This window comes from Triturus cristatus, chromosome 2_1 (assembly GCF_964204655.1).
Source record: "Triturus cristatus chromosome 2_1, aTriCri1.1, whole genome shotgun sequence".
In the NCBI taxonomy this organism is placed as follows: Eukaryota; Metazoa; Chordata; class Amphibia; order Caudata; family Salamandridae; genus Triturus; species Triturus cristatus.
In genome coordinates this window covers 867,804,263-868,092,620 of record NC_140581.1, presented here as the reverse complement: position 1 = coordinate 868,092,620, position 288,358 = coordinate 867,804,263, and the positions used below count along the sequence as shown (strand labels likewise).

General features: G+C 43.5%; 1 protein-coding gene across 1 annotated transcript; it reads right to left on the bottom strand.

Annotated features, from left to right (window-relative positions):
• Positions 1 to 68,246: 68,246 nt before the first annotated feature.
• On the bottom strand, positions 68,247 to 268,332 carry CFAP95 (cilia and flagella associated protein 95). The gene is made up of 6 exons (XM_085640791.1): positions 267,986 to 268,332; positions 197,977 to 198,088; positions 189,834 to 189,955; positions 178,879 to 178,947; positions 129,379 to 129,439; positions 68,247 to 68,743 (listed from the first exon to the last, which is right to left on the bottom strand). Exons 1-6 carry the CDS (start codon positions 268,096 to 268,098, stop codon positions 68,561 to 68,563), a joined length of 660 nt encoding a protein of 219 aa, XP_085496917.1. The 5' UTR covers positions 268,099 to 268,332; the 3' UTR covers positions 68,247 to 68,560.
• Between the last annotated feature and the right edge of the window lie 20,026 nt (positions 268,333 to 288,358).

Genomic DNA, 288,358 nt, shown 5'->3' with positions numbered 1-288,358 from the left:
GATTTTACACCTGCTTTCTGCTGGTGTTAAGCAGGACGACTACCTGCACTATGAAAGGGAACACAGCCAAGAGCCACACCAGAACACCCACAGGTGCCATAGAGTCATTGAGCATGATACAGGGATACCCATGAGGGCCACAAGACTCATCACAACAACTCCAGGACCGCCAACGCCCCCCAAACCAGCATCTGAGCAAGTGTGTCCCTGTGGTCATTGTGTTAGCATGATAGGCACGGGCCCTGCAACATCACAGTGTGCTGTCACCTCAGTGTTGGCATTGAGCCTGGACATGTAGCTATGCACGCATCCTCCTGCATGCACGTCCGGTGTACAGAGGTCAGCGCAGGAGTGTGCCTATCCAGCAAGGGGAGCGGGGTGTCTCGGACATGTCCGAGAACAGGAAGTGCGGTAAGTGTGTCTCTGTGTTCTGGTGTGGCCTGCCACAAGGGCCGCAGCAGTCGATGTTGTACAGTGACATGCACCACCTCCAAACGGCACTGTGATGGTGTAGTTGGAATGCAGCAGGACATGCACAAATAGGCATTACAATTGTGTGCCGTACGAGTGCACGAGCTCCCGCTTTATCGGCTTGTCGAATGGTAACCTCTTGTATTGACGCTATTTGAGTCAGAACTTGATTCTCTTTGTGCGAAATGTTTGATCTTCTTGACTGAGTTTGTTTAAATATCATATGCAATTCCTTCTGTACAATGGTTTCGAATGCATCCATAACTTTGTGACTTACAGGGGCTGTGAACATGCTCTTGTTTCTTAAACCAAGTAATGTGTTCTCTTGTGGTCATTGATTTGGTTCCACAATATTGTTCAAAAAATGTTTGAGCCTTAAAGACCGCATGAATTAGTATAGGCAGATTTCTGTTTCAAGAATGTTAGATCTGTATGTTGGTACAAAAGACGACCCTTTCTGTAAAGTATTTAGTTGGAAATCTGAAAACTGATAGTTCGAAATGTTAATTACTAGGGTCGCTGACTCCTTGTCCCCTCTGCCACCGGTTTGCTTGTTGAGGTGCCTCCTCCGGCTTCGTCTGGCAATTTTTTGCCTCTTCCTAAAAAAGGTTGGTTCACATTTGTATTTGTGGATGTTGTTGGACCTTCCTTATCGGACCTTTCATAGGTTTGTATGTGGGATGGTGGAATCCTTTGTTGAGAATCATCATGTTCAAACACTGTGTTTACGTTCGTTTTCTTCACCTTCACATTTTCTAACCGTGCATGTTTATAAACTGAGACCTTGTTCTCACCCTTTCATATTTTTTTTTAAAAACGCACATGTTGCACTTTTTTATCCACTCGATTCGTACACCTTTTAAACCTCGAGCGTACTGCTTTTCTACACACGAATTGGGAACCACATGATCACACACTTTCTCGGAAGGGTTGTCAGACCATTTGAGGCACGCTTAGAGTTTAATGACACTTGTTTATGGATATTATTACCATTGTGATTAAAATGGTGTGTCACTGAAAAGTAATTTTGAATGACTTTGTGATGTGCTCCAGAGACTATGGTTAATTGAACATCGCCACCTAAAACTATGTATTTGTGAAATTTAATGTGATGAGATATAACTATTTTTGCTCTAAACTGAACGTTTCCTCTATGTTACAGCTACAATTCCCCTGAAGAAGGGCTACCAGCCCGAAATGCATTGGGCAAAGTTGAATGTATTCATACTAAATGTTATGACGTAATAACAAAAGAAAAGTTATTGGATCAACTACAAATGAATAAGAATGAATAATTAAAATAAAATTTTCTGGAACAAAACATTTGAAAGACTGTCTATATGATATACATTGCCATTGAGTGCATGAGGATAATGCGCCTCTGGGTCAGAGGTCAGCATCCACCGATACTCTAATTTTTCATCCTCATACTCAGGAGGGTAATCCGACTGCACCACCTACCTGCTCAATCAATAGGAAATCTTTATCGCAAACAGAGGAGTGCATTTCACTGGACACTCTTTGATTATTTCCCACATCTGAGTAAACCAAGAAAACACCCATCAATATGAATTTTGAAGATATCACAAAGATCACGGAATAAAGACACAAAACATTTGCATTTACAATTGATGAGACACAAAGGATTTATTCTCTTATAGAGGAAACAGAAGGTATCAGCACAGGGACAGGATCTATCGAGTCTAACATCAAACAACTGTGGTAAATAATTTAATTACCGGGACTTAATTTGATACATAAACATAATAAAAATAGCTCAGTAAATAAGAGGCAGAATCCGTGGTATTAGAGGTTCGGAATGGGCTTTATTCCAATGGTCGATTCGAATCGGTTGCTCCAAGTTCCATCACCACGAAGGTTCAGGAAGTGAAGTACACATATTATTGATAATTAATCACTTTTATACAATAGGCATTACAGTGAAGCAAATACAAGAGGCGTAACAATTGATAGTGTGGATAATATATTCATGCGTAGCAAAAATAGGCGTAACTGGGTGTGATTAAAGAACGTCATCAGATGTGATGTCATAATAGGGTGGTTCTATGAAAGAATTTCGCAATGTCAGCAGAAATACTTGGCAGAAGTGCGTGCGCAGCCGCATGACGTGTGATTGACGTGCAACTAGGGGGTGAAGGGGACTTGACATTTAGCTCTACATGTGGCGACAGAAGTCTGGAGGGTCAAGTCAACCTAATCCCAAATCATATCTAACATCCTATGTTTAAAGAACTATGTTATCCAAAAGAGAGGTCTTCTTAGAGTAGAATCTTATTCTATACTGACTATACTGACTGTTAGTGCGTGTACAAGCGTCTAAGTGTCTACACTAGATGCGTGGGTAGAAATCTTCCATAATAATAGGGCTATGAATTACTTGCATAAAGACAGAGAAGCCGGGCCTTTGCTCGGTAACTGGAAGAATGTTTACTTAAACTACTAGACAGGAATGCATCGGGCAGGGGGCGGAGCAGATAATTTCGAAGGTGAAATACAGTTTTTGGCAGGCAGCAGGCTGATGTCAGGCTTCGTGAGCCGCGCAGAGAATGAGACAAAGTTCATGGTCACAGATGCAGGCTCAGACTGGAGCTTTCAGAGGCAGAAGGCAAGAAGAGTTTTGACGACAGAATCAGGGCCTACTTGCCTGAACTGTAAAATGGCATAAGTGAACCATATAAAGCCGGTGGCCTTTCATACTTAGGAATGGAATATCCGGCCTATTCATGGCGGATCTGAAAGAGGACATGTTGACGGTGGACGCACATGTGTTTGCGTCTTCATAACTGGAACTGGAGGGAACATACATGTACTTATGATTCATACATGAAACCGTTGGGGTCCAAGATAGGGGGCATAATTGATCAGAAAAATCCATATTTCCACATTCCCTCCTTGTCCCCTACTTGCCCGTTAAGAGATATCAATCTTCATCAATCCATTGATCTGTTCATATAGCATCATTTGTTCTTCTTTCTTCTTCCGGGATGAATGAAATCTGGGTGGTGGAATACACGATGTGGCACACAGACCACAAATCGCTGGTCCACATTGTAGGCATAGACAGCAACTGAATAGTATGAGAAGGCCAATACCTAGGAAAGATAGGACCTTCCATCCAAAGGTAGATAATACACTCCAAAACCAACCGGACCAAGTCCAGGTGCCTGGATTCTGGTGTATCTGGCTTACAATCTTATGAAGGCGAGTTATGGCTTTATATACAGATGGCGAATTTTCTGGTATGAAAATGCAACAACTTGATCCGATGACCCTACAAGCTCCGCCCCTATCGGCCAGGATGACGTCAAGGACAAGACGATTTTGAAGCACAACAATCCGCATAGCAGACTGCTCTTCTGTTAAATTGCCTAAGGCGGAAATAGTTTCGTTCACTACTGCTTCAAGGGTTCTGGTTAATCTACGTATCAGCTTACTATTGGTAACTGTACCTATATAGGGAAAGAGACCTTTATTGAAATCTGTGTATTTTTCCCATGCTGTTTCAGTATAATCGACTATTGGGAGATCTCTCCTTTCTCTATTGTGTACTAGATGAGTATTTCTGTGATAGTCAGGAGGAGCTAGGAAAACAGATGGCAAAAGGAATCCAATGTAGCAGGTACCATCCCAATCTAGAGGCAAACGTACATATGCCGTCTGACCACATATGAAATAGGAATGGCGGGAAGCTCTAAATGTAGACTTGCCTTGATCACTAAATTCTACTACAGTGGTGCATCTACTATGGCCCATATGTATGGAACCATTCTTTCTTACACATAATTCACCTTTTACTGGAAATATTGACATAGCGGGCAAAATTGGAGTAACTTCGGATTCGACATTTAGAATCATAAGATTAAGTGTAAAATTACCTAATCCATACACTTCGTTTTCTAGATCAGTTCCTGTTCTCTTGGGAAGTCCCTCCTTGTTAGGGTAGCAGACCTTAAGTAAAACTAAGTTCAAATTTCCCCATACCCAGTTGTCTTGATAAACTGCAGAATTTGAATCTAGGGAATTAATTAAACTAAACCATGCTCCACAGGAGCCGTTGTGTGTGAACGGGTATGGAAAGAGAGGTAGAATTCCTTTATAATTCTGATAGGGAGGGAGTCGGCCACATATCCAGCACTTTGTAGCATTGCTAACCTGATGGGAATGATGTAACATACTAATAAACGTGTTATTGCGCAGCGCAAATCTATAAGATAACTCAAGCGGAGGTAATTCACTAAAAGAATGTTCAGCAGTAACATTGTAAACATGTCTAGAAATAGGATAATATATGTGCAACAATATACTTGCAATAATTATTAAAAGACTTAAGAAAAACAAAATTAATAACGTCACTGTGCAATGACTACGCAGTGATTTACAGTACGCATGTCGTTTCAACATTTTTCGGGTTTTTTCTCTATTCAGGTCTAAGGGATACATGTCAGAGACAATTCAACCGCTTCACCTTGGAGAGGACTTAAACAATCAAATTGCTTGACTGATTAGACCTGAGTTTTAGTTTATAATGTTCAGAATTACTCGTTTCAACCAAAGGAAGTTTTGAGTCAATGGGTGGAGACACACGAGGTGTGGTATTCACATCCGATGGTAGTCCATGAAATTTCTTGATATGACTTGAATGTACCCAGCCTTTTCTGCCCTCGATCTTCACGGCTGTCCTTGTGGTGAGCAAGACAAGTTGCGGCGACTTCCACCTAGGATCCAGTTGAGTCTTTCGATCAAAGTTCCTCACTAGGACCAGGTCGCCTGGAATTACGTCATGGGGTTTCACCTCAGTGTTGTCGGGAAAGGCTGCAGCTACCTGTGAACGACAAGATTGTAGTGCAGACATCAAGGAAGCCAGGTAATCTGTCAGCATATTACAGTCAATATCGGTTATTTTGCGTGGTATGGGCGTCCCCCACATATTTGGTGGTCTGCCAAAGATCACCTCATACGGGGATAGCCCTGTTCGAGAGTGTGCTACCATTCTCATGTAAAAGAGTGCAACTGGTAACGCTACTACCCAGTCGACACCTTTCTCCCTGCATATTTTGGACAATCTGATTTTCAGGATCTGATTATGTCTTTCTACGAGACCTGCTGCCTCGGGGTGTCGGACACAGTGGAATTTCCACTGATAGCCTAACAAAAGTGAAACGTGTTTCATTAGTTCGGATGAGAACGGCTGGCCGTTATCTGAGTAGACAACACGTGGTAAACCGTACCGTGGGAAGAATTCTCGAACCAACTGTTTGGCAGTAGTCGGGGCAGTGTAATCTGAAACCGGGTATGCCTCTGTCCAACGGGAAAGAGCACAGACAACTACGAGAACATATTTGAATCCTCGACATCGTTCCATCTGGATATAATCCATCTGGAGGACTTCAAAAGGGTGATCAGGAGGCTGAAATCCACCCTGTTCTACGGGAACGCTTTTTCCTGGGTTGAACTGACAACAGATCATACAGGTACGAACTTTTTGTTTAGCTGCTGCTCGTAAATGTTTATTAAACCAAATGTGTTGAATGCTGTCTAGCATAGCTTTTTCTCCTAGATGCGCTGGACTATGTATAGTGTTAATGATAACTTGGACCATTGAATCAGGAAGGAACCACACAGATTTTTCCTTCGTCATCCAGCCTTGATCCGTTTGAATCCCTCCTAATTCAGTCCATTTCTTTATTTCGTCTGGTGTAGCATGTGTCTGTATATCAATTACATCAAGAGTAGGATCTTTAACCGTCATACAATGTGTTGACGTCGGGACTATTGTCTTTGTCATGTCAGATGTTTGAGTTTGAGCAGTCTGTTTAGCTGTTCTGTCAGCTAGATCATTGCCTTGAGAAATAATATCAGTAACTTTCGTATGAGCTTTACATTTCATAATTGATATTGCAGTGGGTAGATGTATTGCATCTAATAAGGCATGAATGAGGGGTCCGTGCTGAATGTGGGCACCGTGAGAAGTTAAATAACCTCTCTCTCGCCACAGCACGCCGAAGTCATGTACAACTCCGAATGCATAACGTGAATCAGTATATATGTTGACTTTTTTATTTGTGGCTTGAATACAGGCTTGTGTCAGAGCGATAAGCTCTGCGGCTTGAGCTGACAAGGTATTTATGCAATTTGTTTCAATAATTTCAGTGTCTGTTGTGACTGCGTAAGCGGCCACTAACTCTCCTGTATTTGTTCTCATACACGAACCATCTACATACAACGTCAGGTCTGGGTCTGACAATGGGACATCGGTTAAGTCTTGTCTGGGTTTCGTCGTGATTGTAATAACTTCAATACAGTTATGGGCTAGTGGGTCTGTTCCGATTACAGGCAAAAGTGTGGCAGGATTCAATGTGTTACAACGTCTGATTTCTATATGTGGCTGAAACAATGTTAATTCATACCCTGTAAGTCGCGCTATAGTCAAGTGTTGTGTTTGCGTTCTATTTACAAGAACCTCTACTGCATGTGGTACTTGAACTGTCAATGGATGTCCTAACACTATGGCATCGCTTTGTCTGATTGCTAAAGCTGTTGCTGCCACTGATTTTAGGCATGCAGGCAAAGCCTGAGCTACGGGATCTAATGTACTAGAAAAATAAGCACATGGTTTGTGTGATCCTGCTTGTTCCTGTGTGAGTACTGACAAGGCAGTACCTTCGCGTTCTGTAACAAAGAGTGTAAACTGCTTATTGTAACATGGTGTTGCTAAAACAGGTGCTTGGCATAAGGCTTTCTTTAGGCTTTCAAAAGCTTGTGTATGTTCCTGAGTCCAAGGGAGAACAGTCGATGTGGCTGCCTCCTGTGTTGTCAATTGAATGAGTGGTTTTGCTAGAAATGCATACTGAGGGATCCACTGCCTACAATATGAAGTGAGGCCTATGAAAGCCCGTACCTCCTTTTGTGTCTTGGGTATTGGCATGTTAGCTATTAACTGAATGCGGTCGGGTGTAAGCTGCCTTCCCTCCTTGGACAGCGAGTGTCCAAGATAAACAACTCGCTGGACACAGAATTGCAGCTTAGAAGGGGACACCTTGTGCCCTTTTTCGGCTAGAAATTGTAAAACTGTCAGTGATGCTCTCTCACATTCGGGTTCGCTTCTCGCGGTGATCAGCAGATCATCAACATATTGAAGCAGAGCGGTGTTAACTGGCAGGTGGATACTGTCGAGTTCTCTTTTCAGTGCTTGGCTATAGATGCTGGGGCTTTCTGTAAATCCTTGAGGTGCGCGTGTGAATTTAAAGCTACGTCCATTTAAACTAAATGCAAACAAGTATTGGCTTTCCGGATCTATTGGGACGCTGAAAAAGGCATTCTTGAGATCAATTACAGTAAAGAATGTTGCTTCGGAATCAATAGCTGTCAGTAATGACGAGATATCTGGGACCACAGGGAATTGTGGCACAATGCATTTGTTCAATTCGCGCAGATCAATAACCAATCGATATACTGGCGGGGCCTTCGGATCTGTTCGTTTAAGAATCGGAATTATCGGTGAATTACATACATTGGAGTCTGTTTCCACAACCACTCCTTGGGCAATGAGCTCGTCAATGATTTGCAGTAAAGCCACTACAGCATCTGGTGGTAACTTGTATTGTCACATTCGTGGTAATACCACTCCTGCCTTTAGTGTAACTCGATATGGTGTAATATTCATGCAACCAACATCAGTAGGGCCTTGTGCCCATAGATGTGTAGGTAAAGTCTGCAATCGGGAATCCATGTCTCTAGACACATAGTGACCTTTGAAATCACGTAAAAACAATCTTACTCCTTCCGGAGAACAACATATTATAGCTCCTAGAGCTTTCAGTGTTTTTATACCTAACAAGTTTTCTGGACATGATTTAGTAAGCAATAAATCTGTAGTTCGGGTCAAAGGTCCTATCGTAAGTGGGAGAGGCTGTGATACTTCATTAACAATAGGTTTTCCTGAAAAACCAAGGGAAATATTCTGTGAGCCTGAGAGGGGTGCCCCTGGAACTTCACTACGTTTTATGGTTGTTCGACTTGCCCCTGTATCGAGTAAAAATGTTCTGTCTTGGCCTAATAATTCACTATGTACATAAGGTCCTTCTTGGTCTACAGGAACCTCGATAAGGGGTAAGTCAACTTCCCTCTCTAGGCTGGTTCATGCGTATCGTTGATAATCAGGATAGTCATACTGTGCGGTCTGGTACAGCTGTCATGTCGTGGTTTGTGTGGCAGCAACAGGCAGCGCTGGTGCAGCTGGCACAAACTGTATAGACTGTGGTGGAGCTGGCATGGACTGTGCATGCTGCGGGGCTCCTTGTTCATTCTGATCCTGTCTAGGTGGCCGTGGTCTTTCTTGTGTTTTACCTGTGGCGATATTACGCTTCAGGACTGGGCAATCGTGTATATAATGACCTGGCTGTTTACAATAGTTGCATGTCCCTTTTACAGGTCCCGCTGAATCACCGGAATGTGTCATACCCTTTTTATGTCCTTCAGCTGGAACTGTCTGAGAGACTAGCATTTTCATTTTCGTGTCTTTCATGCGTCTTTGTTCATGTTCTTGTTCCTCTCTAATTCTATTGTGATGATACTGTAACATTTGTAACATTTGTGATGGTGTGTTACCTTGCCAGGTACTCTCGAATTTTAATACTCTATTCTTCACTTGAGGCAAGGAATTTTCAACTAATTTTGTCACAAACAGATGTGGGTATGATTCGCTACTTGCTTTTATGCCACTATTTATACCAAAACATTTTTCAAATCGGGCATAGAAATCACTAGTGTCTTCATCTTGCTTTTGTTTACAGGCTGAAATTGTACCCCAGTCTTCCTTTTTCGTAGTTAATAAACGTGGCAGTACCTGTACTAGTAAACCTGGTAGTGCTTTAGTTTTATCCCCAAGTCCTGCTCCTGCAGTTCGGGCCTTTTCTTCTGCTTCTAATGCTGACCATTCTATCTTTTGGTCTCCCGCCTCCCACTCTTTTTCCTTGAGTTTTTCATAAATGCCAGCAGGCATTAATACCTTTAATATTGTCATAATGTCGGGATAGGTATATTCTCCCATGAGTAACATGTCTTTAATTTCTCGGTGGAAACCCGCTGGGTCTTTGTCATGACTGGGTACCACTTTCTTCATTTGTAACAATTCTATTTTCGATATGGGCGTATATACAAATACACGTTTAAACTCATTGTCCTCGCCTTTTATTGGGTGTACTTCTCGTAAGGGATTCTGTCTGTCCATGTAATACGTGGTTCTTTCCTTGATGGGCATTGAGACATGTTCTGGACATACAAAGAGAAAGTACTGCTTTCTTGATTCTAGTATTTCTTTAATTAACTTAGTACCTGAACCTCTCCATCTATTCGTGAGTAGTTCAGTCAATATTTCAGGTAAGGGACCAGGATCTGAATGTTGACTCTGATATAGTATAAGGAGTTGTTGAATCATATAAATCCCAGCTAAACGCTGTTCATCTGGGGTAAGATTCAAAAATGTGTGTGCTACTGTATCATCACCATATTTTCCGGGACTGTCAACCCAATGAACTGCTGACCTGGCTAATTCTTGTTCATCCATAGAATCGAGGAAATGATAACCCCTTCGTTCTCGGAGTAATTTGTCAGCGGCTTGGAACGAATGTTCGTGAGACCTTATATTTATTATAGGTGTTTGGAAATTCCTGTTATTATCTGGACATATCGGACGTATCGGGTCAATAAAACATCTAGTACTATTACAGGATCTTCCTCTACCTACATAGGCTATGGTTTCTGACTGGCCTGTGGGCAGTCCTGATCCTTCCTCCTCGCTTTGTTCGAACTGGTCTACAGCTAATCTCTCTTCGTGTAGTCGTTCTATTTCTTTACGGATCTTTCGGCACATGGCTATTATACAATTTTGCTTATCATGTCTCCCTTCTGATATGTTCTGGCTCCATCTGGTGAGAGTTTGCATTGCTTCCGGGTCTACCCCCGGTCGGTCTTGATTTCTGATCACACAATTTATGAGGAAACGTAACAGTTCCCCCTGTATCTCCACTTTCTGGTATTCCATAGCTCTGTTAATACATTCTGAATTTCGCCCTGTTTGGACAAAATGGTATATATTATCTAGATGCACAGTCATTCCTGGTAACTTCCCTAGATACACCGCGGCTCGTCTGATACGTAATGATGCCATGATCATTTCGTCCTCTTTGCCGGGCACAGGGTCATATCTACAATCTATAAGAAGTTCCTTAAGCGTGCGGGCATTGATAAGTTTGGGGGTACGTGAATGTGCTGATTCTTGAAACGTAAGTTTATTTACTCTGGGTGGCGTAGAAAAAATGTTGGTAGCACCTCCCGTAGCCCCATCTGGGGTATCGGGCGTGAAAGGATTCGTTGAACGTGATACAGCAACTATAGGTGTGGACACAGCTATAGAAGTAGCTGTAGGAACAGATGTGGGAACAGATGTGCTTGCCGGAACTTGTGTCAGGATTTGTTGCTGTAGAGATACAGATACTGGATCTTGGCGTTGAACCTCCCTGGCAGGCGGTCTATGTGGGGCGGGATTAGCATACTCGGGAGCTGCGTCATCTAAATATGAGGAAAGAAAAACATCTTCTGCGGTTCTAGGATGCCCTTTAGGATGCATTTTTATTGGAAACAACGGGGGTGGCAAGTCTTTTTGTATTTCCGGAGTAGCCTTAGGTAATCCCTCGGCCAGGAGGGGATACATACCATTCATAAGGGCATTTCTTTGTCTGTCTATTTGTTCTGATTTCACTCGTGTACCTTCTTCAATTAATAGATTTTCTCGGACTTTATTTGAATTCTCTTTATTTTTCTCTTCCTGTCGGAGTGCTTTTTCTGTACGTCTATGAGATTCTTTACGCCATAACTCAACGGCGTCTTTCTGTGACTGTCTGACTTTCCTTTTCCATAACTCTTCCTCTACTTTCATGATGCACTCTGCATCCCAGGTCCCAGCTGCGGGCCACCTCTGACTTTCTGGTAATTCCTTGGTGTAGTCTACCCATAAATCAAGAAATAATATAGCGTCTAAGCCGTGTTTATGATACATGAAGTACCCTGGAGTGTCCCTAGGAGGTATAGGAACAGCTTCTTCGAGTACCCCTTTTCTAGTAGTGATCTGTCTTAATTTCGAAAAGAGCGGCATATTGAGAACTGATCTGATACTTGATCTTGAACAAACTTAATACAAATAAACACAATAATGAACAGTCATTCACACCACAATATGCAGAACGTATTTAAAACACTTAACATTTAACATTTAACTGAGCAACAATGATGATGACGATCTAAGGAAAACTTAATCACTAAACATAATACTCGGCATTGACTGAATTATTCTGAATTTATATACTTGATATACTAGATATACTGCTAAACAGTACAGATACACTGCTGAAACAGTGCATACCGGATTTGTGTACCCAAACCCGTCTTGACCGGCACAACCTATGTGCACGTCAGAACGCCTCCCCAGTAATGGTACTCACCGGGTAGCTCGGAACGGAAGGCCTCGGAACGGAACTGAACTGGACCGGACTGGACTGGACTCGAAAACTTCGGGCACTTCGGGACTGCGGGACTTGATGGGCCTCTGTATACCTCGGATCTTGCTCTCTCAGCTAGGCTCTGGTCGGGATACTTCGCACTTCTCACCGCCTCGTCTGGGTGTTGATCGCAGCCTCAGTCGCCCCCGCTTGACCGGAGGGAGATACAGGAAATCCTGCTGGTACGCGTTGTTGTCCGTCCAGCTGTGGCAGGAGACCGGGCCTGCAACGCACCGCCGGCGCGTGAGATGAGAAAGTGTCCCTGTTCGGGCGCCATTTATGTGGTAAATAATTTAATTACCGGGACTTAATTTGATACATAAACATAATAAAAATAGCTCAGTAAATAAGAGGCAGAATCCGTGGTATTAGAGGTTCGGAATGGGCTTTATTCCAATGGTCGATTCGAATCGGTTGCTCCAAGTTCCATCACCACGAAGGTTCAGGAAGTGAAGTACACATATTATTGATAATTAATCACTTTTATACAATAGGCATTACAGTGAAGCAAATACAAGAGGCGTAACAATTGATAGTGTGGATAATATATTCATGCGTAGCAAAAATAGGCGTAACTGGGTGTGATTAAAGAACGTCATCAGATGTGATGTCATAATAGGGTGGTTCTATGAAAGAATTTCGCAATGTCAGCAGAAATACTTGGCAGAAGTGCGTGCGCAGCCGCATGACGTGTGATTGACGTGCAACTAGGGGGTGAAGGGGACTTGACATTTAGCTCTACATGTGGCGACAGAAGTCTGGAGGGTCAAGTCAACCTAATCCCAAATCATATCTAACATCCTATGTTTAAAGAACTATGTTATCCAAAAGAGAGGTCTTCTTAGAGTAGAATCTTATTCTATACTGACTATACTGACTGTTAGTGCGTGTACAAGCGTCTAAGTGTCTACACTAGATGCGTGGGTAGAAATCTTCCATAATAATAGGGCTATGAATTACTTGCATAAAGACAGAGAAGCCGGGCCTTTGCTCGGTAACTGGAAGAATGTTTACTTAAACTACTAGACAGGAATGCATCGGGCAGGGGGCGGAGCAGATAATTTCGAAGGTGAAATACAGTTTTTGGCAGGCAGCAGGCTGATGTCAGGCTTCGTGAGCCGCGCAGAGAATGAGACAAAGTTCATGGTCACAGATGCAGGCTCAGACTGGAGCTTTCAGAGGCAGAAGGCAAGAAGAGTTTTGACGACAGAATCAGGGCCTACTTGCCTGAACTGTAAAATGGCATAAGTGAACCATATAAAGCCGGTGGCCTTTCATACTTAGGAATGGAATATCCGGCCTATTCATGGCGGATCTGAAAGAGGACATGTTGACGGTGGACGCACATGTGTTTGCGTCTTCATAACTGGAACTGGAGGGAACATACATGTACTTATGATTCATACATGAAACCGTTGGGGTCCAAGATAGGGGACATAATTGATCAGAAAAATCCATATTTCCACACAACTACTATACATATCTAAGAGGGCCATCAATCGAAGACTACACGCATCCACCCTTATCAAGTATCATAAGGCACAGAGAATTACAAGGGGAATCAGAATCTCTCTTAAGTCTACGTTATGCAAAAACAATGCCAGATTTACAGAGAAGTGGCAAGCAATTTTAAACAAATGTTCTTAGGACCTCATCTTACTCATCGTTGAAGAATTATCGAAACTCTTAGAAGATCTCAATACAACTAGAACTCAGTAACTGTATGGCAAAAAATCATTGGGATAAAACATTAACAGACCTCAATGGAAAATTAGATTCATATACAAAAGAGATAAACGAATGAAAGATAGGGAAATTCAAAAGAGATACGTACGACAATAAACTTGGAGAAGTTTATACCTGGGCGGAGGTATACGCCCAGAGAAGATCACAGAGAGGTAACACAGGAAGATTCACTGACACTGATGCCTCATCACCAGATGATTCTCAACAAAGGATTCCACCATCCCACAGACAAACCTATGAAAGGTCCGATAAGGAAGGCCCAAAAACATCCACAAATACAAGTATGAACCAACCTTTTTTTAGGAAGAGGCCAAAAATGACCCGACGAAGCCGGAGGAGGCACCTCAACAAACAAACCGGTGGCAAAGGGGACAAGGAGTCAGCGACCCTAGTAATTAACATTTCGAACTATCAGATTCCAGATTTCCAACTAAATACTTTACAGAAAGGGTCCTCTTTTGTACCAACATACAGATCTAACATTCTTGAAAAAGAAATCAGACTATACAAATTCATGCGGTCTTTAAGGCTCAAACATTTTTTCAACAATATTGTGGAACCAAATCAACGACCACAAGAGAACACATTACTTGGTTTAAGAAACAAGAGCACGTTCATGGTCCCTGTAAGTCACAAAGTTATGGATGCATTCGAAACCATTGTACAGAAGGAATTGCGTATGATATTTTAACAAACTCAGTCAAGAAGATCAAACATTTCGCAGAAAGAGAATCAAGTTCTGACACAAATAGCGTCAAAACCAGAGGTTACCATTCAACAAGCCGATAAAGGGAGAGCCATGGTCATCATAGACACTGAATTTTACATAAGGAATGTCAACGAACATGTGCAAGATACTAGCACGTATTTACCCATGTCTTTTGATCCAACAAAGGAATTTACTAAGATCTTAACAACAATCATCGACAATGCCATTCAGACTTGCACAATTACCAATGATGAGAAAAAATACCTTATCAAAAGTGACCACCTATACCGTATATATATATGATACCAAAAATACACAAGCACGCAACAATACCTCAATTCAGACCAATTGTTTCTACTACCAACTCCATACACAAACCAATTGGTAAATACCTTGACAGACACCTTCAACCACTGGTTCAAGGGATGAGTACTTACATTAAAGCTACAACGGAGTTTTTTTTAACATACTAGAATCAGCCAAATCACTAGTTACTTCCGACACCATTTTATGCACAATTGATGTCAAAGCATTGTATACCTCAATCCCACACGATTAAGGGATCCAGGCTGTTGAATCCTTTCTCATCTCCAGTGATAAAACTGAAGCTCAGAAAATCTTCATCATGGAATTGATTCACTTCACGCTTTACCACAGTTATTTTAAATGGTGCGATAACTATTATGTACAATGCTCCGGAACTTCGATGGGCAATTGTGCCGCCCCAACATATGCCAACCTGTTCATGTACCGATTTGAGCTAGACCACATTTTAAATCAAGTGGAATGGACATACCACCTTATCTTATATAAGAGGTACATAGACGACATTTTTATCTTATGGCAAGGAACAGAGAGAGAATTAACAGAGGCAATTAACTCACTGAATACTGTTGATGAACTGATTGAATTCACTTCTACCATGAGTAGACTACAAATTACCTTCCTGGATACTTGTGTTATCAACAATAACGGCCAATTGATTACCACTGTTTACACCAAACCCACCGATAGGAACAATTTATTACACTTCCAGAGCTTTCACCAACCGTCACTTAAAAGACACTTACCGTATTCACAACTACTCTGATTAAAAATAATATCTTCCAACGAAGAATTATATAGATCAGGCAAGGAGAAATGCATTAAGAAATTCAAAGACCGTGGATATCCAGAAGAGATTTTGAAATCAGCAATCGAGAAAGCCGAGACAAAACCACGAGAAGAATTACTCAAAAACAAGTAAACGTAAAGATGAAAATCGTTGTGTATTTGTTTCTAAATTTTCCACTAGAAGTTATCAAATTAAGAGGACCATTCTTAAATTTTGGCCAATGTTAGGCACTGAAAGTGATTTCAATGGACTATTTAGTACGCAACCAAGATTCGCATACACAAGATCAAAGAATATCAAACAAATATTGTATAAACAGCCAGAAGCAAAATACAAAGGCACAATCCCCTGTTCAAATTGCGGGAACTGTAATGCAATAATTCAAGGAAATCACATCAGACATCTTGTGAGAAGTTGGCCTGATGTAGGATGTCACTAGTTCTAGTGTACACCCTATATCAGTCCAAATACCCTTATGGTGATTGGTTGTAAAGTCAACCTTATAGACCAGCTATCCTAGTGGTAGCATGGACAAGAGCAGTCTTAGGCTAAACTCTGAATGGCATGTGAAGCCAGCTGTGATACCATATATAATCCCTTGAATACCAAATGAAAGGACACCACAACAGATATATATGTAAAATAAGGATGTATGACGTTACAACGCATGCTATTACAACGCATACCTTTACAACGCATTTTTTACACCGCAAGTACTACTACAACGCATTACTTTACAACGAATACTCTTACAACGCAAAACCTATTAAAATACTGAAAAGTGCTGTTACAACGAAATCTATTACAACGCATACCATTACAACGCAATTTTTTTTTTTTTATTAAATTAAAAGTACAATAAAATCTGGCACGGGATGCAGGGAAATTAGGGGTTTTAGGGTGGGGAAGTGTATTAAAATGTGGAGAACAACTGAGCGTAAATCTACTGAAATGCGTAACCAAATTAATACTCGAGTATTAAAATTAATACTCGAGTATTAGAATTAATACTCAAAATCCCCAAATAAATTCCGTTTTCACACATTTCAAAGATTAACAAAAAGAACGATAGTTAAAACAACAGTACTAACACAATTTGTATCATGAATACATCGGAAAGTAAGTAAACAGAGTAAAACACACATAAAGATAGGCGCCATTTTAACCATCTCACTTGTAAAACTTGTCCTACCACAGTTTCTATGTAAACAATACCAAAAGACATGTTCCAAAATGGATGCCAAAACGGAGCAAATGAATGAAAACAATATTTTTCAAAAAGCATTTTTAAATTATCATTTTCCACAGTAAAACAAAGCATTTAAAAAAACACAACGAACGCAGTTTTTAAAAAAATTAATAGTGACACAGAGCAAAACTTATAAATACAAGGAAGACACCATTTTGCACTCAGTTGATTATCAACTAGCAGAGAGCCCAGACGTGAAAAGCTGACCCTCTGTCACCTCCACTGCGACCTCCTCAGAGAGAGCACGGATTTCATTCGTAAAAGCATTACAATAGAGCAACTACTAGTAAGTCATTATAAAAATTTTAAACGTTGGTTTTGAGGAAAATATATTTTCTTAACCCAAAAAAATTTTAAATTAAATTCTTAATAATTACTTTTAAAATGTACTGTTTCTAATTTATTATCACTAAAAATACACACCAACTTAAAACAAGTATTTTATTTTCCAAAAACAGAAACTCGGAATATATTGAGATTCACCAACAGGTGTACCTAATTGAGCATCACCACCACGTAAACGACTGACATATAAAATTGTGAAGGTAAATGTAATTTATTTGTAATGGTTTTAATTGTAAAACATATTTTTAAAAATTACCTAAAGTGATGTATGGCAATGGTGTTTTGTTTTTAAACCTCAATCTCACTACATCATAAACGAAAAAATAGCATGATGCAGGAGTAACAATTACTAATAAGACTTCAGTTGGGTACTACATCTGAAAATGCGATTCATATTACTAGGGCAACTATTTCTATTCAAAGTCCTCGAATATTCTGCATTATAGTAATTTAGTGATAGTATCGGATTAACCTTTTTTTTTTGCGAAAAATGCATTAAATGTGTAATATGTTTTCTTTCACCAATTGTTACTCATACTCCTTTGTCATATATCAAATTGTTTTTAAAATTTATTTTTTAAACAACAACGTTGGCAAAGGAACATTAATTTATTCAAGTTTTTTTTTCCACAGAGTACATCTGTACCCAAAAAAAAGTTTATCCTGCTGCAAGCATTTGCTTAAAGGCACGAAAACAAGCAATAACAGAAAAAGGTATGTTACCTTTTGAGTATTATTTTTACTATACATTTTTAAACCTTCTTTTTGCAATTATTACTCCTCTAACGTACCAAATTAGTAAAATAATGGATAGTTTAGAGTAACAATATACTATTTCTTCTCCAGGAAGGTGCAACATTAGGGAGATTTTTTTATAGTGTAGGGGTACATATCTCTATTTCAACTACAGGAAGGTGCCTTGGTTAGTACAGTGTCATGTAGTATTAGTTATATTGTATGTCATTATTAATTTAAATATACTCAGATTTTAAATTTCAAACCAACGTTAATTTTTTTTTTATCGTCTTTTTTTTCAAAAGACAACAATTTGATTCCTTACAGAAAGATTCTTTCCACCACACACGTTAAATCTAGAATCAACAGACCAAATCATCCTCCGAAGCCTCATCCAGAAAAGCAAGTTCTACAAAACAAGGTATTGATTTTCATGATGGTTTCTTAACCTTCAATATATTAGACTAGCTATCTCATTGCTAATGTTGATAAAAAACCCAATTTAATTATGGTTACATTTGCAGAATTCAGAATTTTATTTCATGACTAAAGGATGGTGTAGCATTAGGGAAAGTGTTCTCTACTGCAACTTATAACAAATATACAAATTTTCAAAAATTATTGTAAAATTGCATTTCTCAACATCGTTCAGTTTTCTCATTCTTTTCTATTTTCACTTTTTCAGACATTTATTTTTCCATTCCAAATCCAATCACCTCATAACTGTCTACTGCTGCCTACACGCCATTCCCAATTTTGAAAAGTCAGCAAGAAAAGCAAATTCGAAATCAAAAGGTAATTTTATTCAACATTTTAAGGTGCACCAGTTCTAAATATGTACCATGCTGTAGGGGTAACAATTACTATTCTAACTCCAGGAAGGTGCATCAGTAGGGAAAGTGTTGGATGGTGTAGGGATAACAATTTACTATTGTAACTCCAGGAAGGTGCATCAGTAGGGAATGTGTTGGATGGTGTAGGGGTGCAATTTACTATTCTAACTCCAGGAAGGTGCAGCAGTAGGGAAAGTGTTGGAGGGTGTTGGGGTGCAATTTACTATTCTAACTCCAGGAAGGTGCAGCAGTAGGGTAAGTGTTGGAGGGTGTTGGGGTGCAATTTACTATTCTAACTCCAGGAAGGTGCAGCAGTAGGGAAAGTGTTGGATGGTGTAGGGGTGCAATTTACTATTCTAACTCCAGGAAGGTGCATCAGTAGGGAAAGTGTTGGATGGTGTTGGGGTGCAATTTACTATTGTAACTCCAGGAAGGTGCATCAGTAGGGAATGTGTTTGATGGTGTTGTGGTGCAATTTACTATTCTAACTCCAGGAAGGTGCATCAGTAGGGAAAGTGTTGGAGGGTGTTGGGGTGCAATTTACTATTCTAACTCCAGGAAGGTGCAGCAGTAGGGAAAGTGTTGGATGGTGTAGGGGTGCAATTTACTATTCTAACTCCAGGAAGGTGCATCAGTAGGGAAAGTGTTGGATGGTGTAGGGGTGCAATTTACTATTCTAACTCCAGGAAGGTGCATCAGAAGGGAAAGTGTTGGATTATGTAGGGGTGCAATTTACTATTCTAACTCCAGGAAGGTGCAGCAGTAGGGAAAGTGTTGGATGGTGTAGGGATAACAATTTACTATTGTAACTCCAGGAAGGTGCATCAGTAGAGAATGTGTTGGATGGTGTTGGGGTGCAATTTACTATTCTAACTCCAGGAAGGTGCAGCAGTAGGGAAAGTGTTGGATGGTGTAGGGGTGCAATTTACTATTCTAACTCCAGGAAGGTGCAGCAGTAGGGAAAGTGTTGGATGGTGTTGGGGTGCAATTTACTATTCTAACTCCAGGAAGGTGCATCAGAAGGGAATGTGTTGGATGGTGTAGGGGTGCAATTTACTATTCTAACTCCAGGAAGGTGCAGCAGTAGGGAAAGTGTTGGATGGTGTTGGGGTGCAATTTACTATTCTAACTCCAGGAAGGTGCAGCAGTAGGGAAAGTGTTGGATGGTGTAGGGGTGCAATTTACTATTCTAACTCCAGGAAGGTGCAGCAGTAGGGAAAGTGTTGGATGAATTTGGGGTGCAATTTAGTATTCTAACTCCAGGAAGGTGCAGCAGTAGGGAAAGTGTTGGATGGTGTAGGGGTGCAATTTACTATTCTAACTCCAGGAAGGTGCATCAGTAGGGAAAGTGTTGGATGGTGTAGGGGTGAAATTTACTATTCTAACTCCAGGAAGGTGCATCAGAAGGGAAAGTGTTGGATGATGTAGGGGTGCAATTTACTATTCTAACTCCAGGAAGGTGCAGCAGTAGGGAAAGTGTTGGATGGTGTTGGGGTGCAATTTACTATTCTAACTCCAGGAAGGTGCAGCAGTAGGGAAAGTGTTGGAGGGTGTTGGGGTGCAATTTACTATTCTAACTCCAGGAAGGTGCAGCAGTAGGGTAAGTGTTGGATGGTGTTGGGGTGCAATTTACTATTCTAACTCCAGGAAGGTGCATCAGTATGGAAAGTGTTGGATGGTGTAGGGGTGCAATTTACTATTCTAACTCCAGGAAGGTGCATCAGTAGGGAATGTGTTGGATGGTGTAGGGGTGCAATTTACTATTCTAACTCCAGGAAGGTGCATCAGTAGGGAAAGTGTTGGAGGGTGTAGGGGTGCAATTTACTATTCTAACTCCAGGAAGGTGCAGCAGTAGGGAATGTTTAGGATGGTGTAAATGTTATGTTTTAGGTAAATTATAAATTTATTCAGGCTAATTTTTGTATCTTTTCTCCTCTTTTCAGATAATGTCTAGCCTGGGAGCTGCCAACTTTATTAAATCCAGGAAGGGCAAAAATTTGTTAAACCATGGTGGATACATATATAGTAAGGAAAGAATAAGTTTAACTAGAAATCATTGGAGGTGTGTGCAATACTACACTACCCATTGCAGTGGCAGAGCGGTTACTGTTGATAATTTGGTTGTGAAAACCACAGAACATAACCACTCTGCCTCTGCAATGGATGTAGAAATTAGAGAAACAATAAACGAGATGAAAGCTATTGCAAGCACCTCCAATGATTCCACAGGATCAATTTTAAGAGAGGTTGCACAGCATGTCCCCAGTCATGTTGCTAGTAACATGCCTATAATACCTAATTTGAGAAGAATTATTCAGAGACAAAAGCAGGCAAGTAACATTCAATTATCTACACCACATACTTTCTCTGACATTAGAATTCCTCATGATCTTTCTATTTCTTTTTCTGATGAACCTTTCCTTCTGCATGGCAACGAAAACCCTCAGAAACGTATTTTAATTTTTAGTACCCCACGTAACCTTGCTAAGTTAGAAACTAGTGAAATTTGGATGATGGATGGGACGTTTAAAAGTACACCCCATCCTTTCACTCAAATTTACACTATACATGCTAAAATTAACAATAGTGTAATTCCCTTAGTTTATAGTTTGCTACCTGATAAGACTTCTGCAACATACACTGAACTTTTATCAGTGATTAAAAGTAAAACATCTTCAAGTCCTCGAAAAATAATTATTGATTTTGAATTGAGTATGATCAATGTGATCACTAAAACGTACACGGATACCCAAATTCAGGGATGTTTTTTCCATTTTTCGCAGGCATTTTGGCGTAAATTACAGAAAACATCCCTAGTTGCAGAATATTCTCGGGATAGCAAACTACAATTTGAACTAAAAAAATTAACTGCACTTTGTTTTGTTCCTCCCGATAGTGTGGACGAGTACTACACTGCAATTATAGAATCTGTTTATTATACGAGTAACGAAGAAAAATTGGCACCCATTCTAAATTATTTTGAGGACACATGGATTGGACACCTAAGCAGATCGGGTCGCAGGAGGAAGCCACGATTCCATGTGGAGTGGTGGAACTGCTACACGAGTTGTTTAGAGGGAGAAGCAAAAACAAACAATGCCATTGAGTGATGGCATAACTCCTTCAACCATACAATTGGTAAACCACATCCTAACTTCTACTCATTTTTGGAAACTTTGAAGAAGGAGCAAAGTTTCCAAGAAATGAGAATAGCCCAAACACTCGCAGGTAGTCTAAACCCACGAGTAACAGTCAAAACAAGGGAAATGTCTGAGAGACTATTGGCAATTCTACAACAATTTTCGTTGTGTGTGGCTATAGACTACCTGGAAAATCTTTCTAACATTCTTTCTTTTTAAAATAATGTAATTACTTACTTTCCTGCTTTGCTTTAAATTTTACTAATTTTCAAATTACAATTGGCATACCAAGGTATTTTCTAAAATTTTTTTCAAACAAACAAGTCGGGTTATTTATTTTTAAAACAAATCTTCATTTCAAGCAAAACCTACCAATGTCTACAAATTTACTGTCCCATAGTATTTGAACTATTGTTCGACATCGGAACTCCATTAATTAAATTACCGAAAAAATCCAATTTAATTACCTTCAAAACTAATCTCCAAAAATGAAATATATGTAAAATCTACAATTCAAACCATATTCCAAAATGCACTTTGCAGCTTAATCATCATTTTTATAACAATCGTTATTTTTCAAAATTTGAAAGTACGCAACTTTTTTGCAGTTCGAAATGAAGATTGACATTACTTTTGTTACTTCCTAAATAAACAAACCAACTTTCTGAACAGTAACTTATAATTTTTTAACAGTTACATACTTTTTTAAACAAAATAAATAAATTTTAGCGACCCGACATAGGCATACATTAATGACATTAATGTGGACATGTTTAAAAACAATTAAGTAATCAATTAGTTTTCCCGCAACCTCCCCTTATTCTTTCCTCACTATATATGTATCCCTTTTAAAGGTTTATTCTACAATTACAAATGAAAATATTTCCTACCTGGCTGCAGATCAGCTTCCTGCTGCTTCCTCCTCCGATGCTCTGCAAAATGGCGTTTTACGTCGACGCTCACGTCATTACGTCATCGCGTGCATCTAAATTTGAAGCGGACTACTTTATTTAACTAACCTGTAAATAAATGTTTATAAATGTTAATAAAATATTTATATTTTGTTTCAAAAATGTTACTTACATTGCAAAATTCATTAAAAATATGGTTTATTTTTTCATGATTTTACAATAAATAAAAAATGTGAATTCAAAAATTGTTTCCTGTCATTATTTTTAAAATAGTTATTTAACTTTCTATTTTATAACTAATTAAATGTAAATTCACTAAATATGTTCCTTACCTCGACTCTATTGTCTTTTCCTTTCAAAACTTTCTCTTTCTTCACTTTCTGATCCTTCTTTTCTTGTTCCGCGGGTTGTATATTCTGATGCTGCCAAAATAAATAAAGGACAAAGACACTCATAGACTTCAATGGAAAAGCGTGGGAATTATTTTTAAAAAGTAAGTAATTATTTATTTATTTTTTGTTTTAAACTATTACTGTTTTTAAAATGCATTTTTTATTACTCTTTTAATATTTCAAATATTATTATATTTTTATTTATTTTTAATAAATGTATCTAATTTTTATAATAAATAATCCAAAAGTACTCTTCCTTTTTTTAAAAACAATGTTCTCTATTTTTTGTACTTATAAATACATTAGTATTTACATATCTTATTTCTTAAATTTTTTAATAGATACTGTAGTATTAATATTTTTAAAAAGTACTCACAAACTTTAAATAAATTAAATTTAAAATATGCTGTTTCTTAATTTGAAAAAACCAATGAACTAAATTAATTTAAGAAATACACTTTAATATTTAAAAAATACTCAACTATTAAAATTTATTTACTCACTCTTATTTTTTTGAAAAAATATATTAAATACTCTTTCAATTTAGAATAATTCTCAATTATTTATTTATCTTTAAAAATACTCACTATTCACTGTAATATGTATCAAATTAAATATAAAAACAATCATTCCATTTTCAGAAATACTCAAGTATTAATTTAACTATCCAACAAAACATTCCTAGTAAAGAAAATACTCAAGTATTAAGTATCAAGAATTAATATTAAAATACTCAAGTATTAATTTAACTATCCAACAAAACATTCCTACTAGACAAAATACTCAAGTATTAATATTAAAATACTCAAGTATTAATTAAACTATCCAACAAAACATTTCTACTAGACAAAATACTAAAGTATTAATATTTTGATAAACAACTCACTTTATTTCAAATACAATTTTTTTTATAACAAATAATTATACGATATATATTTATTTTAATTAAAATAACAATATTAAAAAATGCGTTGTAATAGTATATGCGTTGTAAAAGTACTTACCATATAACATCTTGCGTTGTAAATGCATGCGTTGTAAATGCATGCGTTGTAAAGGCATTTTCAAATAATTCGTTGTAAAGGTATATGCGTTGTAAAAGTACTTACCATATAATAGCATGCGTTGTAAAAGCATGCGTTGTAAAAGTTTTTGCGTTGTAAAAAATGCGTTGTAATAGCATAGCGTTGTAAAAGTTGCGTTGTAAAGGTGGTTCCCCGTAAAATAAAGTGTATTTATTCTAAGCAAACCCTCAGCACTCTTTATGAGATTAGAGGTAAGTACAACACAGTCTTATTTATGCATACAGTAAGTCACACAGGTAAGTAATACAGTTAGGCCCTAGGGGCCACGCAAACCATATACTAAGTAAGTGGTATAAGGACCACTGTCACGGAAATAGGATAGGCCTAGGCCTAGGGAATCGCTGGGGCTACACTATACTACCAAAGGTTAGGAAGTGGGAGGCCCACGGGATTCGTATGCAGAGTGGAAACACTCACGCGTAATGCGTAAAAGTCACTAGCAATAGTACAGTTTAGAAATAGATAGATTTAGGACACTTCCGGAGTAGCTAGGAAGTTGAGACTTGAAACTTAGACACTAGGATAGTCACTATCCTGATGAGCACCGGAGTACCCAAGTTACCTAGCCCACAGCCTGCGGGTGCATAGGGGTGAAGTTGCGTCGGGTTTCGTCGTCGACTCCTATGGATGCCTGAAGAAAGATGCTGACAGGCAGTCAGTGAAGAGTGTCCGGTGGATCCCAAGGCTGGGATCAAGAAGAGAGGAGACCTGCAAGCAGAAGGGACAGAGTCAAGGTCACTAGCCAGTGACCACGTGGAACCAGGAAGGGACCAGGCGATGTTGTGAAGATTGCAGGTGAAGGTGAAGCTTGTCGCTGCAGCCAGGAGGACCAGGAAGCGTCGAAGACAACCAGGACCAGGAGGCGAGCTGTCCCACAAAGGCTCTTGCTGTCGGCGGCGTCGAAGTTGGACTAGGACTCACCAAGCCTTGGCAAGTGGAACCCACGCAGAATGAAGGACTTGCTTCTGGTGCAGACCAGGAAGGTCTGGGGTGCTTCTCTTTTTCAAAGAAGCAGGAGCCAGTCTGGAGGAGCCAAACCAGCAGTGAAGATTACGGGATGCGTCGTCACAAAGGCCACTAGCCAGCGGGCAAGCAACCGGACAGACGCGGCAAGCAGGAAAATGCTGAAGGGCCCCACGCAGGACTCGTTGAGTGTGGGGGGCTGATCTTCGGTGCAGATGGTGCTTGGGGGTGGGACTTCTCAATCCCCGGTGCACAACTTCGAGGGTGCCTCAGAAGCTGCGCTTGAAGATACTAGCCACTTTTCCCAGGTAGCCGGTCCCACGTCGCTCGTCGCCTCCACGGATCTCAGCTCTGCTGTGGATGTGGATCAGGGTTGGAGAAGTCTGGAAGTCAAGGCTCTGGTCAGGCTCTGCAGTCGGTTCCTCGTAGAACGTGGGCAAAGCAAAGGGTAGTCTCTTGATGGTGCCTGTTTGCACAGGGTAGCCACTCCTTGGCCACAAGGGAGATTCTTCAGTCTTCTTCTTTCGTCGAATGTCGAAGGTCCAGAGTTTCTGTTCAAAATTGCAGGTTCAGGATAATCTAAAGTCTTGAGGCCCAACTCCCACTCTTATACTAATCTGGGGGGCTGGGATACCTGCTAGGTCATGCCTTATGGGTGGGACCTGGGAGGGGGTGGTTACACCCACTTCCCTTTGTCCAGTTTCGTGCCAGAGCTGGGGCTGGAGTGCCCCAGCGCCGGTTTGAACTGGACTATGCAAGGAACGCCTTGTGTGCCCCAGGCATGTCTCATTCCTTTCAGCCCACCCTGCCCCAATACACTAAAGGCTGTCTGGGGAGGTGCTAGCACCTCCCCAAGCAGGAAACCTATTGTCCAGGCCTCCCTGGCTGGGATCACTCCCAGCTGCAGGAGGTCAGACTTGTGTCGTGGCAGCAGCATCCATTTTGTGATGCTGAGGCTTTGGTCAGAGGCTAACAGTGAAGTATGATTTTAACATGTCTTTCCCTCTAGAAGGGGGGAATAATATCCTCATGTCCAGAAATGGTATGGGGGTATTATTCCACAGTGTTAGACACCTTACACGACATGTTTCGATAAAGCCAAACCATAGTTACCATAACCGTCTAAGATTATAAGGCACTTTAAGAGTATATGGTAGGCTATATCATAGAACAGCTATAAGGACTTGGTTCCGAAAGCTGCAGACAGGCTCAGCTCATGCTAGAGCACCATCTCACATGTTACCAAGCACTCTGCCTCCAGGATTGTAAAGGCCTGCCATAGGAGTGACTGATAGGTACACATGTGTCTATATGTAAGTTTACGTATAGGAATACTACACCTAAGCAAGGGGTGATTACACGACCTTGCCCCAGCTGAGTGATCAGCCAGTTGTGTCAAAATGGAAGGCCAGGCCAGGGGTGGCATAATACATGCTGCAGCCCCTGGTAGGCCTAGGGTACACCTATGCCCTGGGTACCTAGGGTGCACTGTACAGGGGCCAATAAGGTGATCCTTACCAATTGGTTATGTACCTAGGGTACATGGAGTCTATTTTAAAGAGAGAGCAGACAGCCTGAGACCCTGAATGGCAGGATCTCAGGCCAACTAAGTCGAAAAACCAGCTAGACACTAGGCAAAAAGTTGGGGGTAACCATAGTCAGATATCCACCTTCCTACACATCTGACCAGAGGAACCCCAATTAAACTCAGAGTTACAGCCAACTGCAACAGTCAAAACGTTATTTATATGCTTAAATGCCCATGTGACCTAGTTTACGTGGGGAAAACAAAGCGAAAGATTCGTATCCGTCTTAATGAACACAAAAGCAATATTAGAACACGGAATCAGAAGTCCACAATTGCAAGTCATTTCAACACCGCGCAGCAAAACATCAGCCAATTGCGATTCTTGTTTCTCGAACAAGTTCCAATTATGCAAGGAAGCGATAACACACAATTTTTATTATGAAGGGAAGTACACTGGATCAATTTCATGGACTCTGTCAGCCCCATGGGGCTCAAAGAACGTTGTGACTTTAATTGTTTTCTTTGAAAAACTGAACACAACAGAAATATTTTGAATTACCCACAGCCTTTCTTAGAATGTATAGGTAGTTGCTGATAAATCATCATAGAGATTTTAAAACATTGATTTGACACCTCTCACACGTTGAGTATAGAATTACCATAGGGCTTTAAGAACACATGTGTTGACACAATGCCATCACAATGACTCAAACACACTTAGACCATAGATACGCACTGTTTATTAAAAACCATCATTATCATCTAGCGTGGATTCTATGTATATAGTACAACACATGTTTTAGCACACTACTCATCGCCATGACAACTCTTGAGTCTTTTTTCCGTTTTTGTATCCAGATTGGCACTTGGAGCGATTACGTATAATCACATATATTTTTCTTTCAGCCATGGTATAATTACTGAATCATAACAGTTTATATTGATGGCATATATGGTGCTTTTTGACACCATTTGCGTTCTTTAGACTTTTACCCTCATATCGACGAATACATTAGCGGCACACAGTCTTTTCACTACCTCTATTATTTGAACTCTTTTTAGCACGATTCACTTCCGGGACACGCATTCGCTTTACTCGCACAATCGTGTGCATGAAACTGACTTAAACGACCAGATTTTTTAATACGTGAGAACATTCATTTACGAAGAGGTAAGCGATCTAACGCTTTATTACCTTTACCGTACTTTGCCGGCAACATGGACGCTGTTTAATCATCCTTTCATTTTTTACCGGTAGCTCGAAAACCGACCGAGTCTCGTATTTGAAATTTACCCATCAATGTAAGTTACCATCATGTTCAAACACTGCGTTTACGTTCGTTTTCTTCACCTTCACATTTTCTAACCACGCATGTTTATAAACTGAGACTTTGTTCTCACCCTTTCAAATGTTTTTTTTAAAACGCACATGTTGCACTTTTTATCCACTCGATTCGTACTCCTTTTAAACCTCGAGCGCACTGGTTTTTCTACACACGAATTGGGCACCACATGATCACACACTTTCTAGGAAGGGTTGTCAGCCCTTTTGAGGCACGCTTAGAGTTTAATGACACTTGTTTATGGATATTCTTACCATTGTGATTAAGATGGTGTGTCACTGAAAAGTAATTTTGAATGACTTTGTTATGTGATACAGAGACTATGGTTAATTGAACATCGCCACCTAAAAGTATGTATTTGTGAAATGTAATGTGATGAGATATAACTATTTTGCTCTGAACTGAACGTTTCCTCTATATTACAGCTACATAGCCCCTGAAGAAGGGCCACCAGCCCAAAATTCAATGGGCAAAGTTGAATGTATTCATACTAAATGTTATGGCGTAATAACATAAGAAAAGTTAACGGATCAACTACAAATGAATAAGAATGAATAATTAAAATAACATTTTCTGGAACAAAACATTTGAAAGACTGTCTATATGATATACATTGCCATTGCCTCCACGTGGATAATGCGCCTCTGGGTCAGAGGTCAGCATCCACTGATACTATAATTATATACAACACATAAATACATGTAAAGAACAAATTAGAATAGTTCTTTGATTCTTTTAGGTTTCAAAACTTCTCTCTATTGGTTTCTTTTTAATTTTCCATATAAACAGTTTTTTAAATATTTAACAACACGTAGAAGTCAGAAGTGCAACGTATTCTATCAACACACTTTCTAGAACATTCTACAACACGTGCAGGTTAACAGTTCATCAATTTGTTTAAACTTAACAATATTTTTTTTGCAACATTTACTCGAACATTTAACGGCACGTGCAGGTTAAAAGTTCACTATTGTTTTAAGTTCGAACAGTGCCTTCCAAATATAAGTAGCAGGTGTGGTTGAGTTGTGCAAATTTTATCCTATGATATGTACTCCACGTTGAAACTTCTTTTTCTTAACCAATCACAAAGATGCTTTTCCACAAAACAAATGTGCACCCTACTTTTAAAAAAGAATGCTTTTCATCTCCCAATCACGTATCATTTTATATGGCAAAAAAAAGTAGTTCCCCATCTTTAAACATATCTCTTATTCTATGAAGGAACTGCATGAGCTACAGACATCTTTCCATACCTTCCAGCCATACCTTCAAAATGCTAGTGTGGATCGTAGGACATAACTATATTTTCTGGTGCAAGAGGTATGCAGAACACAGACGTATTGACTTAGACCAAGGGTTACAAAATGTAGACATTAAATGGGTTTCACAGAGAGGATTGAAGTGGCACCTATTGCTACCTTTGGTTAAAACCTCTTTGCATCTTCTACACCCTGACCTCATGATTGTGCATTGTGGTGTAAATGACCTAGGCACACTGACTGGGGTAGGTTTAGAAATGCTTATGAAGGACACCTTTGGACAATTGATGTTACTTTTGCCTCAAACTGTCTTTTTATATTCCAATATATGCCAAAGACAGAAGTGGAAATGGTCAAAACAATTTTATCCTCAGATTGAAAAATCTAGGAAGAATGTCAACAAAGCTGTTGCTGCATACCTCAGAGACCATAGAATGGGGTCGATCTACAACAACAACATACGTTTTGATATGCCTGATATCTACAGAAGTGATGGAGTACACTTCACAGATCAAGGAAACAGAGTTTTTCTGAATAACCTGAAGTTGTGTATCCGCACTTACATGTAGCTCCAACTAATAAACACAAGGGCTCTTTTTAGAGCCACCCTATAACTGACAACGTAGGCCCGCTATTTTAGGGCCAGGTAATGGCAACTCCCGGACCCTCGCCAAAATGTATTCTCCACACAGCTGTGACGCAGCGGCCAGACAATCCTACTTTGCAGCACAGACCTCTCGCTTTGATCACCGGCTCTAGCGACAGCTCAGGGTACCACCATGTGACTCTGCACAATAGCTCACTTAATTTCCACGCCGGCCCCAGCGCCTGCACACCCGTAGGAGTGAATAGTTTGCACTTTACAAATACCAGATTGATTTGAAACGGCAGAATTGAACTTCACACTCCCTCTGTAGCACCCCCAATCACCCTACAGACGTCACACTGTTTAAAACAAAAGTTCCTCCTACTACATATGCACACATGCTGACACTACTTGGACAGGTGTGCCGCAGCGGCCAGAAAACATGAGTTCAGAGCACAGGGCTCACGATTTAATCCCCTGCTCTGGCAGCACCTCAGCTCAGCACCATGTGACTCTGGGCAATAGCTCACTTAATAGCTCACATAATTTCCACGCCGGCCTCGAAGGCCTTCAGACCCATAGGGGTGAGTAGTTTGCGCTTTACAAATACCGTATTGATTTGTTACGTGCAAATTTACCTTCGCACTCCCTGTATAACACCCCCTAAGCACCATACACAAGTTACAATGTTCTAAACAAAAGTTCCTCCAAATAGGCATAACTACATGCTGACACTACTTGGACAGATGTGGCACAGCGGCCAGAGCACATGACTTCACAGCATAGGACACACAGTTTGGACTCACGCTTTCATCCCGAGTCCGGCAGAAGCTCAGCTTAGCACCATGAGACTCTAGACAATACCTCACATATTTTTCGTACCCCAGGACTTTCAGACCAGTTGGAGTCAGTAGTTCGTCCTAGCAGGTATAAACACATGCTGACACTACTTCCACAGGTGTGCTGCAGCGGCCAGGGAGCATGACTTCACACCAAAAGACACATAGTTGGGCTCACGCTTTCATCCCCGACTCCCGCAGCAGCTCACCTTAGCAGCATCAGACCCTAGGCAATACCTCACTTAATTTCCGTAGCCAAGCTTATTCAGATCGGTAGGTATGAGTAGTTCGCTTCGCACCCCCTCTATAGCACACTCTAAACACCCCACGGAGGTTACAGTGCTCCTACACTCCTCTTTCCTACTTTTTCCACCCTTTTTTCCACTTATTCGCTTCAAAAGAATCACAAAATGGCGGCCAACACTTCCTAGTTGCAACCGCTTGCAGCGCTCCCAACCAATAAGCAGCAAGCTTGTGCTCGTAACGTCTCAGCCAATCAGATGGCATAATTCCCAAATATTGATATCTGTAAATTTCGATACTTCTCAACAACTACTGAACGGATTTACACCAAATAAACAAAAGCGTGCTTTCTAGACCAAGACCCTTCTCCCTGCCAAATTTGGGGTAATTCCGTTGACCCGTTTGACCTGTAGCCTTGTCTAAGGTTTCCTATGGAAATTAACATGGAGAAAACATGTTTTGGGACCCCCCATTTTTCTCGGCACCCCCTTGACGAATCTCCCCCAAACTTTCAACATAGGAGCTGATATGAACAAAGAATTAGTTTGGAAAATGTCATGAAGATTCATCAAACGACACCAAAGTTATAAGCAAATCAAAAAATGCTCTTCCTATGGAAACTTGGCCCTAACTATAACTACCTACTGGCGACCTCCAGTAGGTAATATAGATATATATATAGATATAGATATATATAGATATAGTTATAGATATATACAAATTCAATATTTATTTTGTTTTTAGAGGATGTTACTGTTCAAAATATTTTTTTGTACCTACTAATGTAAGTACAGGAACACAATATTGAGGCAAATTTAATTTTTGGCACAATATTTTTGTCAAGGATGTTGTTTACCATGATAATGTGTCATTAAACCAGATGGCGATCAGTAATTATGAAGATCTTGTCATGTATTTTCCCTGAGAATTTTACAGATCATGATAGTGGCTTTGAGCTTCAACAATGTAAAGCAGCATTAACCATTTGTAAATGAATTACAAATGCATCTCATTATTTTTCAATACATACTACTACATAGTGTGATGTTTCTTTAGAAGCACCATAATATGTAAATATGGGTTAGGTGAGTTTAAGTGTCACATGATTACAGATATACCACCAGTTAACATATTTTCATAACATAAGAGCCTGACTTATATTTTGACTGATTGCATATCGTTCTGCCATAAGGATGGAGATTACTCTGTCCTCCTGGGAGAGGGACCTCCCACCAAATTTATAAATGACCACCAAGCAGGCGGTCATTTATAATGCGTTGACAGGAACCGCCATCACATCCATACCCAAAACCCTTGGGAAACCTTGGACGCACGCCCAAGTCATACACAGAAACAATACTTCACATGTTGGGCCACCTTAGTATTATGGAGCACATCCCTAGCTCTTTGCTGACTTTGGCATAAGGATAGTCATCCAGAAATCTATAGAATACAAAAGGCAAAACCTATTGCATTTGTAAATGCTTGTTTACATTTGCTATAGTGTCTTTGAGCTAACAATAAAAAGCCTGCATGCGTAACTGAAGCAGCAAGATACTGACTCAGATTGTTATGCCAGTAAACAAACAGTAATCAAATGAAGGAAGCTAACATATGAAAGTACTTAACACAACACAATGGAACGATCATGAAAGCATGCTCTGCCAAAAGCAACTTGAACCAAGATAAGTATTTTTGAAAGCAAAATATTGTTTAAAACCCCTACAAAGACAAAAGATTAGTTTAGAGATAAAGGAATACGGGGAGAGAGATTCACCTTGCAGGGCCGAGAGCAACATTAATCACTGCCACCCGAAGAGGAACTCCTTACAATAAAACAGCCATCCTAAAACTGTAGATTGTCCCCTGTGATACAGTAGTTGCTTTTGTTCCTTCTACATGCAGACACTTTACCATAAGCAGTTGATGTGCAACTGCAAGGACAATACACCAGATTCTCACAGACACAGGCAGAATGGATTTCACTCAGACAATGTTTTCTGCACTCAAGTGTCACCTAGGTGTGCAGAGAGCTGAATGTGGGTCCATAAATTCCAAATCCCGATTTCTGAAATCAGGACTGTGAATTTTCACTAATGAAAAATCCACTTATCAGCGTATTGAAGTCCACCTACATGGCATAATTTTCCACAGGTATAATTATATTTCATGTAGAAAAGAGGGGGGAAAGGGGCAGTATATGGAGGAGGTCAGTGTACATGCAAACTCATATGAACACCAACAAAGTCGTGCAATTTTGCTTATTCACAAAAGGATTCTGTAGCATTTCTCATGCAGAAGTGCCATGAGAATCTACTCAGCCAAAAGGCAGGATACAAGATACTTTCAGGGTTGTGAATGGCACAGAACCGCCCTATACTTATTGAATATTTCAGGGAAGGTTAAATGCCTAGGGTCTTACAAATATTTCATATTCAAAGTATAATCCTTTGCCATTCCTCGAATTCCAAAAAGTGTAAATCTAGAGCCAACATTCCTTCTACCTAAAAAACAAACAGTAATATACTCACTTAGCGCCTGCTTATTAGTTAGGCAGTCTTGAAGCAGGCTGCCCCGCCAGTGCCCCACTCCAAGACCGCCAAACCCATAGTCAGTCCGAGAATTATGAGTTGTAATCCTGGCGGGCGGACCTGCGATTTTTGTCTCATGGGGTGCCTTTCTAAGGCTTATAGGGTTATGTTCCCGAGTTAGGCCCATGTGGCGAAGCAGCTTGTTTCTTACATTGTCCTCACAAATAACATTTTCAGCTGTGACCTTTTGTACATATTTGCGTGCATGGCAATGTTGGATTAGTTTCCCAGAAACTAAACTTGTTTCCACATCTAGTTTCACACAACATTATCACAACGCCCTGAACATCATGTACAAGGTCTCATTTCACACTCCGTACAAATGTCAACACTATCTTCATCCATGAGGCGACGGGGCTATCTACATATCCATAACATTGCTAATCTATACGGACATCGCAAGGCTGCTTTCTTTATAAAAGATCAGCATCCCGATAGATTAGCAGAGGAGGCACTTTCGCTGACACTGAGGTCCTTGCATGCTGAGGAATCACGGCGATACTAAAGGGGATGATGGACAGAGCGTTTGAGCTAATCAAACATTCACCCCCAGTCAACTGATCTGGATTTAATCCATCATCATTCTTTAGCTCACTCCACCACCCCAGTTTAGACATGGCCATATGCAAATCAGTCTGACCCTGTGCCTCATGGGAACAGTCCAGCCCGAACTGCCAAGCCATGTCTTCCTGGACCGGAAACAAGCTTCCTGGGACCGGTTTCGGGTTCATAACCCTCATCAGCCAGGCTATCCTGAATCCAGTGGCAAAGTGAGAAAGGGACCCACGTCTGGGCATACCCTGCCAACTTAGGGCAAACAAAGCCATACCAAAGGGGATGATGGACAGAGCATTTGAGCAAATCAAACACTCACCCCCAGTCAACTGATCTGGGTTTAATCCATCATCATTCTTTAGCTCACTCCACCACCCCAGTTCAGACATGGCCATATGCAAATCAGTCTGACCCTGTGCCTCATGGGAACAGTCCAGCCCGAACTGCCAAGCCTTGTCTTCCCTGGAATGGAAACAAGCATCCTGGGACCGGTTTCGGGTTCATAACCCTCATCAGCCAGGCTATCCTGAATCCAGTGGCAAAGTGAGCAAGGGACCCACGTCTGGGCACACCCTGCCAACTTAGGGCAAACAAAGTGATACCAAAGGGGATGATGGACAGAGCGTTTGAGCAAATCAAACACTCATCCCCAGTCAACTGATCTGGGTTTAATCCATCATCATTCTTTAGCTCACTCCACCACCCCAGTTCAGACATGGCCATATGCAAATCAGTCTGACCCTGTGCCTCATGGGAACAGTCCAGCCCGAACTGCCAAGCCATGTCTTCCTGGACCGGAAACAAGCATCCTGGGACCAGTTTCGGGTTCATAATCCTCATCAGCCAGGCTATCCTGGATCCAGTGGCAAAGTGAGCAAGGGACCCACGTCTGGGCACACCCTGCCAACTTAGGGCGAACAAAGCGATACCAAAGGGGATGATGGACAGAGCGTTTGTGTAAATCAAACACTCACCCCCAGTCAATTGATATTTGTTTAATCCATCATCATTCTTTAGCTCACGCCATATGCAAATCAGTCTGACCCTGTGCCTCAGGGGAACGGTCCAGCCCAAACTGCCAAGCCTTGTCTTCCCTGGACCGGAAACAAGCATCCTGGGACCGGTTTTGGGTTCATAACCCTCATCAGCCAGGCTATCCTGAATCCAGTGGCAAAGTGAGCAAGGGACCCACGTCTGTGCATACCCTGCCAAATTAGGGCGAACAAAGCGATACCAAAGGGGATGATGGACAGAGCGTTTGAGCAAATCAAACACTCACCCCCAGTCAACTGATCTGGGTTGAATCCATTATCATTCTTTTGCTCACTCCACCACCCCAGTTCAGACATGGCCACGCAGCAGTCTGATATCTCGTGAGGAGTGTCCAGTTCGTGACCAAGTCAGGGTCCACCATTCTATCCCATCAGGTAATGGGGTTTGATCATCTCTTGGGGGAATTTTTGGCCCTACACCTACACACGCTCCAGGTACACTTAGAGTAGGGTTCACATCATAGGAGTACGCTTGATTACTACCTTTTTTATGCCTGCATATATACATTGTTTTAGCACCATGGTAGAGCTATATTTACTATTTACGTTTTTGGTGCTTGTAATCACGTTTATCTGCTTCTGTCTATTGATCATTGAGGCACACGTATTTTATGCAAGAATAATGTTGGTTCAATAAAACGCATTGAAAACGTCCCACTGTGTATTCTCTGTCTACTTCTCTGAGAATAAGTGAGCACGAGTCAATGAGCAGAAGGTTATGTACTGTTTCCATGATCCCTGAGGGGAGAGGGTTGTCATGTTCAGTGGTTGCCAGAAACCATTCACTTCCTGGTAGGTTTGGGGTCTTACGGTGGCACTGTGAGCTAGCTGGTCTATAGGCCGACATATCCTAAGGGGGTGTCTGGAATCAGTCTTGGCACCAAGCCGCTAGTTTATGTTGTATGAACTACACAACAATAGGAAAGCCTTAGAAGGGCACTGTTGTAGGAGATCAATGTTGTGTATTTCTCCTCTATGAGGGAACAGGGGGTGTATAAATACAGTGGGCACAGTATGTGCCCCCATGCATGCATCCCCCTGCACAGAGGCAACAGGGGGCCCTGCATGTGCCCCCTTGCATGCATCCCCCTGCACAGAGGCAACTGGGGGCCCTGTAGGGTCCCCTTAGTTTCCTCACTGCCACCCTTTTCATAGTTGGCTAACCGCCATAAAAAGGGTCACAGTGAGGAAACTGGTAATATGCTAGCATATTACAGCCTCAGACCGTTGCGCCACTGCCACGGGATCAGAGATCCCCTGTGGTTGTGGCGGTCCCACCACCGAAGTTGTAATAAGGCAGGTGGACCACCAGTCAGCCGGTCCAGAGACCGCCTCCACAGTTTCGCCGGTCCCATAGACCACCAAACTCATAATTAGTACCTAAGTCTTCAGCTCCAAGTCCCGCAGGTTTTTTTTGGTGGGGGGGGGGTGAAACTGCTCCTGGCATTACCAAAACCAGGAATATCATGGGAATCTATGCTACTGGTCCAATGTCCACATTCTGCTCTGCAATTCAAGGCCTTTTTTTCTGGGACAAATTTCTTCAGGTTTGACCCAGAGGAATTGTTCCCAGAAATAAAATGTTGTGTAGGACATGTGATACTGATTTTGGTGGAAACTACTGTTTCCAATGAAATCGGTATCAATGTGGGCCAAAGTGGCAAGATTAATTCCAGCCAGATAACTATGAACTAGAAATAGTAACTTATCTCTTAAGGGATTATATTTATTCTATCTCAGATGCCTAGAATCATTGACTAATATTACATAACTTTCTGAGCAATATATAAAATTATTACCTTTCCTCCTTTAAACAGGTCCTCTAAAATGAGTCCCATTAAAAAGGGTTCTCCCAAATGAAATATCGTGTTTTGAAGGCAGGTCTATTTTGTTTTTCTTATTTTCACTAACTCTCCATCACAATCAGGATAATAGGTACAACAATAGTAAAATACAGTGGTCATGATGGTATACCAGAGCTCTATGAGAGCAGAGTATGTCTAAACCTTGACATTGTCCCATGAGAGGATGCTCTTCACTAACATATTATGTCCTGGGATGCCACGTATATTGTCTTCATCTTCACTTGAAACACTAATGAAATTACTCTTTTAAAAAGGTTCAAGTGATACTACTGGTATCCTTACAATGAGATTTATCGTTATCCTTTGGGTGTAAAATGGGAAGAATAATCTATATGACTGCATATAATAAATACTTTGAATACAGTAGTAATTTGACCCATTACAAGTTTTTACATTTAGTTTTTCACAATTAAAACTGCACTGTGTTTTTGTACCTGTGGAGTAGGTCTCATGTATTTCACTTGAAAACTACAAGAAATGAATTAGGATAAGGGCAACTACAGATAATAATTACCCCAACTTCAAAAAAAGTTAAGATACACTCGCCTGGATAAGGTACCTGCATAGCTGTGCTCGCACTGCTGCTAACGCTGTGTGATTTTAAAATTTCCCGTTTTTGTATTTTTGTTTCATTTAATTTAATTGTCTTTGCCATTAACTGGGACCAGGTTGGGTGCTCCCCTCCCTCTTACCGCACTTAATTGTTTATAAAAACACCGCCGTTTTGGTGGGTCCGGATCACGGGGGTAGTCCTGGTTGGGCGCCATCTTTGGTTGGGCACTGCATCTCCCGGCGGGCGCCATTGTGAGCGTTCCTGCGCTCGGACAGCCTCGCGGGACGCCTATTTAAAGTCACTGTCCCCCGCGCAGCAGGGTCGCGCAGTGGGATGCCGTCGCTTAGCCGGAGTCGTGCCAGAGTCCTGCCCGTCTGCGCCCGTCCGCGCTTGGGACGCACGGGGCGCAGCGGGTTTCTCTTTGGCACTTTTCTTATCTGGTGTCGTGATGATCACCTATTCCAATGAGACTCTGCGGTCCATTGGACTGACTATTCCGAAGTGTGATCAGGCACATATCCATCCTCTAAGCGGCCCATATTGGTGTGCCTGCAAGAGATGGGCACTTGCCTCTCCCGTTCACATCCGCCAGAGGCCTTCCACTACCGCCTCTCGAAGCAATGGCTCGGCGCATGTACTTCGAATACTTAGCCTTAATGTCAGGTCCTTGGTGCAACACCATCAAGCCTTCTTGGACCTCATGCAGGATAAGACCCCAGATATATTTGCCATCACGGAAACCTGGTTGCAGGAGGACGACGCAGCCATTATTAACTTGGCTTTCCCCCCTGAGTATTCCATCTTCACTCTAAACCGTCCAACTAGAGGAGGGGGTATCGCCCTTGCTGTTAAATCTAGCTTCTCCTGTAGCTGGAATGCTTTAAATATTGCTGGATGCGAAAGCGCCTCTTTTAAGATCTTGATCAGCCCCCAGTTCTCGATCTCGGGGATGGTGGTATATCGACCCCCAGGCAGTGACGTTGCGTTCAGAGAAGTTTTCCCTGACGCCGTTAGCTCTCTGGCAATTGGCTGTGCCAATTTTTCTATCCTGGGAGATCTCAACCTCCATTTTGACAATCAGAGCGCGCCGGCTGTCATCAATATTTTAGCTGATCTCGAGGCCCTTCAACTGTCTCAAAAGGTAGCACAACCCACCCACGTAGGAGGGCATACGCTGGATCCCTTTTTTACTAATCTTACGGAAGCCACAGTCTCTTCCATATCACCCCTAGGGTGGACGGACCACTTTTTAGTGGCTATCCGGGCCCCTTTGCCTGAGATTCCCTCTATTCCCCCAGCTAGATTAGCCCCTAGAAGGCACTGGAACAAACTCAGATTAGAGGACCTACACCACGTCTTGGCTGTAGATCCGCTGGGACCCTTGGACAACGTTGAAACGGGTTATGACCAGTTCTGTCAGTGGATTACCAGGGCGCTTGATTCACTGATTCCCATCATGAAAAGCAAACTTAGCTCCAGAGAGTCGAGCCCCTGGTATGACAGCGCCCTTCGTGTTTTGAAGGGCAGCTGTAGGCGGGCCGAGAGAGAGTGGCGGAGGTCTTACGATACTGCCAAGAAAGCGTTGTATCTGGCTTCCGTTAAGGTTTATCACCGCGCCATCTGTAGAGCCCGCGCGGCGTTCTACTCGGTAGAATTCCGCAACAGTACTAACCCGTCTAAATCTATATTTAAGGCCCTTAAAGATCTTTTGGCAAAAAGAATCTCCTCCCCGGCAATGGCTTCTACCTCTCACTGTGAGGCTTTGGCATCTTTCTTTCTGGAGAAAGTGCAGGGCATCTACCGGGCTTTTCCCTGTACGGGGCCACCATCGGGGACCCTGGATATTATCCCGGGCCTCCCCACTATGGACTCTTTCCCCCTGCTTCTACCAGAGGGATTTGATAGGTTGACCCAGAAAATTAAATCTGGATCACCTTTGGATCCATTAAGACCTGCCCTCTTCAGGGACCAGTCTTTTGTGGGACGCCCCATGGTGTGCTCCCTCATTAACATCTCGCTGGCTACGGGCACTGTTCCAGCTAAATGGAAGCGGGCAGTGGTTTCTCCTATCCTGAAGAAACCCTTATTGGATCCTTTAAAACCAGAGAGCTACCGGCCCATTTCCTTGCTCCCTTGGCCGGCAAAAGTTGTGGAGGCCCACGTCAACCAGGCTCTTTCTGACCATCTTACCCGAGCCAACATTCTGGATGCTACCCAGAATGGGTTCCGTGCTGGGCATAGCACGGAGACAGCCCTTCTCGCCATGGCCGAACACCTGCGTATGGTGCTGGATGTGGGACAGACGGCGGCGCTAGTATTATTAGACCTGAGCGCCGCCTTCGATACTGTTTCACACCGCATCCTTCTGCAGCGCCTGGAGGAGATAGGCATTGGTGGGCTCGCCCTACAGTAGTTCCGTTCCTTTCTCGACGTCCAAATTCCATCCTCTGGGCCTGGGGGTGCCGCAGGGATCCTCGCTGAGTCCCACGTTATTCAACCTTTACGTGAGACCGCTGGCTGATGTCGTCAAGCAGTGGGGCATGACTATGGTCTCTTATGCTGACGACACTCAGCTAGCGGTTACTATCAGCGGGGATGTTGAGCAGGATGCCCCTAGGTTCCAGAGTGGACTGAGGGCGGTGGCGAGCTGGATGAATGCCAACTGTCTGCAGCTCAACGCTAAGAAGACTGAGGTCATGGTTGTCGGGAAGGGGAAGGAGCACTGGGGGGACAGATGGTGGCCTCCGGAGCTTGGGCCGTCTCCAATTCCGGTAACGGAGTTGAGAAATTTGGGAGTGTGGTTGGAGCCCACTCTTAGCTTCGTGGGGCACTCTAAGAAAACCGCGGCCTGCTGTTTTGGGGTCCTTCGGAGCTTAAGACCTGTCCTGAAGTTTTTTGACCCCCCTACCAGGCAGCTGGTGGTTCAGGCAACAGTAATATCTCGTCTGGATTATGCCAGCTCTCTCCTGGTAGGGGCAAACCAGGCAGAAATCATCCGCCTTCAACGTGTCCAAAACGCCGCAGCTAGATCCATAGTTGGCTTGCCCAGGTCCTGCTCTGTTTCTAGTACCCTTCGATCTTTGCATTGGCTACCGGTTAAAACAAGAATTCATTTTAAAGTTTTATGTCTGTCTTTTAAGATCTTGAAGGGATCAGCCCCCCGGATCCTCTCGAATCTCTTGTCCTCTTATGTTCCAACCCGCTCTTTGAGATCATTGGGCCAAGCGCTCGCTGTGGTCCCGAGGTTTAAGCTCAGCCGAGTTGGAGGCCGGTCCTTCCGGGTAAAAGCAGCAGTGCTTTGGAACTCTCTTCCGATTGAGATTCGCTTGATGGAAGACCTTCTTTTGTTCCGTAAAGCTATAAAAACCTTCCTGTTTTAATTTTCCCCCTCTTCTTGCTGCGCCCTTTTTTCTTTCTCTGTTTCTATGCTCAGTGTTAGCTATGTTTACCTTGTCATGCGCCAGGACGCCCCTTAGCTGGGGCAGCTGTGCGCACTACAAACGTTCCTAACATAACATAACATAACATAACTGTGACAGCTCAACCATAAGAATTGGCATAACAAGTCTCTTTTGATTATAGGGATAGATTATACACATTCAGAATTTATGGGGGGATTATGGTGAACAGAATCTTTAAAGTACCTGAAAAAGTTTCCTGGAATGTTTAGAGACTCTTGATTTTTTTACAAGAATGCTTTTCTGTGACTATAGCTATGTAGTATGTGGTGCATCATTTCTCAGAAGAAGCCTGTTCCCGGGGGAAGGAGAATTGGATTCAAACTAGGATGTACTGGGGGGCATGGTCTGGCCATGCAGGAAACTGGCCGCCTGAACCGTGAGCTCTGCCGCGGGTCGGGCTACAGACGGATGTGGTGCCCTCTTCAGCGTGACTCGGGCAGAAACATCGCGTCTTATAAGTCATTAAGGACCCTGGATAAGATTGGCCCGAAAATTCGGCACAATTAGACTATTTCTGGTGCAATATAGAGTGAGATATCCTGAGGAGAGTAGCGGATCTGCGGGTTTTGAAACACCTCACAAGCCCCGGCCCTCGCGTACAGTGAAGCCGCGCCTCTTACGCCTATTTACGTCCATCTGCGTCTATTTACGCTGAACAATACTTGAATGTGACGGAATTCAAACCCACAGCAGTGTCTCTTTTCTGCAACAGTGACTGGAATTCAGAGGCCAGAGGTGTTGACAGGAATTCAGAGGCCGGAGGTGGTGACTGGAATTCAGAGGCCTGAGGTGCTGGTGAGTGAACGTATATTCCTGCGTGGGGAGCCGCCTCACCTTCTCAGTCTGTGGAGATGCCTCTCAGGACCGTCTCATGTGCTTTATAGGGCCCTCTATGTTTACTAGCCCTCATTAATTTGCCAATTTGCCAGGCTGACCCTGAATGCAGTGTCCAGTGAGGTGAGAAGCGGCGTGTAATATTACTGATTTATATTTACAGCATGTGAATTCCAAGTTCCAAGATACAGGCGTCTTGTGAGGCCTTACAGTAAAATACTCCAAAGCGCGTATAAAGGCCTTAACTCTTTGCTCTCCCACATTATTTATTTAAATGTTACTGACGCCCTCAAACAACAATAGAATCCGGTGATCAATATCTCATGACAAATACTAGTTGGCCTTACAAATTGTGAAAGTAATCCAAATAAATGACGGATTAAGGTCAAGTGTAAGCAACGCATAACTAAAATCCTGTGCTGACCACGCTGATTTCACCTTCCAACATTCAGCACCTCAAAAAAGTAGAGTGAGCCCTTAAGGTCAGGCACTAAAGGGCTAGTTTAAGGAATAGATCAGTACTCAAGGCCGCCTATATTAATTCAGACTTCCGATTATCCAAACCGCCCATAGTGCCTCCCCATAAATAAGTGCTGAGCTCACTCTGTTTTGTTTTGTGCCCGTTACTTAACGCACTTACACCTTTAGCATCACCAAAACCTTGTTTGGCGTACCGTACCTACAGGCCTTACCACAAGAATACTAATTAGAAAGGAAGATTTAAAAGCACGTTTCTTTTTTCACCCCTTATTGGCCTGACAGGAGTGAATAAACACATCAGATACGGGACAGTAAAACTTATAAACAAGTTGGATTAAGAAACTAGCGGTGGGGAGAAGGAAAGAGAAATACAAAAGAGGCGGAGAAAAAATAAACACACACCATTATAACGATTTACCCCCCCACCCCCTCATATTGTATATTGTATATTGAAAAATTTAACAATAATATCATGGTGGCAGAAGATAATTATATCTGGAAGTCTGTTAACTCTACCCGGATTGTCTAGAACCAACCCTAGGAAAACAGAAGCAAACAATTGAGAACATGATAAGCTCAGGATAAGATCAGGAAAGTGCAGGGAATAATTCCTGTACTGCTACAGTGTATTGTCTTGTGGATAAATACGAATGTCTAATAACAAACTTGGGAACAAAACCTCCAAACAACCCCTTTTTGCAGAAGTGCTCAAACAATCGCATAAGATGCCCACAAAAGGAAACCCCCCTTCTACGAGCAGTTTGCCCCAAACCGCCTCAACTACCACTCCCTCCAAACAAGTTGAGACCATGGACCATATCTTGCGAGAAATATCATCTGTCAGCCCTAGACTGGAGGGCATGGATGCTAATATATCCTCTCTGGCAGCAGAGACCGAGTCAATTAGGGCAGACATCGTGGGGTTTCACACAAGGGCTGAAGGGCTACATCAACGACTAACGACAGTAGAGAACCATCTCGACTCAGTACGAACTAGAGATCAAGAACTTTTATTCCTCCGCAGCAAACTTATCGACTTGGAAGATCGCAGCAGAAGAGATAATGTTCGCTTCTTTGGATTTCCAGAGAACGTTGAAGGTCAAAATGGCAGACTGTTTTTGCGTAATACCCTTCCGAAATTACTTGGCATTGTCTTTGATCCACCACTAGAAATGCAACGAGCACACCACATCGGTCCTCTGCTCAAAGACCCTACAACACATCCAAGACCACTCATTGCCTGTTTTCTTTGGCATGAACAGGCAAGACAGTTACTGGCTGCAGGACGCACAGAAGGTTCATACTCATACAATGGGCATGACATTCGTAGTGCAGCTGATTTCTCCAAAGCCACTAATGAGCGGCGAAAAGCATTTCTCTCCATGAGGCCCCAATTATGACAACTAGACATCAAATATGGTTTATTTGAACCTGCCTGTTTCCACATTACTACGAATGGGGATTCAAAAGATTTTTACGACCCCCAAAGATTTGCAGTGCTTCCTAGATAATATGAAAACACAGGATATGAATACACAGAATACTTCTACGGATCAAGCCCAACTAGATCCCAGATTCTCCCAACAGGCGTCAGACAACAGGCGGCGACACACCAGCAGCTCTTGGCACTCTCAGGAAAACAAGACTTCAGCCCTTCAAACTGTATCTGTCTTCACCCAAGAACACCATATGGACAAATCTCGCTCCCCTTTAAAACCGGCCTCAAATGAGGACTGAGACCAAAGAAAGTCTAAGCTTTAGCTGAGGATTACAATTATTATTATTATTGTTAAGATTGTCACTATAATTATAACTTGGATTATAACTAACAGAGAGAGGAAGGAGAACAGATAGTATGATGAGAAGAAAGAAGTCTCCCTCACACAGGGCAGTTGAGTATCGCCCTCATTATATTATATTATATTTTATTATATTATGTTATGTTATATTATATTATGTTATATTATATCATATTATATTATTTTATTTTATATTATATTATGGTATTTCATTATAATATGTACTTTAACTTCTAATGTATTATTTTTCAATGCATTATTCTTGCTATATTTATTGCACTAGTCATTTTTAGAGTTGGCCTAGGTTTACACATGGTACTTACTATTCATAGATTTAGAACGTAAAACTTTTACTCTGTTTGCCAATATAACACAACTAATGCAATTGACACTGATACCACTAAATCAATTTTCTTTGTAACATATATATAACCTTATTTTACGTTCTCAGTTATGTTTGATGTGTTGCTATATGATCTCTTTTTCAACATGACACACCTTACTTAGCCAGTAGCCTATACTGTGCATACTTTACCATGTGAAACACAGTCACTTTTGTGTTTCCCCCACCTATCTTCTAATCCTCCTGACAGGGCCCATCCTCGCGGCGGCGCTCCAGTGAGCCCAGACCCGCGGTTAACAGTCTAGAGCCCCTAGTGCTACCGTGCAGTAGCCTATGTCTCCCATGCACACCTTTTCCCTTGTCACCAACTCCACTTATTTATTGTGCCCCTCTCTGCTAACAAGCTAATAAACAACATTATTTTTATTTATTTTTTACTCTAACTTTACCAGCTCTGATCTCTTAACCGGACTATAATAATTTTTATTGTGAGCCAGGGCCCCTCTCTTCGTTCTAATCCATTTAACTTTCTTCGCCCTCCTATCCTTTCCTTTCTTTCCCCTCCTTCACAACTCCAGAAAGAATCTGAAGCGTCACCCAACACGCCTTTACAGACTTCTAAATATACTTTTAAGACCCGTTTAACACAGAATTATTTCCCCTAACTTTACCAACATGACAAATACTCACCCTTTGTGTGCAATAACATGGAATGTCCATGGTCTCACACAATACATCAAAAGGAAAAAAATACTCTCTTACCTCCAATCAAAGCGGGTGGACGTGGCACTACTCCAGGAAACACAGCCAGATGCACTGGAATCTGAAAAATTACGAAGGGACTGGGTGGGAAAGGTAATCCACAGCAGTGTGCAAAATGACGACTCCACTGATACGGGTCCTATTCGCAAATGTGGTGTAACACTTCTCATCCGCAAATATCTTCCAGCTACGGTGACTAAAACATGGACAGATCCAGATGGACGTTTCGCATTCGCTAAGCTGCGAATAGGGGACACTCATGTCTGTGTTGGAGCTGTATATGCCCCGACGGGAACAAAAAAGTAATTCCTTCTACAACTAAACCACTTACTAACAGAAATAGGTGCCTCGCAGTACCTTGTAGGTGGAGATTGAAACTCTGTGAGAGATCCAATTTTAGATAAAACAGGCCCCTTTGACACAGGCAATGCCGCGGACAGAGCATTGAGGGGTGACATATTGGCAGATAAGGGACTGGTGGATCACTAGCGCCTTTGTCACCCAACTGACACAGAATATACTTTTTCCTCCTCCACCTATTGCACGTTTTCCCGCTTAGACTATTTTTTGGTATCCCAAAAAGCGATTCCACTAGTTCACGAATACCGCATTTTAGAGGCTGCATTATCTGATTATTCTCCGGTCCTCTTGTCATTGGAATTGGAACTCTCTAGACCAGGACACAAACCCTGGCGCATGAACATTCACCGCCATAAGACCCCTAAAGGTAAATCCCAACTACGTGCACACCTTCAGGATTATCTTTTCATCAATCAAGAATCTGTGAACTCTGGTCGTATTATATGGGCTGCGGCTAAAGCCACCATAAGGGGCAAACTTATGAGAGACGCAGCACAAGCCAATAGGCAGAACGCTGCTCAGCAAAAGGAGCTAGAACAGGATATTGAAACCTATACCCGCCTATATACAGCAAAGCCAACTTTACAACACCGTAAGTCATTAACAAGCTCACATGGCGCTGAATAGCTTTTTTACATCCAAGACAGAATTCGCCCTGCAAAGAATGAAAGGGCGATACTATGAGCAAGGAGAAAAGGCAGGGAGATTGTTGGCGGCACAGCTACGCCAAAAGGAAGCCGCTATGGCCATGCCGGCCATACGATTCTCTGAAGGTACAACACTCACCCGGCCCCCAAGATATTGTGAATGAATTTGCTTCATTTTTATAAGTCTTTATATACTCCAGGGACACAGACTGATATGAATAAGATGTATACTTTTCTAACAAGGGCAGATCTCCCCCGCCTTTCTGTGGGCACTACGCTGCTGAAATCTTGGCAAAGGAGAGCCTTGTTCATCTGTACCTCACAAACATTGTTCTCTAGGGCCATTTTTGAGTCTTGTGTGGCCTTAAGGATAGTGGCCAATTCAGGTTGGACATCACCTCCAGAGTCCGTCACTCCAGAAGGCCCTCATGAGCCCCCAGGCCCTGTATGCATAGTAATCAAGTGGTCCATCTTGGTCTGAGCTGGGGCAGGTGGCAGAGTTTTGTCCTTACCCATGTTAAACAGTAGGGAACCAAGTCTCTAAGGACTTGTATGAGTGAGGAGCTCTGCCCAGCCTGCTTACCAGTTGGTAGCACGAGCAGCCGGAGTGGGGCAGGCGTCAAAACATGCAGAATTCAATGACTAGAAGAGTCAAGAGGAAATGCAGAAATGTCCCTCCCAGTCCGCTTGCCACCCGGCAATACGAGCAGCCAGATTACTTCAGGAGTGAATGGATAACAGAACAGGCCAGTTGCCATGGTGCGCGAGCAAGGTGAAGAGAAGCCACCAGACAGAAGACACTGGACCCAGAGTATCACCGCCTCGGGGCCACTACAGAATCAGGCTAAACAGGGGAACCCCCCAATAATTGGGGAGGGACCACTGGGCCTCATCACTCAGGTGAAATGGCCGAGGCAATAGTCAAATGGCCCCCCAGAGACATGTCAAGGCCAAAGGAAGCACCCAAAGGGAGTAGGGAAGGTCGCAACAGTCAACAAAACACCTCAATCACCTCAAACCCTGGGTGTCTGCCGTTACAGTGCTTCACAGGAGAGAGAGAGGTGAAGGCCCCAGCGGGGAGTAGTCCCCCCCTTCAATGAGCAGACCACAATCTCTAATTGTAGGGCCACTCTCTAGCCCATTCACATCCTAGCAGTCTCGAAGGGGGAGGGAAAACAGAGGCGCACTTCACCGCCTCCCACAGTAGTGAGGGCTGAACCCCCAGGGCAGTCTCCAAAATCTCAAATCCCCAAATGCAGGCTAATAATAGCTCAAGACTTAGGGGGCCCCAGCCCAACAGCAGTCGATCACGCACAAAGGGAGGCAAGCAGAGGCACAGCAAGCACTCCCCCAGTCACAGGCAAAGCTCCTCCAAGGCCAGTCCCAGACACTCAAGGCATCCAATTGCACTGGGGAGTGAAACGGAGGTGCACCAAACATGTCTCCCAGCTGCAATCGGTGTTCCCCCAAATACTCAAGACCCCTGCGTGGCTCCAAAGGTGGTTTCAGCCAAATGAAAGCAAGGCCCAGTTGTGACCACTCGTGGCCCTGTGGGCCAGAATAGTTACTCAGCCGCCAGAGAGCTCAAGTCTAGCAAAATGGCCGTCAGTCATCCACAACGCAGCCATATTCAAGGAATGGGGCGCCCCTGCCTTCACAGCACCTCCCGAGCTCAAACCACTTTCGGGAGACCGCAACGGCTGATCCCAAGGGCTGGACACATGGCACATGGCTTCAGCCAAGCCCCAGTCGCAGCAAACTCGGCCCCACGGAAGCCAATAGATCATCTGGGATTTAAGGGGAGGATGGTGAATCCCCCAAAATGCCTCCTCCGGCAAGATAATGTCAGATTAAATAAGGGGGGTCGGGAACAGCCTCAAGCTGTGACTGCCAGCTTAGCCATCATGGCAACACTCCCTACATTTGTAAATGTACTCTTATACTTTGTAGTAAATTTAATGCTCTTTGCTGTTCGCCATTTATGAGTTTAACCTTACTTCAAAGTGGAGACCAAAATGTCCCCACCCCAAGAAACCAGGGAGTGAGGCCTAATTTACAAGTTTAAAATTACTACCAGTAAAATTTTACATGCAGGTGGAGACATCTCCCTTTGGTAAAGCATAGACAAAAGTGAAGAAGTTTATTAAATGTTAAAATATAGCAAAAACTATTCATATTAAGTATTAATTGAAATTAATGTATATACCGGTTTTAAATGTTGAACAAAATAAAACAATCTACAGAATTATTAACTTAATTTTGACATAAATATTTCATTCATTTAAAGATATTAAAATAGTTTTAAATTATTATTTTAAAGATTTCTTTAAATAAAATATGTATATTCGTTTATTATGCATCAAAAATTACTGAAAGGAATGAATAGCATACATTGCCTTAATGTTTAATATTTTTTTAATAGTTACATTTATTCTTACATTCTAAAAACCTATGTAACTATTTTCAATTAAAATAATATTTCTGTTTGTATACATATATTCTCTTAACATTAAATTCAAATCGTATATATTTTTTTAAAATTGAAATAAATTGATTTACTTTAACATTATTTCCTATGGGGTTCTATTTTGAGTCCCTACCTCCATTATTAGGTATGGTGTTGCATTACTAGTGGTTGGCAATGTGTGGCGCTGGACTTACTTCAGATCGGAGCTGGAGTACGTTTATGACTGTTTTGGAACCTTTTTGTCTATAGTACCTACAGAAGTGCTGTTTGTCAATAGCAATGGGTTTACTCTTTTGTGGGTGGGTGCATGTTCCTTCCTAAACTCCTCCCTTTTCTTCCCTTTACCCCGTCCTTAACCCTTCCTAAGTTCATCCCATTTAGTAGTATATATTCTGCTATTTTCTAGCCACTCTCCGGTCCCTCCTACATTTACTACAAAAACATATGTGTACATGCGCAGAGATAAAAGATAGGGGAGGCTGTTGTGTAGTTCCTTTATAGGATCTGTGCGTTAAGACAACATACACTATAGGATTGGTGTCAGACTGCTTTTAGACCCCCCTACCGGATATGTTAGCCTGTATACCAGCTAGCTCACAGTGCCACTAGAAACCCCTCTTATCAAGGAGAGAATAGTTCTTGGCAACTATCGAACATGACAGCCCTGATCCCTCAGGTTCGTGGAAATAGTGCACTACTTTTCGCTCAGTCACTCGTGCTCACTTCGTCTCGGAGAGATACACAGAAAAAACGGTGGGGACGTTTTCAATAAGAATTTATTGAGCCAGCGTCATTCTAGTGTAAAATCGGTGTGCTGAAACAACCTTAGACAGTAATAGATATAAATGATTATAAGAACTAACAGAGTAAAAGGATGATAGATTTCTACCATCGTGCTAAAACAATGAATACAGGCAAGTATATAAAATACATGGCAGTAAGATGCGTACTCCTACGATGCGACCCTAACTAGATGTACCTAAGTGTACCTAGCATGTATGTGGGTGTAAAGCCAAGAATCCCTCTAGGATAAAGTCAACCCCATTACCTGAAGTGAGAGATTGTGGGACCCTGTCTTGGTCTCGAGATGGACACCCTGCAAGGGATATCAGACCACTGCGAGCTGGAGTGTCTGCGTGCAGGAGCCTCAGCGTCTCTCTCGTCAGTGTGTCGGCATGGAAGTCCTTTTCTCCTCTGACCACCTCAGCAAGATATGGTGTATATATACTCAAAGTGGTACCCCCTGGGAATATACCTTGCTGTGTCATGTCGGACTAGGATGACGGAAGGAATGACTCTTATACGTAGTAATTATGCAGTAGATGGTAGGCCTGCTGTCCTGCTGTGATTCCAAAAATCCTCATGCATAATGGATGAGGCTTAGGCTTTTTGGAGAAAACCCCATGTCATCTTTGGACATTACCGTAACTACGTTAAAGGTCAGGGCTAAGAACTGTTATGTAGTGTAGTGGTAGGGGAGAATATAGGTGAAAGGGGTACCTATATGGAACACAACACCCATCCCTCATCCGATTGGACGGCATACTAAACATTCTACATACTGCTAAACGTGGTACGCAATTATTAATACGTCCATTAAAAATAGTACTTAAAAATGTAAAATTACTAAAAAAAATGCTAAAAAAGAAAAGATGTTGCATGTGATAGAAGTCTAGTGCTAAATATGTTCGTATATGTAGTCCGAACAATGAGCAATTGAAAGCCATGCAGTTTTTAAAAAAAGTGTCTTTGTTTATAATTCCAAATTTGGTTGTTTTTTGAAAAGGGCAAATTTTCCCAGCACACGATGAGCCAAATATTTATGTGTCCTGGCTGGGAGACGCAACATTATTGTTGCCTGCAATCGCAGATGGCGGTCCCTGCAACACCTCACAGATTAGTTCAATTGAGCACAGATGTTCCTCCGTATTCACCACAGCCGCTGCTGGGGATGTATGAGTGTCATCCAAGGCCTGAGTATTTGTTGTGGAGCCGGTATCCTTACCAACAGGAGCTGAAGCACCCTGTGGTGGCTCTAAGAAAGCAGACATCAACATTGGAATCCGCTGGGGACACTGCAGAACATGGGCTGTTATCAGGTCCAGTAAAGCATCAACTTACGGTGGCGCAATTGTTGGAAGTGTTAGACAGAGATCCAACACGCATTCTTGTCCGCAGAACAGGCATCCGAGGACAGACAGAATACAGTCACTCCGGATTCATCTAAATGACAAGAACCAAGACTCGCTCAGTTCTCGAAGACGAAGTGTGCCCAGTTGGATTACTATGCGATCACGGTATTGGCGCTCCAAGTGCGTTTTTTTCCATCTGGGCACACCTCGTCTTCGAAAACTGGGCGAGTCTTGGTTCTTGTTATTTAGACTAGTCTGGATCGACTGTATTCTGCCTGTCCTCTGATGCCTGTTCTGCGGGTAAGAATGCGTTAGGTGCCATGTCGTACAGTTCCTATAAACCTATATAGGATCTGCGCGTTTAGACAACATAGACTGTAGGATTGGTGTCAGACTGATTCTAGACACCCCTACCGGATATGTTAGCCTGTATACCAGCTAGCTCACAGTGCCACTAGAAACCCCTCTTACCAAGGAGAGAATAGTTCTTGGCAACCATCGAACATGGCAAACCTAATCCCTCAGGATCGTGGAAACAGTGTACTACTTTTTGCTCAGTCACTCGTGCTCACTTCGTCTCTGAGAGATACACAGAATAAACGGTGCGGACATTTTTCAAAAAGCATTTATTGAGCCAGCGTCATTCTAGCGTAAAATAGGTGTGCTGAAACAACCATTAGACAGTAACAGATATAAATGATTAAAAGTACTAACAGAGTAAAAGGATGGTATATTTCTACCATTGTGCTAAAACAATGAATACAGGCAAGTATATAAAATACATGACAGTATGATGCGTACTCCTACGATGCGACCCTGTCTTGGTCTCGAGATGGACACCCCGCAGGGGATGTCAGACCACTGCGAGCTGGAGTGTCTGTGTGCAGGAGCCTTAGCCTCTCTCGTCAGTGTGTCGGCATGGAAGTCCTTTTCTCCTCTGACTACCTCAGCAAGATATGGTGTATATATACCCAAAGTGGTACTCCCTGGGGATATACCTTGCTGTCTCATGTCGGACTAGGATGACGGACGGAATGACCCTTATACATAGTTATTATGCAGGAGATGGTAGGCCTGCTGTCCTGCTGTGATTCCAAGAATCCTCATGCATAATGGATGAGTCTAAAGCTTTTCAGAGAAAACCCAATGTCATCTTTGGACATTACCGTATCTAGGTAAAAGGTCAGTACTAAGAACCGTTATGTAGTGTAATGGCAGGGGAGAATATAGGTGAAAGGTTAAGTGACTACCTGAGCCTATATTGAGATACTTATATGGAACATAACAAGGCGAAAGTGGAAACGTCTCAATGCAGGTTTGAGAATAGCATTTTGTAGTACATGAGTAGTAATATTGTAGTTCCACAAAGCATACTACAAGTTAGAGCTATACATACAGGACAGTTCCTAAGACTTTTGTTTCTACATTGCCAGAGGTAACCAGTTGTTTTGTGTTGTCTTTGTGCATAGCTCCAGCTTGTTGGCACAAGTGTGTGTAAAAAAGCATCTGTAAGGTGTCTAAGTAATCCAATGTCTATGTAACTAGAGTTTATAAGCAGTGAAATCTTTTTGGTACAAGTTACAAGATTGTATTTTATTCTACTGGTATTTATTTGGTTCTCTCCCACTCTCTTGATGGCCAAAGCACACACATTTAATAGTTGGAATCACAAGTGATGAACCACCCCATCAGGCCAGGTTCTCCAAACTACATGATCAGAGAGCTGAGTGCTTCTGGTAGTTAGTGATCTGCACACCAAGTCTGCAACAGAAACAATGCCTCACCTAAATCTCATTGATTGTCCGGGTGGAGATGGGTGAGCAGACACAATTGCAACAAAGCCACGGTTGTGTGTTACGCAACACACTTAAAAATATTGCCTACATAGTAAATATATCTACACTAGAAACACTAATCAGAAAAAGCAAGTACACAAAACACAATTCATAAGTGTAAGATAGTATTCACACAGTTATCTTATGATAGGAATGATAATCTCATCGACCCACTAATAATCACATGAAGCAGAAGGTAATAACACTATTTAACAAATAATCCTGGGCTAAGCACTCAATATTATGTCTGCAAAGTTCAAATGCTACCAATCTGGCGTTCTCAATTGGCTGCAGGCCAAGAAGTGTAATCAATAACAAATCACAATACCGTAACAAAGGAAAATAACAATCTCTTGACAAAATGGTTACTTTGTAGTGATTCCTTGAGGTTATGTTTATGCTTCACAACCTAGAGGTTTGCAGACATCTAAACATCACAAGGACGACACAACAAAACAAGAACTCAAGTTAGAGCATCCCTGGTGACTGAAAAGGATTGGACAGTCTCTCAGAATTTGAGTGCTGATGTGATTTTTCAAGTTAATGAAATAAATACAAGCGGTGCAACTGCAATAGCACAAAGGGTTGGCAAGAGGCCACAAGAGTCTCTCAAAGAGCCTGTCATGGCCTCCAGTGACGATGTTTTAGAGGTTCCATGGAGGTTCATGAACATCCACAGTTATGAACGTAATTATGTCATCAGCCTACCTCTGGTCTCCAGTTGAGGGGTATAATTGACCTCAAGGTACTTGGCACACTTCTGAATTGCCTTAGCTTGCCAGTCATTCATCTTTCAGTTTTGAATGCTCAGCAAATCAGGATATGTTCTGCCTCAGAGAGACTTCTGTGATAGCTCTCTTCTCAGAATCCTTCAGCAGCAGCAAAAGAAGAAGAGGAAATTGTGGTTGTCTTTAAATAGCATTAATTCTCCATTTTGCAATCCCAAATCTAAACTAAATTAATGTGCCACTGACGGTTACAGTAAACCCTAATAAAACCTGTACCAGTGATGCTCACTGAGCCTTTTACTGTAACTCACTATTTCTAATGTTCATGAAGACAGTATGCCAGCGATGATGTCTGTGTTTTTCCCAAACATTACATCCATGAAAAACGGTAAGATAAAGAGGATGGGGCCGTTGTCAGCCCCACGTTTCTAAACATCTATTTACAAAGACCAGTAGGCTACTCTACAAGGTGGTAATATTCACCCCAAAAAACAATAACCAGATGCTACCAGCCAGTACTTTTACAGACTGGGGTTAATGGACTCCCCCTTAAGACAATAAGGAGAGGACATCAGTGGATGTTCTCTCAATTCAAAGGACCCGCCAAGGATGTATCTGAAAAGTGCCAGATTTGCAGTTTGATGAGCCCTGCAGATGTGAGGCCCCACAAATACTGTCAAAAGCCAAAATCATCAGGAGCATCTAGGGACAAGCGAAAAAGTCAGGGATGGCACACTTACTGCTTGTGAACACTCATCCCTGAACAGAGGATTGTTGCTAAAACTGAGTTTGATTTACTCACTGTCTGTATAACAGCAATATACTTAACCTCAAGCCAGAAGTACTCAATAAAAATGATGTCTGCATTGTAAAAGCTACAGGGTCTGTTATACCAATTTCCTGCTTATCCTGCATGCTGACATTGCAGTGTTGCAACAAGAATAAGTCACTCTCAGCAATGTCCATCAAAGTGTCTCTTTTGCAGGCAGTGTAATTACACTGTCTGTTTCCTGGTAGTGGTGTAGTGGGCAGGAGGGCAAGACCAGTGAGGTGTCACCGGGACATAAAACTAGATGCCCAGATAATAGGTATCCCTTTCACTGATCCTCATCACATTCTAAAAGAGAAGCTGTAATAGTTTCCCCAAGCTTTGTGCTCAGTGGTGTGAGATGTTTGACTGCCCCAGAGATTGCCTGTTTCACTTGACAATTGTTCTGTGGATAGGATAAAAGAGTCCTGTAACCAAGAATTTGCTCAATCGGACATGGTTTTCAGAGGATGAGGTTGTGTTGTTGAACTCTCCTATTGCTAAAAGCTTCTCTTGTAGTTTCATAACATACACTCATTCTACTGCCAAAAGTCTGAAGGATGCCTTGGAGGAGTTGGATCCCCAAGTGTGTTGGTTGTTAATCTACTACTGTACTTCTTTCAACCTGGATGTGGGTCACCATTTCCCTATTCACCCACCATCTGTTGTCAGTGCTTGGTATCCTGTCTCTTTATTCTGATCAGCGTCATTGCTATAACAAAGACTGTAAGAACTTTCCATTTTCCTAATGGTTATAGGGAGATATTCAATTTCCTTTGCTCTTGGGGACAGGTTATTCACCCTAGCATTAATGAGGTTAAGCCAGTAAGCATGATCCCAGATGCTACAGAAAATGCAGAATTGTTGCTTGTGAACTGTGTTTGTTCTCTTATGGAGAGGCTGTAACTCCTTATTTGCTATTGCAGTTCTTATCACATTTTGCATCAACTCCTGTCCTCAGACAAAAACAGGAACTCAGCCCTCATACTCATCAACATCTCAGCAGCTTAATACATGGCTGACCACAGACTCCTGGCATGGGCTTGAATACCTTAGTGGATGTAATCCTTTCTCTCCAAACTCAGCAAACAAATCCAATTAAGCCAATAGTATTGTCATGTCAAAAAGTGTCATGTGGGTTACCACAATCCTCATCTCTTTCATGCCTGCCCTTCAACATCAATGTGTCCTACAGTTTTTTTTTTTTGCTATAGCTTAACTGTAATTGCTGCTGCATTCATTCTCCACTTGCTACCCAATGCATTTAAGTTGTGCCTGTTATGTGTAAAGTATTGTTTTGATGTCTGGCCTGCGAGCCAAGGATTTCTGATAAGTTTGCTCACTGGCAATGATTTACATTCCTGCATCTATATGAAGATTGTTTGCTTACTTTCTCATGACTTCAGAATATTGCACCTGTGTAACTTCTAGAGCACTGTATGCTAAGACCTGAAATTTGAGTCTTGTCTTTGCTATAACAGCTTATACTCATTTGCGCTGCTGGGGGGATCCCTTGGTCACCCGTTTTTGTGATTCACAGACTTATTTTCTTTTGTTGATAAACTCTTTTCAGACTTCAAATTGGCATGTGAGCAGACTGTTTTTAACAGTTCATTGGTGCAGCTTTTAAAGCAGGACCAGGTAAACCTCCAAATGGCTGTTGATTGCACCAAAAGCTACTTTCAGGGAGGAAATAGGCCAGAGAATCAGGTCAACAATTTCACCTCTCTGGACAAAGTTTTCTTGTGAATAAAAGAGCTTCCTTTGAGTGAATGAAGTCAATACAGAAATATTATTACTGGTAGGTTATGAATCAACCCCACAGCCATTTGAGTGACCCGCCAACCTACGAATATCACTGTAGGAAATCTGCCTTTTCTGGGAGGTCACCCCAGATTTTTTGTCTTTTTCTGGATCTTATTTAGTTAGGCTTTAAAACTCTGTACACTTTACCTCTGCTAACTGTAGCGTCTTTCCCAGCCTGGGTACCCACAAATGACTACGCCACACACTGAGGTTATTATTGCACTTCCTTATTCTTCTGCATGTACCGGCGATCCCAACATTCTAAATCACCCTTCATCGCATTCCGCTCTAAAACCTTCGTCATAGCTCTATCGAGTCCATCAGGAGTCAAAAAGGTTCCGTCATTTCTATCTTGCAAGTAACACCACTAACCAGGAGTAAATTGCCTGTGCTTCCCCTTTAAATATGGTTACATTGACTTACTCCTGACTTGCTTGTAAGTAGTAATATGGTGTAGAAGGTACACCCAGGGCCTGGAAGTGAAATGCCACTGGTGGACTGTAGCACCTATAGTACCATCCGCCACAGTGGCAGTGCAGACATGGCTGCAGGCCTATCCTATGTAGCCTGACTGCTGCAGTGCAAAACCTGCATTGATACCTGTCAAAATAACCCCTTTTGACAGGTAAAGACTTCCCTTTTAAATATGAGTACATTACAGCTATGTAGCCTTGTAGCCCACGAGGCAGGGTGCACAGTACTCAAAAGTAGAACATGCAGAAAATGTATATTACCATCTCCATACAGTCACAGGCCCCAAAAAGCTATTTTCACTGAGGGGGGGGGCTAGTTGTCCTATGTAGAAAATCAGAGCACATGTTGAAATACTAATACTGCATCTTGGGAATGGTACCAGCTAGAAGAATAAATAAACTACTCTTTTTAATAGTTATTAAAAATCCAATAGAATGGTGAGGCTGGATTTGTTGTTAATATTGAGGAAAAGCAACTTTTGAAAAGCTTCTGGGGGCCAATTTGCATTAACTCTCCAGCAACTCCCAGCTTGTGCCAGGGAAGGGATGTGAAATGCCTCCCAGGAGCAAACACTAGACTGACCTGAATGGGCAGAGATGACTCCTCTGAGCTCAATAGAATATCCAAGGTGGGGGCAGTGGGCATTCTGTTGACAGCACATTGTCAAATCCCGCCTAACGCCCATATTGTTGCACAGAATGGATCAGCATGGCAGATAATACTTCTGCATTTTTAAGAAACGTTTACTAGCTAGTAACTTATTATACAGTAATACATATCTGCACCTGCCTAGAAAATAAGGCGCAAATCCAAGCCCTTGAGGTAATGCATAAACCATGGAAAAAGGAAACACAAATTCTGCTTCTATCACATTTGCAAGCAGGTGCTTTTATTGTATTCCCAGCTTTTACCCTCAGTTACTTCCTTGTTGATTTGAGAAGAGATATGCAGAGGTATGCAGCACAAACTTTCTCCAGATTTTCCCTTTCGCTGTGTTTTCCCGACAGAATGCTTTCATCCTTGAATTTACAGAATGAGCATCTGCAGTGTTCGAATGCTGATAGGCAAAATCTACCCAGCTGCAAAAATCACGTGGGCATTATTTTCAGTTGCTTGAGTATGTGCCCTTCTTAATCCCTGTTAAGTGGAATTCTTGCCCCTAGGTGAGGTTACGTTGGTAACCAATGCTTCCTGCTGCTTTTGACTTTTAGTCACTGCCAAGTGGCTTCTGAAAACGAGGCTCATAGCTGCCCGGACCTGCTAAATATGTATTTTTCCGAAAAAATAGTGTGGGTTCAGTTAATATTAAACATTAGAAGAATTTTCCGTAAAATTGTTTTTTTATTTCTAAGAAATAAACGTTTTACGTAGATTTGGCCTGCTATTGCTTTATTATATCCCAGTTTGTTTGGAGCATGGCAGCCAAAAAGAAAAGAGGCAGGGAAAAGAGGCCTGTGACTGTTTTCGGTGGTCGAATGTTGTTCAGATTTCCTGTTTATAAGCTCAAGAGAAAATGCTGCTGATGAGTTCTTTGACCTGAGATCCTCAGACTGAAATACACACACATCCGGGGTAGCATCTGTTCTATATACATTTATAATGCGCGAAGCAATTGTTTTTAAGTTTCACCTCTCATGTCTAGAGCATTATCGAGGTTAAAGTTGCTTTTTAAGTAGAAAAACATGTTCAAGATTTACCACCCAGGTCGAAAATAACGTTTAAAATCTCAAGACGCAGCAGGTGTTTTCTTCAACCTTAAACCTCTAAAAAATGTTGACCTTCTCCTGCACTCAGATGTAAATGCAGCCATACTAATAAAACAGCGACTAGCACAAAACATGATAAAACAACATGACTGGAACCCGAGAACATTGTTTTATAAATGTAGGCATGCATGACTTTCCACTGCAAGCAGCACAGCAGGTACTAGGTGCGTTTCGTCTGCTCCTCCTGTGCACATATTTGTAGTCAATTGTTTCTTTTCCCATCATCCTTTTCGACAACACTTCCATTTCTCTTCCGACGGTTGCCAACTCATAGTCAACCTCCAGTTGCATGCCATTAACAACGGTGTTCTATTTTCTGCTAAGTATCAACAGAATCCGTGGAACCTCTGTCAGCTGTTCTTTCTTCCTTAATAAAAATCCCTAAAACATGACATATTATTCCTTATTAGACAAAATCTTCTTATCCAAAATAGCAAATTCACTGGCTCATGGATCATCCGCAGATTCCATCTCTCGCTGCGCATGCCAGCTAGCAGAAAATGTCCCTGATTACTAATCGTCATTACTCCTAATCCTAGCGTATTCTCGTACCAGTCATTGTTTGTGAGGTAAGTTGTTGTAATTCACTTGGTCCTGTGGAGGAGTGTGGCTCAATGGTTAGAGCGGCAGACCCTGAAGCAGAGTTTTGGCCAGGGACCAGGGTTCGATTCCCGCCTCGGCGGGGCTCGGGCTCAATTTCCTCGGACCTGTCTATTCTCGCCTCGGTGCCTATTCTATCATGGGCCCCACGCTGCAACTCTGGGCAATAGCTTGCTTAGCCTCCACACCGGCCCCAACAGCGCTAAGGATGCCTGGCTTCACCCTGGGGGTGCCCAGGAGTGGACACTTCACAGGGAAAGCCAGGAGGGGTTCCACAGCGGTATGAGTATCAGCGCCAGGAAACCGCAAAAGGCGACACCGCAAGGTGGCCGTCTGGTGACAGTGCGCTCTATAAGTACCTTTACATTTACATCTACCCTACTCCACTTTCCCCCCCCACTCTCGTTCTTCCCTTGGAATGTTCTGACAGTAGGTGAGTTAACATTCCACAAATGCCTCCAGCTGACTGGAACCTGTTGGTGGTGTAAGACGCATTAAAGATTCCCCTTCACTTACCTGGTGTCACGTCTTTTCCAGACTGGCGATGACCAGCTGCGTGGGGGCAGCCATACCACCATCCCCAGCTGTAATCTACCTACGTTACAGCAGTACTCCACGACAGCGGTAATTTCTGGAAGATCATCAAGGTACTTCCTTCACTACTTACAAGGTACTGTCATTCAATTTTTAAGGGGAACCGTTCTCCCATACTTCACTATTGGAACTTTACAAGTCTTACCGTTTACTGTATTTACCTACAGATCGGAAAAACAAATCAGCAAATGCTGTAAGCAAAGCCCTGCCCATCTCTCCTGGATGCCATGAATAGCCTGGTTTGCCCAGCTTCCTCCTGTTATACCCAGCATAATGAACAACGGATAAGGAGGGGTGGATGGGGTGGATGGGTCGTAATGACTAGTACAAGGACTTTAGGAGGAAGACTAATAAAGATTACGGGTAAGCAATCAGGGACATTACCTCTATGTCCCGAGTTCTCGTCCCAGTCATTACTTATGAAGAATAATAAAGTTGTACTGGTCTTCAGTATAGAAAACAGAATTACACTTCACTACTGAAATACCAAAAGATCCAGTGATTTAATTATATTGGATTTATACTTTCAATAAATAAAGAACTATTTTATGAGCTCACAGAATTTAGAACCATTACTCCAAAGTTCACTCCGTCTGCATCAATACCATGCATTCTATAACGTTGAACAAAAGTGCTAGGGACCGCGTGGGTCACTGCCCTGCGGATTTCAGGTAAAGGAATACCATGACTACTGCCCAAGAAGCTGGCAACCCTTTTGTTGTTCTCCTTTAAATACCTTCAGGAAGGAGATGATCTGCTATACAGTAAGCTAAAGCAATTGTCATTCTGATCCATCTACTTAGCAACATTGGGGAAGCTTGTCCTGCTGCCCCAAACATAACAAATACATGAACCCTCTTCCTAAAGGAGGTAGCCTTCCGAAGGTAAAGAATGAGACATTCTGACATTCAGCAGAGGAAGCCTTTACTCTTCAGGAGAAGGTGATGGGAAAAAGATTGTAAGACTACCTCTTGATAACTGACATATGAATCTTAAGGAGAAAATGAACCACCCTATGCTTATGAATGAATAGAAATTGAGCCTCACATGGCAAAGTTCCTAAAACACCAATTCTCTTGGTAGAAGGAATGGCCACCTAAAAGGTAAACTTCATTGTCAGGATTTTTTTGTCAATGGAACCCAAGGGATTTGGCAACATTAACATTGGATACAGAGACCAATACGCTTCCTGATACATCCTAATTTGAATTTTCATTAATGGCACAGATATGCATGGAATAAAGCGATATCTAGGGCTTATCTATAGTCATTTTTAACTGTAACCCTGCACTTTTTCAAGAGCAATACTTTATGACAAGCTCCCAAACTTTTTAACTTGGTTCAACCCATTCGGGTGGTATTCACCTACATTGTTGAGAGGAGGCACCTATGATCAAGCATGCCATCAAATGATAGGTAAGTTGGCTCCTCTAATATTGAAAATACACTCCTGTAGGACATCATGTTAAGCCTTAAAAAGAGGACTGGCTGACTCTCGGGCCATCGCCCTTTTGTGGTGTGAGCTCAGGGGAGATGGGCAGGGCTTTGCTTACAGCATTTCCTTGTTTGTTTGTCCTATTTGGAGGTAAATACTTACCTCATAAGTAATGAATGGGACGAGGATGCAGGACTTAGAGGTAACAAACTTGATGATTCAAATGTGTCTGTTGCAAGTTTTAATGACGAATGTTTAAGAAAATATTAGCGTTTGCTTCAATTATGTCAGTTGTCTAAAATGTTCCCTATGGATCTCTTCCACCAGAAGTGTTTGATAAAATGCTTTTGTCTTGCTTGAGACCTTGAAATAACTCTATCTTTCAAATTGGATGACATTATTTGTCATCAGATGCAACAGATGCAAAAGACTAGGAGCAGGAATGCCCAATATCGGTCATGATATGGCGCATCCATCTCACTGCCTGCGCTGGCGCACTAACTGCTGCCTAGCGCCAATACAGACACACTTGCACCGTGATGAAAGGGTGCCTTTATTAAAGGCAGGATATTTTTTTATGCAGAAAGGGACAACTTCCTGCACAAAACAATGCTCTAAGGCGTTTTCCTCTTTCTATGTGTGCTGCACAATGCAGCACATGTAGAAAAAGGAAAATAAGAGAAAAATGAAGATATTTATCCTTGTTACGCCTTCCCTCGGAAGGCAAAGCATTGTGATGCATTCACAGGTCTACCAGTATTGGTAATTCTGGGAATGCTTCAGAATCCATGGGTGGATGCTTGAGAACACCCACGTTCCACCCATGGAACGTCTTCCTGGGGCAGAGTAACACATGGCGGTGACTTGCACTACCTTGTATTACTTCAGATTTACCAAGCCACACAGGGCCATGCAAGGTGGCCTTGCATGGGTTGGTAAATCTCATTACAGGTTTTGCATTGCCCTGCACCCTCTTGTGTGGTGCAACAGCGACGCAAAATCCTTGATAAACATGCCTCTTGGTTTCGACACTGCTTATGAGAGTAGGTAATTATACTGCTTCTTCGGACTGCTTCACCCTGTCTTGGATTTGATTCTTCTCCATTTGTTGATTTGCATCTTCATGTTTCCTGTCTACAGGCCCCTGTCCAAGGACTCCTCACTCATTACACTTTCTAGGTTTTCTTCTAGCTCAAAGGGTGATTTTTTCTTCAAGGATGGAGTTATCAGGTTGTTACACAAGAAGCTTTTTATCGCCTGATTTTAGCAATACCACGTGCTTTTTCAGCTGTGATATTAATTTATTGATTTTCTTTCCAAACTCACAGCCTGTTCAGACAGCATTATCTCCTGGGATTTTATGGGGTTCTGGAGTCCTTCATGACTTCTGGCTCTTATTGTTCGGGGTAGCATCTTTGGAAGATGCCTGGATGCTGCTCTCTTTCTCCTTGCAGTATGCAGTCAGGAATAGCAGGCATTGTAATGGCACTCCCTTTCCCACAGAAAATGACTTCTCTTTGTATGTCTCAGTCTGGTCTTGCACTACCAAAGGGTCCTAGATCTCCAGATTTTCCAGTACTCTCGAGCCTGTGTCAATATTATGGATACTCTCAGGCCCATGGGTATTAATAAAACTCTTTGTTGTTAGACTGGCTATCTTAACCTTTATGGTAGGTGACCAGAATACTTCCCTCCATCACCTAGAACTAGAATGACTGTTGGTTTCTGACTTGGTGATAATATTATTTTTCTATTAATGTTTTTTTTCCAAGTAATTTAAATAAAGTTAGGAACCAAAGCCATGCAGACGCAAAAGGCTTAAATCAGCTTGGTGACGACGGCAGCACTACCAGGGGTGCAACACAAAAAGATGGGCTACCCTCCCATCCATATATGAGAAGGGGTCCCTGAGTGTACCATATCTTATTGAACTTGGGCTGAATGTGGGCCCTTGATGGGTGGGGGGGCTGAAGAGCTGGGGGCCCTGCACATCAGGGGCTGCATGGGCCTCCGTTACGCCCCTGAGCACTACAAGAAGCATGCGGTCTAAAACAAAATAATTTTGTATTTATTTCGATTTAATTTCCCTCCAACTTGCTGTCCTGTTTCCACCATGTTTGAGCTGTTTGGCATCTGGCATACTTCAGGTGAAGTTTCTGACTCGGATCCCAGGCTACGTAATGATTTTCACGTCTCGATAGCTCAATTGCCCCTGGCAATTGGCAGCACTTCAATGTGTTATCATTGAACTCGCCCTCTTTGCCTCTAGCTTTTATTTGTGTATGGCACAGCTTGGGTGCTCACAGCTTGGGTGCTCACATCACTTCTCCTCCAGGTCCATTACACACCCTTCCCCTGAGGCTGTCAAATAGGAGCATTGGTTCATCCCAGAACCACAAGGCCTCTAGTGAATGCTCGACCTCGCTGATTAAGACATTGTATCATGCCTTTCTCGACATCAGTAGTGATTGGTGAGGGAATGCTTTGATGGCATTTATTGTAATACATACACTATTCATGGTCAACATGAAAGAGCCAACAACGATGGAATATGGTATTTAATGGTTTCACCTAATCTAATGCTATCTCTGGTTGTAAAGGCTCTTCTTAGTCAGCCGGCTCTTTTCAGAGATGGAATGACTACATTTTCTATACTTGTGCTCATGGTGCAAGGCATGCCTCTCCCCATCCTAATTGTCCAACACAACAAACATTAGTAAGTAATTCATTACAGAAGGGGTCATACCTTGACCCAAAAGTTTTTTTTTGGGACCTACATCACTTGGTCAATGGGCACCCCAGCTTCCATCTTCCCTTAGCATACTCTCCCTCCTTCGTTGAGTTGTAGGACACATTTACAGTGTCAGTGGTCAGTGACTAACATTGAAATGTGTCATAATCTGAGCTGGTAAAATATGTCACACAGAATTGCGCTTGGGTGTCAACAGCTGATCTGAATCCTAAACAATTAAAAGTGAAGCTTGAGATGTCTTGAGATGGCACTGGAAACTTGAAATTGGAAAAAATCTACATGTTGTTACCAAGCCACATACAGTGGTATCCTTTGGGGCAGTCCCTTTCCTCCGCCCCTAAATGTCGCCATGGACATATAAAGTAGGGAATATGGAGAGGTGTTTGCAGCAGGCCTGGCCCAACCTACTAATGCTCCACCCACCAAAACCATCCTGATATCCCTTTGCCCCTTGGTAAGACTCTGGAGTATTGTTCCAAAACACTATCCTTTTGATGTTCAATTCTGATGCTATCCCTTATTGATCAATTGTAAGTGTTAATGCTTGTCCTTGAGACATGCAGGTTGACGTGACGTCAGAGACGGTGTATATATGGGCAGGGTGTTTACAATTGAGCTCAATACAATCCAATTGTATAAACAATCTCCCCAAGGCTCCTTACCACTCATATATCCCATAGAGACTACGGTTTCGAATGTGTTATGTCAGGCCTAAGATCGCCCTGATATTCACTATATTAAGACATTAGGTAAGAATGACCAGAACAACAGCATGCCAGAGTCTGGGTTGTATCTTGTTTAAGCCAGGTGGGAAATACTGTTTTAGCTTCGGAGAGGGTATTATCCACAACTTATTTTGTTTATGGGGCATGTGGGTTGTTGGCACGTACCACTAAAGGTAGTACAAAGAGGCATGTATACGCGTGTGAACATGTGTGAAAGAAACCCGTGCCCATGAAGTCTATCAAAATGTCCTCGAATTCAAGTTGTCATTGGGACATTATGAACCTAGCTAGCCACTACAAGAGATGCAAACCTGATGTAGCCTGCCATAGACCCCAGATAGCCGACCCATGCTTCAGTTCTTAATTTGTGGAAATGATAGCAGGTGGTGGCCACCTGTACTCATTTTTTGAGGCAAGTACAGTTTTCACCATTAAACTTTGACCCAGAAAAACATAGCAAAAGGCAGAAAAGGGAGAAAGGAGCAACAGATAGGGACACTGAAAAAGGGAGAAAGCAGCGATGAAACTGAGCCTGCAAAAGTGAGAGGGAAAAAACAGAGAGTTTGGAGTGGTGGAACAACGATGCTCGAGATGGACTCTGGAAAAAAGCTTTCGGTTCCTGCACTTATTACTGTTTTGCGCATTAAGTGCTGTCCTTCTTGGATCGGACACCACTTCTAAATTCTTTCACTGAAGCTTCTCAGACGGGGATCCACCGTTTGCTCTTCTGTGGGTTGTGGTGATAAATGCGGCGGTGATGCACCAACTTTTTAAACCCCCGTCTCTATTGTAGAGTGGCATGGCTTGGCTCATTGACACAATGCTCCCCAGTGCTAAGAGGGAGGTGTTCTCTCCACTGTCAGTGGTAGCCCCACACAATAACCAATGTGGACGCCATATGACAGACACCACGATACAATGAATGTAACCAGAGTACTGACGGGTTGCAGCTCCTTCTCACACGCCACCTCTAACACCACAGACGACAACCTCAAGCCAGTCAATGCTCCTTGTGCAGTCATGTCTCCCAAGGGCAAAGTTAGACAGACATTGCTGTCTGGGGTAGATTTCAGCTGCCATGCTCTCTTGGTCAGGAGAAGGCCTCTGATCATGATGTCACGGCAGGTATGCTGGCGGCCTCCTATTTTCTCATAAACAGATGGAGAAGTCTACATCAGAAAGGGAGTCTCATCATCCATATCAATAAAACCACAATGTTGTTAGCTGTGTAATAGAGTTCTAAATTAAATGATAATTGGCCTGCATTAAGCTGGACTAACACAGCCTATACAACCATCTTTTCTTGATAACATTTAAATCTATTAACCAGACATTCTCGTCTTAGAGCAGACCCTTGAAGCACCCTTCCAGTCCTTGGCATGATTTGGGGATAACCGCTGTAGTTATATATACTTTGCTGCTAAGAGGACATTTCCAAAGATCGTCTGCTCTCGATCTCATGGCTCAACACTGGTCCAGAATATCCAATAATCTTTCAGCTACTGGACTGCACGAGTGGGTGCGCTGCCTCTCCGCAGAGGGAGTGACTCTTCAGTTAGTGTAGCACATCAGCTGGTTTCACTCTCTGTGATTCACAGTTTAAAATAAAAAAAGAACAGAAATACTCTTATATACATAGATTCACTGATTTCTCACACAGGAAGATTTGCCAGTTTCGGTACTTTGCTAGAGCCAACACACTAGATGGGCAGCTGCTGTTGAGTTGATCAATCTATCCTCACATGTACTGCTGAATATTCAAAGAGGTGTTGCAACCAGCAGAAAATATGTAGCTTTACAGTGTGACCGGTTAAACTGAGTGTGTCCTTTCAACTACTGGAGAAGATCTTTTTATACACACTGCATAATTTACTCCGTGACTGGTGTATACTCGTTTGGTTACATATACGCCTATGGGAGATTTGAGCAAAGTATGACCTCACTCCCATGCAATGTCTGCACACCATTTTCCTCAAGTCCTTCGACCACCTCCCATGCAGGTTCCCTCTGTAGCAGAGAATGTCTATGTATAAAGTATTAATATGTATGCATGCTATATGCTATATGCTACCTCCTACAACTTCCCCATACATTTGGCAACTTCATTCAAACCACACACAAACAAAGGTTCAACATAAATATAGAATATGAGAAAAGTATTGACTTCTGGTTGCCCCATTGACTTGAAGAACCATCTGCAAATATCCAGCAACCTAAGTTTGAGATTCACGTTGTCTCAGAACTGATGTCAATTATTGCTTGTGATGAGAAATGCATCTCTTTAGCAAATGTTAGGATATATAACAGCAAAATGCACTTGGAGAGTTTGGTGGTGAGGAGCATGCTACGCTTACTCATTAAGGATTCTAGTAGATAACAGTCAAAGAGGTTACAAGGCAGCCAATATTCACTAGTTTGTCACCTGCTTTTTTACATGTCAGCAAAATCAACATAGTATGCATGAAATGCGGTTAACATAGGAGAGGATTCATTATAGGGGTTAATCAAGGTAGATGGGACCATCAGGCATATTAAGCAATATTCATGATAAAAGCATATGTTGTATTTTATATTTAGTTTTTGTAAAACGTTTATATTTTTGTAATATTGAATGCAGATTTGACAATGATGGATGCTCCCAAGATGGAAGCCACATTCATAAGCATCTTGCATGTCTTCCCATACCAAGATGGTGACCACATTCATGCAAGAATTAAGATCACAAACAAGAAAAAAAATAAACTTAGTATATCAAGATGTTTACAGTGAATATCCCTGCTTCCCAATAGCTGGACTTCATATGCTTTTGTCTCACTCAGTTCCAAGACTGAATTGATCTACACTGATCGTTGAATGTTGTTCCTCATTGCAATTGCTGAAAGTTCATTTGTCCCACTGATTGCTCATGGATAACTGACACTACTGTTTGTGCACATTTGGACATTTCTTCAAAGGTGATATCATTTTTTTCAGAACTGATTCTATTGAACTGAACTATGTTTGGGTTGTAGAGTTCCAATCTTCTCTTCCTTCCAAGGTTTTGAACTACTTAATTGATCTTGTGTTGCAGGACACATTAAAACTGTATTTGAATATATTCAAGGTAGTTGAGTAATTATGTTCTCCATGAATATAACTTTAAATCATTTGAAAATCTAGAATTTATACTGAGATTAGTGGTATATGTTGCAAGAGAATATTCAGAATTCACAAGCACACATAGCTGCAGAGGTTTTCCCAATCATGGTTAATGTTGTTTGCTTTCTTTAGGACTCAAGTGAATGAGACAAATCCATACCTGGTCCAAGCGAGGGTGCTATGCAGTGACATGTGTCTTTCCTACTTCCCATTTCCCTGTGTGCTCAGGAGTAGTGTTTTTAATCCTTCTCAGAGAACCAGGTGGGCAAGACAGAGCAGAATCAAAATCCATACATCTCTGCAGTGGAACTGCGAGTATAACATTTCACACTGAGTGGCTCACTGAATACCACACCGATTTGCCCTATCTCCTTTAGCATGCTATTGAAGGAATGGAGACGTAAAATATTACACGGTTAGCTATAAGATATCATGCTGCGTGATACACCTGTAAATGGCTATACTGAGTGACGAACTTCAGGCATAATAAGCAACTGCCAGTTCCACTGGGACCTGCCTTTCCTACAGTTTTAGAGCTGCATTAATTGTTCAAGACACCTGACAAAGAAAGTACAGAACATTCTATACATTTACCAAACTTTGAAATGGTTCAACAACAGCATTTAATAGTTTAAACACTTTTTATTACACAACATGTACACATCTAAGTAGAAATTCGAAGAATTGTACTGATGCCACTGGCTTGGATCCTGATATGCAGAGAAATTAACAGGAACAGTTTCATGATTTTGTTCAGCGAACCAAAAAAGATGTGACCACAATCTCCTTTATTTGAACTGGGCACAGGAATGCAACCTATCAGGCCACTTTGTATACTTTAAATGGCTTTCCTTGTCCATGACAGTCAATGGTACTTCAGCACAATGCCATGCTGCTGGAGGATAGCATGGTTTGACATTCCCTTCCATTGTTACATGCATTGTCTGATGGGATCAGTGCGCTTACATATGCTTTCTTTTATTTCCCTGTTAGCGTACAAGCCGCTCTCGTCCTGCCAAGTGTTGACGCCGCACCGCTTGCAACCATCTGTGTCCACGAACTGTGAGTGGCACATCCTATACGCCTCGGGAGGGGCGCACACACCGCGGTCAAGCTGTGTGAAGTAAAATGAGAGACACTTTAAAAACGCTGTTATATTACGTCCTCATTCACACAATTCACGCAAGAATACTAACAATTACATAAGGCATGGAGAGACCTGTAAGAGCATGTGCAGGGCATATATTCACAAATGGGATTGTGCAACCACAAAACACTCATGTCCCGTGATTAGCGTAAAAGGCCATTTATTAGGACATGGTTGCAGTATATTAACCTTATTAAACAATACCATCAAATCTGTAACGTTATGCACGATCCTCCCATATATCACGCCGCCATTCACATCTCACACCATCTTTCATTCCCCCAAGTGTCGTACCTTGTTCCATCCTTCCCTGATCCAATCCTTACATTCTTGCCCTCTCCCCAGGCTCACTTTCTTTTATCTCCCAAACATCCTCCCCTGAACTCACTCGATAAGGTACTTCACACTTAGTTTCTACCTGAGCTCTGTTCTTCTTTCCCCTCGAGGGTGTGGAAGAACCTATATGTGACTCTCCAACCCCTCAGGACTCCAGCCTACATCCCCTGCAACCTGTTTTAAATTTGGCAAACAATGCTGTAACACCATTAACAGCTCTCTATCCCGGAACCACCTCAGACTGTAGGGTAGGCGGGCTGACAAATTTGCATTAATGCCCACTCCTCCCCTCCTGGTGATGCACAGGGTCTGGAAGAGGCAGTTCGCGCATCTCCGGAACCATATATATTTCCCCTAACACCTGACCCTACCCCCTCCATTTTCCTATTCCCACCCATGTCCTGTTTTGAGCACGAAATCCCCCGGGGAAAGACTAGCCTGCGACGTGCTTTTCCCCAGGGGCCATCATTGTGAGGAAGCTATCCTTTAATGACTGAGCTCAAACTTTCACTGCAGGCCCTTGTGAGTTGTACGCACCAATTAGGACATCATGCGTTACATAAAAGCTTTCCTTATTTTGAGTTTTCCCACTCGAATTATTTTCGGAAAATCTTTATTTTGTGCACAGGAATGAGGTCTTAGGCTATACAATGAAGAGAGCTCCGAATGGCGTCCTCTCTCGCTTCTTGCTCCGAAAGTTCTGTTTTGTCCCGCCCCCCCTGCCCACGTCCAGCAGTCACCTCCACTCGTGCTCGGCCACAACATACATCACCATGCATGAGGAAGGAGATGCGATGGCCAAGACATTACATCCTCCCACAATAAATATGTATGGGGGTTGGTAGATAGGTGGGTATACAGATAGATGGATGGATGGATGGATGGATGGATGGATGGATGGATGGATGGATGGATGGATGGATGGATGGATGGATGGATGGATGGATGGATGGATGGATAGATAGATAGATAGATCATATTTGTGTTGTGCTGAGGCATTCAGGGGTCTTGATTTGTATCTTTGGTCAGGAAGGGCAGCTTGAAGACAGAAAGGGTAAAACAGAAGTGATTGAACAAGTATCAGAAGGGAAAGAAAAGCCAAAAAGAAGGAGTTAAAAAAAGAGAGTCAAAGTATGAAGGAGAAAAGGATTGCAGTGAACAATTTATTGTCTGCTCACTGAAGATCGAAAAATGTTAATTTGCAATGTTTAGAGTGGAGATATTGTTCTCCTTGCAACTGTCGCGGGAAGGTGTCAACTGTGCTTGGAACGGTTGTGACGATATTAAAGTGTACCACTTTTTTGTGAGTTCCTATAGTGAGCACTGATTAATAAAAAAAAAGTCAGGTATGTACCAGGAACAGAAGCTTGCTAACCCCAGAAAGGACAAAGGGCCAAAAGATTATCTGGTGGAGAGTCAGGGCAGAGGCTTTATCAAGATCCAGGTGCATGCACTCTTGTGAGAAAATATGGCCACAGAATTTCAGTGAGGTTGTCTCTAGCTGGCATCTTACTTTGTTGAACATGAGACATGCTTCCTGAGGAGTTTGGCATACTTTGATCAGCTTATTGTCCGTTCCCCCTTGGATTTTCCAAACACTATTATGTCATCAATGTATTTCAAGTGTTGGGTATTTCCTGAATAACTCACAGAATTTCATCATGGAATATCTTAGCAACTGAAAAAGGCCAAAGCTGGGGTGCTTGTATGGAATCAAGGCACAGTGGGTTACAAAGGTTATTGTGTAGTATGACCCTTCCTCTAGTTCAAGGTGGCTATGGCCTCTGTTTAAGTCCCGAATGTAGAACGTGCGGGCTCCATTTATCTGGTCAATCATGTCTTGGATTCTTGATACTCTCTCACGTTGACTGGCCAGATATGTCTGATGCATGTCAACACAGATGCAAATTCCACATTCAACTTGTTGTTTAGGTACTGGGACAATGGGGGAGGTGCGTAGAAGTGGCCCTTTAACAAGTTTGATGAAATTGTGTTCGAGGAGGTTCTGGACTTCTTCTTCTACTTTTTTTTTGGTGCCGAATGGGAAGCCTCTGAAATCTTGAGCTCCGACAGTTTCATCCATGTGAAGACAGATCTGTCTGTCTTTTAATTTGCCTGTGCCTTGAAATAGGGTTGGAAAAAGGTACTCCCAATCACCTTCAGCATCAGTCGACACCTCATCTATAGCCATGTATAGTATCTGCAAAAGGCTTCGTTTGATGGCCCATCTGAATCTCAGGAGACATCCAGTGCTAGTAGCAGTTTTAACTACATAAACGTCCACAACAATGGAGTGAAAGTCATGTGTTAGCTGAGGGTGAAAGACATCAAGATATCTGAAAGGGTTATCCGAAGCCATATGTGGCAATTCATATCCTGGTCAGCAGAAGATCAGGTTTATGAGGTTGTTTGACAAAGTCAATGTTGGTCATAACGTTGATGGTGGCACCAGTGGACCAATATCCTATTGCCACACACCCTAATCACAAGATCAGATAGTCCATCATTATCTTCAGATTGCACACTACTCTCGATTGAGAAACTCTTTGCACTTGTATGATGTTCATTGTCCAGTGATGTTGATCCAGATGATGAGGAGGGTGATCTGTGTCACACAGGGACCTCGCTAATCCGGTGCTGTGAATCAGTTGCATTCTTCAGCTTTCTATAAGGATGAAGTCTTGGTCACTGGGGGTTTGTTAGCTGAAGACATTCAAAATGCCATGGATTCTACAGACACTTTGAAAGTGGCCCAATGTGCTGCACTAGTGGCACCTGCTTTGTGAAGCTGGGCACATGCCTGAATGCGGGAGGTGGAAGATGCAGTAACAGCAGGCAGAAAACATAGTGACAGCATGTGCAGGGTCCTTCATTAGCAAGGTGCATTCCTTCTAAACAGTTAGTAGATGTGTTATTACATTCTTGAGTTTGTGGTGACCCATGACCTTAACCTGACTTATGAACGCGCAGGATGTTCCACTCATAGCATGGATATCATCTAGTTTCCTTGGTTTTTGCAGCAGCTACTTTTGGAATGCACCAGATTCACAGCCAGCAATTACATGAGAGTGAAGGGCTCCTCCCCGTTCTGGCCCCAAATTAAGGTGTATGATGTGGCAGTATTTGGTACCCACTCATTGAAAAGGACCTGAATTAGGTTGAGGAGGATATGCTTATATAGTATTGATAGAAGACCAGACTGCAGTTGGTCTCCCTGATACATACAATGATATAAGTATGGCGTTTAGTATAATTTTATACACTTTATAGCAGAGTGACAAGACAATGGTCCTGAAGAATGCATTGAACCTTGTGTCATCTTGCAGGAACATGTTGACCTAGTCAGATAAGGGAATATCTATATACCTATCGTCACACTACTTTTTATCCACATCCATTGGGAAAGCTATTAAAGTCTAGTTTCCTTCTGAGATGTTTTTAAATCACTTTTGATTTGCACTCTGCCCCTCAGTCACTGTTTTCCATTGGAGTTAACAAAACACCTCGCGTTCCTCTCCATTGGGAGAGTTGTAGCCCACATAGTGCACCTTGCGGGCACTATGTGCAAGTGGGAACCCAATGATGAAGCATGTCACCCCAGTGGTGAGTGAGGGTTCTCGTCTTTAAAAGACATATGCCCAACTTAGAGTTATTGTACACGTTGTGCTTTTTTTGATTTATTAAGAATTTTCCATTAGGTACCTGTTGTGAATAAGAGTGAAGGGCTTCTTCACAGTTGTCACTGGCAAAATTACAGTGCTGACCATGCTCTTTTAGTCTCATAATAAATGTGTCCACTGTTTTGCCAGGTTTTTGCGAGGTTGAGTGGAACAGAGAGAAAGCTCCCAGAATCCACATTTTTCTTTGACAGGACGTATGTCATCCGCCTGTGCTTCAATCCATCACATAATACTCCCGCCACCTCTTCAAATTTGAATATCACGTCACGAGTATATGGAATAGCACAATGTAAATAAGAGGCAGATAAGGCACATCTCATTCTCAGTGCCAAATGCAACCGGCATAAATGTCAATGTCCTTAATCCAACCGCACCCTCTAGGCCCTAGACTGTTAATGCTACTGATACTGAAAGGTGGCAGGTCTCAATTGAAAGTGAGTCAAAGACTGGTAGATGCCCTGAGTAACCGGCTCAGGCATCAATTTTGGAGGTCTGTGGCTCACGTTTGATAGTGGATTTTTCATCTTCAAATGGCACTCTTCACATGATGCAGGCTGGCAGAGTTGAGGACACCTGGGAGCTAGGATGAGAATCACCAGAGTGATGTAACATATGTGGAAACCAGGTCTCTTCATCGCCAATGTTGACCTGTAACTATTAATTACGCCGAAGCAGAATCATCTGTGAACTAAATTGTTTCATTGAGAGCTAGTACCTTGTTAGTTCTTGCTTTCAAGAAATCATTTTTTTCTTGAATCTTGTCTTTATTTTGTGCATAGACAGTGTATGCATAAGAACAAGGCTTTGGGCTATCACGTTTAAAGCATGAACTATAAAAAGTGATAAAATCACACTGAAAGGATAACAACCCCCATCAGTGTAAACATATAAACAATGATAAACACCCGCACAACCACAAACTAAAAATGTCATTCAGAGAAAGGAAAGTGAGAGAGAATAAGTCTATTTAATTTCATTCTGAAAGTGCCAACACAATATAACTTTGTTACTTAAGGTAGCAAGAAGAAAGAATGGTCTAAGATTATTCTGCTTGAGTTTTGTCATTTAGGGGTGTTACTAAAAGACTGTGTCTTCTTTATTTTTTTCCCTCTAATTTTGTGTGCTTGGATTAAAGGTGCAGGGTTTAGAAGTAGGTTTGAGGTCTGATCTAATTTTTATACATTGTAAGAATCTGAGACTATTAAAACCATATTTGATCTTTTGGCAGTGTTTAATTATTTTATTGGTTGGTGAAATGTCTGGCTCATAAAACTCTTAGCCAATATGTACTTCGCATTTACCTACAGACACAGAAATGGCAAAACCCTTTGATATATCATCCCTCATTTCTAACGAGCCAGTATTGATAGCAGCCGAACGGCCAAACACCTCACGCTTCAAATATTCAATGCAAGTTGCAGTGGCAGGTACCTGTGAAAAAAATGCTGTTGCTATACACATAGGATACTGGTGAAAACATGGAACAATGGTTTCCACATATCAACAGAGTTCATAGCAGCAAGGTGTGCCATTGTTATGTGTGATACTTTTAGCTATTCCTGGCTTTTTACCCGACTGCACTTTACTGCTGGGGATTTTGAGCCCATAGTTACAAAGTTAACAGCAACATTTCAAGTTCCAGGACACAATGTGATGCCTTTTAAAAGGTCAGGCCTGACAAAGTGAGACATTTGCCATGGGGACAATAGGCAGCTATAATGTCCACACAAGACCAGCACCACCTAAATGTAGTCAGACAAAGAGTGCAGAAAGGTAATGGCAAGCATGTTTTAAGTATCAAGCTTCAGATGCTTTTGAATGCAGAACTACACATTTACCTGGCGCAATTCAAAGCTTTAAAGGTTTCACAAGGTACTATGCTGTTGGGAAGGATAACCACCTCTACATTGTCATAATATTGAGTAAGGAGCAGATGAATGGCTCCCAACTGTGCTCACAAATGTGTTTATCAACCCCTTCGCCGTGGGGGTAATTCCCCTATGGCGGGGGTGGAGCGAGGGGCAGCAACGTGGTGCTCGTGACGAGCCCAACTCGTCATGAGTCACAGTGGAGCTGTGCTCATGACGAGCTGGGCTCGTCACGACTCCGCCAACTGATTAATTCTCCCGCACAGGGGCGAATCAATCACGCGTGCATGGACCGCGGTCATTATGATGAGCCCAGCTCGTCATGAGCACAGCTCCACTGTGACTCATGACGAGCTGGGCTTGTCATGAGCATGGAAGGGGCTAAACCATTTGAATATAGTACTCTTACTTTTTAATCCATTAATAGCACTGCAAAGCAGAGCGAGTCCTGACAGAATGTGTGTGAGAGGTAATATGATGTGAGAGAGGGTAAGGAGGTGTGAGTGAGAATTCCATACACAGACTTCATATGCTTAAAACAGTCTTACATATGCCCATTAAACACACTGACAATGGGAAGACACTACATACCCTGCATTACTTCTTTTAAATTAAATATGTGTTTTATAACAATCAATAGAAAAAACGTTTTGTACCCAATGGAAAAATTCTTTTTTTATCTTTTTTGGGGCTTAGGCAGCTGAATAAACACTGATAAGCACTGACTTTAAAAAAGGTTTGGAGAACACTGAGCAAACACCATTGAAATCCACAGAAAATAAACACTGAAAACAGAAAAGCCTAGCTATACAATAATCCCAAATGAAGGGAGTATGGCATCCTCTTGTCCTTCTTGGTCTGAGTGCAGTCTTGCCCCATGCCAGCCTATCTACCTGCTTATTGCCTCCTCTCATGCTTAGATCAGTAACCATCACATCGCATGAAGAAGGACACACAATAGTCAGGCCCACAAGCACGACACACAACTGCCCCAAACCTACAATTGGGCCCTTTTATAATGGGTTAAAGAATTGTGCAGCAGGGCAGGAGTACTAATGCACAGTGGAGTGGCACGTCACTGGCAGTCAGGTTTGACCCCCAAGTATTGCATGCTGGCCGTGTTCTACCATCAACTGAAATCTGTCAGTGGTAAGCCCCTGAAATATCTTTAGAGCAGGGTGTGCAATGCATGTGTGTATGGCGCACATGGCCAGCAAAAAATCAAACACGGATGCTAGAGTGGATCAATTTCTCTATTGCACGATTTTGCTGCTGGCGTCATCGGTGATTAAGTTAACATGGATTGAGCAAGTTTACTTTGTATCATAACAAGGGTAATCGCAATAGGGCAAAAACACTGTCTGCTTTAGTTTTGGTTGGTAGGTTAACTTAATAAAACATGGACCAAATATATTGTTGTTTGTTCATTTTTGAAATGTAAAAGAAAAAATACAGTTGCATAATTTGATACTAGACAAGCATCCAAAACAGAACAAAAGAGAATTTGTTACGTTTTACTAGTATACAATGCCTGCGATGGGACCCATGCCGTTAACCGTGTTTTTTTAATGTTGTATAATGATGGCTCGTGTGCAGGAGATTGGGGAAGTTGCTTGGCTGCTACAGCAGTCCTGTGGAGAGTCCAAAGCAGGGCCTCCCTGGACACAGATCACAGCTGTGCTTCACTGCACTAATGAACACCAGAGCCAGGACATCTGCAGCCAGGCTGGCCCAGCACACCAGCCATTCTGGTTCAAATTACTTCTGAGGGTAGACACCATACAGCAGTGCTCGCATTAAATCACAATAGCAGACGACTTCAATGTGCCTCTTCTGGGCACAGAATAGCGTGCACACCTGTAGCATAGTTTCTTCAACTTTAACTTACATGATTTATGTTTTTTACACAATTCTCAGCCTCACGGAGTTTGGTCATTTTGTCGCTCTTTAAACAATACATTTTACTGTGCTACCATTTTATCAACAGTAGACAGATTAAAGGCTTTGTAGGCCCTTTCTGAATTAAAACCTGTAGGCTGAGAGCTCTGATGAGCATGCATTACCCCCACTGAACCACCTTACGAGGCTGTAACAACTTACAGAAAAACACATTTTCAGGTGGAAATGGGGGGGGTTGGAGCCTGTTCCATTAATTATCCGCACAGAGGGCCATAAGAGGAAGCCAGGGGTACCAGCTGCAGTCCCTATGCTCTCATTAGGCACCCCTCGTGTTTCCCTTCCTAGCCTATTCTCAGAGGCCATGAATACCAACAGTGCTGTAACAGGCAGCCATGTTTGCTTTCTGCGATTTTCACTGCTTTTCATAACCAAAGCCATTTTATTAGCAAATAGGTGGCAGGTAAGGGGTCCAAGGTGGGTCACGGGGGCCAACCAGGCAGTGCCGCGTGGTTCCAATGGGTAATTATGGCCCTCTAGCTGCACCGGTCATTCTGGTGAATAAATGCCTATGGTTTCTGTTACTTTTTTGCATCTTTCCAACCTCATTACCTTGTGAAGACCTCCGTATCTGTTTAATCTTAGATTTTTGTGTATTTCTAATGTATTCCTTGCAGTGGTGGAAAGGTTCGAATTTGCAAGTGTTTGTAAGTTCGTAAACCAGTTGTAAACTTATTTTAGTGGTCTGGGGACCAACCTAAACCCGGCAGATTTTAAAACGAACAAAGTCAGTAAACCTTTCACCTTTCTTAAATGAGCGCCACTAATGAACACCATACAGAGACATGTCACTGTGTGGAGAGCACCACATAAATGGCTATTCGTATACCAGATTTCAGTGCGTTGAGAAAGAAGAAATGTAATCAATCGGGCCAAGAATGCCTATAGGATGTTTTTGAGGAGAAAACAATCACAGGCGATCTTTAGGTGTAAAAAGGCAGCTTTAGTGGAAGCAAGCAGGGCATATTAACAACAACTTCATTTGCATCTCGCCGTACAAACTAAAATGCCCTAAACAGTGAACAAATCAATTAAAAGCTAGCCCATGCTGCCTCCCCTAAACAGTTCCCACCCCTTTAAATTCCCCTGTACTTTATCCATCCTTATGCCTCCTTGAGGCTACTCTTACGTTTTCCCTGGACCCTTCTGATTTTCCCATCTGGCAGGTTTGCTAGCCCATGGACCAAGGCTGCCATCTGTATGTTCACTCCTTGACTCTTAATCTTCCTTTGACTCTTCCCTGATATCCCAAATCCCATCCGTTGCGCCCTTCGAATAGTTTGCTCTCAAGCGATAAAACCAACCTTAATTAATTTTTTAGGTCGAGTCTTCGAGCTCTGCTGTAATCAATCTGTATGCATCAAGTCCATCCGCTTGTTTGCCATTGCTTTTCATTTGTCTATGTCAGTGTCCTTAAAAATCCCTGCTTGCTAGTACTGTCTCATTCTGATCTGATTCTTTATCTGATCTCTGGGAGACTATTTTTTTCTAGGTTTCCTGCTCTATTACTGTTTGTCTGTGTTCAGCTTCAGTGCCCTAGCTGCTTACCATTTAAATATAGCATTCTTCCTCCAACCCCTTTTAACGCAACACAGTTGTGTTACTGCTGCTTCCCCTGCAGTGCCTCCAGTTCCATTGCTTGTTTTAGTTGCTTTCAGACCAGCCGTGTTTTTGGAATTTTCCCTTGTGTTCCTTTTTAACTTCTGTGCACACTTGGGCTGCGTTTTTTGTTCAGAATTCAAGATTGAGTTTCGACATGAACTTTTCACAGTTGAACATAAATTGTGTTTATTTTAACCAAAAGGCAGTTTTTTGGATTAACAAGGTTTTTTTTACATTGCTTTCATCCAAGCCCATGTTTTGGGAATATTAGCTTTTGTTCCGTTTTAACTGGCACACCGTGCGCACGTTGGGCTGTGTTTTTTTATCCAAAATCCTAAACCCAGACTGCTTTCGGACTTAAAAACAAACACTTGGCATGAGCTTCTCACTGTATTGTTAGCGTTTGCGAGGATTTATCAACTCTTTCGAAATGAAGCATCCATTACATGGGATTTATTGTGCCCCAGCATGTTCCCTTTTCTTATTATGTCACCTTCTTGCTAAAACTTGAATTTTTTCGGTTTGATAGTTGTCTGGGATACTTTTGAAGCTTTTAGTTTAAAGAAAAAAAAAATTTGCTTGGCTAACCTTGCCCGGGTTAACAGTCAATGTTGTAAGGATCATGTTTACATGGGATTTCTATCATTTCTGTGCTGGTTTGTTTCGTACACAGTCTGCCTTGCCTTATTGGGCCATCAAAAGAACCATTCTGCCTACAATTTAATGCATTTCAAACACTTTACTGACCCCTACGAGACGTGGCACGTCTCACATTCCCAACCCTACTTGCATTCCCAACTCTAATGGCCATTCAGAAGCAGCGGGGTCTTATATGTCACTGCTTCATACGTGCTTGCTTGATCCACAGGTCTACCGACCAGTCAGAGGCACAGATTTTTTAATTTTTGAAATTTCATTACCATACTAGTGGCATCATCCCCAATCACACAAGCCTTTTAGAAGCAGCGGTGTATTATGTAGGAATGCTTTATAAAGCTCCTGTTTTGTAACTAGCCCTACATTCGTTTTTTTAAGCAGTTTTATATACAGTGCACTTGAACATAAATTATTGCAGCGCTTTCCAAAATCACCAGATACATTACACAAAGACACATTTATTTATGGTATGTACAGGGAGATTAAATGATTTGCCTAAAAACACAGCATGTTAATACCAGGCCAATACTCTATTGCTTGTTTGTTTCACGCACAGTCTGCCCTGCATTATCAGGTAGGGGTGGGCGGAATTTGCGGAATTAACCTTCGCAAATTATCGCGAGAATGTTTAAAATTATCGCAAACAAGCAGAAATATCGCAAAGATGCGGAAGTTTTTTTCCGGCATGTTCGCGAGATTTTCTGCATGGTTGCGGGTCGCCAACTTACCCATGTGGTTGCTTGCGGGCGCGGCCATCTTGTTTTGAGTTGTTCTCGCGGTGCATGATCGCGAGAAGAAAGACGTGATCGCGCGACGCATGACGTCACTGCGGGCGCGAACTGTCGCGAGACAGCGCAAATGGCTAAAAACAATACAACATCTCATGGAGAACGCGACCGGATCAAGAAAACTCGTCGGCGAACGCAGGGATTCAGGTAAGGCGATCGCGCGCGCGCGAGAATGTATAATTTTACAGCGCGAGCAAGAAACAAATTATCGCCAAGCTGCGGAAACCGGAATTTTTGACATTTTCGCGCTCTCCGCGGAACGCAAAAATGTCAAATTATCGCAATTTCCGCGAACGGAACGAAATTTTTGCCCAGGCCTATTATCAGGCCATCACAAAAACAATTCCGCTTACAATTGACTGTGTTTCACACGCTTTATTGGCCCTTGTGACACGCAGCATGTCTCACATTCCCAACCCTTTTGGCCATTCAGAAGCAGCGAGTTCTTATATGTGACTGCCAGAAGCAGTATTCTGCTCACAATTCCAGTTGCGGCCGGCATGGCTTGTGGGCGGGGGGACGGGGTAATTAAAAAACAAATTACTTACCTTTCCCCTGGCCGGGTCCCACGTCTTCACTACTCCTGCTCTCCTGTTTTCTAGTCTCTGGCAGGAACAGGAAGCAGGTAGTCAGGCTCCCTCCCCTAGGCCAATCACCACGCTGCAAGCAGCATTGTGATTGGTCGGGACGCCACCCAGCCAGTGGCTTATGGGGAGGCCATTTTCTCCATGGAGGCTGCATTGCAGCCTTCATGGAGAAGGGTAGAGTGCTCATGACTGGTTTGGGCTGCCCCAGGAGGCCAACCAAACAGTCTTTGCGCACTCTGGAGTGAGCACACCACTCCTCCCCTGGTTGCAGAGCAGCCCCGACAACCAAACATAACATGGTAATAACTTTATTACCATGTTATGTTTCTGCTTCTAGCACTGCAAAAAAGAAGTGAGGTGACGCTCCTCCGCCCTAGTGGAGGAGCCGCCCCTGTACAATTTATTGACTTCGACGCACTTTACTCTAGATATTCGATGTGTAACTAACCATCTGGGCTTTCGGAAATGTTTAGAAACTTTCTTGTTTCCATAAATCGATACTATTCACTAGCTCTTGGCCTCTAGCGCGGGGATGCCTTTGGTAACCATGCGCTCTATAAATATTTTACAATTACAATTACCAGCCCTTGCTAGACACTGCATTTTTCACTTCCCCAGCCCTACTAGCCGTTGAGAAGCAGTGGTTTCTTATATGTCACTGCTTTACAAGTGCTGCTTCATCCACAGGCCTACCGACCGGTCAAAGGCAGAGATTTTTTTTTTTCAATTTCTCTACCATACTAGTGGCTTCATCCCCAAACCTTCTAGCCTTTGTTTTTAAGCCTGGTTTAAAATTGCTGGCACTTTAAATGCAATACATTGTCACTTAAGGCTCTTCCTTTACGAATACATTGACGGAGCAAAAAAGGCGCACTCTACACGTTCTAAAACACGACCCTCTAAGAGTTGCAATTGGGGAACAGGGATGGAGGTTGCAGGCAAGCCTTGTATGGCAGCCAGCCTTTTGTCTATCTTAAGCACACTTTACTATAAGGCGTTCACACCTCTTTGTACATGTTTGGGGGTGCTACAGAATGGAGACAGTCCTGCTGCGATGAGACTCCATATTCAAATGCTGTGTCTGGTTAGCAAGATGCTTTGTTTTATGGACCAGTGGTTTAGATTTTATCAAGCAAAAGGATGAAAAGGACGAAAGCAACTAAGATAGTTATCACAATAGTAAATGCAATCTGCAGAGCGGATAGAGGAAGTGAGCCATTTGCAGCGCTCTCGAGATTTGTGACACTGCCAACTTTGGGGCTGTCAGAAACCTGATGTTGACATTTACTTGCACTAACTAAACTTTCTTCAAGCTGGCAGCCAGCAGTGTGTGTTTTTCGAATTCATTCCCTCAAATGTCTTTTCTAGAATTACATCTTGTTTGGTCATACTCGAACTACATTATGAACTACAACTTTATATATTTAATAAATAGCGTTATAGTTTGTTATCAATCTGAAAGTATAAGGGTGGCTGCATCGATGAAGATGCCAAACGTAGACCTCTCATCTGAAAGTGATGCTGACATCGCACTTCAGGTAGAGGTCATTTATTCAACTCCTCTTATGAGCACTTGATCCAAAAACAAGGGCATCACCGTACAAATGTGATCCTCTCATATCTTTGCAAATCTCACCATGGAAGAGAGCCCGCGATGCACCAACCCTGAAGATGTAAATGCAAATCTTCATACAAATGCAAAAACTTGCTTAATTTATATTACAAAAATGAATACATAGAAATGACTGGAGGGTCCAAAAGATTTTCTTAGAACACTTCTGGTGGTGTTGAATGCTGGGGTTGCTGATTATCAAGGAAGTTGGTCTTCATTCCACCTCATGCCACTTTCTTGCACCACCCTAGACTTCTTGTGTCTTTCTCCCACATTTAAAAGTTATTTTTCTCCCCTGATTTCTCCCTTGGTCACTGTTTTCCTATCTCCCTTTTCCTCTTTCTTTCTCTCTTTTCTGCCTTGCTCTGTCTTGCTCTTGGTCAAAAGCTGATGAGTAAAAATAAGTCCTGGCCCAAAGAATTGTGTTTCAGTGCTCAGCACCCGTAACCACCTGCACAAATTAACCAGTGTGCACTTGAATTATTCACCCACCCCGTCCTTAGACACCGAATATTTTTTTTAACGTTCTGCTTTTGACAGATAGTCAAGGCTTTTCTGAGCCTTGTGCTGTCAGGACTATATTGACATATACTGCAACCGCGCACAGGGTGCTGCAAAACATGTAATTCCAAATAGATTGTAAACTTCTACAAACCATGACCAAATGCCAATAACGAAAATGAAAATGTATGGCTAATGCAAATTGGCAGACCACGTAAATGCATTCATAGTGGGTTAGTTGCAGACTCTCGTGAGCTAAGATGGAGGAAACTGCATGGGGGTAAACGGAAGGGCATTGCACTTGCAGTGCATATAGATGGTAAAAAGATGCCAAGGAAAAAAATATTGCCCTTGAAAAAAAGGTATCTGATTTAGATGTCTGAGTAAATGGGATAAATGGGACCGTGAGGCAGGGTAAATGCAATGAAGGTTAGCAAGCAGTTGACGTGCTGTCTAAGTTGCCATTGCCAGATTGACTATTGTAGTATTTGGGGATCTGAGAGACAATCCCCTAACTCAGGAACTGACATCCAACCGCCATCTGTTGATTTTGTAGGGAATGCATTTTTCACAGGCCAAACTTTTGTGACCTATAAATTAGAAGGGATGCCAGTGAGCTGAACGCTGGTTTTGACATTTATGTAAAGACCTCAGTTGAATGAGTTTGTCAAAGCAAATCCATATGTTTGACAGAAGTCACCTGATCAATATTTTGGGTGTCTACAAGAAACTATGAATGCAACAAATCACACCCACAGGGGAGTGATGTAGCTGTCACACCCAGAATAAGTCCAGACTCAGAGTGCAAAGATGTCAAAGGGAGAAGAGGGTTTTGTTTTGATAACTTTGATGTTTCTCGTGGACTGTGATTTGTTCTACCTGCAACAGGAGAAGGGCATTTCTTTAACCCTGATCAACAAAAAATTGATTCTTAGTCTCCCAACTGCAGGGAAGGGTTGTCCTCCCGAGTTATATCCAGGTAAAACTCTGTTTCATGGAAATTCTTTGATTATTCTAGGATCGCGAATAAATGCTGCACTGCAAATGTTGTATACTGCGGAAAGCTTTGTTCAGGAACTGTATCTCTCTATACTCAAGGACTGAGGAAGAGGTGAAGAAACTCAGGTAGAATTTCATGGTGTGGCAGGTCAAACCACCTGAGCAAAAGCAAGCAAAGAAAAACCTGGCATATAACTTGACAATACTGGTTGACCAAATGATACACCAAACTGATGTTAAGACAATGTTTTTCTAATTAGGGGTCACTCTAGCATCATTTTCAACTCACAAAACTTGTGATAAAGTCCTAGTAAAATGGCGCTTCATTAAAAAAAACAGATAGACACAGCACTGGCACTTGGTGGACGTCAGTCGTTTTCTGGTTCTGCTAACTAATCTGGAGCTAGAAGCGGGTTTTACATTAGCTCCAGTGAATCCTCTGTACTGTCATTATTAATTTGTTACATATTTTATGGTTTTTGCATTTATAAGCCGGGGACTCAAAATGTCAAGAAAAAAATGTATGAATAATTTCATAATTTGTTGCACTGTGTTCAGTGGAATTTTGAGGACATCATTACGTTCTAAGGTTGACTCAGATACCTCTGTCTTTAAGTCCATTACAATTGGCTTACGTACAGTCCTTGCTTACGAGAAGCAAGGCTGGAAGTAAAAGAGGCGCAGTTAATGCCAGCCTTGCTTCCCATAAGCAACGTTTATAAGTACAAAGTGTGTATTTACGCACCACTTGCAGTTTTTCAAAACACATAAATAAAAAGCATTTTCATTTACAATGCCAATATCTAAAACTCTCGCAAATGCGAGACCTATTGCATTGCAAATGCTTGTTTTTAAAGAAACTCCTTTATAATAACATTACACAAATTCCTCCCAGCCTGCTCCCAAGAAATGCTGTGCCAGGGTAGAAGTTGGGCTCCAACATTGCCTCGTGAAGGAAAACTGTTCTCCTCAAGAGATGTACGATGATATGATTGATATTGCCATTTGGCTACTTCGTCATCCCGCCCATGCCTTCCCTTGTCCAATAATTCCCTGTCAGAGAGCTGCCACACGGTCATCTAATAATATTTTGCCAACATTTTTTGCCATATTCGCATACCCTCTCTCACTAACTTTGTTAATCATATCCTATGATGGGGTGTGAATACCACCTCATTGCAAACACCAAATTCCTTATAACAGCTCAGCCTGGAGCAACTACTCTACACGCAAAGTTGTGATGTCTTAATATTTGTTGAATCAGATGCAGTTTACATTTATTCTAAGGGTGGGCAGAGCTGGCGTAGTGCCGCTACGCCGAGCTCCATGGAGTTTGAAAAAAACTCAGTGGAGCTTCGCTCCATCCCCCCTCCCAAGGAGAGCGGCCAGGCAAGGGAGGCGGCAGCCATGCAGGTAAGTGCCTTACTTTTTAAATTTTAAATAATTTGGGAGGGAGGAGGGGCTGGCTAACTCCGCTCCACCACGGAGTCGGAGTTTTGCCTACCTCCGCGTTCGCAATGGAGCACGGAGTAGGCAAATCTCCGTAAACTCCGCTGGCGAAGCGGAGTTACCCGCCCCAGGTTAATTTATTCTTAGTTAATGCATATTCTGTACCCCACCAACCCATTTCAGCAGAGGAAGGGCAAAAGGGTGTCTGGTGGTTTTAGTATCGCTGATTACAACCCTGAAAGTGCAAAAATAATATTTTCGCATCAGAATTTTATCAATTTATCTTCTAAGTGTTATTCTGACATATTAATATTCAATTATTATAATAGCATCTTTGATAGCTCGCATGCAGATGGTAGAAGCCCTGGAAAGGGATTTGGACTCCTACATACAAGGAAGAACGTGAGATTTGTTTACAATATGGAGCAGGGACTTTAACATCACCAGATGCCCTCTTCCTGCTAAACAATTCTGTGGCCTAACTGATATAAAGGAGAGGGGTTAGATCATTTCAGACATTGTTCTTATTGTAACATCCTAAATGATTTGATGCTCAAATATAACTTTATAAAGGCAGAGATGTATTATTATATCTGTCATTGACTGCCACCTAGCTATATTGAGAGGGGAGCTGACAGCAAAATTGACCATATACTTGTTTCTAGCAAGTCATTGGTGACTCCTATTGATTTTAATGTAGAGGAGAGAGAATGCATTAACTAAGTATAGGTGATCACAATCCGATATTCCTCACAATGCACATGAAATCAAAACGAACAAAGGAGTTTCCGAAAAAGTTTAACATTGACCTAGAAGCATATAATACCATTAGAATCAAATGGTTTACAGTAAATCCATCCAAGTTTACCAAAGCTCTTTTTATAGATAATAGAGCCCACTTTCTGACCTGCCTGGATAAGGTCGTAAGTTATGATCACATCATAAGGGTCCATAAAGAGATCTCCAATTCTACAAATCAGTCCCTCACTAGAAAGGTTAAAGATAATGGATAGTAGAGTTGGTTTGACCAAAAGTACACACGTGCACAGAGTGATCTTTTTAACCTACTTCAGTCTACATCTAGGGACAGGAATGCTATTCAGGACAGTAGGAAAATATATAAAATATTATGACAAAAAGGAAAAAAGAGCAGCAAGCAGAAACCTGGGCACACTTGACCCAGGCAGCACAAACAAAAAGATTAGTCCCTTTTCTGGAGAATACTTAACATCCCTTTATTTAGGGATGATTATGCCCCAAAACTCGATGCCACCACCCAAGCGTATACCTAGGAAAAATATTTTTCTTCGATATTTAATTTACTTATCACACTTGAGGAAAATGGTGCAGTATGCTCTGCCTCTCCTGTTACCCAAATTGTTTTTAGTTGAGGAAGTTATAAGAGGGCTTGACAATAGCCCCAAGGGAAAGGCTCCGGGACTGGACGGTGTCCCTCCGGTCACTTATACATATTTGCCATCATTATGGACGCGCCTGTTAACAATTGTACTAAATGATGCTGCCACTGGCAATCTACCTTCCACCTGGGTAGAACCAATTATAGTACCCATATTCAAAAAGGGGCGGAAGAATGATCCGAACTATTACCGTTAAATATCACTGCTCGAGTCATCTGCCAAATTAGTAGGAAGAGGGATTCTAGAGAAGTTGGAGCAATGGAGGGAAGACAATGCAATCCTAACCCTGGTACAGTATGGTTTTAGGCGAGGGCTAGAAACGGTAGAGCAATGTCTACATTGTTATCTCCTAGCGGGGAAATATACAAGAGCAAAGGAGCGCTTTTGATTTAGTAAACCATTAGAAATTGTGGATTACTATGGATAAATGGGCACTCCCAAGGACATAATCTCCTTCCTAGCCCATGCGCATCCTCTGGATCGCTACTGGACCCCCTTCAGCATAGGTTGTGGAAAGAGTTTAATCTCGAAATATTTCCTCGGCTTCATCAAATCTGCTGTCAGTCACTGAGTAGCGGTATGGTCTCTGGATGTTTGAAGAAGGCGGTGGTGACTCCTTTACTGAAAAAAGCCACCCTCGACCCTCTCTGTTCAACCAATTATAGACCAATATCCTTGTTGCCATATCCAGTGAAGATCTTGGAACGATTAGTTAGCAAGGCTCTCTCACATTTTTTGGAAGAAAGCCTTCTATTAGATGAAGTCCAATTTGAGTTTGGGCCTGTTCACGGCACGGAGACAGCCCTGGTGACAGTCCTGGATGAGATGAGAATGCGTGCTTACACTGGCCAAGCGGTCATACTAGTATTACTTGACTTGTGAGGCGCATTTGATACGTTTAATTATAAGATCCTATTAGACAGACTTAAGGAATCTGGAATCAGAGATACAGCACTTAACTGGTTTCAGTCATATCTGACAGGCAGACAGCAGGCAGTGGCTATCCCACCGTTTGCATCCAGAAATATTTCCATAAAGCACGGAGTCCCTTTGAGATCAGCAATAAGTCCGATCTTATATAACATCTATCTTCATCCACTCAGCTCTATTATCAAATCCTTTGGAATTGAAGTAGTGAATTATGCTGATGATACACAGATTTACTTCTCATTAGAAGGTTCGAAAGCAGTATCTTTGGAAAGATTCCATGAATGTATGCAAAAAACATCAAAATGGCTTAGGGATAATTCACTACAATTTAATGGAGATAAAACAGAAATTGTACACTGCACAGGATAGGATAGGATATAGGTTTTTAAAGCGCTCGATTGCCGTAGCGTCTTGGCGCTGGTAAATGTGGAGGTGTTTCAGTCTTATGCAGGGGCTACATTGAAGCAAACAGCCAAGTTTTCAGGACCTTCCTGAAGGATTGATGATTTGGCAAAGATCTCAAGGAAAAGGGCAGCTTGTTCCAAAGCTTCACGGCACAGTTTGAGAAGGTTCTTCCACCCCATCTAACTCTCCTAGTCATGTTCACCTGAAGAATGCCCAAGGTACTAGATCTTAGGGCACGACCGGGAGTATAGGGGATCAGCATTTTTTACAAGATACCTTGCCCGCTTTCAGATGATGTCTGGCCTATTCCAACAGACAATCCACTGACTCCTTCGAATACAGTACGTAATTTGGGGGTATTATTCGATAGCAGTCTACAGTTAGACTCACAAGTGAACAGAACAATCGGCACCTGCATGTCTCCCGATTAGAGCCTTAAGGAAAATACTACTGCTGCTGCCATCTTCTGCTAGGGCACAGGTGGTGTGGAGTGTCCTCCTGAGCAGACTAGATTACTGTAATGCCTTGCTACTTGAGGCGCCAATGTCTTTGATCAAAAAGCTGCAGAGAATTCAAACAATTGCAGCCAAACTAGCATTAAAGAGACAGTGTAGATCCTCTGTGTCTCTATCTCTGAAGGATCTCCACTGGCAACCAATTTTGCAGAGAGTACAATTTAAATCACTCTGCATTGTTCATAAAGTATGCACCAAGTGGGACCTAGACCACTGCAGAGCAAATTCTCCTGGTACGTCCTAGCTAGAAACCTCCATTCATCATCAGCAAAACTAGTGTGCACAGCCAGATTTAAGAAAACCCGGATGGGAGGTAGATCTTTTAGCTCTGCAGCCTCGCGTCTGTGGAATAAAATACAGATTGACCTCAGACAAACCGAGAATCTGCTGAATTTTAGAAAGAAGCTGAAAACATGGCTCTTTCCTAGGGACTAATGATGCTCAGTTGTAGCTGTATTCCTTTCCACTCGCATGACTGTAAATATGCATAGCGTCTGTAGGGTAATCTCAGCACCAGGATACCCGTTGGGTGACAGAGCGCTATACAAATCCTACATATAATACAATACATAGAATGCGTATAACAAATTGATGGCCAGAGTACATTTTGGCCCGACTGGAGAACTAACTGATGCAATAAAAATTGAAATTGAAGTTAGGCAGCGATGCATACTTGCCCTCTTTCTTTTTTCTATCTTCATACATGGGGTGGATAAAAAACTTCATTCCCTTGAGACTAATGTACCAAAAGTTAGAAAGCGGCCCGTGCCCATACTTCTGTACGCCAATGACGCTGTTATATTTTCTCAGAGTCCCTTAGGCTTCAGAATCTTATAAATGCTTTAATGAAATTCATGGAAGTGTAAGATCTAAAGATAAATTTAAATAAAATATTTTCTGTGAGTTAATGTAAGAGGAGACTAAAGACACGTCCATTCTACATTTAAGGGATTTGCATAAGAAATATTCAGAATGTTTGCTATCTAGGTTTACAATTTCCCTCAAAGGACTTGTAGCAACAACATGGTGAGAACTACAGAGGGGATATTTAACTTTGCTGCCAAATTTGATGGCAAACCCATTAAAGAAATGTTGGCCCTTTATAGTGTAAAATCATTCTTAGCAGCTCTGTATGGTGCAGGTGTTTGGGCTCTAGGAAGCAGTTCAGAGCTTTAAAGACAAGAGAATACATTCCTGAGGCGACTTCTCGATATCCCACAGTCAAGAAATGAAATAGGAGTTTACTAAAAAGTTGGCTTCCCTTATATATCAGATACCGAATACTCTAAAACTTTGATCTTATGACACTCGATATGGACCAAACCTGAAATTGCGTTCACAAGGGCAATCTTTAGAAATTGCTTAACTTTGGACCACATGCTTAAAATGCCTTGGCTTGCAAATATCAGGTTTATGCTGAAGAGCATCTGTAATCTAAATGATGACGCTTGGAAGAACCCTGAGACCATCACCCTGTTTTCAAAAAGCGAACTCAAGGTCCACATTAATGCTAAGAGAACTCAGGACAGAATCCAGCGAGATGACAATAAAATCACCATTGTGAGTTACATGTCCATTTATAATCACATAGGATGCAACCAGATTGAACACTGGTTACCAACTCATATCATAGATTTATTCTTATTTGTTTTCGATTAGGTATAGACCACCACTTAGTTGCATTCCTAGGAACAGGGTGCTGGGTTATCATATGGCTGCATTTGCCCGTGTGATAACAGATCACCGAATCAACAATGCATTTGGTACTTTGTTGTAAATTTTATATTGTACATAGAACGTTTTTTTTAAAGCCATTACTTCTGAGGGAGAAGTTGTACGATTATCAGGAAGCTTTTAGGATTTTGTACGGACTAAAAGATCTGCTAGTGTATAAAACTGTTACTACATATATTTTACATATACTCCATATGTCTTATGAGAAAGAATATTTATGTCACTGGAGGTATCCTTATCAGTTTCTACATTTTGCAACTTATCTGTGATCACAGTTGTGAAATGAACTTAATCCTTGTAGCAACTTTTTAACTATGATTTCTTATTATGTTTACTTTTATGGTTATATTTTTTCAAACCAAATGAGCATTTACTGTCTAATAAAAATTCTAAAAAAATGCAAAAACAACAGTTGATGGACAGAATGCAGAACAATGTCATACATTCACCCCAGTACAGAGATCTGGGCCTAAATCCATCGTTTTTTTGCTCACCATGCTGTTCCAGTTTGAACCCAGCCATATGCAAATCAGTCTTGACCCTGTGCCTCATGGGAACAGTCCAGCCTGAACTGCCAAGCCAGGTCCTCCCTGGACTGGAAACAAGCATCCTAGGACTGGTTTCGTGGTTTCACCCCTCTTCAGCCAGGATAGCTTGATTTCAGTGGCATGGAGAGCACGGGACCCACGTCTGGGCATACCCTTCCCACTCGGGGTGACAAATGCAAAAACAACAGTTGATGTACAGAATGCAGAACAATGTCATACATTCACGCCAGTAGAGAGATCTGGGCCTAAATCCATAATTATTTTGCTCACCATGCCGTTCCAGTTTGAACCCAGCCATATGCAAATCAGTTTTGACCCTGTGCCTCATGGGAACAGTCCAGCCTGATCTGCCATGCCAGGTCCTCCCTGGACCGGAAACAAGCATCCTAGGACCGGTTTCGGGGTTTCACCCCTCTTCAGCCAGGATAGCTTGATTTCAGTGACATGGAGAGCACGGGACCCATGTCTGGGCATACCCTTCCCACTCGGGGTGACAAATGCAAAAACAACAGTTGGTGGACGTGCTCACTATGCCACTGGTGTCAAGCTGTCCTGGCTGAAGAGGGGTGAAACCCCGAAACCGGTCCTAGGATGCTTGATTCCGGTCCAGGGAAGACATGGCTTGGCAGTTCGGGCTGGACAGTTCCCATGAGGCACAGGGTCAAGACTGATTTGCATATGGCCATGTCTGAACTGGGGTGGCGTGGTGAGCAAAATAACGATGGATTAAACCCAGATCTGTGACTGGGGGTGAATGTTTTGCCAATGTGCAACATTCCGTCCATCATCTTGTGTGTTTTGCTGTTCGCCCTATGTGGGAAGGGTATGCCCAGACGTAGGTCCCGTGCTTACTACGCCACTGGAGTCAAGCTATCCTGGCTGAAGAGGGGTGAAACCCCGAAACCGGTCCTAGGATGCTTGATTCCGGTCCAGGGAAGACATGGCTTGGCAGTTCGGGCTGGACTGTTCCCATGAGGCACAGGGTCAAGACTGATTTGCATATGGCCATGTCTGAACTGGGGTGGCGTGGTGAGCAAAATAACGATGGATTAAACCCAGATCTGTGACTTGGGGTGAATGTTTTGCCAATGTGCAACATTCCGTCCATCATCTTGTGTGTTTTGCTGTTCGCCCTATGTGGGAGGGGTATGCCCAGACGTGGGTCCCGTGCTCACTACGCCACTGAAGTCAAGCTATCCTGGCTGAAGAGGGGTGAAACCCCAAAACCGGTCCTAGGATGCTTGATTCCAGTCCAGGGAAGACATGGCTTGGCAGTTTGGACTGGACTGTTCCCATGAGGCACAGGGTCAAGACTGATTTGCATATGGCCATGTCTGAACTGGGGTGGCGTGGTGAGTAAAATAACGATGGATTAAACCCAGATCTGTGACTGGGGGTGAATGTTTTGCCAATGTGCAACATTCCGTCCATCATCTTGTGTTTTTTTTCTAATAAATATTCTAGCAACCCACTGAATGTTTGTACCTTGTCAGTGGGTAAATGCTACCCCAAAGCTACTGTGTTCAGTTCTATGCCTAAGAACTGAAAACAATTAGTAGGGCCCTCTTTCTTTTTTGGGCTAATGGTATACCAATAATGAGTCCCTTTCTTCAATACTTCAATAGCCGTGAACAATCACCTTTGTGATTACCCTTCCCTTGCATGAGGAAATCATCAAGGTACTGCACATGCTCTGACCTTGCCACCTTCTTTACTGTCAGTTTCAAAATATGCTGAATATCTTGAAAGCTGCACAAGCTATTGCCCAACCCATGGGCATTGCCCTGTCAATATAGTACTACACATGAAACTGAACTTCCAACAAAGGCATGTCATGCAGATGTACTGATAGAAGTCTGACAGTAGACGTAATGTGTACATTTGCTATTCCTGCGCCACTTCCACAAATTCTAATCAACCCAAACTGCTTCATCTATGTTAGTGTGCCCTACTGAGCAATCTTTATCTTTTTAATCAATGTAACCATTAATCAATCTACCCTCTGGCCATGATAGATGATGAATCAGCCTATATTCCCTTCTGTCTTTTTTGGGACCAAACCAATCGGAGATAAAATCAAATTATCAATTGGATGTGTCTCAATTGGTCCTGCAATCCTTCCCCTTTCCATCTCTTTGTCGAGCTTCTCCCGTACTAACTTCTCTTTCCCCTTACAAGAGTTTAAATGCTCTGCCCATACTTTAGATCTTGGTATTCTGAAACCTTTCATGAAACCATGCTACAAATACCCTGTAGCTCAGTGGTCAGAGTATTATTGTAACAATCCTTTCAATATCTAAAGCTTAATTGACGTAATTGCCTTTTCCAGGTATACTTTTACAATTGCCCTCTCACTTTGCTCCTTGTCCAACATTGCCCTGTTTAAGAAGATGACTCCTATTGTATTTTTGGCATTTGTGTCTTAACTTGCAGGGCTACCTACAAAATGCCCATTTATTGTAATTTCCAACAGGTCCCCTATTCCCCCTTCTCCCTCTCTGGGTGGGAAGCTCTGGAAACTGTAGTATGGGGAGAGGAAGACCGCTGTGTGATGTAGGTAATGGCCTAGTAAGCGTCATCTGCTTTGAGCATAGTTCATTATCCAATTCACCTATTTGCCTTGTTTTCCTTATTCAGGTTTTATCTGGAATAAAAATTCTTTGTCATGCCATGTCAGGCCGCCAAAGCTGATACTGGCCGTCCTGATCATGTCTAAATATTTCCCCAAACTAACATTTATTTCCGGTTGTTTTTCACACCTCAATTTAACCTCCTCTTCCTTCATCGTCCTAATATGCACTGTTCCTTTTGTCTTCTCACATTATCCTTCAAGTGTCTCCTTCACTCTTGAGGACACTCTGGAGCCTCTGCCATCAAGAATGGAATCTCCAAAGATCAAGTCAGATGGTTGCTTAGAATACCCTGGACCACACTAGGGATGCCCGCTGGGTACTGCACCCGACTCTTCCGTTGACAAAGATATATTCTTGATTGGTGCGTCTACTCCTCGATGATGTGGCAGAGATGACGATTTCTTGAATGCTCAGACTCTGGTGACATGTCTCTTTAGCCAACCTTTCCATGTTTAGAGCTAAACTGGCACTTTCTAGGGACTGCTGCTGCTCTGCCACACTCAAGTTCCTCTAATGCCTTGCCTCTCCCAAACGGTTATCATCTCCTACATGTTACCTTATATTGGGCCCTTCATCCTCAGACTCTCGTTGAACTCCCCTCTGCCCTAGGGGGTGGTGTGTCTGTCTCACCTCTGTTTTTCACTAAGGCTTTTGGTGATATGATCCTTATGGAATGCCCCAGTTAGCCTTTCTTTAGCCCTCCTTGAGGCATGTTTAGCTTTAATAATTGTCTACACAGGAGTGGAAGACCCAGGTAGTGGAAGACCCAGGACTTTCCTCCCTTCGGGTCCAGAGGGAAGAGGTCAGTAACCCCGAAAAAAGAGCCCCAGCACTCCTCCCTCTCCTGGGAGGAGTGCGACATGCAGCCTTTGCGGCCATAGCCCCAGCTAAAGCCGTTCTTCGTGGCCTACTTGAACACACTAAGGTGCTTGAAAATGCATGAAATGGTCCTATGGGAGAAAGAATCTCTCTGCTGTTTCAATAACTAGTGGTTAGCAGACAGCCTGCAGTGTGGCCAGGGTGGCTAAATCGCCTATGTGGATGGAACGTTAGACGTGTCTCCCTCCAACACTGTCTCTTGAGGGAAAGCTGTTCTCCACAGGGGAGGTGATGACATCATCAAAGTTGCCATTCAGCAGCCTCATCATCGTGTCCACGCCTGCTCTACTTCATTAATTCCCGGTGATTTGTGATGCTTTGCATTCGGGGAGACATTTTTATAATGGGACCAAATTACACACCACACACATACATAAACACTTAGTAACACATGTAAACACAAATTAAAGTTAGACGAACACTGATTATAGTTGATATTTGTACTATCAGTTTGAGTTTATTTTTGTTGTTGATTAAGTTAAAGCACTACAATTAAATCAATAAAATAAAACAATAATTTGCGAGGGCCCTATAAATAGAGAAACTAAAAAAATATTAGCTGCCATTATGCCATCCCACTTCAATTACCAAAAGAAAAATATCTAAAAAAGATATTAGCTTTATTGCACAGTCCATAAATTTGACTGCCCCTGCCGTTAACCTAAGATGGATGCTGCTCAATGTATATCTCAGTTCCACCATGGCATAGTGACAGCCCTGTTCTTTAACGGGGTGCCTCGGCCATCTGAGCCATTCCATTAAGAGGCATGGACAAATATAAGTAACGTGCAGTAAAGATTCCGGGGATTTATTTTACACATAAATTAAGAAAGTCTTTGAAACTGGACCAAATAAATCCATCAAACGTGTGCCACATACCCCAATGTAATGGTGATCTAAAATAGTTAGCTGTACCATTGTTGGCATAGGAGTGAACAGTGTATTGTGCTCATTTCTCTCCTTAAAACTCTTAAGTCACTGGTTTGAAAATAAACTTTCACAAAGGGAGTGTCTAACTTCTGAAATGACAGCATAGAATTACCGCCGATTGGGAGGCGCAGCTGACCCTAGAGGGAGGGCGGTTAACCCCCATGCGGGTGGCAGACAAAGGGCATGGCAGCAGCAGGGCGCAAGAGCGCGTCAAGGGAAAGGCCAGCAAATGACCAGGGAGTTTGGGTCCAAATGGCCCAATCAGGAAGGAGGGGCATGGTCGCAAGCACGGCCTAAAAGGTGACTGGATTAATAAGTTCCCAGCTTTGTCGCCAGAAAAGATTGATCCCACCCACACCACAGAACGCGGGCATCGCAGCCGCAGAGTGACTAAGGGGCAGGGAGTTGTGAGGTTTAACAAGAAATATCTTCACATAAGGTCGTAAAATGGGCAAGGCCCTTGGGATGCCTTACGGCTGGGACTCTTGAGACAAATGCAATTGACAGAAGAATGTCCTTGGGATGGCTTATGGCAGGGACTCTTGAGGCAAGTTCCCGGCAAGGTCCTTGGGATGTCTTATGGCAGGGATACTTGAGGGCAGATAAAAGAGTTAGAAGTGGTCAGCACTGGGCGGACACAGCACTTGCAGCCCAGGCATAGCCATGAGCCCACGAATGCCAGTCATTTAGTTGCAAGTGGAAGCCTCGAAGCCGCAACCACCTGCACCAAGTAAGTGACAGACGTTTGGCTGTCACAACAGTTTGAAAGTGTTTTATGAAAACCTTGAAGAGACATAATGACTTGAAAGATGATGCATGTCAGGATTAGACACGTTATGGTTAATGTACAATATAGTATTGGATATACACTGTACAAGCAGTTATGAAAATGCCTTGTGTTGTAGTACAAACCAGAAGTTAAGCCAGAAATGAGCATGTTGATGACCAATGCCATCATGACAAGTGTGTACCAAGTTATGATGTTAATAAACTCTGACCATTTGAGCACCACAAAAGGTCTTGAGTGTACATAATTGATGGGTAAGAAGGAACGGCGGGCGATCCCATGAATGCTCGCACAGCTGGGGGGAGGGTTACAGATGTCTCCTACAAATCTCTAAGACCTAAACACAGTAGTGAGCTGTTGAGGTACTACATCACTGTTCATTAGGGCTATCAGCCTTCGGGAATTCAAACCATCACAGATGCCTTAAGGTATTCTCACTTGAACACTGTATGGCTGAAATAAATATGTGAATAAATTGGCCTCTGCCCTGGTGGTAATGATATATAGTCCTGCATCAATTTTTGACCCTAATTAAATTATGAGTCCACTTACAAATGTATGGAATTTGAAGTTTTAAACTTGGAATAACTAATAAAACATCTACAGAAGACTGACAGACGTGAGATTGTCATGTCTACAAGATAATAACTGATCAATAAATAATAATGATTGAATGAACTCTGATTTAGTATGAACCTAATATCTAATCACCCCAAATACTAGAGTGTTTGCCATTTTTCAAATTGCACAGAGAGGGTAAATGGTGTAGGTGCTTGTTTATTGTTCCAGGCAAGTAAACCCTGCTACCCTTCTTCCATTTTCAATATGCGCATCTGTCCTTTGGCGCTGTGCTTCTGTAAGCCCCAAGTGTAGATATGGTGCATGGTAGACGGATGGAGTACCAAAATATTGAGTTTCAAACACCTGCACGTGTATCGACAGACTGTACCCTCAAAGTAAGTAGATGTGGAGTTACATTAGCAAATCTAAACTTCCCCCTGAATGGCCAATATTTTGGCATGCATGTATGCAGGTCTATGTTTCCGTGGTCTATATTTTGATATGCATTTAGGAGATGCAGTAATTAAAACAACTCAAAGAGTAGAGGTCAATGAATGAATAGGTATAGTGTGCAGGCTGTTGATCTGAAGGTCTGAATGTGTGTGTCTCAGTAGCACCAGATGCAACTTAATTGTAGCCAGATTGGTTTTATTTTGTATTTGTCTTTGGAAATGAGCTACACATCCGACACGACACTTGTATACACAAGTTGACTGCTTTAGATAAACAGGACCTCACATGCAGTTGGCTTCAGCAGTGGACATTTGCAACTTACTGGAAGTTATCTTCACTGAGCGAAAAATAGACTCAAAACAAGACACTGCATTCCCTGGTGTTTCATTTTCATCAGTTAGTGGAAAACATGATATAACCCATGAAGAACTAACAAAATAATAAATAAACTATGTATGGAACATAAGAATTGGAAATATATAATGCAGAGAAATGTAATCAGCATCAAGCCTGGGCGTAGTGGGCGTAGTGGGGCTACGTGGAGCAGCGCGTAGTGTGGCAAAATCTACGCACACTCGTGCGCTGCCCTCCTCCTGCCCGCCCTAATTTTAAAATAATTAAAAGAAGGTAAAAGTAAATATAAACCGCCTTACCTTCAGCGCGGCGTCCCGGGGCTCCCTCTACTTGCTGACGGTAACTTCTTCACGCAAATGCGCATGCGCGGAAGCCCGCGCATGCGCATTTCTCTCGAGAAATGCGCATGCACGGGGGTCCGCGCATGCGCATTTGCATGAAGAAGTTACCGTCAGCAAGAAGAGGGAGCCCCGGGACGCCGCGCTGATGGTAAAATAGCTTATTTACCTTTAACCTTCTTTAAATTATTTTAAAATTAGGGCGGGTGGGAGGCGGGTGGTGGGCAGCTCTGCTTCGCTACGGTGTGTGCGTAGCGCTGTCTGCTTCGCCTACTTCGTAAACGGCGAAGCAGGCAGCGCTACGTGCACTCCGTGGGCGAAGCGGAGCACGACGCCCAGGGTTAATCAACATTGCAAGTGTATTTGCAAAGCAATGTAGTGTTGACAGGATGGTTCTATGGACACCAGTTCATTATCTTCTAAGCTGCAACTCTTATATAACAGGCCCTATCAAACCCACCAAACTTGGCTTCTGTGTAGTACAAGCACACAACATCACCGCAAACTTTGCATAAACAACAGTGGCGGTTGATGCTTAACAGGGGTGGCAGCAGGGGCAGGGGAGTTAGGGGGTTGAAAAATTAATCCACTTACCTTCAGGCAGGCTGCCGCCTTTCAGTCCTCAGCGCAGGAAGCAGGAGGCAGAAGGCTCCCAAGCTCCCTTAGCCAATCACTCAGACAGGGACTGGGAGCTTCTGCATGTTCTCCACCCAGGCTGTAAAATACAGCCCAGTGGGGAACATGCTAAGTGTGCAAGATTTTTTGGCCAGCCCAAGATGGCCGGCCAAATCGTCATGCACACTTAAGAGAACGACTACCAATCCTCCTATGACAGCCCAGCTGCTCCAGGATGGAAAAATAAAATAATAACTGGATCATCATTTTATTTTTCCTTTTCAAACTGCTCACAGAGCAGTGGAGCGATGCTCCTCTGCCTTAGCGGAGCAGCTGCCCCTGGTGCCTTCCATATCCTGATGGGCCATCACCAGGCTGATGAGCCTTCCTTAGCTAGAGTGGTGGAAGGAGTTGCCACTGACACATGAATAGGGCTGTGCTTGTTCTCACACAAAACTGTCTCAACCCCCCTGTAGTGTGTCCTGAGCCAGGTAAGGGAAAGGCAGGGTCTTGTGCACTACATAGACTTTCCTTTGAAGTTTGCGTACAAAGGCAGAAAGGGGTAAAAGTCTTGGACCCCTGACATCCCAAAATCAGAACGCCTCTGCACTGAGGACATTCTGCGAGGAAGAAGAGCTGGATTGCTGTCAGGAGATACTGCCACTTTGCTGGGTGCTTTGCTGTGCTGGCCTGCTGCTGCTGCTTCTGTCCTGGGAGTGAAAGGACTGGACTTTGCTTTCTACATCCTGCTTTCAAGGTTCTCCAAGGGCTTGTATGTGTTTCCCTCCTGTTAAGAAGCCTCAGAAACATCAAAGACTTTACCTGCATCTTGCCAACTCCACCTTGACCTCTCTGCTGGGAGTCCTAATTGCAAAGTGGTGTCAAATCCATTTCCGGGTGTTGCCAACGACAGCAACTTATCAACGCCGACTTCGTCATCGAGGCCACTACCTGCACCAGAGCTGAAGGCACTGCTCGTGAAGTGCACGACCCACTGCTCCGGCCTCTCCGATGGCATCGCTTTGCACCAACACCGCACCGCTGCTTGCGCCTGAGCCGAGGGCACCGCTCATAAAGAGCGCAATGCACCGCCCCGACTTTCACCACAGCCCTGATGCCAGCACCTCAACCACATCATCAGGGAGTCGATAAATGATGTGGGGGACCTCCTGAATTCATCAACACAGCACCGTTACAACGAATCGATGCCTTGCTGCCAATCACCTCCCCGGCTCAGCAGTAAGGAAATGACGCTGCATCAGGCATGCCTCACTTCCCCAATGCTCTGCAAAGTCTTTTGGTTTCATTGTTTTCAAGGTACCCCCTTGTTACCGGAGGTCTGTGTGATTCCATAGCCGGCCCGAGCTTCTCCCTGTCAGCACCGATCTGTTGGATTAGTATCTGACATGACGTTAAGATAGCCCCAGTTGGAGCTATTGTTTTCTAGGAGCTATATATTTCTACAGTAATCTTTTTGAAAGTGATATCTTGCTTTGTGAATGTTTGATTTTTGTAGTTTTAGTCTTGTTTTATTCAGATAAATATTGGGTATTTTTCCAAACTGGTTTGGTCTCCTTTTGTAGTGTTTTCACTGTGTGTGTACAAATGCTTTACACATTGTCTCTGAGATAAGCCTGACTGCTTATGCCAAGCTACCAAGGGTTTGAGCAGGGGTTATCTTAGCTATGTGACTCCCTTACCATGACTAGAGTGAGGGTCCCTACTTGGACAGGGTGCATACCACTGCCAGCTAGAGGTACCATTTCTAACAATTCTCTTCTTTTAAAAAGGCATGTCTTTAAGGGCCAATTTGAACATGTTTGGGCTCACTTTGTTCCTGATGGTCACACCTAACCACCGGGAGCATTCAGCAGGTCTCCTGGCATCGAAAGGGGCTAATTGTGCAAGGAGCTAGTTTTTTGGCTCCCTGTGCCAAGCCTGTCTGCTGGCTGGCGCCTTTCTCCTGAGGTGGGGGCATTTTGTACAGCCCCACTGCAGCAGCCAGCAATACGCTCTCCCTGTCACTCTCCTCAGAGCCTCCTGGCTTCTTCAAGAGCACCTGGGTGTCAGTGCTGTCTAGGGGCCAGTCCACAGAAGTCCAAGTATAGCCATTTAGGGACCCCCAGCTGGTCATTTTCAACTGTTCATCCAAGGGCATTGGAGGCCCAGTGCCACTGGTCCTGGAGTGACCCATCATAGTCCTGGAGGTCAGCTGAAGCCAAAGTCATTACCATATCCTTGGGGGCATCAGGTGGCTTCTCTTTCCAGCTGGGCATCCTTTTGCCTTTGTTGCGCCCAGGTCCAGGGCCTTCTCAACTTCCTCTTCCTTGTCCAGGGATTGTAAGTGGGGGTGGAACATTTTAGGAGCCAGGCACCCCGGAAAAATCTTAGGATGCTACATCATCCCCCCTCCTCTGTCCCATCCCTTCTGCACAGAATTCTGGGACAATCCAAAATAATGATTTCAAGTTGTTTCTGGTAAAAGTTCCTCTGATAACCTCAACTCTGCCACCAGATAACACATCTGCATTTGAATAGGCGATCCCCTCCTTTGTTGTCTCCAGAGGTCTGGGCTTCCTCCTTTGTTCCGGTAGGCTTAGGCTGTCCCAGCCAAGGTACAGTGTGACAAGCTAATTAACAGATGCAGATTTTATCCCCGCTCCTTTCGTTTCACAGGAACTGGGTGAAGCACTATTAATTGTTCTATTGTGTGGGGAGGACTTTGGTCCCTGTGCTGGGGAGGAGAATAATTAACTTGGCCCTGTAAGGGGGGCAAAGACCTGGAATCTGATTATGAGCTCATAATATCCAGGACTGCAAATGGCCTCCAACTCCTGATCGATAATTTTACAAACGTCATGACTGAAAAAGATCTAAAAATAAATCTGAGTACAACATTGGTCATGACATGTGTGAAAAGTAAAGTCAAGAGTAGGACCCACTATGTTGGGGCAGTATCCATCAAAAGGACATCTACATTCTCTTATCTGGGGTTACTTTTTAACAGCAAAGGATTATGGAGCACACATATCCACTTATGTAAATTAAATGTTTTGAGATCAAGTGAGACTATCTTTAGATTCTCCCAAAATAGGCAATAAGCCAGTACGTAAAATTTTAGAATTATATGGAAGCAAGTGCATCACAGGGGTATGTTATGGTGGAGCCTTATGGGGTATGGTAGATTTCTCCCCACTACAAACCCTTGAAAATAAGTTTTTTAGAAGGTTATTATCGGTCCCAAATTCAACAGCTACTTTTATAGTCCATAGGGAGACAGATGTACCATACCTCAGTGATTTGATTAGTATGGTTGCTCGTACACTGTGGTACCGAATTTGGACTAAAGATGAAACGCGTTTTTCTAAAGCCATCTTGGATTGCCTCGAACTTGACCACTGCAGGAAAATACCATGGCTGCATCATATTTATAGTCTTTTAACTGAGTGTAATGTGGCAACTAATTTTAAAGATCCTGAGAGCATCCAGTCCTAGAGCAAGGGGGAGTTGAAATGGAGACTTTTTAAATCCAGAGAATCATTGAGGATAGCTGAATTGAGTACAAAATCAAGTGTCATATCCTATTGTGAAGGTCCATTCTCACCCGGCACCCAGCCGTATCTTGTTTTTATAAGAAACGTACAACACAGATTTTATTTAACAAGATTAAGATTGCGTACGCTCCACTTTTAGATAGCTTTTTCCTAAGGTTGATAACTGGAGTCCTAATCTACCTAAGTGCCCGTGTGATGGTAAATCCTTCCAGACCACTCTGCATTATTTACTCTTTTGTAATTTTTATAGGGACATTAGAAAATCAATTTTACGACCCCTTTTTATTGCCAGTAGACTATATTCCTATAAATTAGCTTTTTACCAAATTTGCAACCTGGGAAATGTATCGACTTGTAATGCGGTTATCCTGTTTATTCAAATGGCTATCAAACGAAGAAAGGATCTTTCGCACTTGGAAATGTTGAATTATGAAATTGAATAGACTGTTTATTCTAACATTTTGTTTGCAGTCTATATTGACCCATTACACCCCTGGATATAATGTTTTTATGGTAATAAGCGCTGACTTGAGTTTTTTATTTTTCTCTTATGAATTATTGTATGCTTTTATTCTTACTGCTTCTTGTGATGAAACGTAAATATAACTGGTATGCTTCAGTTATACTTATGTGGTAAATGTGTTTTTAAGAAAATTAATGAGGAAGAAAATGTTTACATGAGAAATGTTCTTTGGGAATTTTCTATTGTGGAAAAATGTAAAATCTATGATGAAGTGACTTTTTTTTTTAATGCTTTTATGGATATATCTTCTATATACCGAATAAAGCTTGTTTTGATTTGATATGATTTGAGCTCAGTTAGAGAAAGATGAAAAATCCTGAAGTACATTAAGATATCTATGTGGGTAATTGGGGACTGCAAATTCAAACTTGGCGTATATTTTTTAACCCCGTTTGGTACTTTGCTGGACCTTGTAGGCCTAAGAAGTGCAACACTGTACTGTAGAGCTGATTTTGACAATAGTATGTACACAATGAAAATACCACAGACCTTAGTAAGCATTACCTACACTATGGATGCCAACTCACATTATAAGGTCTCCCCATGGACAGTGCAAATCCTTGAAGAGTATCCTTCTGCGACAGGCGACCTGTGCACAGATACTATTCTACAGTCAACAGTATTCTCACATGCGCAGTCGGCTCACATGTGCGCAAACGTGTTCATGTGTAACCAGCCCTGAGTCTCTTATTCTAGCTGTGCAAGAGTTGCCTTATTTTACAAGGCGGACACTGATAGTTAACACACTCAGCCCAATTACCTGTAATTTACCATGAGTGATGCACAGGTCGTGAGACTCCCTCACAGTAAACACACAAAAAACAGGTAATCAATTGCATAAAATCCTTGGTGGACTAAATGGGCAGAACCCATTTGCTACACTCTGGGTTGTAGAACTAAAAGTGACCAGAGTCCCTGGTATCCAGAATTTCCTTTACACCTAGGACCTCTTCATTAGCTTGAATCAGTTTACTAACAATGAATTCCTTCATGCGGGTGCACTTATTCTCTGGGCATTGGGGTGGAGATGGTGTGACCAGTGGCAGCTGGCACGGATCTGTGGGGGCGAGATAGGATGGAGGGTGGGTGGTATTAAGGGTGTAAGGAAAAAAGAATTTACCTCCTGGCTGCATCCCTCCTCATTGTCTCTCGTCGTGGTCCCTTTGGCCGGAACAGGAAGCACCCATGCTCCCCTAAGCCAATCACAATGCTGCAATGCACCACTGCAATATTGCAATTCAGTGTTGTGATTGGTCTAAGCGCTGTGGTTCGGCACTCAGCCAGGGAATGGGAGCCTGGGCATGTTCTCCACTCAGGCTATAAAGGAGCCTGTGTGGAGAACGTGGAAAGTCCACATTACTGTTTGGCCAGCCCAAGACGCCGGCCAAACATTTATGCACACTTTACAGAGTGCCCACTACTCCTCCCCCTGCTCTGAGACCAGAGCAGCGCCGCCCCACCCCACCAAGCTGCTGCAGCAGGAACAAATAAAACGCTAATAACAATGAGTTATTATCATTTTATTTTTCCTTTATTTCCACTGCTGGAAGCAGTGGGGCGACGCTCACCGCCACTGAACTGGGTTAGACTACTTGAAATCTAGGGCACTCAACACTCCATCCTGGAGAAATGGCATCTTGACCACAAAAAGAAAAGCATGTTGAGGTTCTGCTGTCCCAGGCCTCTAGCACCCAGGTGCATGTTTGGATTCTTCAATCAGGTACATATCAAAAAGATCTGCAACAACAGATGGAAGCATCCAACCCATAAACAACAAGTAATTCAGAAAAAGATACAGTATAAAAGGCAAGCGTCTGCCTCTTCTTCCCACAACTTTGGTCCTTTGAATCACTAGTATAACCTGATTAGATAGTCCTACCAGACTGGTAACACTGTGTTTGTAGGTACAAAGGTGCAAGGACAAGGAGAAAGGTGACAACTACACTTTTTAAAGATATGTTTAATCATGTTTTGTTGAAAATATATATTCTTCATTTATGCAATTACACTCCTTATTGTGTACAATGATATGATTATTTAAAATCTCAACAACAATACAAGTTGTGAGACATTGGATATGTATCACTACTTTTTATCTCCTCAAACAAGGAGCTACATCTATCAGGGCATCTCTTGGAGCTTAACATGCAATTGTGTTTGGGGTCCATTCTCAAGAACTGGTTGTTCTTTGTGGTCTGCAAAAGAGCAACTGTTGCACATGTGCATGTTGTAAAATGTCCCTCTCTGAAGCATCACCCCAAGCATTTTGCCTTACTCCTCCTCTTTCTCTGACCTTCTTTCTGTTGGCTTTAGGGCTCTGGGAACTTTACCACTGCTGATCAGTGCTAAAGTGCATGTATCCTCTCCTCTAAACATTGTATAATCGGTTTACATATGTTTGGCATATTTGATTTAATTGTAAGTCCCCTGTAAAGTGTTATGACATATACCCAGGGCATGTACAAATGCTACTAGTGGGCTAGAGCACTAATTGTGCCACCCACAAAAGTAGCCTTTCCAACCAGTCTCATGCCTGCCACTGTAAGGCATGTGTGTGGAGTTTACTGTCACATCGACTTGGCATATAAAACCACTTGCCAAGCCTTAAACTCCCCTTTTATTACACATAGATCACCCTTAAGGTAGGCCCTAGGTAGCCCTATAGGCAGGGTACTGTGTAACTAAAAGTTAGGACATGTAATTTTAAGTTTTACATGTTCTGGTAGTGACAAACTGCTAAATTTGTTTAACCACTACTGTGAGGCCTACTCCTCACAGAGGCTAGCCTTGGAAACACTTTAAAACTGTAATTACTGATTAGAAAGGAGTAGCTGAATCATGTTTTGTATCTTTGGAATGGTAATGATAAATCCTCTTTAATGGCAAAGTTGGATTTTACATTACTATTTCAGAAATGCTACTTTTAGAAAGGGGGCATTTCTCTGCTCTAAACTTTGCTCTGTGTGCCTGCAGCCTGTCACCAATACACTTCTGGGCTGGGTGACTTCTACACTGTGTGCATTCTCTCTGGATAGCCACAAACACAGGAAGGTGAGGCTCATCTGCATTCTGAGCACTCATCTGCATTCTAATGGGTCTTACTGGGCAGGGAGGAATGGGAGGGGCCGACATTTACACTTCAAAAGGTAGTGTCCTGTCCACACACAAAGCATTGATTTACCTCCCACAGATAGCCTGGAAGACAGGACTGGGTTGAAAGGGATCCTGGTACACTTCAGAGAGCTGCTTTGAGGTCATCCCCTACATCAAAGGCACTTTTGGGAATAAGTACTTGGTCTCTGACCCCCTAAAATCAGACACTTCTGAATCTTGAACTGAACCTCTGTCAGAAGGACTGCTGCTCTGCTTAAAGGACTCGACTGGACTGCTTTTTTGGAAGGACTGCTTTTCTGCTTGTTGCCCGGCTGCCTGCTGGTCCCCGACTATGCTGAAAGGACTCTGCCTTCCCCCTACGTGATCTCCAAGGGATTGCTGGCTTGCCGCCTGTTTTCTGATGTCTTAGGGACATCATCTCTGCCCCCACATCTGCCCTCTGTCATTTAACTGGTAATGTGTGTAACTTAGCAAAGTCTGCAATGCCCCACAGTTGCAGGCTAGTTGTGTATGCTGTCTTTATGGCATTTCACTGTAACATTCTGTGCCAGCAAAATTTAGCAGTGTGTAGTAGCATAGGTCTATGGATTCTTGCTTAATGTTAAGAGAATAAGAAAGTAAATGTCGATTTCCCCTTCAATTCTGCCTGTAGAACTCAGAGTTTGGGGTTGTGCCTACGATTCATCTCACTACTCACAGCAGCTGTGCAGCCAGATAGTAATGTTCTAAGTTGGGTGCTCTAAGTCCTTCGTCAATTGGATGAAGTTTCAGTTTGACTAGGTGCACTTTGTGTCTCTTTCCAACCTCATTGTAGATCAGTCAGTGCCATGTCAGTTTCTACAAAGAAGCACCTGAGTAGGCTCATCGCCATAGTGATAAAGAAGTGGAGGAATCTCAGTAGGAGTACCATCTAAGCGATGGTCAATCTGTCCACGACTAACAGAGACAGCTTATTCCAAAAAGTAATAGGACCATGAGTGCATGGAGTTTGTGAAAAATTACCATTCAAACTATCCTCATCTGTGTGATACACATTGATGCCAAGATGCTTAAATATTGCGGTTTCCCAAGTTAATGCTATGGATGGCAGGTCCCTCAACTCCACTGCATCTAGTGGTTTCAGTGGGTACAAACATGACTTCTGCTTGTTTAATTTCAGTCCTGAAAGCTCCCAATTCCACTTAAGGTCTCCGGTAATTGATCTAAGTACCTCACCACATCCTTGAAGTATAACAATGGCATATGCATATAAGGAGATAACATGTATATCGACTGACCTCGAAAATCCGTCTGACCCACCTTCTCTCCTGAATATTACTGCCATTGTCTCCATCTCCAGGCCACAAATGAGCAGAGACAGAGCCTGCCCTATCAGCAATGACTCTGAGACCACCATGCTAGTTTTTATTCTTGCATTAGGGGGCCTATCTAATAAACATATCCATGCCAAAATCTCCAGTCTGAAGCCCATCACCTGCATGTCTGCGATTAGGTACTTCCACTTCAAGGAGTCAAAGGTCTTCTCCAAATCTATGGATACCACCATAGGGAGCCTCACCTGTTGCAAGTGGCCTACGCCATATTGTCAAGTCTGCCTAACAACACTGTCGCCTCCCTGTTCATATGCCTCAGCTGTTCAAATGTGGCAGCAACCCAAGGGCCTGTTCTAGAGCTCCATATTGTTTCTTCTTGGTGGGTGATTTCTCTGTTCAAGGTCGCTTTCACCCAGGAAGACGTCTGAATGCACATGCCTCACAGATAAACTTTAAAAGCTTCATATTAAGTTAAAATATTGCCCATCAACCTCTTGTTGTCGGACTAGTAGTATTCCAACTTCTACACTGGGATGCTTTCAGGCCATGTCTGAGTCACCTCACCAAGACCAGGTTATGGTCAGAGCTGGGGCGTTTCAAGTGTCTAGGCAGTAAATGGGGTAGGACAGAGGAGTGGGTCAGGAGATAAACGCTGGGGTGGGAATAGTGGGCAACTGCTGAGGTGGGTTCAGTGGCTTTGAGGGACATCCATGAAGTAAATGAGGGAGGGGAAGAGATGGGGGCAGGTGCTGTCCCCCTTCTCATCCATGTCACTTCACCACTCCATCACAGTCACTGTCACTCTCCCAGTCCCTGCCACTCTCACAATCCTTCCAGCCATCGTTGTAATCCTATCAGTGTAATCCTCCCCTTCCCTGTCACCGTTCCCATCTCTGCTCCCCTTCCCATCCCTGCCACCTTCTCCATCCCAGTTACACTTCCAGTCCCTGTCTCTATCACAATTACTGCCACTTTACAAGTTCTTGTATCCACCCAAATCTCTGCACACTCCCAAACTCTATCACAATCACATCCCTGTCACCCCCCAGTCCCTCTCACCTTTCCTACCCTGTCATAATTCCCATCAACAAATTTTGATGGGCATATTAAAGTTTTGGTGATATGCATTTGCTATGATTTCGGGCATTGGGGTCACAAGAGTAGAAATGAGAGTGAATCTATGAATTATCAAGAAAAGAAATATGGGACAGTTAATATGTGTGCTGTTTGTCAGGTGTGTGTATTATCAGGGACAAACCTTGAATAGTCTGAGCATTATCAAAGGCTTAGTGCTGAAAGAGTGTGGGCATTATCAGGAATAAAGTTACTAGCCACAATTGGTAAAATAAGGAGCACAATTCTACGGGAATCTTGGGATTTAGAGCACAACATTGAGTGAGTCTAGTTATCGAGATGTGTACCTTTCATATCTATGTTTTAAAGAGATAAGTGTTCTGAAATTTGTGAAAAGCATCTAAATATCTCATTCTTTAGTTGGTAAGACTGCGTTGGTTTTCAAGTGGTGGTTTCAGCATCTAGGTGTGATTCCAATGGAGAATGTCCTTGCTATGTATATTCCAAACAAGTCTGTTAATGTTTTTGGGAAAGTGTGCTTTATAAGACACTCTGTACCCCACTAAAAAATGTCAAGTGGAGGCAACAAATGGGCACCCTATCTCTTGTAGAAATAATTTTATATTATCACTTTTTGACTTGAGTGAGATGACACCACTGGTCAGCACAAACACTCTAAAAATTGTCATCGTTATATGAAACTTTGTAGATGCCCACCTTCTTGTGAAATCGCAGTATGATGGTCAGCTTATCACAGCATTGTAGTCCATTGCCACTCTAATGATATCTCCCTCCATCCCAGAAACATTTGCTTCCTTTCCCACAAGCCAGTTTGGGGATGGAGCCCTCTTCATGCTGAGAGCCTCCCTGCACAACATTAGCAATTTAATAGTGTTATCACAAGAACATAAAATGTTTTAATATTGGTAACAGAGACCTGGAGAGTCATACATTCCTTCCCTAGTTACCAGAAGATCAACATATTTCTTGCTGCTTAAATAACCCTCTATACATATTACACTGCACTCAAATTCCTGATCTAAAAGTGAAGTCCCCACAGTGCAATTATACTTGATCATCAAGCAGGGAACAGTCAGTGAGTATGCTCATCTACAAGGACAGTGGTTTTGTGTCGGCATCCCAAACAAAAAGAAGGGCAGGGCAGGGATCCACAAAGGAACACACACATTCTAAAACATGAAAGGTAGGGTCATTCTTTCCCCATCCTCAAGCACACCCTTCATCAGACTATTTTGTTCCCTGTCACCCTACCGATGAACAACACCTCTGGCTGTCTCTGAGACTGGGACTGGAAGATATAGGGTGTCAGAAGCCCAAGTAAATAGCTCCAAGGGCTTCAGAGATCTATGCTGGCAGAGGAGTTGGGAACCCCTTGTGAGTGTGCTGTGGCCCATCTGCAGCAGGGGATTCTTTCTCCCTCTATGATCCTGGTGCTCTACTTAGCAGTTTCTGAAGAGGGTCTTCAGTTCCTGCAGGCCCACATGAGCACCGAGTCTAAGTGTACTGACTTTATAGCACAGTGGTCATGGGACAATTGTTGCTTTGTTCCCTTTTCTCAAGATAATTATATTTTCGCCTTGTGGCTCACACCAACCATGGCAAATTACCAGGCTCCAAAAAGCAATGTCTGAAGAGCTGTATTACACATCAGATGATGGTCTCAGTTTACACCAGTGTGCAACCCCATCGGCTGTGCAAAGGGCAGACTAGGGCTGTGCATCCAATTATAAACTAAATGCTCTGTCTGGGCAATCACAAAGAATTCTCACATTTGCACAAATGTATTGGCTCCTTCTGTGATACCAAATTACACCAGGAATGTAAAAATGTGAACATGCACTCTTTGCAGGCATGAACCCACTAGGCTCACATTCTACAAAGTTCACATACGACTATATAGAGACATTCTCCTGGATGCTCAGTCATCTTCACCTTGAAGATGGCAAGCTAGCAATTTTAGACCAATTGCTGTACGCCTATTTGCTTAGCAAAATCCCTAAAGCACAACTAGATTTAATGACAAGACAAGGAGTATTAACTATTTTAAATCCACTCAACATCAAGACAATTTTTATTGCCCCTCCTCTATTTTAGGCTCTCGCTATTTGAGACAGGTAAATTGACTGAATTCTTTGTGCTTACTCAGTCCATTACTGTGTATTTATCTGTTCAGTTTGGTCAGGTGTAAATGAAACTGTGCATTTCTGTTTGTGAAGAGAGTGTGTTCTCTGTGTATTGGGACCGGTGCTCTGCAGATATTTCAGTCTCATCTTAGGTGAAGCCTTCATTTTGACCCTATGCGCGGAGCTCAGCGGATGCCTCAGGAATTTTCTGGTTACGGCTTGGCTATCCTGTGCAAGGAGATGTGAGAGGCAGAAGAGCAGCAGGGAAGTCAGTTAAGTTTCCTCTTCGCATGAGCATCCTCTGTTCTGAAGACAGATGCTCGTGAATCACGCTAAGTCACATTGCCATGGGTTAAGACAGCATCTTGCTAGTGAAATCTCCAAGATGCAGCCATCCATTAAGGTATAGAGCTCCTGCTGTAGATTCTTTGTAAGGGCAGGTTCTAATATAGTTAAGCAAGATTTGGGGGGTCTTTTACAATTTTGAGTGCACTAGCACAAGACTTTGGGGCCATATTTGTTTGGACACTGAGTAACAAGGGATGTCAGTTTGGGTATATAGCGACAGCCATTTTGTTTGATGTTGTTAAGAACAATCATGTCTGGTCCATTGTGAGGTTGGTTTTAGAGGATGGTCTTGGCACTGTATTCATTTGGACAATGAAAAATTAATAATTAGTTAATTAACAGGGATATTAAGAGGGAAAGCAGTAAGGAAAGTGCACTGAGAATTATCCACAGTTCTACGGAGAAAAAAAGACAGTTTAAAAAACTATTCCTCCAGTCAAACTACCAAAGAAAGTTAAACATTTTTGTAAGAAAATTAGCACCTCACTGGAACAGATAGGACAAAAAAGGAAGGAACATCTAGATTGCAATGATTTTGATTCTTGAGTGGCCACCATTGAAGACATGCATGTAGCCAGTGCTCTATGCAGCACATCTGTAAAGAGTGCAACTTGCCCTACACAAATACCTCAGACAGGTCATGGTGAGGTTTACGAAAGCTTTAAGTACTTTATGTTTACAAAACGTGGATTTAGAGTGCTGAATAATCACAACTTTCATATTAAATTAGATGAGCCCTACTTCATATTATGTTAACCACTGAATTTGGCATCCATTAGACAAGAAAGCGACTCATGTTGGGCTGAGTGATCCCGGTCCACAACAGGCAGGTGTGACCCTAGATATGGATCTGGACTTAATTCATTTGTTGCTCTCAATGGGCCAGGATCCTAAATAAGTGATAAAAACATTCACTTAAACAAGGCCAGAAATAGTTGTATTTATTTGTACCATTAGCTAGGATCTTTGATATGTTGGAATGGGCTCAGTTAGGGGGGTTTGAAGATGATATGATATTTTTCAGAAGCAGGATTCACATTTCCTCTATTTGCTTGGAAACGCTAATTTTGCTCTACTTTCAGAAAGACATATGACTTTCCATATGTTAATTAGTGCTAAACTGGGTGGGAGAATCGTGATTAATGGAAGCAACTTCAGATGTGCAATTCAAACCCTAGTATTCTCGCATCTGGACGGTAGGAATAAGGAATATTCCATGATCTCCCATACTCCACACTGGCACCCCTTAAGGGTATTCTACACATGTACACAAGCATGTCTCATTCATGGCCTGGAGAAATATGATCTCAACACCACCATCCTGAAATCCATCCGCTCTCCAAGACCGCCCACACCTCTTTAAAACCAGCTGCACAATTTACAAAGCCATCAAGGTCAGCACCCCTGATTTTTCTTGCAGACACGTTCACCATCTCTGGTAGTTCTCGGCACCCCTGCAGCCAGGACAGGATCAAACAGCAGACTAAGAAGTGGAAAAAATAAAAACAAGGCCGCAGGCCTTTTCCATCTATGCACCCATGTTCTAGAACAACATCACATGTCCATCAGGAGTGCCCCAAAACTGCTCCAATTTAGGAAAGAGGTGAATACTCACCTCTATAAAGAACACTACTTCACAATGCATTAACCATCCACAACCCAGCTACCTCTCCTATCACCCACTGACTTTATCCTTGTCTTTGACCCTGTCCAGTGCTCGGCTGCCTTTTGACTAGATTTACACTGTAGAAATACAGTATACATACATACCTTTCCATACATAAACCTGATGTGCTGGGTTTTTTGCTTGGTGATGGGCATGTCAAATCTCGAAGGGAATATTACTCCAAATTATTTTCTCTGGAAAAGGCTGAAGGCAGGCTGGTCGAGTTAGTTTTAAATGATACATACTATCCATTGCACACATACATACATTCCCTGTGTGGGACCACCACTGGTGGCTCAGTGGGCTAATGCATCCACTCCATGGATCTGTGTTTTATCTCAAGGTCACAGTTTCAAAACTCAGAGGGTCCACTGAGCCTTTCATCCTTCTGAGGTACATAAAATGACTATCATTTGGCATGAGGAAACATGTTATCTGCCAATAGTGCTAAGAGACTCATCAGTTGTGAAGGTGCGCTCTACAAATGCACTTGTTATGTTACCTTGACTTTTTTGGAAGGGTATAAAAATTCACTTTACTTGCCTGCATTTCGTGTTGCGTGCAAGGCTTTTTGATGATGCCAAGGTCAGTGGATTTAAAATATGGAGACTTGAAATTTCTCTATATGTGAGGCAGATGTGAGTAATGTATGAATGTAGGGACCCAGCATAGGTTCCAAGGACTCTAGCAAGTGCTGTTCTGAAGAGGATGGAAAACTTGATATATATCAGTTGTAATTATTAACACTACTTCTTAGATGACAGCATTTCCGTCAGAGAAGAATACTGTCTAGAGTTGTCCAGTGTAGTGGTGGATTGGAACTCTCAGTTCTAAAGGACTACAACATTCAAAAGTGGGACCCCTATGTGTTTCAAGTGCCTCAGGATAATGTGTGGCCATTCCAACTGCATCGGTTTTCTTTGCACCTGATGTATCCACTTCCTTATAAATTCAGTTGAAGTCTAGATCCATGTGCACGGGTAGTGGATTTTTATCGGCATGGCAAGAGAAGCAATAAGGCGTATAACTTTCTTCATTAGACAGTCATATCTCTGGTGATTCCTCCTGTCACAAAGCTTCAATTGGATCTGGTGCTGGTGTCACCATTTTGGCCATCTCAACTGTGGCATGCGATGCAAAAAGAAATGACTCTACTGGGTTCTTTTCTCCTTCTGCAGCATCCCATTTGGCTTCTGGATGCTCGAGGATTTCATTACCCTTTGATTCCTTAAAGATCTCTTCTCACTCAGAATTGGAAAGTGTTGGAGACTTTCAGAGGAGGCTTTGGGCTTCCTTAGCCCGAGGTCTAAGAAAAGGTGTGATTCATTCTGTAAGCCAAGAATTAATTGGTGTGTGGATCAGGAAATGGATCCTGTGGGAGTCAGTCCTGTGAATGTTTCAAATTTTTAAGTGATGTTTTAAGGGTTTCGGCTTACACTATGGTTAATGCTCACTGGTCTGCTCTTCTGTTGATTCACTCCACTTTGGAAATGGATCCATTGTGCTAGTATCCTCTCATTCAATACAGTATGAAGATCATATGGTTGTGGAATGCACCTCAGCTGCATTATGATTGTGTATAGATCAGAGGTCTTCAACCTTCTGTGTATAAACAGCTACTTATGTTCCATAAAAATCACCCCGAGCTGCTTATATTATTAGTGTTTGAATAATTACCATATCAGTCCCGATTACACTAGTGGCCACCCCATATAAAACTGTCAGTAGTGATCGCCTCATTGTATCAGGCAGGGCTGCCAGCAGTAATGTGAACAAGACTTTATCAATTTGGATTGCCTCTACAAGGGTAATGTATAGCTGTCATTGCTGCAGTGCTCTCAGTACCAAGGTAATAACATGAGCAATAAGCTCCCTATATGATTTATCACTCAAATATCAGTTTAAATATATTTTGCAAATTCAACCATTTTTCTTCAAACATAAGTTTCTGAAAAACGTTCTGAAAATACACACATTTTCATCTTGAATACATGCTTTTCATTTTTGGTACACATATATCAATTAGGCCAAGCAAAAGGCTCTAATTTATTGACTGGGATGCACATAGAAAAGCTACTCATGGGTAGCGGGAGAGCTACCAGTAGCTCCCAAGCTACTCGTTGGAGAAGCCTCGTATAAATTGTAAATAAAGTGTTAAATGTTTCTATGGAACCAGCCGGAAAATAGGCTTCTGACTTTAAAACAGTTGACAACATGGCTTTGCTATATTTAATTTTGTATGACTAAGATTGTGATGTAAGAGCCAGAGTTGTAACTTCTTAAAATGTTAAATTCCTGACACAGTGAATTTTGTGTTGACAAGGAGATCAAAGAGAGAGTCAAGTTCAATTTCTTACCTCTTTTCAGGAACACACTTAGGGGTCGATTTATGTAATGGCAGACGGCCCGTTGTTCTGCCTGGAGGCTGGAGTAAATTACTCCGCCCCACTGGTGGAGGGATTGCCCGCCAAATTTATAAATGACTGCCAAGCTGGCAGTCATTTATAAAGCATTGGCAGGAACTGCCTTCATGCTTGTCACCTTGACGCAACCCTGCACCAAACATTTGTATTTTTTTTATTTTGAAAAAGAAAATCCCAAAACAATTTTCAAAATAAAAAAGCATGCTCTCAGCACCATATGAGTCATCTCCCATGGTGGGGGAACATTATTTACATCTTACTGCCAAAGTTTGCCTGGCGGTGGTGGACAGTAAATATATGGCTACATGTCCATCCATCTAAATTGGGCAGACATCAGTGGCGGTTTCTGATCATGAGCGTCGGGGCTCCGCCCCCGTTGCATTCAGGAATAATATAATAACATAATACAAGAACAATGCTCATATTTTGTTGTAATTTAAATAAATTACCCCCTTCCTGTAATTTTGAATTGTAGAAGATGGGGCACAGTCTGCCCCACTCACTGACACCAGCTGTTGTCCAATAATCATGTGGATACCTTCACGTGACTCAGACAGTGCATCTGCCTGCTTGCTCCCTGGGCAGGGCCAAAGCAGTCTACGTGTTTGCCGGGCTGAGAACCTCACAGCCCTGAAGCCTGTGAGGTCATCATCTCGGCAAAGACCTAGCTTCAAGGCCCAGTCTCCACCTCCAGATGGCAAAGAGGTAAAGTTAGCCCGGGAGTTTTGAATACAAGCCCGGTATAGCTAAACCTCCACGTCAATCAGAGAGTGGAGAGCATTGTCACTCTACCCTTTCCCATCTTGTTACAGGGTGGGACCCCACCCTGTGACGAGTTGGGAAAGGGTGTGGCAGGCGGGAAGTCAAGGAATCGAGTCTGCGCAGACTCGACCTGTAGTGTGTGAGTGTGAGTCTGTCAATCCCGGAGTGGTCGTGGACGCCATTTTAAGAACTCTGCGAGTCCGACTGAGTGTTTGTCGGGCGAGCCGAGGTAGTTTGATAATGATTCAAACACAGGAATTACTGCAGTGCCGGAAGGTAGCCCTAATGGTTGCTTGCACACAGCACTGCAGGTAGCTGTCGGGAGTGAGACTTGTGCACGAAGTGTGAAGTGTTATGTGAACTTGGGCAGTTCACCACCAGTTAAGGCCCGGCTCATTTTCTTTACTTATATTCGGTCCATTTAGGGCCTTGTCGCATAGATGGATGTCGGGGAGGAGAGCAATCAGGGCAGACACAGCGTTTTGGTTCCTCATTTGCTTTGCTCCAGCGCCAAGCAGCAATACATTGTATGTTGCGCTGTAGGAGCCGTAGTGCAACATAAAAACGTATTGCTGCTTGGCCCCAGAGCAGATGAGGCCAGACCTAGTTCCTCCCATTTGCTTCTAGTGAAATAGACAATTCCAGGCAGGAGACTGACAAAATTGGGACTGTTGGTATGTATGAGCACGTACCGGAGCGCTGCCGCCAGGAACTCCGACTTCCCTCTATTTGTGAACGAGGCCTTCTCCTCATTTACAAATAGGGGGAAGATGGAGTTCCTGACGGCAGAGCTCCGGTAGGTATGCATACATAACAACAGTCCAGATTTTGACAGTCTCCCACCTGAAATTGCCTGTTTCACTAGAAGTCAATGGGAGCTTCTATTGAAACAGGCAATTTCAGACAGGAGAATGCCAAAATCGTGGCTGCTGGTATGTATGCATTCGTACCGGAGCAATACGTATTATGTTGTGCTTTAGGTCCTATAGCGCAACATAAAACATATTGCTGCTTGGTGCCAGAGCAGATGAGGCCAGACCTAGTTCAATGAGGTGTTGCCATCTTTTCTGCTTTTTTTCATGCAAGAACGACATTATCCTTTTTATGCACAGTTCAAAAATGTCATTATGAGGCCATTTATAAGTGGTAATTTAAATGTGAACTCTGGGGATCCTACAGTAAGATCGACCATCTTGTAATACACTGCCTGACCTCCGCTACAGATCTCCAAAAAATGAGACTCTGTTTGCAGTTTCATTTTCAACACTATCAACAGTTTTGCAATCTGTGCACTTTTCTGTCAGTACTGTGAAAATAGTTGTTACCAGTGTGACAGATTTACTTGAGAAAAGTAAATTCTGCTCTGCTTTCTTGTGAATTGCAACTTCTCTTAATGACCTTGATTTTAGTTATGATAATTATAAAGACCAGCCTCTGAAACTGTCTAGGCTCATAAGCTAGGACAGAGGGCTAATGATGTGTCTCGTGCCAAGCACATCGTGTAAAATGCAAATCACAGAATTGTATTTTATGTAGGAAGGTAAGTGGACTACTGCTTTTGGGATGTATGTCGTTACAACGCACACTTTTACAACGCATGCACTTACAACGCATTTTTTACAACGCAACATCCACTACAACGCATTCCATTACATCGCATGACACTACAACGCATTTTTAAAAACTACCTTTACAACGCATTCCATTACATCGCATACTACCTTTACAACGCATACCATTACAACGCATAATATTAAATTGCATTTAAGGTAAGTATTGGATAGTATAGGGGTAAAAATTACTATTCTTACTCCAGGGGGTGCAACAGTAGGGTAAGTGTTGGATAGTATAGGGGTAAAAATTACTATTCTTACTCCAGGGGGTGCAACAGTAGGGTAAGTGTTGGATAGTATAGGGGTAAAAATTACTATTCTAACTCCAGGGGGTGCAACAGTAGGGTAAGTGTTGGATAGTATAGGGGTAAAAATTACTATTCTAACTCCAGGGGGTGCAACAGTAGGGTAAGTGTTGGATAGTATAGGGGTAAAAATTACTATTCTAACTCCATGGGGTGCAACAGTAGGGTAAGTGTTAGATAGTATAGGGGTAAAAATTACTATTCTAACTCCAGGGGGTGCAACAGTAGGGTAAGTGTTGGATAGTATAGGGGTAAAAATTACTATTCTAACTCCAGGGGGTGCAACAGTAGGGTAAGTGTTGGATAGTATAGGGGTAAAAATTACTATTCTAACTCCAGGGGGTGCAACAGTAGGGTAAGTGTTGGATAGTATAGGGGTAAAAATTACTATTCTAACTCCAGGGGGTGCAACAGTAGGGTAAGTGTTGGATAGTGTAGGGGTTTTAATGTAATATTATGCGTTGTAATGGTATGCGTTGTAAAGGTAGTATGCGATGTAATGGAATGCGTTGTAAAGGTAGTTTTTAAAAATGCGTTGTAGTGTCATGCGATGTAATGGAATGCGTTGTAGTGGATGTTGCGTTGTAAAAAATGAGTTGTAAGTGTAGTGCGTTGTAAAAGTTGCGTTGTAAAGGTTGTTCCCCCTGCTTTTGACACTGAGATTATTTTGTGACAGTTCATAAATTGCAACCCTAATATAGCACACTGATCTATTTACTGGCATCAAGGAGCTGCATGCAGACTGTAAGTCATGTGTATATGTACTATTTGCAAAGCAGGAACCTGGCCAAAAACGGCCGAGGAGTTTTGTACAGGGTAAAGGCAAGGATACGGTCAATGATTGATAGGAGTGGTAGTTGGTTAGTGATTTTTTTACTCCATTGTGATGTGCTATTCTTTAAATAAATGTGTCTACAAATCTTTTCAAAATTACAGCCTTGTTAGGGTTGTGTTAATTGATATGGGGATGTTGTTTTAGATTGTGGGTGCAGAAAAGGGAAAGGCCCGCCATCTTGTTTTTATTTTTATTTTTACACTTCCAAGTCTTCAGTCTGATAGTATCTTGGAGGACCACTCCCCCCTACAAGCCCTCCTTATTTATTGGGCTTGCACGTTTCGCTATTTATCCAAAAATGTTTCGCCGCACCTCTTTGAAATGTCACCAGCCGCCGCAGACATGTATCCATTTCTCCAATGGCCCTTCCTTCGTCGGGCTATGGCCGCGACAGAGTAGTCATCTCTGTAGCAAACCTATGGTCCACACACAATTAAATCGGGCGGGCAGACCATTATGTTGGTGGCGTGTATACTCTGTCACAATGGCGACGGAATACCCACCCCGCCAACATATAAATCTGCCCCTTGGGGATGTAGTCTGTCAAAGACTATGAGTCCCATACTTCATAACGTAACGTGCATTTGTAAAGTGCACGTGCACACAGGGAGTATCATGGCTCTGGATACAAGATGTTTATTGTTACACAACTTAATGGTACTCATTTATCACCCTCAGAAGGAAAAAAGGCTGAGCGGACCTGCCAGGATTTAAACCTGTGACCATGAGGTCAAACAAAGGTGCTTAGAGAGTCTACAACGTCTCACTGTTTGGGGCCTATCTGGTTAGTGGTGATATGCTATCATCGCTGCTGGTTGCTTACTTGTGCTTCAAGTTGCCGCTGTCCCAGGAGGAGCTGTGTCCACTTTGTTTCTGCCTGAGCTGCTGCTGTCGGGTGAAGGGCCTTTGCACGGGACTCCAATTCCCAGGAGTCCGTGCGCTACACCAGCTGGCTTCCCACCCGCTCACCTGTCATGAATTGCATTCGTTTGTTCATAAGACCTCGCGGAACCCGCTGGCGCGGGTCCCGCATCGCTGCTGGTTGCTTACTTGTGCTTCAAGTTGCCGCTGTCCCAGGAGGAGCTGTGTCCACTTTGTTTCTGCCTGAGCTGCTGCTGTCGGGTGAAGGGCCTTTGCACGGGACTCCAATTCCCAGGAGTCCGTGCGCTACACCAGCTGGCTTCCCACCCGCTCACCTGTCACGAATTGCATTCGTTTGTTCATAAGACCTCACGGAACCCGCTGGCGCGGGTCCCGCATCGCTGCTGGTTGCTTACTTGTGCTTCAAGTTGCCGCTGTCCCAGGAGGAGCTGTGTCCACTTTGTTTCTGCCTGAGCTGCTGCTGTCGGCTGAAGGGCCTTTGCACGGGACTCCAATTCCCAGGAGTCCGTGCGCTACACCAGCTGGCTTCCCACCCGCTCACCTGTCACGAATTGCATTCGTTTGTTCATAAGACCTCGCGGAACCCGCTAGCGCGGGTCCCGCATCGCTGCTGGTTGCTTACTTGTGCTTCAAGTTGCCGCTGTCCCAGGAGGAGCTGTGTCCACTTTGTTTCTGCCTGAGCTGCTGCTGTCGGGTGAAGGGCCTTTGCACGGGACTCCAATTCCCAGGAGTCCGTGCGCTACACCGGCTGGCTTCCCACCCGCTTACCTGTTATTGGTTCACGCCCCCTTATAATTTTGACTGAATCCGCTGCGCGGAACGCGCGCGGGACGTGCCGGACGAAGCCCGGACAAAGGGCGGGCTGTCTGTGGCCGTCAGAGGACGGGACGGGCCACCCCCCTAATATTTGCCACGAGGAACCGCTATCGTTAAGACCACTGATACAAAGGTACTGTTGGAACTCGAGTGCTATCTCCTCAATCTACACAGCGTTGCATTAGTGCAAAATATATGTGGACAATCTTAAATTGCATATACGTCAACTGTTATTTACGGACGGGCCATTTAGTGGTTGGTGTAAAGTAATAGTGTGGTATTGTTATAGTATATTACGAGGTATGTCCAAACTAAAGGTTTCCTCAGTGTCTAATACCATGGATAATTATTTGGTACAGGTTGTAAGTAAAATTAACGATGAGAGGAGGGCGTCATTAGGGTTGAGTTGCTCTTCCATCCTCCCTACGATGAGATCCTTGTCAGAACCCTCGCCAGAACCCTCATTGCAAGTCAACAGTGGTGTCGTTGCTGATGTAGAGGTTCTGGCTAGTGATATCTTTGAACAAAGTGTGTCTTCTATCACCAACCTGCAAATTAATCTTGAAACAGATGTAGTTTCAGACATTGAAGTAGAGAAATCCCCGTCTCCAGTCCCCTTACCTGTGACTAGAGCAGTTAGAGCATGTAGAAAAGTCCGGTGCAAAAGTGGTGGGTCTCGTTTAGGTAGGAAAAAGATAACCCCTGCATCTAAAAGCTCGGACAAGAACGAGGCAAACGGGCTATACGATAATAAAGAGAACGAGGAAGAGCTAACCACAAAAATAGCTAGCATGATCGATTCAAAGATCAAGTGTATTATCAAACCATTGGTGGCTAAAATTGATCTGCTTACGGCAGAGGTAACAAGACTGAGTGTTCTTATAAACAAGACAGTGGAGGAGGTGGGTAGCACTTCAACCCCGGTGCCAAGTAGACCCGCACCAAATGTGGCGCTCCCTGGGTGTAGGGAAGGGGCTGAAGAAATAGTGTCAGCTAATCCTCCCTCTATTCAATATATAGTAGATAAGGACCATCAGAATGTAGTTAATGAAGATCTCCCACCAAGACTTACTACACTACTCCAAGAGAGAGACCCATTCCAATGTATTGTTGAGGCTTCCCCCCTTGTATTAGTCCTTGCTAATGTACCCACCCTGTTGCCTGGTAAAGTGGAATCTACATCCTCTTTGATTAGTAAATCGTTGCATTGGATGTTAAATAATATGAAGATGTCTCCTTGGGGTGAGCAACAACTAGCAGGGGAAATCATTATGGCAAGAAGAGTAGCATGGTTAGGGAATAACCCGAAGAAATTTGCGGGAGACTGTATAGTTCTTAATTTTTCAAATCCAGGTGTTCTTCCCAATGTCCTGACCAACATATTTCCCCCACAACGAAGGTGTACCGCTATAATCCCATTAACGCTAGAATATTTCTATCGAATGGGAGGCAGCGAAGTGAATCCGATGAGACCAAGATCAAGGCGGATTCAAGGTTCTAATAAATGGGGTAGGAGTGTCTTAAACAGTAATTGGATTATTAGTTTGGAAAATAGGTTTGGGGTCCTGTCTGATCTGAACGAATGTGATTGACTTGAAAGGGATGATAGATTGGAGAATAAGAACAAAGACAAGCTCGATAGTATGTGTGTTTTCACAGCGCAGAGATTATCTACATCGAACGTTGATCTCATCCCCCGATCTAAAAAGTGGGGAGCATCTAACCTCTTAGAGAGTCAGCCCGAGAAAATCGTCCCAGACAAATTGATATGCTCTAGCCCTTTAGAATGTGACAGTCTAGCATCTGAGGTATCATTAATAGAGCCACCTGGTAGCTCATGTATTATCATTGAGTAGGAGAATGGGACGGAGGGTGAGGTTCAAAGTTTATTACCAACACAAGATCCTTCCAGCTTTTTAGCAGTTGAGGCAGGTTTGACCTTTCTTTCCTGGAACCTCGCTGGAATTGGTAACAAGTTAAAGTCTCCTGAATGGTGTAGCTTTGTAGACCAGTTTGACATCGTCCTCTTCCAGGAATCCTGGTCATTGGTCCCAGTACATCGCCTGGGGTTCCTTAATTTTCAAACACCTGCCATTAAAAAAACTAAAGGTCGACCATCAGGGGGCCTGATAATTTGGATCCGTCAATCATTATGCTGCAAAATTAAGCAACAGAGCACCCTATCAAATGACATTTTGTCAGTGAATATTACATGGGCATCCGGCCATGGTGTGGCAATCTTCAACATCTATGCTAGAGGGATGGCTGGGGGACATCTATCTGATGTAATCACTATTCTCGATCAACAGCTTGTAGCACTTCCAACTCAGTTGTCTATTATTGTGGGAGGTGATGTTAATACTACATTTGAGCCACTTGGCCCTGAAGACCAATTTCTTGCTGCTGAGGAGGATAGTAAATGGGGCGTCCCCCTGTTGGATCTTCCCGCAGTTAAAAGATGGTCAGCAATTGCCATCCAACTTAAAGCTCTATGTTTAGAGAGAGGGCTCAGAGCAGCCAACGGGCATACTCCGTCTGATCGCCTGGGAGTAAAAACATTTGACAATGGTAGGTCGTCTAGCCGCATAGATTACTTCCTGGTGGATATTAGAGAATGGTATAGCTTGATTGATATGACCATAGTATCTAGGGTGGAAAGTGACCACAATCCTCTCTGCATGGAATTCAAAGCTTTCAATGGGCCTAGAGAACCTAAACTAGGGGGGGAGAAAATTACTTTAGACATTGTAGCATCAAATAATATGCGCCATGTTAAATGGGGCAGACTCATCGAGAACCCAGAGAAGCTAGAGGACCTCAAAAAAGTGGTGATTGATGAAGTGGCCAACTTAAACACTCAATCTGCCTATCAAAATTTTCCCCAAGTCATGCTTGAGGCCCATTCTCTTTTCTTCATTAAACTTCAAGGGTTTTTTATGAAGACCATAAAATCAGACAAGACCAATAAAATAAAAATTTCTGAGGCAGGATGGAATAATAAAGCTTGCAAAGTAGCCCGCCAGAACCTCAGTGCTGAACTTAGATCTAGAAACATCGAAGGTGTGAGAGAGGCTAGAAAGACATATAGGCACACACAGAAAGTGGCCAAGAAACAGTGGGATGAGGAACAGTGGCGTGAACTGAAACTTGCTTGTGCTGCTAAAGATCAAAAGCAATTTTGGGCCATAGTCAAGTGGGATAGAGGAGGGACCGCTCAATCGCCTCAAAATAATGTTGCTAAACACCAGTGGATTGATTTCTTTAAACCCCAATACCCCGCTAATCCCTCTGATGGGGAGTGCCCACTTCCCCCCACTATTTTCTATCAAAAGCAGCTATTCTCTATCAAAGATGTTAACCTAGCACTAGACTGCGTGACTGGGGGTAGAGCCCCAGGAATGGATGGGATTCCAGCTGACGTGTTTTTAAGTGATAGATTATCTTGGTGTCAGTATTTTCAATGGCTAGCTAACTCTGTGGATATGGGTGCGCCCATTCCCACCTCATGGAAAGGCGCGGAAATAATTCCGGTTTTTAAAAAGGGTGACAAATCACTTCCTAGCAACTATAGACCTATCAATCTTATAGACTCAGCCCAAAAACTTATAGGACGATTAGTGCAAAATAAATTGCAATCTTGGGTAGAAGAAAATGATATTTTATCCCCGTATCAAGCTGGTTTTCGACCCTGTACTAGCTCTGTTGATCAGGTCTTTTATTTTTTAGCACTTTATTGGAGGAACGTGACTCTGACCAATGGGACTCTTTATGCGGTCTTTATTGACCTGAAATCAGCCTTCGATTTAGTTCCCCGTTCTAAACTCTGGAGGGTCCTCGCTGAAGCAGGGATGGCGCCGGAACTATTATCGCTACTTGTCCGCCTGCATGAGAACACCTACGCAAGAATTAGGTGGGGAGCACAGGGTGAGGTTACCGACCCATTTCCTGTCGAGCGTGGTGTCCGACAGGGGTGTGTTCTGGCACCTACGTTGTTTTCTTTATTTATCAACGGCATAGTTGATCACCTTAGCTGTTCCCCCACGGACGCCCTGGTACTAGCAGGAGCTCGCGTGCCAGTCCTCATGTTTGCGGACGATACGCTGATAGTTTCCCGGACACCGAGTGGGCTACAGAAGGCAATAAACGCGTTTGGAGATTTTTGCCAAACGCGTGGACTTGAGATAAACACCTCCAAAACCAAGTTCATGTCCCTGAACCAGCGGAAAACATTCAGAGGTGTAATCAATCTTAATGGTATCCCATTGGAACAGGTTGAGGCATTCACGTACCTAGGAATATCTCTCCAGAGTAATATGAGCTGGAAAAGTCATATTGATATGGCTGCTCTAAAATTTTACCAGTTGGCGGGTGCAATTGTCTCTAAACACAAATCCTCTTCAACTAAGCCCATTACTCCTGCCTTAGAAATCTACAATATGAAAGTCATAAGCGCCTCTTTGTACGGTTCGGAACTGTGGGGATTTGCAAATTTGAACCAACTTAGACTGGCAGAGAACAAGTTTTTACGCTGTTTAGCGGGGGTCCCCCAAAGTACCCCAACTGTTCCGCTTGCATATGACTTGGGCAGGAAAAAAATAGAGGATCTTGCACGGTTACGTCCCCTACTTTACTGGCGACGGATTATGACAACTCCCGAATTAGCCCATTATGCCATTGTCCTGAAGGATATTATCAGGGTTGATCGCTTTCACTCTATTCTATGGCTTAAAGAAATTAGGGGCTTGTTAACAAAGCTGGAATTAGATTACCTATGGGATGATCCAAATGGCTCAAGTTTTCCATCAAAGCTAATTTAAAAAAAAATGTATTGGGACATGACTTTGATGTCTGCCCATAGTTCTGGTCCCAATGCTAAGCTAACGGGTCGTTTTCTTGATATTAAATCTATACCATCTTGCGAGGCTTACTGGGATATTATAGAAAGGGTCCCAGATAGAAAACTGTACTTCCTGTTTAGAATTGGGACTCTCCCTGTAAAAGCATTCACCTACAAATGTTCATCTACCCAGGATAATAAGTGTCATTGTTGCAGAGATCTGACCGAGGACATAGGCCACCTGCTGTTCGTATGTCCCCTGTACACTAATCCCCGTCGTAAGTGGTTAAAACCAGTGTGTACAAATTTGGGGACACGCAGGTACAACGAGGCCTTAAGAATACTCGAATCAGATTGCACACCCTGTATAGCAATTGCTGTCGCAAAATTCTTAGGGTGGGCTTGGATTATACGCTCTCGCACTTTAAAGCCTCTAGAAGTTGGCCAATGAATTTTTGACATCAAATAATGTATGATTAATTTTTAAAATTATGCTTCTTTATGAATTGTTCTTATCCATTGTTGATGAAATTTTTCTTAATCTTGTAATAGACAGCACCATGATTTAATGAGTTTTTTAAATAACGAATTTTATCTTGTAGTAATTATAGTATGTGTTAGGATGTTTATTGCTTTTATGACATGCTGTCGAATAAAGCTTTGAAATTTGATATGCTATCAAAACCGAGTCTTGTGTGGCTGTTTGGATGATATTTTGAGGGCAGCTGAGTGGTCTAACACTGCAACTGTTGTTAACATCGGAGTAAGTTTCTGCATACATTGTTGAGGGTCTATAACACATAGATATGGTTAGCATCATTGTCAGGTGCTGGCATAAGTGATTCTCCATGTTGAGAGAACTTCGCTTGTATCAAGCATTATGGGTCTGACAGACTCCGAAAGAGGATTGGGTATATAATAACTTGTATCGTGGAGAGGATGTGGTCCGTCGGCTAGACTGCTGACTTTGGTGCAGGAAACAAGGGTTCGAGCCTCGAGGTCGCGTCCACATCCTGTGATTCTGGGCAAATCACTAAATCTCCCCGTGCCTGAATATGTAATGTAAATACGGTGCTCATGTACAGCGCTCCAATACCTTCGGGTCGAGTTCACGCTATATAAAAGATGCATAAAAGATGCCTAAAGGCTCAAATAAACAAGTACTAGTGCTACAGCGCCCTCTATGGGTTCCGCAAGTGTAACGCAAGGTAAAATGTGTACAGTTTTCAGACATAAATAAATTATTGACGAGTGCTTTCGATTTAAGGTGAAAAATCTCTTCTTTTCTAAGAAATCATGTATGACAGCTTCGCAAAGAAACATACGCTCCAACGCACTTCGCACACTTGTTGTTGCCATAGTTACACTCTGGATCATTCAGGCGTGAATTTAGATGCACAGACAAGTGTAATAAATACCTTGGTATATGTTTGTGAGCATCCGAAAAACTCCTCTTACGCCTCTAGCGACATCCAGCTTAATTTACGCACGCGGAAACTATGCATACTTTGCAAAAATTACCGACACCTACACATACGTGGCTTCGATGTTTTTGCCTTCCAAAAACGCTGTGGGAAGTGCTCAAGAATTATGAGTAAAAGGGGCAGGTTGGCAGGTATAGTTTTGGGTGAAATGGGCAGGGGGATACCAGGAACTGGTGCTGTGGTCGTGAGGCCAAGGAGTAGATGGTATGTTGTAGGGTCATGGCGCCAGGTATGTGTGCGCGTTGAGGGCTGGATAAGAAGGGATCACAACATGACACAAAATCACCAGAACCCTCTGTTTCCAGCCCCGGACTTTGCTTGAAAAACATCCAATTGCAGACTACCAACAGCCAACTACCCTTGTAAAAAGCGTTTAAGACCTTTTTACTCCGCCTCAGTTACTCATCTATCCTCCCTTCGTTCTACTATTTTAATTTTAGTTATGTATTATCTTGTACTCCGTGTCAAATGCTCTTAGGGTTGGGCATTTGCTCTATTAAAATATTAAGTCATATCAAGTCAATCAGATCGAAGTGTTCTTCAAGTGGATCAAGTACACTCATGAGTACTAAAGGAAAGGCCAGGAGTGGATGCTCGAAGTCTCTGTGACATGGGGCCATAGAGAAACCCCTGCAGGGGATGGTGGTGCATAAGAAATCCAAGGAAATGGTATGCAGGCCTGAAATATTCTGCATTATAAGTCCTGTTCCATCCCTTGTTCTCTGCATTAAAAAAAAACACGTGTTGAGCGTTAAGACAACATGAGTGGAAATGATCTGTCTCTAATGCCACTGCTCCGCACCTCCCGGAAAGCGCCTGTAGCAGCAACATTGTGACAATGTCAATAAGTAAACACGGAACTGAGTCATGAGGTCAGGTGGGATAGCTAGAAAAGAGTGGGGTGAAGAACAGGGTCAGAGAGGACAGAGAGAGGCGGAAAGGTGGAGAGAGGCAGCAGGAGAGAACACGGGGAAGTGGCTTCAGCAGTCTAGGAAGAATGGTCAGTAAGGTGGCATTGGTCGAGTGGGGGAGAGAAAGAGTCTGGTATCTCCCACAGGAGTGGAGTGGAGGAGGGCAGCACCCCCAAAAAACCACAGACCAAAGAGTCGGCTGGCTCTCTCCACAGTTACCTCACATTTTAGCAACTCTGTCTTGGCCAAACCCAACCAGATACCGGCATACACCAGCAAAATGGATGGCGTCTGCGTAATGGAGGCAAGCGTATCATGACAGGCAGCGACTTCCTCCAGCAATAGCCAAACCCTGTGGGGACTCCCTATTAAGACCAACAGACCCCTTGCATGCAAAGTGTCAAGTTCTGCCACTGGTCCACCTTTTACAGGAAAACTGCCATATTCAACCAGGTCTCTTCTAGCTCCATTGGCCAGCTGCGTACAGAAGTGGATGTCCTACAACTGCTTGATACTCAATATGGACAACTTTTGTTGCGTCCTTGTTGCTACGTCATTGCATTGAAGAACCACTTTCAGAATCCAGTTATTCATGCTAATGGCTCTCTTTGAGACACATACGTAACAAGAAGAAGAACAACAAAGATGAGGACGAAAATTACAGAAATGGGCATACATCTGCAGAGGCGGGTCCTTCGCTATGGCGGAGGAGCATCGCCAGACTGCTTTTAAGCAATGCATTGGGAAGGAAACATAAAATGATAATAACTTTGAGTAATTATCATTTTATGTTTCCTGTTGCATTTGCGGGCGGGTGAGAGGCGCTTCTCTGCTCTTGGAGCAGGGCAGGGGAGGAGTGGTTTGCCCACACCTAAGTGAGCAATGACTGTTTGGTCGGCCCTCTCGGGCCACCCAAGCCAGTCATGCGCATTTCCCTGTTCTCCATGCAGACTGCATTACAGCCTGCTTGGAGAACAAACCCAGGCCCCCATTCCCTGGTTGAGCGTCGAACCAGAATGCTCAAAACCAATAACAACGCTGCATTGCAGTGTTGTGATTGGTCAGGGGAGCCTTTTCTGTGCTTCCTGTGCCTCGGAGAGCAGGAGCACAGACACGGGGCCAGCGCAGCAAGGTAAGTGTTTCTTTTTTGTTTTATTTTTTACTGTCCCCCCCTTATACCCCACTCACGACCTAAACACCCCCGCGCAACTGCACCTGTCTCGCCACCCGCATCCCATGCAGGCCACCACTGTACATCTGTTCACAGAAAGAAGGGGTGTTGACCAGTACCAGAAGAACCTACATGCAACTGGCGGACTATATCCTTTGTGACCCAACATTTTAAACTCTCTTGAATAGACATGAATGTAATCTTAAAAATAACATATTTATCGATAATAAACAGTAACTTTTCAGGCAGTACAGAGTCATCAGTGGCAAGCAAAAAAAAATAATTCGAAATGACAGTCTATCAGTTATACAGAGTAAGAGGATACTTAACACATTATTTTGTGCGTTACCAAGCAATCTTGACAGTAGATACAGCTTAACAGCCAAAAGAAATCATAGGGAATTGATGTGCACCTTCCACCCCGCAGAGCTCTAATGGTGGCCACCCGGTGATAGGATTCCTCCTGTCTCATCCCGTAGATCCAGTATTGTCCGCCTCTCCCTTCGCAGTTCCACCATTGGAGAAATGCATATGTCGCCCCTATATTTACTCCACTTCCCCCATTTACTGTCCCACTTTTTGGGGCATCCACGCCCCTTGAACACCGTCTTTTCAGCAACCATGGCATAGTCCATATCGGTCGCCCAGTCTCTCACCTGTGGTAGCACAGCTGAACCCCACTTCTGAGCAATATTACGTTTGGCTATGATCCAGCCCATTGTCGCCCATGATTGTTCCATCTGGGTAAGGTCTGTTGCGTCCCAGATGTTAAGGAGGCAAGTCTTGGGGGAGGGATGAATGGGTTTGCCACAGGCCCTGGATATTTGCCAAGTGAGATCCGTCTAATAGGTTTGAATGTGGGGGCAGTCCCAGAGTATGTGTATGAAAGTGCCAGTCTGGTTGCAGAGTCGTAGACAGAGTGCGTCCAGCCTCCTACCCAACCGAAACAACAGTATAGCATCAAAGTAGACCCTGTGAAGTACCTTTAACTGGATCAATCGGAGTCCCAGTGGAATCGCCGCCTCCCTCCAATCATCATCTTCCATCGCGCCCAGGTCACGCTCCCAGTTCACTCTCAATTTCAGCATCGGGTCCGTCCGGTTATTCACTAATTTTCTATAGGTAAGGGATATAGCTTTGCGGTCCATGGGATCTAGTAACAGTCGATCCTCCAGGGGGGAGGAGTCTGGAAGGGGGCCATCTCGGGGAGGGCTGAGTCAATCGCGTGGCTGATTTGTAAATATCTGAAGGTCTCCGTGGGGGCGAGGTGGTATTTCGCTTGTAGGTCTGTGAACGTGGCCTTCTTACCCTTGACCCAAAGGTCCCCAACCCTGGAAATCCCGATCAAGTCCCACTTGTCGAATCCCGGGCATGTACTAAGGTGACCTAAGAGATCTGGCTCCCACAGCGGAGTAGCCTTCCTGAGACGGTTATGCCACCCCAACTTACGCTGTACCGTGTGCCACACCTCAACCGTACAGGCCGTGGGGCCTGTCAACCGCAGTTTACGATGATTCGTGAATGTAATCTTGAAGGACATGACAGAGATAGCCCTGACATTAAAAAACACGATTATTGTATATAGAACATTTTTACCCCGTTCCACAATTCATATGCGCAGAATAAATCAGCCAGTAGCATTTTAACAGCAAAACAAATTGTAAACCCATAATGATCTACTTCTATACTTACCAAGGTTGGTATATAGCAACATGGAGGCACATATGCGTCATTGTATGTTGTTTTCAGGTACCTGAAAGGCACATTTGGAACAATTTACTCTATAAGAAAATAGGCTACAATAAATTAACAAAAATAATGTGTTTTTTATGCAGGACTTGCTGCTGCAGTTTTGCCATTTAGTAGGACTGTAAATGTGGTATCATTACCAAAATCAACTATACATAAACCCTTAGAGTACATTAGGTGGTCAAAACATTCGTCATACAAGTACAGATATTGTTTTCCATGCATTTAACACAAGAGTACATATTACATATTTATTTTGCACCTTTAATTGTGAAAACGGAGGTAGAAAAAAAACAGTTTACAAATAGTATTTCCCTTTTCTAAATTTGCAGTAATTTCACAACTGATGGTTGTAATAAGGCAAATAATTGGGATCGTAGCATCAGAAGCATATTCCAGAGGGATGTTTAATTCCCGATTTGGCCAAAAACTGAGTTTACGCCCTATTTGTGTAAAACGAGGTGAGAATACTGCATTCCTTATGCTCCCTTCGCTACTGTAAGCATTTCTCCTGCTAAAAGTTGGTGAAATGTGTGGTACACATCCCACAAATAAGGAGTATAATCTGGGAATTCACATGGAAATACTGATTTCCAAAGTTATTCCCCTGTCCCCTAAGGGGATCTCACAACAGGCTGGTGATCCCTTGCCCTAGAAGTACAAAAACCTGTGGTATTAGTACTTACAGGTGCAGGAATACTGACGCAGGAGTCCCATAAATGATGGAATCGCAGCATGAAAGTTTTAAACATACAAGCATAGAAGACAGGATGCAGCCTGCCTCAGGTTGCATCAATGCAGCAATATTTTAAGGCTGCAAATTTATGTGTTAATGTGTGAGATGGAAAACATAAATAGCCGGCATTAAATATTAAAAGTGCTTAATTTGAGCTGGTGGTTTAGGGTGCTCAACATCAGCACTTAATTGCCAACACCAGCACTTACGACGGCCTACCACTCGGAGGCGCTGTCTATCTAATTTAGAGATGAGCACAACAAAAGTTGTTTATTAATTCAATATACACAACAAATGACTAACTCCTGCCATCACAGCCATTCTTATACATTTGGGGGCCTGGAATAATCTGAATTGTCACACTTGAAGGAGGGTGATGGTTAGTAGTTGCCTTGGTACTGTCATTGGCAGCGCTGGAAGGGGCAAATGGCCCCACAATGCGGGCCCTAGCACATATTTGTTTACAAATTAAGCACTGATTAATAACAATTCATATTTGACAAGGAACTTACAAATCTAGGTGAATTACTACAAATCAGTGTTGTCACCGGAAGAGTGTAATGTTTGCCCACTAATGAAACATGGGAAGTCTTGTGGTGCAGAAGCTCCCTGTATCCAGTGATTTGCTCTTCTGCAGTGCTAGGTCACTGCTTGACCTGATCCCAGGCTGCTTGCAGTGAGGACCTTCTGTCAGGTGGAGCAAAAGAAACTGAGGTGGTGTCTTGGTCAGCTTCCTCCTGGGACTGTGGGAAAGTTACAGGCTCAGAGGTACCTCACCCACTTGTGATGCATCCCATTGGGATCCATGCATACTTGTCTGCTCCAACGTATGGATGCCCGGCACTTGATTAGACTTGGGTGGGTTGAAGCCTGGTCATCAACTGCCAGGGGGGTTGGTGAGCCAGTGGGATTGGTGCTCCACAGGGCAGTAGCTCTGGTGAGATAGAGGCTGAAGGATCTGGGTGAAAGGGTGGCCTAAACTGGTAGTGTCAAGTTGCAGACATAAACGTGGCTGCCATTGATCACCACAGTGTGGTGAAGGGTTGAGATGGCAGAGCTGTTGGCAGGAGAAAAATTCAACAAATGTAGGGGCCAGAATATTGAAGCCTGGAGTGCTCCCACTAGCATCCATGTGTTTTTCCAGCCAGTCTTGCATTGAATGTGAAATGTTCTACATGCATAGAATCAGATACCATTTAAATATTTGCAATGCATGAAATTATCAGCATTGGAGGCCGCACGCTCTAGCATCTCATATAAATTGTGTGAAACAGCGATCTTTGAGACTGCTTTAATATGTGCATTGCAGTCAGGGGCCTAATAGACAGAACTACATTATTAATGTCTAGTAGGAGACACGAAGGTGGTGAAATGGCAAAGGGGCAAAGAAGCTGGATTATACACAGCTGTGATGGCATGACCCAGAGTGGAGGTGGTGGGATAGACCATACAAGTAAAGTAGTAGCAGGTGAACCCTTTGCAGACAGTTCAAACAGCATTGAATTAAAACAGCTGATTTTGAAGTTCAACAAACAAGTCATATAGAGTAAATATGACACATTGACTGTTTCTAGTACTCTTCAAGAAATGTCACCGAAAGGGGTAAGAATCTGTGATCATGGCGCTTCTAGCCACAATGAAGAGGCAACATGGAAGACTTCTCATTGGGATACAAAGTGCACCAGTTAGGGCTTCTGGATGGGACAAAGGAAGGGAATGTCAAGCATTTTTTAACACATTATCCCAAGGTTATTTAAAAACTAAAGGGCACTTAAAGACATCAGTGGCGGCTGCGACTGAATAGTACGCATGGGGCAAGGGGCGAGGGGGTAGAAAAAATTTATAATTTCACTCACCTGCCGGCTGCCGCTTCTCCTCTGTCCTCCTGTCTACAACACATGAAAGCAGGATGCACACAATCTCCCCTAGCCATTCACGACGCTGGTGTCACCAGCATGACGCAAAAGACACACATGCCCAGACGTGGGTGCCGTGCTCTCCATGCCACTGGAGTCAAGCTATCCTGGCTGAAGAGGGCTGAAACCGGTCCTAGGATGCTTGTTTCCAGTCCAGGGAGGACCTGGCCTGGCAGTTTGGGCTGGACTGTCCCAATTGGGCGCAGGGATAAGACTGATTTGCATATGGCTGGGTCCAAACTAAAATGGCATGGTGAGCAAAAAAACGATAGATTTAGGCCCAGATCTCTGTACTGGGGTGAATGCATGACATTGTCCTGCATTCTCTCCATCAATTGTTCTTTTTGAATTTGTCACCAGCATGACAGCAGCGCCATGATTGGTCTGAGTAGCGTTGATTGCCACTCAGACAGGGACTTGGAGCTTGGGACAGTTCTCCACTCTGCTGTACAACACAGCCGGGTGGAGAAATGCTAAAGTGCGCTTGACGGTTTGGCCTGCCCAAGACAGCCTGCCAGTCATGCCCACTTATGGTGCATCAACCACTCCTCCCCATGACACAGCCCAGCCCCACACTGCCCAGTACTAAAAAGCAAACTGCCGCAGTACGTAAAAATAAAATGATAATAACATTGCATCAGTATCATTTAATGTTTGCTTTTTGCAAGTGGGGCGACGCTCCTGTGCCTGAGCAGAGGAGCAGCCGCTGAAAGACAAACAAATTGACAGGATGCACAGCATGTCCACTCAGGAATAGCCCACAGTGCACCACTGGGTTGTTTTTAATCGGACAGCAGTGGTACAAGGGAAAAAGGGCCATTTTCACAGAGTGAGGAAACAGGGTACAATGTTTTACGATGCTAGGCGAATCTCCTTCTATGCTGATTAAAGTATAAAAACACAGCACCATTGGAAATCATTTGAAGAAGTAAAGCAGATAACGATTAAGTGGAACACCACATATGCTGAATTTCAATCAGCCTGTTTCAGGGGAACACAAAGGTGAAAAAGTTGTTATTTGAGAGGTATACTATGCAGTGCACTACAGAGACATGCTGAAGAAATTAGCATGGTTGTACATAAAGGCATGATTTCATTACAAGACAGGAAGGTACCATTATGCATAAACTCCTTTAATGCCACTCCGGCAGCACTTTATTAAACTAAACAAATTTCAGAATCAGAACATACACAGTCTCTAAATAGCCCCTTGGCTCAGAATCCTCATCTTTTTGTAAATGCTGCTCCAGCAAGTTAACTATGCCTATGTTTCTCTGTGTTGTTGGTATTCTGAATGAGCTGGGGAACCCTTTACATTTTAGTTGTAGTGAGTATGAGGTTTAATGAGAATCAAAAACTTCCGGTTTTTGTTTGTCATCTGGAATAATAAGCAAAACTTTTTCTGATCAGGTAAGGCTTTATTCGGTATACAATAGTAAAGCCATACAAGATAAATACAGAGAAAATAAAATCAGATAAAAACAATGTCAATTAAAACAGCACAGTAGAGGCCATCATGTAACAACAGAACAGTTCATATGACACTATCATGAAATCCATGCCAACATGTCAGAGACAAAATGTTCAGTGCTCTACCGGTCCGAGCTTAAAAACATCATACACATACGCCAATCAATCATACCTAAAAACTAAGGTTTTAACCGTTTTTCAGTGGTTACTCGATCTAAACTCAATACCTTTGTCAAAAGTGCAAAAGAGCGGATATACAAAGGACAATTAGACATGGTGGTAACCAGCCTGCTCTAACATAAGTGTAGAAATATAACAGGGACAGCCAAGTGGCAAGATCTCTCGTTTTATGGTAACATTTGCACATTTAAAACACAAATTAATTTGTAGAAAGCCCCTGTCTCCCCCCAAAAAGTGCTTTGTGCAAATGTAAACACAGATAAAATAAAGTGCCTTGTGCATGATACGGGACAATCCCTATGCAGACATACTGTACTAGCTGCCACAAAAATGGGGGATGTTTATTTTCCCTTCAACTTTCTCAGGCGAACGGCAGTAGATATGTATTTATAGACCATCAGACATATGTATTCTGTTTGAGAAGCTGCAAATAAACTAAGGCTGGTCTGCACCTTCCAATGCTCATATACTTCAATGGCGGAATTAAAAGCTGCCACCTTGGTACATTATATAACTTGCAAGAGAAGAGGAAATGTAGCAGGGCCTGACTCGTAAATGAGTCCCACGGGCAGGGTTTTAAGAGGGAATCAAGATGTGCGGTTCTGGGGTATGAGACCATGAGCTATGCCAAGTCTAAAACTGATCAAATAAAATCTTTGTGTGTGGGAGAATGGAAACGTGAGATATGGTTGCATAGTGTTGGTAGTGACAAGAGGGAGGTATTCATTTACCCGCTTCTTTCTTATCTCTGTCCCTGCCGTTGTGCACATACAGCTAAAAAATCTTGTTTATATTTCTTTTTGGCGATAGTAGCCATTACTAGTGGGTTGTGATAACAATCCTCTCTCCTCAGCAGGGCGAGATGCTCCTTCACGTACCTCGGCCAAGTGAAGTTCTGTACTTTGTCTAAAGACTTACAATCATTCATTAAAGCCTGGTTAAGCAAGGTTTCCTGTTTGACCCAAAGCGCTAGAGGTGCTAATTTAACATGGTCCTCTAATGGCAAAGATCCCAAGTCTGTGTGGCTGAGGGGACATGGGAAGGCTGTTTGGCACTGACAAAAGTCTTCTTAAAAATATATTTTCAGCACCTTGTAAATCAGCAGCATCACAGTATCCCCACACCCCACACATGGAGTGTCACCATAGAAAGACATTCTGTGGGATAGATATTAATCATACAATTCAGAGGTTTATTACCCAGCTTCCCAGCAAATCTAAAAAGGGCCTCAGTAGTTTGCTCAAACCTTAGCTTCCTGGTGTTAATCAAACGAGCCCATGTGCATTTTTGATTACAGGGTATTTCTATGTAAGAGAAGGAGGAAACATATAATAGTTTCTCACCGTTAATGTATTGTGTATTGCGTCTTCAAACTTGCGCAGGGTTTTTCTATGACCGTAACGTAACAATGAGATTTAGTAGTGTTCATTTTTAGACACAAGCCATTCATGTAAAGCTAGAATCTGTTTAATATTTTTTGTAGACTTACCCCGTTTTTTAGGTCTCGCCTGACCCAGCGCATGCGTTAGTCTGGCGAGACTTTTTGAGAGGGCTCCAAAAAGTGCTACCAGGCCAGCCTAGAGCTACAGTGCATGAGCGCGGGAGCGCGCGCTGCACTTGACCGCGATTACTTTCACTTTGATTTTTGATCGCGATTGCTATCACTTTCGCGGCAGCACGGCCGCTTGGCATAGCCAATAGGTCTCGCTTTTGGGACCCTATAAGTATTTAGTTATGCAACTGTTGCATGGCTAAACACTTATAAGGTCCCAAAGGCGAGACCTATTGGCTATGCCAATGCTTGTTGAAATTAGGACACAATCATCCGCATACAAAAGGGTGGGTAGTTTCCTAGACCCAACCTTCGGTACATTAGCTTCTTCTAAATAAAGATGTATGTCTAGATCATTAATGTATAGGCAGAATAAATATGGAGCCAATACACAACCTTGCCTTAAGCAGTGTTTCATTTCAATTGGATCGGTGAGCACTCTATTCTTACCGTACCTCACTCAACCCATCACTCCATCATGCATCTGGGCCACGAAATGAATCAGTGCAGAGTCAATACCCACATCAAGCATCTTGGACCACAGTTTCCCTCTATCCACCCATTCAAACGCTGAGGTTAGGTCCATAAAACCTAGGTGGATAGTACCACTCAAGGTGGCGATTAAGGCACTGTTCCACAGTGCCAAGTCCCTGTCTAAACCCATACTGAACTTCAGAAAAACACCCCTTGTTCTTCACCCACACTTCCAAGTGTTCAAGCAAAACTTTGCCAATAAGTTTACTTGTGGTGTCAATTAAAGAAATTGGGCGGTAAATTCAAGGGTCAAATCTCTTGACTTTTTTAAAAATAGGAATTATGTTTAAGCACAGCCACAATTTCCGGTGGCCCTTTATAGCCACAATTCTCATAACATTTGTCAACAACGGGACCCACAAGTTGGGGTAATCAAAAAAGGTCAGCTGGTACACTGTCAGGGCCGGGGGTCTTAGCCCTCAGAGTATGGTTCAGTGCACAGACCACCTCCCTGTAAATGGGTGGGTCTATCTCCTTACTGTCACCTATCAATGTGGGGGAACGTTGTTCACATGACTATCGCTTCCATCGTTGTAACTGTATACCCTCATGAAGTGCTCAACCCAGTCACCGAGGGGGGATAGTGACATCAATAAGCATGTTGTGTTCATCTTTGAAGAATGGATCATTTACAGTCTTTCAAAACAAATAGGGATGCTTGCTTATGCTTGCTACATGTAGTTTTTAGCAAGCTTCACATCTTTTTTTCTCTTGATAATGGCCGGTATATAATTATATCTACAAAGTCTCACCAACCCCCTGTCCCAGGGAACTTGTTTAATGGCACGAATAAGGTGTCTTCGAACAGATTCCATGAAACAACTATGCGATTTGGGTTTCCCTTTTCCTTCTATGGATTGTTAGGAGGTCAGTGGTTGCATGGCAGATTTACTCAAATGCATTCAGCATGATCTTAGTCTTGTGCTAATCATTTTAAAAAGCTAATACCCGATCCCCATTTTTTTAAAACAATTTCTCTAAAATGTATCAAGAATCTACCATGGCCAACCTATAAGTGATCCCCTTATTTGTGTTGTATGTTACTGGGGTGTTAAGGGCTACCACCTGCTGCTGTTTCTCTTTGCCTGTATAAAAGATTAGACATAGGCAAAAATGATAACCTAAACAATTTTGTGCAACTAGAAACTTACTGGTCTTCGGTCTGCAGGACGAGGAGAGTGCGATGAAATCGATATGGCTGTCTTTGCCTCTTTCCGAAAAGAAGATATGATCTGTGTTAGGATGGCTGATGAGCTTGATCATTACATAAAGTGATGTCTTTATTGAATATTGAGTTAAAAATATCCCCACAAGGGGTGTGCTCAAAGTGCAAGGAGTCCTCAGTGTCCCACACTGTCTGCCTGCAGACAGCCGACTCTAGTACAGGACATAGTCTACAATTAAATCACCTCCCCACATTAGAAAGTACTCTGTCCTAAGTTCACATAAGGGGTGGCTAAGAGTTTTTCTAATGAGATTGCTATATCCACATGATTTAGCATAAAGTTGTTTTATTAAAAATGTATGATGACAAGGACTAACTTCAGTTCAAACGGAATGAATATGATTTGAAAATGGGGAGAATCCAAACAGGTTTTAATAACTTTTTTGGGAGTGTGATTGATATTAAGGTTAAGAGGCCACCTTTATGATGGGCTCCTCTGGAGATTTCTGCTTGAGTAGGAATTGAGAAGAACCCATCAATAAAAACTGTGTCGCTGGTCCACGTTTCCTGCAAGCAAACAATATTGATGTTCTTAATTATGTTATACCAACCAGCATTTTTTACCTTATTCAGGTGGCCAGCCACATTATAAAATATGCATTTAAAATCAAACTGTGCAAAAACATCTACTATTGGGGATTGGTTAGAAACTGACATAGGAGACCTTGCAACAATTATAGGCAGAGTGCCTATAGTGTCAAAAGTAAGGGCATTAATATTGGACAGCTCAGTCACTCTGTGGGCAGTAGTAGTAAGAAACTCTATGCCCAGGACCGCACTAAAGTTCTCAATACAGACAGAAGATCTTACGAGTGGACTAACCGCTGTTAGTTGATGAATCCGGGGGTAGGGGGTATAGTTAGAGTGGTTTTAGTAGGTACTGTCTTCATAATTTCTTCTTGTAACTGATTTCAAATATAGAATAACCCTAGTTGGTGCAGTCAATCAACCTGTTCCAGTGGAGTAAAGCAGTTGGAGGTTGGTATTTCATATGGTTTGTCAAAGAAAGGTTTGTGCAACCTCAGGGTGCCAGGGTTGTAGAAATATCCAAGAGGTACCGCTTTAATGCTTCCGGAGGGGGAGTTAATCCAGGAGAGATTTTCCAGTAGGGAGCCTGTAACAAATTTGTTTCCAAAATTTATGAAAATGCAATCCCCCATTTAGCTTTTTGGTTGTGGAGCGACCCAATGCACCCGCTCCACATTTAATATATTATTAGACAGGAACTCACAGCTGTAAAGATCAGCAGTTCTTACCAGCCAGTGCCCTACCTTATTGTTTAGCCGGTGAGAATCCTCAAACTGACCTGCACTAAGAGGTGGAACGTTTTTCAGAATTATCACCAATGAGGGAGCTTCCAGCAGAATCTGAAGGTTTTTTTCAAAGTAGTTTGTCACTGTGTGTACCCCTTGTTAGTGGATCTTATGGTGGATTCATCTATACCCTCAGAATTCATGTGTGGAGTTGTTAGGAATGAAAAGGGATTGGCCACTGTGGTGGAACTTTGATGAGAATCAGTTCTTGGGGCCACGTTAAAGGGTCAGGGTGTGTTCCATTACCTCGTTGGTCACCCCCTCTTGTCTTATGTTGAGTCCTGTGCAAGTCGATTACGGATGTAATGTTGTCATGTAAACAGTAAAAAATTCAGTCAATGCAATGAAGTGGCCCTGGTCAGTCAAAGATTTTCAGATGATGTCAATATTAATCAAAGTGGTCATTAGTGGTTCGAAGACTTTTTTAAGTGCTGCATCAAAACTAGCGGTCAGCTTGGTAAGTGTAAGAAGTTCCTCATGGATACCTTTCCCATGTCTGGTCAAAAGTTATCTCATACCTCCAGGGTTGACGTCTTTACTAAGGTTTGCACATTTGTTTAAGCATGTGGCAGTTAATTTGAAGGAACTTTTGGTGGGACCTTTGGCCTTTTTGAGTAGTGGGGAGCTTATTATTTCAAGGTGGTCATTCTGTGTCTTATTGGCGTCAATTTTCAGATCGTTATTAGGCATACATGGATTAGTGATTGTTAGCAAAGCATCTTTTTTTGCAGTTAAGGGAAGTGCACTGAGACCTTCAATGACACCCGGGACCAGATTTAGTTTTAGTGCTTTGTTTGTGGCGCCTAGCTGTTCCTCAATGCATTCTATTTCATTATTAAGCGTGCCCACAGCATTGGTAAGAAAGTTCATAATAGTAGCGGTTATTGGGTACTCTTTGGAAGCAGGCATGACGTTTTACCTCTTTCCCATCGTACTTTACCTTCAGGACGGAGGCAAGGGTTTGTTCTATGGAGGTATCCAAGGTCATAAAGCATACAAATAAAGAGAGATGGCCCATTCCAGCCTCGTCGCCTGGGCACGTCCCGTGCTTCGGGGAACCAGCAATGCTTTAGCAGCATCAGTGTCTGAGGCCCCTCCTTGGATCAGGGGCATACTAGGAGACAAGGTCCCACTCCAGCAGGACCTCCCAAAACACATTGGAGCACTGGTTGCAGGCACTGTGAGTGCGGGCAGAGAAACCGCCGAAGAGCGCGTCCCACGATGCAGGGAACCAGCGGCCCTTTAGTAGCATCAGCGGCCGAGGTCCCTCCCTGGATCATGGAAATTTTAGGGGACGAAGTCCCACCCTAGCAGGGCTTCGCAAAACACACTGGAGCATTGGTTGCAGGCAAGGTGAGCGCGAGCAGAGAAACCGCTGAAGGGCATATATTTATATGAAAGCTTTAGTTTCTGTTTGTAATTAGCCCGAGTTATTGGTTAGGATTTTACAAGTAAATAAGTAAAGCGTCTTGGCATATTAAGGTGGAAAGAGGTAGGTATTGTTATTGTTTTCCCTAACAGAATTGCTTTTGATTTGGGCCCTAACAAACACATATGCAGTTTAGGAAAGTAGTCCCTTTGAGGCAGCGCAGAGCGCAGGATTTGTTTGAGTCTTGAGAATGAGCGCGTCATTGCTCTTAATCCCCATAAGAATTAGTGCCATTTTGAGTTAGTCAGATTCCCATAGAAAAGAATGTAAGCACGCTAGTGTGCCTTTGAATTTTGGCAGCCACAGTCAATTGTACGATGCCTGAGAACATTCCAAACTCAGTGTCAGTTGAACACTCGGTGTAGTTGGTGGTTTTGAGGGGCTTTATTTGGTGTTTAATGTTTCTGGATAATATTGAAGGGGAGGAAGAATAAGCTTTAGGTGACTTTTTGCTTTTTCACAGGTATTTGTAGTTGGACAAAGATTTACATGGCCAGTATGACAGAGGTGTCTGAGAATAATTCTGTGGCGATTGTTAAAGGAGTAGTTAGCTATGATGTCATAAGAAGAATGATACAGACATCAATTAAATGTTCCATTGAGGAGGCAAGTCAGTCCATTTTAGGGAAAAGAAAGAAAGAAGAAAAATCAAATGACAAATACTGTATGTTTTCTGAAGATAGAAAGGGCTGACACTTACAAAAAGTGAAGCATATAAAAATGAAACCTAAGGGCAAGATGGAAGGTTAATGTTTAGTGCCAGAAAAGAGAGGTTTCCTAAGTGGCACACAAGAGAAAGAGGTCCCTTGCAGCATGCAGAGAAAGGTGCCCCTTGCAGCATGCAAGCAGATTAGTTTGGCTGGTATCAGGGAGAAGGAGGTGCGCTTTTGCCCGATGAGTATATTTTAGATCTCCATGCATGATGAAGACCCAAACGAAAACCTGGATTATAACACAGCAGGCCCTCTTCATCTAAGTCAGTGATAAAGAATCCATTGGGAAAAGAACTGTTTTAACCATATGAAGTGAGGCATCCAAGTAGTGCAGGATGGTGGCCCTCAGACCACGATCAAAGGTTTATTAACGAGTGTATTAGAAGGCCCTTACAGAAAGATGTGGTCTCTACATAGTGTGAAAGTGGAAGCAGGGAGGAGTGGTTTATGGTATGGCGACAAGGAGGTTTTGTCAGTGGAAGCAAAGGAGGGGTTTAATTGGTGACTGGACTGAAAAAGCGTGGAATGGCCAGCCACATTTTTGTAAGTGCTTTGGAATTTGTGATTGAGACAGATGTAAGTTTGCATGGGCGGGAGGCTCGTCTGCAGCACCTAGAGACAAGTGGTTGTTGGTCGGTTCAAGAGAGAACCTTTCATATAAATTGCCTGGAACTGAAATTGGGTTTGTATGTTTTGAGTAGTCTCAGGGAGATTCTGACTGGATGCACAGTTGTGATTTGAATGGACAATGTATCAGCAGTGAGTTACATAAATCGCTTGGGAGAAAGCAGATCATGCCAGCTGGCAGACTTTGCAAAGGAATTATGCTGTTTTTGTCTGGAATACCAATAGCAGGTTCAGGAGAATTTGGCAGTGGATTCGAACACCAGATATCTGGTAGACTACATTGATTGGATGTGCGATTGGCTATACTTCAGGAGGTTTGGGGTCTGTTTGAGATAGAACTCTGTCAGTAGATTGACATACCAAATAAACACATATAGCAGCTGGCGGGCAGATCCAGGGACAGTGGCAGTGGAAGCTTTCCAACAGAGTTGGTAGACAAATCTGTGTTATGCCTTCCTTCATTTCTAAATTATGTAGAGGGTTCTCCTAAAGGTGAGGAGAAGAATTTTGGGGTTGGTTTTAATAACTCCTTTGTGAGTTTCTCAGGCTTCGTTTCCATGGGTAATAGAGTTGGCTTCTGAGATTCCATTTCTGATACAAGTGAGAGAGGGCTTGTTGGTGAGCAGCGACGGAGAAGAAAACCCTTTGGTTTAGATATGGGCGTTGCACTTTTTTGTTTGGAGATCATAATGTTACACAGGACTTTTGAGATGGTCTGCAAAATTCCTGGAAGAGACCTGAACTCTCCCAGAACTAAAAGGAGACAAACAGTTCTTTGGTCATCATGGGATCACAGGTGCATGTAAAGGCATTTGGATTGGAGTAGGCCCCTGTAGTGAAAGGTGCCAAGTAGGTAGCAGGGCAGTTTGAAAGGGGTGTGAGGTACAGAATGATAAATTGCTATAGGCCAGCTGTCTCTGTAGGCCATGCTCATGCAGATGGTAGATCCGTGGGCAGGTGTGTGTTGATGTGTAGGATCATGAAGAGCATCAGATTGAGAAGGCCACTGAAGGCTAAGTTTGATATAGTTTGCAATGTGAGTTTGGTTCTAGATTTGTTTCGGACTAGGTCAACTAATAGATATCTACATCTGAAGAAACATTCGCTGACTTTGGCATCATTGTTGTGCTTGGTGTCCCTTAGAAGGGTGTCAGACATAATAGTCTTGGATGTAGGAGGATTTATGGCCCAAATGGGGTGTTATTTGAGATCTGGAAAAGAACAAGAACAATGTCAAATGCAACTTTTTACCTGAGATTTAGTGAATGCAGTAAATTGTGTGTGGTGGATTATTTGCAGGAATAGTGTTAGAATACAGAGTCGAGGGTGTTAATTACTTGCTATTTTTCCTACGTGAAGCCGTGCAAGACCGCATTGAATGCAGTTATAGCGAGATGGATCAGATTAGTCATGGAAGAAGCAGGTGTGAGAATGGAAAGATTCTGAGCACATTCTTTGTGAGGAGCAATGTCGAGCAAGGCTTTCTGAGCAGGAGGTAGGTTGGAAGAAATACTGAAAGCAGCTGACTGATCGAGTGCTGGTGTATTTGCAAGGCATTATTGAGGCCAATGGAACATATGACAAATGTGGTTTTGGAGGCTTTAAATATGCATAATGCTAGCCTCCGGCGTTGTAATGAAATGACAATTCTCCAGTTTTCATGAAGAGAGAATCTCGATTTCATTAAACACACGGAGGCTAGTATTATCTTGCCATCCTCTCACATGATCAAACTTCCTCAATCCAAAAAAGGGGGGTTACGAGTTAATAAGGAGCTTTAATTAAATGTTGTATCTAATTGTTGAAAAATGTAGGTTTTACTGTGCTAATTTTCTTTTTCTTCTTAGAAAATCAGCCGCTCAAGAGGAAAGAAGAGGAGAGGATACAGTGAAATGGGGATTGTGGATGGAACTTAGGGATTCATGGAGTCACACATTTGAAAGAAGAAGAGGATTCTGGGCCAAGGGTTGTATAGTGACTGTCTGCTCTGACTCATAAACTGGAGAATCATCATTTTATGTTACCTATAGGAGTTGGTGTGATGTGTGAAATCTAGGTTAATGGTGCCAATGCCACAGTATTTTGTTTTTTGTTTCCCATTTTTTTAGTTGTGTTTATCATTATAGAAGTGTGATGCAGGGTTTCCAGCATACGGTAAAATGATCTGCATTTTCTACCTTTTCAGGTGTTTGTGACATTAGAGTGTCCAATTTTGGTATCTTAATAGGTCCTGATTGTGTTACCACTTGGCTATCCATCAAGATATTTAATCCTGGTGGCATGCTATATGACTCGATGTAGAGCATCGATTCTTGCCCCTTCCTTCTGCTTGTTTTCTATTTTGTCTTCATGCCACAGTCAGGGTCAATGTTTGTTCTTCCCCAACAAAGAGGTTGAGAAGCAAGCATGCAACTACTGGTGTTTCATTGTTACACAATTTCTGTTGAACTGATTCAAAAATGGAGCTGATCTCTAATTTTTGCACCCATGTTGGAGTTATGCCTGCATGGGTGAGTAGTGTTAACCAGGGTATATTTACGGTTTGATGGAGGTTCTTTTATTACTATGCGTGAAATACCATATTTTGGGAGATAAAATTATCTCCACAAATTTTGAGAGATGTTTTTAGTGTAGCAGTGTATAACATAATTACTTATAATGTGAAGGTAATCAAAAGGGTGGGCACATGGAAAGGGTTTGGTAAAACTTAGAGCAGAGGGAGTTGAAGATTACCATGATGCAGTTTCATAAATGAAAACCAGAATACGTTGAAACAAAAAATATGGCAACTGTCGTAGTCTTAATTTGCATTAATGGCTACTAGGAAGTATTTTGGGTCACCTCTGGTGTCCCTGGTTAGGTCCAGAGGGTTCTATCAGATGAAACATTTAGATACATAGGTGTGGTTGGTACACTGTTAGGACAACCTGTATTGCTAGTAAGTTCTTATGCTCCAAATGCAGACAGTGATGATTTTTATGAGGACCTTTTGAAAGTGCTGCAGCAATATACAGATAACAGCATTATTTAGGTGATTACTTTATTTGCCTTTTAAATTTGCATGTGGATACCTATTGGTGGGAGGTAGGTCTCTGGGTAAATCTTTATTGGCTGCTATCCTTAATATGTCAACTACTTACAAGCAGGTTTGTCAGGCGTCTTTGTGAGGCTTGTAGTAGAAACATAATGGAGCCTTTCTGGACACACCTTCCATTTTTGCCAGGTACCAGAAGCACCTGATTCTAGTTACTAAAAAATGTGATCCAGGAACAGAGAAAGCATGCTATCTGGCGTAATCAAGTGGTAAAGTCATGCAAGCTGATTCTTTATTAATGAAGATGGCATGCCTTCTTCCAAATAAAGATCTACAAATAGATGTTGCTGAACTTGTGCTGCAGTCTGAAGCAGTAGGCCTGGGGCATAAAGCTTCCTCTTCTGCCGACCTCCTCCCCCACCCTTTTGAAGGCCTTGCCTACAAGTCTGAAGAATCCCAACCAAGGGGAAATATAAAGTATCTGACATGGCCTAGTATACCCAGTTGTCCAGCCTTATTTTTGCTTTTTTTACAGTGAATGAATGGGTAATGCACTCTGTAACATTGTGTTTATACTGTGCAATGTTTTCTTCATAAATTTGACCAGTTCTGTAGGGCATATCTAATGCACCGTGTTGTATCTTCATCTAGAAAATGTTATAAATGCATTGCCCTTCATATGTTTCCTTGTTATTCAAAACAATATTCTGCTGTCACCTAATTGTTACTATAAATACAGCTTTAAAATATTGCTATGCCTATTCATATGATCTCTGCCGCAACGGATGCAGCATATTACACATAGTGGGCCTGATTCACTTTTGTTTAAGTTAACTACTTTTCAGTATTCACAAACTATGTGTACATTTTTATGACTCTGCACTCCCTATACTAATGTGTGCGGAGTTCTCCACCCTGACTGTGGAGTCTCTGTGTGTACCGAACTCCGCACACATTAGTATAGGGAGTACGGATTTGTAAATATCCGCACGTAGTTTGTGAATACTGAAAAGTAGTACACTTACACAAAAGTGTAAGTATGCCTTTGTAAATCAGGCACAGTATTTGCACGACAATGGTAGCATTAATACATTAAGGGGCCCATTACGATGACGGACAGAAGGCCATCCTTGCAGGTGGCAGTGGCGGAAAACTGTCATGTTTTCCGCCCCAGGTGCGGTCATTGTGACCAACAAATCACAATGGTCCCACAGAGGCTTTTTCGTCCGTGCGGTCTTTCAGGCTTCGCATGTTTTTTGCGTACGCAAGGGTGGGTGAGGGAGCCAACAGGGCAGGAAACACATTCCATCTGCCAAGCAGATCACGATGTTGCAGACAGCCCTTCCCACCGCTGCGTAAAAACCACCATGTTGCGGATGGCAGATAAAATACAACTACGGAGAGGAAGAGCCGAAACAAAAGCCATCAAAACCACCGGAGTCGCCATGGATCCGGCGCAACAGGCCTTCCCGCTGCACCACCTGCTGCTGCTCCGGCAGGCAAGATGCCGCAGTGCCCAACAGCAGAGGTACGTACCAAACATTTCCATGCATGTAACCCCTGAACAACTACAACTCCCAGCAAGCGTGGCGGGACTACGATGAACGTGGCAACCTGCCAAATGCAAGGTGCGAGGCCCACCCAATCCCCCTGAGTGACCTCAGGTGCCCCCGAAGGCAATTGGGGCCAATGACGAGCCTCGTAGTTGCAGAGCGCGCACACCGCAACATCTAAACATGTACGCCGACGGCACCCATTGGCTGATGGCACATCCGCATTGTGTGTGCCACACCCTGGCGGCCCGGAAGCTTCAACCGCAACCCTGCAACTTTCAAGTGGTGCAAATGCGGGTCATTGCTGCGAATGCCAGCTACCGCGCATCCGAACACATACTGGATTTGCATTGGCGCCCTGACAATCACATCACAACTCATTTGCCTACAGTGACTGGTGCAACCCATGTGCAATGTTGTGGGGCATGAGGCCCCCATGCAAGTAAAGTAACCACACAGACACCGTACATGTATAGGAGAACTGGCCCAGGGCACGTGCGTCCTGCTCCGTTTGTTGGCAGGGTCACATGTTCAGTGACGCCTGTGCTGGGTGGCTGTGGGGTGGGGGTAAGCCAGTCCCCTGGGAGTGGCTGGTACATCAGAACAACTAGAATAGGGACCAGCAGCTCACTACACTGTGAAGGGATGAGAGAGCGTGACCCATGAGCCAAGTCTTCACACACATGGAATGTTCAAGGAAAGGAGAGTGAAATCACATACATAGCCATGCCTCGTGGCCAGATGGACTTAAATGAACTAAGGAGTCAAAAAGGACAAAGGTCTCTTGCACGGTACCAATGTTGTGCAATGAAACATCCAACCTGTGAACATCGCCCATATATTCCTTGACATCTGACTGACGTCACTGGGCCAGGTGTCGTCTTGTGAAGGGTCAGTGGCGTAGGCAGACAACCAGATGTGTCCATTGTCTGCAAATCAGACAGACATGTAATCCCTAGCACATCCAACACACGTACTGGTGTGGCCTGCAGTGTGCCCAGCAGCCACTGCCTGCAAATGTACCCACACACATCCCAAGTCAGTGCTTCTCCAGACCAAATGCCCTCAGAACCTGCCCACCAGTATGTACGACATGTGATTACCTTACCACACCTTGCAATCCTCATAGCCTTTCATGACATTCCCTTTAGACTGATGTACTTACATACTTGCATGACTGATTGTCTCTGTACAATGTGTGTGTGATGTAAAGTACTGTCACACCCTACACCCATATCAGTAGCGACAAACAACAAATGAAATGCACCTGAGCGAGATCCAGAGACTTCGTACACATACTGGACAATGCGTCGGATTAGAAAACACATGCATGCAGGAACTGAGCACCCCGAAGCACCCCTACGCACAAGACACCATTGCCATACTGCCTCACTTGCTCCCCACTCTCTCAGAGGCATTCAAGTGCCTGTACACAAGCAGACAAGTTGAAGGCAAGAAACATTTGCATAAGTGAAGTTTTTACTTCAGTGTCAAAGCATGCAACATACGTGCCACAACAGGTTGAAAATGCAGGAGTACCCAACCAGTAACCATAGTAACAAATCCATTTCATATGAAGCTAGATGTTGCATCAATAATCCCTCTGGACGTCGAACCACGTGCATTGTCAGAAGAACCCATCGCTCAGCCTATACATGGTGAAATTACACCACATTGGCTGTGTCGCACTCATCACTGGATGGAGCACCCTACAAGCGTGGGGCATCTGGCCCACAATCCCATGTCATTCAAAGGTGATCTATTTCCTCCTGCAGCTGTGAGACTTTGTTGAGTTGGGTTGCTATGGCCTGAACTTAATTGAATGAAAAGGGACAAGGTTCTCCGACCACGGACAGAATGTCCAGACAGTAGTCCAGGACCGCGCAGAGAACTAGCTCAGTGGACACCTCTCATGTGACAGACATGCACTGAGGTACTTGCAGGGCACAAGTTCCAATAAAAGAAGTGGGGGGCTGACCAAGTAAGACAAAATGCAAATGACCTCACTACGTCACGACGTAGCGCTATGAAAGAAGTAAAATAGTGCGACTAACATGATTTGTGAAAATACTGGGAAAGACTAACCCATCTGACAGTCTAACAGTGTCCGCATTGATATACAGGGACTGAACAAAGGCAAAAGCATGCCTCCCTTAAGTACCTGTGACGAGACGGTAAGCTGTGTGCATATGTTTCTCTCTGTGTCATCTACATCTTAATGTGAGGTCCAGGGTGGAGCCCAGTCAGCTGACAAACAAAAGGAGGCCGTATGGCCCCTTTACCTCGGCCCAGCTGGAGGTGAGAAAAGGCTCACTCGCTGCATGCATGTTGCTGCTGGGAATGGACAGCAGTCAACGTGCAGGTGCTGCGGGACGCTTCCAGGTATCTGGAGAGTACACCGGGACAAGTTAAGCATATCCATGTGGGGACAAAGTCCTGGAAGGGGGGACGGCGTCCACTCCGTGCAAAGAGGGGTGGGCGCTGTGTACCTGCATGTTCCCCCGACTCAAGTCCTGGGTACTTGCAAAACAACAACGCCATGTAATGTTCGAGTGCTACAGCTGCACAATGGAAGCCGGGCTCATGCCAGACGACAATGTCCACGACGGTCAGATGACGGCCTCCACTTGCTCTGTTCTGTGGTACCAAACCCAATAGACCATAGAGCACAGCACAGTCCAAGCCAATGCAGACAGGGCCAAAGTCAGAGAGCTGGTTGTCAATCCTTGTCAAGAGGGGTGAAGAAAGGGAAACGATGATTGAATTTGTCACCAACAGTTGCTGTTGCTGGGTAGTAGTTATGAATCCAAGAGGGCACAGGCAGCTTCGAAGACAATCAGTTCCAAGAAACGATCTAGTTCATCTTCAGCTAAAAGGACAACCATCCAATCCAGCAGTATGAAGGAACAAATGTGCTCCTCGCACCACGAGGTTGCAAGGTGCATCCCATCGCAACCTGGGAGAGGTTCGATGTAGGCATGACACAGGAGCCATTGCACAAACGCACAGGCGCAGCTGTCAGCCTGTCTGACACATTGAATGGCATCCCATAAACGTGCCTCACCAAAGCAGTCTTGCATGTGGACCAACAAAGTAGTCACCCACAGCTCATGATCCAGATCAGCAAGGGATGTGTTGGAAAGGCAGACATCCAATGCCCACTCGAACAGACATTTTCTGCATGAAAAGACGGGTTACATGCAGGTGAAATATGCATGGCGGCACGTTAGCCTATAACTGATGCACAGCCTGTGGGACACATCCAAAGAGAAGCTGCATGCGGGCCCAGTACAGTTGCAACTGATCGGGCTCGGCCTGGCCCACTGTTCGGTCAGACATGACATGAGAGCAATCTCAGAACCAACGCTCAGCTGTACAGCCAAACTTATGATCAGAAAGCGCGAAATGCAGTGTACTAATTGGAGGACGGACACTCAGTGGAACCCCCGTAAAAGTATGGAAGGAAGGGACAAAGACAGAGCCCACAAGTCTGATAAAAAAGTGTGCAACGGCCTTCAGTATCAGACGCTATCAATACTCTGTGTGTCAGTTACCCGCAAAAATAGTGGGCGAGCCGTGTTCAGCACTGGCTGAATCGCGCGGGCTGGTCAAGACACTTGGTATCCAAAAGGTCTTTGGGCTGGTGTGGTAGCGACTACTTGTCTACACAGAGGCTCATTGTGCACGCACACTCATTGAAGTATGCTTTTGCTGTGGGAATGTGAGGCTACGATTGACTATCCACAATCACTTATGGGGGAGTTAGCAGAATATTGGCACAGAAAGGACACGTTGTGCAACTGTTACCACATACGTAATGCCTGGCCTGTGCACACAGGAGGGGCCATGTAGGTCCTCCTCACCTGAACAGACCAGGGAGTATGCATCCGAGGCCTCACCTTCCAGGGGTGGGGGGGGGGGGGGGGGTACTGGCTGGACACGTCCACGGCACGGGCGCCTGCTGTTGCTATCGAGTCACCTTTTGGAGTTAGGTCACTTTTGTCAGCATGTTCTGCACACAGCACAACTTAGATGTTCATGTTTGTCACATTTGAATAGAGGTAACATGACTTTTGCCTTGGCTTTACTAGGCATTTATGTCAGTATGTCATCAGTCTCACATGGTGTTGATGTACATACAGGTATTTCAGTGGGCCGGTTCTCCCCCGTGCTGTGCACCGTTCCTTTTTCTGAGTGGGCCTCGGTATGGGTCTCTTTCGTGTTTTGTGGCCTGCGACAGGCGGTCCGTTCTTCCTGCTGGAATGCATAGCCAGAAGGCACATCGCTGTGCTCATGGTCACACTCCTCACCTCTCACTGGTGGAGTAGTTACAGCATGCGTTATGCCAGGTGAGGGTTGTGGGAAAGTGAAATCCTTTGTGGATTCATTTTGTCTCAGGAAATCACTCCTTTGGAGACTCATGAGCAGCAACATCCTCGTGGGGGTCATTTGGCTCCATGCTGTTTGTGAGGGGAGACAGAGGGCCATGTGGGAGTTGTGGTGTTGCGGTCAGGGCTCGACATCCCCCTCCTCAGTGAGATGGCTAGCTACCTGTTGAGAGGCACAGTTGACGGTGTTAGATGCCACATGACTGTGGGGTGGGGAGGGTGAGCCCTGCTGGTCGGGAGGGAGGCCAGGGGGCATGAGCTGACCACCCACCTGTAAGGTTGAGCTGATTAAGGAAATGCTGTCCTTCTGACTCATTCATATTGTAAGCGGCATTCCACATGAGTTCGATGTGGGCGGGTGAGTGGGGCTCACTTTTTGTGCACAACAGTAAATTGCAGTGTGATGTGATCATTTTGTTGGGACTTACCAGCCTCCAGTCCCCTCTCGATTCCTGTGAGACTCTCTGGATGTATTATGGCAGGCACCTTCTCATCCCATTCGGTGAAGGTTGGTGGTGGAATGGGAGGTCTGCCACCAGTACTCTGTGCCACCGCGTGGTTCATGTGGGCCGGATGCTTTTCCCGGTCCTTGGGATCGCCCCACCGCTTCCTGATCTCACGCACAGTGCGTAGGGTGGTCCCTACGACATTGACTTTGCTGTGGATCCTTGCCCACATATGATTCTTGCGCTCAAGTGGGGCATGTTGGACCGGGTCCCCGAACAGATGTGGTTCTGCCCTGATTGTCTCGTCTGCCATCACTTTCAACTCTGAGTCAGTGAATTTGGGCATTTTCTTGGGGGGCATGGTGCAAATGAATGAGGAGTGCAGGGTGCAAGGTAATGGTGGAGATATGTGTAGTGTGTGAGGTGTGTGGGTGTAAGTGGTGTTGTGTGGAGATAGGTGGGTGTGATGTTGTGCAGTGTGAGTCAATATTGTCCTGTCTCTCTGTCTCGGCTTGTGGTGTGCAGAGGCTGATGGTCCAGGTAGGGTTTGTTTTTCATCTGTGGTATGTGGGTGTGTCCACATGGGTGGTGACCTCCAGATGTCTCTTCCATGCTGCGCATGGCTTTCCCTACCAGGATCAAGTTGGGGTGTGTCATTGTGGCGTGTGTGTTGTGATTGAGGGTGGCAGGGAGTACAGGCATACTTCGGCGTTATTGTGGGGTTGGTTGCATCCGCCATTCATTTGGTCTGTGTGCGTGCGAGGCTGTCGGATGGCAGTGCTCGGTCCGCCAGCTCCGCATTCTCATCGTAATTGGTCGTGCAGTCATGCCACAGCAGGAGCGGCCTTTTCGAGCCATTGTACAGCTTTCCCCGTCCACGGCGGTCGGATTTGCAGCTTTTCTGACCGTGGTGGACGGTGTTTTGTGCCGTCTGTCCGCCGCGGTCTGATTTCACGTACATTGCATCGGAATTTGACCGACAGAAATGCCGCGGGTCATGCGGGGGGATTTTTCCCACTTTCATGGCGGTCGGAGGGCTTTTCCGTCCATTATCGTAATGGGCCCCTAAATCTTGATAAACTTCTTTGTTACATTCATTTGAGAGCGTATCATCTACCTGCAAATTAGTGCTGGTAGAGCCTTACTAATTATCATTAACAGTATGGGAAGCCAATCATATCTGTAAGAAAACCCTAGAGTAGTACGCAAGATAACGTTACAGATATTGCTCTGTCATGTAACACTATGGAAAAAAATAAAAAACTTTTTATCTTAAAGAGGGTAAATATCAGTGACAACATACATCTACCAACTTTAGTGCCCTGATGGAGGGTTGAACAGTGTTCATTATACACCTTTTATTGTTACATTACCTTTGAACATTTCTTGGAGGAAGACATTGTGTTACTATCACTTAGTCTGTGTTCTCTCTATCTCTTATTCTTGTGCAATTTATGTCTTAATTTAATGTTGTTGCTGAAAAGAGAATGCATTTCTAGGATGTTCTTTGAAAGTTTTATGTACCTACTTATCTGGGATAAATTTGGTTTTAGGGTTCATATACAATCATACTCTCAAAATTGTTTTACCAATTTTGCAAGGTTTGTTGCACCTATTGATGAAGATTGCTTTCTGCTTTTCATGGTTTGTAGGATTTCAGGGCCTAAAATTGTGTATTCTTTTTTAGATTATTTAGCTCTTTCATCCCTGTTTCTTTGAGCAATATCATAATTCCCTGAGTGAAGCAGATGTTCTGAAGAGTGAACCTTCAGCGTTGCATGTCACCTGCATCACTGCAGAGTCAAAAATTATGTAAATACTGTTTAGCTTCTTCCTAATTGCATTATTTCAGTGGCCCGTGACGAAGGGACATTGGGTACCGAAATGCATAGGGCAAGCAACAACAGTCACCATAGGAATTGATATTCAAATTTCTGAATTATGTACACGATGTTAACAAATTATGTATTTGTAATTTGTAAATATGTCTGTATAATGATGATAATGCATTGCAAGGCAAATACGTTGCTTTGAAAAAGAAGAATATGATGAGAGAATCATAAATACATTGGAAAATTGAAGAGTATGTTTTATTAATTTTGATCATATAAGAGTCAAGTATAAGTAAAAATGAATTTATAAATACTCTTGTGTACCTTTACACATAACAAAATAAGTGCACATTAGTTGTTTCAGGTCTCTTAGTTCCTGAACTCTAACCCACATGTAGTTTTAAACAGGGACACAGGCAGTTCCCTTGACCGATGTTAGCATGCTATTAAATTGATTAGTAATGATAATAACTAAAACTTAAGCACAAAAAGCATTGATATAAAATTGGAGAACTGGAGTGTGTACTTCAATTATTTTTTTATAGATCTTGTTAGCAGCCAGAAAGCAGGCATATGAAGGTGATGGAGCAAGGGTTCGTATAAAAGAGACTTGCTTGTAAGCGATCCACTCCTTTAACTCACTAACATGTTAATAAATCCGTTTAGTGAATAACTAATGCGCACCACACAAACATACGGGTTAGTGAAGCTTGCATATGTGTTTGCTAACGTTAACAACTCGAACAAATTACTAAAACCGCTTTAACAGGGAAATCTTTACTGTGCATGCGTCAACTGCATCTACACAAATATGACGTACTAAGGCTTGAAGGAAATTCTTGCGCATGAGCAAAAGGCACTAAAATGGAGTCTTGAAGACTCGCGTGCATGGCACCTGCTTAGCTGAAGCAAAACCAAGCTATTTAACTGATGCTAATGCTTGGAAAGTATTAATAAGTAAAGGGGATTAGAGTAGAGATGGGTGGTATACAGTGAAACCATTTATTTTTTAAAGTAACATCTGTTGTGCGCATTTGGGCCTCTCGTGCATAACTGAAGTAAGCGGAGCCATGTGACTGTATTGTACAACTGCGCATGTCTACTGAAAGTGAGCCCGGGATGAGGACACTGATCTGAACCTAAGCCAAGGTCGCAAAATGACTTTGCCTGAGAACAGGCGGTAAAAAGTTCAAGCTGAATAGAACGGCGTGGCCGGCATCGGCCACGCCAAAAGTATGGCGGTCGAGCCGGCCCCCTCCGCTACAACAGGGGGCGTGCCTCTCGTGCACATATGTGACGCGGCAGGCGCGCCCTCTATCCCCATTGGCCCAGGCGCGACACGGAAGTGATTGGAATCACTTCCGGGTCGCGACAATGGGCAAACGTCCGGCCAGTAGGTCTGGCCGGACCATCCTGGGTATAAAGGGCTAGGGAGCCCAGGAATCGGCCTCTTGGTTCCTGACTCGCCAGCTTGCCCCTCCACGCCTCGCTAGGAGGCGGTAACTTTTGATTTTTGTTTTTTTTACAGGCGGAACATCCTTGGTGCTGCGCGGAGACTTCGGGACCATCGGGATTGTGACTACGGGAGAATCAGGAAGTCGGCGTTCCTCGTCCACGTATTACGGGATCCGCGATCGGCGAAGAGCAGCGTGATCGCCGGAGACGCAGTTCGAGAGTGCGAGACGGTGAAAGTGCAGCGGCAGGTATCGGGAGGCGGTGGCGCGGGAGGCTCGTGGGAGCGCGCACCCCTCGGCGGTTTGCATTGTGTATCTGTACTTGTGTGCATCTCTGGGAAAGCGCGAGACACACGTGTTAGCATTGTTGAAGTCGCGTGTGTGGTCTGCAGCACTAGGGCGTTGGGCCGATTTTAGGATAATCTGGACAGCGCGTGGTTGGTAACGCGCGCATTGGGGCACACGCCTAGCTGCGGTACAGCGTCGGGCCCTTTTTTGGTGGTAATCGGATACCGATTTTGAATATTAACGCGCACATTGGGGCATATTGGTGTAGAGTCACTGGGGCCTAATGGTTAAGGTCTGAGACTCTCGCTCCCAGGGCAACAGGCTCAATCCCCATGATTCTGTTCAGTTAGATCTCTTTTCAATCAGTGTGAAGTGGAACGCGCGCATTGGGGCACACGCTGAGGAACGTGGTGAAAGGGGTTTTTCTGGTATATTACGAGTGAATAGCTAGGAGCTCCATTCTGCTGCTGTACCTGCCTGTTTGGGGGATTATGATTTCATTGAGCATCCGAAAGGATGGAATGTTGAATAGGAAATGTTAAGAACTGTGCAGGTCTGGAGTTTATGTCGTTTTTAAGCAGAGGTCGAATTTTCAAGTAGGACTGTTTGCTGCTTTTATATTTAGCCTGTCTGTGAGGGGCAACATTCTTGTCGTATAACGCAATTTTTGTCAGCACTGAGGGCTGCCAGTTCCCATATTCTCCAGGCACATCATTACTACAGTTCAAAACATTATCTGCATTTAAGTGTTTTTGTGGGGTGTTTGATGTTCTATTATCTAATGGTGGGGAAAGCTAGGAGGGGGGAGCAGGGCTCTCGTATGGAGAAGCTAATGGAGGAAATGATGAGGAAAGTGACCGAGATGGGGCAGGATCTCGCTAACCTTAGGGAGAAGGTTGAGGGGCAGGGAGAGAGGCCTAGGTGCCCCAATGTGCCCCCTAAGGCTCCTTTTCCGCTAATCCCAAAACGGGTTAGAACGAGGAAAAGCGTGGGGAAGGGACTAAACCCACCCATTCCCCAGGTTCCTAGTGATAACGACCCTGCATCACCTATCCCGGTCCCGGTACCAGGTCCAGAGACCCCGTTGGCACCAGTCCCAACAACAGCACCCCCGGTAGCACCAGTGCGGGAACCACAGACCCCACCTCTGATTCCAGAGCCGCCAGCGGTCCCAGTGCCAATACTGACTCCCCTTACACTGCCAGCTCTCCCTGTGGTCCCAGTGCCCCAACCCACCCCCCGGGGGGTCCCTCAAGAGATAGTGTCGCATTTGGCGGCAATCTTGCCGTGTTTGGGGAAGTCAGGCATTCTCGCTCCGGCGGTGGGGGGTAAAAGAGTTGGGTACCGATGGTTTAGCAGAAGCAACGCGAATTGTGTCTCAGTTTAATGCGGGGCCCAAAGAACAAATCAATGCTGGGCCTGTTGCACCGTTACCTATCATTTCAGGGGGTGGTACCGGCACTCTGGAGAACAAGGCGTTGTCAGTCCCCAGTGCGGCAGGGATTCCTCAGGAGGCTCCGGGGTCCGCGACAACAGGTAAACTGCCAACATTATCAATGTTGGGAGTGGGTGAGTCCATCTCCGAGCGGGAGTTTTTAGGCAGACATGTGTCTCTGGAGTTAAAAAACAGAATATGGGCTAGTGAATATATTATTAGAACATTGGAATGTTGGGAGCTCCATTGAAAACAATGGAGTGCTCCGGGCTTATAATGGCTGGTATAAGCCCGGAGCTCCAACATTCCAATGTGTCTTTGTTCACAGCTCTGGCTGTGAACAAAGACTTCAGGGAGCCTGAGGGGATTTCAATCCCCTCGCGCTCCCTGAAGGCTTTGTTTTGTTAGAACATTCTGCCCTCTAGTGGCAGAATGTTCTAATAGCCTTATAGCCCTTCGTAGCAGGACTATACCGGCTATTAAAGTCCCTCTGCTTTGTTAAAGTCCCTCGCCTTCGGCTCGAGCCTTTAACGCTGCAGCGGGCCTTTAACAGCCGGTATAGCCCGCTACGGCGGGCTATAAGGCTATAATATGTTTTCGTTATTGATCTGCGAAAGGGAGAGGGAGGAATCAAGGAAGAACAAAGATTATATGCTTCCCAGGGAATGGGCTAATGAGATGTTGAAGTACAGGGTGGAAGAGAACTTATTGAACTGAATCAGAGCCTTTTCCATATTCATGGCAGTCACAGCGGAGTGTTTCCCTAATTTACAGGCGCAGATGGCTTGCCACCAGAACAGGATAGTGCTGGCCCATGATAAATTTGCAGGCGGAGGGTGGTTGGAGTATGACAGGAATTTTAGGGGGGCAAAGGCATCTGACCCATCGTTGTCATGGGACCGAATTTACACGATATCTTGGTTGGATCTTTTTGGGGGCAAGGGCATGGTAACACAAAGAGTCAGTCCCCGCAGTCAGCGCAGCCCTTTCAGCCCTTTCGTCCACAGGGTAGTACAAGTTACACCACTAGTACAAACGGTAATGGTGGGAGGAAAGGGACGTGCTGGGACTTCAACAGGCGGACTTGCACCAGACCACAGGGTCAGTGCAGATTCAAGCTTGCGTGTTCCATTTGCGCCAACCCATCCCACCCCGAATCTAAATGCCTCAAAAGATCAAAGGATAAGGGTAGGAAAAAACAGGAGTGAGATGGGGCCCCCGCTCAAAGCGCGGTCCCCCATTGATGTGACGGCTCTGACACCATGGCTTAACAAATACCCATGCCATCTTACGGCAAGAACTCTGTTAGAAGGTTTCAGGGATGGCCTTAGGATACCAGCCCCTAACTATGTGGGGTCATCTGAGTGCCAGAACCAACTCTCTGCTCGGACCAATCCAGGTATAGTCTCCTCAAAGATTGCCAAGGTGTTGCTCCTGGGTAGGGTGGCGGGCCCTTTCGAGTCTGTGCCGGTTGAGAACGTTGTCTGCTCCCTGTTGGGGGTAGTCCCCAAAAAGGTAGAAGGGTGATTTAAGATTAATACACAACTTATCAGCTCCCAAAGGTAATTCGCTGAATGATGCAATTGATGATGAGTTCTGCAGTGTTAAATACGCGTCCTTTGACCAAGCGGTGGAGATCCTCAGGGGTTTGGGCCCTGGCGCTTTGATGGCAAAATCTGACATAGAATCGGCCTTTCGGTTACTCCCGGTACATACGGACGATTATCACCTGCTTGGTTTTAAATTCCAAGGAAGTTTTTATATGGATATGTGTATGCCAATGGGCTGCTCTGTTTCATGCGCATATTTTGAAAAATTCAGTTCATTCCTGGAATGGGTTTTCAGACAGAAGACAAGGTACCAGTGGGTCATGCACTACCTGGATGACTTTCTTATCCTGGGGACACGGGGTTCCCCTGAATGTGGGTGGGGGCTGCAGGAATTTTGCGCGCTCATGCAGGATTTGGGGGTTCCTTTGGCTCCAGGAAAGACAGTTGGGCCGGCATCTACGATAGAGTTCCTGGGCATTGAGCTGGATTCTATTCAGAGGTGTTTTAGGTTACCCATGGACAAAGTCAACAAATTCAGGGCTGCTTTACAGCTATGCTTGGGCAAACAGAAGGTCCCACTACACCAGCTGCAGCAGACTGTAGGGCAACTGAACTTTGCTTTAAGGGTCATTCCAATGGCTAGACCTTTCTCCAGATCCATCTCCCAAGCCATGGCTGGCCTCAAGGAGAAGCATTACCACACAAGGCTGTCGGCTGAGGTTCGGCAGGACATGCGGATTTGGATGGCATTCCTGCAGGATTTCAATGGCAGAGTAGTGTGGCCCGGTCTGCCCACTGCGTCCGCGGAGTTGGGTTTAATGACTGACGCCACGGGCAGTGAGGGTTTTGGTGCCATACTCGGTACCGAGTGGGTGGCACAACGTTGGCCGGCATGGTGGGTAGAGAATGGCCTAACAGGTAACATTGGGTTCCTGGAGCTCTTCCCCATATGGGTGGCATTGACGGTATGGCCTGAACAATTGCGTAATCAGTCAGTAGTTTTCTGGTCAGACAACATGACCGTGGTTGAATGCATCAACCAGCAAGCAGCCCGGTGTAGGATGATTCTCCGCCTCTTAAAAGAGATTGTTCTCACATGCATGAAATTGAATGTACAATTTAGGGCTAAGCACGTGCCTGGTGTCCTTAATCATGCTGCTGATGTACTTTCTCGCTTTAAGATGCATGTTTTCAGGGCTCACCTCCCAACAGTGGCAGAGTATGCCACCCTCTTCCCAGAACGACTCTGGCAGATTGGTGCCCCCACCTACCAGACCTCGTGGCAGCCAGCCTAGCACCCAGGACCAGGAAAGCATACGAAGGGGCGTTCTGGCAATATTGTGCATTCTTGGGTGCGGGGTGGGCTGAGCGGTGGCACGACACTGGGGCACTCATTGCATACCTAGGTTGTTTAAAGACCAACGGGCGGTCGGAGGCAGCAGCTAAGAGACATGTGGCGGCGATCTCCTTCTTCGCTCAGATCAGCGACAGGGGGGGTCCCACTAACAGTTTCACAGTGAGGAAGGCTCTGAAAGGTTGGCAACGCCTCCAGGGGTCAGCCCCAGACACAAGGCAGCCAATTGGGGTGGAGCTCCTGACGTCACTACTAGCAGCACTGCCCGCAATTTGCAACACATCAGGGGAGGTGCGGTTATTCACTGTGGCCTTTTCGTTGGCCTTTTACGGCGCATTTAGAATTGGGGAGCTAGTGGCCCAAAACAAACTAGACATACACGGCGGCCTGCAGTTTGAATGCATTAAAGTCAGGGCCAACACCCTACTAATATCGATAAAGAAGTCCAAGACCAATCAGGATCAGGCGCGCCCCCTACCCCCATTGGCCCAGGTGCGACCCGGAAGTGATTGGAATCACTTCCGGGTCGCGACAATGGGCAAACATCCGGCCAGTAGGTCTGGCTGGACCATCCTGGGTATAAAGGGCTGGGGAGCCCAGGAATCTGACTCCCCAGCTTGCCCCCCACGCCTCGCTAGGAGGCGGTAACTTTTGATTTTCCCACCCACCATCCGCTTAAAAGCAAATAGGTTGTAGGGGTTTTTGGTTTAAGGAATGTTTAAGCTATTCTTAGTTTCGGGAGGATAAGATAATTGTCAAGTGTATAAGTGCCAATTTCTTTACCCACAGGTCTTCTATCGTCGTATTTTTGATTTATGTTGGTCAGGCTGTAAGGTCATGATTGGTGAGCAGTAAATTTAAAGTCCTTAGAGGGCGGCGCCATTCCCGAATGGTGTCGCCCAAGTGGGAGGGACAACTGGTCTCTCCTAGAACTCCAGGGGCAGTTGGGTGCGGGGGAGGAGGGAGTCACACTTTCTCTAGGCTGATTGGCCATCCCGCACGTGCACAACGGCTGCAAGGGCCCCTTTATGGAGATCAGGTACAGAGCGTATGGAGGTAACCCGGGGCCGTCCATGGTTCCCTTTTTCTTTTTCCGTCTGGTTAGGTAGTGGGTGCGTTACTTGCTTTGTACGATTGCGTCTGGCTCGGATCCCGTCGCTGGCCACCAAATGTTGGAGGGAGGACCACCGGGGAGTCGGAGGGACTACTCCGGGCACCTTCCTACTGCCAAGTTATAGCCGAGCGCCACTGAGAAGCCTCCTAGGAGAGGTCCTTCCCCTATTATCGTACTAGGCCCAGTAACACCACCACACAGGACTCCGTATCAGTTACTTATCTTGGTTCTTTATATATACAAAAGGAGCACGTTCAATATGTACAGTGGGATCGAGAGATCCAGTAAGAGTCTCAATGTATTGGAAGGAATAGGGTAGCGGGACAGTCTTAGTACCAACCAGGTACGGGAGGGCTATGTGCCAGACCTTGGATGCTGGTCTCAGAGTGGCTCGGACGTGGAGAGCCGCGACGGCGTCAGCAGGGCTCGGGTGGTAGTTCCGCTTGGGTCGAGCCGCGACACAGTCAGCAGGGCTCCGGTGGTAGGTCCGCTTCGGTCGAGCCGCGACGAGGTCAGCTGGGCTCTGATGGTCTATTGCAACAAGGTCGGACCGCGACGGTGTCAGCAGGGCCCCAAAGGTTCGTGAAGGTCTTGCAAGCACGAAGAAGCCGCGACGTCGTCAGCAGGGCTCAGCAGGTAGTTTCAGGAAGAGTCTTTCTCCGTAGGGTCAGCCGCGATCCGATCAGCAGGGCTCTTGACTCCAGGATACAACTGACATCTTGTTGTCGGGTCGCCCCAGATATAGGTCTTGAGCCCTTTGATGTCCGGACCCTTGCGCCCAGGAGGTCGGAGAGGCCGGGTAGGGCGCGGCCAGATGCACAGCAGGAGAGGCGCCAGGCCCCAGAGAGCTGCGGGGCGGTCGCACCTAGGTGTGGAAGGACGGTTGGGGGTCCCATCGATACTGCCCTCCGCCGGGAGTGGGAAGGGCTCACGTGGTATCCCCCGGGCCAGGGGTGGCGCCTCGATGTCGGGCCTCGCTGGGACCGAGGCCGGGTAGAGCAGGGTCACGGAGGTGGTCACGTGGGGTGACGTGTAATCCAAGATGGAGGAGCCCCGAGATGCATGGGACCTCGTGCAGCTGAGCGAGGGGGAACAGGACCACGCCACGAGGCCGGCTCCAACAAGAAGTAACTAATCTAGAATTGTGAAAATCATAAAACTTCGACTCCAGTGGTTTACCCAGATTGTAAGTGTGTGTTTATGGGTCCCGGTTAGTATATGGTATTAGAGTATCTATTGTTGGTACGCCGCTGGATCAAAGGGAGCCTAGTACTCTTGCCCCATAGAATTATTCAACAACAAAATAGCATTATGAAATAACCAAGCTATAGGTCTGCAGGGATAACAATATATACTTAATGTTAATAGGACATAATTTGATGATTTAAATTGTAGACGTTGTTAAATCTTGAGAACAGTGGACTCTCTCCACAATTGGAATAACCGAGTAATAATATTTTATAATAAATGGTTGTTGGAAAGATCAAAGTGTGAAAGGTATAAATCTATTTAGACACAGCAACAAATTATGTATTTCTTCGAAATAATTGAAAAGTATAATGTGGAAGAACCTGAAAATGTGAGCTACCTTAAGTTGAAACTGTTTATCCAAGATTTTTTTAGGTGTTGCTTGACAGATATATTTAAGGGGACTCTTATGTATATTCATTTTCACTTTATATATTGAAATTGGGCAGGCGCCAATGGAAATGTTTTCAAATTTTTTAACTGACCAGTACAAAATATAGTGAACAGGAATGTATGAAATTGATTGCCACAAATGTGTGCTGAAAAAAAAAGCAGCCAAAGTGTAGGGGGGTTTATATATAGGCTGATTAAATACCCAAAATTTGCACTATTTTAGGAAAATTTTCATAAACAAATTTGCATTGAGTTTAGGAGAGCTAGCAGAAGTTTGTGAAAAAAAGATTGTCTTCAAGACATTGTAAGGTTTCACTGCAGGGTCCTCTAATTAAACCATGGATCCAGAAAGCTAGTAGGGTGGGAAATAAATAGTAATGGTGATGTGTATGCAAATGTTAATTACTAGATTATTGAGCAATCTTGATTAGCGATCTTGGAGAAAGTAACTTTTATTTCTAAGAATAGACTCATATTCTAGGGCATTGGGGGGAAATTCTTCACCTTTCTCAACCACAAATACAATTTACATTGATTAATTTAAGAACATTAAACAGTTGCGTTTATGTTATTATGTTTTTAATTGTGGAATGTGTCTTAGAGTTACAATAAGTTATTATATTGCTACAATGAGATTGAATCATTTGACATCTTTTCTGCCTTAAACAGTTAGAGAAATAATGCTGTAAGATAATATTCAATACAATTTGTTTTAAAAATAAAAAAATACAAATAACGTTCCCAAACCAATTTAGATAACTAAACACAACTTCATGGTTAAAAGTACACAAAAATCAAGTAAAGCTAATGTACAGATCAGGAGGTATTTAGAAACTAATTGAGGTGCTTTTAATCAAGTACAGTATTTGGAAAGTAAAAATTTCAGCAAACCGAAAAGTTGACTGAGATTTTCAAAAACAGCCACTGCGAAGCAACAGTGCACTTGATTTTGTCACTGAAACACAGCAATGCTCCCCAGCAATGATTCTGAAAGAGACTCATTTTGGGGAAAACGGTGCCATTTAAAAACTAAGGGGGTAATTACGATGGCAGGCGGACTGGAGTCCGCCAGCCATTGTCGTGGGGATCTGGACCGCCTGCCATGCATGCGGCGGTCCTGCACTACAAATTAGGATGTGACTGCCACCATGGCGGTTGCATCTTGCCATTTAACATTGCAGCAGGTGCTGCTGACTGCAGCACCCGCCGCGATGCCAAAAAAGCAGGTTGTGAGTTTCACTGCACTACGTGGCAGGCACCACATGGTGCCTGCCACTTAGTACTGTGAAATGTTGGGGGGTACCATGGCTACCCCCCCAGTGCACCCACACCTCCCCCCAACACAAAGGGGGCCCGCAACAGGCCCCCGAAACAAATCCCCACCAGCCTTTCCATGGCAGTTTCGCCGCCATGGAAAGGCTGGCTGTCGCCAGCATCCTAATATGGCGGACGGTGCCTGCTAGGCACCGCCACTATTTTAGCCTGTCCGCCAGGCAATCGTAATGATTGCCTTTTGCCGTTCCATGGCAGACGGTCTTTGCGTCCACCATGGTCGCAGTCTGGATCCTCCCACCATCGTAATGTGGCAAGGGAAAATCGCGGTCCGATAGCAGAAGGCCCGCCACCACATGGCTGGTGGTGGCGGGCCTTTCGCCATCATAATGACCCCCTAAGGGCCTTGTTACGTGTTTGGTGGTTCAATGGACCACCGAACCTGTGGTGGCAGGCCAAGGATCGGCAGACTGGCTCAGACCTGCCGCATTAAGACTGTGGCGGTAGGACCGCCATGAGATTGCTGCTGCCACCAGGGATCCGGTGGTGCAGCAGTTTGAGGCCCCTAATATGCGGCCCTTGTGCTTCTGTGCCATAGGGTGCATGCAGGAGGGCACATGGTGTGGCCCCCCTCTCTGCATGCACCCCCATGTTACAGCACTGGGCATTTCGGTCCGTGAGGGAACCTGCTTTGACGTTCCCATTTTGGTGCCTATTTCAAAGGCACCGCCACGGGAATGCCAAAGGACTGCCCAGCAGCAACTTAAAAAGTCGTAATCTGGCAGGCAGTCTGTTTCGGCTTTATCGGTGTGTGAATGGGGCGGCAGCGTGGCGGCCCTGCTTCCACACCGCCAAAGGCATAATAAGGTCCTAAGCTTCACCTGCATTTAAGCTTACATGTTTCATACATACTTTACATCTGATTTATAAAACAATTACCAATTAAATACCAACAATGGTTTTCATATCCATAAGATCCGCACTGCCCAGAAACTAAAAACACCAGGGATCCGAAACATTTGATGACATACGATAGGAATATGATTCAAGTGAAACTCAATTCTTTAGGTTCATTAACAAAGTAAGTCATTTTGCTGTTTTACAGGAAATTGGTTGATAATTAAGTGAGCTGCCTGGAGCCACTGAGACAAAAACTGGAAAATGGCAAATGGCCAATAGAAGAATCTGAGTGAAATGAAGCACAGATGAACCCCATACAGATTGCGAAGAGTGTAGGTTTCAGGGTAGTGCAAGTCCTTTGTGTGGGCTATTATACCAGAGTGCAGCTACAGAGATTTGACAAACTTTCTACACCCTACTGTCTAAAAATGTTGTCAGGAAGGTACTTTTTTCCACACTTAATGGGAATGCTCTATATCCAAGTTTTCTTGAGTGAAAGGGGCGTAATGTTGTCTATGCTATTTGGGGAAAGGCCAATCTGCCAGCCTTGTTGGATGTAGGAGGCAAACAAAATCAACCAAACGCCATAAATTGTTTGTAAACCTTCATTTTTCATTCATAGAGACACACGTGGCAGACAACAATCTTAGCAATGGAAGCTTGGTGTGCCAACATAGACAGCTGCTTGTTAGAAAAAAATAACTGTTTATTCTTCAATAGGGTGCCTTAGAAAGTTTGAAAAGTTAAGGGTTCTAAAACTGGCATTTCAGAATGTTATAGTCAGTGACAGTGATTTCCCCAACCTGTGAGAATGAAGTGGTTACAAAGATTTATATGATGAGTTGGATGAGCGATCAAATTACAAGTAAAGGACATAAATAATGCAGTACTCAGACGTTGCTAATTTCCGTGGGGTACAAGTCACAAGTTCATAGTTAAGTATTGTTCTGAAGTTTATTTTTGTCAAAAAACTGAAAACCAATAAAAAATATTTTAAAAAGGAAGACAGTGGCCATTGCATTGCATGGTATAATGCTGGACCTGGCATAATGATGATAATTCGTGCCATATTGTGGGTTCCCTCACACTTGGCATAGTGGTGGCATTTTTTGGCAAACTGTAGATGTCTATGGCATTAGACGGCAATGCATAGGCCTGCATGGCAGAATCTCTCCATATGTGGCTGTAGTGCATGAGTATTTGATGAAAATAACATATTGATTTTTAACACCAAACGTACTACTAAGTAATAAAATGCTCATATGTCAGGTCAAAAAATGTTCACTAATAGACTATCGATGATAGAAACATTGATGTTAAAAATATCGGGAAAATAAATATAGGATACAAAAGTATCGACTCTCATATCTACACAGGCAAGTACAAAAATATTGAATCAAAAATATCTATGTAAAAAATATAGATGTAAAAAAATATTGATTTAAATATATATATAAAATAATATATATTAAATATTAATATTAATTTTAACAAAATAAATTAAATGTAATATATATTTGAATAAAATATAACAAATAAACTTAATTACAAATAAATAAACACACAACCATAATAATGTATACAAATATATTTACTTTAAAATATTTAATAAACTTATCTTTAATTTATTTTACAACTTTTAAATTATATAAAAATAAAATATATATATCTATCAATAATTTAAAATATAAATAAATTCTACAATAATTTAAGACATTAAACTATTAAAAAATATTTAAACTTAAATTTCCCAATGCAATCAATACAACAATAGGGAAAGTGTTGGATAGCAAAATAATTAAATTTACTATTCCAACTCCAGTGAGTGCAACAGTAGGGAAAGTGTTGGAAAGCGGAGGGGTAAAAATTACTATTCCCACTCCAGTGAGAGCAACAGTAGGGAAAGTGTTGGATAGCGGAAGGGAAAAAATCACTATTCCCACTCCAGTGAATGCAACAGTAGGGAAATTGTTGGATAGCAGAGAGGTAAAAATTACTATTCTCACTCCAGTGAGAGCAACAGTAGGGAAAGTGTTGGATAGCGGAAGGGAAAAAATCACTATTCCCACTCCAGTGAATGCAACAGTAGGGAAATTGTTGGATAGCAGAGAGGTAAAAATTACTATTCTCACTCCAGTGAGAGCAACAGTAGGGAAAGTGCCATTCCCCACACCACCATCTCTCATTATCGCTGCTTGTGTTAGCATTTTTTTTTAAACACTGGAGGTGCAGCCATGTAGAACTTCCGTTATGCTCTTCTGTCAAGAAATGGCGTGGCTTCGGGCGTAAAACTTACACGGGTGCCACGCTTCATTTTCCATCACGGCGCCTGCTTTCATCAAATACGGCGGCTTCAGGAGGCCGGGTGCTTTTAATTCACCAGTAAATGTTGCTGTACCCAAAATAATGTGCTGCATGGCTAAATACGTAGGTCCCAAAGGTGAAACCGATTGAATTGCAAATGATTGTTTTATTTTCCTATCTTGCCCTTTCCAAGTGAACATATGCTTGAGCATCTACTTGGAAATGTCAGGATAGGAACATTAAAGAACTTGAGTGTGAAAGTGAAAATAGATATTATGAAAAACATAGGCCCTGTAAAAATGAACTTTCTGAACTGCTTGTATGCCCTTTGGGTTTTTAGACGTTTTTAGGGGGCTCTGCCCTAAAATATGCATAATTTTGAGGACGTATGGTTTGATCACTTCACCCGTATGGGCTCACCATTTTCATAGGTCACCAGCCACCAATTCTTCTCTCCACCAGAAAAATTGCCTTGTAGAGAGTATGAGGAAGAGTCAGAACACTGTGACTCATAGCTCTGAAGAGCACGTAAGGGGAAGTGAGGGACCCTACTACTGCTTTCCTTTGTCTGCAGGGAAATGTCATAAGAGGAAAAATGCATTAGTCTCACTTAATGCAACCAATCTTCTACCACTTCCCATGATAATCCGGGACTGATATGGTACTCATCAGGTCTGAGGGCGATAGGTGGGAGGTGTGAAACATTAACAGGCAGTGCTGTTTAAATTAACTTTATATGTACTGGCTCACACTTTCTTAAACTTTACTGGCTGCCCACCAAAAAATGAATTATTTTCAAAGTCCCCTGTATCGTCAACAAGGACCTACATGACTCCGGGTCTCAATATTTCAGAAAGAGGTTTCAATGGTATACCCCTGCCAGCACTCTTTATTCTACCTCAGCTAAGAATGTCAGGACTTCCCGGTGTAAACGGGCCAAATGGGAAGACAGGAGTTTCATTGGTGGTACTGCTAAGCTATAGAACAGCCTTCCACTATATTTAAAATCGTAGACCACCATGCTAAGGTTTAGGAAAGATCTAAAACATGGCTTTTTTCAACTTAATCTCAGCTGCGATTATGCTCATTTCTTTTTCTCACAGCACTGTCAACTCTATGACTCAGCAGCACCAAGATGCCTCATGGCATTCACGCACTTTACAAAAATTAACCTTACCGAAAGCCAAAAGGGCAGGACTGGCTGAAGGTGTCACACATGATGACACGGGTCACATAGCTTTTATGAACATCTTTCAAAGAACAACTAGGTTTAATTTTAAAAGACCAAAGACAAATAAAATGCTAACGGTCCACTGGAAAATAGTGTGATTATATGTATGGATTTTGACTTTGCAGATTTTCAAATTGCAAAATATGCAGTTGTGGCAAAACAGAAACCCTGCACACCCCTGATTAATCCTGAATGTGGCATTATCCACAGGTGCTCAGCTGCTATGAGCACTACTGCAACCTTATGAAGAAAATCCATCAGTCCAAATTGGAGGCGAGCACACTCCAACTGCAATGAAGTGACAAATGTTCAAGTATTCACTTAAAAATTTGCCTTTATTTTTCCTCACAAATTAGAAAAATCAAGCATTGACAGTCAATGTGTTTTATTCCTTTAGCTATCTCGTATGCAGTTTGGTTTCACAATAGTATTAATGAGCTGTTACATGATACTGTCACTGCATGTCTGGCATGATGGCAGTTACATCTCAAAAACTATACACTAAATTGTATTGAAAGTAATTTTTTGGAAGACTATTACTCTTTTAAATTAAATGTGTTGAATCACACATAAACTTTAAATTGAAGTAAATGTGCTGACTAGGGGTGGATCCAAATTCGCGAGTGAAAAGTTATTACAACTAACTTTCCACTCATGGGCATAGGTCTCCGTCACTAAGGCAGAGATCTCCCTATGCTAAAGTATAGGAAAAGTAAAAAAAGTTACTAAACTTAAAAAAAGTAGTAAAAATATTGAAATGTTGAATACTTTTGTAAAATAATGTTAAATACCTTTTAAACCTAGAACATATTAAAAAAATGACAGAACACTATTATTGTAAAAGTTTATTAAAAAATAATTAAATATATTTCATTAAAGTATAATTCGTTTGAATACATTTACTTTTTTTAAATAGTTACATTTATGTTTAAATTGTACAAATAGTACTAAAAATATAACAGAATACTATTTATTATATAATTAGATGTACTTTTCTAATTCAGTCAAATGCATATATATTTTTAAAAGTCGAAATAATTTCATTTATTTTAACATTATTTCCTATAGGGTTTAACTTTTAATCCTGCTGTTCTTTATTTTCTATGGAAGGGTGTTGCTGTTCCATTAGTTGGCCATGTAAGGTGCAAGATTTGAACCAAGTCTGCATTGGAGCACATTTAATACTGTTTTGGAATCTTTTTGTCTGTAGAAAATTTAAAAGTAAAATTTGTGAATAGCAATCGACTTAGGGTCAGATGTGTCAAGCCTTTTTACCAGTCGCAAACGGGCTGATTCGCAGAATCGGCCCATTTGCGAACAGTAAAAAGCCTTTTGGGATGTATCATCCCAAAAGGCATTCGCAAAATGGGGAATCGCAATTTTTGAGATTACCTATTTTGCGAATGCATTTAGGGAATTGCAGTTTGCAATGCAGGAAGCAGGTAAAAATTGCAACCTTGCCTTAAGGAATCGCAAATTACCCCCAACTTTAAGTTGATAGTAAGTTGCAAATTACTAGAAAAATGCTAATTTTTGCATTTTTCTAAGTGTCATGTGGTGCACACACATGCCCTTAGGGCATGTGTGTGCGCCACATGCGCACATTTACCTTTTTTGGGGGTGCATCAGGGTGGCCTTTGGGCCCCCTATCTCCCTTGTAATTGCATTCACAATTTGCGATTACCAATTTGGTAATTGCAAATTGCAAATGTCTTCCCATTCATTCCTATGGCTCACTAGGCCCATAGGAATGAATGGGAAGGCATTCCTTAATAGCGAATAGCAATTTGCGATTCGCTATTAAGGAATATGAGGGAATCACAATTTTGTTTGCGAAACCTACATACATTGCATTTTGCGATTCCATAATAGCGAATCAGTAAAATTTGCTATTATGGACTTGCAAAATTCAATGTTGATACATCTGGCCCTTACTCTTTTTTGTAGGTTGGTGTTTGTCCTTCCTTAATCCCCTCCTTAACCCTCACCTAATCTCTCCTTATACCTTCCTAAAACCCTTTCCGTTTAGCAGAAAGCATTCCCAATTTTCCAGCCACTCACTGGTCCTACTTACATTCACTCCTAAAACACAGGCATCTGTATGCGGAGGTCTCCACAATTGAGGTAGGTATCTGTACATAGAAAAGATAAGACAGGCAGAGGCGAAGGTGGCGCTCTCTGCATGCAGGTTTGTGAATAGCATTTTACAGCATGTGAGTAGTACCACTATAGAAAATCTTGCTATGTTGGAATAACATTGATTATGAATTATAACACATCAGTCTAATCCAGTGGTATTCAAACGTTTTCATGCCACACCCGCTTCGTGTAAAAAAAATTAGTCGCCCTCTAAGAATAACAACAATATTTTCTCACAATAATTCAATAAAATTGGCAGCACTGAACAAACTTAACATGTCAAATATTGCAGTAATCTCTGTTAAAAATGCAATCAAATACATGATTGCCAGCATTCTTCTCACAGTCCAGTCTCCATAAATGTGTACAAGTAACCAGTGTGATTATTTATCCGAATTATGGAGAAGGGACTTTGATAGTTATTTGGCAACTGCACAATTTCCCATCTAGTGCCAGCCACGACACGAGTGACATCTATAGAGAGAGGGTATACATGGGTGTCAAAATTTTACGAGGCACTCATCATTTATTTCTATGCAGGGGTACAATATCAGATCAACCTCAATTCATCTAAATCTCTTACTATACTACAACTGTGGGAAAAAAACTGCTGTCCAATTGGAGGAATGTCTTATCAAGGATAGGAGTATTGTCAAGGGCAGGGGTCTCCAACTGGTCCTACACTGAGAGTTACTTCTGCTTAAGGAAAATCATCCAGAGCTACTGAAAAATTGGATCACAGTACAATAGTGACCATGGGCCAGATGTATGACCCACCAATTTGCGAGTCACAAATTGCATCGTATTTGCGACTCGCAATTTGTGTCTCGCAAATTGGGATGCACAACAGTGTCTGAGACACTGTTTGTGATTCCCAATGGGGTTGCAAATTGCATGCCTCATGCATAATAATGAGGCTGTCGCAATTTGCGACCCAATTGAGAATGGCTGGCACTCCCAGGGATGGTGACCTGCTGGAGTCAGCAGACCACCATGTCTTGGACTGCTTTCAAATAAAGCAGTATTTTTATGCAGCCCGTTTTCCTTAGAGGAAAACAGGATGCATTTAAAAAATAAAAATGAATCTTTTTTTAGTTTCATTTTTTAAGGGCAGGCAATGGTCCCTGGGACCACTGCCTGCCTTAACCTCTTCAGTGCCCATGACGAGATAGTCTCGTCATGGAGCACGGTTGCGCTGTGCCCATGACGAGTCTCGTCATGAACCCCACCCACTAGTGCAACGCCCGGCACAGGAGGGGGAAAGGGCGTGGCACTGAAGGGGTTAAAAAATATTTTCAGAGCCAGTCACAAAGGGGAAGGGGTCCTCTTTCCTAGTGGTTTACCACCCTTCTGTGAAGGGTGGTAAACTGCGACTGTTTTGCTACCGCAATTGCGGTCTCAAAAAAGCCATACATAGCTTCAGGAGTCGCTATGAGGAAGGGACGCCCTTGGAACGCCCCTTCCTAATAGCAAGTTGCTAATCCTATTTTGTGAGTCGTAAATTGATTTGCGACTCGCAAAATAGAATTAGTACATGTGCCACATGTTTTTTGCGGTTGCAAACTGGTCTAAAACCCATTTGCGCCTGCAAAAAACGTTAGTACATTTGGCCCCATATCCTTTATCAATACACTGGTGCCACCCAAATAGTTCAAGCAGGATTAGCAGCCGAACTATTAGGAAAAGTGCTATAAATGGGGTTGCAAATTGCATGCCTCATGCATAATAATGAGGCTGTCGCAATTTGCGACCCAATTGAGAATGGCTGGCACTCCCAGGGATGGTGACCTGCTGGAGTCAGCAGACCACCATGTCTTGGACTGCTTTCAAATAAAGCAGTATTTTTATGCAGCCCGTTTTCCTTAGAGGAAAACAGGATGCATTTAAAAAATAAAAATGAATCTTTTTTTAGTTTCATTTTTTAAGGGCAGGCAATGGTCCCTGGGACCACTGCCTGCCTTAACCTCTTCAGTGCCCATGACGAGATAGTCTCGTCATGGAGCACGGTTGCGCTGTGCCCATGACGAGACTATCTCGTCATGAACCCCACCCACTAGTGCAACGCCCGGCACAGGAGGGGGAAAGGGCGTGGCACTGAAGGGGTTAAAAAATATTTTCAGAGCCAGTCACAAAGGGGAAGGGGTCCTCTTTCCTAGTGGTTTACCACCCTTCTGTGAAGGGTGGTAAACTGCGACTGTTTTGCTACCGCAATTGCGGTCTCAAAAAAGTCATACATAGCTTCAGGAGTCGCTATGAGGAAGGGACGCCCTTGGAACGCCCCTTCCTAATAGCAAGTTGCTAATCCTATTTTGTGAGTCGTAAATTGATTTGCGACTCGCAAAATAGGATTAGTACATGTGCCACATGTTTTTTGCGGTCGCAAACTGGTCTAAAACCCATTTGCGCCTGCAAAAAACGTTAGTACATTTGGCCCCATATCCTTTATCAATACACTGGTGCCACCCAAATAGTTCAAGCAGGATTAGCAGCCGAACTATTAGGAAAAGTGCTATAAATAGGAAATGCCTCCACATGGCTAATGAAATAACAGCTAAAGCAGCATTGTGTCTTAATCAGCATATCCGTTTCTGAAAATAAACATATTTTTTTAATGAATACCTCTTTCTTTTTGGGGAGGAAACATTCAATTTCTCAAATTTCTTTTCTGAAAGAAGCACCATTTCTGCCTTCAAACACCCAAACATCAGCATGTCATTTTAATTGAGTACTCACATGGGCCCTCTGAGGCCCTCAGAGGCACAAAGAGGCACGGGACGGCCCAGGAAATAAGGCCTGTATTTGAAAAACATCATTTTAAATACTGTATGAGATATATTGGCAGGGACTCACGCTAACATTGCTCCCGACATTTGTCACCTCTAATATATAAGTTATATACATGTTAATGTGATCCCGTTTTAGTGTCATTGGAAATTTTGGTTATTTTATTTTATTTTATCATTAGACAGGGTCATCCTGCTGTATATATTGTTTGTTGTTAATATGAATATGCGGGAAACTAGAAGTAAGGCTGTCACCGGAGGGAATAAGCTGACGGGAACATTAGATGATTTCATTGTACGTACTAATAGCTTGATCGATCAAGGGATAGTATTAATGGAGAGAAGGGTATCCCAAGACCTAGCTTTTGCTAAGAGATCATCGATAGGTAACATTGCTGTGGCTCGTAGCCCTGAAAAAACCCTGCCTGATATTCCCTTATTACAAGCACATGCGCAGATACATAATAGTGCCCCTACTGATTTGGTATCACAAAACCCAATCACTATGGGATTAGAATTATTAAACCCTGTGGAAGAAACTTTGATTGGGGTACATTTAGATACCCAGGATGATATTGTAAATCAAAAATTAAAAGGAAATAGGCAGGGGGCAATTTCAAAAGAATGTGCCAAGAATAAAAAGTTAACTTGTAAGAAGGTGAAGGCCAAAGTTCTGAAGAAGGGTGGTATTAAAGACTCTGTGGTAAACGAAGCCGGGCATGACCCTGATCCCGAACTTGAAGCTGTCAGTCATAAGAAACTGTCCTTACCCATGATAGATATTACTTTACCAGATGAGTCTTTAGTTGATATCCTTGATGAGAGTAATATAGTGAGTAGTCCAGACGGTTATGAAGACAGGGAAAATTTTATGATATACACCCTGTCAACACTAATCAAATCTTTATTTGCCCCTATACAAGAAAGGCTCCAAGATATAGAGAAGCTACTCCAAACACTCCAGAAGGATATAAAGACACAGCTGCATACCCAGGAAAAAGTGCCAAATAATGAGATTATATCGGTGGATAAACCACCAGTCTCAAAAGAGAATTGGCCGAAAGGGAAGAAAATAACTTCTACAATCCCTCTGCTTGAACCCACGCGAAATGTAAATAGTTCAGTAGTGAGTACAAGGACTCCCGGGCTATTGATGGCCACTGAAGTGACTGCACCCACTATACCTTTGCCTTCCGCACCTACCCCTAACTTAGACAAACCACAACAGGAGAAAATTAAAAAGAGCAGAAGTATAAATTTGCCCCCGGATGCTTGTCCTTATGTGGTTGTATTAACTGGGGTCCCTGAATTGGCACCTCATACTATGGAGCCCTTTGAAGCACTAAGAAATAAGGTGATTCACTGGCTAAACTCCAATTATCCCATACCTCCAGTTTTGGCCAGTAGAATCTTAATGGTCCGAAGGGCATCATGGGTGGGCAGTAAGAGAAAGAAACTACAGGGTGACTGCGTGGTTATAACTTTTGAAAACCCGCAAACGGTAGATTATATCTGCCAGGGGAACCCTAGGAATCAAGATCTGTCGATTACAGTTAGACCCTTATTTTACTTCTATACTCCAAATGAACAACTAGATGATAGATGGAGTTGGACTAGAAATGAAATTTGTGCCAGGGAAGGAAGGAGAAATAATTTGCATGGGGATCAAAATTTTAATAGGCAGGGATGGAGGGAAGATGACCACTGGACTTTAATACAGCGAAGGTCCGGGAGAAATCAAAAGGGAGGCCTGCAACATTGGGGAGATTGGCCAGGCATACAGTCTGTTCCATTTGTCATCCCTTGCTATAACAGATTCAGTCCATTGGATATGGTCGACTGACGTCTAGGGTGTGAGAAAAAATCTTTTGTCCTGTTGCCATCTGTAAATACTACCTCAAATCCACCAGCCCTTAGTTCCCCCAACGAAAATCTTGATAAGACTAGTAGTAGTTTGTGCAATAAGATTCCATTAGCAATCAAAGAACTGAATAATCAAGCCAAACTGTCGGGGCAAGAGTGTGTAAAAGGTAAAAAGGAATTACCCCTTGATAGTAGTCTAAATTTCGTCTCTAAGTCAAAAGGAATCATGAGTGATCCTATAGTTGAGATAGATAAGATTGACATAGGTCATGTTGACACAGACGAGGTAATAATATCCACCCAAAATGGAAACTGTAAGGTGATGTTTTGGAACGCGGCAGGATTAAAACATAAAATTTCTAATCCTTCATGGAAAACGGCCACGGATGGTGTGGATATCTTGGCCCTGCAAGAAACTTGGACAATAGATCCTATACATTTAACTGGCTACAAAACTTATTGCACTCCTGCAGTAGGAGGGCCATATGGGAGATCCAAAGGTGGTATAATCACGTACCTCTCAAACTCTTTACTATATGAGAGGGTCCATTTCTATCAGAGTTGCAGTTACTATCATAAATTAGTGATAGATACTAAAACCGGGATTAGCCTTGTGATAGTTAATTTTTATAACAATATCCCATGTACCGCAATTCAGAACATTATGAAAAGGCTAAATGAGGATCTACAAGGGGAGATAGTTAGCAAGACGAGGGAAGTAATGATTTTATGGGGGGGGATTTTAATTGTCATCTTTGCAAAACGGGTCAAAAAGGAACTTGTGGTTTAATGTTAGAGCAAGACATTAATCTTACACACTTTGACCATACTCTAACCGGGGATTTACTGAACGATATATTATTTAATTGTGATTTGGGATACGCAAATGAATTAACTGCGTGCCCAACATCGTTTGCCCCGACCTTTATTGGAAGGGGCGCATCGACCACCATTGATTTTATTATCTGCTCAAATACTTCTGGATTTAGGGCCTCTAACTATAAGAACTGTCAATTACCATTGAGTGATCATTACCCACAAGTACTCGAAATTGATAGCCCATTTTTAGCATGCCAATATGATAGTTCACAGGTACAGGCAGCCCCGGATGTGCTGATGGGGCGACAAAATGGGTACTCTCTCAAGTGGAGTAAGGTGGTCCCGAACGAATTCTTAGCTAAACTAGTTAATACCTGTTCAGATAGCTTTAGAGTTTGTTTAGATGAAAATTCAAAGAGCGAAAACATAATTGAACATTTTAATATTATAGCAGCAACAATTAAAGAGAGTCTGATGGTGGTTTTTAGAAATAGGACTAAAAATGGTAGAAGATGGTTTGATAAGGCATGTACCAGAGCCTTGACTGAGCTCAAACATGCTATTCACTGGGAACCACGGGACCCCATCCAAATAAGAGATTTAAGGAATCGCTACAATCTTGCATTACAAGAAAGAAAGAAAAATATAAAGAGGATGGCCTGGGAACAACTATGCGATGCCTCACAGGCTAAAGATACATCGGCATTTTGGGGGGTGGTAAACGCGCCCCTCCTTTTTGATAATACTAAGGCACGCATAGAAATTGCAATCAATGAGGAGGACTGGGTCACACATTTTTCAACCCTCTATATGTGTCTAGAACCGTCTCCACAAGAGGTCTCTCCCCCTTTGTGCGAGAAAGAGATGGAGGCACAAAAAGTACCAGTCCCATTATTGGAGATTCCACGGGAGAAATGGGGGATACCTGAAAAAATAGTGGTAACACTGCCCGAGGTTCTATTGAGTTTAAAAGATACAAAGGGTGGAAAGGCATCGGGCCCAGATGGGATCCCAGCTGATCTGTATAAAGCTAACAGTGAGATCTGGGGTCCCATACTGGTACAGCTTTTTAACGCAGCATTGGCGAAGGGCCTGAGTCGGTCATGGTTTACATCAATCATTGTTCCCATTTTTAAAAAGGGAGACAGACAAAACTGCGCCTGTTATAGGCCAATATCCCTACTTGATTCGTCCATAAAAATCCTGGGCAGAGTTATTTTAGCTAAATTACAAAACTGGGCAGAGGATAACGGGATAATAAGTGACCTTCAGTTTGGTTTTCAAAGAGGCATAGGAACTATAGAGCAATGCTTAAATCTATTCTTTCTTCAACAGAAGTATACAACGATAAAGAAAGAGCGCCTATACCTTGTTTTTGTCGATCTTACTTCGGCTTTTGATTGCGTGTCCCACAATAAATTATGGAAAGTGATGCAAAGGATGGGAGTGGACGATTCGATCCTCTCCTTTATGAGGGAGCTGTATTCTGGGGCTACAGCAACTGTTCGTTATAGAAAAGGGGGGGAATGTAGTAAATCCTTTGGGATAGGGCGCGGAGTACGCCAAGGATGTGTCCTGGCGCCTTTCCTGTTTTTGATTTACATAAATGGGTTGGAAGATCGTCTTCTGCAGGAGTGCGGGGATATGCCGGTTGCTGGCAATAGGCGTATTCCCGCACTACTGTATGCGGACGATGCCGTTTTAATGGCACGAACACCAAACGCCCTACAAAATTTAATAACATCCTTCAATAAGTTCATGAACAGTTTGGACTTAAAAATTAACTGTAGCAAAACTTTTACCATGAACTGTGGAACGCGAACTAAGAAAAGGATGAAAACCATCTCAATAAATAATGCTAGTTTAGAGAACACGCCCGCCTTTTCTTATCTAGGCATCCTATTTCACGAGACTGGCACGTGGACAAACGCGATCAGGGCAAGAACTCTTTTGTTCTCAAAGACAATAATGGCCCTAAAGAGTTTTATACAGAAAATGGGAAAGAAGCCTTTTAGAGAAATTTTAACTGTTTATAATGCAACGTGTATATCAGTGGCTGTCTATGGAGCAGGACTCTGGGGGTATGCCAACATAGATGCTATCCAAATAATTGAAAATAAGTTTATGCGGTACATGCTGTCCGTGCCCGATAGTACTGCAACCCTAAATTGCCATGAGGAGCTGGGGCAGCCATATATTTCAGACATAATAAATACTCAGCCCATTTTATTATGGCACAGGGTCTGGACTGTAAATGAATGTGTTGTAAATCGTGCCATAATCCAGGATGTGTTAAAACTGGAAAATGTAAAGGTTTTCAAATGGTTAAACTATGTGAAGACCTTTTTGACAGAGATACACTGTGAACAATACTATGAGGATCCACTATCAATGGTACATGTCTCCAGAAAATTATTGAAAAAATCCTGTATGGAACATCTTAGGGAAAAAAGACTGTGTGAGGAAAGAAAGAAAAAGACTGTGTGTTCCCACCAGCTGATATTAAGTGGTGCAAATTTACAACCATACTTATGTCTCTCTATGGCAACCCACGATAGATTTCGTCTTACACGTTTTAGATTTAATATAGTTTTTAGATTATTAACTTTCCCACAAATGAATTCTTGGTCAAATGAACTTTGCCTATGTCCATGTGATGAATTATCCTCGCAATCTGATATTCATGTGCTGTTCTTTTGTAGATTTTATACCTTGCCTCGCAAAAAATTTATTGTCCCAATTCTTAAAGAGTTGAAGTTAAATAGATGTCGCCCAGCGTTTTTAGAATTGCAAAGAATGGACACTGTATTTATTGTTGCCTCGCTGGCAGAATTTTTTAAAAATGTTTTTAAATTACGTAAATCAATGGACAGTTAACTGGTTAAACTGCCCATATGGAAATTCGTTTTTGCACTCCTCCCCTGTAACAATAACTATATATTGTATTATTTTTAAACTGTATTTGTATGTTTGTGGCTTTTATGGTTATTTTCTTTTAACCGAATAAAGTATTTTGACTTGACTTGACTTGAGTACTCACATGTACAAACGCTTCACCTTTACAAAATCTGCTTCAATGGTACAAACTTTACAATTCCATAAAATGTATGCCTCAAATATTTCAACAATGCTCACCTTTATTCTAGAGGCACCACTGTGCCAACTTTGGATAGCATAATGGTCAGGATGCTCACAAAACGTCAGTCATGGCCACTATTTTGCCTGGAGAGGCCAAACATAGGTCAGTCATGGTCACAATATGTCAATGATGGCTACCAATTTGAATAATTACACCAAGAATGCCCAAAATATGTCAAGGCTGGTAATTATTATACCATGGCCACTTCTATGCCAGAAATGGGCACACTTATGCCAGGGAAGAGTCCTATATCATGGGGGAGACACATATACATTTGGTGGTTTTTGACACCAGGATAGCTCCCAGGGGGTAACTATTGAGGAAACACAATGCCAAACACACATACTGACAGATGCACAAATGCATTTGCACACATGTATACACACAGAAAGAAATCAAAAGAGGGAGTCAACCCATTATCTGTAAAAATGAGAACTCTCTAAATCCATCCAGGACAACGTTTTCCTTTTATAAAGGAACTCAAACTAACTGGTAATTACAGTGTCATGCTACATCAAAGAGTTATCCCTGATACTTACGGCCCGAGGCATTCTTCTAACCTCAACCCTCGAGAGAGCACTGCTGTGATGGGTGCGAATCTAACGGTTAACATTGCCTATACGGTACCTTGGTATATGTTGTAGTTTTACTAAGGGTCCATTTGGCAAGGTTAAAATCTGAAGGTGATGCTTATGAGTTTCTATCACTCAAGCATTTCTGATTTGGTCAACATGTTTCAGCTACCTCCAATGCCAGAAGGCTGGTCTTGTGGCTTTCCTCAGGACCAATTTAGATCTCTATACTGAGCACATTCTGTTAGCCACAATCTATTTGTCAAAGCAAATTCCTCCCCGTCTCACTCATGCAAAACATTTATACAAACCGATCTGCAGAGACTTCTTAGTTTAGTATCAGTATATTTCTCTCGCCCATTAGGATCCTAAAGGGAGAATGTGCCTATGTCAAAGGTTGGTGCTAAGGTCCACCTAGTTACAGTTTCCAGCCCCTTGATTTCTCACTGGCCGGAAGTGGATCTCTTGATCTAGCCCACTTTCTTCTGCTCCTACGCTGATCACATACCTTCTCTCTGGATCCTCAAACCGTGAGCTCTATCTCAAATCCAGCAATGACAAGATGTGTTTTTTGACTCAACAGACTGGCATGCACGTGTATCACCATTAAATTAAAATACAAAACTGTAGTGCTTACATTTTTCTGTGATCTGGATGGTGACGTGGCAGAACCGCTCCATACCCTCTTTGAGGACGGCAAGTTTCCCTGTAAATGTACCAGAGTGTTATAAGACTGAGAGTTGGTACTGTAGATAAAATTAACACTTTGTTAAGCTGGCTAGCACAATCTCTGCAGATCAAAGAAATAGTTCAAATTTGAAGATAAATATCTATCTAACAGAAATGTCAGCTGTTTAAGGATTATTGTGGTAATTGAGTAGAAAATGGCATTGGATACTGTGCTCTTTGGTTTATGTAGCAACTCATCAGCAATATTTCTGTGGTATGCAAACAATATTTTCCAGGAGTATATGGATATCTTTAGGGTCATTTATTTTAATGACGAATCGATGTAAGGCAACCCATGAGGATGTGGTTACAGGAAAGTTGAAAACATGATCTGGCAATGTGGCCTAAGGGATAGAGTAGCCAACTTTGGATATGGGGAACCAGGTGCGAGCCCTGGTATTGGCTCAACATTCTATGATTCTGGGCAAATCACTTAATCTCCTCATGGTTTAAAAAATACTTCTGACCTTGTGTAATGTAATATGTTGATCATGAAAAGGTAGCCAAATTACCAAATTATTTATTTCCAATAATTAGGGCAGTGAAATTAATTCATTCAATAAAAATATAGCCTGGGATTTGAGATACAGATCCTCTAACAGGACATGTTGTCCAGAGATCCATGCGGCTGCCTGAATCCCCTTATTTCCTGATATTGAAATGACCACTTTACACTACCCATCCCAAGGAATCGATGAAGGGGGATCTCCGCCTTTAATCATCATCCTTGGGAAGCCTTTGGAGTGCGGGATGATTTTAGAACAAGGCATGACAGCAATTCATCTGACTGCTCCCTGACAAGTCCAAGATGGGGGACATGACACTCAATAAGTCAGAATAAACAATGGACAGTGAAGAGGATCGCCAAATGGGGTGCAATGTCCTCTTAGCTGAAGCCTTGCTTCAGTGGGCTTGTGGTTGTTCTCCTTATGTCGGATGACTGCGGTTGGAGTAGTCCCAATCAGACGGGGATATAAATTACAAACAGCTGTGGCACCAAGGAGGATGGACTCTGGGACAGAGGCAAGTGGTTGGTGCACCACCTCACCTGCAGCTGCAAAGAGGAAACTTGGAGGAGTGAAAAGTGCAATGAGGCAGACCAGTGGGTTGACCCGCTGAGAGTGGAAGTGATCCGTCTCCCCTCAGTTGTGAACAAGATCTGCATACGCCTGGGTCGAGATGGTCAGAAAATGGTCGCTGTGGTTTTGGACGATAATAGAGCTCCCAAAGACTATGACTACACAAGAGGCCTAAGGAATACTCCATTTATAACCACATACATGACTTCATGTCTGGCTAGACTGCATACTGTGTACATATTCACTCTAGTCCTCTGTATTGCCCACTGAATACCTGGGTAGGATACAATTTGACCATAATCAACTATTACTTGATATGACATGCGGAAGACAACGTATAACTGTCCTCACTTGAAGATCGCAGAATGCCATGCCCGAGGACCGACCATTTAGGGAATCATTGGTTGGTGCCATACGGCAATATTTTCACAAACCTGTAGGTTTAGCCTCTAACACTTTACTGGAATGAGAGGCCTTCAAGGTAGGGGTTAAGGGCAACTGTATTAAGGAGATGGTGGGAGTGAGAAAAGTACTGGAGCAAGAACTGATTGCAGACACTGCTAGCCATAGGGGTGTAGAATTCCTATTGCCTGACACCTAGAACATATTGTTTGGGGGTCAAGGACAAGAGGTTTTCATGTTTATTTTAGGCCCAATCCCAGCAGCAAAAACCCTTTGCTGACAGATTACACTACCACATTATGGATCAGGTAAGGGCATTGTCTGCAGTTAAGGTAATATTTTTGTGCATATGTTAATACTGTTCGGACTTGTATTTATGCTTTATTACAAAGCCTTTATCATGCAGTTGAGCGCTCCAAGGAAATGTTGTAAATTCAGACTGCACTATGGACAGAGTTTCCAGTATAAAAAGGTGTACACACGTTTGCAATGTTTAACAATATAGGGCTACGTACAAAGCTTCCATGATGCTCTCTGATTAGATGCAAATATATGCAAAAGCTTAAAAGCAAGATTGATGATTCTTTCCTTCCAAAAGGAAATGTTCATTAAAAAAAAATTCAACTAGGAAAAAAACATTTTGCTAAACTAATGTGAAATTGTAGGTACCATTTCTTTGAAGTATTGTTTAGCAAAATTTGTTGATGCATGCTAGTATTTCCAGACAATAATTATAATGGAAAATCAGTGTAACCAGTTGCAACAAAATTATGGGAAAAATGAAAATAAACAAGCAATGGCAAAGCCAATAGGTAGGAACTTGGTGGGCAACCTTTTGGTTATGCCAATGTGTGTATTGTTTTGACACAGGTTTTGTGAAACTTTATTGTTGTAGGAGCTGCCGGGCCCTCATCATTATAACAAACATTGGCAAAAGCAAAAATATTCTTGGTCTCAAAAACCACACATTGGAACAGTAGTTCCTGGCACTGAACAAAACTATGTTGGACGTAAATATGCTCCTTTTGAAAGAGCAGAATACTTGCTGTCACTCACAGTGAAGCCCAGTCGGTAGATAGAGAGATTGAATTTTAATAAATCTAATAAAAACAAAATGCCAGACCCAAATAGTGGTCCAATTCTTAAAGAAAGTCACAAAAGTGCACCTATGGTATATGTCCCTGCAGTAGTGCAGATTTACGGCTTTCATGATTTAACATGAATTGACAGAAGTAGGCCAGGAAATCGTACTCGTAGAAAATATTTGTGAACTGCATTTTAGCACTGGCAAATAATCATGTGTAGATTTCCTCATGCAAAAATCTGTTGTGCTGGAACAAGTTCACTTTACCACCAACTACTTTTTTACCCCAACCCTGAAAGAAATTTTACTTCTGCCCTTGTCAGGAGTAAATTTCCTACCTTTCTCTATATGGGAAATTGTTAGAGACAGACAAGCTGATAAAAACCCATAAAACGTGCAAGTTACTAGGTATGCAGAGACTCAAAAGAGCATCCCAACCATGGGGAACTATTGCTTACTGCTACCTCCAGACCCCGTATGTAGATCTGTGGAAAGGTTACAAAATAAGTGAATTGCTAGAATTCAAACCCTACTATGGTATGAGTTCTGGCATAATCAGAGAGGCTATTATCAGAGCTCTTATATAATGAGGTTGCTGCCATAATTTGTCACCGCACTAAAGGGTACCAAAGGGACAAGTGGATTTTGTTACATGACAAGTAGTTTTATGAAGCAACTTATCCCAAGGGTAAGTAGATATTTTATTAAATTCCACATCCATGTAGCCAATAAAGAAAATTATCATGTTTCTGAGAAACTGTGGTGTGTGAAATATTCCAAACATGTTTTGAGCACCCTCACTGATAATGCAGGGCAGTTGCTCGCATAGTTAACCAAACCCTAGCAGAGGGGATAGCCGTTACACAGGTTATGAATTAAATGGCACACAAAATGATTTGAATGACGTTTTCCTACACTATCCCATCAAGTTATATCTGGGCAAAGATACAGCATCCCCCCCGAGATAGGAGCCTATCTAGATAGAGGCAACCTAACACACGTCTCACAGAAAATTCAGGGTGAACTAAACATCCCAGTGCTGGAGTTTGAAGTGAAATAGGCTCTGAGAGGAATGGCCCATGGGGAAAATCAAGGATCGGTTGGCATGCCCATTGAATTTTATCTGACCTATGCAGAGATACTGGCATTGGGAGTTTGGTAATGTACTCTGCTACCCTGAATTTAGAAGACCCCAGAAACCACTAGCGAGGCATTAACATTCTCCATGCCTTAGCAATGCTGAGACCGCCAGCAGAAGGCATCGTATCAACTGCTATCTCGCACTACAAAATCTTTAGTAAAATGTTAGCAAAACTACTTTTCCCCACACTCCACAAACTGGTGCATTCAAATTAAACTGGCATTATTTCTGGGAATAACACTATGGGGCTTATTACGATGGCGGTCGGAAAGCCTCCGACCGGCGGTCAGAGGCTTTCCGACCGCCATCGTCGGTTTCAATTCGGCCCAGCTGATTGGAATTGGATTGGAATTGGAATTGGAATTGCAACCAGCCGGTCATTCCAGTCGGAGGCCGGCCCGTAATACCAAAGGGCAGCCTTTTTCGCCCTTGGGATTATGATGCACAGTTCCCAGCAGGGTTTCCATGCCAGCCTTTCCGGCATGGAAACCCTGTCAGAAAGTGTGTTTGGGGGCCCATAGAAGGGTCCCCTTGTGTGTGCAGCCTCCATATGGGGGCCAAGTGGGCACCTATGGAACACCCGTTAACCCCTGCACCCCGTGGCAGGCACCTCGATGTGCCTGCCACGTGGTGCAGGGATTAACACCACCTCCCATTTCCCTATGGAAGCATGTTCTAAGGTCAGTTTATGGCCATAACACATGCTCCCATAGGGAAATGTCAGAATGCGACCGAACAGTGTTCAGCCTCATCCTAACCAGGCGGTCGAGACCACCGACTGAAGGTCGATCGGTCCTGTTTACGAAACGGTGTCAGGCGGACACAAATCCGCCCAACACCATAATCGACCCCTTAGTGTCTCTTTAGGGTGCTTGTGGAAACACTGTGTAATTTTACTGTTGGCCAACTTAGCGTGGGTGTTCGATATGTTAAGAAGGAGAGATTTGTTAGTGGTACCTGGGAATGGGTGGTGACTCGATTAGGTAGATTTCCCCATTCTACACTACGCTGTTGGCTAGGGTTAAAATGGATGTAGTAATATCTTCATCATGTGAAGTGCCCTGTGCACTAAGCAGGGATGCCTATTATCACCAATGGTGTCCATGTTGAGAATACAGCCTTTTACCAGCATACTGAGACCCAAGTGTGGAGACGGGGCTTACTTTTGGAGGGCGTAATTCATACTATCTTGCCATATGCAGAAGTCTTGCTTGTCTACCTGAGGGATGGTGGTAAAGGACCAGGGGGCTACAGGAAAACCAAGCAATAGATTGAAGGAGGGCACCCTAGCTAATCTGTTCATAGGAGGTGCGTCCTTGATCAGGGAACACCCTTGATTTACTGTAAGATGCTTGAAAGAGTGTACACAGAAAACCAAACCAGCACAGATATATGCCCCTGCTTTTCCATTGGTGGGATGGTGAGACCTAATTTTTAAATGTGCTGTTCATTTAATTAAAACTATTACATATACTAAATATAATGTTTTGATAAAATCATTAAAAAGTTAACAAACGTATAAACTTAAAACAATAGATATAACAAAAGATGTGTAAAAAGCCAAAACAAACACAGTTCAAGGGCTGGAAGCAAGTTCCATGCAAAATGCTCTTGTAAAGAATCATTGGCCAGCAAAACCAAATTTCAAATACAAATCAACATTTCAGAAGATCTCGGCTCTTGGCCCGCCCCATCGCTGCCATATGTCATTATGACCAGCAAAATCAGACTTCAAATACAGATACGATTCAGGAGATCTCAACTCTGGGTCCGCCCAAAAACAGTCATCAGGAATCACTGACCAGTAAAACCAGACCTCAGACATAAAATTACATTTCAGGAGTTCTTAGCTCTAAAGACTACCACAGTTTCTAGTATAAATTATTAGTTGATTGAAACTAAACAATGAAACTTATCATCCAATAATCAAGTATTATCACAGTATATAGAATTCAGAGTTATCAGACCATTTTTCTTTGTCAAATGTGAGTTGATAATATACTTATTAATTGTCCAACATGCTTTGTATCAAGTTCATGAATCTTACAAAATTGTTTGTAAAAAAAACTTTCAGAGTTGTTGAAACCGAAGTCTGTTTCTTTGAAGGCTCGTAAGGGCAGTTGCCTTAAATGTGGTAATAAAAGCAGTCTACGTTGGGCAGTAAATTTTGGGCAACAATATATAATGTGACATAAGCTTTCTTTGTAATAGACACAGAAACTGCAAGCCAGTGCTTAATTTGAACCGGTGGTTTACACTGGCACTTAATTATCAACACCGCCACTTTTCATGAGCACCAGTTAAAAATACATTAATTTACGACGAGATTAAGTGATCTCACTGAATCACAGGATGTTAAGCTGACGTCGAGACTCAAACCTGGTTCCCCAGCTTCGAATTCGTCAACTCTGGCCATTATGCCACATCCTCCCCCCACTTTCATGATTAGTAGTTGGTTCTGTTTTAGGAGGCACTAACAGGAGAAATGGGCTGGTGCAAGCTGCCACTTGACGAGAGCCCCGGAACCTATTGTTTTACAAATTAACCACTGCTGCAAGCTAAATTGACACCTTTCTGTTTTATTGATTGATTTTGTTCTCCTGTGGTAAAAAGTCCAAAATATAATTGTACATATTTAATCCTGAGTGTCCACGCTATTAAAAACTGCGTGATTTGTGGGGAAAAGAATTGTGCATAATTTTCCTTGCTTGAACTAGCATGGGTACAGTTGGCAAATTTTTGAAGATCTTTGTCATGAGGTGAAAAAAATGATGCTCTTCAAGAGACATTTAAAATTAAGGTATGAAAGTGCTGCTTGCCACATATTTGAAATTCATAGCTCTTTCAAAGAATCTGAAATTGTAATATGTCAGCGAGTCATGCCTCGAACGATTTCATTTTCAAACTTGTGGCAAAGATTTCCCTTGAAGAATTTTTGATCTGCTCTTTTGATTCTAAACCAGTACCCTAAAAGAGCACCATTTGCTCATAGTTACTGGTCAATTAGCCAAATGCTAGTCTAATTTGCTTGATGATTGTGTAAGGTTAAATATTGTTCTAAGTGGTATACTTTGCTCCACATTTAGCCATGAATTCATATTTTCTGGAAAATCTTCCAGCCATAGGGTAGTGTTGGTATGTACTTGGCTTTCATGACCTTTAGAAGTGGTGACAAAGATGGCCATCTAGGTTTTTAGACAATTTTAGTAGTGCAAATCTTAATGATCTTGCTTTGCCTTTTATTAACTTCTGCCTATGCCTTATTACCTTTTTTGTATATGGTGACACCAAGGTATGTATTGGTTTTCACAGTTTCAATCATTTGCCCGCTGTGTTTGAATCTATGTACTTACCCTTTTTCAGGCCAAATGTTAAAACCTTTGTTTTTCATAGCTTATCTCAAATTGGCAGTGGGAACAATCGTAGTGTCTTTAGTGTGCATTGTAAACCAATTCAAATAGTATCTAAAAAGACTGTATCGTCTGCAAATGTTATTATGCTTACTTGGCTGCCGTTTAACTTGGGTGAACCGCCTCTTGAATTAATTAATGTAACCTCACTGTCAAAAACAAAAAAATGTAAAAGGAGTGTCAGAAAGACACAACCCTGCTCCAGCCCTTTATTTACCAAGATTTGTTTTTGTCAAGCTAGTGTAATCCCCTAGTTGAACCTGCAAACAGTTATCTAAATATAAACTCCAAATGGCATTCAGCAGTTTGTCTGGGATTCCCAATTTCCTCCGTTTAGCCCAAAGTACATCTCTGTTCATGGAATCAAATGGTTTTTTTAAAACTACAAAGCAGGTATATAGTTGGCTATGAGCTCTAGTTGCATTGTATAGTAACAGCATGATTACCATGATGCTATCTACTATACTGAAATTCATTTGAAAGCCCATCTGGGACCATGGAAGTATGTTTCTTTCTTCTGCAAAGGTTTTCAGATCGTCTAGCAATAGTGATGCATAGTATTTGGACTCTATATCCAATAGGGCAATTAGTCGGATATTTTGGTAGACTTTTTATGAGGTGGATAAAGATGTGACCCTTGCCAAGAAAATAGAAGTAATCCCGCAGTGAGGCATCTCTTAAAATGATTTTTCAGCGTTTCCAGCCAATACTCAGATTTCAACTTAAAAACTACAGAGGAGATTGCCGAGACCCCCATCCTCAATTTGGGGATAAGCAAATGCAAGCCTGGAAGGAAGTGGGGTTGTTAACTGGGAGGTACTGCTGCTCCCAGGGCAAAGTGAAATCCTAGCTGAAATGGTTGAGACAGACAGACTCCCAGCTGGACTGTGTCTGCTCTACGGTACATTACTGGAGCACAGGGCATCAAGGGGCACTGGGCCACAGACACACAAAGTGATGCAACTGCTATTCACAATGGGAGACTGGCAGACACTAGTGATCTGGTTCTATACATCTCTTGTATCTATGACTATGATGAAAGTGACATGCCTCAGGAGGGAGTGAGAAACAGAATTGGGAAGAGAGCTAAAGGATATGAAATGGAAGACCTCTCTCAAATACGCCCATAATGTTTCTAGAAATACACACTTTAAGTACACACAAAGTAGTCATCAACAAAGAACGCACTTGAACCCCAATTTAGTTAATAGGATGTATAATATAACTATTACAAGTTGCCCCAGTTGCTCGTATGCAGATCCAGGGTTCTTGCACATGGTGTTGGAATGCCCCATTTTGGCTCATTTCTGGAAAAAGGTTACCAACCATCTGGCAAAAGCCTTGGACAGAAAACATCTTTGCACCTCAGGCTGCAGCTTTCTGGGTTCCTTTCCACACCTGAAGTGCGGAAGGCTGGTACCAGATTCCTTGAGCAAGTTTTCTTGTTAGAAAAGAGGGTTATTGCTATGGCGTGGAAATCAGGTGATGCCCCTGGGGTGGCAGCTGGGGTAAACAGTAGAGAAATGGGCAGGTGGGGAGACTATGGCTCTACACAGAGTGGAGTAAAGGGACGTCCAATTGCACAACTGTGGCATGAAATACTGACTTTATTAGCATAATTGCAGGAATAACTACTGCGGTCCAAGGTGATAGGAGGAGAGAGGTGTGGTGCAAAGAACTAGTGTCAGGTGGGACACCGACTCTGCATAAGGATGATTAGACCAGACTTCACTTTGTAGCTACCCTGATTCCTTTCCATGGTAGGACCTCAAATGCCGCACACATGGATGAACCCAGTAGAGAAAGTGACAATAAGTGATACTTTGAAATGTAAATACTCGAAGCGCACAAGTTTGGTGCTTTTAGTTTATTTTTTTAAGTTTTGATTGCCATTTAGATTACATGAACTTGAAGGTGGACATTATTGTAAATGACTGGGGAGAAAAACTGTGTATGTAATGGGAATTTGAAATGTATAACTGGCGCATTGTCTATATTCCTTCTTTTTAAATGACTAATGAAATAGTTTGAAAAAATGTTAAGTAAAACATAGCAAGAATAATGATCAATTTATCCTTGTGTGTTTTATTTCTATCTAGGCATAAAACTCTGAGTCTATTCAGCACTGCTAATGCAATTATATGAAACACTGAGAACGCACTGACCAGGGCACGAGTTCAGGATACACGCGGGTAGACGGTGTCTACCCACTCATTTCACAGGATGGACGCCACCTACCCTGCCAAGAGGCTCGGTCCCACAAAAATATGTTACACATGTCCGGTGTAATTTTCAGACACCACACAGTCAGCAGTTTCTGCATGTTGTCATCTTTCCTCCCAGAAGCAACGTGCAGGCGAGGAAGGGGATTATCAGCTTCCATCTGGGCCCATAAGAAAAACCCAAGTTAAGGGACTATCGGGACTCCTTTTGTTGGAGTATCCTGGCTGGAAGCTATCTGGAGCCTCACACCTAGATGCAAATGCAATGGAGGGGAACTAAGGCTCACAGCTCATCGCTTGGCAGGTACTTAAGAGAGGCTTGCTTTTGAATTTATTCAGTCCCTGTATATAAGAGATATGCATTCACTGTAAGAATATAAGATGTGTTGGTCTGTTCCAGTAATTACACAAATAACAATTTAAATAACACTATTTGGTTTTATTTCTATTATAGCACTATATTCCTACTCTTCTCATGGCAGGGTGTCAGAGCACTTTACAATACACACTATACATTGACAGTAAATAATGTGTGTGTAAATCAATATACAGTATGTGTAACATAAAGCAGTGAGGGCTACAAGGTGTAGTAGCCACAAGTCCTTCATAGCTCAGTGTGTTATATTAGAAGGATTACAATTTATGAACTGCAAATAACAAAGGGATTTCTGTGTCAAAAGCTGTTACCCACTTACCAAGTTACATTAAATATTATACATTGATCATCTGCGTGTTACATAATGTGCTTTGCAGGAGACAAATTAACCCTCAGTGCTACTTAGATTCAAAACTGGGACTAGACAAAACACAGGTATCTCCTGCCAATATGTTAACCTTCAGAGTTATCTTACCATTAGTAATATTGCCCGAGACTTTTTATTGGTACACAAAGATCTCTGCAGCAGGTGCGTTAACCCCATAAGATATTTTAAACTACAGACTCTGCAACCAATTAGGCAGAACATACTTACTGCCACATTTCGCCTTGTTGCCAATTTCTCTGGGCAGGGTTTTAAAAAATAAATATATAAGTAGAGGATCAGATTTTGTGGCAAGCTTGCGTCACTGTTTTGGCACAAGCCCGACGCAAAAATCTCATTTATTAAATATTGTAATGCGCTTAAATGTACTCATGATAGATCTGCTAACCATACCTGTGAGGTCTTAAGATTTGATGTCACTTCTTGTGATGTCACTTCCTCTGATTCCACATGCGATGTCATGTGCCTTGATGTCCCACCCCATGATGTCACTTGCATAGTGCCTCACTTGGTTAGTCCCTCCACTTCTTTTTTTAGGATTTGTGCCCTGCACTGAGCCATGACATTCTACAACAGTGGGTCAATGTCAGCAAGGACAACGTGCGTATAAGATACAGTGCTAAGGGGTGCACAAGTCTCAGACTGGGAGCAAGTAAGAAATTATTCAATTAACAAATATGGTGTGATCTGAAAAACTAATGCAGTTCATTAACAATGTCACATTTAAAATGAATTCCTCATTTTAAACATAATTATGAAGTTACCTCTCAGTAATAGCTGAATCTATGTTGTCTGCATTTATCAAACTCTTCGGTATGTCTCTTTGCAAGTAGTTTTTCTTTAAACAAATCTGCGTTAACTGCTCTTCAGTAGTTGTTTTCCAATCCTGGAGAAAGACATGATATAAAAAAAACTGCCTGCATTTCAAAATGTACACTTTCCTACAACACATACATTTTGGGATTATTATGGACTACCAGAACTATTATAATTAAATTAAAATGCCCCAATTATTCAGAAAGGACTGGCTGTTTCCTATGTTAGATCATATAAGTTGTGCAGGTTGTATAAAAGTTTTGCAGTGTTTATTCTCAGCACAAAATACTACAGTATGGTTATACGTAATGCATGGTAATGGTCAGGAAACTTTTTTTATTATCGATATGTATGTTACTTATTTTTCATTTGGTGTACTTACATAGTACATGAGATTATAAACTAATGGCGTAACCCAAGGTGAGCCACAGGACACGGGTATAGTACGGGACATGCAACAGTGTGGTCCTACTGGCAATTTCTTAAGAAGAAAAATACTATATTAATTCACGTATTTTAAACCTGGTGGGACAGAGAAAAAGGAAGAAACCACAAATGGGATTTTCAAAATAAATTCAATTTATATTTTTAGGAAATCTAGTAATGCATGCATATATTGAGAAGATTATATTGCAGTTGCTCCAAAGAGTGCATAGAAAAGTGTTCATAGAAGTGCTCATGTGCAAAGTGACACAAAAAAGAAGAAAAGTAATGGTTGTCAAAAAAAGATTTTACAATTGCTAACAAAAACAATCCATTACTAAAGAACATCAATGAATCCAAACACACCACCCATAAGGATCTATGTATTCAATCCAGCCTTGAAAATCAATGTCAATGTTTCGACCCGTCTGCTGCATGAGGTAAGTTTAAACCTTGCATGCGGGTCTTAATCAGGACAGTAATGGAGGGACAAAAGGGCAACCTATTGTAGTGCAAACACAGTGTCCGACCTGGGTACACCTGTATAAGGGCCAAGGCTTCTAGTCCACAATCTTGACGTGACCAAAAGATCTCACATCATTAAAGTAAAGCGTATGACTCAATCAATCAAGGGAACATGAGATTAATGCAAGTATAGTTAGACTGGCTTAAAATAGGCTTTGCTTATCATGACCAAATAAATTATGCAGTCCAACAAATGCGAGCCCAGAAAAAAGAATGAATCGCAAAGGGTCTCTCAATGGATCATACGACCGCAAATCTCAGCCCATCAACCCAAGTGCACTCTTATACCTCCACTACTGTCCTGATGAAGACCCGCATGCAAAGTTTAAACTTACCTCGTGCAGCAGTTGGGTCGAATTGTCAACATTTATTTTCAAGCCTGGATTAAATGCATAGATCCTTATGGATGGTGTGTTTGGATTCATTTCATTTCATAAGGCTTTATTCGAACAAAAAAACAAGTTCATAAAAGCACAACATTAAAAGACAACAATATGGCAGTAGTCAGAAGCAGGAAATACATAGACTTAAAACAATTAAAAAAGCATACTTTTCCTCGCATTGATTGATTTAAGAAGAAAAGTGGCCGTATAAAAACACACATCGGGGTGATGTAAGTTAAAAAGTAAACTCATACAGTCACCTAATGATCTGACCCCAAATTTAACAAACAGGGGTTTCAAATAGGCAGTCCGGAAATGTTTATACAGCTGACAGAGCAAAAGAAAGTGCACAGTGCTTTGGGAAGTAGTGTTATCACAAGGACATGGGCCAACAGGATGTAGGTGCAAGGAAGGGAAGGCAACAAGGTTCTGGACTATTCCCATTCTAAGTCTGGTCAACACAAACCGATGTGCCTTCCAAGTTACTTGAGACAAATATGGTTGAAAACCCACAAATTCATTTAGATCATGATAGGAAACATAAGATAATAAATCAGAGCTATTTTGATGCCTTCTAATGGAGAGCTGATGTAAGAGGCACTGCTTAAGATCAGATTTGGATAACACAGCTGCCCCATAATGATCCACAATGATATTAATGTTGAAGATCTCCCGAAAGTTATCCACAACATACTTTAGCCATGGGATCTTTAAATAATGGTCCAGAGAAAGACAATCAGAAATGATGGCTCTGCACAGAGAGGTCTCCTCTTTAATCCAAATGGAGCGCCATAGGGTCAATGGTCTAAGGAGCATCAAATCGGCAAGGTGGTGAATACCCAATTCATTATGTACTAAGGCATTGTAGACCGAGCTTGGTAGGCACAAAAGTCTCTTCAGGAAAACATTTTCCTCGACCTGAAGAGACCCTGCCGGGGCGTAGCCCCAAATGCCGGCTCCATACAAGGCGATTGAAACACACCGTGATTGAAAAATCTTCAGCATGTCATTAACCCGCCTATCTCCTAACTTAGTAGCCATTGTAAATATACCATGAGCGCTTCTAGCCATTTTAGACCGAACGTTCTTATGTTCATTTGCCCAAGTATTCTTATTAGAGAAAGTGACCCTAAATACGAAAAGTTGTCAACAGCCTGAACCTTTTGTCCCTCTATAAAAAAAGAGGGCTGTTTCTTTCCGTGCCTGTGGCCACATTCCAGACATAAGTTTTAGATTTGTTTAACACTAACTTTCTGCTTTGGATAAATTGCATAAAACCATCCAACAGCTGTTGAAGACCATATGGGGTACGTGAAATTAACACCGCGTCGTCCGCGTAAAGTAACACAGGGACGTATTCATTATTAATTTTAGGGGCATCCACTGCCAGGGATTTAAGAAAAGAGTCTATCTCATTAATAAAAAGTGTAAAAAGCAGTGGAGCCAACACGCATCCCTGACGTATTCCACGTCCAATCTTAAACATGGTCGTGCATTCACCTTTAAGTCCATAACGGACACATGCTCTCAGTTTGGTATAAAGACGTGCTAAAAAGAACACGATACCCTCCGGGGCCCCCATTTCTAACAACTTTGCCCAAAGAATACCGTGATCCACCAGGTCGAAGGCACTACTTAGATCCGCGAAGCAGAGGTAAATAGTGCAGGTCTTAGCCAAAGTATATTTACCGATGAGCAGTTCTAAATTTAGACACTGCTCGATCGTGCCACGACCCTTCCTAAACCCAAACTGACTCTCAGCTAAAATACCGTTTTCCTCCGCCCATTCTTCCAACCTCACTAAGAGCACTCGGCTCATTACTTTTATAGAAGAATCCAACAAGGAGATTGGGCGGTGATTCTTAGCTTCGCCACGATTTCCTTTCTTAAAAATTGGGATTAGGATGGATTCTTCCCAGGTCGGGGGCATCTCGTTGTTGACAGCTGCATTAAAAATATTAGTTAGCAGGGGCCCCCATATTTCTGGGACCAATTTGTACACATCAATTGGTACCCCATCTGGGCCCTGTGCTTTTCCCCCTTTGCTGTCCCTTATACTATCTAAAACCTCTTGGACAGTAAAATCTAATGGCATATGCGGCCATATAACCCCTAAATCCCGAGATGCTACATCTGGCTCAAAAATTTTTGAAAAATGCAAAACCCACTCTTCCTGCATAACGTTGGAGGTTAATTCCGGAATTTTATCATTTTTAAGGAATGGGGAATTAACAGTTTTCCAGAACAGGGAACAATTGTTAGATTCAGCGGCCTTGGTCAAATTGTCCCATGCCTCCTGCTGGACTTCCAATTTCCTACGTTTAAGGGTTTCTTTATATCTGGCTCTTAAGTCTACAACCAGATCCTTATCTCTAGGAATTACTGATAGAGCAGATTTCAATTCCCTTAAAGCCAGAGTGCAGGATGAATTAAACCAGCCCCGCGGCCGATCCTCCTTATACTTACAAGTACTTGTAAGCTTGGAGTCGATGGCTGCATTAATACGGAAAAAATGCTCAATAGAGCCAAAAGTACCTTGGTTATCTACTAGGATCGCGGTAATGTCTGCCAGACAACTGGATATAATGAAGTCAGACGTGATATCAGCCTTATCCCCCTTCCATCTGAGTCTGGTACCGTTAGGGCGTACAGCCTCGATACTATTAACAATACGGCCCGGAATGCAGGCACCATTATTTTCCCATAACGTAGCCTTTACTACCAGGCAGTTATGGTCACTCAGTTGGATATCTATTACTTTAGGTGCAGTAGTCCAGGCCTCAAGACTCAAGGAGATACAGATGAAATCAATAACTGAATTAGCTCCCCGGCCTGTAAAGGTGGGACAAATCTCCCCCTTATCATTTTTCTCGTTGGCCATGATATTCATGTTAAATGATGCGAGGAGATTATTTAGAGCATCTCCATAATAATTGTGTTGGAAATGAAGAATCCCTTCCCCATGGCCGTCCACCAACCCACATACATTGGCGTCTGAGAAAGAACAGGTGGTAGCATTAAAATCCCCTGCCAGGAACAGGTCAAAAATTTCATTGGAATCCTTAAGAAATTCATCCAGTGCCCTTGAAAGAGCTTTAACCGCCTGAACCCTAGAATCGTTAAAAAGATTATTATAAAAGTTAATTAAAAGAATGTTCCTTCCTCCTATTTTATGCAGCCATAAAATTTGGGAGTGGGCCCCGACTTGTACATATTTTTTAACCAACAAAGGGGTTTGGACTGAAATCAAGACCAGTAAGCCCCCCTTGGCTCTTCCCGATACTGAGCCAGTAGCGGGTAGCTGATATGAGATGAAACCATTATAGCCTTTAAAATCTATGCACCAGGTTTCCTGAAAACAAATAATATCAAAAAGATCTAAAAATTCCGACCACCCCAGACTGTCTGATTTCGATCTAATTCCAGCAATATTCCAACTGGCGATGTAACAGCCAGAGAAACCATGGGTACCTGACCCCCTATAGGGACAGTTGCTACCCTGTTGGATGGTGGCAATATTGGGGGTCTCCATAGCTGGCTCAGAACTACCTGCTGGATCTCCCACCTTGCCCAAAGGGGTACAGTCTACAGTTGTCCCGGGGATGTTGTCCGTTAACCCTGGAAAACACACTTTTAAGCCCATACCTGACAAAACTTGACTCCCCGCGGTTTCCAAGGGTGGCTTACCCAGCTCTTTTCGTGATTCCAAACGGCCCACAGGGTCACCCACCTTACCATTAGGTATACAATCTACAGTTAACCCTAGGATATTACCCAACTCATGTCAGTCATTTTGTTCCAACCCACTCAAGCATTGAAAACGGTTAACGGTATTAACCTGGAAACTATTTACCCAGCTATGCTCCCCTTCTTTCCTCAATCTCCCCCCTTCACGATACACTGAAGGGTGCTCATTGTGCTGACTATAGAAAAAGCCTAAAGGGCGGAGTGAAATGCCCTGATCATTGCTGGGGCGGGACGTGGCTCGAATCAGAGCTGTCGTGGCAAGGTGGGGGTTACTGAAATTGATAATAACACAATCCCCAGAGAGATTTTTTGGAGACGTTCCGATCCAGTTGGTTCTGGTGGTAGCCAAAATCTGATCTGCCATAGCCACAGGAAAGCCACACTCCTGATTTGGCCAGGCCACGGTTTTATTTTTGAGGGAAGCATGTGATTCCATGGGATGATAGGGCCCGACCTCTCTAACAGGTGTCACATTAGTCAAAACTGCCACATAAGGTGCACAGTCAGGCGGCAGATTTGGTTGGGGGAGGCCACAGTTATTGGGCTTCCCCCTTCCAGAGGTCCTTAACACGTTCCCCGGGGCTAAGGTAGTGGGTTCTGAGGGGGTATCATTAGAGCAAGAGGGCATTGCTGGAGTAACATCAAAAGCGTCCCCACGAAGGGGTCATGTTGAATCACCAGCAATGCCCTGCCGCTCAATAACAGAAGATGCCCCTCTAGTTGGCAGTAAAGGGGTATTCGGGCCAGCCCATGTCAGGCCGTCGCTGGATAAATCTTTAGAGGGTGGCACAGGCTTACTGGTCTTATCCGCAGTCGCACTGAACGCAGCGGGCAGTTGTGGACTATTGTTAAAATTTAATCCAAATTGCAACAGCTCGCCCAATCTGATCACTTCCCTAGATACAGCCTCGAGTTTGTCCAAAAGTGGCAGGATAATATTGTCTAACTTGGTGTCAATCAAACCACTAAGTAACTCAAGCTGATCCGGGGCCAATTTCATATAAGTGGAATTAACATCGTTACTTGAACAGATAGGGTCAAAAGTGCCCGCATTGGGGACAGAAACAGAGTTCTTTTTACTTTTACGACCCCCTTTTTTTGACAGAACAGGTCTATTTAGGTGTGACCCTGACCTTAACACTCTATGCAGTTTGGGGACCGCAGGGTCCGGGACAATAGGATCGTTATGCAACTTGCTAATCTCAGGTACCTTAGAGGTGTCATTATCAAAAGGGAGAACCTGTGTTGGCTCAATTACACAGGTATCCTCCCTCATTGAGGGGTCTATAGGGGCCGGTACGAGACTGTCATCAATGGTGTGGATCTCGACAGAGACAAGTTGGTTCATAGAGTCAGGAACACTGCCACTACCCAGTCCCAAGGATAATCTTCGTTCCTTGTTGATCTTGTCCACTACCTTGACTAAATAGTTATCAAGTGTAGAAACAATAGGGCGAGAGGTCCCGACTGACTTGGACATGTTGCCTTAAAAAATAAAGTAACCAGGACAAGATACTGCCTATAAAAAATAGCACTTACTATGAAATGACTCTAACAATATGAACTGGACACAAAACCTAAAATACACACTTCAGCACCCAAATCAGACCTCTGAATTGGGAGTTAATTAGTAGGGGTGCTATTTATTACAGTCCAGGAGTAAGCTGGTGTTCTTGGGACCACAGGGTATATCAGCCCAAATACACACCACAATAACGGAGTACGTAGCATACGGGAGGGCACAGTCCTAATCGGCACTTAACAACTGGGAGCAAATCCTCAATAGTGCGATTGGATTACTATAGTCCCAGCAATAGCAAGTCTCACAGTACCTTACAGTAACGTCCACATGAAGAAGATTACTGACACCGGATGTAGATGTTGGGGGGTGGCCCGACCCGGCCTCCTCTGGCCCCTGACGGCCACAGACGGCCCGCCCTCTGCCCGGGATTCATTGACCACCGATCTTTAGCTATGGATTGCTTTTGAACAGAAGAAAGTTTTTTTCAAACAGGCTTATTACGTTGGCTGATTTGAGTCGCTGTTAGCCATTGTTCAATTGTCAAAGTATTTTTTGACAACCGTTACTTTTCTTTTTTTCTATGTCACTTTGCACATGACCACTTCTATGAACACTTTCTATGCATTTTTTGGAACAACCGCGATACAATCTTCTCAATATATGTTTGCATTACTAGATTTCTTAAAAATATAAATTGAATTTGTTTTGAAAATTCTATTTGTGGTTTCTTCCTTTCTCTCTCACTCGACAGGATCATAATACGTGAATTAATATTGTATTTTCTTCTTAAGAAATTGCCAGGAGTACCACAAAGTTGCATGAACATAGTATATGAGGGCAACTATAAAAACAGTACAAAGAAAAGGAAAAGGTCCAATATCATATTGGACAAAGTTGTAAAAAGTATTTGCATACCAACGTCTGGCTTGTGTTCTTGTACTTCCAACTGTGAACACATGATGGCAATAGAATGCCATGCAGGTTACTTATTAAGCTGAAAATTACATTGCCGACAATAATGGCAAGTATCTTTCTTCAATATACCGGGCCCTGTGCAGTACGAGACTCATTAGAAACTCATTAGTAGATGAAAATCGACAGCTAAGGCTGTCTAAACCCAGACGCTAAGACGTTTTCAAATGTAAAGTTTCGCCAGTCTGTACTGATGGGAAATTAACATTTGCTAAGTGATGATTTGGTACCACTACGTTACACTTAGAGGGCAACATGGTTTCTGAAGCAAGCACAATATTTTTAGCGGCCTGCAACACCAGCAGAGGACCGAGTCACATATCACCGCCTGTCTCCCTGCATACATTTGTGACATCATCGCGCATCATGGCTCGAGCATACAGTGCAGAAAAATTAAATGGAGGAAAACCTAAACCACATACTTGCTGTGTTTTAATCACGGCTCTAGAGTGCAGTGTATTCTAGTAATACATATGCATTAATAAGCGAAAAATGTAGTTGAATGAACAGGATACTTGCCTCGTCTGTGGTGGTCCCAAATCTATTGTATGCCGATCTGCGCAAATCCCTTCTACAGGCGGGGGCTTCCATGACGTCATAGTCTTTGGGGTCAGCCTGTCGAGTTTCATGCCTGTACAAAAAATAGGGTATATTGTCACCAACCGCTGCAAATAATAGTCACACATTGATAACTCACCAATGAGTATCTGCCGAACTGGCTTTGTAAGGCAGGATGTCGTTTCAGTAGGTCCTGTTGATACAATAGGACCCCCTTTCCTATTCGTGTTGGACCAAGCCCTACCTGCGGGTATTTCTTCTGTTTCTGCTTCAAACGCTTTGTCTCATAGCACAGTTCTACCTCGTGTCTATCTTTATTTTGGCTCCGTCTTTATTCGCATTTCACACCCAGTCCGGCCAACTGCAACCAAAAGTAAACAATCTGTGGTGCAAATTAGAATGACAGTGAGTGATATTCTTCTATAAGTCAATAAACTCACCACAGAACTTTTTATGTGCTGACATCAAGTTCAGCAACAACCATTGTGGATTGTCCATGGTGGGTAGAGCGCCTAAGTCAGTCCCCTCACCTGACCCACCAACCATGGTTGGTGTGTGTGTCATTGTTCTCCCCACCTATCCACTCGATCCAACAATCACTTCGATTGTGTTGACTGATAGCCAAAATATCACCTAGGGTTCCACTCAGGCCAGGTCCTGTTCAGTCCTTACTGGGGATCTCAATGTATGGTAACGGGAAATAGTTTTCGATTCTGTTTCAAATTCTTACATTATATTCATTTTTGCATCAGATAAGATAACTATTTTCCGCGTCTTTGTTGCCCAAACTTTGGTTTTATTTCTATTTTTATTATTTTTTATTTTTATTTATCCATTCCAAATTATATTTCACCATCTGTTTGGAGAACTGAAAAATAACTCTTACATTCATGCTACAGGTATCTCAAATTGCACTTTCTTTTATCAGACAAACATCAATGAAGTATTAGGACAATGATGGTGAGCCTTAAAATATATTTGCATAGTTAGATGTATTTAAATTAGTGAATATGGTAACACATATTTAAATAGGCATTAAATAAACAACCAACATTGATCTAGTAGTGTTGGGGGTGGTCTATGGAATCACTGGCTATGTGCCTTTCTTGCCTAATGAAGAGATGTCTAAATACATGTAAGCATAACACATATGTTCTGTATTTAGAGCCTCTCCCGTCCCTCTATTTTATTCTGCCCTACATGTTCTTGCTCAAAATATTATTTAGTTATCTAAGTCAGTCAGTTGATTAGTAAATCCCAAATAAGTTTATGAATTCTCTCTACGGCATATCTTCTCTGGGTTGCAAAGCAAGTTTCTGAAATATGTGGATTATTATGCAACGTATGCTTGCGTAGGCTTTGCTGTGAGGCATCTTTCCCAGCGAGGAAAATGGAGAGGATGTAATGATAGTGTCAGAGCTGCCGAATTTGGAACTATAGAAATAAGTTCAAGTGCCAGCCTCAGCTCAACATCCTGTGATTCTGGGCAAATGACTTAATTGCCCAAGGCCTAAAATAAAAATGAATTTGATTTTCTGTAATGTGACTGTTGCTCATATAAGTGCTGCCCTTGGGCTGAGTTCACGCTAAAACTACAATAAAAAATAACATTCTGTTTGCTCATGTTTGAAGAGTCTGCAAAGGCTGGAATAATAATAAAAGAGGATTCTTAACACAATTATAAAAACGTCCGTATTCTTTCTAAACATGGCTTTTCTGCCTTGGTTTAGTTTCTGTCACATTCTGTCAGCAGCTTTAGACCACATTGAAACTGCGGTCACCTAATGTTTATTGTTTGAAGTACATATTGATCAGAGGACAAAATACGGGCTTTAGGTGATTTTCATCATGATCCTACCGGCCAGGACACGAAAATATTGGTAATGCTGGTTAAAAAATATGGCCAGGTGTCAAACATAGCCACGTCAGGAGTTGTGTCCTTTGGGCCACTATATTTCACCTCACTCGCCCAGTCAAAATGTAGTGCTTCTAGTTTTCACCAATGTTTCTGGCTGTATGAGCTTTAAAATATGTACTTTATCCAACATTCCTCTAAAAATGAGCCCAATGAGACTAGCCAAATGCGGTTTCATAAACGGGTGTGATCCGGGAATGTGGGCCACTGTGGGTGCCCGGGCTGGATTGTGATCCCAATCAGACCCTGGTTTCAATGTTTAACAGCAAAAAGGCAAACGGCTGACCGGCTGAGATATGCCGGTTATCATGCCGTGTCTTGTACCTTTCGCTCCGTAAAAGCCACACATCATGAACCATTTATTATGAAGCTCTTTGGAGAAGGAGTCACCCTTGGACTCGTGGGTTTTGTTTATATATACGAAACTAGGAATCGTATGCTTTTTTGATCTGAGATCTCACAATATTTGCCCACTTCGGATTTGAAAGTTATCGCGTTTTGGAATTGTATACCTTCTCATTACGCACTATATACTGTACACTATTTAGCTGGATATCTCTGAGCCCTGACGAAGTTCCCTCTGGCAACTGGGAACGAAACGCGTTGGCTGTGTGCCAGGTTTTATGACTAACGTAATAAAAGAAGTAATTTTGGAACAAATTTGACCTGATTGATTGACTCCGCATCGAGCGCACCTTCCTTACTCTTGAACATTCCTGGTTTCAATGTGTTCATAGAACACTTTAGTATGTGCCACAGCCAGTCAATAGTCATGGTGACACACGTCAAACTGCTCTTGACTCAGGAAGCGGCTGTTGAACATAAACATTATTTTCTACCATGCGGACAGATAATTGGGGGATAAGGGTTGATGTCAAAGACCATCTATACGGGGTAAAGAAGCAGGAAACATCTGATACAGCGTGAGCATATTGCGTTTTATGCAACCTCAAAGCCCAAAAAACTCAAAAGATAAAATTATGGAATGAGGGTAGGAGTGTAAATGTACCCAGTGTGAGCCGGTGATGAGGCTTCTCTTCTTTTTAAGGTTTTTGCTTTAGGAAAACAGAGTTTCAATGGTGAAGAAAACCTCGCAGTACACCAACATTATACGAAATATGCGCACCTTTATTTACATTGCATGACATTTTTGATTCGGCCTACAGCTGAGGTGAAAACCATAATAAGGAGCATGACACAGGACGAGTTATTTTTTAGTAGCACAAGGCAATGCGCAGTCTTGCATTTATCGCTGCTGTGTTGAAGGTGGGGAGGCCTGGCTGGGCTATCATGTTGTTAGGTCACACTTGTTCTCAGAGCCCGTGAAGGCCGACATTCTTCAACAAAAACCTACATGCTAATGCGCTCTCACCACCGGGCACAGGGTCCAGACATGAGCCTGCAGCGCTGTAAAGCGAATGGCACCTGGAGACTGCGGCAACAGAGAACTCTGCTCAGAACCTTGGCGGTCTCTGACCCAAGAGGGTGGACGGCCATCTTGCTGGTAGGCGATGTCACAGCTCGAGGATGCTTTAACCTGCAGCACAATGCCAGAAGAGGAACCTAATTGAGGATGCGGCTCAGGGAATTGTGCCAGTGATGACGGATAAGAAGGGCTGAATCACAGGGGGTGTGGTGGGGGTGTGCCAACCTATGCCTCTGAGGAGCTAGGCAAGGTATAGCCCCTCGTGACACATTCAGCCTGCCAGCTGCGGGCTGCGGCGTGCGGTGTGTGCTGACGCACGCAGGCAAAGAACGGACATCAAGGCCCCCCTCCCGCCACACTGGAAGGGTAATTTGAATAATTTAGTGTAAGGACACATGAGCACCTGAATAGAAAACTGTTGGGGGAGTGGGGCGATTTCTGCTAAAGGAGCCCATGCTCTGCCACTCGTGTGCCCACAGATGAGGTGACAGATCCTGGTGGAACAGGAAAAACATCAAACATGCTGAAAAAGAGGCCTAGTGCCCAATTAAACTGCAGGGAGTTTCTGAAGGATACATGGTGACTAGGCGCATCAAAGGCCCTGATTACAAGGTTGTTGGCATAAAATGGAGTATTTGCCAGAAGTGGTAACCATTTCCCCAGGATAATGCATTTACGGGGCTTTAAGATGGATACAAAAAACTAGGGGGTCTCTCAATGGGGCGTGGCCGCTGTAATTAAGAGCGAGGCTGAAAAACACATAAACGAAAAATCTGTGCTTATCAGTGTGTGCGCCTGACTGGTATTTTGCTGCTTCTGTCATTGCATCCAGGTATATAATACAAGAAGTAACATTGCACCTACAATAAGCCAGGACTATTGGCTTTGTCATGTTAGTTGCATAAGATTTAAAAAAAAGCAACAACTAGGGCTTCCTTGTATAGAATAAGAAGAAGACATTCTTTATTTATTTTTTTACAACCATAAAAAATAACACTTACAATTATTACAATGTACGTTAAAAAACAATTTCACGATAAAATACATCATTATATCTGGATGTGTACAAAAATGTTCCTACTCATTAATAACCATGTTCACAAGTTCACGGTAAAGTGCATCATTAAGTCTAGATCTGTACAAAATGTTCCAACTCATTAGTAACCATATTCCCAGGTTCAATGTCCGCTTTTTTTAAGAGTGTGTCAATCAAGTTAAAAAACTTTACACCCCGACAAATTAAAATGTTTGATGATCCCCCCGCCCAGCGGGTAAAAGTCTGCTTACAAGTACGAATATTAAGCTCTTTTAAAATTGGCTTTTATAAGCGTTCTTCTCGCTTCACTGACTGTAGGACAGACACACATCACTTGGCATAGGGACTCCTTATGATATCCACATAGTCTACAAGTTGCGTTATGATATTTCCCTTTCCAACTTGGTTGCAAATCCTTGGTTTCGTGTACTCCAAACCAATACAGCATATACTTCTTTTAAAGAAACAATCTGAAGTGAGCTGCTAGATAGTCTTGCGGTTTTAGTTTTACATAAGAATTTATCACTGTCCAAGAATGACGTCTTTTTGCCACTAAATTTTTGTCGTCTAGGAAAGATAATATTTTTGCAGCGCCATTGAAAACTCTGTTAAACGCCACCCTCTCCATCTTACCGCCCCATGCCTCTTGAATGTCCAATTCCACCAGAGCTGTTCTTAGGTGTTCACCCCATGAATATGTTTTTTTTTTTTATCAAACTGGGCCCTTATTTCTGTCCAGCATAGATTGTTCAGGGTACTGGGTTCCGAAGAGCGAAGTTTCCAACACAATTTCACAAAAACAGATTGCCTCTGTAATTTCTGGTTTTGAAGTCCAAATTCCAGGCAAATCTGTGCTGGTGACACTTCTCTAGGGAGCTTAAAAACAGCTTTATACACTTTTGTCTGTAAATTGTTTAAAATTCCAAATTCCCGACCATGCCATATTTCCAATCCGTAAGCCAGAGCTGGGAGTAATTGTGCTGCCATTGTTTTTAAAAGATGACTATAAGACGGGCAACTCAATTTTGTTTGTAGCTGTTTATATGCGAAAATTAAGGTTTGTGCCTTTGCTCTTATTGCACTTTTCTGAACCGTAAAGGACATGCATCGTCCTAAATTGATGCCCAAATACTTGTAAGTGCCAACTTCCTCTATTTCTTTACCCTTGGTGAACCACTTGAATTTTTTGGGTCTAGGGCCTACTAAACGCACCACCTTTGTTTTTTTCCTGTTTATCTCCAGCCCCTGACGGTCGAAGTAGTTAGTCAGGTGGTCAATTACTCTTTGTAAGCCAATAGGGGTTTGGCTTAGGACCACTATGTCGTCTGCGTATTGCAGATATTGTATGTGGTCCTCTGCCAATTTCGGGGGATGGCCATTTACTTTTGACAAATGGTTGTTCATGTCTGCAAGGTACAAGTTAAAAAGGCTTGGGGCCAAAACACACCCCTGTTTCAGGCCATTTTTTATATCAATCTTAGATGATGCTATGCTACCATCTCCCAGCTTCACCCGGGCCTAGGTTTCATTATGGAGGGCTACTATGGAGTTAATTAGTTGCTGCGGTATACCCCATCCTTTCAATTTTGTCCATAGTCGTTCACGTGGGACTCTGTCGAAAGCCAATTTTAAGTCAATATAACATACAAATAGACCTGATTTCTGTAAGATTGCCTTTTCCGTAAGGAGTGCTATGGCTGCCAAGTTTGTGCTTGTACCCATTCCTTGCCTAAAACCGGTTTGATATTTGGGAATTATACCTTTCTCCTCCATCCATTCCTGTAGGTGTAGTAATAAACAGGAAGCATAAAGTTTTGCATTAACATCCATCAGGGCTATGAGCCTGTAATTACTAGGCTCATTGCGATTACCATTTTTATATATAAGATGAAATATGCTCCCTCTCCAAGAATTCATGATCTTGTTTTGAGAATACAAATAATTAAAGAGCGGAGTAAGAAAATTTGTCCAAAATTCCGCATCGTGTTTGAAGATTGCATTTGGAAGCCCGTTAGGCCCTGCAGCTCCCTCTGTTTACAATTTTTTTATTACTTCTTTGAGTTGGTTGTTGTCAATTAAGGTGGTTAAGTCATTATGATTTGGTCCTGTGATATGTCTTCAATCTGAACATTATCGTGGTGGAGTAAGATTTCTTCACGTTGTGCTATTTTCCAGGAAGTGGGGTTGATGTCAATATTTGTATGCTTATCCACCTGCAGGATGTCCTGCCCAGGTTCCAAATTCATTAACATTTTGTGGTTACTATTATTGTATACATTTTGTATATGTTGTCCCCATATCTTCTCACTTATTCCAGCTTTTTGAGACATTCCTGTTCCCTTAGTTAACTTGTTTATTATGCCCCAGAATTCACAACAGTTTGCTGGCCCAGAGTAATTTTTCCCAGAGCTTTTCCATACGTTCCTTTTTTGCCACTCTACACCTCTCCCTAAAATTCTTCCTCATGTCACTAATATTGTTGTTCGTTACTGGATTTCCAGATCTTACAGCCATAACAGCTTTTCTCGATTCCCTTGTAATTTCCCTCTTTTGGTTACGCAACTGTATGTTAAACCATAGTTCATAAATTCTACTTTGTGGACCTCGACGTCCCGGGAGAACCGGAAATTTATCAAGAAGAAAATTTCCCAATTGTTCCCAAAAGTCTTCTAGTGTGGCCCGCCATAGTTTATGTATTTATGCACAGCAACCATTATTTGTGAGACGTTCGTACCGCGCCATTTTAATTTCTTCAGATTGTATGTTACTGGGATTTCAGTCAGTGCAGTTATTTTCTCTTTCTCAAACTGCTTTGCATTGATGGTCAAAACTTGTGGCAAATGGTCACTTTCCGGCGGGATTGTATATAAAATGAATCAACTGTGATGTGAAGTTCATTGCTGACTATAGTATAGTCAATGGTTGATTGTTTCTTCCCACTTAGAAAGGTGATCCTGGCCGGCTGATCTCCCTTTATTTTACCGTTCAGAATGTATAATCCCAAGGTGGCCAAATAGTTTTTCAGCTCGTTAGCCTTCAACTCCTTTTGACGCATTCTCTTGTTTGACTTGCTCCCTATTAGGTTGGAATTAAAGTCTCCTGTAATTATCATCTCACAATTTTGATGGCTTTTCTGCAAAACCTTGATTAGATTAATCAAGCATACCAGTTTTTCCTTTTTCGACTTTTTGTTAGGGTGGATATATATGTTTGAAATCAGCAGCTGCCAGGGCATTTTATTTCCAGAGTTGTTGCATTCCAATTTCACAACCTGTATCCAGTTTTCACAAGTGTCAAGTTCTTCTGTTTGCCAAACTAATTTTTCTGTTACATAAATGGACAGCCCACCCCTTGGGTGCCCATATTTATAAATTTGCTCTGCCAAAACATGAAATTCTGCATATCCATTAATGGGTTTAGGAATCAAGTTCCAGGTTTCTTGTAACATGAGGATGCCAAAATTGTGTAAGAAGGCTTGCGTCTCAGGATCTTGGCCCATTTCATTGAACCCGTGGATGTTCCATGAACAGATTCTAATTTTGTAATCCTTGGCCATGCCTGGATATATCACTAAAGGCTGTAGCCTTTGTGGATCGTTAGATTCATCAGGATCGTTTATGGCTCAAGAAATGGGGCCCCCATGACCAATCGTGAACTTCTTCTGGCAGTTGGTTTAAACAAGCTCGATTCTGATTTGTTATCTCCGGTGTGTTATTTGCCGAATTTGAGTTTTTAGAAGTGGTACTCCGAGCCCCCCTTAAGCAAGTTTTTGGACGAATCTCCTTTCCAGATGTAATCGGGGTCACTATATCTGATAAAAGTGGGTACGGGTATTCTGTATTTTTTGGGTAAGATAGAGAAATACCGCATGCATCAAAATTTACTCTTTCTGAGAAAATCTGAGCTGTTATTTCCTTTGAGGACCAGGTTGTCAGAGTAACCACTTTTTCTGATATTTTTTTCGTTTGCAAAAATTCTACTGTCAAGAGATCTGCTGTAGTGATATTACGCAGCTTTGGTATCTCCTTAAATAATCTCATTAGATTTCCCCTGTTTAAGGAGTCCAATCTGCCCTTTGTTTGATAGTCTGGCTCAAAGATCAGTTTATTAGATGACTCTTCTGGTTCTCTTTGTCAAATACCTGTTTGGGGGAACTGTTCTGTTCTATCTGTGTGTTATAGACTTTACTTCTGATTTGTACTATGTTGTCAGAGATCTCCCTTTCCTGCTGTAATACATTCACTTGTCCATCACTTATTCATGTACTTAATGTTGTGTCAGCTTTTTGATGTACTTCCATGCTTATAAGATCTTTTAAGTTAGATTGAACTATTGGAAACTCGCAGACCCGTCCCTGTTTATCTAGAGAAATTTTTAATTTGTTCCAATTTTTATTTCCCGTAAATTCACTCAAAGTACCTGGAGATTTTTTTAAATATTCTAATAACCGCCTGTCCGATTTAGTTTTGTGTCGATCTTCTTGTACTCTATCTTGAGAGCTTACCATACTATGTTCATTTGAAATTCCTTCACAATTTGAAGGTATAATTTGTGAATTTAATGAGGTTCCATTTACGCCATCTTGTCTGTTGGTTACGGTTTTGTCATCAAACCGTGTCTTTAGGAAAACGATGTCCTCATTGGCAATTTTTTGTTTGTATCCTTCTTTTGGTGGATCTTTGATTTTTCCTTGATTTTGTTCCAAAGTGTTGTCTCTCACGGAAGCTTTAGAATTGACTGGAATGTCCTGTTTTTTTACGGTTGTTATACACTCTTTGTCACATTTTATTTGTTTGACACCTTCATGTAAGTGTATATTGCTTTTTTGTGTACATAAAGATGAGTCACTTTGAAGGGATTTATTAAAACTTACAATTGGATCTTGCAAATGAAACGTAGATCCACATGAGACCCCAGGTGGGCCTTTATTGCTATGCTGGTTGGTTTTATGGCTGTACAATTGTGAAAAAATTGGATAAATTTGCTTCTTTTCTTGACCAGTTTGCTTACTCACATTAAGCCTGGCCTTACGAGCTCTTTTTCGTTGTCTTTTTGTTAATCCACCATTTGATAGACTAGGTGTAGGAGTTAATTCCTGGGCGGTTTGAGCATCCCCTGATCGATTTGATTCCTTGGTTTTATTTTTTGTAACACTGCCGTCATGTTGGGGGCAAGGTGTCATTACTTCTGCTCCTGCTTTTGTCATTCATCACATCTTTTCTTTCGGTAATGGCAGGGTGTTCCTTGTCAACCTTATTTTCTGTTGGCTTAACGACATGTAGGATTTCTGTTAATATTTCTGGAAGGGATGCCAATTTATCTATTATCTGGCTACATCCACAATTTGAATTTAATAGGTATCCGCTGCTGGGAACCTTACTTTGATTGTCCTTAGTAATCAATACAGATAGTGTGTCGAGTTTGGTGTTAATACCTGCGATATAAGTAGCAATTAAGTTCATTAGATCGATCTGAACATCAAGTTTATCTGATAGAAAGTTTAAAACATCTATGGCTCGCTGTAAAGATCTTAATAAAGTATCACTCCATTTTACTGAGTGGGAGGATTGCGACAGGAATTCTGAAATTTAATCAGTTCCACTCACTGAAGAGATTGTAATTGGGGGTGACCGGGATGGTTGACTTCCCATAGGGCTAGTGTTTAGCGTGACATTTTTCCCCTCCTGCTGGTCCGTGCACACTAAATGTTTTATTGGGGTGGAGGCTGCCCCTCCTTCCTCCCTAACTTGTTGATCCGGAGTTGTGCCTATGACTGGACTCCTTCCTGGATCTTGAATGTGTGCATCCTCATTTGGTTGGGTATTCAAGTCCAGTGCTTGAATGAGGTCAGCATCATCTGATATAGAGAAAGAACTGATCCATTCATCGATTTGTACTTGGTCATTTTCTTTGTCTCTAGCTACACCGGGGTCTCCTTTTTCCTTTTTGATATTCTCCATGTTTCCCTTCTTTATTTTGACAGAGCAGGTCCTTAGGCTGGGTCTTGGGCAGATACACCTGCGCTGTAGTAGTTATCAACCCTTTATTTGGGGGCACATCATCTCTGGCCGCCTCACTTTTGGCATCTTGGTTTGCCTTGATTATATCATCCTCACTTTTATTTGTTTCATGGTTTGTCATCCTTATAAGTGAGGATATTTCTCTTACAGAACTGGGTTGTATTAATTTAATGTTGGTACTTAGGCATCCAGATGACTGTAGACTTCTTTTGTCCTGTGTTTTTGGTGTTATTGGACTTGGCAAGCTTTGGGTCCCATCTGTGGCATACATTGCGGCCATTGGATCCTTTAGAAAATGGAATCTCTGGTTCTCGTTTTTTCCTTCAAAATTAAAAAAGGCACTTTTTGGTGTTAAAACCGAAACCAACTTTTTCTTTTGTGATGATGAATTTTCTTTCCTTCTCTTAATGTTTGAGGTAGAATTTAAATCTGTTTTTGGCACTCTCTTTTTTGGTTTCCTCTGTGGTGTATGTCGAGTTTTTCCTGATCTCATAATCCTTGGTTGCTCACGCAAACCCCTGATGGATCTGCACTTACCAAAAAATGATTCCACTAGTTCAACTTGCCAACTTGCCAATCTGGCAGTGTGTAGGGGGAACAGGCTCAGCAGGCAATGGATAACCCCTGAATCCCCCACCAGCAAGGGTGCTCAGACTATTTGACACACTGTCCACCTGGATGATCGCACGGGGAGCTCACAATTGGTTTATTCCCTACTTTGGCTGAGGCCAAACAGCGGATATTCCAGTATGGCAAAACAAGGTGCGTTGTTATTTTGATCATCTTATTGCCTCCGCGGCTCACGGCTTTTTAAGCGGCTATTTGACAGCTCCCACGGCACCTGAGGCGAATCTTACCGCACAAGGCCACAAGCCACGAGTCACAAGCCACAGGGAGACACACGCACACTGCTGCAAACCCCACACGGCGGGCAGGCTGGCTGGCTCCAAATTCCAAACACAGCCGCTACCACTGCCACAGCCTCTGCCGCCAGGAGGGACTTTTGCTCCAAACTACTACAGCTGCCACCCATGTCCCACCGGTCCGCTGCCGAGAGCAAGAGCAGGAGACCGGGACAGCAGAAGCAACGGCAACAAGTAAGCGTGGAGGTGGCAGTAGGCGGAAGGGAGCAGTCCGGCAGTCCAGCAGTCCAGCAGTCCCACAGACGGGAAACAGGACTTGCTTGTATGCGGTGTGCGGTGAGTGGTGCGGTGTGCGATGGCTTTCAGCAGCGTTGTTTGCTGCTTTTCTACAGCACACTCTGCACACTTGCCTGCAGAGCCAAACCCCCCACAGGTGCAATTGGAGCCAGTGCGAGCCAAAGGGAGTCAAAGGGAGTCAATGGGAGTAAATGGGAGTTGAGTCAGTCAAGACAAGAGCTTTAACAGCGTTAGGGCAGCTTTTCCAATATACGCCGGTAAGCGCCACGTTTATTCTTTACCAATATGCGGTTCCTACCGCGTTACGCACCGCTGTTCCTACTGCCTTAAGCACCGCTCTGTACTGAGGATCAGGTGCCAGGTGCCTCTGCCGCTGCCACTGGCGAGGGGGGGGGTTCAGTCCCCGTCTCCCGCCTCCTGTCTCGGTGGTTGCAGTGGTTGCGGTGGTTGCGGCTCGGCGGCGGCTTCCACGGCGTTACAACGTTCATGGCAGGCCTGCCTGCTCACAACCGCTCTTAACTCTGTGCTCCTCCTCTGCTCCTCGCAAAACGCAAAACGTGGAATGGATCCCTGGGGACAGAGAGCAGTCACGAGGGTTTAGTCCCTGAGCCTCGTTCAGGGCTGTTGCTTGCGCATAGGATGGCAGAGTAGGTCAAACTAGAATATTGAAAATGCTGCAGTTCTAAAATGATGAGACTGTGAAAGAAATATAACCAGTCTCTTTGAAGTTGCATCCAAGTGAAGGGTGGTACTGCTGCAGAGTTGTTATTTTTTTCTCCGAGGTGTGAGGGCAAAAATGTTTCAGCACCTGCTTTTTAGAACTGCCGGTGCTGAGCACCGGAAGGACCTGGCCCAATTAAAGCCCTGTGCATTTACCAAATTAGGTAAATTTACCCTATTATGCGTTTTCACCAAGAAAATAAAGGATAGCTTGCGGAATCAGTTTTTAGCATGCCGAATTCCTCATGTTTTGCCTTTTTTCCAGGTTTTTCTCCCCAATAGATTTCTGCAGGTTTGACCTGTTGGAATTTATCAGAGGAAAAATGTGAGGGTGGAATAGTTAACACACAACTCGTAAATCTGATAGCTGGGTAAACACGTGTTTACACAGGGGGCGGAATTAGCCCTGAACTGCTAACGAGGGCCCAAGCATCCTTCAAGGAGGGGACCATGGAACATGTGAAGAGGGGTTCACCAGCACAAGTGTGCTCTGCTGCATCACAAGGGAACTGACCCACCTTGAGGTGTTAGAAGATGAGACGGGTAGGTTCAATGCTACTCCATAGGACACCCATATTCACTAGGGTTGCAAGCAGGTGGACCCAGCAGAGTAATTGAAGACTGGATTAACTACGTCTTAAATCTCCTTTCAGAGCTGAGGGCTTGGACGGTTACAATCAGCTGATGATTCATTGTTCATATCATCCTGGCTGTACAGGAATCAAGAACCACGATGAAACAAAAAATTTGGCCTCAGTTGCAACTGAAGTCAATCCACTGAAGGTGGACAAACTTAAACTGTCAGGTAGGCCAGCAAAAGGAGAATGTAAAAAAAGCCAAAGTAGCCCCTCAACTTGCTCACATACATCCACAAGATCAGGACCTGATTCCAGCAATACACAGCAAAGGATGTGGAGAAGTGATGAAGGAGGAACAATGTCTGCATCAATCAATCATGAAATTTATATTGCGCACTACTCACCCGGATGGGTCTCAAGGCGCATGGGGAAGGGGGTCTGCTACTGCTCAAACAGCCAGGTCTTGAGCTGTCTCCTGAAGGCGAGGTGGTCCCGGGTCAGTCGCAGGTGGACGGGCAGGGAGTTCCATGTCTTAGCCACCAGGTAGGAGAAGGATCTTCCTCCGGCGGTGGTTCTCTGGATGCGAGGGACGACGGCGAGGGCGAGGTTTGCGGATCGTAGCTGGCGGGTGGGCGTGTAGGTCAGGCGGTCATTGAGGTATCTTGGGCCAAGGTCGTGGAGGGATTTGTGTGCGTGGGTGAGGAGTCTGAACGTGATCCTCTTGTTGACGGGGAGCCAGTGCAGGTCTCTCAGGTGGCTCGAGATGTGGCTGCGTCGGGGGACGTCCAGGATGAGTCGGGCGGAGGCGTTCTGGATACGTTGAAGTCTTTTCTGAAGCTTGGCTGTTGTACCGGCGTAGAGGGTGTTTCCGTAGTCAAGTCTGCTGGTGACGAGGGCCTGGGTGACCGTCTTCCTGGTCTCGGTCGGGATCCAACGGAAGATCTTACGGAGCATGCGAAGGTTGTGGAAGCAGGCTGAGGATACGGCGTTGACTTGTCTGGTCATCGATAGGGAGGAGTCCAGGATGACGCCCAAGTTGCGTGCGTGGTTTGGGTGCGGTGCCTAGGGCCGGGGGCCACCAGGAGTCGTTCCATGCGGAGGGCGACGGTCCCAGGATGAGGACTTCTGTCTTGTCCGTGTTCAACTTCAGGCGGCTGATGTTCATCCATTCGGCGACGTCTTTCATCCCTTCGTGTAGGCTGGCTTTGGCGGTGTCGGGGTCTCTGGTGAGGGAGAGAATCAGCTGGGTGTCATCGGCGTAGGAAATGATGTTGAGGTTGTGTTGGTGTGCGATGGCAGCGAGGGGTTTCATGTAGATGTTGAAGAGAGTGGGGCTGAGCGATGATCCTTGCGGGACGCCGCAGATGACTTCGGTGGCCGCAGAGCGGAACGGAGGGAGGCGTACTCTCTGTGTTCTGCCGGAGAGGTAGGAGATGATCCATTTCAGGGCCATCCCTTGGATGCCGGTGTCACTGAGGCGTTGGACTAGGGTGCGGTGGCAGACAGTGTCAAATGCTGCGGAGAGGTCTAGGAGGATGAGTGCCGCTGTTTCACCGTTGTCGAGCAGGGCTCGGATGTCGTCGGTGGCAGCGATGAGGGCGGTCTCGGTGCTGTGGTTGGCTCTGAATCCGGACTGCGATGGGTCGAGAGATCCGTTCGTCTCGAGGAAGGCGGCCAGTTGCTTGTTGACGATCTTCTCGAAGACCTTGGCAGGGAAGGGAAGGAGCGAGATGGGGCGGAAGTTCTTGAGGTCGGTCGGGTCCGCTGTAGGTTTCTTCAGCAGTGCGCTGAGCTCGGCGTGTTTCCAGCTCTCCGGGAAGGTTGCTGTGTCGAGGGAGGTGTTGATGATGTCTCGGAGGTGGGGTGCGATGGTAGAGGCGGCCTTGTTGAAGACATGGTGGGGGCACGGGTCGGTCGGAGATCCGGAGTGGATGGTGTTCATCATGCGTGTCATGTCTTCGGGGGTCACCTTGGTCCATGTCTGGAGGGTGGCGGCGGGGTGTGTAGGCTCGACCGATGGGTGCTGGGGTGGAACGCCGAAGCTGTTGTGGATGTCGGTGATCTTGCGGTGGAAGTACGAGGCGAGGGAGTCGCAGAGGTCCTGCGAGGGAGTGATGTCGTTGTTGCCCGTGCTGGGGTTGGAGAACTCCTTAACGATGTTGAAGAGCTCCTTGCTGTCATGGGTGTTCTTGTCCAGTCGTTCCTTCAGAGATTTCTTCTTAGTGGTGCGGATGAGCTGGTGGTGTCTGCGGGTGGCGAGTTTGAGGGCGGTCATGTTGTCGGTGGTCTTGTCGAGGATCCAGGCCTTCTCGAGGGTGCGGAAGGCCTTCTTGGAGTCCTTGAGTTCGTTGGTGCATAGGGGGAACGCCTGAGAAAAGAGTTGGCTCCTCGACCGAACACTTTCTGGGAGACTGGTTTGTGAAAGTGCTGTATGCAGAGGCCATTTTGAAATACTTTGCAGTTAAGAGGCCACAAAGGGCACCAGTGCCTCTATCATGGCTCGCCGCTAGACCACGGCCAATTTTTGCATGATTATTGAATTACAGAGCTCGATTTACTTCAAGCAAAAAACATGCCCCGTTTTGTACATGGTAACTCAACCGTGCACATTTTCCGTAACAATTCACAAAGAGCTGGAACAAACACAGCAAATTGTTTTGCAGTGTAGAGCTATGGGAACGAAATATAGGCTTCTGTCCCTGGCAAAGCTGAACATAATAGCTGATGGCAGATCACATTTCTTCATGGTGCCTCTGTGGTGAACAACTGAATTGAGGATAACTTTAGTGCGCAGGATGAACAGATAGACATTTGCAACGTGGACCAGAGGAAAGAATGTCAGAGGAAGAATTGTCGAGTGAAAGTCCTTAGACCATCACATATGAAAGTGGCAACAGACAAAGTGGCTGTGTCGAAAAATCTAAGGAACTTAATCCAGGAGACTGACAAAGATGTTGCTGGCGATCCTCTAAAGGTTCACTGGATGCAGACTTTGCATCCATCACTTATCTGACAGCACCTCTGCAAACAATACAAAATGCTGCAGCTAGAGTTCTGTTCGGAATCCCAGGAAGATCAAGTATGAAACAACACCTTCGGGATCCACACTGGCTTCCTGTGGCCCGTCGTGTCCAGTTTAAAGCCCTCATTCTTGCTCATGGAGCTCTGCATGGATCTGGGTCACCCTACCTTAGGAGACGCTTTGGCTTCTACGTCCCCCGAAGACACCTGCGTTCAGCTGTGCAGCATCTAGCAGTGGTCCCCCGCTTCTGCCTTACCCGAATGGGGGGCAGCTCTTTATCCTTTAAGGCAGCAGAAGTCTGGAATTCGCTCCCTTTTGAACTGCAGAACACCCAAGACCCCAAGTTGTTCAAGAAGCAGCTAAAGACCTTGCTTTTTTGTTAAGCTTAGTTACTCTCAGCTCCATTGCTTTCGCAGATGGCCCCGCGCCGGGACACTCTTGAATATCCGTGCGCGATACAAGTGCCAATAACATAACATACAACATAACCTATGGAGGGCCAGTGGGGACTCCACTGACCGCTGATATCCTGGCCCGAAGCCTGTGAGCATAACACCTATAGGGGTGCTGCAACTGTTCCATTGTACTTCCTTGAGTCACCATGAGGTGGTGTGATGACGAAATGGGGAAGGGATAGATAAGCGAGGAGGCACTCATAGTAAACATTGGCTTATCTCTCCCTCTTAACTTTTAATCACACCTGGGAGCAGAGGGACAGCACTGCGCATCCTCTTCATTGGTAATATTGTAGATGTGGGCAAAGTGGGAAAATACTGCCAAAAGACGTGGAAAGGGAAAGTGCAAAATAAGATTATAAGACCATTTCGAGTCAAAGTTGAGATCAGGTTAATAGGCTGAGGTAAGTTGGTAGGGGAGATGTACCCGGTCCAGTGGTAAAAAAGGCTGTCTCAACACTATTAATGGGCACACACACACCATGCACAGCACAGGCCAACAAAACTTCCTACTTGTTACCTCCTTTCTGTGTCTGGAGCTGAAGGGACTCTTACTAACAATTGATCATCACAGGATGCAGCTATCTCTAAGAGGTGATACAAAGTGAATGCATACTTGAGACATAGCGGTATACACATAGCCATATTGAAGCAGATTCATGCTACTAGAGAAGAGAGAACGAAATCATAAAAACTTTGGATGGGACAAATCATTGAAAAAGGCATTTAAAGAGGAGCATTGCAGGAGGTTTTTAATGTGGTGGCAAGGGGAATCTGCATAAAACACTATTAGGTGAGGCCAACACTACAGGGGGAACTGAGACAAGTAGAGGACACCATAAAAGAACCAGATAAACAAGATAGTCTCTGATAACACATAGAATGATTCCCTGCTCACTAGCAGAGAAACATATGCTGAAACATTAGTACGGTTGAGTTACACAGACTATAGAAAGTATACAGAAATTATATATGTTGAGAGGGATAAAATAGGTAGGTAGGTAACATCTATGTTGCACCCCTGGCAAGAGTGATGCGCATGTATGGTTTCATCCCAGTATCATATGCTGATGATACACAGCTCCTCTTCCCCTTTAAGACTCTCTCCGCTGATGTAAGAAGCTCTTTCTCTTCAGGCATGAAGGCAGTGGCACATTGGATGTCCTCCAATTATCTTCAGTGCAACGTCAGCAAAACTGAGGTAATGCTGTTTGGAGAAGCTAAAATACTATGGACCCCTGATTGGTGGCGACACGACCTGGGAACAGTTCCCAAACCCAAACAGGTCATGAAGAATTTAGGGATCCGATTGGATCAAGATTTGTCACTCAAACAGCATGTTAACTATATTTCAGGAATATGCTTCCATACCATTAGCCTGTTATGTAAATTTTTCCCTCTACTACCTGACTCCTTTAGGAGAATTCTTGTTCAGGCTTTGGTTTTAAGTCGGATTGACTATTGTAATGGCCTGTTGCTTTTTGCCAACGAAGGCGTATTGGCCAAGCTTCAGGTCATTCAGAACACGGCAGCTCGCCTTGTCCTCAACGTCCTCCCGAGAACTGCTTCTAAGCCCCTCCTTGAGCAACTGCACTGGCTCTCAATCCGGCAGAGAACTAAATTTAAAATATGTTGTCTGATTCATAAATGTCTAAATGGACAAGGGCCCGCCTACCTTCTAAACAAATTTGTTCCCTATATTCCAACTCGATTGCTCAGGTCCAGCAACAATCCTCTCTTAGTGATCCCCCGTGCAAAAAAAGCCAGACATGGGAGCAAAGCACTATCAATTACAGGACCCACATTATGGAACAAACTCCCTCTGTCTTTGAGACAGTGTAAAGAACACCTCACTTTCAGGAGACACTTGAAAACTGTACTGTTCAGAAATGAGATCTAGCCCCATTCTTTCACACCTCTGTTTCGACCGGCTCCAAAAGCGCAGAGATACTCCACCAGGAGTCGATTCCAGCGCTATACAAACCAGCAAATAAATAAATTAAATAAATAAATAAATAGGCCACAGGAATATATAATACACCATGATAATGACAAACAGCAGATGACTGCACTGAGAAGGTGTGTTGGACCTGGCCCCTTTAGCAGGGATATCCACAAACTTTTTGCCTTCCTCCTGTATTTTGATGACTTAGTTGTTGCTGGTTTTAGGACTCTGGGCACTTTACCACTGCTGACCAGTGCAAAAGAACAAGTGCTCGCTGTGTAAAATGTATTGGTGATTGGTTTATCCGTAATTGGCATATCTGATTTACTAGTAGGTCCCTAGTAAAGTGCACTGGTGTGCCCAGGGCCTCCAAATCAAAGGCTACTAGTGGGCCTGCAGTGATGATTGTGCCACCCACATGATTAGCCCTGCAAACATGTCTCAGAACTGCCACTACAGTGTCTGTGTGTGTAGTTTTAAACTGCCACTTTGACTTGGGAAAAGCACCCGCTTGCCAGGCCCAAACCTTCCCTTTTCCTATATGTAAGTCACCCCTAAGGTAAGCCCAACATAGCTCCATGGACAGGGTGCAGTGTATTTGAAAGGTAGGACATGTGCTGTTGTGTTTTACATGTCCTAATAGTGAAATACTGTTAATTTCGTTTTTCACTATTGCCGGACTATATCTCCCACAGTGTATCATGGGGATTGCCTTGAAATATATTTTATGTGTAATTTTCCATTGGGAGCAGATCGAGATTTGGAGTCTGGGGTCTCTGAACTCAAAATGTAAAAATACATCTTTTGGTGAAGCTGGTTTTTAAATTGTGTGTTTGAAACTTCCACTTTTAGAAAGTAGGCATTATCTTGCTTAACCATTCCTGTGCCTCTGCCTGTCTGTAGAATGCATGTCTGGGTTGGCTGACCATTGGGCTGTTGTGCATTCACTCTAGGCAGTCACAGAAAGGAAGCTGAGGTGTGCCTTGCATGTCGTGATGGCCCATCACCAGGCTGATGGGCCTTCCTGAGCTAGAGTGGTGGCAGCAGTTGTCACTGACACATGAATAGGGCTGTGCCTGACCTCACAAAAAGCTGCCTCCCCCCGTAGTGTGTCTGGAGCCAGGTCAGGGAAAGGCAGGGTCTTGTGCACTACAAAGACTTTCCTTTAAAGTTTGCCTACTTTAACGGCAGAGAGGGGTAAAAGTATTGGACCTCTGGCACCCCAAAGTCTGAACACTTCTGGACTGAGAACATTCACCCAAGAAGAAGAGCTGGATGCTGTAGGAGGGACTGTTACTCTGCCTGTTGCTTTGTTGTGCTGGCATGCTGCTTGCTGCTTCTGTTCCTGGGAGTGAAGGGACTGGTCTTTGTTTTTTGTATCCTGCTTCCATGGTTCTCCAAGGGCTTGTGCCTGCTTGCCTCCAGATAGGAAGCCTCAAGGCCATCAAAGACTTCACCTACCAACGGGAGGCATCATGGATATGTCGTCTTAGGACTGTGAAATTTGGGCTTAATGTCAATGATGAGATGCACCACTTTTTGTAATATTCAGGAGTGATAGACATATACATCTGTAGGGAGAATACTTGTGTCTTCTCTCTTTATTACAAAAAGTTTCAAAGGCATTGTGTATATACATATGTTCAATAATCATCACGTAGTGTCTTGTGAAATATCATCAATTCACCTATTTGAACATCAATGATTTATTGTGAGTTAGCTAATAAAGGGGCTTTGAATCTCCGGTACATGATTATATGAGACAATCTTGGATATCAAGTATCCGTATACGACTAAACACTGCTGTACAGATCATTGTTTATGTCGATGAGTGACATGAGATATAATGTGATATCTACTCGTTTAAATATGGTGTCACATAGATTATAAATTAAGATCTGATAGCGTTTAATTCACCCCAAAAAATGTTTTTAAGCATATTCATAATTGCGAATTAAACGTACCACAATTTATTCTATTGAGTGTCAGTATATGAATAAACACTGCTGTCACAAACCGTTACTCAACTATGTCGATGAGCGAGAAGTGATACAATGTGGTATTTAGCCACTCTAATATGGCTTCCGTAATTCTCGGCTTTATTCTATGCCACACACAATATGATATGTGAATGATCGACATGCATATTACAATGAGTTATTGATATGAGTATATGAATAAACATGCCGTTACAAACCTTTACCTAACTATGTCTATGAGCAATAAATGATATAATGTGATATTTAGCCATTCAAACATGGCCGCTGTAGTTGTCGGCCTTGTTTTATGTAATATATAATGTGATATGTGAATTCGTACTTGCCTCCTATATATAAATGAGGAGGTTAATGAAGATTAGGAGACAAGAGGAAAGATCATATTATAAACAACTTTAACATGGCGGCGATCTTTGTTTGTCAATCGGCGCATGTGTATAAAGCGATTTTTAGTCACATGATAATTTCATTTCCGGGCGCGGCATTTAAAAAGACGAGATTTACGGATATACGGCTTTGTCAAAATTGGGTGATGAGTTCGTATGCGGCCGGCTATCAAACCGTTGCCGGTAAGTCACAGTACAAATAGTTACTCGATAATGCATACTATATGGGTTCGGGATCGCTAAATTGAATGTTGGCAAAGCTTCGTTAAAAACACATGATGTCGTTGTAAGTTCTGCTTTGTGTAGAGCTTTATACATGCATTCGAAGATAACCAGTGATCTAGATGGTGTTTTATTAAAACTCCTGAAAACTGACACTGCCATTGTAATTTAAACTTTGTTTGGAGCAGTACATATATGTATCGCGGATTGAGAGGGAGTATGGTACATGGGCATTGGGCTTGCCCTGTTGAAATGGAGTATGGATAAATAGTAATGTGGGATACTGAATATGATTGTATTATGAATATGCAATAACGTCAACATGACACTGGCAGAATAGAGGACATGTACCACCATTGTATTATGAACGTGGAACTATTCTAACATGATAGTACTGGTCGTTTTTGAATCAGCATAGACGTAGTAAGTACAAGGTTCATTGGAGTTTGTGTGAGCAACTACAACTGCAGATACAGCAGTAGATGTAGCAATTCCGTCTCTAATAATCTTTTGAGGGAGTATCTTGGTATCTTACTCATAATCATACTCAATATAGTAGCGTTGTTTGTCTGTGACTCGGCACATATATATAACGTGCAGGGTTTGTTTCAAGCTCGTGTGAGTACAAAGATCTGCATGTGTTCGAATTTCAAACATGTACGCGGACCATGTACACGTTGTCTCTTTGTTATAATGCATAGGATAAATAATATATAAGTATAATCATGTGCTCAGATTACAAACAAGTACGCGGACCATGCATACGCTGTCCATTGTTATGATACATAACGACTTACCTATAATCCCGTGGGCTGTGCACAGTACTTTTAGATGAATTTATTGATTCCAAAACATTAAAATGTTTGGATTTTAAAGACAACAAATACTTATGATTCATCATTAATCTTAGTTTACATACAATACAAGAATATTCAATGACTATTCTTGTAATATAACATACCCCGGTATGCATCTATTTCTCTGGTTTTTCTGCTTTATACCAGGTAAATAATAATTCTTGACATGGTATTGCGGATAAAAACACCAATTAGAATTTACCTTCGTAAGTTAGATGCAAAATAGAAACTTTAGAAACTGTAAGTAATATTGTATGGATAAACAGGATGGTTCAAATCTCAATTAAATACAGTTGAGTTTTAGATGTGCCAATTAAAAATAAAAATGCTATGTATTTTCTATGGTAAATGATGAGATGAGATATCGTGGCTGATATTGCTTGAATTTATATATTCTTCATAGAAGACTGAGTGATCTAGAGAAAACGTTGACCATTGAATTCGCACTATATGAACCCCTAGGAAAAATTCTATACATCACATATGCAAGGTATGCAATGTATTCATTGTTTTGACAATAATCACAAAGAGCATTTTCTCATGTTTTTGGCCTTTTTCTGCATTGTAACCCAATATGTTACTGTTTCCTGACAATTAGTACCAGCTATTCAAATTGTAGATGGGATATGTTTAGAGAAAAGATTGTTTTCATGACTATGTTGTGTGCAATAATATTTTTTTTTAAAAACTTCTGAAAAGCTTATGAACATCGTGAATGATTTGGAGCTGATAATAATTATTTGTATATATGTCTGCAAGCATTTACAAATGTTCTTATGAAAATATAAATGTATGGTATCATATGTATGTTTTTTATTGCATACTTTCTGAGCTTAGGTCTATCTATCTATATAATATACAAAGAGAAAATATATAGAAGTGCTTCTAAAGTATGTTTTGGGAATTTTGTATATAAATAATAAAGAATTTTTCATGTATATTTCTTTGATACCCCTGAAGAAGTCTCGTGGGAGACGAAACGCGTTGGCTATAAGAATATGAAATATGAAATGTAAAGAATTTCTATCTGAGAAAAATAAAGAAAAACATTTCTCCATGAAATACACATCTTGTGCTAGATGTCTTCGTTATTAAGTTGCTGTTGTTATATCATGCTTATACCTCTTATAAACCTCTTTGCATTTGAATGTTGTTGTAGTGCCAAATTCAGTTCCTGGGCTCTTGGAAGTAGAATCTGGTGAACTGAAGGATCCACACATCAACCCCCAGTGCCTGTTTTATCGATGTATCACTGCAGCACTTGCTTGCAGCTGTAAAATTGGTGTTGTATCTGCTCCATGGATGGAAAATCAACGCAGTGCCTGCTTCGCCGCTGTCGCATCGAAGCAGCGCGTCTGGATTTTTGACAAGTATCCCTGTGTGCCTATTCTTCATTGACGCCGCACCGCAGTAAGGAACTGAGCCGTGTGTTCAGAAACGGAAGCATTACCTCCCCTTCCATTAAGGAACCAACGCATCACCCCCCGTCAGTAAGGAACCAACACATCACCTCGCCTGCCTAGCAGTTAGGAACCAACGCATCAACTCCCCTATCTGTAAGGAACTGACGTATCACCTCCCCTGTGTAGTAAGGAACCAACGCACCGCTTTGCTTTTCCAGCACCTCACCTCCCCTGTACCTGCTTCGTCTTTGATTTGTTTGACGCATCTAAGGTATTTTGTGCTAAAAGAAATGCATCCATTGATTTCTGTGGACTAAACTTGATCAATCTTTTGAAAGTGATATCTTGACTTTTGTATGTTGGATTTTTGATGCTTTGGTCTTGCTTTATTCAGATAAATATTGGCTATTTTTCTAAACTGGTGTGGACTGATTTTGTAGTGTTTTCACTTTGTTACTGTGTGTGTATGTACAAATGCTTTGCACATTGCCTCTGAGATAAGCCTGACTGATCGTGACAAGCTACCAAGGGGGTGAGCAGGGGTTATCTTAGCTGTGCTCCCTTACTCTGACTAGGGTGCAAACCACTGCCAACTAGAGACCCCATTTCTAAAAAGGTGAGAACTAAGAGATAGCCAAAGTAATATTAATGCCATATTTAAGGTCCATTATCAGCAACTATATGCCCATGCTCCAGCTTGATCCAGCTGGGAACATCACAGTGCATCTAAGGTAGTCTCACTTACATAGACTTTTGATAAGGAATAGCTAAATAGCCAAATTACAATGGCAGATATCAATTCCACTATCCTCTTATTGAATACGGAGAACAATCCAAGTATGGCCTACAAAGGCATATGCAGGGTTGCTCATCCTCACCTTCTGGATCACTATGGAAGCAGAGAACCTCCTTGACCCTACTAAGAAGGCGCTGTTAGTAGTGCTCCCAATGCCAGATTTTGACATGCTGGACATGACGTCTTACAGTCCACTGTCCATTCTCAACATTGTTGATAAAATATTAGTATAAATCTTGTCATCTGATTTACTACACGTAATAAAGTCATAAGTAGACCATGATCAGTACAACTTGATCAGTCAGGATTTGTATCTAGAAGGAGCATGTCTTACAATCTGAGAAGGTTGTTCCATACTATACAGGCTTAGGAGAGCTGCCGGATACTCATGATGGGGTGATTGGTATGAAAAAAGCAGTTAATACATTTATCATTACACAGTTAATTGGGACTTCGTCTATGCCACTCTAACCCACATGCATTACGGCAAATGTTGCAATTAGGTCCACCATTCAGTCCAACGGGATTTTTTTGCTTTTGATCACCCAGTTTTTTGGACCATTACTGTGGGTTGGTCTCACTACCTGAGATTCACTCATGGTAAATTCATGGTAATTGAACTGAGAGTGTTTTCCCTACAGAGTCTGCCTTTTAAGATAAGGCCACTACAGCACAACTACGGTTGGTTACATTTAAAGACAGGTGCACACGCGTATGTGCATGTGTGTAGGCTGCACGTGTCAGATTACAGTTGTGCACAGTCTGGTAATTGCACATGGATAGCCTAGTGCAGAAGGGACTTTGCAAGGATTGATGCTGACTTCGGATAGGCTTTATAATATTAGTGGGCATTCATAGATAGGTCAGTGGGGTTTACTGGTGCTTTCACTATACTATACATAGAGGTAAAATCTGCCTTAAAATGCAGTTTCCCTACACTTAGGCCTATTTAGTCCAGCAACATGTCAAACTGGGGTAAAAAATGCATGAAGAATTGGATTTTGAAGTTGCCAGCAACATGCATCAACATCTAATGGGATAATTCAGGAATTATCATATTTCTGTTGCTCAGCTCATATTCAGATTCTAGGCCTTTGCCACATCTGCTGATTTAAGTTAATTACTCTACTCCCCAGCAGTAGGAATAAAGGCCTCCCCACGCAAAAGGAACAATCATCAATGATTGACCAAGTTCTTCGGAGAGGAAAAGTCCATGGGGTAAATTGCATCTGATAATTAGCTTGTCACAGGGCAACTGGCTGGGACTGCAGAGGCCCACTAAACAAAGGAGGAAGCCCAGACATCTAGAGACAACACAGGAGGGGCAAAACCTTTGAAGTATTGGTAGTAAGGGATCTGGCAGTGATATCAGCTAAAACTCTCAGATGAACTCTGTTCAAAGAAAACTTGACTGCATCATTTTTGTTTGTCCCAGCATGCTGTGCAGGAGAGTTGTGACAGAGGTGGAAGGATGATGAGGAGTTCTAGGATCGGCCTGGGAAGCCTGGCTTCCAGACCTTTCCACCCACAATTAAAAACCCCTTCACAAGGGAGAAACAGAGAAGAAGATCCTGGACATGGGTGTCAACGATAGCAGAAGTATGGCCGGCTGACAAGAGCTGGACTAAGGACTTTGCCACCATCTGACCCCGGGACTAGGATGTCTCTCTCCAGGGACTTCTTAAGCCCCCTGAGGACCAACTGGGGTAAGACCTGGACTCCACTGCAATCCCAGGTGCTCTGCAAGACAGCCTGGAGGCTATCAGGCCTGGTAGTGTGAGCTGGAGGGTGTTCTTCTTCTGGCTGGTGGCAAAGGAGCTGCACAAAATGTCCCCACCACTAGGACAGGAGCTCCAAGAGCCAGGCAGAGGAGGAGGGTGGTGCAGGGAGCCAGTAGAGCTAGATACCCATAAAGTGCGTGCTTTTAGACGCCAGGAGGCCTGTTGAGCTAGAATTAGGAGGGGTTATTCTGAATATGGGCATCATGGCCCACGAGTGGTGAAATGTGAAATAAGGGTGTTGCCAAAGGTATTTCCATCTACCTGATGTACACATTCGTAATTTTATGTGTATTATTTTGTAATGTTGTTACATATACATAGACTTTGTGCGTAATAGTGTTTACTTTTGAGTACTGTTATGTTCTGCTGTCCCCTGGGAGATATTCTAGAATCCCTCTGGAAGGCATTTCTTCCGCATCCCGCATTATTTGCTTAAAGCGCATTTGCAGATGCGCTACAGAAACCAAAACACTACTGTCTGTACACTGTGCTAGTGAAAACGTGCTCTGGAAACAAAGCGCTGCTGACTGAACGTGATTAACGACAAACTGAGTGGTATGCGGTGTATGCTTTGACAGGGATTTCTGTAGGTTTCTTATCTCAGCCTTTCATCCATCTGAGGTCGATAAAATGAGTACCATTGAGTTGGGTAACAATAAACATCTGTTATTCAGCGCCAAGATACCCGTAGTGGTGAACGTGCGCTTTACAAATACACGTGTTATGTTATGTTGTGTTATTATGAAGGATTATTGTGGGCAACAGTTGGGAGACATAGTGTGTTTGGACATCCTGAAGGAACCAGAAATTCTTGCAGAAAGTGTTGATGGTTCCAAAATAGACATTTAGGGGTACTAGGAAGTGGAAATTAAATTCAAGGGCAGGGTAAATCAGATAAAGCTACATGTGGCTGCTAGGGGTGTCAGCTTGTTGGGTTGGAAAGATCAATGGAAGCTGGGAGTCCTTCTCAATCCAAGAAGTGAGGAACCTGTTTCTGATGGCATGGGTAAAGATGGAGCAATTCAACAGTTCCCCCGGGTATTTGCTGAGGGTTTGGGGAAATGGGAAGGATTTAGTCACAAAATCAAGGTGAAGGGGAGTGCCATCTCTATGAAACAAATGTTCCGTGGTGTGCCAGTGAATGTAAGACAAGAATAGAAAGATATGTTAGAGGGTCTGATCAGAGATGGAATATTTGAAGAAGTAGAGTCTTCAGAGTGTGTAACCCCCATTGTTCTGGCTCACAAGGCGGTCAAAAGTCTGAGGTTATGTGTAGAGTTGAGAGTCCTAAATGCAAATTTGGTGGTGGATTGTCATCCACTGAGAGTATCAATGAAGAGGTGCGTATGCTGAAAGGAGTCTGAGAATTCTCTACATTGAATCTTCGTTCAACATACCACCAAATTGAGTTAACTGAGGAGTCAAGCATTTGACTGCATTCCTCACTTCCAAAGGTTTATTACAGATCATAAGAATGCCTTTTGGCGTAGCTTCTGTGCATTCATATTTCAGAGGCCAATGTGTCACATTTCCAAGGACCTGGCTAAATTCCTAAAATGTATCCAGGATGCCATTCTTGTTTTCTCCAGAAATTAAAAAGAACATATGGAACATGTTGTGGAAGTGTGCAGATACTTAGAGTGTCATGGTCTGACACTTAAAGAGGAAAAGTGCAAGTGTGACTTAGTCCAGTATCAAGGGCACACGTTGTGTGGGAATGGTGTGGTTCCAAAGAAATCCTTGGCGGATGCTAATATTAACTCTCCAACTCCAGATAATAAGGTGAAATCCTTGCCATTTACTGGGCTGGGCGAATATTACAGCAAGTTTATATAAGCTTTTGCCACTAAAATGGAACCTCTCAGGGAACTAACGAGAAACAAAATGTATTTGGACTGAAAAACAACAAGCAGCGTTTCAACAAATCAAAGAGGATATTGCACCTGCACCTACTCTCAAACCATTTTGTCTTAACAAAGTTTGCATCGTAACTGTAGATGCCAGCTTGTTTCGTATTGGAGGTGTGTAAGGTCAAAAGAGTGGGAAAGATGAAGGGTGTGTCGCCTTTTTGTCCAGGACTCTCAGTGAAACAGAGAGACGGTATGCAGTAATTAAAAAGAAAGTGTTGGCATGTGTGTGGGCCATTGAACATTTCTGCAACTATGTGTGGGGAAGCAGCTCCAGTCTTAGGACTGACCATAAGCCATTGGTGGGGATTTTTTCACCAGGTGGTGGGGGGAATGCCATTGCACATATAGCTAGATTGCCATCCAGGTTACAAGAATACAACTGCAGTGTTGAGTATGTGCCAGGCAAATATAACGTCATGGCAACATTTCTGTCCTGATTGCTATACCCTGATGACAGAAGAGCTGAGGAGCAAAATGAAATTGAGATGGTTGTGACAGTTAAAGATTTTGCGAGTGTAGAATTCACAGGTTTGTCAGAGAAGGTATAGAAAAGAGAGACAGAAGAGGATGCAGTGTGGCAACTGGTCAAGAAGTATTTGATGGAAGGGTGGCCCAAAGAGAAATGTGTGTCTCCTGAAGTAAGAGCTTTCTTCAAGGATTCTGATGAGTTGGACATGGAGGAAGATCTTATTTTCAAAAGAGGGAAGTGTGTTCCTCCATGCACCATGCAAGAGAAGATTTTGGAAATGGCGGATGAAGAGTGCCAACGGATGCCTCCCATGAAGAGGCTCATCAGAGCTAATTTTTGGTGGCCTGGAATGGATATAATGATAGACCGATTGGTGAGAGAGTGCACGTTGCGTGTAAACAGTGACAAAATGCTCTTGGTTTTCCCTGCGCCCCTCAAACCTGTTTTGTGGCCATATGCACCTTGGCAGAAAGTGGCTTTTGATATCTCTGATCTGTATAACAGTTTGCCCCAGGAAACAGTTTGCCCCAGGAAGGTGACCTGGTTACAAATGACTATCACTTAAAGTGGCCAGAAGTCAAGTTTGTTGCACATGCCACCTCTCTGGTGGTAATCAAGTTCTTTATAGAAGAGGTGTTTGCTTGTGAAGGGTGGCCAGAGGTAATGGTGAAAAGTAACAGGGTGCAACTTAAGTCAAATGAAACGGCGGAGTTTTTGATTCGGTGTGGCCACCACAGCATTATACGAATCACAGGAAAATGGTCAGGTTAAGTGCTTCAACCGTGTTCTTAAGGATGGTATTGAAGTAGCCAGTGATTCTGGTAGAGGGTGGAAGAATGTTCGAAGAGAGAGACTTTAGATGTATCGCATTACTCCTCATTTGGTTACTCAAGTGAGCCCTTTCTGTTTGTTGAAAGGAAGATATCCTATATCCAAATTGTGTTCATGGAGGATTAAAAAAAAGAAGATGACAAAAGTGAAGAGCGTAGATCTAGGTAAAGTTGCTAAAAGGGTGAAGGAGAACAGGATAAGATGAACATTAGATATGATGATGTTGTGTGTTATATACCTGGCCCAATTGTAATTTTCCCTATGTTAACCTGGCTGTATGCATTGTAGGCCTCATTTTCCTTTGCATTCGTTACTATATAAATAAGCTTGCTTTTGTGCCACATTGTACTTTCACACAGAACCTGCATATGCTTTCGCGTTCTGTTCTTTTCCTGGGATTTAGTCTGAACACCACAGACAAGGTCAAGCAACAATGATCCCTGGTATTCTTTCTGGCCAGGCACTTGCACATAGACATAATGCAAGAAGGCAGCCATTGTGTATGAGCACACATGTCTTATCTTTTAGAAAAGAACATGAGATAAAAACACACACATGAAACAAGAGTTCGAGATAAGAGCACTGCGTCTTCTGCAATGTGGAACATCCATCTGTGAATGCTAAGGTAAATGGTCTGCCAGTAATCCCAGAGATCTTTGATATATAATCATTTAACTTCAGTAGTAGGGAGGGGGTTTAGGTTCCTCTGTCCTATAAAATGTTAGGGTTTTTTATGGTTTACGGCTTATTAATCATGCTAACAGTATTTTTAATATGCATTTGTTTTCTAATAGTGGCAAGTATACTGCATTTCAGAGCTTAAAGAAATATTCTAAACATCCTTCGTGTCTCCTGGTTATCTTGCTGTGGACAAGTACGAGTGAAAGAGTAAAAGGATGTTTCCTGTTACCACGATCCCTGAGAGGTTCGAGAGTGTTGTGTTCTGGGGTGCCAATTCACTTGTTTCTCTGGTAAGGTCAGGAGGGCAAGTGAGGCACTACAGCTAGTCAGACTCAGGCTCATAGATACTGAGGTGGTAGGGTGACTCAGTTCCTACATACTGATGTTCCATGGTTACACGCATAGTTCTGTTCCATAGCAGAATCCCTGCAACATGGGGCCCAACGTAGGGTCTGGTACTGTCAGAATCCAACATACTTTTCCACAGGAGCAGAAGAGATGTCCTCTATTCCCGCCACAACTATCAGAGACAGATAATATATGTATATCTATCTGCAATACCAGTGAGGGGGAAAGGGGAATGGGATAAAAGAGAGACTCTCAATAGGTCTTCATCTACTTCTTATTGTATCTTCTCTATTACTGCAAGCCTCTGATACTGTGCCTATAAGACAGGCAAGAACAATTACTAGGGACATACAAGATATATTCCTCACCAGAATTTAATATACCTTAAACTCTATAACTTCTATTTAAATTGCCAGCAATTCTATTTACCTGCAAGCTATTGTGGAATTGCTTTTATCATTGAAATTTTCTGAGAATGATTCATTGGTTCTTACAGAAGAAGCCAGACTTATGTTTATTCCCAGTTTCTGCTTTTTGGTTTGTACTCTTGTTAAGATTTTAGTTGACATGATATGTTTGTATCTGAATCTTGATTTTCAGATTAGTATCTTTGTCTTTTTGAATTGTGGTTAAAGGAGCTACTCCTTGTGCATTTTCATATTCCAAGCTTAGATAGTATCCTTTACATATGCTTGGTAATATTTCGTTTGCTTTTTTCCTTTTATCTTGTCACTCTCCTTTTAAGTCTTCTGTCATTATACTCATACATATATATATCTATATATATATACACATATATATTCAGTGAAAAAACCATAGGTTTCACACACGTTATAGTTAGCTGGACATTTCACTCGTAAAAAAACAATGAAATTTTCCCGTTATAGTTAGTTAAGCTAACTATAACTCGCGCGCCCGCAATGCACTGCTGATGACGTCACATATTACATCACTCATGACATGGTCAGTGACATCACTCATGACATCACTGATGACATCTCAAATGACATCACTGATGACATCACTGATGACATCATCCAGTGAATGTGTGTTTTTCTGAAAATTAAATATGTTTTATATATGTATATCTCAAGGTCGATGGAAGAATAAATGGGTATATAAGTGTCTAAATGGATGATTTGTTTTTTAAAAATTGATTGTGTAACTGACTGATTAAGTGTATCTTAGTGAATACATGGCTTAGTGAGTAATGTTTAAATATGTAAATATCTGTATCAGTCTCTCACTTTGTGTATAAGTGGCTGCATGGGTTGGTGAGTAGCTACATGAGTGTCTATATAGGTTATTAGTTGGTTTTTTGAGTATCAGTGTCTATATGGTTCGGTGGGACGTATTACGTAGTGCATAGGTGCATGAATGAGTGACTCACTGTTTGTATGTGTTGAAGACAGCATATGTGCAGGACTGTATGGGTGGATGAGTGTGTGTATGGGTGTGTTAGTGAGTGAATGGCTGTCTCAATAGTGTCTTTATGAGTAACTACATATGTTTTAAACTAGTATATGTGACTATTGGTGTATATAAGTGAGTATATGTGAGAGTGAGAGATTGAAAGAGTTCCTGTATGAATAAGTATGTGTTTCTATAAGTGATTGTTTAAAAAACTAAGTATGTGTAAGTTTCTGTAGAAGTAAGTGTGGTGGTGTGTGTATAACTGTATATGCAAGTAAATGTATGTTTCTTTCTTTTTTTCATGAGTGACTATGTGTGTCAGTAACTCTGTGGATGAGTGGCATTGTGTAACAGGATGTATTGGTGTATGTGTACAGATGATGTGTGAGTACACGAATGAGTGACTGTACAGGACTGTTGGTGAATGAGTGGATGTTTATGTGGTTCTTAGAATTATTGAAGAGGTTTTTGTAATTGGTATTGGTATGTCCATTTTTTTGAAAATTTCAGTCTCTCTTTTTGAATGTGTGTATCAAAGGTTATATTAGGGTGAGAGGAGATCTGCCACTCCATCACATGGATGATGTCATCAGTGATGTCATTTGAGATGTCATCAGTGATGTCATGAGTGATGTCACTGACCATGTCATGAGTGATGTAATATGTGACGTCATCAGCAGTGCATTGCGGGCGCGCGAGTTATAGTTAGCTTAACTAACTATAACGGGAAAATTTCATTGGTTTTTTACGAGTGAAATGTCCAGCTAACTATAACGTGTGTGAAACCTATGGTTTTTTCACTGAATTTGCAAGGTTTTTTAAAAGCTAATTCCTAACTATAACATGTGTGAAACCTATGGTTTTTTCAGTGAATTTGCAAGGTTTTTTAAATGCTAATCCCTAACTATAACATGTGTGAAACCTATGGTTTTTTCAGTGAATTTGCAAGGTTTTTTAAATGCTAATTTCTAACTATAACGTGTGTGAAACCCATGGTTTTTTCAGTGAATTTGTATGGTTTTTTAAATGCTAATTCTTACCTATAACATATGTGATTCCCATATTTTTTTTTTGATTTTGTATGATTTTTTTATTATAAATTCTTATCTTAAATGTGTTTTTTTTTAAAAAAAAAACAAGTTTTTTTAAAACTTTTTATTCTCTTAAAACACTTTTTTTTTATAAAAAAAAATATGCAATATATCAAGTTTTCTCTTTTTTTTTTACCAAACAGGTAACATATATTAGTATAACATAGAAAATATATATATATATTTTTTTTTTTTTAGTGCGCGTACGGTAAGCGTACGGTAAGCTTACGGTTTACGCAATGTTTGTAATTTATCTACTCTGTTTGCGTATAGTTACGCAAATTGCGTAGCCGCGCGTACTGTGCGTGGGGCGCGTAGGCGTGTACGCTACACGCGCACGTTACGCGGAAGTGTTGTAGAGTGACTGTTTTGCGCATGCGCGCGAGCGCGTGTCTTTTTTACGCGCATGCGCACTTTTACCGTAAGCGCACCGTAAGCGTAACGTAAGGGTAACGTACGCGCACGGTGGGTCATGTGATCATGAAACACAACTTTTGATTGGTTGAAACTACTTTCAGTTCTAGAACTCTCCTACACCACACCCATTCCCCTCATTTCTGCTTGTGATCCCTTAGGAGAAGGAGCTGAGTTGTCTTTGGGATACGATGGCAGACCAGCACTCTTCTGCTGAGAGTGAGGCTAGCAGCACCACCATCAGGCAGAGAAGGAGGAAACAGAAGGGCTCTTTCATATGGGAGTATTTCACTTTTCCAGAGGGTGAGAAAAAAGTCAATGCTGCACTGGTGACTTGCAAGCTGTGCCAGCGTGTACTTTCGCGAGGTAATCCCAACAAGAAGTATTCCTTTGGGAATCACACTATGTTGAGACACCTTGAGGATGTGCATCCTAGGACACATGCACGACATACTAGGGGCAACCCTTCAGTAAGTCGAGCGAGCACATCCACAGCAGCTCAGCCGAGTCCTTCTTCGGAAGCTCAGCAGAGCCCTTCATCTGTGGGGGCACAATCACCTTTTTCTGAACCTCTGGAAATGAACCCTCGGTTTGGTAGGGTTACTATGCGGTGTTCATTTTGCCATGATCTAATTGTTCACAGGGAGACCAGTGTTTCCCTCATTAACAACAGAATAGATCAGCACAAATGTCCAACCAGCTAATGTTCCCATACTTCCTTTCCTCTGTCCCTGCAAGAACACAACGGCTCTTTTAAGAGCCAACCTTACCTCTCAACTTTTTTTTATTTTTTCTTTAAAACTTTTTTTTTTTTTTTTACCGTACGCGTACGGTAAGCGTATTTTTTTTTTTTTAAACACTAAAAATCAATTACCACATCTCAAGATCCTTGAGGAATTAATAACTAAATACTAAAAATCTTTTTGAGATAAAGTGGAAGAAAGAGACCTTCTAATTTCTCAGTTACCTGTCCCACCCAACAATTTAATTTTTAATTAAAATGTAATTGAAACTACTTGAAAAAATGGTTGTTTTTTTTTTTTAAATTTTCTTTCACAATCTGAAAAAAAAGAAAAAAGTATTAATATTTAATAAATCAATATATTACACAGAGTCATGTTTTCACATTAGTCACAAAACGAAATTTCTTTGCCAATTTGAAAGCACACTTACTACTCTTTTTTTTGGCAAGTGATAAACACTTTTACAGACTGACACATTTTGAATCCACTTTTCAGATTCTTAAAAAAGCACATGTCCAAACTGCTTTTTCAGACCAGCACCATGTGTAACCTGGGTGACTGACTACACTCTAGCAAGGGCAACCAGCCTTAGTGATGCTGAATGTATTTGTATTACTGACTGAAACCTCAAACCCCACTCGGTTGTGAATACTGTGCATGATTCCACAGGATAAGCAGCTGGGTGTGTGCTAAGAGTCTGCTTCTGCACAAAAAAAATGGCTCCCCCTTTCCATCTAATGCAACTGTGAAATCACCAGAGCAATACGCAATAAATCTCTGCCTGTAATTCCTCTTTGCACACAGAGTCATGTTTTCATATTAGTCAGAAAACGAAATTTCTTTCCAATTTGAAAGCACACTTACTACTCTTTTTTTTGGCAAGTGATAAGTACTTTTACAGACTGACACATTTTGAATCCACTTTTCAGATTCTTAAAAAAGCACATGTCCAAACTGCTTTTTCAGACCAGCACCATGTGTAACCTGGGTGACTGACTACACTCCAGCAAGGGCAACCAGCCTTAGTGATGCTGAATGTATTTGCATTACTGACTGAAACCTCAAACCCCACTCGGTTGTGAATACTGTGCATGATTCCACAGGATAAGCAGTTGGGTGTGTGCTAAGAGTCTGCTTCTACACAAAAAAATGGCTCCCCCTTTCCATCTAATGCAAATGTGAACTCTCCAGAGCAATACGCAATAAATCTCTGCCTATAATTCCTATTTGCACACAGAGTCATGTTTTCACATTAGTCACAAAACGAAATTTCTTTGCCAATTTGAAAGCACACTTACTTCTCTTTTTTTTGGCAAGTGATAAACACTTTTACAGACTGACACATTTTGAATCCACTTTTCAGATTCTGAAAACAGCACATGTCCAAACTGCTTTTTCAGACCAGCACCATGTGTAACCTGGGTGACTGACTACACTCCAGCAAGGGCAACCAGCCTTACTGATGCTGAATGTATTTGCATTACTGACTGAAACCTCAAACCCCACTCGGTTGTGAATACTGTGCATGATTCCACAGGATAAGCAGCTGGGTGTGTGCTAAGAGTCTGCTTCTGCACAAAAAAAATGGCTCCCCCTTTCCATCTAATGCAACTGTGAAATCACCAGAGCAATACGCAATAAATCTCTGCCTGTAATTCCTCTTTGCACACAGAGTCATGTTTTCATATTAGTCAGAAAACAAAAATTCCTTTGCCAATTTGAAAGCACACTTACTACTCTTTTTTTTGGCAAGTGATAAGTACTTTTACAGACTGACACATTTTGAATCCACTTTTCAGATTCTTAAAAAAGCACATGTCCAAACTGCTTTTTCAGACCAGCACCATGTGTAACCTGGGTGACTCACTACACTCCAGCAAGGGCAACCAGCCTTAGTGATGCTGAATGTATTTGCATTACTGACTGAAACATCAAACCCCACTCGGTTGTGAATACTGTGCATGATTCCACAGGATAAGCAGCTGGGTGTGTGCTAAGAGTCTGCTTCTGCACAAAAAAATGGCTCCCCCTTTCCATCTAATGCAACTGTGAAATCACCAGAGCAATACGCAATAAATCTCTGCCTGTAATTCCTATTTGCACACAGAGTCATGTTTTCACATTAGTCACAAAACGAAATTTCTTTGCCAATTTGAAAGCACACTTACTACTCTTTTTTTTGGCAAGTGATAAACACTTTTACAGACTGACACATTTTGAATCCACTTTTTAGATTCTTAAAAAAGCACATGTCCAAACTGCTTTTTCAGACCAGCACCATGTGTAACCTGGGTGACTGACTACACTCCAGCAAGGGCAACCAGCCTTAGTGATGCTGAATGTATTTGCATTACTGACTGAAACCTCAAACCCCACTCGGTTGTGAATACTATGCATGATTCCAGAGGATAAGCAGCTGGGTGTGTGCTAAGAGTCTGCTTCTACACAAAAAAAATGGCTCCCCCTTTCCATCTAATGCAAATGTGAAATCTCCAGAGCAATACGCAATAAATCTCTGCCTGTAATTCCTATTTGCACACAGAGTCATGTTTTCACATTAGTCACAAAACGAAATTTCTTCGCCAATTTGAAAGCACACTTACTTTTCTTTTTTTTGGCAAGTGATAAACACTTTTACAGACTGACACATCTTGAATCCACTTTTCAGATTCTGAAAACAGCACATGTCCAAACTGCTTTTTCAAACCAGCACCATTTGTAACCTGGGTGACTGCCTACACTCCAGCAAGGGCAACCAGCCTTACTGATGCTGAATGTATTTGCATTACTGAGTGCAACCTCAAACCCTTAAAGTATTCCTTATTTTTACCAGTACACCTTAATTTATCGTGAAAACATATTCCATATTATTTTACATGTTCCTCACATTTAAATTTCTCCCAAAACAGAAAATAATAAACACAACTTCAACAAAAGGAATTCCATTTCTATTATTCATTTCTTAATTTACCATATACATCCCCTCTCAAACTCTAAACTCACCTTTAAAATTAGTTAGTTGTGAAAGAAATGTGGCACTCAAACAGCAGATTATCAGAGCCAGGATCTCTGTTATTTACACCTCTCTCCTCTCAGCAGAACCAGATAATGGCAAACTTTCCCTCTCTTTTTCCACACATATACATGTTAGTTTCAAATCTCAGTGCTTGCCCCTTTTTTTCAAATGTAATCACACATTTCTATTGGTTGAAAACCAACCCTTTTCCAAAAGTACCCTTCCCCCAACTTGACTTCTGCCTAGTACCCTTCCCCCAACTTGACTTCTGCCTGCTACCATAGCAACAGCTCATGGAACACTGCTGTGTGGAGTTAGGTCAGAAGTTCACCAAACAATGTTTCAATTCCACAGAGCAAGAGTGCTTGACTTTTCAAACCTAACAGCAAATCCATAGTACTGTTCTTTGGTAACACATTTTTCTGTACCAATACAAAACATGCTTCTATTAATTTACACATACAGCCTAGTTTTTATTCTAGAATGGTATGAAACAGCCAATCAGTTCTTTTTTTATAAAAAAAATATGTATGCCTCCATTTCCAAACTGTCTTTCATTTCTTTTTACCATTCTACTGAATTACACCTCCTGAGTGCATCCAGTTCTCCTTTGAAGATGTTCACAGTGTGGATTGTAGGGCACAGCTATGTCTTCTGGAGTGAAAAGTATGCAGAGAAAACAGATATGGTGAGAGACCTTGCTTTGCCAAATGTAGACATTAAATGGATTGGTCAGAGAGGGTTAAAGTGGCACCAATTGATGCCATTGGTGAAATCCTTCATGCAAATCCAACACCCTGACCTCATAATAGTGCACTGTGGTGGCAATGACCTAGGCACTTTGACTGGGGTAGGTCTGGAAATGCTTATGAAGGACACCTTTGCACAACTGTTTTCACTTTTCCCTAAAACTGCCTTTGTGTTTTCTAACATATGCCAAAGGCAAAAATGGAACTGGTCCAATCATTTCTGTCCGCAGATTGACAAAGCAAGAAAGCACGTCAACAAATCTGTTTCTGCTTTCCTCCGTGACTATGGTATGGGTTCCATTTACCACAACAACTTGCGTTACGACATGCAAGACATTTATAGAGGAGATGGTGTACACTTCACTGATGAAGGGAACAGAGTCTTCCTCTTGAACCTTAGACTCTGCATCGGTACTTACTTGTAGGTACCACTAAAAAATCACTTCATAAACACAACGGCTCTTTTTAGAGCCCCCTAATATCTAAACTCTTAAATCTGCATTTCATTTCTTTTTTTTTCTTTTTTTTCTACCGTACGCGTACCCCGCGATTTTTTTTAAAATCAATAAATGTTTTCTTTGTACTTTTCTGTCCTTCTTTGACCCCCTTACAAATGTTAGGGGGTCTGTAACTCTCTCCCTTGCCCCCTTTTCAAGATATCACCCTTTTTTTTCTGAGTGAAACACACGAAATGGCGGCCGCCGCTTCCTGGTTTCGACCGATTCGAATGTTTACTAAGATCTAAGAGCCAATCAGAATCGCGCTCGCGCACGCCACCGTACGCGTACGGTAAGCACACCGTAAGCGCACGGTAAGCTGGCTCAGATATATATATTGATTTAAAGGCTATTTTCTCAGAATCTACTGAACAGATTTACACCAAACCTACAAAAGGCACTTCCTTGACCTGAGGACTACCTCTCTGCCAAATTTCAAGTAATTCTGTTCAGCCGCTCGGGCTGTAGCTGTGTCTAAAGGTCCTATGGAAAAATGCATGGGAAAAACGCGTTTTGGGACCCCCCTTTTATCTCAGCCCCCGCTTGACGAATCCCCCCGAGACTTTCAGGGTAGGAGCGGAGCGTAGCGCCCCACCTATTTTGAAAAATTCGCGAGGATTCGTCGACCGGCGCCAAAGTTATTCAAAATAGAATGTTGCGGATTTCCTATGGAAACGTGGTCCTAACTATAACTACCTACTGGCGACCGCCAGTAGGTAATATACACATATATATATATACACACATATATATATATATCAATGCTCATGCTTAGTTGGTCGTTGAAATTGAAAAGCACTCGAAAAACACCAAGGTGTTCCAAGCATAACACCTTTATTAAAGCGGAAAGGAAAACGTCTTCTCTGCTGCTTTACAGTTCCCACCACGTACGCCGACGCGTTTCGAGGCAATCCTCTCTTCAGGGCTGGTAGTGGAAAAGTACACCTCCGATCACTCCCTGCTTAAAGGCACCATGTGACTACCACCTGATAAGTTGTCACCTGTGCGATAAGCAAAGTCTTCTGGGTAATGTAGTGTCGGCTTTGAATAAGAGTGTAGTTTTCTGCTGAACGGAGCCCCCAAATGAGCCCCGGCAGGTCGACGTAATCCTTCAATTCCTTGATGTAAGTCCCCAAATAGAGGCCAGCAGATGTTAGCCCCAGGGGCCCCCAGGTTCTCGGGGTGGTGCTCTTCGACGGCACGACCGCCGCTAATAAATCAATGCTCATGCTTAGTTGGTCGTTGAAATTGAAAAGCACTCGAAAAACACCAAGGTGTTCCAAGCATAACACCTTTATTAAAGCGGAAAGGAAAACGTCTTCTCTGCTGCTTTACAGTTCCCACCACGTACGCCGACGCGTTTCGAGGCAATCCTCTCTTCAGGGCTGGTAGTGGAAAAGTACACCTCCGATCACTCCCTGCTTAAAGGCACCATGTGACTACCACCTGATAAGTTGTCACCTGTGCGATAAGCAAAGTCTTCTGGGTAATGTAGTGTCGGCTTTGAATAAGAGTGTAGTTTTCTGCTGAACGGAGCCCCCAAATGAGCCCCGGCAGGTCGACGTAATCCTTCAATTCCTTGATGTAAGTCCCCAAATAGAGGCCAGCAGATGTTAGCCCCTGGGGCCCCCAGGTTCTCGGGGTGGTGCTCTTCGACGGCACAACCGCCGCCAATAAATCAATGCTCATGCTTAGTTGGTCGTTGAAATTGAAAAGCACTCGAAAAACACCAAGGTGTTCCAAGCATAACACCTTTATTAAAGCGGAAAGGAAAACGTCTTCTCTGCTGCTTTACAGTTCCCACCACGTACGCCGACGCGTTTCGAGGCAATCCTCTCTTCAGGGCTGGTAGTGGAAAAGTACACCTCCGATCACTCCCTGCTTAAAGGCACCATGTGACTACCACCTGATAAGTTGTCACCTGTGCGATAAGCAAAGTCTTCTGGGTAATGTAGTGTCGGCTTTGAATAAGAGTGTAGTTTCTGCTGAACGGAGCCCCCAAATGAGCCCCGGCAGGTCGACGTAATCCTTCAATTCCTTGATGTAAGTCCCCAAATAGAGGCCAGCAGATGTTAGCGTTTGGGACCCCCCTTTTATCTCAGCCCCCGCTTGACGAATCCCCCCGAGACTTTCAGGGTAGGAGCGGAGCGTAGCGCCCCACCTATTTTGAAAAATTCGCGAGGATTCGTCGACCGGCGCCAAAGTTATTCAAAATAGAATGTTGCGGATTTCCTATGGAAACGTGGTCCTAACTATAACTACCTACTGGCGACCGCCAGTAGGTAATATACACATATATATATATACACACATATATATATATATATATATATATATATATATATATATTATCTACTGGCGGTCGCCAGTAGATAGTTATAGTTAGGACCGTGTTTCCATAGGAAATCTGAAAATTCTATTTTGAATAACTTTGACGCCGGTTGACGAATCCTCGCAAATTTTTCAAAACTAATGGGGCGCTCCGCTCAGCTCCTACCCTGAAAGTCTCGGGGTGATTCGTCAAGGGGGGGCCGAGAAAAAAGGGGGGTCCCAAAACGCGTTTTCCCCATGCATTTTTCCATAGGACCTTTAGTCGAAGGTACAGCCCGAACGGCTGAACAGAATTATTTGAAATTTTGGCAGAGAGGTAGTCCTCAGGTCAGGGAAGTGCCTTTTGTAGGTCTAGTGTCAATCTGTTCAGTATTTTCTGAGAAAATAGCATTTAAAAGCATATAAATATCTATACGCGCGCACTGTGCGTGCACGGTGCCATGCGTGAGCGAAATTCTGATTGGTTGATAGAGGTCAGTAAACATTCGAATCGGTCAAAATCAGGAAGTGTCGGCCGCCATTTTGTCTGTCGCACTGAAAAGTAAAGGTGGAAAAAAGGTGGAAAACGTGAAAAGGGGGCAGGGAAGAGAGTTCCTGACCCCCTAGCGGTTGTCAGGGGGTCACAGAAGGAACCCCAAGGGTGTTAAAAACTTTTTATTATTTTCGAAAAAATAGTGCGCACGGTGAAAAACCTTGAAAAAAAATTAATATATACATAACTTAGCATTTAAAAAAACGTACAAATTCACTTAAAAAACCATAGGTTTCACACACGTTATAGTTAGGAATTAGCATTTAAAAAACCTTGCAAATTCATTTAAAAAACCATAGGTTTCACACAGGTTATAGTTAGGTGGACATTTCACTCGTAAAAAACCAATGAAATTCCCCCGTTATAGTTAGTTCAGTTAACTATAACTCGCGCGACCGCCACTCTATCACAAGGATGATGTCATCAGTGATGTCATGAGTAATGCCATTGACCATGTCATGAGTGATGTAATGTGTGACGTCATGAGCAGTGGATTGCGGGCGTGCGAGTTATAGTTATCTGAACTAACTATAATGGGGGAATTTCATTGGTTTTTTACGAGTGAAATGTCCACCTCACTATAACCTGTGTGAAACCTATGGTTTTTTAAGTGAATATATATATATATATATATATTTTTTTTTTTTTTTTTTTTTTTTTTTGGGCGGTCACCAGTAGGTAGTTATATTTAGGACCAAGTTTCCATAGGAAGAGCATTTTTCGTTTTGCTTATAACTTTGGCGTCGTTTGATGAATCTTCCTGAAATTTTCCATACTAATTCTTTGTGCATATCAGCTCCTATGTTGAAAGTTTGGGGGTGATTCATCAAGGGAGGGCCGAGAAAAAATGGGGGTCCCAAAATGTTTTTTCTCCATGTTAATTTCCATAGGAAACTTTAGACCAGGCTACAGGTCGAACGGGTGAATGGAATTACCCCAAATTTGGCAGGGAGAAGGGTCTTGGTCTAGAAAACACGCTTTTGTTTATTTGGTGTAAATCCATTCAGTAGTTTTGGAGAAATATCCAAATTTGCAGATATCGATATTTGGGAATTCTGCCATCTGATTGGCTGGGGTGTTACGAGCATGAGCTTGATGCTTATTGGCTGCGAGCTGTTGCAACTAGGAAGTGTTGGCAGCCATTTTGTGATTCCGTTGAAATGAGTAAGGAGGAAAAAGTGCGAAAAGAGTAGGAAACAGGAGGATAGGAGCACTGTAACCTCTGTGGGGGAGTGCAAAGCGAAGTAGTCACTCCTACCGGACTGAAAGTGCGGTGTTGCTCAGCTGAGATGAGATGCTGCTACACTCGGGTATGAAACCAAGAGCCTAAAGCGTGAGGTCATTGCTGTAAAGTTATGTGCTCTGGTCTTTGTAGCATACCTGTGGAAGTAGTGTTAGTAGGCATTTCTACCATACAGGGAGTGGGAAGCGAATTACTGACCTCTACCGTGCGTTTATACTATACCAGAAGTGGGAAGCGAAGTACTCACGCCTACTGGTGTGAAGACTCGGGAATCAAACCGAGCTGATTGCTGTAAAGTGATGGGCTCTGGGCGCTGTAGCATACTGGCCGCTGTAGTATAACTGTATAAGTAGTGTTAGTATGCGTTTATACAATACAGGGAGTGGGAAGCGAATTACTCACCCCTACCGGTCTCAAGACTTGTGGATGAAACCATGAGCTCATTGCTGTAAAGTCATGTGCTCTGTGTAGTATTCCAATGTAAGTCATAGTAGAATGTTAGTATGTAATGCTACTATAATGTAAGTATGTAATGTTAGAATGTAGGGCTGTCATGAGGGGAATCTTGGGGAGTTTGTACATGGTGCTGGTGAAGACGGTTGCCTTGCTGTCTGGTCCTGTTGGTGGCTGTTTAAGCTGTCTTCTTTTCCTGCAATAAATCTACTTATCGGATCCACTGCTGTCTTCCTCTTCACTACATAAATTTGGCGACGAGCGGGAGAAGGTAAAAGAAGGCAGCACTCACCAAGATTTTGAGCTTGTTTGCGTTCTGCTGAAGACCCGTTTTCTTGGTGAAGCGGTTTCTACTCACCCCAGGGTCGTCGGCTCATCGAACTATGTGATCCTACCTCTGGTAGGATTTATATTTTTTGATTTTGGGCTTCCTCTGCCTCTTCACTACACTCTGGTTGCTGTACTACACGTGTGCAAGTAGTGTTAGTATGCGTTTATACTAATTCTGTAGTTATGCAGTAACCAATGCATCATGGCCCTATGGAGCGCCACCTCCCAGGCGCAGCTCATACAATGTCCCGGGGTGTGCATCCGCGGGACATTTATGTTTGCTATTACAGGGCGGGAGCATGGCTTCCACCCTGTGACAGTAAATTGTTGTTTGCCTCGTTGAAGCGAGAGGAGGAAAACCTCGTATCGCTTCAATAAAGCGGCTCCGGATGGTAAAAATGGAGGGAAAGAAAATGAAGCGGGGTCTCACCCGTTCATTTAAATGAGCCCACTGGTGGGTAATGTTCTGGGGCCAATCCTATTATTATATTGCGGGGTCTCTGCAGCACTGGGGACCTTAATCTCACATGTAAATTAGGCGCGGGAGAGCACAAAGACGTTTCGCAGCCTAGGGGATCGACACCTCTCCAGGTATTGTTTACGAATTGTTAGGGGGGCTTCGAGGCCAACTCAAGACCAGGAATCGGGAACCTCCAGGGCTTTACTTAAATATGCAGGGTGGGCCTCGCTAGTCCTTGAAGCCTCGGTGACCCTAGGCAGTGCCTTATTGGTTCTGTAATCACACGGGCAGTAGTCATGGTGTTATAAAGTGATACACTCATAGAACCCTTGCCGTTGTAGAATTACCCAGGCTTAATTTATGTAATAGTCTGTTGGTTTATATTTGGTAGGTGCACCGCAAAATTAGAAATGTTTTCCCTCATAACCTCCTATCAACCGCCGATTTTCACAAGAAACTACAGGCAAGTGTTGTCAGAAAAATAAGATCCATACACACTTATTTATTGGTAAAAAAATAACTTTTATTAAAACAACACAAATAAATGGAAACGTAACTTTATTCGAACAAACAACAGTAAAACATGAAAGAAGTGGGTGGGACTCCCCCGGAAGCAGTGTACAAAACCTGAAAGAGAAAAAATGAAAGGAAGAAAGTGAGAATGGGAAGGAGAGCGAGTGGGTGGAAGGGAGAAGGGGAGGGAGAGTCAAAAGAACAGAGGGAGGAGGAGACAGAGCGTCGGCCTACTGCACCCAGCCCTCACTGTTCTCCTCCTGTCACCCGTGTGTGTGGGACGCTGGGGTGTGCAAGAAACAGTGCGGTCCAGCAAGTCTCTAAAATGAAACAGAGATATGAATGAGGCCAGAAATTATATTATTATCTACGGCAACATCGCTTGCCTGCACCTGTGCACCCAGGGTGCTGCACCCCAGCCCCTTCCCCCGCACTGTGCACAAATGCAGCTCCTGCGCACCGGGGCTTCACTGCTCACCTGCCACAAACTGGTGTGTCCAACGACGTGCCGGTGTAAGCTCTGACTCCGGGGTGCCTCTCAGGGTGGCACAGAAGGTCTCCGGTGTGGGACAGTGTCTTGATACCACGATGGAAGGCGTCAGAAAGGCCAGAGCATCATTACCGGTTGAGCACCTGCTGCGTGCTTTTTCGTGCAACTAACTCAGTGTCTAAAAAGGGAGAAATAATATAATGGTGGAAACGTCTTAAGGTAAATGAAGGTTTATTTCAAATTTAAGAGAGAACACCAGTTGAGTGCATCCTTCCTTCTTGAAGTACTATCTACCAACTGTTAGTGGTAATCGTGGTTCAAAGAGGAGTTGGAGTGTACGAGAATACACAAGGTTAAATAAAAATATGTTATGCCAACGTTCACATACAGGAACAGAGCGCATGCTAGAAGCATAATGTGCGGGTGCAATGCAGTGGTGCAAGCCTGTGTGCATGTACACTTAGTAGTCAGCTCACTACAGTGCCCCAAAAGCCAATGCCACATGTCTGTAGGGCAGCGCTGCCCGTTGGCTCAGGCCTACAGTACGGTCCAGCAGGTCCTTAAAATGAGACAGAGATGTGACTGAATGAGGTCAGAGATCACATCATTACGCACGGCAACATCGCTTGTTTTCACCTGTGCACCCAGGCTGATGCACCCCACCCCTCCCGCCACAACGCGCTCAATTGCAGGCCCTGTGCACCCAGGCCCCACTGCTCACCTGCTGTCATTGATGTGTGTCCAAACACAACGGCCATCAGGGTTCACAATTCAGATAGAGTTTTGATTGTGAGGATGGTGTACACCTCATGGATCCCTTTTTTTTATTGCGCATTGTGATATGCGAGGTGGATGCGGCCATATCACCTGAAGCAGTGTGGAAGAACTGGGACATGTGGTGTTGTCGTTATCCTATTTATACGTACGTAAAGTGGGCTGGGCTTGCGTACGCCAGGGCAGCGTAGGGGTGTGAATAATTATTCCGGGAACTGTACTTATGTGTGTATCCCTGTTGCAGTTTTGACGTCATACAATCTGCAATTTACATTAATGTAGCATGTACCGAGAGGGCGGCAACTATCGCTGAGATGCTGTCCAAAAACATTGAATGGACAACATCACATGTCGTTGTCAAGCTGGTGGATATGTGCAGACACGCATATCAGTGGTGTGCGGTTTTATTGAAAGTGTTGCTATCGCGAAGCGCACACATGTGAATGTGCTCGGATGGAGGGAGGATCAGCAGTGAGATTACATCACACACAGTGATAACGCTCATTACAGTCAAGCAATGCATGTCAAAGTGAAGCTGAAAGTCTGACATGTGACACACCACTATACTGGTAAAGCCTGACAACAGAGCATACTGCAACACAAATCTACACATTACTCTTTACTGTTTGTTACATGTGATCTAGGATGTGCACTCTGCCCGTGGCTGATGATACCCCTTTGAGCCACCAATACCCAGGCCGAAAGGCAGCACAATAATGCGCGCACACACACACACACCAGGGGCATCGTGTAACACACATTTGTTTTTTGATGTAACGTTTCAGATGCATGGCTATCGCACGTGGAAGGCTACTGTACAGAGCATGATTATTCATCAAGATGATCGTTGCATGTTGTGTGTACTATACGATATGTGTACACAGAAAAAAACTTCTCAAAAAAGCTCTGTAAGCAGAAGAGGTGTCTCTCATCAGACGGTGTAGAGAAAATGACTAAAATGGGTGGGGTCCTCCAACTGTTACAATGGGAAATGTTATGAACCAATCAAAAGCTTTTTTTTAAGGTCACATGGCAATAGCGCACCGAGCGCAAAAGGAGGCTGCACCAGATGTGATTTTGAGAAAATATTTTTGCCATAATATAAGTTTATTACAGTTAGAAATATATAAATGTGGAAAATATTTTAGATTATCGCTTGCTCTCATATACACTTTAAACGTATTTAGATATAGTTTTGAGACATAAAAAAATAAATGAGGGAATGGCGTACCCGGCGCGATACCATACGTCTATGATGTAATACAGGGCTTGGCAGCGTGCACTTGTCGCATACGGAACGTGCAGCCGGCGTGAACCTATACATATATGACGTGACACGCTTATTGGTACCGCACACCCGTCGCATACCAAACTAGGAGCTGGCACGACCTTATACGTATATGATGTTAGGTGGGACACGGTGCTACGAAGCCGTTGGATACGAAATGCGCATCCTTAACGAGTTTTGCAATACGGCAGATAGGATTCGTGTGGTGATGGAGCTTGGTACACTACCGGTACGGGAGTCTAGTTTTCTCAACAACAAAAATATATATACATACTTTTTTTTGAAGATATAAAAAATTACATCATTTTTCAAATTTGAGAAAAAAAGGATAATAGAGTTAAAAAATATTTTTAAAAGAAAATAGAAAAAATATAGGTTTTATAAATATTAAAATATGAAATTACCATTTAAAAAACCTTTGAAATTCACTGAAAAAACCATAGGTTTTACAGACGTTATAGTTAGGAATTAGCATTTAAAAAACCTTAGAAATTCAGTGAAAAAACCAGAGGTTTCAGGGACGTTATAGTTAGTTGGATATTTGACTCATATAAAACCAGAGAAATTTGCCCGTTATAGTTAGTTGAGCTAACTATAACTCGCGCGCCCGCAATGCACTGGTGATGACGTCACATATTGCATCACTCATGGCATGGTCAGTGACAACACTGATGACATCATCCACGTGATAATCTGATGCACATACTGATGCCCTAATATAAACTTTGATACACGCACTCTAAAATAAAGACTACTATTTTTGAAACCATACACACAAAACTGCCAGATACTACATACCACCCACTATTTCCTAGGTCTACACACATCCAGTCACTTATACATGCAGGTAATCATCAATACAGTACTATAATATGCACTTATACACCTATACATACAGTCACACTCCGCCACTCATCCATACAGTTACTCACACACCTAGTCAGTCATGCAAATAATCTATCACATACCCATTTACTCATGTATACAGGTATACACTATAACACTGGTCAACCCGGGTCTAATGCTGTGTCAACAAAGAAAAAAAGAAAGCATATCTACTGATTCCGACATCTCTTGTTAGAAGAGAACCCTTCTTGGAACAGAACCCATCAATCACCGAGGAATCAGTGCGTTTGTCATCATCTGGGTCTGTGTCTCTTGATACAACGCCCCAGGTCCTGATGGAACGACCCGGTTGTGAGTAAAGAGAAGTGGCATACAAGGGTTGCTGTCAGATCACCACCAATGATAACAAGAGAAATTTAGTAAGCTCTCGCTCACGTGAGAGGGGTTCTAAAAGTGCAGCACTAAATCATAAAAAGTGACTAAAAATGGCTAGGGGAACTCAAAAGTGCTTTAATTGGTAGAGTACCTCTGCCAACATTAAAAAGCAAAATGGCAACTCAGCATAAATACTTTGTCATTATGCTCATTGTCCATAGTATCTGGTCGACATGTTTCTGCCCATTGGGAGCTGTGTAGTATCAAGGGCATTCATCAGGACCTAAATTGCTGCTACTATGTAAAAGTGTGTGAAAGTATAATAAAAATTACAGACATTCCTACCACCGGTTGAACTCTACAGATGTCAAAACCGGATACCCCAGGACTCTGGGTGATACCCTCACCTCAACCTGGTCTCTGCTCAGGGAAAGGGGCCCCGCTCTCTCCGTCGGTACCCCGGGACAAAGTATTTATGCTGAGTTGCCATTTTGCTTTTTAATGTTGGCAGAGGTACTCTACCAATTAAAGCACTTTTGAGTTCCCCTAGCCATTTTTAGTCACTTTTTATGATTTAGTGCTGCACTTTTAGAACCCCTCTCACGTGAGCGAGAGCTTACTAAATTTCTCTTGTTATCATTGGTGGTGATCTGACAGCAACCCTTGTATGCCACTTCTCTTTACTCACAACCGGGTCGTTCCATCAGGACCTGGGGCGTTGTATCAAGAGACACAGACCCAGATGATGACAAACGCACTGATTCCTCGGTGATTGATGGGTTCTGTTCCAAGAAGGGTTCTCTTCTAACAAGAGATGTCGGAATCAGTAGATATGCTTTCTTTTTTTCTTTGTTGACACAGCATTAGACCCGGGTTGACCAGTGTTATAGTGATTCAATTTAAGGGATATACAACCTGCTGGTCTTTAAAATCCTTTTCCCTTGGACCTTTTCCCACATTGTTCTGTTGTTATTACAGTTATACACACCAACTCCGTTATTTATACACACACCACATCACTTATTTATGCAGATACTAACACATACTTTCTGTCTTATACAATCACTGATATAAGCAGACTCTCATTTATACACCCACTCTTCAAATAACTTACTCTCACGTATAGTCATTTATATACTCCAATACTCACATATACTCTATTAAAACATATGTAGTTACTCTCACATATACCACTGAGACATTCATTCACTCACCAACACACCCATACATACTCTAATTCACCCATACAGCCCTTCCCAGATGCACTTTTTAATCCATACAACTAGTGAATCACCCACTCAGACATCTATGCACATAGTCACACCCACCCCCACCCACCCATACAGACACTCAGGCACCCATACAGATACTCAGACAACAAATCAATAACCCATATAGACACTCATGTAGCTACTCACCAACCTATGCAGCCGCTTATACACCAACTGAGACACTAATACAGACTTTCACACAGTTTAGTCACTAACCCATACATTCAGTAACACATGTTCAATCACTCACTTATGCAGTCAGTCACACACCTACTAAATAATCCATTCAGCTACTTGTAAATCCACTCTTTCTTCAATAAACCTTGGCATAGATATATATGAAAAATATTTAAACTTTACAGAAACACACATTCACTGGATGATGTTATCAGTGATGTCATCAGTGATGTCATTTGAGATGTCATCAGTGATGTCACTGACCATGTAATGAGTGATGCAATATGTGACGTCATCAACAGTGCACTGCGGGCGCGCGAGTTATAGTTAGCTCAACTAACTATAACGGGCGAATTTCTTTGGTTTTATATGAGTCAAATGCCCAACTAACTATAACGTCCCTGAAACCTATGTTTTTTTCAGTGAATTTCTAAGGTTTTTTAAATGCTAATTCCTAACTATAAGGTCTGTAAAACCTATGGTTTTTTCAGTGAATATATATATATATATATATATATATATATATATATATATATATATATATAAACAGAGTGGTTCAACATCAAAAAGATTTGAAAAAAGAGGTTATCCAAAAACACAAATTCAGAAAGGCTGGGAAAGGGCAAACCAAGCAGAAAGAAAAGATCTATTACAATCAAATATGACTAAAGAAAGTGAAAATCTTGAAGGAGAACCAATAAGATTTACTACAACTTTTTCCAAAGAATCCAAACAGATTAAGGATATCATAAAAAGAAATTGGAAGATTTTACAGTTAGACACTACAGTTGGAAAAATCATGGGAAACACACCAAGCATAACATATCGAAGAGCCACTAACCTCAAGGATCGTTTAACACACAGCCATTTCTGGAAAGAAACAAGTAAATCATGGCTCCATAGTAAAGGCTTTAAGAAAGGCCATAACTGTAAAGTATGCTTAATTGCAAAAAATACTCAAGAAATAACAATGGCAGATGGAAAAATTTGGAACATACAAGAACTTATCACGTGTAAAAGTCAGTATGTTGTCTATGTAATCGAATGTCCATGCCAACTAAGATACGTTGGCAGTACCATATGCGAACTAAAAAAACGTATACTTGAACATGTGCGAGCAACCATACACAAAGGCAGAAGTAACGCGGTTGCAAAACATATGGAAACAGACCATAACAGCAATTGGAAATTGCTGAACTTTTTTGGCATTGAAACAGTAAAGAAGCAGGAAGGAGGTGGGGATAAAGAGAGAAAGTTGAGACAGAAAGAATCACGTCATATTTTGAATTTACGGTCTCTCACTCCACATGGACGCAATCAAAGTGAAGAGCTGTATACGCAGTTGTAAAATGATTGGTAGTAAATTAAGGTGAAGTGGTAATAAGAAAAGCCTTGAACCTTTCATTTTTATAGTGATATCAACTATAGTTTTTATCAGTTTATTTTCATATATGCTTTAATTTATAAAACAATTTTATTTGTTTTAATTTTGATTTGTGTGCCATAAGCATGAAAAGGTAAATTTGCTTGGTGCCCTAAAATACAAACAATCAGGAATCACTCTCCACTGGAGGCGTGGAAAAACTTTTTAGAGTGTGTTTAAGGGAATGAACACCAAATGTGCATTGATGCTTGACAAAAAATTCACTAGAGGTATATACATATAATAATAGGGAAAAAAATAAAAAAATTAACAAGCACAGAGTGCAAAATTTGATATCATAAATATCGGAAAAATTAACTGATGAGTATGGTACCCAAAAATAATAAATAAATATAAAAAAATATATATAAAAAAATATAAAATAAAATATAATTTAAGTTTATGTATAAGCACACAATAGACATAGTGTGAGGTTGAGGAAAGGCTGTTTCTCTAACCTTTACAAAAAAAAAAAAAAAGCAATTTGTTTCAATTTTGTTTTAATTTGGTCATTATTTTTAATATGTATGTTTAATTGGACTCAATTTGAGAAAGATCTCACTACAATTCCCATAATGCCCCAATATGAGACACAGGAAATGATGTAATGATAAACAAAAGTTTATAACATGTGATTTGGAGAAGGGGCGTTACCGTGAACAAGGTCTCGGTGGAGACCGAAACGCGTTGGTTTGTTATTGCCTCAGGAGTATAATTGTAAACCTTGAAAATTAAAACCAGCAAAAGTGAGGAAACTATTACCAGAGTGCGACCTATTTCTTTCTTTGAGGAAAGGGTATGAAAATTAATGGCGGCCAGGCTCGGTCGCAAGATAACGCACAACTGAAAGAGCGCCACATCAGCGAAAGGAGCCGAAGGAGGATTGATATATATATATATATATATATATCAAGTTCCGTTTGGTTTTTCAAGCTTGAATATTCAAAGGATTTGTAGCCCTCATTGTGCTACGCTTTAAATCCCTCCTTAATTAATTATGGTCCAGCCCATTGTTATTATAGTTAACTGCCATCCATTTGTTACAACATGGAGTCCCTAATGCGGGTGCTCCTGTGATTTTTGTCATTGAGGTGGACTCAGCGTTCCGCTTTGAAGTTTTTTACTCATGAGTCACGTTCCCGGCTGTCGACGCTAATGATAATACTTTTCATGAATATACCATACCCGAAGTTCCTAATGCATATCGACCATATGCTCTTACGGAGATTCCCCTTACCTTCTGGGAGCACCAGACTTGGTTTAATGGTGCCCATCACCATGTGCTTGGCGCTGTCCACATAGGCCCCTTAAGTACTGATGCAGCCACATGGCCAGCACTAGCGGGCTATACCCTGCATCCCGATTTGGCTAATATTAATCTAGTGCAGTCTTGCGCTTTCTGATAAACAATCCGAAAGAGGAGGGCGATCTTATCACAGAAAAGAAGAGTACCTGAAACCAAAAAGGGAGACACAATGCCCGTCTGACATGAAAATAAAGTAGGAGGATAGACCTCCATCATATAAACCCTCTTTTCAGAAAAATACATTTGCTGCATTAACTGCTTAATATGCCACATATGGTGAGAATCCTCCTCCTGAACAGGAGTTGGGTGGTGACTCTCCTCAACAACGCAGCAGGCGTCACTACAGTACGCTGGACTCTCCACCAATTTATGGTAGCGAAAGCAACGGAGACATCTTGTCCCTGACAAAGTCAAACAAGCATTGGCCCCTGCACTTTATCATAATCATACTAGTTGGTATAAGGATTCTCCTTACCATGTTAATTCCTATACGGTCAAAACCTCAGGTACAGCTACAATATCCTATTATATAGGATGCAAAAGCACCCGTTAAAGAACTTCTTTCCCCAGGGAGTAATTGAACCCTATGTGTCTCCAATGAATAATAATCTTTGTTCCTGTTCTAAAACCAGATCATTCATATCGCATTGTCTTACATTATAGACATTTAAACAGTCATACACGCACATTTACAGTACAAAATACCCATAGTACTGCGCTCAGTAATAATATTATTCATAAAAAATTTAAAACCACATTGGATATGTCCAATGGTTTGCCTTTAGCGCACTGGGATTCCAGATGCGCTACTCCTGACTTCCTATGGGCTATATAAGAACAGCCAGGAGTTTTTGCAGCGAGAATGATGTTGATTCTTCACAAAATTGACCCTGACGCTCTGTCCAACATAGAGGATATCTACTTAACTGATGATGAATTGAACTCCATTTAGTGAGAGTGGATTGCATTTTATTGCGGTTTGTGAACCTAGGTTACAAATTCAACTTCAAAGAAATCTTACATAGCTTTTCTCAGTGTCCTTTTCTTAGGATATGGACTTACAAATGAGGGGAAAAGTCTTGCCCCTCCTTTTCTGGACAATTGTGCTTTGGTACAACCTCCCAGTACACTTAAAAAATTACAGTCCCTCCTGGAATTCTTACATTTTGGCAGAATATACATACCTGATTACGCACAACGTATTAAACCTTTCTATGTCCTAACACGTCCTGATTTTTCTGCTTCCTACTTGACATCAGAACATACTGACACACTCAGATCTTTACAGTCTGACTTGCTTGAAACACGCCATTTACATGCACGTGTCAATACTATAAATTTAGTCAACCACGTTTTACCAGGTGCAATTGGATTTACATGTCACCTTCAATGAAGGTGAAACAGTACCACTAGCTTATAAATCATATTATAGGAACCTGCAGGAATGCATTTTGGTTCAACAGAAAAAAATGTGGACTGTTGTGTAGATGACCACCCTAAAGGAATGGCCAGTTGCTCAAGGTAAAAGCATTATTGTCATTTCTCCTGTGCCTGACCTGGAGGCTGTCATGAAAGCCAGTGTTCCTAATGAAAAGGTCCTCCACGTTTGTCGGATAGAATAGCTTACTTCTTTACCAGCTGTGGCTGTGGACTTCATCTTTGACCCATCCTTGCAAGCACAAAATCTTTTGCAGTATGAACATGTATACCCTTCGTCTTCTTTGATTCTGCCGAGGGGCGGCTCCTCTGCTAAGGTGGAGTAGCGTCGCCCCACTGCGTTTCAGCACGGCAAAAAAGGAAAAAGAAAATTATAATAACGCAATGTTATTATCATTGTATTTTTCCATGCTGAGGCATTTTTTGGGGTGGGCGAGGCTGGGCAGCGCAGGGTCGAGGAGTGGTGGCACCCTCCTAAGTGTGCATGAATGTTTGGCTGGCTCTCCATGGCCGGCCAAACATTCATGCGCACTTTGCATGTTCTCCACCCAGCATGCATTCTAGCCTGGGTGGAGAACATACCTAGGCTCCCATTCCCCATCTGAGCACCGAACCACAGTGCTCAGACCAATCACAAAGCTGCATTACAGTGTTTTGATTGGCTATGGGGAGCCTGGGTGCTTCCTGTTCGAACAGAAGCCAGGAAGAGGACGGAGAGCACGGAAGAAAGGTGGCGGCCGGTCAGCAGGTAAGTGATTTTTTTTATTCCATTTTTTTCTCCACCCCCATCCCCCTGTTTCCCCCCCCTGTTCCACTACTGCTTCACGGGAGCAGCCGCAAGTGATTCCGCCTCTAGATCAATATAAGTCCGTCATTTATACTGATGGTTCTGCTCAACCTGCTATAGGTTCTAAGTAGCAATATTCAGCTGCATGCGCAATTGTTATTGGCTCTATGTCAAACTACTCGCACGCAGTCCCTTAGGGACTGTACGGCGCTGTTGGTTGAATTGAAGGCTTTACTTCTTGCACTTGAAAATACGAATCCTGAAATCTCTACCCTTATTGTGTGTGATTTGTATTACTGTGTACAGTTCTTTAATTATAACTTATGTTTTTGACGACAAAATGATTTTAAAGATTTCAAAGGTAGCACAATAAAGCGCAAACTGCTCTGGGTTAAAGTGGCAAATCATAAGGATCGTTTGCCACAAACTCATGTTATACAAACATTGAGTCATCAACGTGGGGAACACATGCCCTAGGGAATTCTCATGTGAATGAAGTGACCAAACGTGCAGTAGCCACAGCTAAAATGGCGGCAGCAGTAACAAGCTCTATATTGATATCTTGGCTGCCGTGAATGCATTTTGAATCTGCAACCCTCTACCGAAGGGCTTACCTTCAAAATATTCTTCTCACTTAAATGATCAAAATGTTCCTTTTGCTACTATTCCTGACATTGGTGATCGTGTGATTCCCAACACGGACCGCAGACATTACTTCATTGTTGTTGCACATGAAGGTGTAGCTTCTGCTCATGCCGGTGTGGCTGCCACTATTTTGCTCTCACAGCAATGCTATTGGTGGCAAGCTTTATACCAGCAAACCATAAAATATGTTTTAACTTGTGACATCTGTCAACAAATCAAAAGTTCCACTGTGTCTCGTCCACCACAGACACATCTGTTTATTTCGAACCGGCCTTTTGACTGCATTTATTTGGATCATTGTGGTCCACTGATTTCAGATACAGCATTCAAATATATTTTGGTTGCAGTTGATTCTTGCTCTTGATTCCTCTGGGTGTAATCACAACGCTCGGCCATATGCCTACTGCACATTGCACTCTGACCAAGGTCCAGCATTCGCTTCTGAACTGTATCGATGAAGTCCATGGGTCTGTAAGTGCATTTTCCTTCTGCATATATACCAGAGGGTAATTCTGTTGTTGAGAGAATGAACCATGACTTAAAGCAGTCCTTAAAGTCTAGAGTATTAGGTACTGGCTGTAATTGGTTGAGCCATCTTTATAGGGTTCAACGAGCATTAAATAACCTCCCTAAAAGATCTCTGGGTGGGTGGACTGCATACAAAATTCTTTTTGGCATTAAGTTGTATGTTCCAGACCTTGATGGTCCAGACATTGTGGCGTCTGCCACAACCTTTGATGTAGATAACCACTGTGCTGTCTTACAGGACCTACAAAAGTTCTGTCATGCTAACTCATACAAACATTTGCCTGCATCTCATCAACTTCTGATGTTCTTCTTCCAGTTTCTGGCTGGCTTCCAAAACTTTTGTGATCTGGTTCGAGAAAATGTGGCCATCAAAAAGGAATTCCGCCCAACGTACCGCGGTCCTGTTCCGATCCTTGGGCTTCACGGTTCACGAACTGTGATTTTGCCACCACTCGCAGGATATAAGGACAATCTCTTTGTCTCCATTGAACATGTCAAACTACATCATGAGGCCGATACTTCATAGTGTGCCACAGAATAGTAGTTCTTTTACACAAGACTTTTCTTTGCTGCCTGTGAGCACCACCAATGCTGATCCTCCCCAGATGGGAGAGGCTGAATCCTCTGCCAATAACTTCCTTGACACAATACCGGTTTCTACTATCATTTCTACTACACCAGATGTCATTTATAATGATCCACAGTTGGCAAGTCCATCCGAATTGGCGTTTTCAAGTCCTACTGCTGATTCCCAATCTCCTGTTTTCCAGCTGAGCACCTCTGGGAACTATATGTATCAAGATTATTTTTCTTCTGACAGTTCTTCTGTTTCGCACCTCAAGAACGGATTTGTGTTTTTATTTCATGGTTAAAATGCACTTATCTATTCCCTCCTTAGATATATATCTGGATCAGACTTTCCTTGGTTTTCTGGTTCATGTAGATTGGAGTTGTGACTGTTTTATTCCTACTGATCAACAGGCATTACCTCCCGGAACGTTCTGTGACAGTCAACATGGTGTTAGCCTCCCATTCCACATCGCATAAACTGAAAAGAGACTTGTCCCTCGTGAACATTTCAACCATTCCAGTGACTGATGGAATTGTTTGGGATAAAGTTCCATTCAACATATTCAGTCCTACGGAGATCCTGCAGATACCATATGTTTTCAAAGTTTCTATGGGTGATGTAATAGTACCTGGGTTATATTATAATGATTGGGATGTAGATACTGTAAATTCTATGCTTTCCGAATTAGATTATTCTACTGTTTTTCAATCAGAAGGTCTATACCTTAACTGCCAATTACACGGAGTTGTTCTGCTACTATCATTATGGACACCATTTTTACATAGAATAAGTACACAGCGTCCCCATTTTAAATATACAGAATTGGAACATTGTCCAGCTCTCCCTCCAGAGAGTTCCAAGAAGCAAAAAGAGAAGTATACATATATCACGGGATATGACACATCAGACCCCATGCCATATTATTTGAAATTAACTCCAACACCACCAAATAAATATATGTCTACTCAAACTAAGCTCATATATACTACTACGTTTGACAATCAGTTCGCCCTTAAAGGTTATAATTAGTGGAAAGACAGTATTGATTTGAAATCGATTTGGGGTATGAAGTCCTGGCAGGTTCAGGGCATCGAAGCCTTGTTTTGAGCCCGTTTAATTCCCACACAAATGATGTTCCTGAATGAAACAATCCAGCAGACTACTTGTTTGGGATTGGCAAAAATTAAGGCAATGAATGCCCGACCATTCCCTCTGTTGCCCGCTTTTTTGGCAGAGTTTTACAAATTACACAGAAAAACAATTAAATAGCATAGTACAGAACGGTACATTTAATTCTTCGTTTTCGAGCCTGCCGGTTAGTTACTGTGGCCAGTGACAATAAATGATTGTCATGCTCATTTTCTTGATTCCACACCTGGGTTTAAATCAAGTAGACCGGATCCACAATACTCTCAGTCAACACATTCTGGTATTATTACCACCTATTCAGTGGAAAAGTTATGTCAACAATGGATGGAACACTCCACACTGTCCGCAGTAAAGGAACACCTGCCTCTTCTGTCCAAGGACAAACATTTGTCAGACTTTCTTTTGGGTCCAAAATCTCCACGTTCTAAAAGATTTATGTATGCTACTTATAATAAAATTTGGAAACTATCCCAAATGGAAGCTGCTGTACGGTTAAGACAAATTGACCAAGATAACTTAGATGAAGTGCTTGCAGTTGTTGATATTAGCATTAATGCGTTGTCATCTTGGATTTACAACTTAAGCAACATTGTGCCGTCTGTTATTGATATTACGCAAAGTGACATGTCAACATTATGCCATGGTCAAAGTCAGCTTAGATCTATTATGCAGTATAGCTGGGCGCTTCAAACACTTTAGCATTACTTGAACTGCATTGATTTGTTTCTCCCTTTTAATTTAACACAAACAACAATTGATGGCCATGAGAGACTCAACCTATACAATGTTGCATTTAGAAAAATGAGAACAACTCCCATTCACTATAGCTGAAATGCCTTCGGCAGTGTTGTTAATACACTAAGTTATTTAACTGCGTAGATCGACGTTTCAATGCACAGCTTGCATGAAACATTTTCCTGTAGATAGATACGAACCCCTAGGCAGCAGTTACATACATGAATTATGGTTTGCTTATCATTATGAAAGTACCGTCAAGGACATTTTTATCACTGGCGAAGAATGTGACTTTACTGACAGACATTCACTTGTTTGTAAATACGTTAAAATCCACAGCGCATGCAATTCTTCAGCGCCTAATTTGACTTGTTATTCAAAAGGAATCCTGGTTCCGGCAGTTCTCCCTTTTATTAGGGTACTCCCTAAGGGGAGTTATCTCATGCTTAGTGATTAAGACTGTTGCAGAATGAGGGCTGGAGTCCCGTATGTTTTGTCCGTTTCCCAGTTAGTCACTTGTTGCAACACCGTATTGGTTCCCCCTCCACATGGGATTGTAGATAGCTCACTGTGGCATTCCATTTAAACTTTGAAGGCAGATTTAAACAAGCTAAGCAGACTTCGGGGCCTGGCCTGACACCGATGGAGTGAGCAGCGCTGCTCGGGGCTCCACTAGCTGGCCGCCATCCAGCTCCATCCTGCAGCGATTACGATACCCAGCCAGCACGGAACGACATCCCTGGCCTGCCCTGTGCACCAAGACGAGGCAGAAAAGACACCCTGGAGGGCGACGGCGCTGACCCTGGAAGCCGCTTTCTGCTGTCGTGATTCGTCCCAAGATGGTGGCGGCTCACTGAGGAGATCGTGGACGGGGGCACTGTGGAAAGTGATATTTGCCCAAGCGTCTGAGATTGTCTGGCTCCCTGCAGATACCTATTATCACCCTTTGGTGGGACAAGCGAGTGCGGTCAGGCAGCCGACACTAAAGATGGGAGGCTGTAAGAGAGGGGCAACCGGCCCTGAGAAAGCCCTGTGCCTGTGTTGGGCAGACGGTCGCGCTGGCCTCGTCCTCGCCTGGAGTGCCGTACAGCTGCGGAGGACATGTTGGTGACCCTGTAATGAAAGAGCCACTCTTGTGGTTTGGCACCCTATGATGACCTTCGACTACCAACATTTTAATTAACTTTAGTTTGTTATTTAACCCTAGCCTTAATGTAGGATGGTCCTGCATATGCCTGTTTCTCTTCTGTCTTGTAATCTTGCTGTCTTTTAGTGGGAGCTGTCACGGAGTAGAACAGTACTATTGGCTTTGACATGGCCTCATGTCATCCTTTTTTCTGACTTGTCCTTGCTTCTGCGTGCACAGCAGTGCTTGCAAGTTGTTTGGGGTTATGAGAATTATAAGTGTTTACTATTGGCTTTGACATGGCCTCATGGCCTCTAGCTTTGCCTTGCTGCTCGCTCATAGCTGCAAAGTGGAGAGGGCATGTTTCTGCTCCTCACTTGTTTTTCACTCTTCACTGACCAGAGTGAACTGGATATTATCGGTAGAATGTGCAACTCTGCCTCGAAGTCAAAATACGGGAGCTTGGCCAGCCTCCGTCTTGGCCTTGACGCAGACTGGTACAGCCAGCTCAGTTCTTTCTCATGAGAAGGGGGTGAGGTTTTCTAGAAGCTTTGCCCCATGTTGAGTAATGGTTTTAAACCTGGTAGCCTTCGGGGGCCAGGTAGAAGTTCAACACAGAATAGACGTATTGCTGTGAAGGTGACGGAACTTGAGTCCTGATTGAACTCCTTCCTGGGCTATTGAAGGGCATCGACAGCTTGATTTGGCAAGGATGATGCAAATTCAATCGGTGAGGTGTTCCTAACCATTTTGTATATATTTTCTACTCTTTGCTACTTGTATATACTGCATTTTATTTCAATTGTTCATTTAATTATTCACTTGACATTTGGAAGTCTGCATTTACTGATATATTTGGCCTACCTTTTTAAAATATTGCATTAATAAACTTGTGTGTGTTATTTTAAATGCACCTGAATTTGTTTTCTTGCCTCGCCTAAAGGGAGTCCTGCATCCTTTCCTCATCTTTAGGGGGTGCTGCTCAAAGTGTATTATTTAAAGGTGCAGTGGTGCAGTGGAATATTCGTCTCCAAAGTGGGAGTGCAGGGTTTGGGTGTGTCCTTTAAGCGAAAAGCACATTCGTTACAGACCCTGAACAGAAGGTGAGGCCTGCCCTTCTGGAATACCATCCCGCTAAGACTCTGAACGTAGAAGGTAGCAGTAACCAGAGGGAGGAGGTGCCTGAGCCCCGCACCAGGGTGTGTGCTGCTGCTGGCCTCGTGGCCTCTGTCTGAATCCCTTCTGAGTGCGATCTCTGCATGTGGAGCCTGGTAGACTGCAGCGCTGTGCCCTGCTGTGTTCTGGGCGCAGGTGGCAGCTGACAGAAGACCACAGGCCTGACTGCTGGGCAGAGCACCTTGTAGCATGAAGGATATGGGCCTCTGATTTATGCTGCTCACCTGCCCTACTACAGAGAGACATATGTGCTCCATGCTGCCCCAAATCGTGTCACTACCCTAAGCATTGGAGGAACGAGGACCTGTCAAAATCGCCTGTGGTGGGACCTCACCTTGGGTGGACCAGATGGCGCACACGTGGCTTGAGGTTATTGGAGGATAGGTGCCAGAAACCGGCGCACCAAGAACTACACAGCAGCGCAGTGAGAGGTCTCTGAGAGCCTGAATCAGAGGAACTGGTCATCAACACACTGCCTGATAAGGGCAAGGTTTGGTGTTTGCGAGACTGTGCGGACTCCAGCTGGGGTATATCAAGCAGAACCCCCTGCGGAGGGGGACTGATACAGGGGCCAACAACCAACAGCCATGCCCCTGACCAACTATGGCCGCTGAGACTTCAGGTGCGCTGATGCCCCGGGAAAACTCGCCCTGATTGATGGTGGCTTCTGTCTTTTTCCACGTGAGGACCACCAGAGAGGGCGGGTAAGATCATCTCCTCCAAGCAGGGCGAACAGGCTTGGCATGGAGTGGGATGGCGGCACGGCGGGCCGGCAGGCGCCACCTGTGACTGCCAGCTATGGGGATGACAACCCGCAAGCACAACCAGGACTTTGATCAAACAACAGACTCCCAGGATGGGAGCGAGAGCTCCACTAGGCCACCGGAGGTCTCCAAAGACCAACATGCTGCAGGACATCCATTGGTACGGACCAAGGGATCCTGCACGATGATCAAATTTGCCGTGTTTTGAGGGTGACCACAAATGAACATCAATTGGCAGAGTCCACCCCTGTCTTGTCTGTACTGAAGGATCAATTGATTGCAGTTGAAGCAAAGGTGCCCACATTGGAGCTCCGGGTGGAGGACGTGGAAAATTGCTCCCGCAGGAACAATTTCAGAGTGGTGGGCATACCGGAGAAGATGGAGGGTGCCAACATGGTGGACTACTTGGAGCATTGGCTGTGCACGGAGGTAGCGCCAGAAGGGCTGTCCGCCCTCTATCTGCTGGAATGTGCATATCGAGTACCGTTGAGACTGCCTCTGCGGGGAGCCCCCGCAACCTGTGATAGCACAACTCCTGCACTACAGGGACAGAGACCACATCCTGACACAGGCAAGGCGCAAAGGCGACTTACGGGTAGGTAATGTGATAGTGTGGATTTTCCCTGATTTTTCTAAGGAGGCACAGAGGCAGAGGGCTTCCTTTTAAGAGGCCAAGAAGAAGCTCCTCCAACTCGATTTCAAATATGCAATGATGATTCCACCACTGTTGAAGGTGATGACCCCCAGAGGGGATGGAATTCTTCCACTTTCCGCAGGAGACCTGGGACTGGCTGAAGTCCCGGGCAGCGGAGGACGCAAAGGGGTGGTGCCCGCAGCGGAAGAAGGAGGAGAGAAACAATAGCCCCTACACAGGAGGAAGTGCAGTCGGGGCGCCAGAGTGCGATGGAGTTGGTGACAATGATCAGCGGTAGGGGCAAGGGGCATGAATCTTCGGAGAGCAGACTCGGCTCTAGTGTCTCTAAGAGTCCGAATACGGAAATGTCCAAGGTGACACCAAGATAGTCCGACGACATCATTTGAGCAGCCCAACTGACTGGTAAAGGGCGAGGACTGCCATTAAGGTGCTTTAGCAATATCTGGGGGATGTTACACTGAGAAGAATGCAGGTTATGGGCTTCATTGGCCATAAGATTGATACAGGGTGGATGGATGGTATGCTGGCCGAGAGGGCTGCGGGATCGCTCCCCTCAGTTGGACATTCCGTGAGTGGCCTTCCACTATTATACTTATTATGTATTCTTGTTTGGATGGGGTTTCTAATCTGCTTGTCCTGGAGAGGGGAAGTTGGGGTATCTGTTATGAGTTTGAGAACTTCTGTTACGAGTTTGAGAACTCGTAAGTTGGGCTTATTGAGGTTGTACATCACTGCAAATGTTATCTTTTATTGGGCATGCCGGGATGGGGAGAACAGAGAGGGGGACGTTCTGGAAGCTGGATGACACGACTTAGATCATGGCGGGCCCCTAACGTATAATTTCCTCTCAGGGAATATATGAGGAATGTAGTCTATGTCCAAGAGATATAAAGTGTTCTCCTATTTGAATAAACAAGTGTAGTATCTTATATATATATTTATGCTTCTCCCCTGTTGCTTTGCCCTTAGCTGCTCAGCCAGTGTGAATCCAAAATGTGGTAATGAAGATCAGGTAGCCGAAGTGTTGCTTTAACTTATTGAAATAACATTCCTACAAGAGACACACCTGACATTTAAAGAGGGGGCAACGTTGCAACCTAGATTGCGGGGGCAGGCATTCTACACCACATTTTCAGCATACGCCAGGGGGGTCCTGAATTTGATTGCAGCAGGGGTTCCTTTCCAGCTTGTGAATCAGATAGTTGTCCCCGAGGGTAGATTCGCAACGATACGAGGCCCACTAGAAGGATGAGACATATACATAGTGAACGTGTACGCCCCGAATGTGGACCAGGGCATACTTCTAATGAACCTGTCCCATCAGCTGACACTTTGCCTGACCTCCCCAATGATCTTAGAGGGGGACTTTAATTGTGTTGCCGATGTTCACATGGACCGCTTACATCCCCCGCTAGTGACCCGCAGACTGTTTGTACAGCCCACGCGTTTACAGAATGGCAATGACATTGGGGACCGATAGATTCGTGGATGCAGATATACCCGACTTGGAGGGATTACTCCTTTTTTCAGGACTCCATCAACTGAATGTCTGGCTGGATGTGTTCTTGTACACCCCGGGAGTGCATAGGTTAGTTCATGCAATCGAATACTTGACCCGCAGTATATCGGACCATAATCCCATTCTCTTGAGACTAGAGTGGGCCCAACTTCTCCCATCCATTCCCACATGGAGGCTCAAGCGTGCATCGCTAGCGGACAAAGTCTTTCGCGAGATGATACAGGAGAAAATACTCTGATACTTTGCTGATAATACTGGTATGGCGTCCTCTCCGCAGATGGAGTGGGACGCCTTTAAGGCAGTTCTCTGGGGCAACTGCCTGGCGGAGGCAAAAAACATAAGACATACACTGCTGGGGAGGTCCAGACGGCTAAAAAAGCACTCAGGGACATAGGGATCCAATGTCTGGAGCAGACAGAATTACAGTCTGTGCTATTAGAGGCAAGGGAGGAAATGGAGGTCCAGGTGGAATGCCTTAGATGTTTTGACTTTAAACAATACATGGACAGGACGCATGCTGAAAGGGACGAATCTGGTTCCCTATTGTCTTGGCTGACTAACACGTCCAAATGAGGATCAGCAATAGTGGACCTAGAGGATGAGGGAGGAAACAGAGTATACTCCCAGGAGGGTATTAATGGCATATTCACCCGATATAGGTATGTACAAAATGTACCCTCTTAAAGATACTTTACAGGTCCAGGAGTCAGGGGAATAAAGGACAACACACTGAAAAATGCTCCCGCCTGACCTATGTTAATGCTTTTTTGAGGCTATGAAAAAGCTCTTAAGGGCTGTCCATCATGAGAAATTTAGAATTTATTATTATTATTTCTTTATAGTCTTTTTTTAAATATGTGAAAAACAGAGGATTTCATTTCATATTATAATACAAAGCGGAGATAGATAATTAGACAAAGTTAAAAGCAAGTTGAAAGAAGCACATAATATTCATCCATGCTAATACATCAATATTCTTCATTGAGATGCCTCGCAAAATTCTATCTATCCTTCCAAGTCAAATCTCCAAGCTAAGCTTATGATAAGATGCCAATAGCAGTAAGACCTGCAGATTCATATGGTGCACCCCCTATAAGATCAACCACACAGCAATCATTCTCACCTGACATACCACATCCTCACACATGTACATTTCACACTGGGAACTGCCTAACCTAACATAACATACACCGATGAAAATGGCGGAGAGAACATTTCGAACATTATCCGCAATGGTGTTGACATATTCGCCCGATATTACTCAGCACATTAAATTAGTATTACACCAACGAATACAGCGGCAACGCATGCATTTTTAGAGGCGGGGCCTTTGCCGCGCCTGGGAGAGGAGGAGGCGAGAGTCCTGGGAGACAGTATTTCCCCACAGGAGATATCACACGCCATTAAACACATGGCATGAAATTAGACCCCGGGGCCCAACGGCCTCCTGGCAGAATTTTATGCCACCTATTCCTTGGAACTAGCGCTTAAGCTGACTGAGTTGTATGGAGCGGCTAAAACCACTGGTATCCTGTGGGATACCACTAGGGAGGTAGTGGTCGTTCCTATTCTGAAATCAGGCAAGTCGGCGCACGACCGCTCAGTGTACAGAGCCCTGTTGATGCTGAATATCGAATATAAGATCCTGAGCAAGATCTTGGTGACTTGTCTGCTATCCCATATGACGCACTTGATACACCTAGACCATACAGGGTTTATCCCGGGTCGCAATACGGCGACTAATATTAGAGGACTCCTGACTATTATGGAGGCTGGTGAATATGCCCAAGAGGATGTAACTGTGTGTGCTGTCGATATCTAAAATGCTTTTGACAGCCTGAAATGGCACTACCTCTATGAAGTGATGTTGCACATGGGAATGGGAGAGCGCTTTGTAGCCTGGATGCGATTACCATACACAAGACCAAATGCCAGGGTGCATACCTGCAGGACCATATCAGTGAGTTGCTCAGTGGAACGGGGGACATGACAAGAACGTCCCATCTCCGCTACTCTTTGCCATTGCCATGGAACAGTTAGCGGTGTATGCTTGGACTGGCGGAGCATTTAGGGGACTAACAATAGGGAGCCAATTCCACAGAATATCACTATATGCAGGCAACCTGTTGATCTTCTTATGAGATACGGGAGAAGATCTGAGGGGGGGCAGAAACCTGCTGGAGGAATTTGCCCATCTGTGTGGGCTGCAGGTCAATTGGCAAAAATAAAGGCTCTTTCCCATGGCGCAGAGTGAGCACCACCCCCCACAATGCATCTACCTATTGCGCAGTAGGAATTCCAGTGTCTGACTTACCTGGGGTCAAGATCTACCATGACAGGGATGATCTGCTAGAGGGCAATTTAGGATGCGCAATTCGCTCCCTGAGGTTCTCCATGAACTTCTGGAAGACACCACTGCTTTCAGTGATGGGGAGAATAGCTCTCCTTAAGATGCTGGCTCTCCCCGGCACCTTTATTTTTTTCTGTGCTTCCACTATGGATTCCGGGGGTGCAGTTTAAAGAACTGAAAACCATAATCCATTTTGGCTCCTCTCCCCGTCATTTCTTCAAGCAGACCTCTTCTTTGGGCCCACTGCACCTCGGTCATAAGGCAAAAAAAACACCTTGTCAGCCTGAGAGTAACCACAGAGGCCAGGTAGAGTATAGTCCTCTGAGTCAAGCCACCCTTACGATTGTGACGTCTGTAGCTTCTGTTTTGTCCTTGATAGTGACGTTTACTTTCCCGACTCTCCGCCATTACACAAGCATCTCCTCATGTAGCTCAGGCGTCGTAGCCAACCGACGAGCTATCGAGGCGGGGGTAGAGCGGTGAGCGGCAGGGTGTGTCACACAAATGCCATCTAGCTCCACTACAATGTTCAAAAATGGAGGGAGGCCTCATAGTCCCTGATTTTGAGTTGTATTATATAGCAGCCCAACTGCAGTGGCTAACCCAGGGAATTGCGCACTGACACAAACCAGATCGGACCCCTGGTCCCTTTGTGCAACCACTTTGCGATCTTCTTAGGGTTCTCTTTCGAGTGCGAAGATCCAACCTGAATGACTCATGTGAGTTTTATACATTGACCAAGTGTTGGAATGGAGGTCAGCAAGAATATGCACTAAGGTCCCATACTCTACAGAATTACCTATAGACTTCCTACATGCACTTCCACATAGGGGAAACTGGCGGGGACTAGACCAATGCATGGAGGCAGGGGCTACAAGGGTGGGGGACTTGTATAGGAACTCAGAGCTATGACCGTTTGAGGATTTCAGAGCGGAGTTTGACGTGCCACAGGGGCATTTTCTGCTTCACAGGGCACTCACATCAGCGATAAGGAAACACTGGGGAAGAGGATCCACCAAACCCACAACATGCCAGGGCTGTCAATATATGGTGCTCTCGGCAGGTACCATACGGACAGTTTCATGCCTCTGTGGGGCGCTGCGAATGGACCAACAGCTGCCTCTACGCGCACTGAGGAATAGTTGGGAGGAGGACCTAGGAATCTCTATTGAGACGAAATACTGGGATACGATTCTGCAACGAACACCAAAGGTCTATGTTAATGCACGTTTTAAACTGATCAATAATTACATACTACACAGGGCATACTGGACACCCGGACGCATAGGCAGATATTTCCAAATACCATATGCAGCATGTCCCCAGTGCGGAGAAGTTAGGGCCCACATCCTTCACATGTTCTGGGCGTATCCCACTCTACACACTTTTTGGGAGGTAGTTATACAAACGATTGAGGACTGCATTGGGAAAGAGATCCAAAGTACCCCAGGGCATTGTCTACTGAACTGGTTCCCCCACCCTGCACAGACAAAGATAACGGGGAGGTTTCAGGACTCAACATATATTATTGCCAAACGCAAGATAGCTAGGAATTGGAAGGCACCAGGAGGCCCATGACTGACAGTGTGGAAAAGGGCACTGATAAAGTGGGCAAGCTGCGAGGGAAGAATTCTCCTGAGGGAAGCACAGTGGGGCATACGTAAAGTGGATAGTGCCTGAGCCTGGGGGACACTGTTGGACTGCTTGGCTAATCCAGAACCGGATACACCAGGGGTTGCTCCTGTGAGATCCCCATGATGGCCTGCGTGACTACAAGCTGGAGTCCCACTCAGAATCAGAACCTCTACGAAAGGGCGACTTGAACCTGCCCCTACTATAGAGCAGGGTGCCCTCCCTTAACCTGAAGCCTAATGGGATACCTCATTTTCTACCTGCAAAGTTGGGTATTACTGATTGGAGATGTACTGACTTCCAGGGGGAGGGAGTGTTGTTGGATGTTTTTGATTAACAATGATGGATAATACTGACCACTATGTTGATGATTACCGTGCCTCAACAATGTAAGGCAGATGTAATGTATACCTTGCTTACCTCTAAAAATGAAATATAATCGTTTTTTTAAAAAAAGGCTAAGCAGACTCAAAGCATTATTGTTTCTGCAAAAAGTAGCTCTTACATCTGCTCGCGTGACCTTCGAATTGCAGGTGGCTAGAACTTCTAGTGAAATACAATCATTGTTAAATATTAACCTTTGCAAACACAACAAGAAGATGGATGGAGTGCTATAACTTTTTGACCACTCACCTCCAGTCAAGAGATCTGGGTTTAATCCACCATTCTTTTGCTCACTGTGCCACTCCATTTTGAACCCAGCCATATACAAATCAGTCTTGACCCTGCTCCTCATGGGAACAATCTAGCCCGAACTGCCAGACCTGGTCCTCCATGGATAGGAAACAAGCATCCTGGGAGCGGCTTCGGGGTATCACCCCTTATTAGCCAGGCTAGCTTGAATCCAGTGGCACAGCAAGCAAGGGACCCACGTCTGGGCATTCCCTTGGCCACTTACGGCAAACATGGACGGAGTGCTGAAACTCTTCAGCTACTCAACCCCAGTCAAGAACAATAGATTCAACCCAGATCTGTGACTGGGGGTGAGTGGTTGAAAGTTTCAGTACTCCGTCCACCATCTTGAGCGCCGGTGCATAAGATGGCCACACCTTCATGAGACTCCTGCAGTCCGGGGATACTATCCACCATCATCCTGCCTCACCAGCAGAGATTCAGCCTTGTGCTGTATTCTCCGCTTCTACTGACAACGCCCCACTGAGGAACAGTCAGTCTGTCCCTCGTGGAACTGTCCAACAGCAGTCCTGTAATGAAACTTCCCTCGCGACCTCTATTTTTAATAATACAATTTAATTGTGATAAGGAAGAACAGGCCTAAAAACAGTGATGCAACACACAGATATTTTTTAATTTTTGGTAATTTAGTTTTTATTATTTAACCTTTTTCTATTTTTCTTAAAAAGACTCAATATATTTCTTTATACTATCACAAAATTATTCTATTTGGCATTTCCTTTTTTGGAATATTTGATAATCACTGACTATATTCATTATAGTGACAATGCATCATATCAAGCAGTAATTCCTAGGGCATACTAATCTAAATCACAAAAAAACTATATCTTCATACAATTTCATCTGCATACATACCAACACATTCCACATTCATACATCTATCACAATAAGAAAGAAAAAAGAAGTTTATCGTATACTGAACATTGGAGACACAAGACACATAATGATCTCCTATGATTAACAAGACACCTGCAAAAGCAGGATGCTAATATCAATGGTCAGTGGTCAACAAGACAACTGCAAAAGCAGGATGCTAATATCAATGGTCAGTGGTCGACGTGTTTCGATGGCATAGGTGCCACCTTCATCAGGACCAGAGGTATATTCAATAACGACAAAGCCCAGGGAAAACTTGTTTATAAAAATAATTCCCGTCAAGGATAAGCCATCCCGTATTGGATTATAATGATTTGGAACATCTGTTTTTTAGGAAAAAGGTTTCACTGCCCGTCCTCATGGGTCAGCAAATTTTAACAAGATCACAGTTTCGGTAAAGTGTTAATATCCGAATATTTTCTGGAGAGCCAAAGGCCAATATGGAATCCCCTTTCTTGTGTCACTTTTGTTAAGTTGAGCAGAGAGTCGGCTTCAAGGCAGATTTCCAACAAAGATCTATGTTCCCGTAGTCGCAACCGCTAAGTGTTGGTATCTTCTTTTTGAAGTTCCTTTGGCATACAGCGTTTTCCAATCGAACAAACGTTCGGGTGAACCAACAACAATGGAGCGGCAGCAGAAAATGGGGTGAGACTCTAAGCTACGGGCCAGGGGCTGAGCTGCACGTGACAGTCTGCTGAGCAGGAGCAGGGCCTAATAGAGGTGTCCCCAGCCTGTTGAGGCTCACCCCACCAGTGTGTCACAGACAGGGTGCTGCAACGGGAGGCTGGGACCTCTTCCCCTTCCCGTAGGCAAGGGCCAGCTCCAAGTGACCTCAATTAACCCAAGGCACTATTTGCTTCTAAGCACTACTTTTTGATTTATTCTTTAAAATTCTGAACTCTGGTTCTACTTACTGGATTTTTGTCGTATTGGTCTTGTTTCACTTATAAAAATATATTCTATTGTAACCAATGCAGCTCAGCTTCAAGTGCATGGTATCAGTAATCTTAATGCTTTAATTTAGGTATTCTCAAGTCGAAAAATGTGTCCACTGCAAAGTATTTTATAACTCATTATATGTTGTTATCTTTAAAACATTAAAAGCCTGATTATGCCAGGTGGGGCGGAATCACCTAACGGAATTCTACTCCTCCTGATCCTGATGAGTTAGGTTTTCTCACACCAGGTGAGGTTTTCCAGGTGTGGGAGAACCTTACTCGATTTTACCAGCTGGTAGAACCATCTGAAAAAATCATGTGAGACTTTGGGTGCAGCAGCAGCCAAGTCTCATTCCTGTTTGTTGTTTCTGATTTGGCGAGCTTACAAACTGCTTTACTCTTACATAGTACTGGTGCAAACTTTCTGCACACTTGCACAGCAATGGTAAAATTACATCTACAATAACCCAGTACTGCATATGTTATAGTCATGAACGAAAGGTTATTCTTTCCTAAAAAGGGCCACTGGCCATGTTCAGAGATGTTTATTGCAGCAAGAATTGTATCCTGAATATTTATTAAATGAACACATAACTGTAAAAAGAAAAACGGATGATGATACCCAAACAAATTGCCTGTTCTTTTATAAACACATTGTGAAAATGGGAATCCCTCGAAATACAGGTCACCACTTACCAATTGTAGACCAGGGTAGCTTTCCCATAATCCAAATGGTTTGAACGCAGGGTCAGCGATCCCTTGACCTCTTGGATGCGAGCCCTAGTAAAGTACCCGAACTCCCCTTCCATCGTTTCTACCTCTGCCACTTGTTCTTAGAACTCCTTCTATTCGGCAAACCACTTTGTGCTCCTCCGCGCTCGCCAAATAGTGCCAGTTATTTCCTAGCCCGGCTGTAACCGTGAAACAAGAGACTGCATCGCTGTTACCGTGCTACTGGGCGGACAGCCGTCTCGTAAAATTGCAATGAGTATTGTAGTCTTCTTGAGTGGCTTCCTGACTTGGCGAGAGCAGCCTGTCGCTGAAACGCGTTGCTGTCAAGGTATCTGTTGCCCCTGGCAACCAGGACGCTGAACCCATTGAAGATCGACACCAGCTGACAGGAAGGAGAGGCGGATGTGAGAGCAAAAGGCACAGACGGGTAATTCTTAGGCTGTGGAGGAACGATATGCCCAGGGCCGCAGGCAGAGGGAGCTGTCGAGGGCTGTGCTGTTGATGCTGCTAATTATCCATGTGCTATTAGCGGGGAAGGAAAGACATGACAACGTTAGTCGCCTAACTGGACATTGTGAGCTGAAATAGCAACCTCTGTCTATCAAAACATGTCTCAAACGTACCAAAATAGTGTGGTGCAGGTAACTAGAGAGCGATGCGGACTCAGCTGTGAACAAGGAACCCTGAGCACTAAATGTGGCCAATTTGCATGTTAATAGAGCAGCGCCACACGACTATGTGCCAACGGAAACCATAAATGGGGCAGCGCGAACTATGATTGGGACAGTGAGAGACTAGTGAACTTGACAGAGTAAGGTGTGAATGTGTGTCAGAGTGATCAGTGAAAACAAGGCAGATTAATCAGCAATGTTTAGTACATACAAGGTACGGTAATACGTGAATATGAGCCAGAGTGCTCAAAGATTGATGCAAAGGACCAATGAATGAGGCAAGGTGGTCTGGTGACGTGGCTCAGTGAATAGACAGAGTGACCAGTGAATAGTGAAGAGTTTCCAATAAATAAAGCAAAGTGACCACTTGTAGTATCGGGGTAGGCTAACTGGCTGAGGCAGTAAACAGCTGTGATAAAGTAAAGAAGTGTATTCCACGAGTCCAGTAACAGTAATAGAGACCCATGGCTAAAGACCGGCTGCTGAGGCAAAAGATCAGAAGTAAACTGACCCCCATCTAGCAACCAGCTTTAAAGTTCTATAAAGAATACAGAACCATCAGTGACACATAACTATTCTATAACCAATTTAAGGAAACAGGATACATATTAGCACACTCCACTGAATTTATGGGAGAATAAACAGTGATTATGAGCCAAGATCATGTAATTGTGGCCTGTTGCCCATAACTGAGGCAATGATTATTGAGTATGAAACTGAATGGATTCTGAATATGATCCCGAGTGACCAGTGAATGACACATTATGATCAGGGAATCGGGGAATATTTGGAATTAATGGATGAACTGTCCAGAGTGAGCAAAGTGGCCAATGAGTGATGTGAGCTGGCGATGGGGTGAGTCAGGGGACAAAGGGAGACTACCAATAGTTAATCAGACATACATCTGCAGACACATTAAAAAGTACACATTTGAAATATATACAGAGTTTTATACTTTTCATTATTAAAATACATGTTCCTAAGGGGGGCATGGTCAAGATGGCGGCGAGTGCGGAAGTGAGGTGAAGAGCTCCGCAAGCGGCCGCCCATTAATCCTGCTAAAATGCTTCTAATTGCCTGCCGCATACCGTCACATATAACGAAGAGCACTTATGCGTGGTAGTTTCCCCTTAAATCTGATGTAGACCGCGCTGGCGCTTGACGAGCACGACCGGTGGAGCGGAGACGTGGCGAGGTGAACTCCTGTAGCCAGCGACCCGACATGACGGGTGCAGCGGCTCCCGGAAGAAGGACCAATTTGTAATGATCGGGGGGCCACCCTCCCGCCATGGCTGCTCGCGCAGGGCCCTTACAGCGTGCTGCTTAATAACGAGGCTCACACGGTATTGTGGTGTTGCATGGACTGCCGCGCGGCTCCGTCTATCTTTATTTATAGACACGCTCACGCCAGCCGGCGTGAGCGCAGGGGTGGTGGACTCTCAGCGCGCGCCAGCGGTAAACGCTGGTACGCTAACCGTCACATCCCATCTTAACTCAGTCCTTGACTGGATCTCAAAAGTCTCATGGTTCACTTACTTGACAGGCAAAGTCTTTATGATGAGGGCTCGGGGGAGGATTTCCCCTTAGGGCGTACCTGGAGGGGCCCCGGCCGGTGGTGGAGGCAGGAACCGGGGTGCTGGGTCCTGAAGGTAGACTGGGGTTTTGCAGGTGGCCTCTGGACTTGCCGGCGTCGGGGTCCCCCTGGATGGTGGCCATCAGCTTCTTGGGGGTCCCCTTGACTGGCTTCGGTCTCCTCTGCGTGGTCTACGACAGCGGGGGGTTGGGCTTGTCCACTTGTTGGAACCACAAGATCTTGCGGGTCACTGTTTCTCCCTCCTTCTCTACAGTCACCATGGTCCCTTGTCTATTGATCACTGTCCAGTACCCCTGTCCGTACCGGGTCCGGAATTTCCCCCCGGGTCTCCTGTCCTTCATGATGACTGTGCCTCCTTGCTGTAACTGGTGGAATGCCGCTCTCCAAGCTTGGCTGGCGGTGTTATTGCGATTCTCTCTCCTCATGAGGGCACCTCCTTCGTCAAATGGGGGGGAGACCACCCTGGCGCAGTGGGAAGACCATCTCGGCGGGTGCCATGGAACATTAGCGCCCAGGGCGCTTGACGTGTTGAACAGTGCGTTGTGCTCCGATACTCCCGCAGGAACCTCTGCAGTTCATGTTCTGGGTTGCTTATCTCTGCAACGGTGATGCGGAGGGTCTTGTTTATTGTTCTCATGCGGCGTTCAATCTCCCCATTGGCCTGGGGCGATTGTGGGGTGATGCGCCGGTGCCGGATGCCATGGTGGTGCATGAACTCACGGAACTCGTGTCCTTGAAACGGGGGCCCATTGTCGCTGTGGAGTTCATCCGGACATCCGAGCATGCCGAATATCTTCTCTAGAGCAGGGCCAACATGCAGGAAGGCGGTTGACTGCACGACCTCTACCACTGGGTACTTTGAGTAGCTATCGATGAGGGCTAGTGTTACATGCCCATCAGGGAAACTCTCAAAATCCATGGTCACTTTTTCCCATGGGCGTCAGCTGTGTTCTTCTGTGAGTATGGGTGCTGGTCTCTCGGGCCCGCTTGTTAGTTGGCAGGACGGGCACTTCCGGACGGTCTCTTCTACTTGAGTGTCCATCCCTGTTAACCAGACCTTCTCCCTCATGTGGGCCTTCATCTTTTCCACTCCTTGGTGCCCCCTCTGGGTGAGTTGCATTGCCCATAGCTGCAGGGATGCCGGGATGACGATTCGGGGTCCTCTGAGGAGAATGCCCCCTTGGGTGAGGCCTAGTTCATTCCGGACCCACCACATGTGCATCAGGCTTTCTTCCTCTGGGCTTGACCAGGCGTTTGCAGCCTGCAGGAATTGATGCCACAGCCCTCCTTGGATAGTGTCCCGGACCTTGATCATGACTGGGTCTTGCTCGGCCGCGGTAGCTACTTCTTCGAGCGTCAGTGCTCGGGGGCACGTCAGTGCCGGGATCATGTCCAGATGTGCCTCAGTGTCATTACTGCTGGGTTCTCCATTGTCTTTGTGTCTGGGTGTTGTGACAGGAATTCGGCCGGGTTCTTTGCACCGGGCCCGTAAACCACATCCATGTCGTAGTGCTGGAGCCCGATGGCCCATCTTTCGATGCGTGGCGGCGGGTGGGACGCTGATCCTTTGAATAGCAGCACCAGTGGTTGGTGATCCGTGACTACGGTGAATGGGTGTCTGCATTTGTATAAGTGGAAGTATCTGCAGCCCCACCGGATGGCTAGGGCCTCTCTCTCGATTTGAGAATATTGCTTCTCGTTCGGGGATAGTGCTTTGCTGGCGTATGCTGGGGCGGCCCATCGTCCAGGCTCTTGTTCTTGTGTGAGGACGGCCCCTAGGCCTACGGGGCTGGCGTCTACTAGTATTTCTGTCTTCTTCGCCGGGTCGAAGTACACCAGCGTGGTGTGGTCGAGGAGGGCTTTCTTGACTGCTTTGAACACCGTCTCTTCGGCTGGACCCCACTGCCACATGGCGTCTGCCCGAGTGAGGTGTCAGAGGGGCTCTGCAAGGGTGGCCAGATCCGGAATGAAGTGGCCACAGTATGTGGCCATTCCCAGGAAGCTGCGTACTTCCGTCACGGAGAATGGGGCAGCTGCAGTCTTGATGGCTTGGGATTTCCGTGGATTGACCTGTATGTCCTCTTGGGTAAACATGTATCCAAAGAATTCAATTTTTTGTTGGAACAGTAGGCACTTCTCTTTGTGTAGGGTGACTCCGTGGTCTAGGAGTCTCTTCAGCGTGGCTCTTACGTACCGGTAGTGTTCTTCCTCTGTCTTGGAGTGAATGAGGATGTCGTCACTCACGTTTAGGACGCCAGGCAGTCAGACAAGGATTTCTTTTACGGCATTCTGGAATATTTCTGCGGCAGAGGATATGCCGAAATTCGGCCGTTTATACCTCCGGAGGCCTAGGTGCGTGCTGAAAGTTGTTATGTATCGACTGTCTTTGGCAAGGGCTAGTGAATGATAGCCCGCATTCAGGTCCAGCTGCAAAAACCATCTGGACCCATTCAGGTCAGCCACGATGTTATCCATAGTCGGCGTTATGTGGCGTTCGCGCCGAATTGCCTTGTTGGGGAGACGGATGTCAATGCGGAGTCTGATCTTCCCCGGTTGATGTGGTTTTTCCACGATTACCATCGGTGACACCCAGGGCGTGGACCTGGATGCTTTCCCTATGACCCCTTGATCTTCAAGCTTTTGCAACTCTTACTCCACCAGTGGCCGTGGGTGGAAAGGGATTCTACGGTGTCTTAGGGCCATTGGCGGGACGGTTGGGTCTAAGTGTAGCCGGATGGGGGCTCTCTTAATCTTCCCTAGCACCTTGAACAGGTCTCCAAACTGGCTCAGTAGTTCTTCCGTCTGGTCTGCTTGTATTCTCTTGGCGAACATCACCAGGCCCAGGTCTTCAGCTGCATGGCTACTGAGCAGCGTGTCTACCTCCTAGGTAATGACGTGGATATCGATGGGGATTTTGATGTCTTCTGACCGCACTGGCATGGTCATTTTGCCTCGGAGGGGCAGTGGCGAGTCACTTCCATATGCGAAGATCTGGGCCTTCGACGGTCTGAGTTCTGGTCTGGGCCTTAGCTTGTTGTATTGCTGGACCCCCATTACAGTCACTGAAGCTCTGGTTTCTATTACCGCATTGACGTCCGTCTCTGCGATCTGTACTGTGCAGCGGGGTTGGGGTCGCCTCCTGCTCTTCAGGGCTCGGGTGAATGAGATTAAGTGCGTCTCCCCTTCGTCATCTGATGTGGACTCATCTCTTTGGTAGGCTGTTGGTTCCCTCTTCTTTCCTCCGGGTTGTGATGCCAGCGAGACTTGCGATAGTTATCGGACCATCCTTCTCATGTGCTTCTGTCCATTCCCTTCCTTGCGCTGTGTTTTCTTCCTGCACACTGAAGCAAAGTGGTTCGCACTGCCACAGTTAGTGCAGGTCTTCCCTTGGGCCAGGCACGCCTGTGCAGGATGTTCTTCATACCCACAGTACCCACAGTAGTTCTTTGGGGTCTGCGGCTGGCAATCTCGTGGTCTGTAGGTCTTGTTTTGTGTTCTGACTGCGTCAGCCTTCTCTGCTTTGACTGTGACGCACTTTTCTGCCCCACACACCAACGCCATGTCCATTTCTTCCACTCGCACCGCCGACAGGTCGTGAGACTGCGCCAGTATGAGGATGTCGTTCATCAGTATGTTCGGATGCCTGAGTATGAGGTCTCGTAGGACTTTGCTGCGTATCCCTAGGATTAGCTGGGCTCTGATTTCTTCAGCCGCTCGGTCTTCCACGAGGTGAGTGGTGGCTAGTTCCCTGAGCCGCACGTTAAAAGCATCCACTGACTCGCCCTCTCTTTGCTTGGCTTGCCTCAGCTTAAAATGTTCAAAATCCGGGTTCATTCGGGGATCGAAATGAGCATTTAGGGCTGTGACCGCTGCAGCGTAGTCCTCGGGGGGGCCTTGTGTTTGGTAGATGCTTAAACAAAAGGTAGATTTCCTCCCCTGCATAATGGAGCAGCAGCGAGCGTTTCACCGCTCCATCCTTTTCCCTCGTGGCGATGAAGTAGTTTTCCAGGCGGCCCAGCCAGGTCTTCCACCTTGGAGTCGCCATGGAGGGGTCTGCCGACTTACTGAATGGAGGCAGGACTTCTGAGGGCGGGTGATGGGGAGCCGCTGGCGCAGGGGCCTGGGCGGCGTCATCTTGATCCCCCATTGCGCTAAACGTAGGTGCAGATGAGTGGCCTAGCGAGGACGCTGGCTTCTCTTGGTGGGCCAAGGCATATGGGTGCTGGCGCAAAGGCACTGGGTATCGTGTTGGCCCACGTGTTTTCAGACGTGTGGCACTCACCGGGCTGGTGAGGGTCAATAGTGTTTCCTTTGGCTTCCCCTGGGGTATACACGACTCACCCCTGTAGCGTGGAGCCGAAGACCTCCTTGGTGGATGCAGATGCAGGGGAGAGCAGCTGTGCTCGTTGCTGTCACCAGGTAGCTGCTTGTGTAGGAGCTGAGGTGAGGCAGGGTAACTTGGGGGGTCGCTTTGTGGGCCAGCCACACTCTGGAGGTGTCTTCGTGGCTTTAACTGTTGTGAATTGCCAAGTTCAGCAGGGCAGGAGCATGCTTGTGTTGCTCCCTGCCCTTGACGCCAATGTAATGATCGGGGGGCACCCTCCCACCGTGGCTGCTCGCGCGAGACCCTTACAACGCGCTGCTTAATAACGAGGCTCAAACGGTATTGCGGTGTGGTGCGTACTGCCTCGCGGCTTCGCGCAGGGGCGGTGGACTCTCAGCATGCACCAGCGGTAAATGCTGGTGCGCTGTCACATAATTGACTGCCCGTACTGGCGGCTGGACCTGAGCTCTGGGCGGCTAGAACTCTCCTCTGACCATGTGCCCTGATCTCCCTGCTCGACGGCCTGAACTGTGCTTGGCAGTAATCGTGCATCTCCTATCCCGCTGACCTACCAGCAATGTTAGAAGCCCTCTGCCTGTGATGCCTGCCGGCGATGCACGCCGGGTGGTTAGACCTCACTGGAAGTTGAAACCCTGCAAGTAGAAGGCCACAGCATGGAGCTATACCTTGAAACCTGGTTCTCCACAGACAGGGTAAATACTCAAAAATGTTCTCAGTCGAGAGGGAGCATAGAGTACTGGGTGGCCCGTCCTGTCCGGGCAACCCCCCAAGACCAGTGGTTGCGCGCCTCTTCATCTACAGGGACAGGGATCATATCCTGCAAGTAGCAAGGGGCTGCGGACCATGGCAAATAGAGAATGCCTCAGTACACATGTACCCTGATTATACAGTAATGGCACAACGCCACAGGTCCTCCTATATGGACGTTAAACGATGTCTCAGAAACCACAAAATACAATATGCACTGCAGTACCCCGCCACGTTGTGTATTCACCACAGGGACAAAATCACGCTATGCCATACTCCTGAGGAGGCTTGGACTTAGGTGGAGCAGAATGGGCTTGCAAGCACCCAAGAAATCCTCGACAACTGTCCCTCTGTAGCAATAGACAAACGCGGGCCGGTGCAGGAATCGCAAAAGGGGCAGGTGCAGTGCCCTAGTAAGGCCGCAAAAGAAAGGGAGAAAGCCATTCATCAAACGGAGCAGCACAGTAAACCAGAATCGCCCTCCAGATTGGGATCTGAGCTAGACGTAGCGCCGGATCAAACAATCCAGCTAACAGACTCACAGCGTATAGCATTGCTGGGTGGAGGTCCTATAGTAACATCACAATCCGCAGAGGAACTCGGGTGACCAGTTCGCATAACGCTCTAAAGTTAAAGCAAAACACAACAGGGACTCTGACCTCCACACTTAAAACCAGCATGGGTTCACTTCGATGTTGGTCCATGTCAACATTTAAGACCACGTCAAGCAAACACGACTACGGCAGCTAACCTGAACATGTTTTAACAGAACTGCTGCGCCCTCCACGTGAATGATAAGTGGCTGAAATAGCATCACTATGTTCTTTCTCTTTTTTCTTTCCGCTTATTTATTGTTTCTTACTTCAAAGCAATCTAGCAAATATCCTTTGCTTCTTCCATTTCATTGTTCTTTGACTGTTTGTTTGATTGAATTTCAGTGCTGATGGCCTTTTGCCGTTGGCAGATTGGCCTGGGGTGGGGAGTTGGGCACAGTAAATGTTTATTGAGATCTGTCCAATCCATTCTGCTACACTATAAGCTTAATAGCAATCGGGGTTACAGGTCATGGGGGGGGCTGAGCGACCACCAGAGGTGCTATGGCCTAGGTCGCGCCCACTTGATACTCAATCCCCAGTACTATGTCACCAGACAGTAATTCTCTCCTCCTGACCTGGAATGTCCGGTGGATAGCGGGATGCGCATAGCATCACAAAGTATACCAATACTTACGCAAACATAGGACATCAATGGCACTAGTCCAGGAGACTTACCCAACAGACCCTTGCATCGCTGCGCAAGCGATAGAGAGGCACAGTGGTAGGAACTACATACTCGGGCAAAACCAGATGCACTTTAATATGGGTGGCCCCGGGGACCCCAATCTAGTCGACACACACCCAAGTGGACCCACAAGGCCGTTATTTGATCCTGGAGGGGCTGATAGACAGCTCCTAGATTACACTGGTCTTCGTATATGCACCAAACCAGGGATAAGCTGCGTTTCTACAAACACTGACCCCGTCTTTATTAAGAGACCTGGCGGCACCAATGTATTGGGGGGGTGACTACAATTATGTAGAGGATCTGGAACTGGATCGTTCACGCCCGCCGCTCCCCTGTGCACAATCCATAGCCCTCGCACAGCATTTGAGAGAATGGGCCAGTGACATACAACTAAGCGAAGCCTGGCATAGCAAACATCCAATGGCTCGCAAACACTCACATTACTCAGCGATCCATGACCTCTACACTAGAATTGATGCAGTGTTCTGCTCGGCTGTGGCTGTATCAAGAGTGTCGCAAGCGAAGTACTTAGCCCCCACATTGTCAGATAATAGTCCCCTACAATTGCAGCCGACATTGGGTACATATAGGGCTAGCATACCAATATGGCGATGCTTCATTACGTGCAAACATATCACAATCCATCAACTCATACTTTCAAAATACTGGCACTGCCACGAGCACCGGCGTGGAATGGGATGCATTTAAGGCCGTGCTGCGTGGCCAGGTTATTAAGGCAGTTTACGGCTTTCGTATGACACTCCTAAAGGAGCGGCAGAAACAGGAGTCCGAAGTGAGACGCTGTGAAATCCTTGCTCCTGCGGACCCACACATTGTACCCACATTGCCAGGGCTCGCCTAGAGTGTAAGGAGATGCATGACAAGCTCTGTGCTCTGGATTACAAGCAATACTTGGCCCGCCAACACGCCGAAGGCAACAAAGCGGGCAGAACCCTGGCTTGGCTACTTAAAACCTTGTCCACTCAATCTCCTATTACGGCCATATATACATTAGATGGACTGTTAGTAAACACACAGGACAAGACGAACAATTCTTTCCACGAATACTATGACTCCCTACATAAAGACCTGTCCCACTGTGCCCAACAGGATATCCAGCAATTCTTGGCGCGTGCTACCCTACCACAGATATCGCAGACCCGTTACACACTGCTCGAGGCACCAATATCTGAGATATCAGAAACAATTACACAGCTAGCAAGAAATAAAGTGCCTGCAATAGGCGGGTGGCCATCCGAGTTCTATGTCACATACTCGGATCAGCTGACTCCCCACGTATGTGCTATTTACCATGAGGCCTTCAACCGGGGTGAGCTTCCATCTTCTCTTCGGGAAGCAACTCTGGTGGTACTGCCAAAGCCGGGTAGGGACCTGCAGCAAATGGGCGCATATCACCCCTTGTCCCTACTAAACCCCGACTATAAAATTCTGGCCAAAATATTGGGCAATAGACTAACAGAGTTGGCACAACTGTTGGTTCATGAGGACCAGAATGGGTTCATACCAGGGAGAAACATGGGCCTCAATCTAGGCCGGCTCTTTAAAGTATTGGACTTGGCCCGATCAGATGCGGAGGTGCCTTGGATCATTGTTTTAGATATTGAAAAGGCATTCGATACCTTGGGGTGGAATTATTTGTTGGCAGTGTTGGCAAAATTTGGTATGGGCCCTAAATTGCTGCGTAAAAACCAGAGTAAAAACAGATTGCATCATCTCCCCCCCTTCGACATAGAGCGTGAGACCGGGATGCCCCTTGTCACCTATCATCTTTGCTCTGGCCATGGAACCCTTGGCGAGCGTGTTACGTAGCCGTGTCTTGGATTGGGGTATACAGGTACATACACAATGGCACATCATATCCCTGTACATGGACGATGCGCTGATTTATTTGCCTGGTCGAAACGAGGTCCTACGGGACCTAATGAGGGTGTTGGACGAACATGCTTGAATTTCAGGTCTGAAGGTGAATTGGTCTAAATCAGTAGTGTTCCCAATAAAGCCCCTCACTATAGCACAAAGGCAATGCTTACCTATCACCCCACTCACATGGACCTTTGACTCCTTTAAATATTTGGGAGTCCAAATCTATCGCTGACCAGCTGATCTGATAGAAGGCAACTTGGGCAAAGCGATTGCTAGAGCCCATTCTGCGCTGCCATTCTGGACTGGGCTATCATTGTCTCCCATGGGTCGGGTGGCCATCCCTAAGATGCTTCTGCTCACTAGACTCCTGTACTTCTTTACAAACATCCCTCATAGACTCCCACGCAAGATCTTCAAAGACCTAGAGTCACTTCTGGTGTCTCTGATTTGGGGTGGCGCCGGGCCCAGGGTTGCTTTTCAAAAACCGTATCTCCCCCTGTCGGAGGAAGGTTTGTGTGGAGCTCACCTGGTGTTTCCGCAGGGACATGTTGGATGAACAGATGCTGGGTCCCAACTTCCCTCACTCACCACTTCATCCCAACACTGTTAAAGTCAAAGGGGTGAAAGTGGGGAAGAGGGGACAAAACAAGGAAAGGGAAAAGGAATAGAACACAAAGGTACTTCTGGCACGATGTTCTTATGGGTTTGCTTGCATATACCTCCTGATAAGTGAAAATGATAGGTGGTAAGTACTGTCCATGCATACAAAGATAGCAATATTAATAAGGATGTAAGATATATGTAGGAGGGATATACCTGATGGTCATCCCTCTTCCAATTCAATTGAAGATATGGACGTGTAGGAAGTAAAGTTAGAACTGATGCTGTCTATAAGAAAAAAGTACTACGCATTAACATTAGGACTGCAGAATTCAGCATTCAATCATGACAAGAGTGAACAATACTAACCTTAACGAGGACCACCATCAAGTTCCATAAGACCAAAAAATAACTCAATCCTGAATTACTAGGAAACCACAAAAAATTTATTTTGCTAGACAGGATAAAAGTTTAAACAAAACTACACAAAAGGGATGCTGGGTCTGATTAGGATAAACTATCCTTAGATATCACAAATAATTAACTGATTGACATTTTCTTATTCAACAGCATAAGAAAATAAGTGGAAGAAAAAACTCCAGGAAGAATCCGAAACTCCACACTGCATGAAATGTAGAGAATCAGATAAGTAACAATATAATAAATTTAGGATTATTTAATCCTACAGTGAAACTGGGGACTAGGATTCTTTCAACAACTCTCTCTGTCTCTTTCTCGTAGGAAAGAATCTGCACAGAAAGCAAAGAGCTGGCCAGGAGAGGACCGAAGGAACTGAAGCAGTCGGCGAGGAAAGGAGACTGAAGCAGCCAGCGAGGAATTGCCAACTCAGCTGCTGCCCCGGAAGAAGAACTGCGAACCAGAAGGGAAAGGGTCAAGGAGCCGCAGCAAGAATGCATCGGAGACATCTCTGTGACCTGGAAGTTCCAGACTGCGGAGGGCTTGGTGGGAATCTGAGACGGAACACAGCGTGCGTTCCAGACACCGGACACCCCCTTTATTGTCCCTAAGCGCCGCCCCTGCCCACCGCCGTCCATCGGCATGCAGGGCGGCCGTGACAATTAAAAATTTGCTAACATTCGTGACAAGAATTTTCAATTCTATTAAGGACAAGGAGGCGAGGATTATGCTTTCTCATTTCTTTACTAGAAATGCTCAGCAGCCAATAAGAACACAGTATATGTAACAAAAAACTACAATACCCATAAACACTAGGGTATGACGTATATAACCATAGAGTCCACAGTATAAAAGGTAATATGGCAAGTACAACATCCTCTTTCTTTGGTGAGGAGAACAGTTAAAAAAGAAGGAAACAGCTTAAGAGTCACGATGACCAACAGGAGGGACCATCATCAGTAGCCGCAGGAGTCCATAAGGAAAAAACACACAGCACTGGAAGGCGACAGGACCCTGGTAGCCGAAAGCCATCGGATGCAGAAGAAACCAGAAAAAGCAGTAACATCGTCACTTCGGGTCAGAACCTGAAAAGAGACAGACTGCCGTAAAATACATCCAATATATAATAAAATATAACAAGGGGGGGAAAAAACATCAGAGAGCAATACATTATCAGAAGATATATAGTACATATGCAAACATCAGTATAAATGCAAATAAATACATCAGAAGAAACAAAATGGGTGGGATAATCCTCGCCTCCTTGTCCTTAATAGAATTGAAAATTCTTGTCACGAATGTTAGCAAATTTTTAATTCTATGTCAGGACAGGAGGCTCCGATTATGCTTGTTCAAAGCTTATCCACCACTACTGAGGCAACATGATCAATAGGTTTATAATAAAAAGATTTAAACAATGCAATCAGAAGACCAATCTGCGGCCTTCATAATGTCAGACAAAGTAACACCCATTGAAAAAGCTTTAGAAGCCATAGCTCCTCGTGCCGAATGAGCACCAAAAATGGACACATCAATGCCGGCTTCAGACATAAGCCAGCGAACCCAACGAGCTAAAGTAGCCGGGGTAACAGGACGAAAGGGTTTCTGCAAAGCAATCAACAGTTGACCCTGTAAATCAGAACGTAAAGAAGCAGTACATACCTCATAATCCTTGACGCATTGGACCACACAAAGGTTGGGATGAAGAGGAAATGAAGGATAGGAAATCAATGAAGTATTCGTTTTGGTACGACGAGAGAGGCGAAAAGTGACACCCTCAGGAGTAAAACAACGACCAGCCAAGTCTAATGCCCGAACATCAGACACCCGTCTGCAAGAGACAAGGCATAACAACATGGTTAGTTTGGCTGACAACTGTTTGCGGGAAAGCAAGGAGTTGGAAGGCCAGGCGTCCAAAAACTTCAAGACAATAGAGACATCCCATAAAGACGTGTATTTAGGACAAGGGGGAGTCGCAAGGCAAATACCCTTGAGTAATTTAGTAATCAAAGGATGTTCACCAACAGGTTTACCCTCAAGAGGACTATGGCCTGCCGAAATGGCAGAGCGGAAGTTGTTAACCGTGCGATAAGCGAAGCCTGAAGAGGCAAGAGAAGCTAAGAAATTAATAATTAGAGAGACATCCGCTGTAGCGGGATCAGCCTCCTGTTGAACACACCAATCACACCATCGTTTCCAAGAACCTGCGTAGCGTTTGTGAGTGTTGGGTGCCCAAGATCCACTGATAAATTTGCAAGCGTCGCGTGAAAGGCCTGGGACCAACCAACGGTCCCCGAAAGTCGCCAAGCCAGAAGACGGAGAGAGCCTGACTGGATCAGGTGATGCGGATTCCCGAGAGGGTCCAGCAAAAGATTCCACTTCTGGGGAAGAAGGATCGGCACCGCACAACACATTTCCAGAAGAACTGGGAACCAAGCCTGAGCCCTCCACAGAGGAGCAATCAGAATCAGCTCTGACTGATAACGCTTTGTGCGAGCCAGGACTCTCGGAATCATCATGAACGGAGGAAAGGCATAGCACAGAAGGGCAGGCCAGGACTGGAGAAATGCGTCCGTGGCCAGGGCTTCCGGATCCAGTCTCCAACTGAAGAACCGGGGAAGCTGCGTGTTGAGGCGAGAGGCAAAGAGGTCGATGTGACTCTGTCCCCAAAACCGACGAAGGGAACGAAAGATGCGAGGATGAAGCCTCCAGTCGCTGAAATCCCGAAGGTGACGCGAATGCCAATCCGCAATAAGATTGTTGCGGCCTGGAAGATACTCTGCAATAACAGTGATCTTCTTCTGTAGACAAAAGTGCCAAAAATCTTTGGCGATCTCCGCTAAAAGCTTGGACCTTGTGCCGCCCAACTTGTTGACATACCGAACCGCGGACACATTGTCCATGCGAAGAAGAATGCAACAATTGGCTCGAAGAGGCGTGAAGCAACGAATCGCAAAGGACCCCGCCAGGAGTTCCAGACAATTGATGTGAAGAGACAACTCCTGAGGGGACCAACGACCCCCCTTTGAAATGGGACCGCACCGGGCTCCCCAGCCCCACCGGCTGGCATCGGACTCGATCACCATCTCCGGGGAAGAACCGAACAGGGCTCGTCCATTCCAGGCCTCCATGTGGTCCAACCACCACTGCATCTCGCACCTCGCCTCCTCTGAAAGAGGAATCTGATCGGAATAGCGTAGACCCTGCTGGAGATGACGGATCTTCAACCGCTGTAATGCCCTGTAATGCAGAGGACCTGGGAAAATCGCCGGAATTGAAGACGCCAAAAGACCGACTACACGAGCTATAGATCTCAATGACACAATCCGTTTGGAGATAATCGATACCAACTCCCGTTTGATATAACGAATCTTCTGAGTGGGTAACAGAAGTTGACAGGTCAGAGAATTGACCTGGAAACCTAGAAACTCCATCACCTGAGAAGGGGTGAGGACAGATTTCTGCGGGTTCACAAGAAACCCTAAGGATTGGAGAAGATCGATCATCCAATCGAGATGCAAGATTAATTTGTGAGGACAATCTGCCATGATCAGAATGTCGTCCAGATAGACAATCATGCGGAGACCCCGAGCGCGTAAGTGTTCCACCACTGGCTTCAGAAGTTTCGTGAAGCACCAGGGTGCCGACGAGAGGAGGAAACGGAAGGACTTGGTATTCGAACCAGTTCCCTTGCCACTGGAACTGGAGAAACCGCCGATGAGGCTTGAAGATTGGAACTGACAAATAGGCGTCCTTGAGATCTAGACGAACCATCCAATCTCCCGCTCGGAGAAGATCTCGCAAAAGATGGATCCCCTCCATCTTGAAATGTCGATAAACCACTCCGTCGTTGAACTCTTTTTGATTGAGGACAAGGCGGGATCCACCCCCTCGTTTCGGAACCAAAAACACCGAACTCACAAACCCTCTTGGATGACGGGTAGTGTGAAGAATAGCCCCTTTCGCAAGAAGGGAGTCGACTTCCGATGAAATGATCTCCTGATCTTGAAGAGAAAAGACCAACGGGGTGGGAAGGAGAGGTTGAGGTGTGGGCTGATAAAATTCTATTTTGTAGCACTGAACAGTTTCGAGAACCCAAGCATGGCTGGAGATTAGCTGCCAATTGTGGAGAAAAAACTGGAGCCTTCCCCCCAAAACCACATCGGAAAAAGGAATCAGCCTCACCTGAAGTATTGGAGTCGTGAGGACCTCCTTGCTGTCCTCCAAAGCGACCTTTCCGGAACTGTCCCCTTCCCTTACAGGAGGGATAGAAGTTTGAGCGGGTGGTAAAGCCGGAATCCTGTCCAACTCCACGGTGGGACTGAAATCCTCATTGAGAATTTTGTTGGGATCCTCGGCCGAACGAACGTCCCCTAAGACGCCCGGCCTTTGCAAAAACCGGCCGAAATGCCCGCCGCAGCGAGGCTTGGGCCTTGTCAAGGCCACTGACAGTGGCCACAAAACTGGAAAGTTCTTTGAGGAATGGTTGACCAAATAAGAGCCCCTGAGCCAAGGGACTGGCCTCTGAAGAGGAGAGCTCCGCCAGCCTGGGATCCAGGCGGAGAAGGATGGAGCGGCGTCGTTCGCATGAAAGAGCACAATTGGCATTGCCCAACTGACATATGGCCCTCTGGGCCCATTGAATGAGTTCATCCGGGTTCACCCGAGCCGATGATTCTTTAGCTAGAACACCCAAATCCAACATTTTTGTGAGTGGGCCCAATAAATCTAATAATTTATCCTGGCAGGAGCGCTTTGATCTGTCCAAACCTTTTTTGGGGTCTCTTGCGTACTTCTTAAGGTAGGTGACCATGGTAGGGTCGACCTCCGGTGTCTCGGCTAAATGGTCCGCCAGATCAGGACGGGGACACTCAGATCTCATGCGGGCTCGGACATCCTGAGCAAAAGGTTGGCGAATGTGAGATTGCACATAATCAGCCACCGCTGGTGAAGGTAACCAAGAAGAGGAGTGGGGATGCATAATTTCCGAAGGTTCAAACGTTAGAATGGGAGGATTGGAAGGAGCGTCAACAAAATGCTCCTTGCGAGCCCTTTTCCGAGGAGGTGGGTCAAACTCAGAAGAGGAGGAATGCGCATCATCAGCATCAGGATCATGGAAGGAAGAAAAAGAGGTCCCAGCCGACCCTTTAGGAGAGGCCGTGTCCGAAGACAGTGTTTTAGCCAACCGCTGAAAATCAGACCTATGGGGATTGACAGGAGACTTTGACGCACGTGCAGGCGGTAACCAACCCTGCTGCTGCGCGTAAAGAGACAAATGTCGCTTCAAAGGATTTATAGCGCGCACAAGCGCCTTATTCACAGAGTGTTCCATCCCTTGATCTAGCGCTTCCACCAAATCATGCTCCAAAGAGCCAGAAGGATCCTCCTCATAATAATAAGAGCCATCCTCCTCATAATATTCTTCCATCGTGACACAGAGTATAACAGAAATCAATGCCCACAAGAAAAAACAAATCAATAGTAGCCAAAGGCACAATGCAGGGGGAGTGAAAAAACCCCACAGCAAGCCAAAGTGTAGATAAATCTGAACACTTAATTAAATAAAATTCAAATGTGGAGGGAGGGCTTGCTGTCAGCAAAAAACTAGCACTCTAGGCAATGCCTATGCTTATTAATACAGCCCAAACGTTTTCAATAGCAAATGGGCGTAATAGGGGCAAATACACAGGCTGTGGGCTCTCGGTGCGAAGCGACCGCTCTGACAGGCGAGAAACACCTGATTCAATAAACAAATATGGCCGCCGCGCATGCGCGGTAACGGCCGCCCGGTATTTTGACAAACGGAGCACTCGCAGCGCTAGCGCGAGCCTCCAAGCCCCTGACTCCCTCTCCACCAACAAAACGCGGGCGCAAAGCGCCCGACAACGGGAGGTGAACCACACGCTCCCCGCACGTGAAAAGACAAGCGCGGCGAGCGAAACGGAAATATCAAGCGTGCATGAAAATTCGTAACCATGGCAATATAAACAAACAAGTTTAAACGTTACGAAGCAACGAAACCTTGAAAGCAAAATGCTACAGTAATCAACATGCATGCAAATACACAGCGTAATGCAGAAGAAAAGAAATAAGCACTTAAGTGGCTGCGGAGCAGCAAAGAAAGAGGATGTTGTACTTGCCATATTACCTTTTATACTGTGGACTCTATGGTTATATACGTCATACCCTAGTGTTTATGGGTATTGTAGTTTTTTGTTACATATACTGTGTTCTTATTGGCTGCTGAGCATACCTAGTAAAGAAATGAGAAAGCATAATCGGAGCCTCTTGTCCTGAGATAGAATTTGGGAGCACCTAATTATGAACTTTATTATGCAGCGGCGCAACTCCAATGGCCCATGAGATAGCTGGCGAGCAATAATGATGGGAAATTGGACCCCAGGGCAGTGTCGCTACGGCACCCAACTATGCTGGAATGGCTGTTGGGTTCCAAAACCCTGTTACAGAAAATGCTGGGTAATCTGCTGATGTCAGAGGCCTGCAGAAACTGCCTGCGGTTTGTTCTGTCGGCCCAACTCCCTTTGCCATATGCTCCTGACCTCCCTCTTGAGACTATACCTGGCTCATACACCTGTCTTAGAAGAGCGTTATCGGTTGAATGGCATGGGACTGGACTGAGCAAGTGGGAGGCTTGTTTGTCGATAAGCAGTTATGCAAATTCGAGTCCCTCGTAGATGATTTCGGTGTGCCACCGGGGACATTCCTGCTCTATTCAACACTGACACAACAATTCCTACAGGTTTGGAGGAACGTGCGCACTGATCCCATCATATCACTGATATTACAAATACTGCTGACTCATGGGTGCGGTAAGAAAGCAATCGCAGTAATATACAACTCCCTTAGGCCGATCCTGCAGACACCCCAACCCCCACACTTCATACTCGACATCACGAAGCGTAACACCCGCCATAAAAATCTTAACAAATTCTTGGATTTAGCATTGGGTTTGGCAAAATGCAAATTAGCCATGGCCACAAAGTCACCATGGGGTCCCAGTATACATGCATGGCTCTTAGATTTCCGTAGAGCACTGGTAGCTGAACACGAGATCCAACCGAATAATATCACACAGTTACCTCCAACCACAACAAGGAATCCCATGCCATGGCATGATTACCTAGCCACCATAGACTTAAAATTACTCACTACAAACCCGGACACGCCCTGAAGCTCACCACTACATAGTGATTACACAGAAAAACATAAGGTGCTGAATATCTGCAAATACCAGGCTTACGCACCCGGGCCTAAAAGGGGAAATCCCTTGCTCCGACCCCGTGCTTGGTCCGTGCCCCACATATAGTGTTGTTGTATAGACACTCACGTACACTTAGACATCCTCCTGATTTTGCCTGGTGGGTCACGCAATAGCAACACATGTTAGGCATGAACGGGTACGTAACAGAAAGTTCCCTTAGTTAACGTTTATAAAAGTTGGAAATAATAATATGCAATGTGGATTCGCAATACTGAGATTTGATATACACTATTGTCGTTGTCTGGCACCCCACCAAGTGGTATTTGTGAATGAATGTGTAATACTGAACATACTAATGTCAAATCATTACATTTGTACAACTTGTCGAAAATTAATAAACATTATTAAAAAAAATACAAGTTCCTGAAACATTTTGCAACAGCAGTAACAATATTATCGTTCTCAATCTGTGTCAAAAATGTAAACGCAATCTGACCCGTCCATGTTTTAGATAGTCTGAGGACTGGTTATAGGACGGTTCTTCGTGCGTTAATAAAAAGTGGAAAAAGGGGGGAGAAGCCTAGCGCGCAACCAAGATGGCCGCATAGGTGCGAAGCTCCCGAGGACCTCCGCGACCTCCTGAATTAATCCTGATTATATCCTGTCTTTGACGAGGGGACTGTGTCTGTGTACCCGAGCTGAGGCGGCACCCGTTTTCCGTTTTCGAATCGGACCCCGGACACTGGTGGGAGCACCGATCGAAGATTGCGGCCCTCTCCGCGCCGGCCCCCCGGATTGGAGTTGTGGGGCGATCCGGGGACAAAGCGAACAACAACGGCGGGCAGGGCTGGGCGACTCGCGTACCCCGCGCTTTCACTTTCGCTTTTGCGCCCTCCTTGCCCTCAAGCGAGGTGGGGTTGCGGAGCGGGGTGCGGTGGTGTGGCCTTGCCCCTGTGCCCGGCTGACCCGCCGGCTGTGAGTTGTCCTGCGGTGCAGTGGTCAACCCCCCCCCGGAACCCGTGAACTGGTTTATCGGCCCTTTCGAGGAGATTGGCACGACTTTGGGAGTGCGACATGTCCACAAAGCAAGATGGCGACCGGGCCAAGGTGAAATCGACCCGCCGCGGCCCGGCACATCAGTCAAACAGTATGGACCGCTACACCCTCCAGAAGGGATCCCCAGAGGCACAGCGTACATCCCCCGCGGGCCCGGCTGAGGCGTCTGCTCAGCCCGCGGATCTGACCCTCCGGGACGTCATGGGCGCCATTGCCGAAATGAAGGCCTCGGTGGACCAGCGCTTTGATACTCTGGCGCAGAAGATAGACTCGGCCCTGGTGGAGGTGGGCCTAGTGAGAGCCGACTTGTCTAAAACAAATGACCGGGTCGATTCCCTGGCCCACACCACCTTAAGTCTCACTACAGACGTGGCGGCCCTTCAAAAGGAGGTGCACCGGCTTGGCCAGGCGAGCGCCATGATGGACCGTCGATTGGAGGATGCCGAGGGTCGGGCCCGGAGGAACAACGTTCGTATTGTCGGGGTGCCGGAGGGACGGGAGGAGGAGGCGGCAGATT

Excerpts from the sequence above, each read along its gene's own strand:
- CFAP95 (XM_085640791.1), bottom strand. The coding sequence starts at position 268,098 with ATGGAAGGGGAGTTCGGGTACTTTACTAGGGCTCGCATCCAAGAGGTC. Across the intron at positions 198,089-267,985 it reads GCTACCCTGGTCTACAATTG|GCATGAAACTCGACAGGCTG; the intron begins GTAAGTGGTGAC and ends TTTTTTGTACAG. Across the intron at positions 68,744-129,378 it reads GTTGCTATATACCAACCTTG|CTTGACCGCGGTGTGTGCGC; the intron begins GTAAGTATAGAA and ends TACTTCACACAG.